General features: G+C 41.5%; 4 protein-coding genes across 4 annotated transcripts; 2 read left to right on the top strand and 2 right to left on the bottom strand.

The window, feature by feature from the left end:
• Positions 1–3,340: 3,340 nt before the first annotated feature.
• FREM2 (FRAS1 related extracellular matrix 2) lies at positions 3,341–185,054 on the top strand. The gene is made up of 24 exons (XM_012935227.2): positions 3,341–8,525; positions 14,379–14,468; positions 89,600–89,746; positions 94,155–94,385; positions 109,240–109,365; positions 111,239–111,490; positions 143,697–143,846; positions 145,969–146,178; positions 147,913–148,110; positions 148,902–149,066; positions 150,115–150,297; positions 150,965–151,095; positions 155,485–155,643; positions 157,136–157,439; positions 159,078–159,209; positions 161,839–162,170; positions 170,632–170,824; positions 172,894–172,998; positions 175,150–175,277; positions 176,268–176,402; positions 177,118–177,244; positions 179,391–179,578; positions 179,825–179,971; positions 182,459–185,054. Exons 1-24 carry the CDS (start codon positions 3,341–3,343, stop codon positions 182,969–182,971), a joined length of 9,531 nt encoding a protein of 3,176 aa, XP_012790681.2. The 3' UTR covers positions 182,972–185,054.
• Positions 185,055–193,964: 8,910 nt separating this feature from the next.
• Positions 193,965–218,785, bottom strand: STOML3 (stomatin like 3). The gene is made up of 7 exons (XM_004619551.3): positions 218,652–218,785; positions 204,591–204,694; positions 204,438–204,510; positions 201,136–201,218; positions 199,885–200,088; positions 197,463–197,597; positions 193,965–195,081 (listed from the first exon to the last, which is right to left on the bottom strand). The coding sequence occupies exons 1-7, from the start codon at positions 218,701–218,703 to the stop codon at positions 194,857–194,859; spliced, it is 876 nt and encodes a 291-aa protein (XP_004619608.2). The 5' UTR covers positions 218,704–218,785; the 3' UTR covers positions 193,965–194,856.
• A 9,744-nt stretch (positions 218,786–228,529) lies between these two features.
• On the bottom strand, positions 228,530–252,699 carry PROSER1 (proline and serine rich 1). The gene is made up of 13 exons (XM_055119505.1): positions 252,357–252,699; positions 248,552–248,617; positions 245,733–245,801; positions 242,770–242,864; positions 241,681–241,774; positions 240,367–240,477; positions 238,951–239,034; positions 237,387–237,465; positions 236,446–236,541; positions 235,464–235,508; positions 231,748–233,452; positions 231,086–231,236; positions 228,530–230,006 (listed from the first exon to the last, which is right to left on the bottom strand). The coding sequence occupies exons 1-13, from the start codon at positions 252,399–252,401 to the stop codon at positions 229,884–229,886; spliced, it is 2,763 nt and encodes a 920-aa protein (XP_054975480.1). The 5' UTR covers positions 252,402–252,699; the 3' UTR covers positions 228,530–229,883.
• Positions 252,700–253,397: 698 nt separating this feature from the next.
• Positions 253,398–270,524, top strand: NHLRC3 (NHL repeat containing 3). The gene is made up of 7 exons (XM_004619570.2): positions 253,398–253,667; positions 254,033–254,185; positions 255,362–255,509; positions 260,667–260,867; positions 265,414–265,505; positions 267,342–267,454; positions 267,999–270,524. The coding sequence occupies exons 1-7, from the start codon at positions 253,584–253,586 to the stop codon at positions 268,249–268,251; spliced, it is 1,044 nt and encodes a 347-aa protein (XP_004619627.2). The 5' UTR covers positions 253,398–253,583; the 3' UTR covers positions 268,252–270,524.
• Positions 270,525–288,358: the final 17,834 nt, after the last annotated feature.

Below are 288,358 nucleotides of genomic sequence, written 5' to 3' on the forward strand. Positions count from 1 at the left end.
TATTGACCAAAAAAGAAAACCCTAAAAATATCTTCCCATCACTTCAATCAAGGCAGACTAAATTAAAAAAAAAATCCAAAGAGCTTGGGTTTATTGATTTCCTTAGGCTACTTAATAATAAATGGGGACCTCTATTCTTTTTACCCTGAAACAAATATTGAACTTTGCCCTTCAGGCATGCTACCATACTTCAAATGCTGATCTTATCATTGCTTGCAATTCAAACAGAGTTGGACTTTAAAAGGAAGAAAGGAAGCCCTCTCCCAACCCCCCTCAAGCCACCTGTAAGCATCAGAGGTGAGACTGTAGGTCTGGTTCTGCTCAGAATATTTCCAGGGTCACAATGCCTGAGTAAGGGCCCCTTGGCTTCCAGTAGATGTTTTTCAAAGAAAACACATGACCAGAATTTTAAATAGACAATATAAAGGACCATCATTTGGAAAATTTCTTCACTTGGTGTCTTCCTCATTTGTTTTCCTTATAAACAAGAAACTAAGAAGAGTGTTTGTTCCTTTGCCATGCAAATGTAATTCTGTTTGTAGAATTATACATTTATAAACCAATAAATTTATAAAATAATAATGAAAGAAAATAAACAATATAATATATAAATAAATAATATAATAATATGTTTTTTAAATAAATAAAATAATAATGGGAGAATGAAAATTAGGGAAGATTGCAGAAATTGTATAGTTTCTCATGTGTTTAAATATTGACCAGTTTTGGGGTGGGGGGAACACCCAGCAATGCTCAGGGGTTACTCCTGGCTCTATGCTAGTAATTATTTATTCCTGGTGGATCTTGGGGTTCATGGGGGTACTGGAGATCAAAATCAGCTGGGTTACATGCAAGGCAAATGACCTATCTGCTGTACTACCACTCGGGCCTCTTGCTCACATCTTGATATTCATTTCATACTAAATTATGAAAAGTTTTTTACTCTAAGTGGGATCTCAAAGCTTCCAAATAATTGCATAGTAGATAGAATAAGCTCAAGTAGTATTAAATAAATTTTTGGATTTTTATTGTTTTGCTTATTTATATTGGTATCTTTGTGAAGAATGGAGGAGTGGGCTCTCACAGTTCACTCTCAGTGATGCTTAGCTGACCAGAAAGGACGTTTTGATGCTAGAGCCCAAGTAACTAGAGCCAGGACCATGCTAGAAGGTACAGGGTAGGGGAGTGTCTCCAGCACTACACCCATGGGTGCTCAAGAGACCTTGTGGTTCAAATTTATTCCTGCTGTCAGCGGGTAGGGCGTTTGCCTTGCACGAGGCCGATCCGGGTTCAATTCCCAGCATCCCATATGGTCCCCTGAGCACCGCCAGGGGTGATTCCTGAGTGCAGAGCCAGGAATAACCTCTGTGCATTTCCGGGTGTGACCCAAAAAGAAAAAGAAAAAAATTTATTCCTGCTGCCTGTTAAAACCATGTACACTTGATGCCCAGCCCCTGTACTAATTGCCTTAAATCTGTCTCTGTCTCTATCTCTGTCTCTCTCTCTCCCTCCTTCCCTCCCTCCCTCCTCTTTTCCTTCTTTCTGTTTCTCCCTTATTTCTCTTTCCCTCTTCCCACACTCTCCTTCCAGCTCCCCAGGTTTTTTGAGAAGCTTCTCAATCTTTCATCTCTGGAGTCTCAGGTGCAGACTCGGCCCAGTTTCTGTGCTTCCTGGAGCAAAATCGAATGTCTCCTAGCAATATGTAGGCTCAGAGATTGTGCTGTAGCCTGGGAACCGCATCTTGTAGCTTGAGTCTTTAATTCAGGCTGAAATCTAAAAGGATATAACAACTCCTTATACTTCTCATCAACCTCCATCTCCAATTAAAAAAAAAAAAGAAAAGAAAAGCAGAGAAAAAAATGATAGGATGACCTTAATTTCCATTCAATATCCCAATCTTTGGATTTGTAATGCTCGAGAGAGAAAAATACATCAAATGAAAGATTTGACCCGGGATAAGCAAGACTCCTCAAGAACTGGGTCCGAAAATGGTTGCATTTGAACTGGAAGGTGTCTTGTTACTGTTTGCTGTTTGTTTTTCGCGCCTGGACGGGCTGGGGGGGTCGGGGCTGGGGGGCTGCGCTGCTAGGAAACCCTCCCTAAAGGGGGTGTTCGCGCTGTAGAAGCCCGACAGACGCAAGGGGGCAGGAGGCGTTCAGACTCTCCCCTGCGCCGCGCTGCCCGGAACGGAGCGAACCTCTTTCCCCTCGCCCTCCGGATATTTATCAGTTCTCTTGGCAGGCACAGAAATGTGATGCTGACAAGTGGGTTTAGTTTGTACTCGGTCTAATTACCGCGGAGCGAACAGGAACGTCTCTAATGACAGCTCTCCTGCAGAGGCGGGAGGGGGGAGGGCAGAGCCCGGGGCCACATTCCCTGGAGTTGAGTCTCGGGTGCGAGTCGCGCCGTGCGCGCAGACTGCATTTCTCACGCATTCCAAGGGTCCTTCCTCTCCCTCAGCTCGGGTCTTCGGTTGCAAAGGCGGGACGCGCTTTCAGGACTCGCCGGCGCAAGGGCTGAGGAAGGTCTGCGGGGCGGGGGGCTCGCAGCCTGCTCGGGACGTCACGTTTCCCTTCTAGTTGCTGTTCTTTTAGAATCACGGCCACCACCGCCAGCACCACCGCACCCCGAGCCTCTCCCCAGCCTGCTCTGGATTTTACTCGAACTGCAAACCCAGGAGACTTTGCATCCAACTTTCCCCGCGGCTCTGCAGTTTTGTGAGTTTCTAAGGAACCCTCGCCCTCTCTTCAAGAAGCTCACGTGGGCCATTGGAGCCCGCGGGCAGCTGCAAAGGGGACTTCAGGCCAACCGCGGGGGCCCCCTGCCCGGGTGCCAACCGTGGCAGCCAGAGCTGCGAGAGTGCACTGGTGGGCAGCCCCGGGCCACCGGCGCCCGGGCCCGGAGACCACCTGTGGCTCCTTCTCTTGCTCCCCTCCCCACCGTTTCCCCGCCGCGCCCCCTAAGAGCTGATTGGCAGAGGTGACCACCCAACCTCCGGCTCGGAGCCTCCTCCCGGGGCCTACGATTGGCCTCCCGGGAGGCTAGGGGAAGGGGGTGCGAGGGGAGGGATTTCCCTCGGAGCTCAGAGTCCCGGGACGCGGGCTGGCGGAGTGGAGCGGCTCAGTCCCCCGCAGGAGCGCGCGGCGCGCGGCGGCCCCAGCACCCAGGAGAGCGTCGCCTTCCCCGCTCCGTCCCCAGCCCGGCCGCGCCGCCTGCCCACCGTCTGGCAGTCCCCCCGTGAGGGCTCGCTGGCACTTCCCCAGCTCTCGGGCTCCCCGCGGGCAGCGGGGCTCCCCCGCGCGCGCTCGGACTGACCTGCCGCCGCGCCGACACCTGGACCATGCGCTCGGCCTGGACGCCCGCGATCGCGCCCCGCGCGCGGCCGGCCGCCACCCCCTCCTCCGGGTCCCCGCGGGCGCCGCCGCCCCGGCTGCCGCTGGCGCTGCCGCTTCTCCTGTCACTGGTAAGCCACCTCCGGGCGCAGCCCGCTGTCCCCGGACGGGCGCTGCTGTCCCCGGATCTCGCTGGGGCTCCGGGGGTCCCCGCTGAGGACGTCATCGTGCAGGCCAACCGCGGGCTCCGGGTGCCCTTCGGCCGGGAGGTTTGGCTGGACCCGCTGCACGATCTGGTGCTGCAGGTGCAGCCGGGGGACCGCTGCGCGGTGACCGTGCTGGACAACGACGCCCTCGCCCAACGGCCCGGCCGCCTGAGTCCCCAGCGCTTCGCGTGCGACTTCGGCCCCGGAGAGGTGCGGTACTCGCACCTGGGCGCGCGCAGCCCGTCGCGGGATCGTGTCCGGCTGCAGCTGCGCTACGACGCGCCAGGGGGGGCCGCCGTGCTCCCCTTAGTGCTGGAGGTGGAGGTGGTGTTCACCCAGCTGGAGATCGTGACGCGGAACTTGCCCCTGGTCGTGGAGGAGCTGCTGGGCACCAGCAACGCCCTGGACGCGCGGAGCCTGGAGTTTGCCTACCAGCCCGAGACGGAGGAGTGTCGCGTGGGCATCCTGTCGGGCCTGGGCGCGCTCCCTCGCTATGGGGAGCTCCTGCACTATCCGCAGGCGCCCCCGGAGCAGGCCCTGGAGGGGCGCGGCCAGGAGCCTCTGCTGATGGACTGCCGGGCGTTCCTGGAGCTCGGTGTTCGCTACCGCCACACGGCGCCCAGCCGCTCGCCCAACCGGGACTGGGTGCCCATGGTGGTGGAGCTGAGGGCACGGGGCGCCCCGGTGGGCAGCCCCCCTTTGAAACGCGAGCACTTCCAGGTGCTGGTCAGGATCCGAGGCGGGGCCGAGAACACCGCGCCGAAGCCCAGCTTCGTGGCCATGATGATGATGGAGGTGGACCAGTTCGTGCTGACCGCGCTGACCCCAGACATGCTGGCGGCTGAGGACACCGAGTCGCCCCCCGACCTGCTCGTCTTCAACCTCACCTCGCCCTTCCTGCCGGGCCAGGGCTACCTGGTGAGCACGGACGACCGCAGCCTGCCCCTGTCCTCCTTCACCCAGCGGGACCTGCGCCTTCTCAAGATCGCCTACCAGCCCCCCACGGAGGACGCCGACCGCGAGCGCATCTTCGAGCTGGAGCTGGAGGTGGTGGACCCCGAGGGCGCCGCCTCCGATCCCTTCGCCTTCATGGTAGTGGTGAAGCCCATGAACACGCTGGCGCCGGTGGTGACCCGCAACACGGGCCTCATCCTCTACGAGGGCCAGGCGCGGCCCCTCACAGGCCCTGCCGGCAGTGGACCTCAGAACTTGGTGGTGAGTGATGAGGATGACTTGGACGCTGTGCGGCTGGAGGTGGTGGCGGGGCTCCGACATGGTCACCTGGTCCTGCTGGGAGCCTCCCCAGGCACCACTGCCGCCCCCAAGACCTTTTCGGTGGCCCAGCTAGCGGCCGGCCAGGTGGTCTACCAACACGACAGCCGTGACGGCGCTCTCAGTGACAACCTGGTACTGCGCATGGTGGACGGGGGAGGCAGGCACCAGGTGCAGTTCCTGTTCCCCATCACCCTGGTGCCTGTGGACGACCAGCCCCCGGTCCTCAACGCCAACACGGGGCTAACCCTAGCCGAGGGGGAAACGGCGCCCATCCTGCCTCTCACGCTCAGCGCCACTGACATGGACTCAGACGACTCGGAACTGCTCTTCGTGCTGGAGTCGCCCTCTTCGGGCATCGGGCACCTGCTTCTCCGCCAGCCTCACCCGCCCCCCAGGCAGGAGGAGGAGCTTCTCCAGGGACCCTGGAGGAAAAAGGGAGCGTTCTATGAGCAAACAGTGACCGAGTGGCGGCAGCGGGACATCACGGAAGGCCGGCTGTTCTACAGGCACACTGGACCCCACAGCCCCCGGCCAGTGATGGACCAGTTCACGTTTCGAGTCCAGGATAACCATGACCCCCCAAATCGGTCCGGGCCTCAGAGGTTTGTGATCCGCATTCATCCCGTGGATCGCCTGGCCCCGGAGCTGGGCAGTGGCTGTCCGCTCCGGATGGTGGTCCAGGAGGCCCAACTCACACCACTGAGGAAGAAGTGGCTGCGCTACACTGACGCCGACACAGATGACCGGGAGCTGCGCTACACAGTGACTCAGCCCCCCATGGACACAGATGAAAACCACTCGCCTGCCCCACTGGGCACCTTGGTCCTGACTGACAACCCCTCTGTGCTGGTGGCCCATTTTACCCAAGCTCAGATCAACCATCACAAAATTGCCTACCAGCCCCCAGACCAGGAACTGGGAGTAGCTGCCCGGGAGGCCCAGTTCCAGTTCCAGGTGGAGGACCGAGCAGGGAATGTGGCTGCAGGTACCTTCACCCTCTACTTGCAGCCTGTGGACAACCAGCCACCTGAGATCCTTAACACGGGCTTCAGTCTGCAAGAGAAAGGCCACCACATCCTGAGTGAGAATGAGCTGCGTGTGAGTGACGTGGACACAGATCTTGCCCACATCTCTTTCACTCTCACACAGGCACCCCGACATGGTCACCTCAGAGTGTCGGGACAAATGTTGCATGTTGGGGGGAGCTTCCATTTTGACGACATAAAGCAGGGTCGCGTTTCCTACACCCATAATGGGGACAAATCCCTGACTGATAGTTGCCTCTTGGAGGTCAGCGACAGACACCATGTGGTGCCCATCACGCTCAGAGTGAATGTCCGGCCAGTGGATGAGGAAGGACCCATGCTGAGTCTCCCTGCAGGCACCCTGGGGTCCTACCTAGATGTCTTAGAAAATGGGGCTGCTGAAATCACAGCCAATATTATTAAGGGGACTGATGAAGACACCGATGATTTGATGTTAACTTTCCTCTTGGAGGATCCACCCTTATATGGAGAAATTTTGGTCAATGGTGTTCCAGCAGAGCAGTTTACCCAAAAGGACGTGTTGGAAGGCTCTGTGGTCTATGCGCACACTGGTGGGGAGATTGGGCTCTTGCCTAAAGAGGACTCTTTCAACCTGAGTCTGTCAGACATGTCTCAAGAATGGAGGTGGGGGGGAAATACTATCCAGGGAGTGACTGTGTGGGTGACCATCCTCCCTGTTGACAACCAGGCTCCAGAAATCTCTGTAGGAGAAAGGTTTGTTGTAACAGAGGGTGACAAAAGTGTTATAACCTCATTGCATATAAACGCTGCAGATATCGACTCCCTAAATGATGACATCCTGTGCACTATAGTTATTCAGCCTACCTCCGGTTATGTTGAGAACATTTCTCCAGCACCAGGCTCTGAAAAATCAAGAGCAGGAATTGCCATAAGTGCCTTCACGCTGAAAGATCTCAGGCAGGGTCATATTAACTATGTTCAGAGTGTCCACAAAGGAGTGGAACCTGTAGAAGACCGGTTTATATTTCGTTGTTCTGATGGCATTAACTTTTCAGAACGGCAATTTTTCCCCATTATAATTGCTCCCATTAATGATGAACAGCCAGAAATATTTATGAGGGAATTTATGGTAATGGAAGGCATGAGTCTAGTGATTGATACACCCATCCTTAATGCTGCTGATGCCGACGTGCCCCCAGATGATTTGACATTCACAATTACCCAGTTTCCTACTCATGGTCACATCATGAGCCAGCTGATAAATGGTACAGTATTGGTCGAAAGCTTCACCTTAGACCAAATTATAGAGAGTTCCAGCATTATTTATGAGCATGATGACTCTGAGACACAGGAAGACAGTTTTGTGATTAAACTGACAGATGGTAAATTCTCTGTGGAAAAGACTGTTCTCATTATGGTCATTCCAGTTGATGATGAGACACCCAGAATGACCATCAATAATGGATTGGAGATAGAAATTGGGGAAACCAAAACTATCAACAACAAAATATTAATGGCAACTGATTTAGATTCTGAAGACAAATCCTTGGTTTATGTTATTCGTTATGGGCCAGGACATGGTTTATTACAGAGACAAAAATTTACAGGTGCCTTTGAAAATATTACTCTAGGCATGAACTTTACCCAAGATGAAGTAGATAGAAACTTAATTCAGTATGTCCACTTGGGACAAGAGGGCCTTCGGGATCTAATTAAATTTGATGTGACTGATGGAGTAAATGCCCTCATCGATCGATACTTTTATGTATCGGTTGGGAGCATTGATATTGTCTTCCCTAGTGTGATAAGTAAGGGAGTATCCTTGAAGGAAGGTGGAAAAGTCACTCTCACAACAGACCTACTAAGTACTAGTGATCTGAACAGTCCTGATGAAAACTTAGTTTTTACCATTACCAGGGCTCCCATGAGAGGTCACTTAGAGTCTACAGACCAGCCACAAGTACCCATCACATCTTTTACTCAACTCCAACTAGCAGGCAACAAGATATATTATATCCACACAGCTGATGATGAGGTGAAAATGGACAGTTTTGAGTTTCAAGTCACTGATGGACATAACCCCGTCTTCCGGACCTTCCGTATCTCCATTAGTGATGTGGACAACAAGAAGCCAGTGGTCACCATCCATAACCTGGTTGTCAGCGAAGGAGAAAACAAACTGATCACTCCTTTTGAACTCACCGTTGAAGACAGAGATACTCCTGACCACCTCCTGAAATTCACTATTACCCAAGTTCCTGTTCATGGTCAACTGCTTTTCAACCACAGCAGACCTGTCATGGTTTTTACCAAACAAGACTTGAATGAAAACTTAATCAGTTACAGACATGATGGCACTGAATCAAGTGAAGACAGCTTCTCCTTCACAGTGACTGACGGCTCCCACACAGAGTTCTATGTTTTTCCTGATACAATATTTGAAACAAGGAGACCCCAAGTGATGAAGATCCAGATCTTAGCTGTTGACAATAATGTCCCCCAAATTGTCATCAACAAAGGAGCCTCTACACTTCGTCATCTGGCTATTGGCCACTTGGGATTCATGATCACAAACAAAATATTGAAAGTGGAGGACAGAGACAGCTTCCATTTCTCCCTTCGATTTATTGTGACAGAGGCACCGCGACATGGATATCTCCTCAATCTGGGCAAAGGAAACAACAGTGTCACTCAGTTTACACAAGGTATGGTTTGCTTTTCTCTTCTTACATCTAATGGTATTCTAGCTCCTGTCTCCTGAGAACATGACAGATCTTGATGAGCAGAGAAGGCAAATAAAGTTAGGAGAATTGAGGGTGTGCCTATCCTGGAGGTCTTCCCCTCTTGCCATATGCCTTGCTGCAGGAACCTTCATTATGGGGCGTATTGATGCACTTCTATAGCAATAAGATGTGCTGAGAAAGCCAAAGTCAGACTTGGGTGCCCTAATTGAACTTGGATTTCCTGCTTTCTGCTTCATTTGCCATGTCTGTTTTGTGAGCGCTACTATTTTATGTGCTTAATGTAGTTCTTGAATCACTTTAGCACCTTAGAGAAACATGTAATTTTTAAGTTTGATGTATTATTGTTTTTTTAACCTACCATTCAAATAGCATCTTCAAACCTGTATCACTTTGATTATTTTTTGAAATTGCTCTTCTAATACTGTTTTTCTTATTATGAGCTTTGCAACTAAAGTTATAAGATCTACTTATATTTAATTTGTGGATCTTATATTTCTCTGATATCATTTTATGATTTAGGCAAACTCCTTTTCAAAACTGACAGAATTAAATCCCTATCTAAAATTATAACAAAGATATGCATAAAGCCTGTTGCACACCAAAATAAGATACATAAAAAATAGTATGCTTCATGATGTGTAAAAAGGCTTGATGTCCATCACCAAAATAAGCATTCACTTCATTATGAAAAAATTTGAAGTTATGCCAATAAGATAAACAGTAGGAGGAAACCATTTTCTCATCTCAAGACAATATCAAAAGTAATAAATAACAGCAAGTATCTCAAGCATTTGCTTTTTCCTTTGTGCATGAGACAAGCAAAGTGAGCTGTGCTGAGTTACTCAGTGAGTGAAGGGAAGAGCCTATTCAGTTTGCTGGCTTGGGAGTGGGAACTCTGTTTTCTAGAACATGCAACTTTGATTACAAAGGGCTTGGGGTTGCTTTCCTGAAAATCTCACCTCGTCGCAATGGAAACTAAATCTGTCCTATGTGGCTTTGTGGGGAGAGATGGAGTTTGATTCTAGGGCGTCCCACTGGGGGTGTGCCTTTCCTGCCCAATGCTGTGTTCTTCGATAACTAATGCTGTAATCAACGTGGATGTTGCAATGCATGGTGTGAAAGTGAACTGCTTCTCTGTTTTAGATCCTGGCAAAAAGCCTCAGACTCCAACTTCCCGTTTCTTGGCTGAAAGCCTGGATGTATCCTAGGGCCTGTAGGGACAGGATAACCTCGGAGTGCCAACTGTCATGCCAAGTAGCAGGAAACTTTCGTGTGGAGGCTTTCTGAGGATAGAGATACCATGCAGTTGTAGATTGGTTTATTTTCATGGAAAGTGAAGAGGATAAAAGGAGTTTATTAGGGAGTAGAAAATGTTACTTCAAATAAGTATACTGACCTGAAAAAAAGTCTTTACTTTTTATAAAAAAAAAAATGGGGGATGAAGATAGGTAGGCAGCTTAATTAATTTAAACTTTATGAACCAAGTGTAACAGCTTAAAATATTTAAATAATATTTCTTATGTGCTGGAAAGTTTAGCTAATTGTATTGCACCTGATGCTGTACTCTCTCACTGCATTAACTCATTGTAATTACTTTTTATAGTCTTTTATAAATATAGAATAGCTCCAAGCTTAGTTTTTGCAGTGAAAAAGTAATTTTAAGTTTGTCCTTTTTAGGGAGCTTGTACATTCCAGTAAGAGACCAAGTATTGACTGGCGGAAATGTTGGCATTTTATCACATGTCACTCATTTAAACAAGTTGAGGCTGGAATTCGGCTCATAGCAGTTATTTCTAGTGATTAGATAAGTGAGTACAAATGGAGAAATCTTCATCGTTAGTTCTTGTGGCTGCTCATTCAGAAGGAAAATACAGCAGTGTACAGATTAAGGATTTCTCTGCTTTTTTTTTTTTTTCTTTGGCTAAGCAGTGAGTGAAACTAGATTTGGGGGTTGGTTGGTTTTGATTACTGTTTTTGTATGTGAAGCCAGGTAATTTTTATTGAAACTTATTTAGAAAGACTTGAGAAGGGAGAGAAGTATGTGTTTAAGAGAGAACACAGGCTTCCTAGAATGGAAATAGGGAAGCAAAGGATTTTAGGGACAAGCAAGTGATCTATGTGTTCAAGGGAGAACATGGGCTTGAAGAGTAAGCCTTGGTGGATTTTTTAAAGGAAGTCAAATTAGCACATATGGCCTGTGAAGTTTATTCACAGATTGATTTAGTTGTTCCTAGGAGATGCACAATAATTAGTCTCTATACTTTGATATTAGGGTAAGTTAATATGATAGAATTGGATATGTGAGGAAAATTTGTATTTATTTTGAACTTTATCTCTCTACCAAGGTGCACCACATTTCCTTGTCCTACCCTACATTACTTAAATCATTTGTCTCAAGGCTCTGGATTTTTCTTTTTCTTTTTTTTTTTTTTTTGGTTTTTGGTTTTTGGGTCACACCTGGCGATGCACAGGGGTTACTCCTGGCTCTGCACTCAGGAATTACTCCTGGCGGTGCTCAGGGGACCATATGGGATGCTGGGATTTGAACCCGGGCCGGCCGCATGCAAGGCAAACGCCCTACCCGCTGTGCTATCGCTCCAGCCCCTGGATTTTTCTTAATGATAAGGACATACTAATATCTCAGGGAAATAACTTATAAATCACTTTTAGAAATCTTCCCAGAGATTTTGGTTACCAGGCATATTAAGTTAAATTTTAATGGAATAATTATGTTGCTAAATTGCATTAAATCTGTTTCACATTTGACAACTAGAAGAAAATATAGTTACTTACTAGATATCCAGTTTAAGAAGACAACATTTGTCTACTAGATTTTATATCATCCCAGTGCTCCTATGCATTGAGATATATGCATGTATTTTTTAGAGTTACATGTGAAGTAACAATGTTTTGATCAAAAACTTTACTCATTTGTGATTTTAAAAAGAGCCTGTCTGTTTTACAAACCATAAATAATTAACAACATTTTAAATAAAATGAAAAGGGTTTTAGTGTGTTCCAACTAATCAATTTTGCATGCCCTAACTTGGAGGGAAAATTTGACACTTTAGTCTCATAAAGTTGCATTCCCTTTCTTAAATGTTCATAAAAATAAGTTTTGAAATGGTGGTTTATTTTAATGAAACTCATCTAAATGCTGAATACGATAGTTCTCATTAAGAAAACATTGCTATTGAGATTGGGAATCATGAATAAGTTCTTTTTTTTTTCCTTCATACTAGAGCCTTTAGATTTTCTCATGATTGAAGAGGGAATAGTTTCCCATTTCCAGTAAGAATGGGAAATGACTTTGTGTATTACAACTTGAGAATGGATCCCTTAAGCTAATAATAAGGATGTGAAGTCAAAGCATCATCCACTTTATTTCTTTCTGATCAACTAAAGGTTCGAAAAATTGGGCCAGAGCAATGTTTAGGTAGTTGCCTTGCATGAAGCATCCCTGGTTCTATCCCCATCATATATATATGGTCCTCTGAACACTGCCTGAAGTAAACTCTGAGCACTACCAGATGTGGCCTAGATAAAATAAGAAAATGTTGCTTCCGAATAACTAGCGAGAGGGCTATGTTTCTGCTTAACCCTACAGGTTTATCACATTTGGCAAGGAGGTATGAGAGAGAAGTCCCCAGTTCTCTGCACGTTTTCTTTATAAATTAAGAAAGATTTCAGCTTTTATTGAGTAGTAGAATAAGCAAGGGACTATGGGAATTGAAGGTGAAAAGCAAAATACTTCAAGTTCTCAATTTTCTAGGGAAGTTACCTATGCAGGAAAGTAAATATGCCACTTGGCAGGAATTGAGAAAATTTTAAAAAGGAAAGATTAAAGGGAGAAAAAGTTCGACATGAAAGTTCAAAATGAAAGACTTAAGGGGGAACAAGACATATCAAACTCACTTTATTTGCTCCAGTATCTCTATTAGCAAGAAAGTGTCAAAAATTGTAAAATCATCTTTCCCTTCTTCAGATGTATGGATGTGAGCAAATCCTCTTTCAAGGTGCATGGGTTAAGGCAGAGCATACAATGCACTCTGTACCGTGTAATTCTATAGTAATTCATTGAGATATCTGTTCACTCTAATGCTTTGCATCACTTGATATTAGCACTGTAGCACTGTTAATGGTTTTCATCGATTTGCTCGAGCGGGCACCAGTAACTTTTCCATTGTGAGACTTGTTGCTGTTTTGGGCATATCGAATATGCCATGGGTAGCTTGCCAGGCTGTGCCGTGTAGGCAGGACGCTTTCTCTCTCTCTCTCTTTTTATTTTTTTTTGTATTTTTTTCTTTTTTAATTTTTTCGGAAGTTTTTGTTTTTTGTTTTTTTTATTAGTGGTGAATCACTGTGGGGGTACCATTACAGACTTATAAATTTTCGTGCTTGCATTTCAGTCATACAATGATTGAGTACCCATCCCTCCACCAGTGCCCATTTTCCAACACCAGTCGTCCCAGTATCCCTCCCACAACCCCCATCCCATTCCCCCCCACCCTGCCTCTGTGGCAAGGTATTCCCTTTTGCACTCTCTCCCTCCCTCCCTCTCTTTCTCTCTCTCTCTCTTTATCTCTCTCTCTTTCTCTCTCTCTCTCTCTCTCTCTTTTTGGTTGTTGTGGTTTGCAGTAGAGGTATTAAGTGGCCATCAGGTTGGGTCTATAGCAAGTGGGATACTCTAGGTAGCTTGCTGGGCACTTGAGAGTATTCTTGCATAAATTAATTCTTAGTTACAGTGCTCTTAAATTCCATATGTGAAGTGATTAGAGTTCTAGGTAATGGAATAACCCAAAATAACTGAATCCACTTTTAGCTATGATCTTGATTTTTACATAACCTTGCAATCACTAACTAATGATTGGCCCTGATCAAATACCAGTGTACTGTATCACAGAACAGAGTATTTTTATGTTATACTGTCTATGTGTCATTATCAAGGAGAGGAATTGGTAAAATTAATTTAAACATTTAAAACCTGAATGCCTATTTCCATTAGAAAAATATCAGTAAATTTGATGGCTGGAGAATGAAGCATCAGAAATATTATTTGTGAGATGGAAAAACTTTCTACTATGAAGAAACTTTTCAATGCTTTCTTATGTTTGTTTTCAGTGATTTGGGGGAAAAGGAAGGGTTGGGGTGTTCCAGGGATATAATCCAGGACCTCATACATGAAAAGCAAATACTCTACCACCATGATATATCCCTAACCACCAAAGCTTTCCATTTTTATTTTCTGTTCTCATTTCTTTACGCCATTGGATCATGTTAATTTTTAATCTGTGGAACTTCAAAAGTTTCCTCGTCCTTGCCTTGTCCTTTTATTTCAAAACTTGGGGGCTCAAAAACTTCCTGAATCCCATGAGACAAGAAAAGTCAGCTAAAGGGAGAACAAGGGCAGCTCTTTCCTTTTAGGCCCTGCTGGGGAGGCAAAGGTTGTGGTTTCAGTTGTGCCAGTAAATCTGTGGTGCCTCAAAATATCTCCTTTTCCACCTGTCATGAAGCCTCAATTCCATAGTTAGATGGTCACTTCTTTGGTTATGCAGTGCAGATTCCATTGGGAGGGGCAACACCTTGCGATTATTATAGTCTAACTCTTGTATCTTTTTCTGAGCAAAGGATCAGATTTCCCTGGAACAGCTGAAATCAGTGATCAGAAATAAGATAGGTCTCGTAGGGTTTCCCAAAGGATAGGAAACCTAAATATAGTTACACAAGAATACTTGTCAATAGAACTTATCAGATGTAGGAGTCATCAATTTTTCTCTCATAATTAATCGTCTTATTTTTTTAATTCTTTTTTAGCTGACATTGATGATATGAAAATATGCTATGTTCTAAGAGATGGGGCTAATGCCACAAGTGACATTTTCCATTTTACTGTTGAAGATGGTGGTAAGTATTCTACTTTGCTATTTTAATTTTTTTAAGGAAGAGTAATATTTATTGGCTAGTGTTTAATTTCATTATAAAAATGTATATCAAAAATTATTGTATGCCTACCTAAATTTTTGCTGAATTAAATTGATATTTGACGTACCTCCTTAAGCTAACATAATCATATTCTGCAGTGATTGAAGATAAAATTCTAGTTATCACGTCTATCTTGTGATTTGTAAGCCTCTAAAGAGGAAGGTCTTTATAAATAGGAGCCCAGTTGTCCAGTTGTTCAGGCTGTGATCTGCATGAGTATACCTACTTGATGTGATAAAAAGATACTGGAATCCAGCCCCCGTGGCAAGCCCTGTGCCTACCCGCCTGCCTGTAAGCATATGTCTGCGCATGTGCAAACAAGGTACAGGATACCTTGTATATGGGTTTATCTGGGTAAATTCTAGTAGATAAAATGTTGTATTCACCAAGAAATTAGCTCTTTATAAACTTAGGCTTTATTTCACCCATCTCGGCTTGTCTTATGATTTTTTCTCATGTCGGGGATTTTGTGATTTGGCTTAGCGAAAATTTTGTCTAGTGAAGTCTGAGAATTGACACAGCAGGATGTGGCTGTGATCTGAGTCTTCTTAGCGATATTCTTATCCTCACTCCCCAGAGTTCTGACTGTCATTCATACTCTTCTTTATTCCTGATCAAGTCTTTTCCTTAATCCTGTGGGAAGGTGGCACCGTTGGCTACTTGTAAATTTTTCATAAAAATGACTTTATTCCTTCGTGCTCTCAAGAGAAACGGAAACCCTGAAGTGCAGGCATTCTATGAACAAGACAAAGTCAGAGGGGAGATGTGGGGGTGGGGGAAGAAGACAGGGAGAAAGTAAATAATTCAAATCAGATGTCACTTTTCTTATCAAGTTTTACATTTTTTAGCTAAATTGAAAATTTTTAATTTGGGCTGGGGGATGGATATTGGGTGACACTGGCTGGGCTCAGCAGCTGTCCTGATTTGTGCTCAGGGGGACCATAAGCAGTATTTGATTAAGCCAGGATCCCGCACATTCATGGCAAGTGCCTTGCTCCTGTGCTAGGTCTCCATTCCCTGTCCCTGTCCCTGTCACTGTCATCCCATTGCTCATCGATTTGTTCGAGCGGGCACCAGTAACGTCTCTCATTGAGAGACTTATTGTTACTGTTTTTGGCATATCCAGTACGCACGGGTAGCTTGCAAAGCTCTGCCGCACGGGCTCGATACTCTCGGTAGCTTGCTGGGCTCTCCAAGAGGGGTGGAGGAATCAAACTCGGGTCAGCCGCGTGAAAGGCGAACGCCCAACCGCTGTGCTATTGCTCTAGCCCCCTCCATTCCCTAAAATTATTTTTTTTTACTAATTACATATTATTGTCATTTTTATCTATATAACATTAATTTATACGATTCAGAGGTTTTGAGTACAGTTTCCTGTCTCTGAAATACTTATCACCATACCTCAGCCACCACCACAGTTTTAATATTGTCAATGACACTGTGTTGAATTTCCTCCCCCATCTCCCCCCTCCCCCCCAGCCCATCTTCCCTCCACACTGAAAACTACAGGTTCCCTATGTGAATTTTGAGGGTTCTTTTCATTTAATATCATTTCTTCCCTTGCTTTGCTTCTGTATCCCACATACAAATGAGAATACCTGATATTTTATTTTTTTCTTTTGTTGTATTTCACTTAGCATGACCCCTTCTAGTTCCATATAATTGTTACAAAAGGCATGATTTTATTTTTTCTTATGACAGAGTAGTCCTTTATGTATAAAGTAAACCACATTTTCTTTATCCATTTGTCTGTCATTAGGAATTTACTTGGGTTGTTCCCATATCACAACACTTGTAAATAATACTCCAGAAATAGGCATATATATCACTGTATCACTGTCATTCTGTTGATCTTTGTTTTGCTCGAGTTGGCCCAGAAACATCTCTATTCCTCATAGTAAATTTTCGCAGCCTCTCTTTACTCGTACTTCCCAATGGTGCCACATTAGAGGCTCTTCAGAGTCAAGGGAATGACACCCATCATTGTTACTGTATTTGGCATATGAATACGCCATGGGGAGCTTGCCAGGCTCTTCCCCTACTAGCAGTAAACTCTCCATAGCTTGCCAGGTTCTCCAAAAGGGACAACCTCTCTCTCTATATATAGAGGCATGTGTCTATTTTTTTAAATTAGTGCTTTTGTGTACCGGGGATAGATACCTAAGAGTGGAATTATTGGATCATGTGGAAATGAATTTTGAAAAAACTTCATGCTATATGTCATAGACTTTGAACTAATTTACATTCCTACTAAGAGTGAATAAGGCCTGATCAACACTTGCTGTCTGGCTTTTTTAATGTACGCCATTCTTACAGGTATCTCATTGCCACTTTTTATTTGATTTTTCCTGGCAGTAAGTGATAGTGAACATTTCATGTGTCTGTAGGATATCTGGAAATCTTTGGTGAAGAATCTGTTCATTTCTCTCTCCACTTTTTTATGGAGTTGCTTGCTTTCTTATTGAATTTTGTGAGTTCCTTATATAGTTAAGACATTAAAACTTTGTCAGATGTGTTATGTGCATGCTTTTTAAAATGGCACACAGTATGTCATCTATCTAAAAAATATTATATGCTTACCCTCTATATTTGAAGCTATTGCACATGTTTAAAATAACATTGGACAAAAAGTGATCCCATCTCCAAAAATTGACATCTGATGGATGGATGTGTGCCAGAATAATTAAAAAATGTTAACTTTTATGCAAATATTAAATGCCTTCTTTTTTATAGGAATCAAGTCATACTTTAGGTTAGGATTCTCACTTGAGAGAAATCTTCTCTATTTAAATTGAGTTATTGCTTAACATGTTCACACACACACATACACATTATTTTCAAATTCTCTTAATTAAATCAAAAACTTATATATGACATTTTTGTTTATGTAATTCTGCCCTCATAATGTTTCTGAGTTTTTTTAAGTATTACTTCACAAATGAAGAAGCTGAGTTTCCTGTTTCTTATAGGAAATTACAAATGTCAAATTATAATGGTCGACAGTTCAAGGCTTCTTTGAATTCCTGATTCTTTACTATCTCCAGACAATAATTTCCATACTTGTTCAGGATAGTGGTAAGAGGAATGAAAATCAAAACTTGTCTAGGCTCTCTGTCCAAGTTTTTAGGAATGACTAACAGATAAGTGTGGACAGATAAAAGTAAAATCTGATAGAATGTTCTGCCAACTATGGTATCAATTTTAATTTTATATTTTTATTGTGTTTTAAACTGATAGTTTTTAAAAAATTTTTATTAGTGAATCACCGTGAGGTACAGTTACAAACTTACGAACTTTCGTGTTTGCATTTCAGTCATACAATGATCATTTACCCATCCCTTCACCAGTTCCCATTCTCCTCCACCAATGTTCCCAATAGCCCTCCCACCACCACCACCCCATTGTTTTCACCATTTATATCTGATCCCACCAACCCACCCCACCTCTGCGGCAGAGCATTCCCTTTTGTTCTCTCTCCTTTTGGGTGTTATAGTTTGCAATAGAGGTATTGAGTGGCCATTGTGTTTGGTCTGTAGTCTACTTTTGGCACGCATCTTTATAACTGATAGTATTATTTTCTGGCATTGTGGTATAATTCTTTATTTCTTGAAGTACACCCAACAGTGCTCAGGCCTCTCTCATAGCTCTGCTCTCTGGACAGTGCTTTTAGAGAACTATATGTGATGCCAGGAATCTGCGAGACAAGAGTCTTAAGCCTTGTACTATCTCTCCTGGCCTTGTGATTCCTTTTTTAGGCATGTAGAAAACATTTATTCTAACTAAGGTTCAAATTAATACAAAATAAAATAAATAAAATAACAGAATGGAAATAGTGGATTAAGTCACTTGCCTCATATGCAGCCAACCCAGATTCAAGTTCTGGTACCACATGTGGCCCCCCTAGCATCACTAGGGTCATCCCGGAACACAGTCAGAAATAGGCCATGAGCACTCTGGGCATGGCCCAAGCCTTCTTGAATTAAAAATAAACATATATAAGTCAAATCATCTCACGAAGACCATTTTATGCCACTTCTATTAATTACAATACAAGAAATTTAATACAGGCTTACAGAAGAATTCAGCACATCACTTAATGCAGATTTTATTACAAAACAGGTTATGCTCACATACTATTTATAAAGTTATAAACCGAGAAATAAATTTGAAAAATATCTGAAAATGTAATTGGAGCTCTGATGGCTCTATTATCCTACTGGAACATGACTTAACAAAAGGAAAAACATACAGTGATCTACATGTCAAAATATAAAAAGTGAACATGTGAAAATTGCTCTAAGCTCAAACAGAAGAGCTTTTTAATTATGGTATCTACATAACAAAATATTAGACGTTTAAATTTAAATATAAAGTGCATCACAGGGTAATTCTTAAAATGATCATTTAGAACTATGTTTATTGGAATACTAGTTAAGAATATAAAAAAGTTGTATGCATAGAACACACATACATATATACGTTGTAATGTGCATATTATAATATATAAACAATCATTTATCAATTTAGCTAAACACATTTGTTTTCACCATTTATATCTGATCCCAGAAATGTACTCTTTAAACCTTTTGTAAATGAACACATTTATCCTCACATTCGATTCTCTGTAGCTTTTCTATAAGCTACTCTAACATAAAAATGCTCCTCTCCTTTTTTTAAGTTGTCTAAGTTGTTCCAAGGAACTTGTCTAGCTCTCTATTGTGCTGTGAAAGCTTATCTCACATAACTATTCCAGATATGCCCAACCCTCAACCCTAATGACTGCTAATCACTCTTCAACACAGAGCTCAAATGTCATTTCCTCTCCAGCATTGCTCCCAACACGATGATGACAAAGTGAGTCACGCCCTTCTTTGTATTTCTACCAGACTTGATTTACAGAAGGAATGTTGCTTTCTGATCATTTGCTGGTGTGAATAATTCCATTAGTTGAAAAGCAACAGAAAAGATAGCACAGATATCCATATCACAGTGCCTATTTAGGGCAGAACATATAAAAAATGTTCCACATTATTAAAATAAATGAACAGATAAATAGGAGAAATAAGATCTCTTTTTTATATATGAATTAACTCAACAATATTCTATGAAAAACTCCCATAAACAATTCCTAGTGGACCCTTTGCATTCCTTTGGAACTTCCTCTTATCCGAGTATTAATTTTAATCCCTATGGCACCAAGAAAGAATTTTTAGTAATTCTTTCACATTTTTAAACACTTGAAATCAACTTCTATGAAAATTCCTTTGAAATCTTCAATGAAATGTGTTTAAAATTGCAGAGACTTTCAGAAACTCTGTTTGGAGTTCATACATTACTCTTAATTTATGTTTTTTATTTTTAAAAAATTTAGTATATTACAAAACTGATAAAGCTTTAAAATTTATGAAAAAATAAGGAATTTTTGTAAAATTACCAGGATTTAAAAATCAGCACCACTACCTTAAGTATTTTTTTTTCTTTTGGGGTCACACCTGGCAATGCACAGGGGTTACTCCTGGCTCATGCACTCAGGAATTACTCCTGGCAGTGCTCAGGGGACCATATGGGATGCTGGGAATCGAACCCAGGTCGGCCGCGTGCAAGGCAAATAAATGCCCTACCCCCTGTGCTATCTCTCCAGCCCCACTACCTTAAGTATTTTTAGTCACCCTATTTCTTTTGCCTCATGTGATATGAGACATTATGACAGAGAAGTAGAATAAAATACTAGCAAACAGTATCTTCATGCCTCAGTAAAATGCTATTGTGCACATTTTTATTCTTTTGATTATTTGTACTAAGTCTTAAGGTCTCAGCAACTCATCTAAGATATTTTTCGAGAGGCAAAAGAGAGTTGTATGAGCCCCAATTAATCTGTTATGGAAAATAGTTTGCTGCTTCTCCATTTGAACTTTGAATGGCATGCTTGTGCATGTGGTGACAGTTCTGTACCCTGGTTTTGACTGTGTTGAAAATTATAACATATACGGTCAGATTGGTTTTTTGGTGTCTTTGTTTGTTTGTTTGTTTTAGTGAAGCAAAATTATTTTATTGAAAGAAATTACTTTTTGTTTTGATTTTTATTTTGGGGTCACACCCAGAGGTGCGCAGGTGTTACTCCTCTCTCTGCCTCTGCCCACAGTAACCTCTCCCCGCAGGCTTCGGAGACCATATGGGATGCCAGGAATGGAACTCATGTCGGAGACATGCAAAGCAAGTGACTCTCCCACCATATTATTTCTCCTACCCCCCAAACTAAACTAAACATCTATTTCTTTTTTTAAAAAAAATGCTTTTGGACTACACCCGGTTGTGATCAGGACTCATCCCTGGCTCTACTGCTATGCTCAGAAATCACTCTGGGCAGTTTCAGGGAACTGGGGTATTGAGGATCAAACCCCGATCCTTCGTGTGTGAGGCAGGCACACAACCCACACACTGTTGATCCAGTCTGAAGGAAATTACTTAGAGAAGTTTGAGTGGAGAGAGACAAAGGGAAAGAGGAAGATATATTCAAGAAAAACCACAGGCTTCTCTAGAGTGAGAAAGGCAGAGAGTGGCTTTTGGGAGGTTATATGCAATTTCTCCAAATTGTCTTGGCCTACGCTTCCCTGCATGCATAGAAGTTCACCTGGGCTTTAAACTTTTTATGGTCTTTTCACATCAGTATCAGGACCTATAGGTGCTCCTCTAGCCTCTCATTTCCTGAGGGCCCACCCCTGCATGGTCCTTCAGTGTTGAATATAAGTAGGTACCTGGGTTTCTCCATCTCCAGAGCTCAGGATTTGCAGCTTAAGGGTATGTATTCCTCATTCCTTTTGAGCCCAAAGGCATGTTCTTCTTAAATTTTGCAATTTCCCCAAAATCTCATTATTAAGGCCCCATATCTACCTATCTGCCACTTAGATTCTCAATGCAGATGCTGTTGAAATAGAAGAATAGAGACAGAGGCAGAACTGGAAAGTCCATTTTGCAGCTAAGATGTCAGTGATAGTGGAAACTTGGATTTCCTCCATAGTTGCAACTGATTTAGGCAGATCGGAAGTTCTTCATTCTAGTTAGAAGAAGCACAAGTGTTTGCTCGAAGGTGACCAGGAACTTCAGGACATAAGACAAAGTAATTCTTCATAATTAGCTTGAGTTGAAAACAAAGGCTGGAGAAAAAATGTAAATAAGTTCAGTACATCAGAAAAAGGAGTCCTGAGAGCTAGCATTAAAAGATTAGACAGACATATTCAGCTCAGAGAAAAAAAACAGCATTCTTGGCAATAAAATTAATTACTAGTGACATGAGAACTAGAGGAACGACACTGGTGCCTCAGGGAGTTATAATAAGACTGTGAAGTAATGTTAGGCACCGGTACAAATATTTTTAATCTGCTAAGAAGGGAACAGAGGATCTTCTAAAAATACAGATCTTGGGAAGAAGCATTGGTTACTCTGGCTAAAAGTCTGTAAACTTTTTTTTTTAATCGAACAGTTCAGAATAGTTATTGAACATACCTCTGTCTTTAAAAGGCATTAGTTTGAGAGAGAGAGATAATGTTGCAGGTAAAGTGCTTGTCTTGCACACAGCTGACTGGTTTTAACCCTGGCACTGCATATGTTCCCTCAAGTACTGCCAGAAGTTAGGCCCTGTGTACAGCCATGTGTGGTCAAAACCCACCTCCAATAAATAAAAATGAAAAGCATGCATTTAAGAAGCACTTAAACTGTGTCCATGAAATAAGTGATACCGTTTAAATGGGAAGTAATGAAAACTAAATTTAATCCATATTATTTAGTTTTCTTCTCAAATTATGTATCATATGAATATACTATTAGTTTAGTTTAGAAGAAACTTTTCTCAAATCCTTAAATGAATGAATTAGTAAGTACATTTTTAGAGGTTTGGCAAGATTCTGTATTTCCTGCTAAAATAAATTATAGTCACCTTTGAAAACGAAGCCAATATTTTATAACATTAAATATAATCACATCAAATAAACTATTTGAGGTACATATGAATTATACTACCCCCACCCCAAAATTCCCATTCTGTTTTTCTAAATTGGCTCTGAGTGACTGGGAGGAGAGGGTGGTATTCAATGATCTTGTATAAAGGAAGTAATTGGCATGATACTCATTTGGCAGAACTTATGACAAGGCATCAGAGAACCAGAATACAGTGAAAGAGATAGTTCAGAGTTTCTATGGCAAAACTTGCTTGCTTAAAAGACAGTCCTCATCATTAGTTTATTAAATTCTTCAACAAGCCTTGATTTTTTTCAGTCCCATTGTGTTCCAGGCATCTGAGTCCTGAAAAAATATAAATGAACCTAATAGTCATGGCTTTTGATCTGAGATTCTGATAGATAGGGATGATAACACAGTAGATAAATAAAACACTTACTTATACTTTGCTTAAAGTATGATGGGAGTTATAATTAAACCCAAGAGAGTGATGCAGCTGTCAGAAAAAGGGCCCTGAAAGGTGCCATTTAGCTTAGATTTAGGATGAGATGGAATCGCCCCCGGAAGGCGGGAGGAAGAACGTTCCCTGCCAAGGGTGAGTCAGGGCTTCCTGTGCTCACTGAGCCAGAAGAGCATCCATTCGCACACCTGGAGCTCACCGCACATGCCATGCCAGAAATCAGCAATGAAGCTGCAGCCTGGAAGTGTAAGTTTCCTACCGATGTGATGGGTGTGATTGCAGAGATTACACAGCCACATTTGGCTATGGTGCTCACATCTCTTGGCTGTGCGGGTTACACACGCACAGTGGCAGGACCTGCAAGTGTGCTCACTGGACTCACACTTGTTTTGTGGTGGTGCTCTGCACCCTCTGCTTCTGATGCATGCCCGGGGCACTGCACTGCTGCCGCACATCCTTGCAGGGGCTGGGTGGGAAAGCACGCACTGCTAGCCCCAGTGCTTGCACACTGCAGTTCTGGTACTCATACACAGCGGACCATGGCACAGGCAGAAATCACTTGAATGGCTGGGGGTTCACAGGCAGAAGAGCTTCGAGGATCAAACAGAGGAGCCACCAGATTGCATTTGGAGCATGTGATGGCTCAGAGGATTGGGGGGAAGAAAGCAAGTGCTTTAGTCACAAAGTCATCTCCTAGCTCCTGGATCTCCCAGACTATTTTCAAGCAGGAGAGTAATGTGTTTGAAATGACGTCTTAAGATGACTCTTGTAGAGAATGAAGGAAATTTGGCAAGGGCAAGACAAGGAGATTAACATAAGGCTGTGGTAGGAAGACCAATGTGATGTAGAAAGGATGAATTTGTATGATCTTGGGTCTCTATCTGCAGGCCTTAGGGGTCAGGTAGAACAAAAAGAGATTTCAAGCATGATTCTGGTTTCCTTGGGCAGCAGAGACTGGCAAGTCCCATTCTTCAATGGCAATGGGAAACACTAAAATGGGCATGAAAACTGTTTGGAGGAGGAAATAACAAGGCCATTGTGAGCACGTTCATTGTTAGATGTCTTATTTCTTAGAAAGGTGCCTACAGCAAGACCGGTTTTCTGATTCTGCTTATCTTCTCTCCCATCATAGTTCGGAGCCTTTGGAGTTAGAACTGCATAAATATTGGGTCTGCCTCTTGAAATAACTGGTGATGTGATCATGAGACAAATGACTGAACCTTTCTGAGCCTTGGGTTCATTTGCAGAAGGGATAATAATACCTACCTAATTTACTATGAAGATTAAGTAAATTCATGGAAATAGGATCACTCATGCAGCAAGAGTTCTCTTGCATGGCTATACCTGCTATTAGGGCGACTTTCTTTTTAAATTATTTTGGCATGTTCTTTCAATATAATGAAAGAACATTTTCATTATATCTTCTTATATATTTCAAGATATAACTTTTCCTTCTTTCTTCATTTTGTCCATTCTTTTCTTCCCCCTTCTGTCATTTTATTTCTTCTTCTTTGCTTTTTCCTCTCTTGTGGCAGCTAGCTATCTTTCAACTTAGACTGTCTGACTTTGAAATGTTGACTGATTTTGGTGAAGAGTTGGAATGTATAAGGAATAAAGCAGTAAAAAGGATGTAGCTTTTGGAAATGCTGGTTAAAGTAAAAAAAACCCTCTGTTATGATTATATCATAAGTTGGTACCTACACTAAGATGTTTCATAAACTTGGAATAATCGGTTTTCCCTATGGTTGGGTAAGAGAAATGCTGCATGGTGTATCTGTCTAGAACTGGCATATTTTATTTCTCTTTTCAATGACTGAAGCAGATGTGCATGTTAAATAGAGTCACATGATATTATCAAAATGTAGCACTCCAAAACAACTAGGTGTAACAAATATGAGAGTCAAATGGTAACTCTAATTTGCAACTCTAATACAGCGGTCACCTCTGATGGAAGATTGGTAAAATCCCACATTTATTCTGTACTTGAAACAACTTAAATATAGATATAGTAGCCTCGACTGACAGATGTTTCAGGTAGTTCAACCACAAATCAATTTAGTATTATACGTTGGAGAAAATTAGCAAATTTAGATACTAAAAAAGAACATATACTTTGAAATTCTCTACTGAAGTCATTTAGAAAATAAGTACCATAGGTAATGATTAGGACTGGAGCTATAGCACAGAGGGTAGGGCTTTTGCCTTGCACACAGTCGATCTGGGTTCGATTCCTCCGCCCCTCTCAGGAAGCCTGGCAAGCTACCAAGAGTATCCCGCCCACATGGCAGAGCCTTGCAAGCTACCTATGGCATATTCAATATGCCAAAAACAGTAACAAGTCTCACAAGGAGACATTACTGGTGCCCGCTTGAGCAAATCAATGAGCAATGGGAAGACAGTGACAGTGACAGGTAATGATTGTCTCTCCTAATACATTTATCAAAAACTGAAGGTTGCATTTGCAAATGATGATGATCATCATCATCATCCCGTTGATTGTCGATTTTTTTGAACGGTCTCGGTAACATCTCCATTCATCCTAGCCCTGAGATTTTAGAAGCCACTTTTTAAAAAAAATTATTTATTTTTAATTAGAGAATCACCGTGAGGGTACAGTTACAGATTTATACACTTTTGTGCTCATGCTTCCCTCATACAAAGTTCGGGAACCCATCCCTTCACCAGTGCCCATTCTCCACCACCAGTAAACCCAGCATCCCTCCCACCCTCCCCAATCCCATCTCCCCCCACCCCACCCTGCCACTGTGGCAGGGCATTCCCTTCTGTTCTCTCTCTCTAATTAGCTGTTTTGGTTTGCAATAAAGGTGTTGAGAGGCCTCTGTGCTCAGTCTCTAGCCCTCATTCAGCCCGCAACTCCCTTCCCCCGCATGGCCTTCTACTACAATGTAGTTGGTGATCCCTTCTCTGAGTTGCCCTTTCCCCAGAATGTGAGGCCAGCCTCCAAACCATGGAGTCAACCTCCTGGTACTTAATTCTACAACTCTTGGGTGTTAGTCTCCCACTCTGTTATTCTATACACCACAGATGAGTGCAATCTTTCTATGTCTGTCTCTCTCTTTCTGACTCATTTCACTCAGCATGAAACTTTCCATGCTGATCCACTTACATGCAGATTTCATGACTTCCTTTTTTCTAACAGCTGCATAGTATTCCATTGTATAGATGTACCAAAGTTTCCTCAACCAGTCATCCGTTCTAGGGCATTCAGGTTTTTTCCAGATTCTGGCTATTGTAAACAGTGCTGTGATGAACATATAAGTGCAGATGTCGTTTCGACTATACTTTTTTGCCTCTCTGGGATATATTCCCAGCAGTGGTATTGCTGGGTCAAATGGGAGCTCAACCTCTAGTTTTTTGAGAATCGTCCATATTGTTTTCCAAAAGGGCTGAACCAGTCGGCATTCCCACCAGCAGCGTAGAAGGGTCCCTTTCTCCCCACATCCTCTCCAACAGCGGTTGCTTTTGTTCTTTTGGATGTGTGCTAGTCTCTGTGGTGTGAGGTGGTATCTCGTGGTTGTTTTGATCCTCATCTCTCTGATGATTAGTGATGCAGAGCACTTTTTTTTTCTTTTTGGGTCACACCCGGCAATGCACAGGGGTCATTCCTGGCTCATGCACTCAGGAATTACCCCTGGCAGTGCTCAGGGGACCATATGGGATGCTGGGATTCGAACCCGGGTTGGCCGCGTGCAAGGCAAATGCCCTACCCACTGTGCTATCGCTCCAGCCCCGATGTAGAGCAGTTTTTCATGTGCCTTTTGGCCATTCGTATTTCTTCCTTGGTAAAGTTTCTGTTCATTTCTTTGCCCCACTTTTTGATGGGGTTGGATGTTTTCTTCTTGTAGAGTTCAACCATTGCTTTATATACCATTGATATCAACCCATTATCTGATGGGTATTGTGTAAATATCCTTTCTCATTCTGTGGATAGTCTTTGTATTCTGGTCACTGTATCTTTTGCGGTGCAGAAGCTTTTTAGTTTAATGTAGTCCCATTTGTTGATCTCTGTTTTTACTAGATTGCTTAGTTTCGTGTCACCATTGAAGATACCTTTATCTTCAATATCGTGGAGGGTTTTGCCGACCTTGTTTTCAATGTACCTTATGGTTTGTGGTCTAATGTTGAGGTCTTTAATCCATTTTGATCTGACTTTTGTGCATGGTGTCAGGTCAAGGTCTAAGCCCAATTTTTTGCATGTGGTTGTCCAGTTGTGCCAGCACCATTTGTTAAAGAGGCTTTCCTTGCTCCACTTCACATCTCTTGCTCCCTTATCAAAGATTAGATGATCATACATTTGGGGTTGTGTGTAGGGATATTTCACCCTGTTCCATTGGTCTACGGCTCTGCCTTTGTTCCAGTACCATGCTGTTTTAATTGTTACTGCTTTGTAGTAAAGTTTGAGGTTGGGGAGGGTGATGCCTCCCACCGTCTTTTTCCCAAGAATTGTTTTAGCTATCTGTGGACGTTTGTTGTTCCATATGAATTTTAGGATTGCTTGATTCGTTTCTTTGAAGAATGTCATGGGTATCCTTATAGGGATCGCGTTGAATCTGTATAATGCTTTGGGGAGTATTGCCATTTTGACAACATTGATTCTCCCTATCCATGAGCAGGGTATATGTTTCCATTTCCTCATGTCCTCTTTTATTTCATGGAGTAACGTTTTATAGTTTTCTTTGTAGAGGTCTTTTACTTCCTTGGTTAAGCTGATTCTGAGGTACTTGATTTTCTGGGGCACGATTGTGAATGGGATTGCTTTTTTCATGTCCCTTTCCTCTGCCTCATTGTTTGTGTATAGGAAGGCCATGGGTTTTTGGGTATTGATTTTGTAGCCTGCAACTTTACTGTATAAGTCTATTGTTTCTAAAAGTTTCTTAATAAAGGCTTTAGGCTTCTCTAGATATAGTATCATATCGTCTGCAAATAGTGAGAGTTTGATTTCTTCCTTTCCTATCTGGATGCCCTTAATCTGTTTTTCTTGTCTAATATCTATCACAAGTATAGAAGCCTTTTTTTACTCATCCGTCCTTCTCATTCTGCATTGGAGGCTCTTTCAGGGTCAGGGGAATGAGACCCATCATTGTTACTGTTTTGGCTTATGAATATGTATGGAGAGCTTGCCAGGCTCTCCCATGTGGGCAGGAAACTCTCGGTAGCTTGCCAGGTTCTCCAAGAGGGAGAACTAGGCTATAAGATGTCCAAGTTTCCAGGAGCTTGGTTTTATAGTCTCTGGATGTTGGCTGTTGATGGGATTACATGATGCCAGAGGCAGTTTCTGGGTGTGACTGCCCAGCTACTGGAAAATGGGGGATCTGGGTGGAAGAAGCCCAGACTTGATCTGAGCAGGCTTGGAGATCTCAGTCTTGAGTTCCGCACACCTGGGGTCCTCTGCCGGTTCCTTCATGCATGAGGCTCGTCCGAACTTATCAGACTCTCTTGCCCTCAAGCCTGGCTGTCTTCACCAGGGCCCCTCAGAGTGGGTGGGTTGAGTTTCCCTCCCCACCTGGAGCAGAGCCTCAGCAGCCAAGCAATGGCAGATGAAGCAATGTCAAATATTACAGCAAAAACATGCGGATTGGCTGCGTGCAAAGCAAACGCCCTACTCGCTGTGCTATCGTTCCAGTCCCAACTTTATGCTTTTTAAAGTCTTGTGTATTAGAACCAGGGTTATGGCTGTAAGTGTGGACCACATGCCTCCCATACAGAGGCCCCAAATTGAATCCCTGGTAACACATGGTCCCCTGAATTCTGCCGAATAGCTGTGGTACCTCCCAGCACTGCTGGGTGTGACTGTCATAGAATCACCAGCCAACTCTGAATCATTATTGGTTAGGCCTGGGCAGTCAGCCTGAGTATCACCGAAAGTGACACCCAGCCCCATTAAGAATAGCTCAGGATGGACTTGGAGAGAATCATGCTGAGAGACATGAATCAAAAGGACAGTGATAGACATAGAATGATTGCCTTTATCTGTGGAGTATTAAAAATAAGGTGTAATATGAGACTAATACCCATGGACAATAGAAAACATGAAACAAGAAACAATAGAAAATTGGTGCCCAGGTAGAAGCTTGCTACAGGTGAAAGGATGGGGAGAGGGCAGTTAGGATAGAGAAGAGACCCATAAGATAATGATAGTTGGAAGGATCATTCTGGGCAAGAACTGAGTGCACAAAGGAGGTAAAGGTATTTACATGATAAACTTTCCTATATTGCAAACCATAATGCCCAAAAGAAAAGGAAGAGAGAGAGACAGAGAGACAGAGACAGAGACAGAGAGACAGAGAGAAGAGATGGGGTTGGAGCTGGGGCAGGTAGAGAGGATGACAGGAGGGAAACTGGGGACATTGGTGGTGGGAAATGTAATACTGGCGAAGGGATATATACTATAATATTGTATGACTGAAATCCAATCATGAAAAACCCTGTTAAAAACAAAGCAAAGCAAAAAACATCTCAGGAAGCCCTACCAACACACACACACACACACACACACACACACACACACACACACACACACACACACACACAAAGCAAAGACCTTGTATATCCAATGACTTTATAAATAAATAATGCTTGAGTCATAATGGATTTTATTTATGAGCTATAATAAGCTTTCTAAGCATGCACAGGGGTTACTCCTGGCTCATGCACTCAGTAATTACTCCTGGCGGTTCTCGGGGGACTATATGGGATGCTGGGAATCAACCCAGGTCGGCCGTGTGCAAGGCAAATGCCCTACCTGCTGTGCTATTGCTCCAGCCTTAGAAATGTCATAATTAATTTCATTTAAAGTTAGGAAAATAAGAATTAATGAAGCGTAAGTTCTTGATAAAGTGATAAATGGATGAAACAGGCATATAAATAGAGGTATTTTTATTTTCATTTCACTAATGTAGATTCATTTTATAATGTGCATTTCTTATGAGCAAAAATGTTTGTGTAAGGTAAAAAAAATACTTTCCCCAATATTCCGCTTTGGATGTTAGTATAAACTTAAGGAAAATTAATTTATTAGTTTGGATTTGCTTCTAAAACCTAATAAATGTATTTTTACATATATCTTCTATATAAAAATTTATATAACAGTTTTATATAATATAATTTTAAATAATAAATTTAAACAATTTTGTATAATAAATTTTTATTGAGGCAATAATAAATACCATGTGCTTCCAGTTAACATCTACAATTCTTTTTGGATTTGCTCAGGGATCAATCCTGAATCTGTGCTCAAGACTAACTCCTGATGGGTTCAGGAGACCATTTTGGGTGCTGGGGATTGAACTGAGGTCAGTCACATGCAAAGCAAGTGTCTTACCTGCTGAACTATCTCCCCAGCCTTTACATCTACAATTCTTACCTTGTTGTTAGAGTTGAGGTTCTTCCAGAAAGAACAAATCAACCATAGCTTTGTTTCATTTAGAGATTCACTTTCTCCAACAAGTATTAGTATAGCTTATACTAAAAAATTCAAACAAAAGGATTAAAGAGAATGTGTGTTTCTTTTTCTGTTTAGAACTACTTTTGTTCCTCATGTTAATTTTGAACTAAGCTTTGAAGGTAGCATCCTTCTTTTACCTTTTGATGGAGGAAGTCAGCTCACAATTTTCTTTTTGTTTCAAGAAAACCCTGACTTTATGCTTCCAGACTGAGAAAGCAGACATGTTTGTTCTCAGTTTCTTTGCTGACTTCCTCAGAGCAGAAAAGTTTAATTATTTCATCTTGGTAATGCCCGACCTGCTACTTTTAACTATACTTATATGGCTGTTAGAGGCATGAGTTGAGAACACAGAAAACAGTGTTTTCTGGCATAGTTCAAGAGAGCCACTTTAGAATTGAAAATAAAGTGGTAAAACTGGTCAGTAGACTTCAGAAATTCAGGGACAGAAAAAGAAAACATTTCTCTTGCCCTAATTCTTCTCTTCTCTTATTCTATGTGCAAAATAGTTCAAAATTAAGCATGTAACATTATTCCTATGGAATTAAGAGAAGTAAAGTACATTTAACCATTTGAGAAATTTTAACCATTTAATAAAAAGCAATTCCTGCTATCCAAACCTTAGGTATACTTTTATTTCACCATATATGTCTGCCCAATGACTAAATACAAACAATTTTACTGGTTTCCTGGATTTCTATAAAATCAGATTTTTTTTCACTAGCTCTATGGCTATGGATTCTGGTAAAACCAGATTGCGTTTTATTTTTAATAACTTAATATCTTAAGCTGTATAAAATAATAAACAGCACAGAGTAAGTTCTAGATGACTGCTAGCAATGAACCCCTCTATAATGCATATAATATGCATGAGAACCAGAATGTTTATTGGTTGTTTGCTGATATACCCTCAGTACCTGGCACTTAGTGGTGTGCAGAGGGACTTACTGAGCAAATGATTAACACTTTTTCTAAAACAACTCTCCCAAAGGATCTCAGTGTCTCTTGCTGGTTTCTCCTCATCTACCTATACCCTGTCTAGGGTAAAACATGATGTGTTGGGCTGGAGAAATAGTCCAACGGCAGGGTGCTTGCTTTGCATCAGTGGATACTGGTTTGATCCCTGGCATCTCCTATGGTGCCTTGAGCCCTTCCAGGGTGATCCCTGAGCACCAATGGGTGTCCTTCCCCTCTCCAAATTAAAAAAAAAAGAAAAAAAGAAGAAAAATACAACCATAATTTTAAAAATATTTTTTAATCCCTCATCTCATTTCTGCTGCCGTGTTAATTTTCTAAAGTGCAATTCTGCTCTCATCTTTACTTTCCATCTTTCAGCATCTCTTACTAGGCACAGAAGCCAAGCAAGCCTTTTCTTTTACACCCATTAGCCACTGCCCACGTGTCCAGCCACCAGCCTATGTAGGATTCCTGACTCTGTCAGCCTTTCACATGTGTCCTGACTCTCCCATTTTCCCCAAATATATTTCACATTGTCTCTGCATGAAATATGTTCAAAACAGTGCATTTTTCTTCCTAACTTTCATCCTTGTTGGTAAAGCCAGGCATCACCTAGTCTATTTTCCCATAGCCTCTCATTTGTAGCAAGTGTTAAAAATTATCTAATTATATAGTTATAAACTGATTCATATAATAATTCGGATCATTATGCCAACATTAAAATAGCATATGCAGGGCTGGAGTGATAGCACAGCAGGTAGTCGTTTGTCTTACATGCGGCCTACCCAGGTTCGGTTCCCAGCATCCCATATGGTTCCCCAAGCACCGCCAGGAGTAATTCCTGAGTGCAGAGCCAGGAGTAACCCCTGTGTATCTCCAGGTGTGACCCAAAAAGCAAATAAATAAATAAATAAATAAAATAACATGCATATATGTGAATAATATGTAAATTGTTTACCAACAGATATAAGCGAGTACAAGTAATTGTCATCAAATAATAGTATAAGGTATTAATAAAAACTGTTGTTGGTGTGTTTTTTGAATAAGTGCTTACAATATGGCGCTGGAGCAGTACAGTGGGTAGGGTGTTTGCCTAGCATGCAGCCAAGCCAGGTTCGAGTCCTCCATCCCTCTCAGAGAGCCCTGCAGGCTACTGAGAGTATCCTGCCCACATGGCAGAGCCTGGCAAGCTACCCATGCCGTATTTGATATGCCAAAACCAGTAACAACAAGTCTCACAATGGAGACGTTACTGGTGCCCACTCAAGCAAATAATTCCCAATTTCAAATATCTCCTGAACCAGAGGACTCAGAAAAGCAAGTCCAACTGAGATTTGCTTTCTTTTAACTTAGTGACATTAGACAAGTCCCTCAACCATTGTTTTATGCCTTAGGCTCCTTAGTTTGTCTTTTTTCAAATGTAAAATCAAGAATATAATTCTCTTTTTTTTTAATTTTATTGAATCATCGTGAGAGAGTTACAAGCTTTCATGTTTGGGTTACAATCACACAATGATCAAACACCCATCCCTCCACCAGTGCACATTCTAATGTAGCAATCTCTCAGGGCTCTTACAAGGACAACACAACTAAAAGTGATTGCCCTACAATATGATAAATCTGTAAAGGTTTGAAATCAGACAGTATATTCAAACAAATTCTGAAATAGGTGAGACTTGGTTAAATATTAATTCTGTTTCTATAACTCAAGCTTTACTTAAGAAATTGACCTTTATAAGAAATATGTTTAATTCCTATCTTGATCATTAGACTGGAGATTAAGAGATTTTTCCTGGTTTTCACATTTTATAGCATGCTTTAAACATCTCTCTACAACAACATAGACCTACAATTGTTCTCAGTAATTGCTTTCTATTTCATTCTCTGATTTAGTTCTATAATTTACCTGAACAATTGCAGCACTGTGTTTTAATAAATTATAAATGACTTCCATGTAATTAACATTAATAATTATGGTATTCTAGTCCATGGTAAAAAATAATTTTTCATCCATCAATATTCTCTCTTCCATTAGTAACAGGTACAATCAAGCCTCATTTTGCTGCTTTGAAGAATTGATATGACTAAGACCCCCATTAACATTCCTTTATCCTTTTAGTATTAATCACAGAAAGTATGGTTTATAGTGATCTTTTGAACTTTGAATTCCTGACATGCTTATTTAGAGTACCTACTAGCTCAGAAATCATTTTACATTCTTCAGTGATAAACTATACATAAACAGAATTTCTTTAATATAAGCTAATGGCTCTTGTTCTATCAGTTTCTCTCTTTTCTTCACTTTATACAATTACTCTAAACTTTGGAGAGATAATTTTATAAAATATATTAGAGAGTTATACTATCTGTTTAAATGTAGGTGTCCTTTCAAGATTTATGGTATAACATTGGTATAGCAAGCCAGCAAATAAAGAGAAAAGATTGGACATGATATTCCTCAGGTGATCAGCAATTTACCCAACTCAATTCATTGGGCTATTCTAAGAGCAGTCAGACTTTATTTTAACCTTATTTATTTAGAAAGAATGTGAGATTTAAAGAAGAATTAAAATAAATTATCTGAGACATGATATTAATTTCCTATTATCATTCTAATAAAATACCACAACCATTTTGTGGTGGTTCAAAACATCCCATTTTTTATCATTCAATCTGAAAGTTGATATTCTAAAATTACATCAAATTACGCTAAAATCAAGGTGTGCAAAAGGATGTGTTCTTCTGAAAATTTATAAAAAGAATCTGTTTTCCTGACTTTTTTTTGAGATTTTTATAATCTTTGTCTTGGGACCCCTTCCTTCTCTCTCAAGGCCACTGGTGTAGCAGTTTCAAGGCTTTCTTCCTAACGTATATGATTTGCTTCACTATTTCTCTTAAAAGTATCCCAGTGACTATATTGGGCTCATCCAGGTGATCCAGAATGTTATTCCATCTCTTAGTTCATTAGGAACATTGACTTTCCACTCTTAAATCAACATTCTCTTAAATCAACTCTACAACCTTAGATCTGCAATCATAGTCCCCCATGCCAAATAAACTAACATATTCATCAAGTCCAATGAATATGGACATCTTTGGGAAACCATCATTTATCCAATTCTATCAGCTTATCTATAGGAAATAAGCCAAGCAATCAATCAAGTCAATGTTTCTCGACATACTGATGTATTTCAAGGGGCAATGGATAAAGCCTCCTGTGAAAAAGCGCCAACTTTGATGCTTTCAGTAATACTTGAAAATCCATCATTATAATTGGTTTCTTTGAAGCTCACATGCAAAAAGGTCTTACAAATCCCCAAGTGAAATTCAGATATTATACGTTCTCAGAAATTTTATAAATGACTTATTAAGAACACAAGAACCATTTTAGGGACTGGAAATAAGAGGAAGGATAGTAGAGAAGGTCACTAAGGGAGAAGTACAATAATGCCAGTTTTCTTTCTGCACTTCTGCATCACTTGGCTGAGAGCTAGTGTTAGTGGCAGGTTTTCCAACCCTTACATAGAGGTGCAGGCATGTACAAACAGTATTGTAACTTTCCTTTGATGTGTTTTCTGCCATACTAATCCTTATTTACTACCATCTTGTTGGTACTTGACAGTTTAACTCCAAAGAAAATCAATTGGCCCACTATCAACCAGAATAGAGATAGAGATTTGGCTACTAAGATTGACACTATATGTACTCAATTCAACTGAACAAATTTTTATGGAAATCTTAGTATGTGAAAACCATATTACTTAAAGCTATAGGGTTTATGCATGCTTTAGCAGATACTGCTTGGATCTCTTACTCTGGGTCTATACTGATACATAAAAGCTTAGGTTTAAAATTCAGACCAAAGTGATCTAAATAAATTAAAGAGAAAGTTCTTTGAATCATATATCCTAAAATGTATCCTGTAAAATTTGATATGTATGATGTCCCATAAAACCAGGAAGGATGTCTGCACCTAAACTGTACTAGACTAAGGGTAGGTTTCAACCCCACAACCTAAATTTCTTATTTAAATAGTGAAGCAATGGCATATGCTACAGATACTGGACAGTCATCACTGAGGGAGAAAGATTGATCTAATCATTTTATCATCCCAGGGATAAGGAGGGGGAATTTAAGGTGCCAGAGGGTCTGAGGTCCAAAAGTAGTCACATTGGTATGTGTGTATGTGTGTGTATGCATGTATGTAAGTATATATATATAATATATGCATATGTATCCAGTACCATTCGCAATATGAATCTTATTACCTTTACTGCATCTGAAAATGTGGAAACAGGCATTTCTGAGTATGATTTTTGATGAAAAGAGGTTCTTATGAAGACTAGCTCCATCACGAGTTTGCCAAAGAAGATAAACAGAAAAACCTTGTTGGCTGGCAGACATTGAGAATAAGTCTAAACAGGGTCAGCAAGATAGTAGAGGGGTGGGGCTGGAGCGATAGCACAGTGGGTAGGGCGTTTGCCATGCATTCGGCCAACTGCGTTCGATTTCTAGGTTTGATTCCCAGATGGTCCCCTGAGCACCACCAGGGGTAATTCCTGAGTGCAGAGCCAGGATGACCCCTGTGCATCACCGGGTGTGACCCAAAAAGCAAAAAAAAAAAAAGATAGTATAGGGGTTCAGATACTTACTTTGCATGAATCCAAGTCCCCAGTTTAAATCCCAGCATTACTCATAGTCTCCTGAGACCTGTTGGGAGTAATCCCTGAGCACAGAGTTGGGAGGAAGATCTGAGCACGTCCATATTTGGCCCAACTCACCCCCTTCAAAAAATAGAGAAAAATAGATACCCAAATGTCCCTAGAGGCTGAGGGTAGTGAGAAGAACTGACAAAACATCTGAAGGGAGAGCAGTAGAGCATGTAACAATGCCCATACAAATCTCTTGGATGAAGAAAGTAACAGATCAGGGATCACATAGAGGAAAAAGGAAGAAGCAAGCTAGCTTCACTGTCTGTGTACATGTGTCATGTAACAGCAGCAAGCTAATATTTAATGCAGAAATGTTCCAGAGTTTATACCAGAGCAAAGATGGGTATGTCAAAAATGACATCTGTTGATACCAATCCAGAAGGAGCTTAATAACATGTTTTATGAGGAGAGGTAGTTGGCCAGTCTCTGCATAAAAAGGTAATAAATTATTAACAAATTTTGAAGTTTCAGGGGGGAAATATATGAACTCTTTCATAGCTCTCTTTCTGAAACTATTCTAGATTTTGGATATTTTAACACAAATAAATCTAACAACATTATGAAGTCTGCTAATCTCATTCTAGGCTATAGTCAATTAAGTAATACCTTTGTTTTTTAGAGGAATGTATACAGGCTCATAAATTATCTCCTATGCCACTAAAGACTACTTGTGCCAGAAAATAAATGCCTGGTAATGCAAAATTGGAGAATGATGAAGTTTCATCCTTTTGTATATTATCTACATCTCAGATGGACTAGTTCTCAATCGTGATCAGGTATAGGACCACTTAAGAGAGTCTTTAAAATCCCCCAATCCAAGCCAGTTTAAGAAAAATACAACTCAGGAGCTGGCACTCAAATATGGCTATCTATTTTTTTAACCACATAAGTAATTTGATTATCTAGCCAAGTTTAAGGAACACTGGTTTAAAGAAAGTAAGCTCTAAATCCTGTCTGGATCTCTGGTCTCTTTTTGAAATGCTGATTAAACTGACTAAGCTAAGTCAGTGTTGCTCAAGCAGTGGTTTTCAAATATTAGCAGACATCAAAATAATTAGAGCTTTTAAGTACAGATTGAGAAGTACCACACCCAAATTGTGAGGTATCACCCCCAGATTGATGGTGCCAGAGGTACTACACTCTGGTCTAATGTGGGGTTCATCCAATGCCACTATTACTGATATTTGGAAGTGCACTCTGAGAACCTATAAAGACAATCAAGCAGAGTATATTATCTAGTAAAAGCAAAATTTATATCTGGTAGTATTTTTCCTTCCCACTGCTTTTCCTCTTGACCTTAGAGATTTAATCTATGATTCAGAGTTAATATCAAACATAAGGTTTCAAATAAATACCTCATAGGCCAACCTGCACTACCTCCACTACCCAGCCACTGCCACGCTCCAGGCCAACTTTCCGGATACTCGGGCTGAACCTCACACATGAGTGAAGCCCCTCAGAACCAGGTAAAGCAGAACATTGTGACCTTGGACTCCAGGCTCAACGAGACCCAGAAACAAGATCCTCTGTCTGCCTGCTCCAATCTCTGGTGCCCCAGAGATCAAACCCAGACAACCCATCCTTCCCACACCAGATAAATACTTCATCGGCTAACTTCCAGTACCTCCACTACCCAGCCACCGACAGGCTCGAGGCCACATTCTGGACACACCATAAGACACTTAACACCCATTTTCCATAATTTCCGTACCATATTTTGTGGGGCTTAAATATGGTGTGAACCATGGGAACACCTGTAAGGGCAATTAGAGGCTGCCCTAAAAGCCTCCATCCCTCTTGGAGAGCCCAGCAAGCTACTGAGAGTTACCCCGCCCACACGGGAGAGTCTGGCAAGCTACCCATGGCATATTCAATATGCCAAAAACAGTAACAGCAATGGGCTTCATTTGCCTGACACTGAAAGAGCCCCCAATACAGCAGTGTTGGATGAGCAAGGAGAGACCGATAAAATCTCAGGGATGAAATAGACTGCCAAAACGAAGAAGGACTAAAACGACTGTCTGTACTTTCAACGCATGTGCGCTTGCATCAGAAGCATCCATCGAGGACCTGATGATGCAAGCACAGAAATTCAAGTACTACGTCATTGGTCTGACCAAAATGAGAAGGCATTGATCACATCATGCCATTTTTGACATTGGAGAAAAACTGTTCTTTCGAACATGGGACAACAGAGGCATTGGTGGTATCAGTGTCCTTGTCAATGAACTTGGCCATGAGCATTGATTCATTCGAATGCCTATCAACCTGAATCGGATGATTATGCTTGAATAGATGTGGCTTACTGCTTACTGCTGGCAGTTTCTATCTTTGTCATCTATGCACCGACATCCAACTATGATGAAGAAGAAATTGAGAAGTTCTACATGGAGCTGGAGAAGTTCTATAAAGAAGACCACACCTTCTACAAGATCATTGTCAGTGATTTTAATGCCAAGAAAAGACCGAGAAGGTCACCCAAAGAACTCCACATTGGGACCCATGGCCTAGAATGGACAAACAGGGTAAGAGACTGTCTGAGTTTATCATATCAACCAAGATCATCTGTGGTAACTCAAAGTTCCAGAAGGCCAAATCTAAACATTGGACATGGAAGTCTCCCGGTGGACAGTTCCATAATGAAATTGACCACATCATATTCAATTGAAGGTTTTGCCTGACCGATGTTGCTATTCGGATAGCCCAAAAAAAAAATCAAAAGAACTATGGAGTTTCACGTTTCACTCAAGTGAGAGAAGGAATCTGGAGTTCCGACATCTGTCAACAATCAAGAATCAGGGATGCTGTCTCGTTTGCCAAGGCATCAAAAATCAGATGGGCCAGCCACATAATTCGATTAGAGACAACCATTGGACTAGAGCTCTTACTGACTGGATTCCACGACGTCAAAAGACTGTGTGGCCACCCACCTACGAGATGGTCAGACATCTTCGTCAAAACCCTGAATGAATGGTTTGAGGCTCTCCATGTTCCTGGAGTGAGCAAATACCATTGGGCTATACTAGCACATGACAGGGACGAATGGAGACGTTATTGACGCCTGTTTGAGCAAATCAAAGATCAATGGATGAAAAGTGATACAAGTGATACAAGGTTTCAAGTTCTTTAAGTTACTCATTTCTGACAACCTATTGAAGAGGTTTACAGAAAAAGTTAGATGAGTGTTGAAAATTTAAGCTCTGAAGTATTTTAAACTTAGCTTGAGATGCCTGTGAAGGTAAGCCAATTTGTCTGTTCATCTAAAATAGATTAATATCTATTTCTAGTACATAGTGAGCACTATGTGAAGATGAATTGTATAGTTTACATTTGCCAAATATGATAATAAATTTAAGTGGTGATTGAAATTATACTATTTTTATTTGTCTCCTGTTCTACATATATGAAGAAAAATTCCACTTAAACACCTATTTAGTGAACTGCAGTGAGGTATGGAAATAGCTTTCAGTTAATAAATGTATAGAAGTTAGTTCCAAAATTTTCATTGTGTATGTTGTGATATAGTCTCTTAACTATTAACTATCATCTGCTTAATAAAAATAGCTGATACGAATTGAGTTCTTTCTATCTCTCTCTCTTCTCACATAAATTATTTCATCCATAATCCTGCAAACACCTGTTGTAGAAGACAAATGGATTTCTTTAGCATCTAAAATGATATCACTTTGGTACTGGAGTGATAGCACAGTGGGTAGGGTATTTGCTTTGCATGCAGCCAACCCGGGTTCAATTCCCAGCATCCCATATGGTCCCCTGAGCACCACTAGGAGTAATTCCTCAGGCATGAATCGAGAATAACCCCTCTGCATCGCTGGATGGGACCCAAAAAGCAAACAAATAAATAAAGTAGCACAGTGGTAGGGTGTTCGCCTTTCACATAGCCGACCCATGTTTGATTGCTCCACCCCTCTCGGAGAGCCTGGCAAGCTACCGAGAGTATTGAGCCTGCACAGCAGAGCCTGGCAAGCTACCCGTGGCATATTGGATATGCCAAAAACAGTAACAATAAGTCTCAATGAGAGATGTTGCTGGTGCCCACTCGAACAAATTGATGAGCAATGGGATGACAGTGACAGTGATAAATAATCTCAGTTCTACATTATAATAATAATAATAATAATAATATCACTTTAATATTATCTGGAAGAATTGGGAAAATGATCAGTTAACCCATTCCTTATAAATCCTGAGTCTAAACATTGTTCCCAGCTCTTTGTAGGTAACACACTTAATTCTCAGAACAATTCTACAGTTATCTATCCCTTTTTTTGTAGTTGAGGAGACTGACTTGCACACAGCTGTATAGTAAACGGTAGAAGCAGGATGCAAGTCAGTGGTGTCTGACTTTAGAACTGATATTTTTGTTTCATACTATACTAATTTCAGTATACTTCATGTCTCTGCAGTTATGCTATGCCTATCTTTCTTCTCTTAGTTTTTATTTTTGGAAGCCTGTGATGTGAGGCTGAGGGTGTCCAGGATGCTGCTTGAGTCCCACAGTGCTGGGGATGACCAGGGTCCTGCTCAGGATCTCCATAGTCACACTAGCAGTGCTCTGTGCTGCGGGGGGGAGGGGGAGCCTCTAGAGCTACATGTCATGATGCTCAGTGGACCGTGCAGTGCCAGTGATGAGACCTAGGTACAGCCAGGCAAGGCATTCACACACTGAACCTGGGCCATTTCCACAGCCCAGGCTGGAATTTCTTTTAGATTTATTCATTTACTGAGTTAGATGAGCCAATGTATTTGTCTCATACTGCTACCCCTTATGGCCTGTGTACTGTAAATCTGTAACTAGCTTGGGCATGTAGTGGGAAATACAATAAAAAGGAGTGGCCAATGGGTGGTGCATCATCCCTGTTTATAGCAGGAAACTACCCTTGAGGCTAATAACTGGTCTGAGTCTTCTAGTCATATCGCTGAGAATATTCGAAAGCAAATTATGTAAAGATACAGACACTCAGAAGGACAAAATTCAATAACCATGATTCATGTTTAATACATGATTGATAGAGTTGATACCAAGGAGAATATAAAGTAATGAATTACAGAATTCAAGATTTAGAGGTGTTTATTTAGATTATTTGTAAATTCATTTAAGCCTAAAAAATAAATGAATGATTAGTGTCATTAGACTTTAGGAGAGATCTACTTCAGAGGTAATTCAAACTGACATGGCAGGTGGGGACGGGGTATATTTCTCTCTTAGCTTGGCCCAGTTTACTGTTATTGACCTCATTATTTGCATCATGCTGTGGCATCAGGCAACACTCTGAACAAGTTATGTCCAGTGTAAAAAGAAAGCCTCTAGTTGCAATATTTTCCATTAAAATCTGAGATTTTCCAAAATGTACAAGCTAAGGTCACATGCCCGTCCGTGTATCAGAGAATGCTTTGACGGACAAGCTGAATGCTGGCTTCCAAACCTAGAGGTAGGGATGTTGTTGGGGAAAAACCTTTCCATTCCAAGTCCTGGAATGAAAAGGTTTTAAATTTAAGTCATACCTTTTTATTTTCTCTTTAGAGAAGGAAAGAAAGGGATTAGAGTTATGATCAGGACTCTGGGGAAAATTAAATATGATACTTAGCCAATAATTACATAGTCAAAGTCAATAAACTGGGTAAACAAATTGGAATTCACTCAAATTCTTTTATTCTAACATTAGTGTTTTATTACCTGACAATTTTATATTAGTACACTAGGTGCAAGATTAGAGAAATGATGGAAACATAAGGAATCCCTGACTTTAATGTGTGTGTATAAAATTGAAAAACCAATAGTGAACATGTAACATTTAAGCAGATAACTTAGTTTTACAATGATTACATATCATAATGAGTGGTCTAAGACAAATTTTTTTTTTTTTTGCTTTTTGGGTCACACCCAGCGATGCTCAGGGGTTACTCCTGGCTTTGCACTCAGGAATTACTCCTGGCAGTGCTTGGGGGACCATATGGGATGCCGGGGATCGAACCCGGGTCGGCCGCGTGCAAGGCAAACGCCCTACCCGCTGTGCTATCGCTCCGGCCCCTAAGACAAATTTTTGAAGGAAATGATTGATATGGGACATAATGAAAAAATGAATTAAGATATACTTATCCTTCCAAAAGCATGGTCAGAAAATGTTAAATTCAAAGCTGAACTCCAGCAGGTCCAAGGGAATTAGCCCTGGAAATATTTGGTGGAAAGTGAACCCCTCAAAAGAAAGAAGACAGGTTGTTTGTACAAAGGTCTAAGGAAGAAGAGAACTTTCCTATAAATAACTGAAGGAAGGTGCTGTGGCTGAAGCCAAGTGGACTCAAAAGTGGAAGGCTGAGGAGGACCCAGGTGTTCAGAGCTGTTATACCTGCCAAGGACAGTGGGGTGCATCTAAAATACAATGTTGAGGGTTTTTTTTTAACCATTTCCCCACCTACAAAAAAACTAGAAGCAGCCTGTGCTGTTGTCATTGGTGAGAGGTGACATCGTATTGTTGTCTTCATTTGAATATCCCTGGTAGTAAGTGATGATGAGCACTTTTTCATGTGCCTACTTGACCTACTGATTTGTCTTCTGTAGAAAAGTGTTTATTCATTTCTTTCTCTATATATTTGGGCAGGGTTTTTGGATATTTTTGTTGTGGATCTTTGTGAGTACTTTACATGACTTATATATGAACCCTTTGAAATGTTGTATTCATTAGTGTATTTTTAATTGTTTTAGTGTAAATTAGTTTTAATTTTGTATTTTTAGTTTTAACCAACAATTTTGTTGTTGTTGGATTTTGTGGCATTTCAGGAGTCGAGATTTAATCATCTATATATGTATAGATATCACCATCTCCACTATAAATTTTTTAGAAATTTATTGGACTGGAGAGATAGTATGTTGCTTTCCTTGTATGCAGCTAGTCCCTGTTCCATCCCCAGAACCATACTTAGTCTCTGAATATCAACAGGAGTCACCCCTGAGCACAGAGACAAGAGTAACCTTGGTATGGTATGCTGCATGGTATGCTGAAAAGTGTAAACTAAATGTAAACTTAAAAAAATGTAACCACTCTATCACTGTATCGCTGTCATCCAGTTGTTCATTGATTTGCTCGCACGGGCACCAGTAACGTCTCCATTCATCCCAGCCCTGAAATTTTAGTAGCGTCTCCTTATTCGTCCTTCCCAATGAGTGTGTTGTATTGGGGGCTCTTTCAGGGTCAGGGAAATGAGACCCGTTATTGTTACTGTTTTTGGCATATCAAATATGCCATGGGGAGCATGCCAGTCTCTGCCGTGTTAAAAAAAGATGTAAACTAAAAATGATCATAATAAAATCAAATGCAATTGTTTTCTGGGACTTTTTAAGCCACTGAAACATTAATCTAAATTACTTTCACAAATCCATGGATTAGGGCAGTTTCAGACTCAATTGAATGAATAGTAACACTATTTAATAATATAGAGGCATCACTACTTCTACAACAAATTTTTAAAATAGAGAAGCAAAAGGAAAGTTAGTAGGGCTAGAGAGATAATAAGTCACTTTCTCTGCACACAGCTGACCCCAGTTTCATCTCCGGCACCACATGTGATGCCTGAGAACCACCAGGAGTCACTTTTGAGCACAGAGTGAGCTTGTGCCACTGCACTGCCAGGTTTGTTCCAATACCCCATTTCTAATCCCTCCACCCTGCCAGCCCCCAAATAAAAGGTTGTTATCATTCTCTAAGGAATGTGCATCTCATGCCTCATAGAGAAGCTCCAGAACAACTCGGACCAGTTAGAGGTCACAGCATGCCAGGGGAAGCAGGAGTAAGAGCCTGTATAATGGTTATAAACTTGCTTCTCTTCCTTTGCCTACCAGCAAGACAAAGGAGGATGAGCACGTTTAGGATTCATTGGTTTGAACATTTTCAGTAGATCAAAGGACTGGGAAGTCTTTAGTTACAGGTGAATCTACGGGATGATGGAGTTGAGGGTTATCACCTCCTGCAGATAGGATTCAGAGGGTTTTCTGGATTAGTTACAGACCAGGGTTAGTTAGTTTGCATGTCAAAGACAGCTAGCTAGCAGGGCAGTATTTTGCTCTCAAGGAATTAGAGCAGGAGGTTGCGGGGGCGGGGGGGGGGGGCATTTCCCCCGTTTTTTTCCCATTTAGCAAGGCCTCAAATGCCAGAACACCCAGAAAACAGAAAATTAGAGTACAGGGTTAGTGGTTTAAATTTGCAAATGACATCTATCATATGGAGTGAGACTAAAGAGAGGTAGATAAAGGATGAGAATCTTACATTCTCAGGTACTGTTGGTAAAACACTGAAGATTCTACTCAGAAGAATGTTTAGAAAACATTCTATTTTTGTTTTGGTTTCTGCCCTCCACAGATGTATAGATTTCTATCGTGGGGAGCTCAGACAAAGAAATTACAGTTGCTGCCCCTGACTCATCCTGTATCCCAAACTGCTCATAGGTGATGTTTTAGCATAGATGTGTGATTGTGGGTGGAGGAAATAAAAATATTTACCCATTATACACATAATGAACTTACAGCTGTTGTGACACCTTAATTTGGAATCTGGTAAATGTTTCTAAAAGAGTTAAGTGGTGGTTCACTTAATCAGTAAAACTTCTGCCAAGTTGCTGGGTGTTTTAATTAAAATATTTGAAATGAAAGGTGGTGATTGTCAGGTCTGACAAAATAAGGTTCTTTGCTGACTTTAATTAAGGAGCAAAGAAAGTATTGTTTTAATTTCCCAGAGCCTATGGGGTGTAGTTTTTATGCCTTAAGTACAACTTCAGCTGTACCCAACTATAAATTTTCATCTATTGCACCCCAACATGCTAAATCATATGTATTCAGGTTTTAGAGTTGAGTCTAAGGCAAAGATACCATTATTCTATCACTGATAAGCAATCATGAAATAACCTTTCAGAACAGCAGAGTAATTCATTTATATAAAATTCTATAAGAGATACAGATCAACATTCTACTCTTTATGTGCAGTTGACATAAAGTTGACAAAAAATATTGACAAATTATTTCAGAGTGATCTTGGTTTGATCCTGGCATCACATCTCTGAGCACTACCAGCAGTGATCCCTGAGCACAGAGCCAGGGCAAGCCCTGAGAAATGCAGGGGCGTCTCCAAAACCCAAAATATAAATACAAATGCAGAGAGATACAAATTACAGGCTGCTTGAAGATAGCAATATTTGTTCACTGTTTATATAGGTACTCACTCTATATCTATCTGTCTGTCTGTCTGTCTCCCCCTCCCTCCCTCCCTCCCTTCCTCCTTTTCTCTCCCCCCTACCCCTCTCTCTCTCTCTCACACACACAGCATTTTCAAGAGCCTGGTAACTAAGTGAATATGGACACCAAGAACAATTTCAGCAAAACTTATCTCCATGAGGGTGTTGTCATGTCTCCTGTCTCGTACCTTTGTCCTGCATAGACTCTCAATATCTTTCTTCACATCTGTTTTTCTTTGTGAATAACATTTCAGAATTTAATTACACAATTTTATGATGGAAAAAGTGAGCCAACTCATAACTGTAACATTAACTCTAGTCCTCTTTAATTACAATTAATAGTGATTCCAAGCTGCTTGTAAGAACACTGACAGGTTGCTGGTCTCACTATGGTAGCAACGCCAAACTTTCTGGAAAATAGCACTTTGCCTTCTCAATGCCTATGAGTATGTTGCAGGCACTCTTTGTGGTTACAGAGAGTAAGTCAAGTAGAGATTTAGGATATGCTCCCTGTAGATTAGGTTCTCATGGAGAGTTCATGTATATTCAGGATAAAGTCCCCTTTATCTCAAGCAGATGCTACTATAAAGAATGCAGGCTGTTGTGTATTTTGTTTTCTACCCCATGGTTTTCTGAGACCCTTGAAAGAATCTTGGCAGTACTGCCCATGTTACCATTTTTCACCAGTGGGATAAATACTGCAGGAAAGAATATTTTCTGTATAGGAACTTTGGTGGGTTCCATATAAGTTATACAATAGGTCACACAATGAAACGAAGGCTTTATGATTAAGCAGAAACATCTAATACTCCCTCACTTTCATTTTCATGAGAAATTATGTGAAAGAAGAGGTTTATAGTCAAATGTGTTTGGGATATGATTTATACTTTATCTGCTCCTAGAGAGAAACAAGAGAACCCTAAAGGAAAGAAAATCTTACCTAACTCAGCATTTCTCATACTTGTTCAGTTACATTTTCCTTTTTCAAGTAACACCAACTATTAGAGCCTAGAATTTTCATTTAAAAAACAGATCTAGTATGTCATAGATATACTTCTATGACATAGAATGAGTACTTATGCATATCATATTTTTCTTCATAATTATTTATTATGTAATATTAAGGTAAGAGTTTGTCATTCTTGATATGTACTATTATATTACTGTCCAAATAAATGAAGTGAATTTATCATCATTTCAAAAACACGTTAGCATATAATTCTTTTACTGTGTCATAGGAAAATCATAGCATTTTTTTTCATTTTAATTTTGATAATTTCACAAAGTTCTTTTCTTTTTCAAAGTAGGAAGCTGGTCTATTTTTATTCCTGGCAACTTTATTCTGCCAAAGAACTTATATTTGATTTTCTCTCTACTTTGTTTACTAAGAAAAGCTTTTTAGAATACCCTGTGGTCATTTATAACTGACTCATTATACCAAATACATACATACCACTGAAACTTTGTTTAGTTTAACTAGTGGCCTTTGTCAAGCTTAAAATTTCAGAACTTTTGTGGTCAAACCATAACCAACACCTTCTTTTAATGGTGTACAATTATGAAGTGTTCAAAATTGTGTATTACTTCATGAGTTACTAATTCAAAGAGGAATGACCATCTTTTCTGAGATCTGGCAATAAATGAAGTATGTTATATTAAATGACTGCCATTTTATCCAGATTTACAGAACTGCAAAACAGAGACAGCTGTCACAATGAAACTACCCATCTGAAATAGATAAATAGATAAATGCAGAGAGCTAAAAACAGACAGTTTATTTATTCTTATATTAGGAGAGTGGATGAGTAATAAAAGAAAGGAAACTTTTTAATGGTTAAAAAAAAAAAAGAAAAAGAAATAGAAGCAAAGCCAGGATTGGCTCAAGGGGTATAGCACACGCATTGCATGTTCAAGGTGCTGGGTTTCATTTCTGGCCCCAAATGTCCCTTTGAGCACCACCAGGTATAGCCCTGGTAGCCCCAGAATGCACCTGTAGAATGCTCGCCTTCCCCAATAGAATGTAAGACAGCATTACAAGACGGCTTTTGCCTGATGCACAATGAACCCCCTTGTCACTGTCAGACACATCTTATCTTTTAGTGGCCCTGAGTGCAGCACTGGGAGTCTCTACTATAGAAGGAATGTGCCTACCCTCCATCTCACTGTCCCAGCATGCTTGGGGGTCATTTGTCTTTTTTTCATTTTAAGACCGAGAGTGGGCTTGCTACATATTTAACTTCTCTAGCAATATTTCTTTTTTTGTAATGAAGTAATTATCACTGTTAGCCATTATTCAGTGGTGAAAATACAAATGGGATCTATGAAGGTAATATATGGAATATGTACCGAGAATGCTGAACAAGAACCCTTGCAACTGAAAAAAGGTCCTTGAGCACTGGTGGAGGGTTGAGTACTTGGTCAGTGTATGACAGGAATGCAAGCATAAAAGTTTGTAAATCTGTAACTGTACCCCATGGTGATTCACTAATAAAAATGTCTTTTAAATAAATAAGTAAAAAATAAAACAAGGCCGTTGCTGGCTTGATAGAGGGATTTCTTTGAGCTTTTGCTCTTCTATCAGCGTGACTCAGTACCTCATTGTGGGAGAAAGGAATGCTGGATTGCTGGGGATTCTCATTAGGACTTGGCACTTTCTTGGAAAGAGTTGCAAGGAGAATGTACAAGAGTTATATTTGACCTGCTCCTCAGGCAGTTCACCTCTACTCCCTACCCTCCCCCAAACCTATTATTTGCACCTATGTGTTTTGAAATGTGTTTGTGGCTAATTTTTACAAGACTAAAATGCTTCTACCAAACTGTGATTTGTCATCTAGACAAGACTCCTTGAATTCATTTTATAGATGCAGATAAAATGATAGTCAGAAATGGCCATGTTTTCATTTTAAAAGGGAGTGTTCAGATATACTATTTTTCTTTAATTTTTTAAGGTGCAAAACTTTGCTCAACTACATTAAATTTGATAATTTTCTTATGCAATTTAATTTTTCATAGGTTTTATATTTCTAATTTTCTTATCTCTATCTTTGATACAATAACATTAATTCTCCTATTATTATTATCTGAACTAAACAATCCATATTTTTTATTTGAATTCAAATGTAAATTCTAAAACTCAGTGTCCCTCTATCTGCCTTTATTTATTTATTTTTTAATTTTATTGAATCACCATGAGATAGTTACAAGATGTGTGGGTTACAATCTCACAATGATCAAACACCCATCCCTCCACCAGTGCACATTCCCCAGCACCAATATCCCGGGTATACCCCCCCTTTCCACCCTCCCCCTGCCTCTAAGGCAGACAATATTCCCCATACTCTCTCTCTACTTTTGGGCATTATGGCTTGCAACGCAGACACTGAGAGGTCATCATGTTTGTTCCATTATCTACTTTTGGCATGCATCTCCCATCCCAACTGATTCCTCCAGCCATTATTTTCTTAGTGATCCCTTCTCTATTCCATCTGCCTTCTCCCCTCCGCTCATGAAGCAGGCTTCCAGCTATGGGGCAATCCTCCTGGCCTTTGTATCTACTGTCCTTGGGTGTCAGCCTAATGTGATGTTTCTGCCTTTGTTTTTTGCATAACAGCTCTTAATTCAAAGTTTCATATCAAAGAATTTTCCATAAAGATAAAGGGGGAAAAATAAGAGGTCTATGTTGATTTCTAGAAAGTGGAACCACTAAATTTCTTTTTTTAATTATGCCTGATGGTAGCATGCTGGGCTTTCCGATTCCTCCATCCCTCTCGGAGAGCCCATCAAGCTACTGAGAGTATCCCACCCACATAGCAGAGCCTGGCAAGCTACCCCTGGCATATTCTATATGCCAAAAAACAGTAACAAGTCTCACAATGGAGACATTACTGGTGCCTGCTCGACCAAATTGATGAACAACGGGACGACAGTGCTGCAGTGCTACAGTGCCTAATGCGAGTCCAGAGGGAGAGTACAACAGGTTAGTTGCTTGCCTTGCATACAGCCAACCTGGGTTCAATCCTCGGCATCCCATGTCGTCACATAAGTACTGCCAAGAGTAATTCCTAAGTTCAGAGCCAGGAGTAATCCCTGAGCATTGCCTGATATGGCCTTCAAACAAACAAAAATTATGTTTGATGGAACTTGGAAGAACTATTTAAGATCATAAGACACTAAAATTATAATGACTAAAACAAAGTAAAAAAATAAATACTATTCTTAAAGGGTCAGTGAATGGTTGAAAGGGCTGCATATTCTTTGCCTGCAAGAACCCCAGCTTCCATCCCTGGGACTTCATGGTGCCCCCCACGCACCACCAGGAGGGACTACCAAGTACAAAGCCAGAGTATTCCTTGAGCACTGCTAGGTGTGGTCTAAAAGCAAGTAAAATAAAATGAAGCAAAAAAAAGCAACAAAGCAGATTATTCTTAAATTAACTTTAAAAATAGAAAATATATATTACTGGAGATCCCAGAAATTCTAAGTAGCCAGTGAAATATTACAAAGCAACAAGTCCTACTGGACATATTAGCATGATAAATGGGCCTTATATGTTTCTTTACAAGGATTTATATTGATGATATAATCTGGTCTCTTGTAAGAATACTTTTGAAAAAGGCAGAAAAACACTAACAGTGCTGGACACTGAGGTTACTGATATTAACCCCCAAAGTCCTAGACAAATAAGAAAAACTAGTTAACCCATGTATAATGGAATCTCACAGGGTTCAACAACTACATTTCACCATAATTTACTGAATTAAATAATGGTAGTCTGCACTAAACAGGCCTGCCTTCTTGAAACTAGAAGATAGTAGTTTATAAATAGATGACCTCAGTTGATCAATTACTGTTCATATCCATGAAAAAAGAAAAGGATAATAATATTTTCTAAGAAAAATAAATACAACTCTCAATGTACAGTAAATAAATTGTTACAGTGGAAGTGAAGAATTTCCATTAATAAACAGCACTGATACTTGGTAAAACATAGGTAATTCTAAGTGTATATCTTTAGATATGTTGTATAAAGATTTGAAATATTGAAGGAATTCAAATGGTTATTAAATTCAGTTAAACTGCTGCTTAGATAAGAAATATATAAGTAGGCATTACTCCTTTTCATTTTGAGGATTGTTATATTAAAGGTACTTAAGCCCCATTAAAATCCTCTTAAAAGAGTATAGTTAAGTTGAACAAATTTTTGTCTTAGGAGACCTTTAAAATGGAATGTTAATCACTCTGAAATTTTAATGTTCAGATTATATCTAAATCACAGTTTATCAATTCATATTCCCTAACAAATCTTGCCAATTTCTTAACTGGGCTTTACTAATCCCTGGATGCTAGTTGAACAGAAATTGCTGCTAATGGTAAAATGTTAAAATGGTACATTTATTGAAATTGTGACTTATTTTCATTTAATAAAATACCTTATCAGATTCATCATTTTTAAAGTCAATTCAATAGTGTCTCTTGAATTCTTTGTCAATGCAATGCTCTTGCGTGATTCAAAAACCAGCAAGGCAAGCCCTGGGAAAGAAGTGGAGTTAAAAATGGGGAGAAAAATGACAGAATTAAGCAGACATATGAGAATTTCACAACTTATGTTCACTATTTTCCACTGTGTGTAGCCTTTCTGAACTGTTTCCAAAAGTATTTTCTGGAGTTCGCTCAAAGAATGGAGGAAGATGGAAATTCCAGAAGATGAAATTTTAACTAGAATAATTAGCAGGAAATTAATGAACAAATTGCCAAATCTGGGACAGGTCAAGAGCCCAAAAGGCTTGTTTGGATGCTGGTAGTCTTGGTTGAAACCTGGTACTCATTGTCCCCCAGGCACCAGCAAGATCATTCTCTGAGACCCAGGTCAGGAGTAGTCTCTGAGTGGATATAGGCCAAAAACAAAAAAAGAATGGCCAAATTTTAATGATTATTTAGTACTGACTATTCCACTGCAGGAAACACTATTAAACATGATTTGAGGGTTTGGGGAACAGCTAAAATGGCTTGAACTACGATATGGATGTGGGGGGCCCAGTTTTGGTTCCTGGTACCACATGGACCCCCACCCCAGCACTGGAGGAAGCAGCTCCAGGCTGAGCTGGGATTAACCTTCAAGCAACATAAATGTAATCCACAATTTTTTTTAAATTTTGGTTAAGAATTTTGAATAAGAAATAAAATCAAATAAATGGTTTGAGGAGCCTTCAGCTGATGTTAGGAGCCTACGGTGGACATAGAGATCAGGCAGGATTAGTAAATGGTGAGCATTATTGGATGATGGACTGTAAAATTTGTCATGAGTAAAGGACTATTTCAAGGAAAAAAATGTTGCTAATAATCTTTAAGAATGACCATATGAAGGAGCTTCGTCTTGGAATTTGAGTTTCTTAGATCAAGGGTGACTGTAGCCAATAGAGAGAGGAGAATTAAAAGCTGGTTACTACACCCACCAAATGAACAGGAAGAGAATCTTCATGGAGAGGACTATAATGTGGGATCCACTGTTTCCAGTAGATACCAGAGATCAAATCATCAGTTTCTTAAGACTCTGAGGACTAATGCCTAAGCCAGTAAATCTCCTGACTTCATGGAAATTGGATGATAGAAACAGAGCAACTCCTGTTGGAGAAATGGGGGTGGGATGGGGACTCCAGTATTTTTTTCTATTTTTCTGAGAATGGGCAAATTCAATGAAAAGAAAGCAATGAAAAGAAAAGAAAGCTCAAGTATATGGAGCTTTTGTCCTATAATAGAACTAGGGAAATAAAGCACAACTTTCCTAAAATCATACTTGCCCCTACTATGTCCAGTAGATGTACATTTTCTATTCTGGTTATTATTAAAACCTTGGCTGCAACCCTGGAGAGAGGCGGGAGAGATAGTATCAGAAGTATGGGACTTGCTTTATACCCCAGTTTGATCCGTGGGACCACATGGTCCCCTGAACACTGCCAGGGGTCACTCACTCCTGAACACAGAGCCAGGAGTATCCCCTGAGCACTGTCAGGTATAGCACCAATTTGTCCCTCTGCCAAATAAAATTAAAGTGATGCTTTCCAGGGACATCATTGATGATCATTACATCAGTGATGTAAAGGCGTGGTCTAACAGTATCCAAACCACAGAGTCAACACTGAAAATAAGAGATCCAAACTTCAACAAACAAACTTTTTTTTTTTTTTAATTCTCTACCGAGTCACCATGTGGAAAGTTACAAAGTTCTCAGGTTTTTTTTTTTTCTGGGTATTTTTTTTTAATTTTTTTTTTTTTAACTTTACATTGAGTCACCATGTGGAAAGCCACAAAGTTCTCAGGCCCAAATCTCAGTTACACAACACTCAATACCCATCCCTTCACCAGCGCCCACACTCCACCACCAAGAATCCCAGCACAGCTCCACCCCCCCCACACCCCCAACCCCCCCACGCCCCCAGCCCCCCCGCCCCAAGCCCCCCCCCACCTGTGCAACCAACAAACTTCACTCTACTTTCACTTTGACTGCATACAATATTTCAACAAAACTCACTATTATTGTTTGGAGAGTCTCTCCCCTAAAGTCAGACCTGCTGAAAAGGAAGCATTAGATAATTTGTTTTCCATTGCTGAGGATGAAGAGGTATGAGGTCGAGTGACCACACTTATCGGCCTCTCAGTTTTGGGTTTCTGTAATTTAGTATTTTAGTAACTAAGTCCAGAGAGATATCTGCCAGAAGTTGCATCATTGCCAACTTGTACTTCTCAGTTACATTATATTCCACATATGAGTGCAATCTTTCTATGTCTGTCTCTTTCTTTCTGACTCATTTCACTCAACATGATACTTTCCATGTTGATCCATTTATATGCAAATTTCATGACTTCATGTTTTCTGACAGCTACATAGTATTCCATTGTGTAGATGTACCAGAGTTTCTTTTTTTTTTTTTTTAATTTATTTATTTTTAATTAGAGAATTACCGTGAGGGTACAGTTACAGATTTATACACTTTTGTGCTTATACTTCCCTCATACAAAGTTCGGGAACCCATCCCTTCACCAGTGCCCATTCTCCACCACCCGTAAACCCGGCGTCCCTCCCACCCTCCCCAATCCCATCTCCCCCCCACCCCACCCTGCCACTGTGGCAGGGCATTCCCTTCTGTTCTCTCTCTCTAATTAGCTGTTGTGGTTTGCAATAAAGGTGTTGAGTGGCCGCTGTGCTCAAACTCTAGCCCTCATTCAGCCCGCAACTCCCTTCCCCCACATGGCCTTCGACTACAATGTAGTTGGTGATCGCTTCTCTGAGTTGACCTTTCCCCGGAACGTGAGGCCAGCCTCGAAGCCATGGAGTCAACCTCCTGGTACTTATTTCTACAGTTCTTGGGTGTTAGTCTCCCACTCTGTTATTCTATATACCATAGATGAGTGCAATCTTTCTATGTCTGTCTCTCTCTTTCTGACTCATTTCACTCAGCATGAAACTTTTCATGCCCATCCACTTAACTACAAAATTCTTGACCTCCTTTTTTCTAACAGCTGCATAGTATTCCATTGTATAGATGTACCAAAGTTTCCTCAACCAGTCATCCGTTCTGGGGCATTCGGGTTTTTTCCAGATTCTGGCTATTGTAAACAGTGCTGCGATGAACATACATGTGCAGATGTTGTTTCGATTGTACTTTTTTGCCTCTCTGGGATATATTCCCAGCAGTGGTATTGCTGGGTCAAATGGGAATTCAATATCTAATTTTTTGAGAATCGTCCAAATTGTTTTCCAGAAGGGCTGAACCAGTCGGCATTCCCACCAGCAGTGAAGAAGGGTCCCTTTCTCCCCACATCCTCTCCAACAGCGGTTGCTTTTGTTCTTTTGGATGTGTGCTAGCCTCTGTGGTGTGAGGTGGTATCTCATGGTTGTTTTGATCTGCATCTCTCTGATGATTAGTGATGCAGAGCACTTTTTCATGTGCCTTTTGGCCATTCGTATTTCTTCCTTGGTAAAGTTTCTGTTCATTTCTTCGCCCCATTTTTTGATGGGGTTGGATGTTTTCTTCTTGTAGAGTTCAACCAGTGCTTTATATACCATTGATATCAACCCCTTATCTGATGGGTATTGTGTAAATATCCTTTCCCATTCTGTGGATAGTCTTTGGATTCTGGTCAATGTATCTCTTGCGTGTACCAGAGTTTCTTTAACCAGTCATCTGTTTTGGGGCACTCTGGTTTTTTCCAGATTCTGGCTATTGTAAACAGTGCTGCAATGAATCAACAAACAAACTTTAAAAAATTCCCGTCAAGGTTTTAAGCTGGGAATGAGGGGGGAGCAGAATGATCTGAAAAGTCTGGTGGTATTACCAGTGCTGGGACATAGCATGTCTGAAACCCAACTATAAGTAACTTTGTAAATCATGGTGCCTTAACACAATTTTTTAAAAGTTTCAAATAAAATAACATATTCCGTTAACCACTAACAGAATGTGTTAGGAAAACTTAGCTATAAATTTTACTTATAATAAAAAATTTTAAGAATCTTTAATCCATATCTCAGAAAGTGGTATGATTCAGAGGCAATGTCAGTTCATCAGTTTAAAATTCTTTGTTTTATTCTTTTAAAATAATTAGACAAAAGAGCACTAATCCTTACTATAATTCATTTTGTTGGTTTTGATTTGGGCTTACAACTAGTGGTGCTCAATCTGCTGACTTTGTGCTGGCAATGGTTGGAAACCCATGTGGTGACAGAGATCTAATTCAGGCCCCTGCATGCAGAGCACGTGCTCCAGCCCTGTGAGCCACTTCATCAAATGAATAAATTCTTATCTTATAGAAACAATAAGCTGCATACATTTGACAAAATTTCTTTTTTGGGGGGGTGGGTCATACCTATCGATGCTCAGGGTTTTTTCCTGGCTCTGCACTCAGGAATTACTCCTGGTGGTGCTCAGGGGATTATATGGGATGCTGGGAATTGAACCCGGTCGGCCACATGCAAGGCAAACGCCCTACCCGCTGTGCTATCGCTCCGTTCCCTGACAAAATTTCTTAAACAGAACTATCTTTAATGCCCAGTAATTTTAAAAAATAACCATACATCTTCTTGTCTCAAACCAGAAAAAAAAACAACAACTACCTAAACAGGCAGTTAGAAAGCTCAAACTGTGTTAGAAACATGAATAAAAGAAAGTCTTTACATTACAAACTAGACCATCTTATGTTATCTCTTTTATGATCTCACAAATATTTTTAAGTGAACAAACTGAATACAATGAGCCAAATCCCAAGAGGTTTTACTTCTGGAACAATAGCACAGCAGTAGGGCATTTGCCTTGCATGCAGCCAACTTGGGTTTGATTCCTCCACCCCTCTCAGAGAGCCTGGCAAGCTACCCATGGAGTATTCAATATGCCAAAAACAGTAACAACAAGTCTCACAATGGAGACATTACTGGTGCCCGCTCGCGAAAATCAATGAGCAATGGGATGACAATGGCAGTGACAGTGATGTGCCTCTTTCTATTTGTTAAATAATCACTTATCAATCATGAGACATGGATGAGAAGGGAGAGGCTGAAATAAATCTTGCTAATGGCTGGGAGAGATATGGCATTTATAAATTTTGGAATACTACTTAGCTATGAGAAATGATGAAATGATTCAACCTGTTCTAGAGAAAACTGAAGGACATCATGTTGAGTAGGGTCAATCAGGAGAGGAACACATCCAGAATGATCTCTCTTATGTGAGATATAAAGATGCATAATAAATGTGCCCGAGCCATTGTACAGTAGGTAGGGAGCTTGCCTTGAACACGACTCACCTAGGTTCAATCCCTGATATTCCATATAGACCCCAGCCCACCAAGGAGTGATTTCTGAGTGCAGAGCCAGAAATAACACCTGATGCCACCAGGTGGGATTCCCCCTTGCTCCCCCCCCCCCGAAAAAATAGATGCACAGTAAAGGACTAACAAATGGCCAAAACAGCAGAACCTGAGAACTGGTCTACAGAACCGGGCTTACCTGGGGGCAGGGGAGGGACATGGCTGGAAGGGGAGGGCCTGAGGCAGAGGGAAGCAGAAACTCCGGTGGAAGTTGTGGTATCAGAAAACCACAGGAACCTAACATCAGCAGCATTGTAAACTAGGGTGCCACAATAAAAATGGAAATATGAAGATATTATAGCATAGTATAATTTATATAATGCAGGCACACACAGAATAACCCCTGAGCATCACCGGTTGTGAACCAAAAAGCCAAAAAAAAAAAAAACCAAAACCCAATAGCATATTAAATAAAATATTTTTCTTAACTCTAAAACTTTTGTGATTAAACTGTACATAATGAATATCAACCGTTCTCAAGCCATTTTTTACCTGAAACCTAGTTTTACTCTGAAAAAAAAATTATCATGAGAAGAACCAGAGATATAGAACAGTGGGTAGGGCATGTGGCCAACCCAGGTTCAATCCCCAGCACCACATATAACCTCCTGAGCACAAAGCCAGGAATAATCTCTGGGCATTGCCAGGTATGCCCAAAACATTCTTAAAATCTTGAGACCCACAAAGTGCTGTTGCTTGGGATTTATCTGCTGTTATAAATTAATGCTATAAATAAAGCATTGAATATTTACTTATTTATTCAATTTAAAATAGCAACAAAAAAACAATAGCAGGGACTGGAGCGACAGCACAGCGGGTAGGGCGTTTGCCTTGCACCTTGCACACAGCCAACCCGGGTTCGATTCCCAGCATCCCATATGGTCCCCTGAGCACCGCCAGGAGTAATTCCTTAGTCCAGAGCCAGGAATAACCCCTGAGCATCACCGGTTGTGAACCAAAAAGCAAAAAAAAAAAAAAACAAAAAAAAACCCAAAACCCAATAGCATATTAAATAACATTGGGGATACCACAGCCAGGGGTGCCCAAGGCTCACCCCTGGTTCTGTCCTCAGGGATCATTCCTGGCAGAGGTCAGGAGGTCATATGTGGTGCTAGAAGGATTGAACCAGTTTCACCTATATGCAAGGCAAATGCTTTACCCTATACCATCTCTTGGCCCCTTCCATAACTTATTAAGTAAACTATATATTCCTAAATAAAGCTCTTAGTGGAAGGAACAAAGAGCTGCAGCATTATCATTTTTTAAAAAGTTTTTGATATTTGCCTTAATAGAAGCTGGATTGTCATGTCTGATTCTGCATTCAACCTGTGGTGAGAGTGTTATTTTGTTAGTCATACAGTAGAATAGCCTCACTGCTTTCCCTTTTATGAAGAACTTTATGTCACAGAGTATTTAGAACTATTAAAACACATGCTAATTCGTAATATGTGTTATTCTTAGCAATTGAGCTTCACCTTTATGTGTAAGATGTTAAAATTTATCTTTTAATTTATAATAATCCTTATAATCCAAATTATAAATGCATTCCTTGGCTTTGAAATGATGTGGTCAAAATAAGATGTATGACAGCAATGTGTACATTCAGTAATGGCTATGTTTGAAAGTGAAGTTCATTAAAGGAAGGAATTTTTGCTGCCTTTGATGGTTCTCTCTGATTATATCTGTGAGAAAGATAACCACTCCTTTGTCATTCCATGTTCAGGTCTTATTCTTAGTGTTTTTTTTTTCAAATCCATTTATCAAAATAGTAATTAGTTGTCATCACAGCAGGAAATGATAGCTAGAGCTTAAAAAATGCTTACTCAGGAACTTCTTGGGACAACTTAAGTGGTTGTTGTGGAACAGCTTAACACGCTCTAGTGAGGAGTCCAGCAATGTTTTTGTTGGAGAATGAGTGGTTTTTAGAGCAGCCCCAGTGTTCTGTTATTAGAACTTGGGCTGCAGGCAGCCTGAGGCGCTGTGGGCTTCCCTGCCGGTGCGTCCCTGGAGCTGTCTCCAGCCTTATTTCCAGCTGATGAAAACAGGAGAACGGGAAGTCAGATTCCCAACTCTGGAGGCTGCAGACCAGCTGTTGGTGTGTAAGTCAGAGCCTGTTTCCTCCAGGGAACAGGGCCCCAGTCAGCCACGGGAACTGAGGGGACAGAACTTGGCTGTTTGGGTTCATTCCATGGAACCACTTCAGGGCATCCTGACTGCACCAGCCTCCGCTCTCAGCACTGGACCGGATTACACTGTTTGTTCAGTGGAGTTTTCTTTGCCTCAGAGGCTCACTTAATGATACAAGATATCTCAAGCCTTGAAAGATAATTTTTAACTAGAAAGTAACCTATTTGTAAGAATAGTTTTTAAGCAAGAGGTTCTAGCTGGCTTATGTTTTTAGCCCCAAGGCTGCTACAAAGTTGTTTGGGAAGAAAACAAGAGGACAGAAAAAAAAAAATGGCAGGAAATAGATTTGAGTCTGATGGTTGGAAGGAACATGTTTAGAAGTACCATTATTTTATTAACTAGTGTATCATCAAAACTACTCTTGCTGTATCCAAGAAGCAGTTTTTTTATTTGTTGGTGTTTCAATTTAAGCAAGAAAAAAATACATAAATATGCCATTTTTAAGCAAATTAACAAAAATATTTTTTCCCAGTTATACAAAAGCTACTTTCACTTTCCTGGATTGGTTCTCTGAGGAATGGTATCACCCATTTTGGGGAATGTTGCTTAGACTTTAAAAATAAAAATTACAGTTAGCAGAGAAGCCATACAGTGGATAAGGTGTTTAGTCCCATGGGCCCCACCAAGAGTGACCCTTGAGTGGCATCAGGAGCAAACCCTGAGTACCCCAAAATACAAATTAAAATAAATCCAACCAGGGGCCGGAGCAATAGCAGAGCAGGTAGGACGTTTGTCTGGCTCGACCCAAGTTCGAGCCCCTGTGTCCCATATGGTCCCCCTAAGAAACTTGAGAAGTAATTCCTGAGTGCAGAGCCAGGAGTAAACCCTGAGCATCACCAGGTGTGACCCAAAAAGCACCCTCCCAAAAAAAACTAAAATAAAATTTTGTAATTCCAACCATTACAAAAAATAAACAAATGTTAAACCATTAATGGTATGCTGAAACTAATTAAATGTTATGTCAGTAATATCTCATTTATTTATTTTAGGATTTTGGGCTACTCCAGCATGCTCAGGTGTTACTCCTGGCTCTGCACTTAGGAATTACTGATGGCAATTCTCAGGGGAACTTATGGGATGCCAGGGATCCAACTTGGTTCAGCTACACATAAGGCATATGCCCTAACTGCTGTATAATTGTTCCAGCCCCAAAGTTAAATCTCAGGTCTCAAGTTTTAAAAAAACACTGTCTAGGACAGCTCATAGTAAAAGTCTCCATATCCTCTAAAGACTTATAGCATATTTCTTTCAAAGATCTATAGCAAAGTTTCAGTGATCATTCAGCAATAAATAAAACTGCAGGGAAAATTTTGCTTTTTAATCAGTGGAGTAAAAACCAATCTGAAGTTAGAAAGTTAGAACTTATGGTATATTAAAACAAAATGACCAAAAGTTTTCTAAGAAAATTGCATGCAGTATTGTGGGAAACAGCTTAAATCAGTGCATAGTGTACAACAGATGCTCTTAAAATATTCATTAGAACTCAATGCATCACGTTTCTGGAGCAGCAATTTGGTGTGGTTTAATTGAATGTTTGATGTGGATGGAAGTCTAGGGCCTATACTGCGACCATACGGAGATGACAAAGGATAAAGGTCTTGTGTTTCATTCTAATGTTTGACCTCAATCTTCAACTCAATAGGAAGCTAGAAATGGATTTTACATGGAAATAATATAATCTAGGCTAGCATTTTAGAAAGAGTATTAGGGAGCTCAATATTGGACAGATGGGTTCCTTAGAGAGGATGAAATATGAGACAGATACACCAAGAAGAAAGTCATCACAGAAAAATGATGTGGGGCTGACATGTGAAGTTGCTATGGCAAAAAAAAAGGGACGGGGGATGAATTCCAGAGATGTTTAGGACTCGGTGGCTGATTAGATATGGAGATGAATGAAGGCGAGAAACGTACCATTAATGACTCCCCATGCTCTGCTTCAGTACCTTCCAAAAATAAAACTATTTTCTACCATGGAGCACAAGGAACAGCAGTTTTGCAGGCAAAATTCAGACAGCTTGGACATACGTGAGTTCCAGGTAGCTGAGGGACAGTGAGTCACTGTTGCAAAGTGCAGTAGAAAACTGATATCATGGTACTGATGATGATGGCTTGGTTAAAGTGCAAGAAGGAGCAGAAGTCATACAAATGCATGAAAATCAGTACCAGGGTGTAAGGTCAACATATTGCTAAACTTAGAATCCTGATGAATGGAAACAGTTAAGGAGTAAAGAGATGCTCACAAAAAAAAATTTTAGTTGAAATATTCCAGAGAGCTCAGAATAAAACCATAAAAAGGGTGACCTCAAGTCCCAGCAATACTAGCTATATCATACTCAAAATATAACTAATCTCTCTCTACCTAGCTTCCTAGTTGGAAAATGAGTATGGTAATAGTTTATGCCTTATGGTATTTATAGTAAGGTTAATATCCGATATTAATCTTATATGTAAGGTTCAAATATATTTTATATATAAGGTTGAATACATATAGAAGGTCATGGTATTTATAGGAAAATTTCTGGAGAGTATATAGGATAATCTGACACAGTAAGAGCACAGTAATTGCTGTTGGTGGAAGGACTATTCATAGCAATCCAAATTATACAGTCGTTATAGTAAAAATGACTATTATTATTCCCTTATTATTCCTGTTTAATATTATTAATAGTGTATCCCAATAATTGAATGACTGTTTTCATTGACACACATCTAGAGGTGATTTTTTTAAAATAGACCTTGAAATCAGCTCAATGAATTTGACAATTTGCATGACCAAGTGACCTTACTAACTATTTACTGGGATCAGAAAACCTACTGAAATATAGACGTGGCATGGGCAGGAGGTGAAGGGCCTGCGGTTCTTGGAATAGAGCCCTCTCCACTTTCAGGGGAAGGAGAGAAGTAGGGGAATGGTTGGTATAGCACTCCTGGCCTGTTCCTACCTGTCTCTTTTGAAATCTTCCTGTTCTGCCACAGCTGCTGCCTTTTTTTTTACACTATTACCTAGAAAGCTCAAGCAAACTCTGTTCATTCCGATCTCTAAGACCCAACTTCCAGCTCTTCCAGAAGCCTCCACTCACCTCTCTCCTGCATTGGCTTTCCTGTGTTTGCCCTTTAGGGCACATCTCCTGCACAATCTTCTAGAAGCTTCCTATGGTTGCTCTAATAGTTAATATTATTCAGCTAATACCTACAGAAAGTATTTCCAGTGCCTCTCAAAGCAGAGATTCTGGAATTTTTTTTTCTTATATAATGCATAGCTGGGACTTATCCTAGTAACAATAATAAAATAATTGTAGATTAGGACATAGATTATGTTGCTTTTTTCCATTCATATGAAAATGCCCTATGTATATGGCAACATTACATCAACATCATAGTTAAGGTCTGAGAGCATTGAGAGATCGCCTCTGATGCCAGAATAATGTTATCCCTCAGATGAGAGTAGTTTATGGTTGTCTGTTTAAAATAATAATTCTCAATGATTTCTCCCTCTCTTTGAATTTGACCATTTGATACTTTTAGGTTCAAACAAATATAAATGCATTATTTTACAAAAACTTTGGGTGGGGGGCATGCCAACAGTGCTCAGGACTAACTCCTGGCTCTGTGCTGAGGCACGGGTCACTCCTGGCAGTGTTCAAGGGACCTTGAGATGCCGTGAGTCAAAGCCTGGTTGGCTGTATGCAAGACAAGTACCTTATCCCCTGTTTTATCTGCCCAGCCCTTATTTTATAATTTTTTTTCTGCTTTAGAAACTAAAGAAAACATTTTGTTGTGAGCTATAATAATCTATTTTGCTTATTATTGATTAATATTTTACATAAATAAAAGTAATTAATTGAAATATGTTAGTTCTTCAAACATTTAGCCATAGAAATAAATTTTTCTAAATGACATTTTTATTATATTCTGCAGTTTCATGCCATATAAAGATGCCATTTTGATTTCGAAATATTGAAAATTGGTAGCAAAGTTTAAAAGCAAGAGAGCAAGAGTAAGCAGTGAACATTTTAAAATGTACAAGTTGAAATCAGACTTTTTCAGCCTGCACACTAGCCAAACTGAAATTCTGCTCCTCAAGTGAACTTAAAAATTCATGACTCTGTTGAAGTGATTATTCGGATCCAATGAGTAAATCTGATGATCATGTTACTCATTATGGCATGAACCAAAGAGACAAAGAAAATCATGGTATAATATTTGCAAGGAAAACAGAGCTCATGGATTTTTCTGTATCCGACTCTCTGGTTTCATTACCATACTGTCATAGTAAAAAACGTAATAGTGTTACTAACCTTGGGAGTATCATCAATATTAAGGACAGTTGAAGTTGCCATTGTAAATTGAAAAATTGCCTGCAATGACTTATATGTTAAGTTTTCAGAAATTCTCAGCATGGCTTTCCTTTGAAAGCTTGCCCAAGTGTTAGCGCTTGGTGTTAGAGGAAGGTAGAATTGCAATGCTTCACCTGATTTAGCAGTGCTGATGCAACAGTTTCTCTGGGGAATTAAAAAATAAGGGGTTTGGGCCACATCCAGAGATGGTCAGGGTTACTCCTGGCTCTGCACTCAGGAATTATCCCTGTGATGCTCAGGGGACCATATGGAATGCTGAGGGCCAAACCCACGTCCACTGCATGAAAGGCAAGTACTCAACCCCTTGTACAATCTCTCTCCAGCCCTAAAAATTAGATTGTATGGTTCAACAACGCAAAACTCTCTGTGCATAGATACATGATAATAGTAAGGTGGGGAGGGTTTGCTTTATATCCACTGACTCCAAATCTATGTAACATGAAGATAAATACCTTGTAAGGTAGGAAGATAGAAAACTGAAGCAAGGAGAGATTAATTAGGACCGACCATTCAAGATATACAGAGAAATGGACAGGTCTGAGACCCAATGCTTAGCTGCTCGACTATGTTAACAAGATTGTTGTTCTAGAGTATGTTGAATTGTGTGATTATGATAGATTATGCGCATATTTTTCTTTCACTAAACCAAACTACCGCAAGTAAGCAAGCGTTATATGGCTACACCTGATATCCCCTGTGGGCTGAGAGGCAGCAGGGAAAGTATTGCTAGTCATTAAGAAATGCTAACAAAAGGGTGCAGGAGATAGCTCAGAGGAATGAAATGCATACCTAGAATCACCAGATTCAATCCTGCCACTGTATGGTCCCCTGGGCCCCAACATTATCACCTGGTGGATCTCGAGCCCCTCTGGGCCCGAGCAGTACTACCTGACCTGCAGTCAGGCAAGTATCACCAGGCTTGGACTCAGGGTCCCCAAATTCTGCTTGGGAAGCCCCTTCTCCTCCCTCCAGAAGAAAGAAATGAAAAAAATGAATAGGTGCCTGAAGTGTCTAGGCTCTTCTAACAAATTTTAAATCACAGAAGAAATATTAAGGCTACCAAGTTATAAACAGGAACTTTCCCCTTAGAAAGAACTATTGCATCCCACAGGGCTACTGAATTTCCACAAATTGGAGGCTCAATAAAATTTCCTCCCAAATCAACATCCAAGGAAAATTCAAAGTAGTATCTCCTGTGGGGGTATGACATAGACTCTACTCAAAGTGCGGTCCTCAAGTATTCCATGGGATTTATTATCAAGGGGGGAGTGCAGGTATGGGGTGGGGGATACTTCATTCTAGAGGTTTCCTAGGAATGCTCACAAATCTGATTTCATTTTTACCTTACTAGCACTTCACTTAATGGGGTCCCTGACCCCTAACCTTTTTAAAGAATTTTTTTCATTCCCTCCCTTGAGTTGAAGCAGCTGTATTCATCAGGCATGGGAGAAATTACCCACAGCAACATTCAGATGGTCACTTCCCTGGGCATTTTTGTGAAAATGTCAAAGTGGGGATTATTTCATCAAAATACCAGTACGAAATCTTTCAGAACCAATGTGTGCAAATGTTGGGCTGAAGTCAGTTATGCTTGTCTAGAAATCAGGGAGATACTGAGTTAAAACAGAATTTCTTCTATGGTTCATCCAGTACATATTTGACTAAGAAAAAAATAGACATATTAAGAAACTAGAAATACATTATAGGTATTGTGATAGAAATATTTTTTGCATTAATGAAATAAAATGAGGCAAAGTAGCATGTTAGTTAAAATGGTAACAAACTATTTTCCTGCTCTATCTACATTGTTTCTAACAGCATTCCCAACTGTTCAGTTCTTATGCTCCCACTGACCAAGCCTGGGTTTAGAATTCTTCTTACTCAGCAGAAGTGGTTTAAAGACCCGGGTGACAAGAAAGCAAAAAAAGCACAGTAGGAATGACATCTGTACCTATATGTTCATTGCAGCACTGTTCACAATAGCCAAAAGCTGGAAACAACCCGAGAGCCCTAGAACAGATGACTGGTTAAAGAAACTTTGGTACATATACACAATGGAATACTATGCAGCTGTTAGGAGAGATGAAGTCATGAAATTTGCTTACAAATGGAGAGACATGGAGAGTATCATGCTAGTGAAATGGGTCAGAAAGAGAGGTACAGACATAAAAGGACTGCACTCATTTGTGGAGTAACATTACATGAGGCTGACACCCAAGGACAATAGATACAAGGGCCAGGAGAATTGCCCCATAGCTGGAAGCCTGCCTCATGAGCAGAGGGGAGAAGGCAGATGGAATAGAGAAGGAATAACTAAGAAAATGATGGCTGGAGGAGTCAGTCGGGATGGGAGATACGTGCTGAAAATAGATAATGGACCAAACATGATGACCTCTCAGTGTCTGAGTTGCAGGCCATAATGCCCCAAAGCAGAGAGAGAATATGGGAAACATTGTCTGGAATGGAGGCAGGGGGAGGGTGGAAAAGGGGGAGCATACCAGGGAAATTAGTGGTGGGGAATGTGTACTGGTGGAGGGATAGTTTTTTGATCATTGTGTGATTGTAACCCAAACATGAAAGCTTGAAACTATCTCACAGTGAGTCAATAATTTTTTTTAATTATAAATAAATAAATAATGACCCGGGTGATGGCCAGAGATGAATGCAACTTTAAAAGACATGAAATATTCACTGGCACATTTACTGTGTATTTCTACTGTTTCCTGAATTAAAATTTCCTATTTTAAGGGTCTGAGCATCTTGGTAGTGGGAAATGGGATCTTATTTGGAGCAATTTTAAGGACTACTAAGGAATTGTTACCAAAATGTGAATTTGGTACAGGGTTTGTGCACAATAGACACAGCCATGAGTCAACTGACTCTGTGTCTTTTTAGAGATTTTTGATGTACAGTTGGTTTTGTATCAATAATTACTTCATTTTTCACTTTCTCTTCTCTTCTAAATAAATTTCATTTGTTTGTATTCCCAATTTCAAATGCTATTATTTTTAAATTCTTTCTTTCACTCCTTGTTTTTCCCCGTGGGAGCAGTGGATGGGGAGGGTCGGGAAGGATTATGCCACTTTCTTTACAAGATTATAGTTTTTGTTAACTTGTTGGGATTTTTTGTTTTGTTTTGTTTTTATTTTTTTGGGGGGGCTCCACACCCAGTGGTGCTCAGGGCTTACTCCTGGCTCTGTGCTCAGGGATCATATCTGGCAGGTTCAGCAGGATCATATGGGGTACTGGGGATTAAACTTCTATCAGCTGCTTGCAAGGCAAGTGCTCTGCCCACTGAACTATCTCTCCAGTTCCTATAGGATTATAGTTCTCATGAGACTTCCAAAGAATATAGAAATATCTGTGAATAATATGTATGTAACTATGAGTGCATGCCTTATTTTTTAAATTGAGATGTGTTGGTTTACACAATATATGTGTTTTAGTAGTGCTATTTGACTGTATCACTGTCATCCCGTTGCTCATCAATTTGCTCAAACGGGCACCAGTAATGTCTCCATTGTGAGAACTTGTTGTTACTATTTTTGGCATATTGAATATGCCAGGGGTAGCTTGCCATGCTCTGCCATGCAGGCAAGATATTCTTGGTAGCAGTGCCCTAAAACAGGTGACTGGTTAAAGAAACTTTGGTACATATACACAATGGAATACTATGCAGCTGTTAGGAGAGATAAAGTCATAAATTTGCTCACAAATGGAGAGACATGGAGAGTATTATGCTAAGTGAAATGAGTCAGAAAGAGAGGGACAGACTTAGAAGGACTGAACTCATTTGTGGAGTATAAAATGACATCACATGAGGCTGACACCCAAGGACCGTAGATACAAGGGCCAGGGGGATTGCCCCATAGCTGGAAGACTGCTTCATGAGCAGAGGGGAGAAGGCAGATGGAATAGAGAAGGGATCACTAAGGAAATTACAGCTGGAGGAACCAGTTGGGATGGGAGATGCATGCTGAAAGTAGATAATGGACCAAGCATGATGACTTCTCAGTGTCTGTGTTGCAAGCCATAATGTCCAAAAGTAGAGAGAGAGTATGGGGAACATTGTCTGCCATAGAGGCAGGAGGAGGGTGGGAAAGTGGGGGTATACCCGGGATATTTGTGGTGGGGAATGTGCACTGGTGGAGGGATGGGTGTTTGATCATTGTGAGATTGTAACCCAAACATGAAAGCTTGTAACTATCTCACGGTAATTCAATAAAATTTAAAAAATTAAAAAATATATATTTTTGGTGACTTGCTGGGCTCTCCAAGAGGGACAGAGGAATCGAAGCCGGGTCAGCTACATGCAAGGCAAACACCCTACTTGCTGTGCTATCACTCCAGCACTGCAATTTGACACATCTTCAAAATATATTTGCCACACCACACCCATTACCCACCATCTCTCACCGTTTGGAACTTCACCTTCTTCGATCTCCCTCTCCCTTTCCTTTCTCATAACCTTGTTCTTGGTCTTGGTGCAAGGACTTATCTTTATTGGTTAACTCCTGTACTTTTCTATCTTATCATAGTTTTTCCAGTGAGTTTTGAGTTAAGGAATGGAATTAGGATTGATCTCATTCTCTATCTTCACTACTGGCAAGAGTTTATACAATATAAAAATCAGGACAATGGCAAAAGATATTTTACTATTCTTGTGCATTTTTTACCTGCCATTTATCTACTGATAAATCAGTATAAGTGGCCCAAAGTCAGAACTGCGTTTCTGGTTAACTTAAATGGGGACTGCTACAACTATAACATTTTATGCAACAAAAAGTGAGCATACTTGGCAGATGCCAATATAAAACACTGGTTAGAAGCAGCAAGTAAGCAGAACAAACTTTTAATGAAATTGATGCCAGTAATCCATGCGCTGTCTCACACATTTTACTGATAGATATGCCCCTGTGTGACGTCTCCTTTTCTCCAAATCCACACTAAAGATACAATTCAATGGTTATAGAGGTAATACAAGACATTTTCCTAGCATGTGGCTGATCCAGGTTTGATCCCTGGCACCGTATATGTCTTTCTGAGCAATGCCAAGAGTGAGGGAGTAAGATCTGAGTACAATATGGTGTGCCTCTGTCCTCCACCCTCCAAGGAGGTAAAATGAAGTTTGCTTCAGTCCATTTTATACTCTTTTATACTGATATACTTGAGTCTGTTTTCCACCGAAGTTTTTTCTGTGTGGATAGTTTTATCATGATGCTATTTCCCTCAAAATAGTATATGGTGAGATTTCTCCTGTGTGGTTTGCTCAGAGCTTGTGGAAGTCAGTTTATCGCATCATTTTAGGCCCCAAGCAGACTTCAAGAAAATATTAAAAAGGAGGTAGAAAGGAAAGCATCAACAACATCAATGCTATTAAACAATGTTTAATAATAGAAGAAAGAAAAATCTATTTTACGTGCACCCCAAAGCTCAAATGGCGAAGTGGAAGTTCTTTGTGAAAGTACAGAAGATTTCACACCCTCATGAAATTCTGGCATCCTCGTAGCTTGCTTTGTTCTTTCAGACTTTTTTCCTTTCCAATAACCGTAAGTATATATTTATTTTTTGTTTGTAGGCCTTGGGGACACACTCGGGTGCTTGCAGTCTTCATCTTTAGGGATCACTTCTGGCAGTATTCAGGAGATGATATGTGGTGACAGAAACTTTAATTGATGTCACACATGTATAAGGGAAGCACCTTAGCCTTTGTACCAACTTTCCAGACTCTATATATTTATATTTTTATAACAAAACAATGGCAGGTAAAAAATGCACAAGAATAGTAAAATATCTTTGAAAATACAAAATCTATTTTTCCTAATCCTCAGAAATTAAAAGGAAGAGTGGGGGGGCAGGAATAAAATGAACAGTGTAAATACAAAGATGTTTTTGGATTTTAGAAGTGTCAGCTAAGAATATAAATCATAAACATCTATGAAGTAAGAAGAAAAACATCTAAAATATTCTGTTCTAGCTCTAGCTAACAGATTAGTGGCAAACCTTAGCTATTCTTTGAATGACTCCAACTTATTACTGAATTTAAAATAATCCCAAACGATTTTACAGAAAAGAAGCCAGCTCTTTAATTAAAACAAGATGCCACCCTCTGCATCCAAATGATTAGGCGGATTTTTAGCATTACTTGCACCCACAGAGGCTGAGATGCAGTAGAAAATAATCACAGCCAGGGTTTATTTCATTTTATATCAACTCACATGTCACCAAAATGCACTGGATCATTAGAAATAAAACTGTGCATATTTGTACTAGGTCTTGTATATCTCTAAATAAAACTAATTTGCTGCCATTAGAATCGTTGTGATATTAGTTAATTGTCACTAAAACAATTTGAATGAAAAGCCCAGTAATCCTCAAATATTAAGGCAATGCCTACATGGAAAATAGAACTCTAAGGAACATATAGGTACTGATGTAATCTGAATTACTAGGATTTTAAGTATCTTAAAACCAGGTTTTTTGTAATGATTTAATTATTTTAAAGTCTTTTGAAGTACATGTGTAATAGTATTATTATATTAAAAACACTCTTTCTTCAGGCTATTAATTTTTATGGTGCATCTTCATTAAAAAGAACCAATATGGGGCAAAACCCATCTTGAAGCACCTAATTTAAATAAAGTGATATGGCTTTCCAAATATTTAATAAAGTAGTTCCAACTATTTCCTCATAGTCCATAAAAGTTAGAGGCATTTCCCCTAATATTTTATAATGCTGTGTATTTTTCCTTCTGGCATGATAACTCATAAAAATTGAACGGTATTGTTGGACCCTTTCTCTGAAAATACCAGGCTGTCTTTCCTCTGAGGTTTCCTCATGTTTTGTCCCTTTTCTATTGAGCCAAAAAAATCTAGGCTGGCACTCTAATCTAGTGACTAGTTACTAAAATCATTTGTATAATTCTTAGACTTAGAGAAGTTCCAGGGTTTTTTCTCCAGCAAATCATGAACACAGAATGAATTCAGGAAAGTGATGATGTCAGAGTTCAGGCATTATTCTGAGTGAGAGCAGTGCTCTGGGCAGTTTTTTACCTGCAATGTTTGCCTGCCTTACTTCTCCTCTTCTTCCCTTCCTGGGTCCTTGCTAGCCTCTGTTTTGTCTCACAATCAAGTTCACATTCTCATAACGCATGTAACCTTTCCTATCCGCAGTTTCTCTGTGGGAAGGACCTAGTCCTACATGTCATTCTGTGATCCCTGTACCATAAAAATGGGTAATCTTACCTCACTAAATATAAGAAAAGTTTCCATTATTAGACCTGCAAGTATATATATTTTTGTTGAACTCATAGTTATTTTCCTCTCTACTTAGCTGTCCTAACTGATCTTGAAATCTCATAGGCTAAGTAGAAACTAAATATAAACTCAATAACTAGGAACCTTTTCCTTCAAATGAACCTACCAAAAAGATTTAGCTATTTAGCTACTTTTAATGATCGACAAGTTCTTAGAGAAATCTGTGTGCTGTGGAAACAACTATGTGTCTTCAGACAGTTCTCAAGGAATGATTGCTAAAATTCTTTTGAGTGTTGAGCAGAAAGAATCTTAATATTCTGATCCAGATTTTGCCATATCATTTTAAAGGTGTCCACAGTCATATTTGCAGCATCAGACCATGTTCGTAACCAAAACTTGCTTCCAGGATTGGCAGCAAAAAGATCTCAGGACTGGCTGAGGGGACAGGAGGGCGTAGTAGGAAGATGAAGGGAGCAAGTCCCCTGATATTATAGCTTACTCCTGGCCTACCAGATCAGAGTAATATTCTAGAGTGGGTAATGATGATTGGGATATCCATGCTTAAAAACCCCACCCATTGCAGGGCTGGGGAGAGAGCTAAAAGCACCAGAGTTCATGTTTTGTATGTGCAAGTCCCAGATTTGATCCCTGGACCCTGTGGTACCTGAGCCCCTGAGCAAGCACTGCTCAAGACAAAACAAATAAAACACCTTTCCAGTTCAGAGAGGAAGTGCAAAGTGTTATCCCTTGAGCCTGCTTTGCATGCTGAAGGTCCTGAGTTTGATTTCCAACACTTCACTGTCCCCTTGGAACTACTAGATAGTACCCTGGTGACCACTGAGTGGAAAGAGACACAGGACGATCGATCACTGAACCACACTGCCAGGAGTGGTCCCCAGACCCTTTCCACTGCCCTAGTACTCCACTAGTAGATTATTTGATGTCAAAAAAATGTTATTTCCATAATATGACACTGACACCCAAGGATAGTAGACACAAGGGTCAGGAATATTGCTCTATAGTTGGAAGCCTGCCTCATGAACTGAGGGAAAGGGCAGCTGGAATAGAGAAAGGATCACTAAGACAATGATTGTTGGAGTAATCATTCAGGATGGGAAATGTGTACTGAAAGTAGATAAAGGACCAATCCTGATGGCCTCTCAGCATCTATACTGCAAACCATAATGCACAAAAGTAGAGAGTATGGGGGAAATTGTCTGCCATGGAGGTAGGGGGAGGGCTGGAAAGGGGGTGTATATGGGGGACATTGGTTGGTGGAGATTGTGCACTGTTGGAGGAATGGGTGTTTGATCATTGTATGACTGAAATTCAAACATGAAAGCTTGTAACTGTATCTCATGGTGATTCAATAAAAAAAATCTAAAAAATTTAAAAAGCTTTTATTTCTAACAAATCTTGAAAACATATACAGTTTATTCTGAATAACCTAATTTAAACAAGTTGTACTGCACCTGACAGTGTTCAGACAAAAAGATTCAGACAAATGAAGGTTAAGAAAAGAAGGCGAGTGGATTGGAATTTTGGCAAGAGTGTTCATCTTAAATGTCCAAAAGATTGGACTCCTTCGAAGAATAGGAGATGCTACTGGAGCTGCCCAGACAAGAGGCATACTTTACCCATCTGGCAGCAACCCTGGACCTTTGGTTCAGCTGGTACAGAGTTCCATGCAGCAGCCAGCCCTGAGCCTTCTCAACTGTCCAATAAAAGCCTAACTCAGACCTGAATTATGGTCTGAGTAATGAGCATCATCTCCCACCTAGCCTGACATCCGTATTGAAAAAAGGAGAGGCAAGAGAGTTTAAAGGAGAGAAAAGAGGTGCCCTTCACCATCTCATGCCATTTCTTATCAGAGCATTAGTATCTCACAAGAAACTTTAGAACTCTTCCTTTCAAAAGCAAACATTTTGAGACTCTCTTATATACCTGAAAATGGGTTTCCCAACAACTCTTTAAAAGGTGCACCTTCTCTCTCTCTCTCTCTCTCGCTCTCTCTCTCTCTCTCTCTCTTTCTCTCTCTCTCTCGTTTTGGTTTCTTTGCATTTTCTCATATAAATGTGTTTAATTTTGATTCCTTGAGTTCTCAAAGTATGTGAATTATATTATGGAAATATAGGTTATATGTTTATATATATATCAATTCCATTTGTGAGGTGAATTTTTTTTATTGAATCACTATGAAATACAAAGTTACAAAAATACTTACAATTGAGTTTCTGGCCTACATAGTTCCTACATCAATCCCTTCACCAATGTCCACTACCCTCCACCAATAATAATTCTGTTTCCCTCCTGATCACCCCAACCCCCCCCCCACACACACTGTCCTAGTGTTCCCTTCCCTGACTTAACCCCCATCCCTGCCTCAGTGCCAAGCCTACTGGAGACCTGTTCTTGACTCGGAAAAGAATTTTTGCTTCCTTCTAAAACTAATGAGCTGTTGTATTTTTTGCTATTCCCAGGGGAAGCAGTTAATGATCAGGGTGAGGAAGAAGCTCAGACCAGAGAACAATGTGCTTTCAGATTGTTTTGTCTGTTTATCAGGCTTCCCATTTTTGTTGCAGTATTATCCTCTTTCCAAAACCCCTGCTTAGTCTGTTCTTCCCGTGCTGGTCGTTTTAATAGCTTCAGAAGCATTCTTCTAAGTAAGCCTTTAAATCCCTTATCAGAGCTGGGCAGATCATAAGGTTCAAATATCCAGCAGGAGTAAGATCCAGCTGAAAACGGGAGACTGACATGGCTCATTGTATGTGGTTGGTGAGTTAAGCTGTATTTTTTTAGAACCAGCCCAAATCCTAATCTTTGTCTCTTCTGACATCTGATCCCACTTTTGACTAATTAAAAAACAGGGTGAGTGCACTATACTGCTAAGCTAAGCAAAGCATGTGTCTCAACAATAAATACGGTCTCTAGGGAACAGGTATAACAGTAATCGGTTGTGTTTACTTGAGCTTTATTTTTCTTGGCATTCTACAAGCTCATACATTTACTTTGCCAGTCAGGTTAGGAAATAGAATTACCTTGAACCCAATTTTGTATAACTGATAGAAATGGGGAATTCCTTAAATATATTGGGTGGGTATTTTTGTTCTTTAAGGTTAGAAAGTGCAGTTCCAACATTTGGAGTCAAATATAGGTCAACAACTGAAAAGTACGTGCCTCGGGAGTGATACTATGCAAGACTCTGCTCATATCTATGTTTCAGAGAGTTTATGTGTATGTCAGCCTGTCCTCAAGTGCATTTTATGAAGTCTTGTCTAATATTTATAAAACTGGGTTCCAGAAAGATAGTACAGCAGGAAAGCCACTTGTCTTCTATGCAGCTGACCTGGATTCTGTAGTCCCAGACATCACCAGGAGTGATTCCTGAGGGCAAAGCCAAACATAATCCCAGGTCAAACAAATAATTAAAACAATAATAATGTCAATCAACAGGAAAATAAGTTAAACAAAGAGTGTATGTGCATGTGTGATTATATACATGAAAACACAAATATGTATTTGAAAAGATGGAATTTCTTTTAGTTACAGATGGCCAATAAAGCTAGATAACTTGGAATCAGAGTGATATTACAGCGGGTAGGGCATTTGCCTTCCACGTGGTCAACCCAGGTTCCATCCCTGGCATCCCATACGGTTCCCTGAGCACCGCCAGGAGTAATTCCTGAGTGCAGAGCCAGGAGTAACCCTGAGCATCGCTGGGTGTGACCCAAAAAAACAAACAAAAAATTAAATTAAATAAAAACTTAAAAAATAAATAAAATGGACAGGGGGCATATATGTAGGGGCTCTCTCTGCCTTTGGAGAAGCCCACATTCTCTCTTGAGCATGTTACTCTTCCTCCTTCTCCTTAAAAAACCTTCAAATAAAATCTACAAATGAAATTTGTTAAAAAATAAAAAAGCTGAATATTTATACTCCAGCTTTTAAAATAAAAAATCATTTGGAGATTTTATTTGGAGTTGGTGCCCAACTTTCCTTCCTGCTCTGACCTTAAGAAGCCCTCTACCTCCTATCCTCAATTCTTAAGGTGTCTGGTGAAACTTAATCTACTGAAAAATTCTAGAATGCACATCATTGCCCACATATTTAATTTCATACTAAAATCTAAATCATGCATACAGTATCACTTTGACACAGTTTAGTGCATTTCATAAGATCCTCAATCCTAACTTCCAGGGGACAAGCCATAAATTTTACTGAAGAGGAAAACTACTGGCTCAACAATTTCCTGCAACAAGAGAATTAGCCCCTTGTTTTAGAAACTTTCCATATTATAGCTACATATCCAAATCACAAACTCAACAATACTGAAAACGTAAGATCCAAGCTGCACCCACAGAACTTTGTAATGTACCTGTCAAGGTGGCAAGTGTGGGGCAGGGGAGATGGAATATGGGAATGTTGGTAGAGGGAAATTGACAATAATGGGGGGATTGATGTTAAAATATTGTGTGCCTACTGTTGGTGGGAATGTCTACTGGTCCAGCCTTTTTGGAAAACAATATGAACGTTCCTTCAAAAACTAGGAATTGAGCTTCCTTATGACCCTGCAATACCACTTCTGGGAATATATCCTAAGGGTGCAAAAAAGCACAGTAGAAATGACATCTGCACCTATACATTCATTGTAGCACTGTTCACAATAGCCAGAATCTAGAAACAACCCAAGTGCCCTGGAACAGATGACTGGTTAAAGAAACTTTGGTACATCTACTCAATGGAATACTATACAGCTGTTAGAAAAGATGAAGTCATGGCATTTGCTTATAAATAGATGGACATGAATTCATGAGTATCATGATGAGTGAAATGAGTCAGAAAGAGAGGGACAGACATGAAAGGACTGCACTCATTTGTAGAATATAAAATAACATAACATGAGAAAGACGCCCAAGGACAATATACACAAGGACCAGGAATATTACCCCATAGTTGAAAGCCTGTCTCATAAGCTGCGGGAGAAGGCAGCTAGAATAGAGAAGGGATCATGATGGTTGGAGGAACCATTCGAGATGGAAGATGTGTGCTGAAAGTAGATAAAGGACCAATCGTGATGGCCTCTCAGCATCTCTACTATAAGCATAATGCCCCAAAGTAGAGAGAGAATATGGGAGAAATTGTCTGCCATGGAGGCAGGGTGAGGGCTGGAAAGGGGGGGAATACTGGGGATATTGGTGGTGGAGAATGCGCACTGGTGGAGGGATGGGTGTTTGATCATTGGGAGATTGTAACCCAAACATGAAAGCTTATAACTATCTCATGGTGATTCAATGAAATACTAATAATAATAAAGAAAATTAAAAGAAAAAATACTGTGTGCCTAAAACTCAACTATGTAAACTCAACTTTGTAAATCATGGTTCTTTAAATTTAAAAAGTTATTTTAAAAAAACCTTTTCCACATTGATGGTGGATCTGAAGTATAGGGCTTATTAATGTAAAAGAGAAGGTATTGCATTTTCCAAATGTATTACCAATTCCTAGGAAAACATGGAATTAATAGTGGAAAATCTAATGATATATTTATGTATTTCTATTGATATGTGACATATATATTAAGCTAGGCCAGAACTTCTCAACAGTAAGCACTGTGGACATTTTGGTTGGAAAAAGGACAGTTTCATTGTCTTGTCCTGTGACTTATGAGAGTCTTGATCCCTCTGACTTCTGCTACAAGACATTGGTAACACTTATCTTCTCTCTTCTATTGTGATATTCAAAGATGTCTCTTAGTATTACCAATTGCCCCCATGAAACCAAAATTCCTGTCCCACACACACACTTACTGAGAACCTGAGATGTGAAGTCCATGCTTTTGTTTTCTGCTTATACTTTTTAAAATGTTTCTGCAACTCATGAACTCTCTGTGGTAATCATTGCCTCAAATACTCAGAATAGCCCTAAAATGCCAGCAGTATTATATATTAACAAAATGATGGAAAACCTGGTTTATCTTGGACCAAATGGGAATATTATCACACTGATGCTCATTTTCAAATTCAGAGAGAGAGAGAGACAGGGAGAGACAATACAGTTCGAGAGACACCTTGACAGAGATGGAGGGGTAGGGTAAGAACTTCCACATCTGGAAATTGACCAAACAGACCTTTCAATCCAAAATTCTTTGAAGATATCTAGTCATTCTTTTTCTTTATCATTTAAAATAAATAAGCTTCTATAGTACCGTCCTTGACAGTTTTTTCCCCTTTTGAGACTCTGATTTTATTTCCTATAGATATAAACCGAGAAGTGGTTCTGTTTCGGTGGGGGGTGGAGTGGGGATGGCTTGGGATTTGGGATTGCTTGGGCCCCTCCCACGCAATGCTTGGGAATGCTGGGAACCACACTTAGTTGGCTGGAAGGTACATTTCCTTAAGGACTATCAACGTTGCTAAAGGGTCTAAGAGATAGTACAGGGGCGAGGAGTTTGCTTTGCATTCAGCCAACTTGGGTTTGATCCAGGAAACCTCACAGTTGTCCAGGCACCTCTGGAAGCAACCTCTGAGCCCAGATCCAGGCGTAGTAGACCCCAGGTCAGAGCAAAAACCTCTCCCCAAAAGAAAAAAAGACTGTACTACCTTATCATTGTTACTAATAATGGTTTCTGATTATGAAAACATGTCCCTCAGTAATATTTTTTTGTTTATAAAAATTTATTTCCCCAGGCACTGAATGTTCATCATTTTGCCTTACATTTTATTTTGCAATATATCAGCAGCCTTTAGTTTACCCTCCTTACTAGAACCCAAGTCTTTCAGAATTGACTGTGACCACGGAAGCCTATATTTGGAACTCAGGCATAATTTTAAGGGGATCAGAGCAGTCGTGAATAATGCATGTGTTAAATACAAGCTAGCTTTGTAAATCTAACTGAAAATAAATGAAAAGAAAATGTGAAAGACAAATGCGGTACTGCCAGAAGCCTGCTCTCTCTTTCCACACCCACCAGTCCCTTTTTGCCTCCTTCCTTCTCTCCTTCTTTTCTTGACTGACATCAATGTTAGGCTTATTTAGTTTGTCACCGGGGATGTAGTCAGGTCACCTGATGTGATCCCATGCACTTCTTTGTAATTTTATGTCTAGAAATCTAAAACTTCCAAATCTTAGCTTTGCTGCTGAGCACAGGCACACCTAAGAATGCTGCTACCAACTCAGATTTCAAGACTGCCACAACAGGTTAATCTAACACAAACTGATTAATTCTAACAGGACCTGCAGAGAATGCTCTTGTCAATGTAACATTCTAGAATTTTCTGTCAAAATTCATTCACGCTATTTCCGTTCACAGAATGGCTTTTGTACTGCCACCTCACCTTAATCCCCCCATCCCAGACAGACTTCACATTGAAATTTTAGTTATAATAGAAACAAGTGACTTTAAAGGTTTCTTTTGGTAGCAGTCAGAGGAAGGGCTTCAGGGTGTGGTTTTTCTCCTCTTTGATACCTTTGTCTTAATGTGGATAGAACACAATTTCAAAAGCTAATCTGAAGTAGAGGTTGGGCTGTAATCCTGGTTAATTGTAGTGGCTGTGCCTTATGGTAATGTGTGCAGTGCTAGTATACAAATAGGAATTAGAAAACCACCCCTGTTCACTAGGAATTAACTAAAGTGTGCTCACCAGTGGCTGGGGGTGAAGCAGAGACTCATTTTTTCCTTCCTTTGCCGTCTCCTTGGGGTGGGGGAAAATGTCTGGCGCCACAAAAGGAATTAGGCTCTGGTTTGAACAGAGACCCAAAGGCTATTAAGTTTACTTTCAGAATGTGTTGCCAGAGATCTCATAAATTTATACGTGGCCCCCGGCAGTGCACACATGATGTCTTGCTGCACCAGGTGTTTTGTTGGGTGTTTTTTCCTTTCCCCAGAGGCAGGGGAGGGCGCAGACAATCTTGACAAATTTAACTTGCCGTCTGATAGAGCCATGATTGTTTCTATGAAAGGAGCTGGTCTCTCTGCTTCTTTAATGTGGGGAAATAGGGTAGACAGTTATTTCTAGCTACTTCAAAGAGAAAGCATTAGGCCTCCCAACAAAATTTGCTAAGTATGTTTTATAATTCTTTTTCCATTTTAAACACCCAATTTTCATACTCACATATTTGAGAACAACACTGAACAGCCTTTGAAGGTCACAGCTTGTAAACTGGAAAGGCCGCTGGGCTGGATTTGTCTTTCTCTGCTGCAAAGAGCTGCGTTGTCATCTTCAAATCATGATCTTTCTGAATCTTGGGACAGCGAGGAAGATGGGATCTGAAGTTAATTCTGTTCTAAAATGCTTGGAGTGTGTATTGTTCACCAACATATGATTAGAAAGGCAGTTTCACGGGTTCATTTTCAGAAATACATCCTTACTCACTCATATTACAGCAGCAAGATGATGGAGTTTGCTTTTTTGAATTTTATTTATTTATTTATTTATTTATTTTTATTTAATCACCATGTGGAAAGTTACAAAGCTTTCAGGCTTAAGTCTCGTTACATAATGCTCGAACACCCATCCCTTCACCAGTGCACATATTCCACCACCAAGAACCACAGTAAACTTCCCCCCCACCCCCCGTCCCCCTCAGCCCCCCACCCCCGCCTATGTAGCTGATAAATTTCACTTTACTTTCTCTTTACTTTGATTACATTCAAACAAAAAACTCACTATTATTATTTGGAGTTTCCCCCCACCCCCAGAGTCAGACCTGCTGGAAAGGAAGCATTTGATAATTTGTCTTCCATTGCTGAGAATGAAGAGATATGAGGTCGTGTGGCCACAATAGTGGCCTCGTGGTTCTGGATTTCTGTATTTTAGTATTTTAGTAACTAAGTCTAGAGGGATTTCTGCCAGAAGTTGCATCATTGCTAGCTTGTACCTCTCTGGAGTTTGCTTTTAACTGAGCCCGCATGTGATCACCACGACGTGTGCCTGCTGGAAATGAGACATCACCTTGCAATTATGTTTGCTTTGTCCTTTGTCCTCTGTAGATGTACACCTGAATTCTTGATCCTGGGTGTGCATTCCAGGGAGAAAGCATTCATTCCACTGAGTTGAAACTTCTAATTAAGAAAGCACAGTTTTACACAATTAAATCAGGTTTGATTAAGGAAATACTTTTGAGCCCTAGGTTAGAGATTATAAACTACTAGTTCTCCCCCTTTTGTTATAGAGGCTGAAAATAAGCACATTCCTTTCTGTTTTTTCTTCTTCTTTTTTTACTTCAGCAGGGAAAAAATAGACATGAGGTTGATGGGAGGAGGGGGCCAGGCCCAGAGAAATGGGGAGAGGTTTTGCAAGCTCGAGCTTGCCGCCCTGACCAGCAATGGCCGGAAGGATGGATGCTGAGTCTGGAAGGATTTTTTCCATCCCAGCTCCCCCTCCCTTTTAACTATGGCCTCAAAGTCACTCATCAAACAAAGGGACTTAGGTTGTGTGGTTCTTCTGATTCAGCATTGAATCTATGGGAACTGACGTTTATGCCTATAGTCTCCCTATAGAATAACAAGGAGAGTTTGCCAGTGGTGCAGGAATGGGAACCGCAGACTGCTTTTGCTTCTCTTCACTGGGAGTAATATGCAAATCATTTTAAAACACATGAAATTGAGATCACATTACCTATAAATAGGACATTAACCTTAATCAGCAATCTGGTGGCTCAGAGGAAGCACAGAAGACTGGCAGACTGGAGTTTTGTCCCAGATCTTTCATACACCTACTTGTAGGAATTTAAGGCAAGTGCTCGTTTAGTCTCAGTCTCCCCTGCATCATCCTTGGATGTGGATGTGTCTGACTGGTGGGGCACGTAGTAGCAGATCACACTGAGCATGCCCCCTGTGCCCAGCCCCCTGCTCTGAAACATCCAGGGTCCCACGGCTGAGCGGACCTTCAGACACTTAATACCTACACGCCAATGTGCCCCTTTTGCCTTTAACCATTGCATTCCATGATTGGCCATTCTCTGTTTTGTGCCAGTTCTGATTGATTAGAGACTGTGATTCTTCCAAACAATAAGCTTTCTCTTCAGTACACTTAATTCTACAGCTCTCAGAATTTTTGTCACTATGTCCAGCTCCTCCAGGGACATGAGCCAGTGGACTCGAGTCCTCAGGGGAGACACAGAACTGCTTCACCACACAGTTTTCTTTTCTTTCCTTTTGCATGGAAGGAAAAAGAATGATCAACAGAGTGTGGATGAAACCTATTTTGAAAAAGAGATTAATGGTACATCCCTTTACTTGTCTACTTTCTTGGGGTCTTCTTTTTTAGGACTCCACTATTCATTCAGGAACTTACACAAGAGAGATAAGGAGGACCCCAACACTCTAAATCACCATGATGCCTGAAGTTAAAGACTTTGTACAGTGTCCCATTATTCAACAACTATGATACACATTTCTATTACTGTGAGTTTTCTCTGTAATGCTCCACTGAGCCTGAGAAACTCAGCACCATGAGATCTGTTGTCTCTCCAGTTCTCTGTGTAAGTAAAGGTAGACATGAATCTCAAATGTGGACTGTCCTTCAATGAAATTATAGAACAAATGATCCTAAGTTTCTCTAGGAAAAGTAGGAGATACACCACATCAGAATCCATCTCTGTATGGATGTTATTTTCATATAGACTAAAGATTATACTATGAATTCTCTATACATATAAATAAATAAATGTTTTGGTTTGGTTTGGTTTTGGTTTGGGGACCAGACCTGGTGGTGCTCAGGAGTTACTTCTGGCTCTGCATTCAGGAATTTCTCTTGGCATGTATGATGGACCATATGGGATAGCCGGAGATTGAACCCTGTTCAACTGCATGCAAGGTAAACACTCTACCCATTATACTATCACTCCAGCTCTAGTTCTTTGTACATTCTTAACTTTGACAGATACAGTCACATCGATGTCTGCGTCCCAGCGCTGCCAGGCTAGCGGACAGATGTGAGAGGGAACCCTGGCTTGCCCGTCAGAGAATGCCAGAAAGGCTCCATTCCGGTCGTGCTTCTGGAATGTGTGTTGGGAAAGAGCTGATGAGAGGGAGATAGAGTGTGTGTAGAGGCAGAACACTTCCTCAATGTCTCTGCTTCATTTTGCCTTGTTCTAAAAGACTAACACTGTGACTTGTACTGTAGAAATGCAATTAATTATTGTTCTCCATCTCCATTTTTACAGTCATATTCTGTGAAATTCACTCTGGGTTCTGAAAGATCATTCCTAGGGAAAGGACAGTTCCTTGCAATGTGTCACCACATTCTATTAGCCACAGTGTACATAATTTTGTTTTATATGTGTTTGTGTTTAGAAATATCTTTTTTGCTATATGCTATTGATTCATTAAAAATGAGCTCGTGGCTGGCAGCACTCTAGCTTATATCTGAACAAGCTTATTAACACATGAGTTTTATTTATTAAGACATGTCACAGTATTCTTATGCTTATGAACACTGAACAATATTTTGGCACTGTGACTAGAGGAGAAATTAATGAGTGAGATCACCAACAAAATTATGATTTCACATTTCACAATAATGTGCAAAATATAGCCCTTAATAAGCTATGTAAAGAACACTTGTTCACAGTATGAACTGAAATGGAGACAGAGAATGATGCTAACAATTCAAAATGGCTCTTCGAATGTCTACCATTGATCATGAAAGTACTGTGTGCACTGACTTTGAAATAGCAAATAAAATTTAGCAAGTAGACATGTTTGCAAATGTGGAATTTGAGAATGATGAAAGTTGACTCTGTACCAACTTCTGGTAGTGTACATGAATAGGAATGTCACTCTTTGGTAACATGGCAGAGGACCAAGTCGTGCACAAATATGCAGAATCCTGTAATATCCCCAAAGGAAAAAAAACACTACATGTATGTCAAGTGGTAATAACAGCCTTTAAATGTGAACAAGGATATATGTGTCAGCTCCATCTCCAACCCTGCATCATTATCTTTAGAGCCTAGAGAAAAATAAAAGCTAGTGTATGAACTAATCCATAGTTAAAGTCAATTCCATGTAGTTCATATGGAAATTCTAAAGATATCTAAACTCCACTGATATTTGCTTATGAAGCATATGCTTACAATACTTTTCCTGAGAATAGTCCCAAAGACCACCACCTGAGTGGTGGTCACCACCTGGGGGTCAGCGCTCGGTGTCTGTTTCTCTTCACTGCTGGGTCTCAGGCATGCTACTTTTCTTGCTCTGCATTTCTGTGTACCATCTACTTAATTCTTGAGTACCTTGTGTTGTGATCTATTTCAGAAAGTGTCTGGCATGGAAAGGGGTTGCATATAGAATAGAGAAAATCATATATATTTGTTAACTACCAAAAGTCATATAAACAGCAATTTTTAAAGACCTTAACTATTGAACTAAAATAGCACTGTCACTGTCACTGTCATCTGTTGTTCATCGATTTACTCAAGCAGGCACCAGTAGCATCTCCAGTGTGAAACTTGTTACTGTTTTTGGAATATCAAATACACCATAGGTAGCTTGCCAGGCTCCATTGTGCAAGCGGGATACTCTTGGTAGCTTGCTGCACTCTCTAAGAGGGATGGAAGAATCAAACCTGGGTAGGTTGTGTGCAAGGCAAACGCCGTACCTGCTGTTCTATTGCTCCAGTCCATTGAACTAAAATACTTGAGATTATTATATAGTCTACAAAATTTGGAATCCATTGATAGGAGCTAGACCAATAGTATAGCAGGTTAGCTACTTGCCTTGCACGCAGCAAACATGGGTTCCATCTCTAATACTACATATGGCCCCTCAAGAACAGAGTGTTCCCAAACACAGAGCCAGACGTAAGCTCTAAGTACAACTGATGAGACCACCTGTCCAATTAAAAAAAAATTAACAATTTATCCGGACATGTCTACCAGTTTCTTAAGACTTTATGAGCCATACAAAGTTTATACTAGACTTATTTCTGGTGTATGAGTGATGACAGGATCAACATCTGTCAGACCTCACTCCCAAGCATGCTAGGGGCTTCTTGACCCCAGTCTTAGGCTTTAAAATCATTCATCATCTCATCATCATCATCATCATCATCATCATCATCATCATCATCATCATCATCCTCATCAACCCGTTGATTGTCAATTTTCTCAAGTGGTCTCAGTAACGTCTCCATTTGTCCTAGCCCTGAGATTTTAGAAGCCTCTCTTTACTCGTCCTTCCCAACGGTGCTGCATTGGAGGCTACTTCAGGGTCAGGGGAATGAGACCCATCACTGTTACTGGTTTTGGCATATGAATACAAATGGGGAGTTTTCGAGGCTCTCCCATGTGGGCAGGAAACTCTCGATAGCTAGCCAGGTTCTCTGTCATGTAGCTGCAACATCTTATATTTAAAATCATTACATAGAAAAAGTAGGAAATATTTAGCAAATACTCTGAACTCCTACCAAATTGGATTCTTTGATATTCCTTTTTACCTGCTTTCTTATCTATGTACTTATGTTAAACCTTCCAGAAATGCCTTCCTCCCTTTCTTTGAATGACCAAATGCCCTGCTATACTTAAGGCCCCATTTGAACACTATCTCTTCCATGAATTTGCCTTTGATCAGCTCTACTTGAAATAATCCCCTCACTCTTGGCAGCTCCCACAGTCCTGATCAGTGCCACTCTCCGAGCACTTGTGAATCTACTTTCTAAGCGTAATCTCTGTATGTGGTATGCCATCACTTGAGGTCCGTGTCAGCTCTTGGAGGAGGCTCAAGAGCCAAGCTAGTGTAGGCTTTGCAGCCAGTAGCTTTCGATGTCTATCTAAAAATAACAGGACTCTGGAAATTCTCAGAGATTCTCCTCTGAAAAGTTTCTAAAGCAAAGTCAGGTCCGGAAAATCGTTTTTGCACAGAACTGTCAATAAAATATAAATTACTTGTTTTTAAATTTAATTTTGGAGCAAAGTTAAATTTGATAACTTTAATGCCAGTGGTAGTTGTGTGGTTGTTGATTGCTATCTTTGCCTTCTGGTAGATTAATACTGTTTACAAAGAAAATCATTGGGTTTTCCCAGGAAATTAGGTAATATTTCCATCTTAATTTTTATCTAATTTAGTATAAAGTCAATGGCTGATTTACTTCCTTTTTATTGTTATGGGGACATACCAAGTGGTTTCAGGATCTAATCCAGGGCCTTATACATGCTAGCCATGTGCTCTACCAGATAATGTACGTCCCAGCTATGTTGATGCAAAAGATGACATCTTTTAAAAAAAATTGAGTATTTAATTTACAATTTGGCTTCTAGCCTTCACTTTATTCAGGGTAACTGAAATTTGGCAAGACAAAAAATATTAGCAATATTTGTTTGTCAATTGATTCAAACTCTTCTCTAAGAAAAAAAACGAATGTGTTCCCATAGTGAAACAGGCACCCAGAAATGGTCCTTTCACAAGCACAGGTTAAGAAGGTGTCAACACTGGTTTCAGACTGAAGCAATTGGCTTTGTTTTTGGAGAAATCCCAGTGTTCATAGGGAGTGCTAATTGAAGGTTCTGATTCTTTGTTATTCTAGGGGGAAAAACCCCTCCTCTTTCTATTGAAAAATAAAATGAAGAGACTAAAGACCAGCTGGAAAAGTTCAAAAAAGATCTTTTCATCTCAATGCTAATGACTTGTGACTTTCAACTGTCAGGCACCTGTTATATGGATTTATTATATAAATTTGTTTCTAGAAAGACACTGAGACAACTCCTGTGCTAGTCACCCTAGAGGACAGAAGCAACTTTAAAAAGTAAAGACACACCAAAGTTCAACTGGCAATTTTTAAAGTTACTGTAATTTCATATAAAATTTCAACATATATACATACATACATATGTATATATTGCCATCAAGAAATGAAGGCATTTATTGTCTCCATATGTTGAGGTTTTAAAGCATTTCTATTCCAAAATAGCATGAAGTTATACAAGGTCAGTTTTAATAGCCAAGTACAATAAACTACTATAAAACATAATTTCTCAGATCCCTACATCACTCCTGCATATATAGAAGATCTCACAAATTGTGCGCTGCACTAGAATTCATACATGACTAAGTCAGATGTTTGGTGATATTTAATTGTATTCAGTGAGAGTTTGTACAATTATTTTCATGTTCAAATCAAAATATCTCCTTAAAAATTTTAGAAGGAATGTTTATAAAATTTTCCAAGAACCTTCTAACAAAGCACCATCTCACAAGGCCAGGTTACTTGGTATTGTTTCTGATTTTCATTTCAAATAAAAATTAAAGTGGTGGACATACAACATCCGGACAAACCTGTTAAGCTTGTCAGTAGAAGAAACCCCTGGTTGAATGAGTAACCTGGCACCTTCATCCTTTCAGAATGTAAGCACCAACCAGAAAAGAGCTTTGACAGATTTGCAGGTAGAGAGGAACTTAGCTCTCTTTAAAACTGTTCATCCTGTTTTATAATAAGCTCGCCTAGAATGAGAAAGCATTGCCAGAGCTTTCCTGCTCCCAGGTCCTCTCCATTAACACAAATCCCAGGAATTCAAACACCAGAAATTTTCACATAGAATAAACAATAGTAAGTAAGATGCTAGAGAAAGGGTGTTGTTAAAAACAATGTCTTTTTCAAACCTTTTCATTAAGCAATAATGTTACATTTACACGGGACCTTTATGTTATCCAATAAAGGAAACACGTCTGATTCTCTTCAACCAAGATTTTTGACAACGTGCTTTATATGAATTTTCTCGTTCATTTCTATTATAGATTCTATATTTCCTATTTATTTGGAAGATAAAATCTAAAATCAGCATCTAAAATCAACTCCCTGTTCTCCTGTATCTTGTGCTACAAGAAAGAAGACAAAAAGTGGGCAAACACAAAAAAATCGTATATATTATTGACATAAGATAGGAGATTGTGGAAAGCACTCTGGAAAAAAATGAATCAAAATGAAGAGATGAGAGAATTCTAGTGTTTAAATTGGGCCTCACTGTTTTATACAAAGTGTCAAGAAAAGGCCTCATTAATTATTCCCAATGCATATATTATTTAGAGGAGTCATTTCTTTCTGGAATATTTCATTTAAAAAATCTTTAAATAAGTTAAAAATGGTCAAAACTTAGAAAAATAGAGAAACTCTTTGTTTAGTGTTCTCTTATTCTTGGAGAGGGGGAAAGAAATAGTCAGGACTATATAGACCATAAAATATAATTTGCTACCCACAAAAGCAAATGAATGGGTTTAAGGTCATTAATGGCAAGTCAGATAAAACTATAGTATGTGCTTTGTTTGTGTATGCTGAAAAACATTTTTTACAGATGAAAAAAAACAAAAGTCTCAACTGTTGTTTATAAGAAAGAATTACACTTATTCCATAGATTTCTTGCTTCAGGGTATATGTCAAAAGTCTCTATATGCCAGGCCCTCTTCTGGACTTGGAGACTGAGAGCATGAATTTTCTCATGAATTTTCTTTCCTGAGGAGCTCAGGCAGTTAGTAGTAGACATATATGTGTACGATGATAAAAAGTGAGTGTTACTTTGATTAGCGATATATAATGCACACTGCCTGCTAATTCTGGCAGCTTGAGCTGAAGGCAGACGTGCTGACCCTAAACAGGACCTACTCCTAGGAACATAAAGGCTAAGGATATTCTGGGCAGGAAATATGGCAGAACTAAAGCACCCATCCTATTCAGAAAACAAAGAGAGGTAGAATGTCAATGGATGTTTTGCTACAAGAAGTCATGGGATGCAAAGCCAGGGGTGTTAGGATGGACAGGGAATGGCATAAAATATCCTGGCAAGAGGCTTGCCTATATAAAATCTGAATCTTTCTGGAACCACAATATGAATGAGAAAATGAGGCATAATTTTTTTATGTAATAGTTGACTATTTTTATGTCATTCTTTCCTATTGTTTTGGTCTGTTCAACAAATTGATACATGCTAACTCCATGCTTCCTTTCCTATTCCCTTAGAGAAGAAATGTTCCAAACAGTGGGCCATAGTACAGTAAAGAAGAATATTTTAATCAACAGTAAGACCAAGTGATAGGGATAGATAAAAAACCAAATGGCCTCTCACCATCTCTGAAAGAAAATGGTACCATTAGTAAATAAGTCCAATTCAACAGGGTGAGAGGATGGCTAAGGTTAGAAGTATAACCTATACAAAGCCATTAAGAGCTGAATAGCTGCAGCATCACAAAGAGATGAGAGGGTTACTTCCCTGCAGGATGCCGGTGGGGGGGAGATGTGAGAGCCAGCTTCCAGGGAATGTATGCAAAAGATCCATGGGGGGTCATCATCATTTTAGGCAAGAGGACAGTGGCGACAAGAGGAGAGAAGGTGGCAACTGCTAGAGGCTGACTAGGCTGGACTGTAAATGATCACTGGAGTAAGACAGGTTAGGTCAGGGTGCGGCTGGAAATGCAAAAGGACGGCTGGAATTCTTGGGCGCAGAAACTGTAGAAAAGAAACAAAGGGGAGCTGAGCACAAGTGAACTGCAGGCACTGGGGCGCAGAGGGTGTGCAGGGCAGATTGAACCTATGCGCTGCGAAAGGGGAGTGAGCCGATGCTTGGCAAATAAAGCATCCTTGCTAGACTGTGAACTACGTGTACTTCCAGGCTTTCCCGCACGTCCCTCACCAGACACAGGCTTTCGTTTGTATCAGCTTCCATTGATGCTCCAGAGATGAAAAAGAGCAGGTCAGGGGCTGGAGCGATAGCACAGCGGGTAGGGCGTTTGCCTTGCATGCCGCCGCCGACCCAGGTTTGATTCCCGGCTTCCCATATGGTCCCCTGAGCACAGCCAGGCGTAATTCCTCAGGGCAGAGCCAAGAGGAACCCCTGTGCAATGCCAAGTGTGACCCAAAAAGTCAAAAGAAGGAAAAGAAAAGAAAAAGCTCAGGTCAGGTGAGACAACAGAGAGGAAGGAACATGGACATTGTGATGGAGAGCTGAGAAGCCCATGGCCAGCGGCATCTTCTGTCCAGAGCAGTACCCAGAGCCCAGGAGATGCAGGACTTAAGTGTATAAGGACCGTAGTCTGTGTATATTCATACTAAGAAAATTTAAAAAATGTAAGCCCACAATACCATCAGTGTAAGACAACAAGCTGCTCTCCTTTTACTGCTTTATTTGATATTGATAATTTCACAGAGTTGTTTCTGTTTTTAAGATTTTAACTATTTCTATGAAATGTCTATTTAATGAAAGACTAATATTTTATTTATTTGTTGTACTATAATAAAGTTAACTTGTTTTCCACTTGGTAAATATCATAGAGATTCTTGCAAAGAAATCTTCTTTGCACTTTTATTTCCACTCCTCCCATAAAGGACTTGTGGGATCCAATGGTAAGAATGTCTCTATGAGGTGGGTGAGTTGAGGTGGCAGAGAGATATTACAGGGGTTGAGGCAACTTCCCTGTATGCAGCCAGCCCTGGTGTAATGACTTGCACTGTTTATGGTCCTCCGAACACTACTAGGGGTCATCCCTAGGCAGTCAGAACTAATCCTGGTGTGACCCAACTTGTGATCATTTTTAATTCAACCATAAACACGAAATTAATATTCTTCATACATACCAGTTGAAAACTCCAAGACCCTACAGTTTTATTTAGCTCTTAATTTCTAGCTAAGGTGAACTTTTTTTCTTGTCTTTGCTCATTCTCTGTGATTTTATCTTGTGCAGATTTTTGCCCTCAGTCTACTGAAGTCCTTTTTATTTTCCTGTCTCTGTTTCTCTAGAGCAGAGCTCTCTGTGAACTCCAAAGAAAAGAAACTGGATTTAAAATTTGCCCCAAGCTCTGTTTACTCCTTGGGCTTCCCCCCCCCAATCTCTTTACTCCCTCCCACACCCCAAGACTTAAAAGAAATTACTAATGCTTTTGTTTATAAACCTCACTTTGCTCCAAAATAATTGGTCTAGATCAAAGGAAGCTGAGGGATGCTTGCAGACTGATCAGCTGATAATCATTTCTCCTTTCCTTCACCTGGCCAGCAGTTCTCACCTTAGAGAGATCACACACAAAGCTCCTTCTCTGGGGTAGGTGGTCAGCTCTGTTAGGGTGACGGTGGGAAGAGAATGCTCATCTCCACTGGAGAATGGATCGATGAAAAGAGCTGTCTGTTTACTCTGGGGAGGGGAGTGGAATCTAGGGGCAAGGGAGGCAGAGAAGACATATTTGTTTTTTCTTAAGTGGTTATAATGAAAGCCTTCCACCCAGTTGCTCAGTGAGCTAGAAAAGGGTATTTGGGAAGTTGTGTTTTTGTGTTTTTAACTTCGCAAGTGAACCTTGCAGCCTCCTCAAAGAAAGAGCTTGCTCTGCAGCGGCACCTGGTGGCATATGAGGCATTCTGCAACTTGCATGCTTGATTTTATTAAACTGCTCTGGTAGTTGCATCTCTGGAACTGTACTGTAAGCTCCTTTACCCCTCCCTAAAAAAAAAGATAAGAAATCTGTATAATTAATATTATCACTGTATTATTCTATAAAAGTCATTCAACGGTAACATGAATTGTGTATCAAACCAAATCGCTTAAGTGATGGCCTCATTAAAGTAGTAGGAATAATTTTTCAGGTACAGTCAAGAAAACATTAATATGGCCTTTATATTTCTGTTTTCAGGTGGAAACAAGCTAACCAAACAGCATTTTCGTCTGAATTGGGCATGGATTTCCTTTGAAAAGGAATATTACCTCATCAATGAGGACGCCAAATTTCTAGATGTTGTTCTAAAGCGTAGAGGGTATTTGGGAGAAACTGCATTCATCAGTGAGTACCTTTTTTTTCTCAAAATCCCATTTTTTCCAGAAAAATTCACCTTTTAAAAGCAATTAGTAAAATGTTAAGTTTGTACCTCTAGTTTTAAGTATAAGATGTTGGCAATGTACCTGTTCTTTAATTCCAAAAGTAGAATGACAAAGATTTTGTATCAAGAACAATTGGGGCAAAGGCTGCAAAAATCAGAAATGTGTAAGCAGAATATGTTCCTCTTCAAAAATTCTACTGACATTACCTATTGCTGATATTATATAATTTTTTAAAATGACAGAAGTTATATCACACCAAACACACACACACACACACACACACACACACACACACACACACATACACCCTGCACCATTCTTCCTGACCACCCCATGATTTTTTTCTAGATATGTTTAGATTCTGGGTACTAATTGCCCCATAATTTTTAAATGTCTTATGTTCTCTGATTTTGGAAGTGCTGTTTTCTCACTGTGGTCTGTCAACCCCTTTAAGTCACCCTGGCTCTAGGGGAAACGATTGGCCTATAGACATCCCACAGGCTGGGCAGCTGGACTTGCTTCACTGGGATTTGCACATGTCTCTTTGCTAGCTGCTATTTACTCTCCCTGTTCAATCTTCTAGATGCTCGACTCTAGGGTTTATTGAGAGCTCTTCTTTGCTTTCTTTGTAGGAGCATGTTTACACAAACACACACACACACACACACACACACACACACACACACACACACCCTTCTTGCAAATTGGGAATCTGATCCTAAATTGTTCCCCAGAAATAATTAGCTTCCCCAACTATGATTTATGAGCAAAAATATAATGAATAAAGTCAGAAAACATAACAACTAAGAACAATAGAGCATCTTAGTAATTCTTAAGGATATTTTCACTTATTTGTAGTTTACCTGAATTCTCACTCCTAACCAGTATAGGTAATTACTCATTCAGAAATAGGCCCCTGACAGCATGGGAAAGTCAATAGATAATTTTTCTTTTTTTTTTCTTGCTTTTTGGGTCACACCTGGTGATGCACAGGGGTTACTCATGGCTCTACACTTAGGAATTATTCCTGGCCGTGCTCAGGGGACCATATAGAATGCTGAGAATCAAACCCGGGTTAGCCACATGCAAGGCAAACACCCTACCTGCTGTGCTATCGCTCCAGCCCCTAAAAATATTTTTTAACCGTTTATATTTTTCTATTATTTTCTTTTAATGCAGAATACTAAAATGTCAAACAAGAGATCTTTTTTTTCTGGATTACTGAAATCCTTTTTTTTCTCCAAGGAACTATTTCCTACATGTGTTCAGATAACCTGACTAACTCCACAAGGTTACTCAGTAACCTTGAAGGAAGTTGGAAAGATTTCTTGACCTGTTACTGTCTGTTGCTGTAAATGGCTATGGAATTCCAGCTAGGACTGGAATGGAAGTCAGGTTAAAGTGAAGTGGACTGGTTGAAGTTTTACAGCGCATATGTTTAGCGTAACTGTTCCTTTACAAGCAACGCTTTCATTTGAAGACTTCTAGAATTTTTTTGTAGAACTGTCTATCTCACTGTCGTCCCATTGTTCATTGATTTGCTCGAGCGGGCACCAGTAACATCTCCATTGTGAGACTTGTTGTTACTGTTTCTGGCATATCGAATACAACACGGGTAGCTTGCCAGGCTCTGTTGTGTGGGCTGGATACTCTCGGTAGCTTGCCGGACTCTCTGAGAGGGACGGAGGAATCAAACCCTACCCACTGTGCTGTCGCCCCAGTCCAGAATTTTTTTGTAATATATATTATATTCCAGGATCTGTTATTGTTCCTTGGGGATGACATCAGGTGATTTTCAGGGATTACTCCTGGCTCTGCACTGAGGAATCACTCCTGGTGAACTCAGGGGACCATATAGGATGCTAGGGATTGAGCCCAGGTCATCTGGTTACAAAGCAAATGCCCTATTCACTATCTCCCCAGCCCTATACTCCAGATTTTTGATCATTTAATTTTATAAGGAATATTATGGACTTTTGGTATTGTATTATAGCTAGACAGAACAGCTCTTACCATCAGGTACAGTTCATAAAACAAATTATGGGGTACCTTCCCCCCACTGAAAATTTGCATTCTGCACTTTTGTTTTAAAAAAAGACCTCTCTATACATTTGTTTTGACTAACCAAAAGAAACTAAAGAGGATCATTTTTTTCTTTTAGCACAAATGGTATTCAGTGTTTATTTTGTAGAAGCTGTTCAGAGCCAGCACTCGCCAAGCTTAGCACCGCCAGGCTCCTTCCAGGGAAGCAATTTTACATCGACTGTAGATCATCCTGTTCCTTTTCCACTGCATATTAGTGTTGTTTCAAACTGTGTTACCAGCTCTTCTTACAGTCTTCTACCAGGATTTCTGAAAATGCACCCTAATTTTTACATGAAAATTAACAGCTACTACTGCTTCCCTTTCTCTCACTCGAGCAGATTTCACAGCAAGGTTCAATCTTGGGACAGCAGATGAAAATTGCACAAGAAATTTGTATACATGTCTTGGATTATAACCCAGAGATGGTTATAATCATTATAGCAATGTATAGATTAAATATCTATACATTTGCACTTCTCAAAGTATTTAAATTTCATAGAACTTATTTCTACTACTTGTTATTGAACAATTATTAAATTCAAGGATTTTCCTAAAACCTGTTAAGTCTACTTTGTTCCCTACCGTGAGATTGTATCCTCTGACTCAATTAACACATTCTTGACTCCTTCCTAAGTTCCATTCACTGAGTTAACAGACTAATGATGCATAAAGGGTCCTGGGGATTGAAGTTGGGTTGACTCCATGCTAGGGAAGCACGTTACATGCTATACTGTCTCTCCAGTCCTCCTGTCAATGCAATTAAAAAAAAAAAAACCTGCTTGTCAACAAAATGTCTTCTTTACAATGTGCACACAATTCTTCATTCCTTATTAAAATGGAACATCTATGGGAAAGGATCTTTTAGAGGTGAAGGGATCATACAATAGGTAAGACATATGTCTTACACATGACTGACCCTGGGTCTACCCCCCACTACCCCATATGATTCTTCCAGCAGTGCCAGGAGTGATCTCTGAGTCAAGAGTAAGTCAAGAGTAAACCCTGAGCACCACTGGGTGTGGCCTCAACCCTTCACCAAAAAGCACTGACAGTTTACCTGGGCATGTTTCAAAATGCTGATTCTGATTCAGTCCCAGGTGGGACCTGCAATTCTGCATTTTCCCCAAGCTTCCTAATGTTCAGGCTGGTCCTCATAGACCACCCTGTAAGTAGCAGAGTAAAGGGATGTTCATGTGATAGGCCATATGTTAATTTTTATGAAGAAATCTTTATCTTTGACCCCAAATTTAGTATTCTATCATTGAATTGTTTTACTTTTTCAAAAGTCAATAACCATTCTTACTTTTATCCTATGTTTGAGCAGCATTTCAACTCTTTGAAGCATAATTACCTTTCTTATAAAATAATTGGTTCTTTTTGGCTTGAGGAATCAATAATTCTATCTGTTTATAATTTATATAAAATTGGAAATCTCTTATAAAATGCACCAGGAAAATTGCAATGAAGTTTGCAGCAACATTTTGGAATCTGCTCATCCAACTTTATTTTTTAACCATACTGTATGATTTGGCTCATTTACTATAGATGACCCATTGAATGAGTGTGCATTGGTTTATTATAGTTCTATTTTTGCTTATCAGTACCTTTTAAAAGAATTGTTTGTTTGGGGGGCACACTCAGTGGTGCAGTAGAACTCTCATTCTTGGTGGTGTCAGCACATTTTGCATTCACCACCGCTAACCACTTCTGTGACAACAAAAGGGACTCATTCTCTCAGAAGTTTCAGCACACATGTGGCCAGTTCTCTCTGCTGTCCCCAGAGACATGGCCAACAAAATAATATGTTAGTCTTTGATAGCACTAGTGACTTTCATGTTTTGTTTCATCAACAGTGCAATATTTTCCTGCAGATTCAAAAGGCAATGAAGGGGCTAGAGAGATGGTACAGAGGGTGAGGTGTTTGTCTTGCACACAGCACACCTTGGTATGAAAGTGTTTTTCATATCAAAGAACTTGCATGAGTAAGAATATTGTATAGCAATGGATTTGGCTTTGTTTTACTAGAAATTCAAATGCGGACAACTCAGAGAGCAGGTAGCAAAACCATCATCTCATAGGGGCAAAAGCACAGTAGACCTTGAATTCATTGTTCCTGCAGTAGAACTCTCAGCACAGAACCGGTACCTAGTTGTTTATCTCCTAGAAACAAAGCAGTAGCAACTTTGTGCTGCGGGACAAACTGGTACACACAAAAGTCAAATTTAAGAAAAATCTTAATAGTCCCGTTGACAATGAAACTAAGACAGTCCTGTGATTCTGTGAAGGTATTGGCACGAGAGATGGGACGGCGGAAAAAGACAAAGACTTCAAGGGCAAAGCTCAGAGACAGGTCCAGTTCAACCCAGGCCAGACACGAGCCACGTGGAGGGTGCGGATCCTGAGCGACGGGGAGCACGAGCACTCAGAGACATTCCAGGTGGTTCTCTCAGAACCCGTGCTGGCCGCCTTGGAATTCCCCACCGAGACCACAGTAGAGATCATTGACCCTGGGGACGGTGAGTCACATCATCCACCTGCTGATGCTATTGCTCTTGTAGCTTTACAACAAACTCCCTTATACTAAATGTTTATCAATTCATGCAGTTTGGTTTCGATAGAGTCAACTTGCTCCATGAACGGTCCAATCAATCAATATTCAGGGAAGCCATATGGAAGGAGATGGAACCCAGGCATGGAAGTCGGGTGACATTGCTGGGTATTAACCCTTCCTTTGCCTTTGCTGTTGTTGTTTACCGTTCTTCACACTGGGTGTGGTGTTCTCCAGAGCTTGTGTACTTGTTGTGATGTGTTGAGATCACACACTGTGATGATCCTGGGGTTCCTGGGCTGGTACTGGTCCTAAACCATGTGGGTGGTGTAGGGGAATTGAATTTATGACCTTATGTCTGTAAGACACTCTACCATTGAACAACATTCTTGGCTGGGAAGTTTATTTTTTATGTGAACTACAAATACGTATAGAACTATGAGCATGTTCTTTTTCTTATTATAACTTTCTGTGTGGGAGAGGGGTGTGGTTTGATTTTTGGTTTTGATTTGATTTTTTTCTCATCTCATTTTTCTTCAATGGATTCATTGCTTTTTAAAGTCATTTAAGTTGTTCTTTAAACAAATGGCTTAAGTCAAAGATCATTTGGTAATTAATTTGTTCCCTGTATTATGCATAATTCTCCAAGTTGCCTTCACTTACTCATCAGCCAAAACTTTTCATTTGGCCATATGTTTCCATATTTGTTACTTAATACCTCTCCAGCTTCCTCCCCGCCTTAGTAAATAGCACTGTGAATCATTGCTCTTCATGTCTTTTACATCACATTTTCATGTCAGTGCACACCCTTGGCTGATATTGGGAAAAGTGGGGCTCGGGGCTTTTGTGTGTAAGTTGACCTCTTTCCTCCCCTGCCATACTTCTGCAGCCCTGGCTTGTCTCCTGCAGCCAGGAGAGGTGGGGCGGAGAGTCTGAATGACCCTTTCAGGGTTGACATTTATACAAAGCTCACTGAGACTCCTCTAAAGCTGAGATCCTGTCAGAAGGCAGACATCACTTTCTTTGAAATTGCCAGTCTACATTATTTTGTTAGTCAAAAGACTCTTGGATATTCTGTAAAGATACAATCTACTGAGTGTATGAAGTGGAGATGTGTGTGGAAATCTCTGGGTTAAAAGACTAAGTAAGCATAATTATAGAGCGTGCATAAGAGAGCTGGAGCTCTGTGTTTATTTAACTAACATCTCTGCCTCTGGTAAAATGGGAGGTTCATTTATGCTTATAATTTCCACTAAGGAACAGTTAGTCTTTAATTGCACTTAATTTTTAACCTGAATTATCTAGGAAAAAAATAATTAGTATTTTTTTTCTAGTCCTGAGTTTGGGGTCAATACTGGCATGATTAGGCTTTCTCTTCTGCTAAGTCCCTGACAGTTTTATAACAAATAAAAGAGTTCATTAGCATTTGTTTGAAACTATTTCTTGATAATTTATTTATTCATTAGTATAAATTTCCCTATTTTTACATTGAGGAATAGACACTGAAACCCATTGATGTCTGTCTGCTTGTAAGTTCAGGATGATACTCTACACCCACGACTGAATCTGAGAAGTAGAACATAGAAATAGTTCTATACCCAGTTCTGCTGTGTACAGAGTTTTCCTTATCACCACATAACATTGAACACTAACCAAGTGAACAGTGATGAAATTCTGACACTATTTAGAGATAGTCTCAGATTCATTGATTAAGGAAATCAGTCCCATGAGACCACTGTCCATTTTAGATGCCAAAAGTATACTCAGGAGCCAGAGCAATAATTCAGCAGGTAGGATATTTGCCTTGCACACGGCTGGCACAGGTTTGATCCCCAGCATCCCATAAGGTCTCCTGAGCCCTACCATGAGTGATCTCCAAGTGCATAGCCAGGAGTAAGCCCTGAGCATTGCTTGGTGTGGCCCTAAAATCAAAACAAAATAAACTCAGCTGTTACCTTTTTTCTCACCAACCAGGAACAGATTAAGAGATTCCCAGAACACTACTCTTCCTTGGGTTCCATTATTATTTTGCTAGGATGGCTCACAGAATTCAGAAAACTCCAATTTCTCGCTAGATCACCAGTATATTGAAAATGATATTGAAGGGTATTAATCGATAGTCGAATTAAAGAAAAATTAGATGGGCAAGATTCTGAAAACAAAGAAACTTCTCCTTGTGGTCCTGGCATGAACACATTCTGGTTCTCCAAGATAAAATACTGAAACCAGTTTTTAGGCTTCTGTGGAGACTTCGTTACATAGATACTATCAACGGAATCATTGACCCTGATCTATTCAACCCCTCATCTCTCACCCTGAAGGCAGGATGGGCGTGTGCACATGTCTTTGTGTACAGCTGTGTCTATGTGTATCTATGCCTGTGTGTCTGTAGCAGTTTGACTCCTCTAATCATGGTTGTCTGCAGCTCACATTCTTAAGTGCTTTTCAAAAGTCATTTCAATCACAAAAGATCATTTATTATTTTTATCCAAGGCTATAACAAGTCAAGTGCTCTATCAGCTGCACTATAGCCCCAGCCCACTGTGGGAATCCCTGTGATGTTTTGGGCAAAAGTGTCATAAAATTGTAAATCACTGCTAGAAGAATTGAAGAGGACATGAGTAAATGGAAACATATTCCCCATCCATGGATTATATATATTTATTAGAGTAACACAATCTCAAATATATGGGTACTTCACTATAGATTCCTAGCACAGCTATCTAAAGTCTGTATTTATGCCATTATTTAGCCTGTACTCTTGAAGTATTTGAAGATGTCTGATCATAATGGGCTCATTCTGATGTCTTAATTATATTAAAATATAGCAAAATGTAGCAGTTAATAGTAGATTAAGTATTTGATCTTAGAGCCTGAGAGATAGTACAGAAGATAATGCACTTGCCTCAAATGTGGTTGGCCCCAATGTCATCTTTGGCACCACACATAGTCTTCCAAGCATTTCCAAAGGTCACCCATGAGTAGAGTCAGGAATAACCTCTAAACACTACAAGGTGTGGCCCAATGTTTTTTTCCAATTCTTATATTTTTTACTATTTTAATGGGATTATGTAAGGTAATACTATTTAATGGGAATATGTAAGGTAATACTGGTATCTCAAAAACTCTGATCTCATTGGAAACAAAGAAAAGGCAAACATTTGTGTGATCTGAGTGAAATTATTTTAAAATTTTCCGTAGTGGGGCCAGAAAGATAGTACAGTGGTCAGGCCTTGCATGCAGCCGATCTAGGTTTTTCCCTAAGCACCCCAGATGATCCCCAAATCCCATCAGGACTTATCCCTGAGCTCAGAGTCAGAACTGGCCCCTAAACCAAAATAAATAAAATTTTCTGTAGCAGGGCCAAGAGTGTTGCTCAGAAGTACAACATCCACCTTGCATGCATGTGGCCCCACGTCTGATCCCAGAACCGGAAAAAAACAACAACAAAATACACCTATAAATACTATTGACAATGTTGCAAGATATGACGAGTAGATATGAGTGTTCCAAAATTAAAGGTCCAAAATTAATGAAAGGGTAGTTCATTCTAATGACAGAAAATAATAAAGAAAGCAGATATGAGCATTAACTTCAGCATAAATCAAAATCTTTTCATGTTGAACTCTATTGCTTCCTAGTATGAGTCATGTTCTTAAAGGAAACAAAAATTATGAATCCTTGATGAAAGTCCAGCACACAATTTCTGGCACTGAAAGATGGGAAAGAAAAAAAGTAGTGCATAAATAAATAAATTTAGTGATGTAAAACTTTCCAAAAGTTTCTTAATTTGCAAAAAGATGTTTGAGAAGGATGACATGGAGAACCCCAAGATTTTTTCCCCACCATATCTGCCTAGGGCCCAGAGAATAATTTGGGAACCCCATAGGACCCTGATATGAGTTTATAACACTATGACATGATGTAGATTTGTTTTTATTTTTCTCATTTGTTTCTTTATTCAAATAGTCCTGATGTTATTTGCCTACATTACAATTTCTGTTTCAAAGTGAAAAGACAGCCGTAAAAATGTTAGAGAGTTGTTCATGTTCAAGCTTATTATGACAGACTCAGTATTCATTCCCACTTAATCACCTAAAGTACCATTGAGAGCCTGAAGATGTTCCAAAATAACTTGAGTTATTTTTTAATGTGCCAAACTTTAAAAAGATGACACTCAATGTTTTTCTCTCTTTACTTTGTACCAGTGTGTGGGGGGTGGGCAAGGTATTCGTTAGCTTTCCTTCTCAGAGAGCCCAGCAAGCTACCAGTAGTATCCCACCTGCATGGCATAGCCTGGCAAGCTACCCATGGCATATTCGATATACCAAAAAACAGTAACAGCAAGACTCACAATAGAGATGTTACTGGTGCCCACTCAAGCAAATCAATGAACAAAGGGATGACAGTTCTACAGTGCTGCTTTGTTACAGCAAAAAAAAAAATTTAATTTGATTTTATTGAAACACCATGAGATACAGATACAGCTTTCATGTTTGAGTTGCAATCATACAATGATCAAACACCCATCCCTCCACCAGTGCACATTCTCCACCACCAATATCCCCGATATACCCCCACTTTTTCCACCCTCCCCCTGCTTCCATGGCAGACAGTTTCCCCCATACTTTCTCTCTACTTTTGGACAGCAAAAAAATTTCAAAAAATGCTTTGTTCTATCATTTTATAGTAGTTTGATTATTTTAAAAAAATTTTCAGTATAGTGAATGGAAAGCATGAATCTTGCCTTTGAAATGTGGCTGCAACTGCTTCATTTATGAGACCAGAACTCAGTGTATATTTTCTGCCCAAGTTACACTGCAATCAAAACAGGAAAATAAAAATTGCAGTTTAAATTGAAGTATGCATTACAAAGAAGTCACATTGACTAATGAAGAAAGCTTTTGTTTAATTTAGACAAATCTCTCCAAATAAAGAATAATGAAACCAATATGAAAATAAAAATGTAACAAATGGTCGTTGGCTAAAGTCACAAGAGATTAAAAAATATATGACTGGGAGTTCCACCCACATGGATATAACAGTTGTTAACATTTGCAAGGAGGATCCTGCAGGCTGTTTTTACTGTGTCTGCTAGTTCTGCTCCCTGAGTTCACCGCGTCTCTCCTGTGAAAGCCCCTGCTTTCTTCTCTGTCCACGACTATTGCAATTTCACACGAATATGCTAATGGGATATCGGATACCTTCATATTCTGTACTCCTCATGCATTTTACTCATACACATAGTCTATGTAGCTGATACATGTGTGCTTTTATATAACATTTGTGTGATTTTTCTCTCATGATTCATCTTTGGGTAGTTGGAAACTAGACTGGATGATAAAAGTGATAAAATTAAATCACTTTCCTCTTTTCTGCATCTGCTGACCTGTACTTTGTAGGTTAGCAATTCCTTTTCTCTCCTTTTTATCATCTCAAGTTAAATTTAGTTTTCTCTGCTGTGGGCAAGGCTCCATGCTTCATGAGTTTTCTTTTAGGAATTATGAGATTACTAGATCCTTAGGGCCTCGGAGACAGCTCTCCATCACCTCCTACAGTCTACTGTCACTAGCTACTGAGCCTCTGTCGCCTCCTGTCAGAGAAGGTAGGTAACAGTCAGGGTTACTCTCACCTGAAACAGACATTGCGAGAATAAAGGTAGCTGGCTGTTGTAAGATGCTGAGAGTGAGTTTTGCAATGGAAATACCCCCACGCCTGATAGCTAATGCTTATAGGGGTAGGGGGACACCTCCCAAACAGTGTTTAGGGGGCTCAGGAGACCACTCCAGAGTTCTTGGTCAGTAGCTGGTGATTCAGGTGCCTGGGGCCTTCAGGGCCTCCCCCTTGACACTAACTGCACCTTGACATGTTAGGGTCAGGCCAGTGTCATCTACATGTAAAGTGTGCGCCATAAATAAATAAATAAAAGTGTGCACCTTAACCTCTGTACCATATCTCTGGCCTCAACTAATACTTTTTTTTCTTTTTTGGGTCACACCCTGCGATGCACAGGGGTCACTCCTGGCTCTGCACTCAGGAATTACCCCTGGCTGTGCTCAGGGGACCATATGGGATGCTGGGAATCGAACCCGGGTCGGCCGCATGCAAGGCAAACGCCCTACCTGTGCTATCACTCCAGCCCCCTAACTAATATTTTTTAATCAGTTTATTTTAAGGGGGATTCTTGGCAGGATACAAACCCAGTGGTGCTTAGAGACTCTTCCTGGACCTGTGCTCAGGGGAGAGAACCAAGGTCTGCCATGTTTAAGACAAAAACCTTAGCCTCTATGCTGTCCCTCCCGTGCTCCTTAGCTATACTTTTTAAGGACAATTTGGGAAAAATCAATTTTCAGAATTTGATTCTTAAAACAATATTACTTACTTAAATATTACTTAAAGCAGTATTATAAGAATATTACTTAAAGCAATCTTCACTGAAGTAAAGTCTCCCAAAGGAGCTGTTTTCACCTCTTGAAAGCCCTTTTCTGACATCCCCACAGAGCACAGATTCTGTCAGAAGTTAAGTGAATAAAAGACCTATGTTTGATGCTGGGCCTCACTAGCCTCTGTCAGACCATGTGTGGGAGTGGAGTTCAGAGTAAAGGCCACGCTCTGATGCCCAGCATTTTCATTATTTATAATTCAAATCTAGCACAGCAAGAAATCCTTGTTTAATCAAATTTGCATGGGCCATAGGTTACAAAAGGAATCAAAATCCAGGTTCAAAAGGTAGTAAATAAAAATCCCATAATCCCATACATTGTGAGTCCAGAGAGATTCATATGCGGCTGACTCCATTTTGGTCTGTGGCACTACATATAGTCCCTGGAGTACCACCAGGAGTGACTCCTGAGCACAGAGCACAGAGTAAGCTCTGAGTAGCACCATGTGTGGCCCCCAAAATAGTAACAGAAAACATCACAAGACTTAACTGAGAAAAGTATGGCCATATAATATAATATAAATCGCATTAGCCATATACACTAATGTCTAATGTAGTAGTATATTAGCATATCTTATGTGTATTAGCTAACAAAAATAATAATTTTTTTCCCTAAACAAAGGCTGAGCTATACGTATGGCATCAATATCATGGTTGTTAAACTCTCCTCTGACTGCTGGAACACAATGTCACATGCTGGATGGTGTAAGTCACAGATTTATTTTTCCCATTGTGGAGTCTGGACCTTAACAATCAAGACTCTTCAGGTTGGCTTATTGGTAGAGAGAATCTCTCTCTCTCTTTGACTTGTCTCTGTCCTCCCCGTGGCTGGGTGCCCACCTTCCTCCAGTGCCTATCTGTGAAGAAAGGCCATTGCCTCTTCCTTCTCCTTCTAATGGTACTGATCCCATCATGAGAGCCCCTCTCGGGACATTCTCTATTTCCTCCCTCTTAGGAAATAGTCTTACTCCTCCTACGGGTATCATCACATTGAGAGTTAAGGATTTGATATGAATTTCGAGAGCTACAAAACATTAAGACTCACAACAAACTTTAAGAAACGGGACTTTCTGTAAAATTCTATGGCTATGCCATGATGTCGAAAGCCCGAGGAATTCAAAGAAACTCATTAAACTTGAACTTGAATGTTTTGTGGTACTTGCACATTTGGGGCACTGAAGTCATGATCATTTCTAAGTTGAGATTTTATATTTGGTCAAATTGTATGTCATACCAGCAAGAGTAAAAATATTTGTTTGTTTTGGGGCCACACCTGGCTATGCTCAGACTTTTCTTTTGGTTTAGTGCTCTTGAGTCACTCTGACTATAATGAGACCCTAGGGATGGAATCTGGGTCAGCTGCATGTGAGGCAAGCACCTGAACTCCAGGACTATCTTTCTGGTCCCAGTAATGACAAGTTTTGCCCGTATTCAACAAGAAACCATCTCCCTAGATGACACTTTCTTCCCATTTAAAATACCATGTCTTGAAGAAATGTTTGTCTGTGTTCTTCACTTTTCCTCCACTCCTTCCTCTCATTCATTTTTTCTAACATTTGCTCCATCAGACTTTTGTCTCTACTACTCTGTTGAAACAGTTCTAGGAAGATTTTATCAGTGAGTTCCCTTGGCCACATCTAATAATCAATTATTTGTTCTTAACTCACTAGACTTGGCAGAAATATCTGATAAAATTGATCACTCCCTGTACCTTGAGATTTTTGCATTTGGCCTCCCCTACTCACACTCCCTTGGTTCTTCTCAGTGTGGATCCCTTGTCAGGATCTTCTCCCCAGTCCTTCTTATCTCCCTGACCTCTAACTACCCATCTATAACCCCTCCCTACACTATTTTATTCGGGCTCCTGGTTTCACAGAACCACCAATGCACAGTGACTCCCAAGCTTACAATTCAGATCTGTTGGCTAAACTTCAGGATCATATACCAAGTGGTTTGCCTGACTTGATATTCATTTTGGATATTCTAAAAGTATCTCAGTTTTAATATATCTAAAGGGAGATCCTGATTTCCATGAGTAAATCTGATTCTCCTACAGTCTTTTTCACCTCTCAAACAGCAGCTCATCCTCCAGTTGGTCACTTAACAAAACTTTCAGTCATCTTGATTCTTTTGCGCTCTCACTGGTCCATCAGAGAACTCCCGGGTCTGCTCTATATCCCCCCGCACCCAGTCCGAGTGTGTCCTTATACCATTTCCACTGCTGCCATGGGGTCTAATCTTCTCAGGTCTCTTTCCTAGATTGTTGCACAGCTCCCTCATGAAACTCTTTGCTCCACTGCTCACCCTAAATATCTGTCTCAGAAGAGAACAAAAATGGGGGGTCAGAGAGATAATACAAAGATTCAGGTGTTTGTCTTGCAGGGGGCCAACCCCAATTCATATCCGGCACCACATATGGCTCCCTAAGCAACACCAAGAATGATCCCTGATTATGCTAGGAGTAAATCCTGAGCATACTGGATGTGGCCCCAAATCCAAAACCACCAAAAGGATCTTAAAATAAATCACTGTATCACTGTCATCCTGTTGCTCATTGATTTGCTCAAGCAGGCACCAGTAACATCTCCATTGTGAGACTTGTTACTGTTTTTGGCATATTGAATATGCCACAGGTAGCTTGCCAGGCTCTGCCGTGTGGGCGGAATACTCTCTGTAGCTTGCTGGGCTCTCCAGGAGGGTTGGAGGAATTGAATCCAGGTCGGCCGCATGCAAGGCAAATGCCCCACTCACTGTGCTATCGCTCCAGCCCTAAAATAAATTAGCTTTTGAAAAACCTAGTGTCCAAAACTTTTCATGTTTTCAGGTTTAAAGATCGAATATGCAGATCAACCGTGGTCAGACTACACATTAAAATATAACCCTAAGGGATGGAGCCATAGTAAAGAGGGGAGGGCTATTGTCTTGCACATGGCTGACCCGGGCTCCTTGCCTGGCACCCCATATGGTCCCCTGAGTCCATCAGGAGTGATCCCTGAGTACAGGGCCAGGAGCAAGCCCTGGCTTGCACTACCAGCTGTTCCCTCACTCCTTTTCCCAAAAAAAACATCGACCCTAATTCAAAATATGTAGTTGCTGGGAAGCCAAATTTTGTAGCAACAGGCCCCAAATGGTCAGGATTGTCATTAACTGGCAACTGACGGCTCCTTCACGTGTTGTCCATGCTTGCAACTTAAGACCAGCTAGAAGAAAGCCAAGCAGCCTCCCCCAACAGCCCTCGAGGATATTTTCTTCTCTTTAGTCCATAGAGAGCCGTCCGGGCAGCCCCCTCCAGTGACGGTCCCCCTGAGACCACCCTTTCACCCTGCAGCCCCTCTGCCTGCCTCTGAGTCTCTGCCAGGTGTGGGTTCTGGTGTCCGACTCAGACTCCACAGCAGATTCTAAAGAAAAAGCTTTTGCATGTTTCATCCCACTGGGTGGGCCTTGTCTATTTTCACATACTAGTTGAAAAAAGAAGTTTCTTCCACTAGTCTTGCCTCCTCTCCCCATGATCATCAACCTTGATCCATTCATCCCAGCCACATTATCACGTGCTCAGTGACTGCTTCTTTATCGCACCTTCTCTTCCCTGCCCTGTTTATTCATCACTCTGGCCTCCCACTGGTCCCTGCAACCTGGGCCTGAGGCTCTGTTCACTTGCTCATTCCTTCCCTAAAATTCGCTTTCCAAGTTACTACAGGGCACCACCTGGTGACCCGGGCTAAAATACTCCTGTGTCAAGTCTTTCAAGTATACATGTATACATCACTGCTGCACGCAGATTTCCACACCCCTGATGCTTACTCTGCCCCAGTCTTACCTGATCCCTCAGCTCTCTATGCTTTGCTCATATCACCCACTCCTTGACGTTCTCCTTTCTTTATATTTTAGTTCAGTCACTGTGAGATATAGTTACAAAGATGTCCACGATTGGGTTTCAATCATGCAGTGTTCCAAAACCCATCCATTCAGCAGTGCACATTTCCCACCACCCTCACCCCCAGTTTCTGGCCTGCCAACAACTGCCTCACAGTCCCAGCCTGGCTCTATGCAGACACCTCTCCCTCCCTCTCTCTCTCTCTCTCCCTCCCTCTCCCTCCCTCTCCCTCTCTCTCTCTCTCTCTCTCTCTCTCTCTCTCTCTCTCTCTCCCCTCTCTCTCTCTCCCCCCCCTCTCTCTCCCTCTCTCTCTCTCTCCCTCCCTCCCCGCCTCTCTCCCCCACCCCCTTCTGGGCTATATAGTTTGCAATATAGGTATTAAGCTATCATGTTTGTTCCTTTCACTCCTTTCAGCACTCAGTTCTTGCCCAGAGTGATCATTTCCAATTATATTTGTCATAATTGTCATAGTAGTCACTTCTCTATCCTAACTACCCTCCCCAATCCTACCCCCTTGTGGCATTGCTTAACATTTTCTTATGTTGTTTGTTTGTTTATTTATTTTTATCCCTAACTAGAAACTAGAATGAAAATTCCTTGAGATCTGAGATTTTGCTACTTCTGTATTCCCCATGTCTAGCAAGCAGAAGTCTAGAAGTCGCTCAATTAATATCTGGTGAATGAAAATCATAAAATCTTACATCCACAGATATTTTAATGGTGACACTTTTCTTAATTGGTATATCACTCAGAATCCTGGGAGAAAACACATTACACACTAAAAATGAACAATTTCAGAATACTTTACACTTGCCCCCCTCTCCACCCCCAATTCCCCCCCCACCCTTCGGCGGCATGGTGGCCACCATCTTTCAGAGCCTGTTGGACATCCAGGTACGAGACTGCAGTGACATGACACGTGGGGCCTCACAGGATGGGGGGTGGAACCAGCCCCTCTCCCCGCCCCAACAAGACCTGAAGTTGCCACCCATAAAATGTTCCTCCAGCTCCTGAACTGCCATGATCCCAGAGGCACACAGACCAATCTTGGAACCCAACAGCTTTGGGCAGAAATCCCTCCAGACTTATTACTAAAATATCAGAAATCCAAAATCATATGCTCTTCATAATCAACAACAGAAAACAAATTATCTAATGATGCCTTTTCAGCAGGCCTGATTATTGGGGAAAATTCCAAATAATAATGGTGGGTCTTTTGTCGAAATATTGAATGTGATCAAGGTGGAGAGAGAGTAAAGTGGAAATCATCTGCCACACAGGCTGGGGGAGGGGTGGGGTGGGGGTATACTGGGGTTCTTGGTGGTAGAGGGTGTGCACTGGTGAGGGGATGGGAGTTTGATCACTCTATGACCAAGACTTAAACTGGAAAGCTTTGTAACTGTTCTCACATGATTCAATAAATTAAAAATAAGCAAATAAATAAATTTTCAAAAATAATAAAAATAAAAATAAATTTACAGAGGTAGGAGGAAGTATTGGAAGAGGGATGTTCCTGCCGCAGTTAAAGCAGCACCAGGCTGATCTCCAGGCCTGGAGGAAAAGAGCTTCACTAGCAGAGTCCAGTCAGCATATGAGCCCCCAGCAGGCACCTGCTTTTCCCATGGGGTGTATCCAGTCCTGGGCCGCAGAGGGAGTTCCCAAGAATGATGCTGTCCTGCCTCAGCCTCCGGGCCTGCCCCTTCGGCTGTCCTGACCGGAAGTATGAGCAAAAGAAGAGCACTGATGTGGTTCATGGCTGGGGCTCCTGGGCCCCAGGGCAGATGGAGATGGGATAGAAGCCTTGAGGACCTCACCCCTCTCCATAGCTTCCTATGGTCATCAGAAGCTACAGGCTTTATGTTCTCTCTCACTGTGTGGAGCGAGAGAGACTTTCTCTGACACAGAATCCCAGTCAGAATCCAGAGTTAGCCATGTCGGGGGTTACCATGTCAAATTTTCAAACTCAATATTTATTAAATTAAATATAGTTTTGCCTTTTATTGTATTTGTAAATATTTTATATTTTATATTAGCATGTTTTTCAGTGACCATGAAAAGCCAATCACTGAGGATTGGGATACTGTGTAAATATAATGTTGTACTCTCTGTTGTTCCTCAAGTGGCGGGAGGAAGCCACTGACACATAGAAATTATAGATTTAATGAGATTTGGGAGAGTCTTTTGGGAAGGAGGACCATACTCAGCTGCGCTCAGAACTTCTTTCTGGCTCTGTGCTCAGGGATCACTCCTGATGGGGCTCAGGGGACCATCTAGAGGGTTGAACCCCGGTTGGCTGCATGCAAAGCCATCACCTTACCCACTGTACTGTCTCTCTAGCCCCAGAGATGTATGTCTTTTAAAGGAACTGTTAACCAAAAACAAATAAGCAAGGTCTTAATATATATCATTTATTTTTAAAATGATTTTTATTGTGGCTAAGTAACATGATTAGAATAGCATTTATATATATTGTACTTTAAATAATTAGCCATTTTAAAAGAATAAATTTAGGGCACAAAAAGAATAGAGTAGATATTACAAATTTTAATCCTGACTCAGCCTATCAAGGCCCAGGAGCCTGATTTATCCGGTCTGTGAAGCAGTGGACTGAGGTGACTCCAAGTCTCTTCTACCTCTGAAACCAACCTCCCTGTTGAAGAGTGGCTTGTGCCAGGCAAACAAAGTTGGGTTTTAAAGAAGTGTGCCAGTTGCTGTACTAGTTAAGAAGCAAAAAGCAAAAAGAAAAGCAGTTCCTAGAGCTAACAGCAATATTGGGTTTTATTACTACATTAAGAATTCAGTGGCCTCATTTATGGGGTATAAAAAAATAGTGTGAAAATAATACCCAAAGACAAGAGAGCCGAGGGCCTGGAGGACTGGTCCATGATTAGAAGCTTGCCTCAAATGGGTGGTGAGTGCAGTTAGGATAGAGAAGGACAATAATAGTTGGAAATAAATTGAAAATGATCAATAGGGACAGGAACTGGGTAATGAAAGATGGTAAAGTGATATATATATGTATATATATACACAAAAAGGAAAAAGGGGGAAAATGAGAGAGAGAGAGAGAGAGAGAGAGAGAGAGAGAGAAGAAAATGCCTGCCATAGAGACAAGTGGAGGGGGAAGGAGAGAAGACAGGGATAGGATATCAGGGATATTGGTTATGTTGGTTATTATAATTATTATACTGGTGGCTGGAAGTGTACACAGGTGAAGGGATGGGTTTTGGAACATTTATGGTTGAAACCCAATCATGAATAACTTTTGTAACTGTGTGTCTCACAGCGATTCAATTTAAACTGGTTTAGAAAAGAAAAGAACTCAGTGGCCCGATGACAACACTCAGGAGAACTGATCTACTCAATTGGCTTGCAGGGAAGGGAATTGAAAGATGGGCATTGGGGCCCTAGATACATGGGTGGTGGGTGCAGTGCTGGAATTAAGTGCATGCGAAGTCATCATTCAGAGTAGTGTAAATCACAGAACTTCAAACAATAAAAAAGATAAAGAATTTAGTGCCCCATGCTACAAAAACCTGCATGCTTGATACCTCCTCTTAAGCCATCCCATACTTCGTGTTGTGTAATTCTCCAAGACTATGAAGAAGGGGTAAATTTATCATTGGCACTGTTTTAATTTGAAGAATTAAGGTTCAGCGCAGACAGAAATAAGCATGGTAATGTTTGTGGGTTTTTTTTTAAATTTTTAAAATTTTATTGAATCACCATGAGATAGTTACAAGCTTTCATATTTGGGTTACAATCTCACAATGATTAAATACCCATCCCTCCACCAGTGCACATTCCCCACCACCAATATCCTGGGTATACCCCCCCCTTTCCCACCCTTGGGTGTCAGCCTCATATGATGCTACCCTACACTCCACAAATGAGTGCAGTCCCTCTATGCCTGTCCCTCTCTTTCTGACTCATTTCGCTTAGCACGATACTCTCCATGTTTATCCATTAATAAGCAAATTTCATGACTTCATCTCTCCTAACAGCTGTATAGTATTCCACTGTGTAGATGTACCGAAGTTTCTTTAACCAGTCATCTGTTTTAGGGCACTCGGGTTGTTTCTATATTTTGGCTATTGTGAACAGTGCTGCAGTGAATATATAGGTACAGATATCATTTCTACTGTGCTCTTTTGTATCCTCGGGATATATTCCCAGAAGTGGTATTGTGGGGTCATATGGAAGCTCAATTTCTAATTTTTGAAGGTCTGTCCATATTGTTTTCTAGAAAGGCTGGACCAGTTGGCATTCCCGCCAACAGTGAAGGAGCGTCCCTTTTTCCCCACATCCACGCCAGCACTGGTTGCTTTTGTTCTTTTGAATGTGTTCCAGTCTCTGTGGTGTGAGATGATATCTCATTGTTGTTTTGATTTGCATCTCCCTGCTGACTAGTGATGTGGAACATTTTTTCATGTGCCATTTGTGTTTCTTTTTTGAGGAAACTTCTGTTCATTTCTTCTCCCCATGATGTTTGTGTTTTCTTTCTAGAATCCACGGTCTTCATTCCCCAGTCCGAGTACTCCGTGGAAGAAGATGTTGGTGAGCTCTTCATCCCCATCAGGAGGAGTGGCGACGTGAGCCGGGAGTTGATGGTGATCTGTTCCACGCAGCAAGGTAGCTCCCTCCCTGAACAACCCTTTGGAATGTTTGCTCAGGCGTAGAAATAAGCCACTCTAGCATGCTGCAGCCATAGCATTATACCATGAGGAATATACTTTGTTTCTATAAATGTCAAAAAGAATCCAACATCTCTTTCCAAGACATCTTCCTTCACTGTGGTCTGGAGGCTCCTCGGAGAGCACCTAGAAGACTGCTATGTCTCAAAAAAGATTCCGGATTCATTTGGTTACTTTCTCTCATTCTCAATACTTTCTGGACTGTAAGAAATTGAAGTTTCCCTATCGTCCCATCCTGCTCAAGTGGAAGGGAGATGATTTAAAAATAAAAGGCAACTGGGGCTAAGATAGATAGTACAGTGGGTAAGGAGCTTGCCTTGCACATGTTTGACCTGGGGTTCGATCAATCCCCACCATTCCTTATGGTCTCTTGAGCTCTGCCAGGAGTAATTCTTTAGTGCAAAGCCAAAAGCAACCCCTGGGCATGTTCAGTGTGGCACAAAAACAAACAAAAAAATAAAACATTTTAAGGCAAAGAAATTTATACCCTAGGAAATGAAACTAATCTCTCAGGGAATTGTACACAGGGCTCCTGCATGCAAAACACATGCTCCTGCTCCCTGCCTGTCATTTTGGTCCTCTAACTTCTTTGAAAGTCACATCAACCAAAGATAAAATGATTTAGATTCCTCTGAAAGGTGATTTTGTGTTACACCAGTTAAAGTTAATACACAATTCTCATTAACATAATAAACATCTTAGCCAGAGAGATAGTACAGCAGGTAGGGTGCTTGCCTTGCATACAATCAACCCAGGTTCAATCTCTGACATCACAAATGGTTCTCCAAGCACTGCCAGGAGTTAAGTCCTGAGTGCAGATCCAGGAGTAACCCCTAAGTACCAGGCCTGGCCCCCAAACTAAAATTAATTAACTATTTATTTAATATCATTCCAGAAATCAGATAACTTTTTAAAAATTTTTAGTGGAAGACATCCTAATATTGGTATCAGCAGACACTTGTTAAGTTTTCCATTCATGTATAATAATTGAAAGTAGTTGATAAAAGTGATTAAAAATGCATACTTTTGAATCAGCCTTAGGCTCCAGTTTCCAAAGTAAGTGGTTTAACTTAGCAAATGTGTAAGACTCAGTAGAGTGGAGAGGATTAATAAGGCAGTACAGGGCTTGACACTTTTTTATATGTACTTCTTGAGGGCCTTCAGAATTATGCCTGACAGCATTTAGGAGAACCATGGATCCAACTCAGGGCCTTGCACACGCTCGGCGTGTGTACTACCACTTGAGTTCTGTCCCTCATGCCAGTTGGCACTCTGCCCGCACACAGTAAGCATCTAAAGTAGGAACTATGATTTGGTAATAATGCGTTGATCTAAAAGAGCACTGGCAGGAACTAGAGGAGTAGATCCTTGAGATGGAACCTCTGCCCTATGTTTGACATCTTTATGAAGTTTACTCTTGATGCTGGGACATTCTGATGATGTTTTGTCATTGCCAAAGGTGTTGATGGACACTAACTGACCATTACAATGCTACATATGCCCCAGTTGCCTATTGGATAAGGACTGGCCTTCTAAAGTGCTGCATATTCTGGGGCTGGAGCGATAGTACAGCAGGAAGGGCGTTTGCCTTACGTGCAGCCAACCCAGGTTCAATCCCCAGCATCCCATCTGGTCCCCCAAATACCATCAGGAGTAACTCCTGAGTGCAGAGCGAAGAATAGCCCCTGAGCAGCGGGGTGATCCCCAAAAGCCTAAATATAAATAAATAATAAAGCAGAATACCAGTAATAGTTTCTGGAAATGCCTTTGTGGCGTGTTCTACAGAAACTCCTTCTGGATTCTCCCTCCAGGAACAGCCAGCGGAACAGTGCCAACGTCGGTCCTGTCCTACTCTGATTACATCTCCAGGCCCGAGGACCACACAAGCGTCATTCGCTTTGACCGAGAGGAGCGAGAGAAAATGTGCAGGATCGTCGTGATTGACGACTCCTTGTATGAAGAGGAGGAAACGTTCCAGGTCCTTCTGAGTATGCCCATGGGTGGGAGAATTGGATCCGAGTTCCCAGGAGCACGGATTACTATTGTCCCTGACAAAGACGATGGTAAGTAGGAATTTTAAAATCATTCCCTCTACCAATCAGCCCAGCACTTAGCATTTCCTGCTAGACAAAAAAACAAATGTAGTAAAGAATTAGATGTTTACCTATATAACTCAAGCTTAAAGGTCAAATTTTAAATTAAAAAATAATCAATAATTATCTTTACAGGGTGTTTGTTTTTTGGGGAATACCTTTGGTTGGGAAAAATACCCATCCCTTTGACTTATATGAGATAAACATAGGGGGAAAGTGTACAGAAAAAGACCATTATTTGCTAGGTCCTACTCATTTTAACATAAATGTAACTTCATAGTTGTAGGAATGGAAGGTGATGTCATTATCTCTGTTTTGGTTTTATTTTTTGTTTTTATTTATTTGTTGGGACTGGAGTGATAGCACAGTGGGTAGGGCATTTGCCTTGCACGCAGCTGACCCGAGTCAGATTCAGATTGCCCAGCAAGCTACTGAGAGTATCCCGCCTGTATGGCAGAGCCTGGCAAGCTACCCATGTTGTATTCATATGCCAAAAACAGTAACAAGTCTCACAATGAAGACATTACTGGTGCCCGCTCGAGCAAATCAATGAACAACAGGACGACAGTGCTACAGTGCCATGTATTTGTTGAGTTGTTTGGTGAGGGAGTCTCACAAGCAGTTCACGGGTACCTACAGGCCCCTCCCGGCAATTCTCAACCAACCAAGCTGACCATTCACTAGAGGCCGAAGGATGCTTTGCTGTTCGGGCCTTGAGGCATCATGATGGGTGTCAGCAGCACCAAGTCTGCATCTTAACACCCATATATCTCTGGTCCTCTACATTTGTTGAGACTGAGCATTGGAGAGACCAAATGGTTGGCCTGAATTTTCAAAGCTGATCAAGACAAAGTCAGGCTTAGCCCCAAATGTTTGGTTCTTTCCATTTCCTGCCCTCTTGTAAAACGTGCCTGTCGTCCTGACAAGGTTACAGTGGCAGTGGAACAATACATTGATGAATGACATTTGCAATTCCTTTTTTCTGAGCTACAATTTCTGGCAGGGCATCACCAGTTGTGGCCCCAAAAGAAAAACCAAATACACAAACAAGAACTCACAGTGATAGGGGCTGGAGCGATAGCACAGCAGATAGGGTGTTTGCCTTGCAGGTTCGATCCCGGGCATCCCATATGGTCCCCCAGTACTGCCAGGAGTAATTCCTGAGTGCAGAGCCAGGAGTAACCCTGAGTGCAGAGCCAGGAGTAACCCCTGAGCATCACTGGGTGTGACCCAAAAAGCAAACAAACAAACAAATAAACAAAAACCAAAATTACAGTGATAAAGTATTGGATATATGCCCTAAATATTGTTCTATTTACCTCATAGTTAATGTATATATTTCATCACTAGGCTAAAACAAATCCTAAAACTTACTAAGGGGATTAAAATATCAATAACTCCTGTGATATAACTGAATGAAGTGATTATTATATATAGATCATAGAAAAGAATATATATAGAACATAGAAAAGAATAATCCAACATTAACCAACAGGAGACAGTGTTGTTTCTGAAAGTGGAAATTTTTAATCACTAGAAGTAAGTAGCATAATTAGAGTAGGACAAATATCAAACCTGTTCCATAATCTGAGTGAAATAATCCACATGGTTTTCTAATGGAGCATTTTCTAATGCTCTTCATTCTAGTTCTCCTTTCCATTTCTGTCATAAGGGGTAGACCAGATGAGGAATCCACCAACCTTACTATGACTGAAAATAAATTCTTTATAATTGAGTCACTTGGAACAATCAGAATTTTTTTAAATGACTTGATTCTCCAAAGCTTGATCACTTTTTCAAGTAAATGAGCAGATAACATTTCCATTTTCTATACTGCTGCGTGGAGGACTGCCATCTGGATCACAAGCAGCTGAAGTGCAAGAGTTTGACAATCACAGGGCCCTGCAGTTTTTCTCTGTGATTAACCCTCTTTGGGATAGAGTAGAATAGGTCTCCCAATCCAGATGTCTTGAACCAATTTGCATTGTATCTTTAAGAAACAACTAGAATGCAGTTGTCTTTGGAAGAAATGTACCTCCGCAAGCACACTGCAGTGAGAATAAAGCTCTCGTTTTGTGCAGCTATCCAAACATCCTACATCAATGTCTTCAGTGCTTCAGTGAGGTCGCAGTGTAGTACTGCAGCATTTAAGTCAGCATTCAGGGCTTTTCATTAATCTTTACTGCCAGTTTTGGGAGTTAATTAAGGAACATTCCAGCTGATTCCATTTTCTGCTTTTGTGTGATAACCACGGGAGTTTCACCAAGAGTGACTGGCTTCCTCGACCACCCTAGACAAATTGTCATGCTAGATATGAGCCAGGATTGCATGAAAGGCAGCATCGTGAGCTCTACAGGAAGTGTTGCTCAATCAGTGTCATTTAAGAGCTTACTGACATCAGAAAACTTTCTCCACAACAGGAGAACCATAGAGAGGAAAACATTTCTAGCACTAGAAAATTACGTTACACGGACTGTGTAGGTGAAATATCCTTTATCATTTTGCTTAGCTGACAGACGTCTCACCAGTGTTTTTCTTCTTGAAAAGTATTGTTTGCATTAGTGTAAGCATCCATTCAGTAATGGAGGGCGCTCACAGTATTGAATGACCACATTCAATTACACCAACAGCTTGACCAAACAAACTTATATTCTCTATGTAGTATGCTTGAGTAAGAACAATATGAAAAATTAAGAAACAGGAAAATAGATTTCTAATGGCTCAGAATATTAATGCAGAGCAGCCGTTAGCCAGACTACTTAATAGAGTTGATGATGTGAAGGCAGGGAAACTGGGGGGCGGGGGGTGTTTACCAAGTCTGTTCCATGGGAGGTACTGAGAAATGCCCTGGATAATAAAGATCATGTATTCCAATTTTTTTATGTGGAAAGGATATAATACATAGTGATATGTAAATTAAAGCCACTGGAAACTAAAATAAAGCAGGAACCTTAAAGACAGAACAGGGGATATGATATTTACCTTGTTCCCTATCAACCCTGATTTGAATTCCCAGCACCATAAGTGGTCCCCTGAGCATCACAGGGGTTACTCCTGAATAGAGACATGAATAGCTCCTGAGCACTGACAGATGAGTCCCAAACCCCCACCCCCACCCCCAAATTGCCTCCCTGACTAACTCAGTACATAAGAAGTATTTTGTTATTGAAAGACCTCATATTGAAAGACCCTGTTCTCATATCACAGAACAGGGCAAATATTTGTTGCGCATGTACTAAGTATAAAAGGTGGGAGAGCACAAAAGCATCTCAGGCACAGGCCAGGACTTTATAATGCATAAAACCTATTGATAGCAAGAAAGCTAAGGATCAGGAAAAAAATAAAGGAGAATAATAATAATTTAAAACAGTAAAGAAGTTAAGAAGGCAACTGTGAACGATTAAAAGCAATGGTATGATCTGATCCCATGAATCAGGGAAAGAATTGAGCTTCAAACCTATAGAAAGGATCTAGAAGAATAGAAAAGGAGGGAAAATACAACAAAAGTCAAAACATGAGTACGGAAAGGTGTTGGGAGCAGGGGACCATCTCGTTTGGCCAGGTGGCCCTTTCCATAAAAGGTTTAAGGGGCAGTTCCCAGGATTGGATGTTAGACTCATTTCTACTTCTTCGTGGAGGCATCCTTGAGGCATGTTTCCTACCTTTGAAATGGGGTCCTATTATCATGCAAGCTGACCTGTACTTAATTCTTAATTCTTCAGTTTTATCCTCCACTCTACCACCCGCCCCCCACCACCTTCACTTCCCTCTGCTGGTACTGCTGTGATCACATGTGTGCTTGGTTGTGGTGCTGTCATGGTTAGGTGTGGTGCCCGCGGTGGCTCACACGTCTGGCTTCAGTGCTCACATGCTCGCCAGGGTGCCCTCCAGAGCTGCCCCTCTCGAGCAGCTGTGCTTGGGCACAGTCTGGCAGTGATGCTTGCTGAAGGCGTACCCCTGCTGTGGTGCTCGCACAACTTCTCGGTTGTGTTACTGCTGCCTTCAGTGACTGCCTGCACACTCTTGAATATGACATGGCTAGAAAATGCCTCCAGGCTGTCAGCTTCCTTTCATCCTTGGAAGGTTTGTTTTGAGAACCGAATAGCATGATCTATGTGAAAACACTAAAACCTAGCCAACCTGGGGCCAGAGGAGCTAGTGCAGGGGTTAAGGCACTTGCCTTGCATGCCATCAACCCTGGTTCCATCCCTGGCGTAAATTCCCACCAAAGCCTCACCGGAAGCGATCCCTGAGCACAGAGCCAGGAGTAAGCTCCAAAATAATTGGGTGTGATCCTCAAACCGGGGTGGGGGAGGGTAAGAGTAAAGACCAGCTAAACTAAGGAAAAGTGGGAATCACCAAAAGGGAACTCGGAAAAAGTAGCTCTCAAGCACTTCCTGAATATCCCTGAGTGATCACAGAAGTTTTGAATTTATTGAGCAGGGATCACCTAGTTTTGTTGTTTAATCACGATTATACTCTTTTAGTAATTATAGATCTCTTGGCTAATTTTGTTTATTTATTACTATTATGTTTTATTGAATTACCGTGTCACCGTGAGATACAGTTACAAAGCTTTCATGATTGAGTTTCAGTCATACAATGTTTGAACACCCATCCCTCCGTCAGTGTACAGTTCCCACCACCAATATTCCCATATCCCTCCTGCCCCCCTCCAGCCTGCCTTTATGTCAAGGCAAGTGCTTTCTCTCTCTCTGTCTCTCTGTCTCTCTCTCTATCTCTCTGTCTCTCTCTGTCTCTGTCTCTCTGTCTCTTTCTCTCTCTCCTTTTGTGCATTCTCATTGGGGATTAACTAGTTTTTGAATAAGAGAGTGTGATCACCAGAGTGGTGTTTGGTTATGAATTAGGTAGCAATATTCATGAGTAGAATAGGTAAAAAACAGGACATAGAGATTGAGAAGAGGCTGGAAAGGAAACAGTTTGTGGTTGAAAAAAAACTTGCCATTACTTGGATCACAAATGGTGAGGAAGGGGGAAGGGAGTTTGAGAATCTGTATTTAAAAAAATGTGCCTGGCAGATAATAAAGGTTAATTCCTTACAGGAAGTTAAGCATGAGGTCAGACTAGGTACAGGAAGTTGGAAGATGAGAAATTCTGTCTCAGCATACGATGTTCAGATCCCTCTTTCTCTAAGCAAGTGAGACTAGACAGAACAGACTATACCAGCACAAGAGTTTTGTGAGATGCATTGTGATCTGATGGCACTAATGATGACAACTCAGACATTCACATGAGGACAAGAAGAAAGATGAGAGAGTGAAGAGTAAATTGCCAGGAGAGGAATTTTACAGAAGTTTGAAAATGAATTGAGTTTGTAAAGTGGAATAAGAAAAGTTACTGGAGGCACCAGGACAGTAGTACAGCATGTAAGGACTTGCATGAGGCAGATCCAGGTTCAATCCCCGGCATCCCATACGGCACCCTGAGCACCACCAGGAGTGAGTGCAAGGCCAGGAGTAATCACTGAGCATCTCCAGGTGTGGCCCAAAAACCAAAAATAAGAAAAAATAAAACAAAACAAAAAAGAGTTATTGTTATTGGAATATATAGTTACTCAGTACTAATGAACGTATCCGAGTACTGTCAATAGAGAGATAGAAAGGGAAAGGGGGGGAGAGACAGAGAGAGAGAGACAGAGAGACAGAGAGACACAGAGAGAGAGTCCAGGTAAGTGGAGCATCCCAAGCATAGCCTTTGGGAAGAGATGCAGAGTCCCAATCCCCAAACCTCCCTGACAGGGAAATAGTCCCAAAAGGTCTGAGCTACGGGTTAACAAAAGAGAGGAGCTGGGTTGGTGGAGCTGGAGAAGCTCATATCTGACTTAGCCTGTGATAGTAGCTCAAAGGATGGAGCTGCTCTGCTGTGGTGAACTCCTGTGGTCTTTTGGAAACTGTTGCTAAAATGCACTTCTCACAGCAGGAAAGACACTGAGAGCTTTGATTCTCTGCATGCACAAGCTTGGCACGCTGCCGCCTAAATCTTTCCTGCTAGCTGCCTGAAAACATTTCACCCCCTTCCAGAAAAGGCAAAGGTCCCGGAGTGCTTTGTGAGAACAGCTAACAGTTTTGTATAATCTGCATTTAAAAATGACCTTAGAGCCCTCAGGAAAGTGAGCATAGGAAACCACGGCCGAACACAGATCTGCTCACTCACAAACCTTCAAATTCGTGGAATATAAGTTGCAGGCAGGTTTTCTACTAAGATACTTGATACTACGAGATTAAGATTGGAATATTGAATAGAATCATACTGTTCACAGTATTAAATTAGCTCACGTCTTTATTTTTCAGGGCTTTACTGAGATCAAACATGTCACAGGATAATAGTAACTAACATGACCACCTACTTGGAGTGTGCTAAGTCTTTTATTTGAATCATTTCATTTAAAACCTGGCCCTCTCACCCGTGTTTTCCCTTGAACATATATCTCACCTGCTTATCTCTATGTCTCTTTACTTGCTTTTCAGGCTCTTGTTCTCTTTTAAATGTTTTCCTTTCCTCTTGCCCTCCTCCACATCTAAGTCAGTTCTGTTCAATCAAAATAATCTTGCTTCACTAAAAACATTAATTTTAAATAAAAAATAAAGCCTAGATGCAAGCCACAAGTGAAGATATGTTATGCCTCAATTTCGTCAGTTAATGTTTAGGTCACGTGCCCACATTCCATCTGCTAGTAAGCAAGTGGTCAGGCTGATGGCAGAGTCAGAGTCCACAGCACTTATCATGTGCTGTGCCTACTGACTGGGCTCTGGCTTTATCCAGTGTTACCTTCTGATTTCACTATTCATCCGATACTCAGAGTCAGCATTAGCTATCCTAACAGACAACTTTGCCAAAGGAAATGAGCTATCTACTCACATAAGCAGATACCCCAAAAGATCCTATGATAATGGACTTGTTCACAGTCATATGGTTAATAGTACATGAGCTACTATGGCTCACCATTAACCAATAACCAATCCTTCAAGGAGCAGCAGAACATTTCACTTGGTCAAAGACAAGCATTGATTCCCTCATATCACTTAGCAAATTGATCAGTAACTAGGATTGCTCTTCTGGAACTGGGTTTAGCTTTCTTGTCATATGTCAAGTCTGTACTGGCAAAGACTCATGATAAAGTCATATGGTTCTTATGTTTTCTTTTGTTTTTGTCATGGTAACTCTGCCTGTATCCCAATTCTTGCAACTAGAATAATGATTGCTGGCTGTAGAATGTCATCTTGTAGATATCACCGGGCAAATATTGCTGATCTATTATCACTGAACTCTGAAAGCAGATCACCAAAGATCTAGAAGCCTCAAGATCTCATGACACACGAATTCTATTTTTGTGCTAGACTATCCAGCTCTAAGAAACAGTTTCTCAAGTACTAAACTTTAGATTTCACAAGCTTAAGATGTTAAGAAATACTACAATAAAATGCCCAAAAGAATGATTCATTAGAAAAGACCTTTTAGTAAATTCTCTGGTAAGATATTCTTTTAAAAAAAATTTTATTAGTGAATCACCGTGAGGTACAGTTGCAGACTTACAAACTTTCATGCTTCCGTTTCAGTCATACAGTGATAGAGTACCCACCAGTACCCTCCATCAGTGCCCATTCTCCACCACCAGTGGTCCTAGAATCCCACCCACCACCCCCACCCCTCGCTCTACCCCGCCTCTATGGCAGGGCATTCCCTTTTGCTCTCTCTCTCCTTTTGGGTGTTGTGGTTTGCAATAGAGGTATTAAGTAGCCATCATGTTTGGTCTATAGTTTACTTTCAGCATGCAACTCGCTCCTGTCTGGTAAGAAGTTCTTAATTATTCACCAGCCATAGACATTTGGTGTATCTTCTCATTGAAATCTTAAAGCACAAAGAAAATGTCACTCAGCAAAAATGCTCAACTTGGCTAAAAGTGAAGAATTTCCTAATTCTGACCTGCTTGCTCCATACAAAAAAACAGAAGGTCAGAGTGTAGAAAAGACAGCAATGGGCTTACAGAAATAATCTTTTAGCTCCAAGCCATGGATTGTGTATTTATAGTCTAGTGTTAAAAATATATTTGCCATGCCATCCACTACTAAACAGACAACAACTCCTTTTAAAGTTAAGGGAAAAAATTGTTGGATTGATGTAACTTTTCTCACACCGCATTCAGTGCAGAAATGTGACACTTCTTAGTTTGCTTCCTTATACAGAGAGCTCTTGAGATTCCTGTGAATGTTTACAGCTCTGCTTTCAGAGTTAAGTGATAATAAATCAGCAATATCTATCCTTTGATGTCTGTTACCTGGCCCACATTCACTCTCCGGTGTGAAAGAGACGGAGCCGAGTAGATATGGTTACCATGGAAAAGTCAACAAATAGAGGATACCAGGCGTCTTTAAGCTCTATAGTTCACTTCTGGGTGAATCAGTCAAGAATAGATCGACTCCAGGGCTGCTTACAGGATTGCCCGTTTCTTTGTGTACCTTCCTTTCTTTTTCCAGAAAGATGTTGCCATTCACAGGGTATAGGGAAGTTTTCCTTGTGAAGCCAGTTTTTATTTTGTGCTATGGAGTATATATCTTAATTTATAAAACTCTCCTTTCATTCAAATCTTACAACTTTTTCCACCCCTGTGATTGATCTTAAATCTCCCTTTTAATGATGAAGATGATCTGGCCACTGACTGACCTAGAGAGATACAAAATAGCCCTGTAAAGTACACAAGTGATATAATTTGATAAGCTGGTGAATGACATCTTGGTACACACAAGCACTGTATGGGGATTACATAAGTATCTGAAACTAAAGCTACCTCTTTAGCCTATTTATGACCACTTGAAGCACTTAGAAATATGGACAAGTGCCAGGTAAGTGACTCAAAGGGCTGCACATGTCGTGTATACCTGTTCAATTTCCAAATTCAATGTCTGGAATCACATGAGCTCAGGGCCAGCAGCACCGGGAGTGGTACCCAGGGCCCAGAGCACCAACCCGAGAAACCACCTTCCCCAAATAAGAATGTGTAAAACTTTCCTTCACAATTCTAAAGAAGCCAATTGTCTTCAGCATCTTTGTTCTAAGAAACTCCTCTTCATTCTGCATCATGGGAACAGACATCTGAAATCATACACATTCATGCATGAATGTTTTTTAAGAACTTGATGAGCATATCTAACATAGAGTTAGTTCTGGCTAGAGTAAAAAAAAAAACATCAAAGATGGGCCTCAGAAAGATAATACAGCAAGCAAGTAGGGTAGTTGTCCTGAATGCAGCCAACTTGGGTTCAACCCTCTGCACTCCATATGGTTCCCTAAGAACCACCAATAGTGATCCCTGTCCACAGAGCCAGGGGTAAGTCCTGGGCATAGCCAGGTGTGGCCCCAAAACCAAATGAGTAAATAAATAATGAGAGTGAGATTGAAAATGTGTCTCATGGCACTACATCTAGTTATTAGACCTCTAATGAAGGCTGAGCATTCTCTAATGTGCCAAGGGCATGGTGGGGACAGAGAAAGGCCACGTGCTGAGGCTTCCAACTGAAACACAGGCAAATTCCAGATGCCCAGTAGGACCAAACTCCTTCTGTACAGGGATGCTTTCCTAGGAGTGTCCCTCATGCAGCCTCAGGGTCCAGAGAAACCTGGTCTCCTGCACACAAAGAACCCAGAAGACGGAGTCATGTGAGCTGGCAGCGCACACCTGGATGAGTGTTGTCACAATCCCCAGAGGCTGTGACACTCTTTCAATTGTAGAGACAGATGCAGTTTGTGATGAGCCAAGACAGCACAGTGCAACCTTTGGCAATGCTGAGTTTAAACACCGTCTTATAAAAAATAAATAAATAAATAAATAAAACGCTTAGTAGAGTTTTATTAGTACTTAGCAGGGTGGGGCCAAGAGAATCCTCTAAATATAGGCACTGAGAGAGAAAAATAGCTTGCTTTCTTGTACCTCAGAGCTTTGGAATAGATCACCCCTTCTGTTTCTCTGGATGCTGCACAAACAACCAGGCTCCCAGTCCCAGGAAGTTAACTACAAAGCTAAAGGTCTATGGTCAGTGCACCAACAAGAAGTTCTTTATTCCTTTCTTGGTTGTGTTCTTTTTTAAATATCACACTTATTCAGGGACATGATTTTTCAGGACCACAATCACTGCCAGGGCAAGTTTTCAAAAGCCAAATCCAAGGCTTTGCATTATTCTGGCTGCCAGAGGGTCCTGCTGGTACAAGATCAATTTATAAATAACCTATGTGTTGATTTTATTCCTTGTGAGTGGAGGGTGGTGGTCTATAGCTCTCTCAACCCCTGAAACACAATTTACTCTACACGATTGAGTTCCAAGAGTCCTTGGGTTTTATAGTCATTCTGGGCACTTCTGTACTGCTCACACATCTAACTGGTGTTCTGTTGTGTTTTGGTTTGTTTTTATCAAACATTCTCCAGAAAATAGTTTTTGAAATTCTGCACAATGTCAATAACATGTAAGGAGCAATATGGTCTGGATTTTGTTCAATATACAGAGAGGACAAGTAAACTATTAGCAGGAGGTGTTTGATTAATTCTCTAAGGAAGGCTTCATTATCTTGTTCAAAACATCATCTCCCTTGATATTTCTGTAAAAAGGGAAGTTCCATTAAACCCTGGTGCTATTATTATGGAAGCCCCAGTAAGTTGGTTATGTGTGAAATCTGTTTGTTTCATCCTTTTCTTTCATAGACAAGGAAAGGAAAATAGTACTGGTATATGACTTACCATGAATGTACCTTCTGAAAGAGACCAAAAGCAAATCAGGACAGTAAGAGCTATGAGCCGTTGTACTAACACGGAGTTCCCCCAAATCTGGAATATTGCCCCCATGAGGGCACAAGGACAGGGTGGGGGGAGGGTGCAGAACAATCTAGGGGAGAGCAGCAGTGACAATGGGGGTATTTTTTGTTTTCAAGAAGATCGATTTCTGGGACAGTGCTGAGTAATTTTGTTTGTGAAAAGGGCCAAAGAAACAGGCCAAATAAGTTTGGAAGCTTCGGCAACTTAGCCTATTTCCAGCCTTGTGAATAGGGCTAGCAGCACGAACCTCCCACCTCTGCCCCTGCATTTGCACCTTGATTTCACATCCTTTAGTTCTGTGGATAATATGCCTCCTACAGTCCCCCATAAACCGCCACACCCTGTCCAGGCCTCTTGTCGTCTTGTCTCACTTAGATTTCTTAAGCTGCTGTCTGACTCACCTCTCCCTTCCAGTTTGTCCTCTCCCAGGCTTTAAGCCCCATCCAGGAATATTTTAGAATTCCTCTGCTTCCCACACACATAATCCCACCCCAGACTTTCTAGGGCGCAGTGCTCATTGCTCAGCTTAGCAAGCCAGGTCCTTTAGGACCCGGTCATGTTTTCTGTCTTCCCCGTTCCCCCATTCTTCATCCCAAGCAGCATATCACTATGCCAGTCAAGTTTTTTACAGTGCCCCCCAAATATGAGGCTGAGCTCTGATCACCAGTTCTAATCCTGGGCTCCTTCTGGGAAGGCCTCTCCCTCCACCTCCCCTAGATAACTCATAATCATGGCTCAAACTTCAGTGACTCATAGGAACCATGCTAACTTTATCAACCGTGCACTTGCCATGTGCAAGTGCAGAGCTGAGTACATTATGGTCATTTCACTATTCTGTTTCTTGAAAGAATATACCCACTTAAATGAATGAGGGAGGTGAGAGGAGGGAGAATGGTATGGCAAAAGAATAAGAGGGACTGGAGCGATAGCACAGCAGGTAGGGTGTTTGCCTTCCACGCAGCTGACCTGTGTTCAATCCCCAGCATCCCATATGGTCCCCTGAGCACTCCTAGGAGTAATTCTTGAGTGCAGATCCAAGAGTCACCCTTGTGCATCACCGGTTGTGACCCAAAAAGCACTGTAGCACTGTCACCCCATTATTCATCAATTTGCTCAAGTGGGCACCAGTAACGTCTTCATTGTGAGACTTGTTGTTACTGTTTTTGGCATATTGAATATGCAGCAGGGAGCTTGCCAGGCTCTGCCATGCGAGCCCAATACTCTCAGTAGCTTGCCACGAAGTCGACCCGGATTCAATTCCTTTGTCCCTCTCAGAGACCCCAGCAAGCTACCGAGAGTATCCCATCCACACAGCAGAGACTGGCAAGCTAGCTGTGGTGTATTCGATATGCCAAAAACAGTCACAACAAGTCTCACAATGGAGATGTCACTGGTGCCCACTTGAGCAAATTGATGAACAACAGGATGACAGTGATACAGACCCAAAAAGAAAAAAAAAGGATGAGAGTAAAGATATTCAAGAAGACAGATGTGACGCACAGTGTTAAATTCTGCTAAAGAAACTGAAGGACAAGAATGTACTATATGCAACTAGATTTTGCAGCATGGTAATTGTTGCAAAAGGGCACCAGTCATCTCAGTAGGAGTATGTAGGACAATAAATCCATCTTATCAGTTGAGTTTCAAAGTTAATGTGAGCTAGAAAAGTGAAGGCAATCATGTTTCAAGTTATTATTTATTAAAGTGAAATGATGATAGGGGAAACTTGAAAAATCAGATGGTGGTGCTTGGAGCAGGCTCTAAGCTGTGATGATATTGAGGGGGAAACTATTCACCTGGATTTTATTTTTTTTAATATTAATAAAGTTGTTCACAATAATTGATTACATTCAATATTTCAATGCCAATCCCACCACCATTACACCTCCCCACCACCATTATTTCTAATTTTACCACCACCACTCAAGCCTGCCCCACAGGCAGATACTAGATAATTTATTTTGTATTGCTTGTTATGAGTAGTATGAGATGTCACATGGCCACAAAAGCTCCCGGAATTCTGAAATTTTAAATAATTTGGGTCCAGAGACATTTCTTTAGCGAGTTGCTCGGTTCCAAGATTCATTTGTGAGTCTCTGGATCATGCCACTAATGCACTTAAATGGCACCCAGAGGCATTTCATGGGTGTGACAGCCAGGACCCTGGAAGGGTGGGGAGAGAGCAGTCCTGACCCCTGACGCCTCGTGTTTTCAGTCACTGGTCCCATATGCCTGAGTTTTTCAACAGGTTTATTCTCTTGCATGGGGGACCTAGAACGACGAGCCTGTGAAGATCAGCCATGAGGGTGGTTCCGATTGGGTTCTGGAGGTTTGTGGCTGTCAGGGTTCATTTGAGGCAGGCAGAGAGGACACCTGCTCTGAGGTACCCCAGTGAAATACACCTGGGAAAAGGTCTGGAGCCATCTCTGCAGTGAGCTGCCAGGTTACAAGGTTCCTTTGTGAGTTCTCCTCCTGGATTTTAAGTTGTGGACAAAAGAGTTTGGTAACATGAGAATGTAGTGACAATCATCAGCAAAATGCAAGGAGTTAGAATTCCTGCATGCAAAGGTAGGGTATGCTTAGGAAATCATACAGCCGAGTGGCTAATCCTGGTTCTGTTTTTAATGTTTATTACCTTGGGATCAATTTCCTAATGATATTACTCTTTTCGTTGATTATGAAGTCATACTTTAGTATATGAACATTAGTAAGCCAATAATCTGATATGTGGAGAGGACTAAGAACATCAATATATTTAACTACCACTTTCATTGCCAAGATAACAGTACAAAAACGTGTTTACTTTCATTTTCAACCATTGGTCCAGAAACTGTTCAAAGACAGATGTTTATCAGTGTATCCAAGAGAGAACTCAGGCTGTGGACATAATAGATGCTCAATAAATGTGAATTGGGTGAATTAATGCATGTAGGCAGGCAGACTGACTGCACTACCTTAGTATTCTTCTGTCACTTACTATTTTATAATATAAAAATTAATTCATACAAAAAGAATAGGGGTCTAATTTTATTTTGGTTTTTGGATTTTAGGCTATATCCAGCAGTGTTCAAGGGCTACTTTAGGTCATGGTTTGGGGTTTGCTCCTGGAGTTACTCAGGGGACCTTGCAGTGTTGGGGATCAAACCTGAGCCTGACACAAAACACGCTCTCTTGCCCTGCAAACTATCTTTCTGACTATGGAGTTCAGTTTACTTTTAACTGACATTTGGAGGTGCCTATGAAAGACCCATGCTTCTTTTGGGTTGTTTGTTCTTTCTTCTCACTTTTTTTTAAATTAAATCACTGTGATTTACAAAATTATACACAGTTGAGACATATAATATCACAGCACCCATCCCACTACGAGTGCCAACTTCCCTCCACCAGTGTTCCCCGGTTCCCTCCCAGAACCCCTCTCAGCCTGCCCTCTTGACAGGCACCTCTCATAAGTTTGGTTGTTAAACTTCGGGTCTCTTGATTTCAGTGTTGTTGACTCTGTGGTTTGGATATTTGGCTCCATCACTTCTTAACACCACTGGTGTACTTGGCTCCCTCACCTGCATCCTTTTGCTTCTCATCTGTCTTTTCTCCCCCTCCACTCCACTCTTTCTTTCATTCTTCCCCTATACTTGGGGGCAAGACTGAGCATTGCATCCTCTCATCCAGTAATTCTGAACACCGCGTATGTGTGATATCACCCGGTGTTTATCCTTCTTCTTCTATCTTCATTTGACATAATGTCTTCCGGCTCCATCCATGCTGCTGAAAATTGGGTGATGAAATACTCAAAATTCTCAGGATAGAAGATGAGCCCTCGGCTTACTCGAAGCTTCCTAGACCCTTCTCTGATAATTGGCTGGTTCCCTAACTAAAGAGAAACTGTGCAATTACTCGAACCCTGCCTGCCTGCTCTGCTCATATCCAGCAGTTACAGAGATCCTGGGTGGCTCCCTGGTGACATTTCATTTATCTGAACACTAAAGCCTTGATTGACAATTAACTCTCCCCTCTGGGCCATTTATTTCATTGTCTAATTTCATTGCCCACCTCCTCACTGAGCTCCTTCAAGCCCCTGAGTTTACACAACCCTGTTTATGCCTGTCTCAAGAAAGCTTTGTTGCAATTTTACTTAAAATATTAGCCATTTTTAATACCTAAAAACTAAAAGAACACACAGGTTTAAATGATTAAATGAAATTTTATCTTCGGAGTCATGGCCATTACTAAAATAAAACTTCCTATGAAAATCTTGAGGCCTACATTTTTATCATCTTGTTTGAAAGTTTTCCCTTCATTTGTAAAACCATTCGTAAGAGCAAGATTGGTGTTCTCAATTCAGTTTTTTCTTTTTTTTCAATATTTTTCTGTAGCTTCTATTTTTCTCCTAAGATGAAGCAACTGTTTTACTTTCAATTAAAATGCAGTGAGTGGAATTGGAAAAGACCTCAAAGAGCAGGACTGTGTTCTTTACTTGTAGGAGGCCCTGGATTCTATCCTCAGCACTACATGGTGTTCCCATGCATCATCCAAGACAAGTCTGGTGACCTTTAACAATCACCAAGCAAAGTAGTACCACATCACCAGACGTGGGCAATATCAGAGCTGAACAATAAGGCATAGTATCACAAGGAGTGGCCTTCCACCTCCCAGAACAAATGAGATGGCTTAGAATAAAAGAAAATAGGCCATCAATATGAGTTATGTTGCTGAATGAAAGAAATAGCTTCCAGTGAGTATCACATTGAAAAAAAAAAAGCACCAATATCTGACAAGGAGAGATACTACAGGGGTTAAGTTGTTTGCCATAGGATCAATGAAATAATGCAATTTGCTGCAACATTGTTGGAACTGGAAGACAACATATGGAGCCTAAAGAGTTTGTTACACAGTGGTATGAGTGAGGGCTATAGCCAGATATCTAGGACACAGACTCAACAGAATTGAAAATAGGAGATATAAATGGCAACCACTGGAAACTTGCAATGTGCCTATCAAGTTGGAGTGAGAGTTGGGCTGGGGAGAGAATCTGTGAACCCTGATGGAGGGAAGCTGACACTGGTGGAGGGATTGGTTTAGAATTATTGTATGCCTAAAACTCAACTATCATTAACTTTGTAAATCATGGCTCTTTAATAAAGAATAAAGAAATAAATAAAATTTTAGTGCTTGCCTTGCATGCAACAGACTTAGGTTCAATCCCTGGGACCATATAGGATCCTCTGAGCACTGTCAGAAATGATCACTGAGCCCTATGTGTGGCCCCCAAATCACAAACAAGCCAAAACAACACTGACCTCTGAGAAGGGCAAGTATGGGAGGAGAGCTGAAAGGTTGGTGACATAACTCCAACGACACTTCTGTATAAACTAGTCTTCCTCCTTGCCCTCCCCCTCCCCCCTTTTCCTTCTTTCCTTCTTTCCTTCCTTCCTTCCTCCCTTCCTCCCTTCCATCCTTCCTTTCTTCCTTCTTCCTTCCTTCCTTCCTTCCTTCCTTCCTTCCTTCCTTCCTTCCTTCCTTCCTTCTTTCCTTCCTTCCTTCCTTCCTTCTTCCTTCCTTCTTTCCATACATGTTTTTCTTTCCTTTCTCCCTCCCTCCCTCTCTTTCTCTCGCTTTCCTCTTTTCTCTCTTCTTTTTTCTTCTTTCTTTTTTCTTCTTTCTTTCTTTCTTTCTTTCTTTCTTTCTTTCTTTCTTTCTTTCTTTCTTTCTTTCTTTCTTTCTTTCCTTTTCTTCTTTCCTTCTTTCTTTATTCCTTCCTTTCTTTCTTTCTGAGAAAGGGACAGTGCAAGGGCTTGTGCAGTGTTTTAGGGATGTCTTCTCCAGCACCCCACAGCAGGAGGGCACGTTCCTCCCATCTATTTCACTCAGAGGCAGTGGAGCAGCTCAATCTCTGTCCAAGTCTCTAGCTCTCACAGGGACCAAGGAAAGTTTCCTATGACCCTGCTGCTCTCCACTTGCAGTCTCTGTCTTTGCCTTTCCTTGCTGGAGTCCCTTCCCTTGCTGCCAGCAAGCATATCTCATGTGTCCATTGCAGGGTAGTCTGTGGTCGGGATTATTTATCTTGCCAGCATTAGCCACATGCTTTCCTCCCAATATCTTTTACAGACCATGCCTGACCCCTGTGTCTTTCTTCCTTCACCTGATGGGATTCCCACATAAATCACACTAATATCCAAGTCCATATTGATTTTGAAATTGTACTTCTAAAAATCACTGAAGTCAGCAAGTAAGCAAATATAAGAATGTCCACATATGCTTTTCGATTGGAGCTCTGTGGAGCACTGACATAGTAAATGTGTGGGGACTTCAACCTCTGGCAGCATTTCTATTTCTCCCCTCCTATTTTTGTGGGTTTTGTTGTTGTTACACATATGTTGCATATATGTGGCATATATGCGTATATGTTACATTTATGTACCTGGTGGTACACAGGGCTTTCTCTTGACTGTGTGCTCAGGGATCACTCACTCCTGATGGTGCTTTGGGTCCATGTGGTGTACCCAGGATCCAACCCAGGTCGGATGCAGAGCAGTACCCTACCCACTGCATTATCGATCCAGCCCCACCTCCTCCTAGATTTATGAGGAAATGTCTCTTCACAACTAAGACTATCTATAACATGTCCTAAACTTTTTTTGCAGTTACTTTTTGTTTTAATTTATTGTAGCTAAAGTAATCAGTATAGGAACCAAAGAGAGAGTACAGAGGTAAAAGCTTGTGTCTTTCATACATATAACCTGGTATCAATCCCCAGCACCACAATATAGTTCCCTGAGCATCATCAGGAGTAATCCCTGAGGACAGATAGGCGTGGCCCCAAAAAACAAAACTGAAAAATGAAAAAAGGTAACAAAAAAGGTAATGTATTTATAATCGTGTGAACATTTAGATCTTGGTGTTCATAATTGCCTCGCCTCCTCTTCCAGCCAACTTAGTCCTCTCTATGCTGGTACCATGTTCTAGTTTTATCTAGCTTCTTTTCTCCTCAGTTACCAGGCTCTCATTGCACGTCTTTAAAGAGATATTAAGGAAATATTTCAAACATGTTTAAATTATTTTCTTATCAAGTACCACCTACTGAATAAATGGCAAGTGTTGCAGTAATGCAGACATTTTTAAATTCACCTTTCATCCAGGCTGTGTGATCTTGAGCCACTTATTTAACCTGCCAGTCTCTATTTTACTTTATTTGTAAGCAGCAAATCAAAATAATTACTTTGAAAGATAAAAATAACCTAGTGTCTAGATAAAGTTTCCTTGGGCCCCAACAGATAGTTCATGGGTTCAGTCTCTGGCCCCACGATCCCCGAGCATTCCCGATGTGATCCTTCAGAACCACCATGACCCAAAATTCTCAGACAGGAAAATAATGCCTTGTAGTTTACAGTATAAGCCCTATATGAAAGCTTCTAAAGATTTTTTTTAGTTGCAGAGACATAGAAAATGTTATAGGTGTGACTTGTAACATTAATTTGTATATTCTGAAAGCAGTTATTAGCTTTGCCCTTTGCCTCCACTCATTTTGGTACAGGGTGTTTGGGTTACTCCTGACAGTGCTCATAGGACCATGGGGTGCTAGGATCAAACCTGGGGCTCCTCACTGGTGGAGGGATGGGTGTTTGATCATTGTGTGATTGCAACCCAAACATGAAAGCTTGTAACTATTTCACGGTGATTCAATAAAATTAAAAAAAAAAAAATCTGGGGCTCCTTCATGCAAAATATAAACTTCTGAGCTAGACACACATTTTTAAGTGGCCTCCCATTTTCGATTCTCCATGTCTCATATTGGGGTTTGTGGTTGACACAGACATCATTTGTGCCTCTGAGGAGGTCTGTCTAACAGGGGGCATGGAAGCACGAGTGAGGCATTTTGATGTTGCTTAAAAAAATGCAATCGGAGAAGTCTGAGAAGGCAGGAGTTGCCTGACATCTGTCAACTGGGAATAGGTTACATTTGAGAATGGAAAGGCGCTAACTTTGCAGGACCTGGGGACTCTCAGGTAATGATCTTTTTCATCATATAATAACTACTCACTTCCCAGGAGAGCATACCCAGCCACTACACTGAAATTCTGTAGCTAGTTCACAAAATGCCAGAATCCATTGGACAAGAATGTTTTTTAGAACAGGAAAGAACTACTTTCTGCTCTACAATTCATATTCTTCCCTAAGTCTGATTTTTGAGGCTGTACTTAAAGATGGTGCCTTGTTTGCACTGATTCTTGTTTGCTATCAATCTATTAAAAACTGCTGCGTGATTAGTGGACAAAAGTACATCAGCTAAATGGCACTGCTCCAGTCTTCCCTCTCAGCCAGCCCACCCTCTTCCTGGGGGTCACTTAAATATAATGTGTACCCTTCTAAGTGCACTGTCACTTGCACATATTTTATTTATTTATTTCTTCACTTGTTGCATTTTGGGGCCACACCTGCTGTGCTCAGGCTTACTCCTGGCTCTGTGCTGAGATTCACTTCTGGTGGCGCTCAGAAGTGGACTGTATGATTGCAAGACAGGCACCTACCCACTGTACTTTCTCTCCAGCACCATTAATCATTTAGATTTTTTTAAGCAAAGGAATAATTGTGAATTTGTCCTTGCATGTAAGATGGTTGTGAATATGGGAGGTTGATAGATATTCTCAGATGATTTTTTTTAAAATATGCGAGAGTACTGGCAGAGATAACTGAAAGCAGGAAGCATCATTGTGTAATGACAATCGATAGGCAGTGGCACGGGGGGGGGGGGCTGGATAAGGCACTTTTTCTGCTTCTGCTCCCGCTGGAGAAGCCTGTGTTCTCTCTTTAACACATGTCTCTCTTTCTCCCTCTCTCTCTCCCTCTCTCCGTCTCTCTCTCTCCATCTCTCCCTCTCTCCCTCTCTCTCTCTCTCTTCTCTCTCTCTTCCCTCACATTTCTCTAATAAATTATTCCAATGAAACTGTTTTACTTCTAAAAACTGAATTTTTTAAAAAATGAAAAACTGCCCATTTCAGCTGGAACTCTCCTAAGTGTCCCCTTTGATATTGCCATCCACATTCCGTTGATCACAAATCACATCTCACTGTTTCTGAAACTCTTTAGGAATCACAAGTCTCACTTTCACTGTCTCCAGCTAGGACTTCCCTGCACTGACAGCTGTCCTGCCCCTGTCCCTCCTGCCTTAGCCAATCCATAGCTGTCTATTTTGCAACCGATTATGATCATGCCACTGCCCACTTCAAGATGGGCAGTAAATTCTCATTTCTGTGATTGTCAGCATGAAATCTCAGAAGTTATCCAGATACGAGTGGCTGAACTTCACTTCAGTCCTGACCTTCTGCTTTCTGCCGCTTCCTCTGACTGACCACGGTGCTTGTTCAATACTCGCCCAAGTCTTTCCTCCTCATCTCCTTTTGCCTGAGACACCTTCCTGGTTTTTCTGCTCTCAAACCCTTCCTCGAATTGACTAGCTCTTTTTGTCCTTCTCTGGATGTGACCCTCTGACTCAGGCTCACCGGCTCAGCACCATCGCCTGCCTCACGGGGCAATGAACAGCTGCATTCAGGCATCCAGGCCTCAGGCTTCACAAACTTCCTCCTTTAATTTTTTTTCAACAAGAATTTTGAAACTTCTTTTTAAAGTTACTCATTCCTAAGAATCTATGTGTATGCATTTAAAGTATTTCTGGAAATAAAATAATCCCCAGGATATGATTCTGACTGCAGTATTCAGGCAACTCCGCAGATACCATTTAAATCATCACCTCCTAGGAAGTTTGTATTTATTCATTTGGGGTCCCAGAAATCTACCATTTGAGAACCCTTTAAGGATTTACAATATAGATGCCCCCACCTTTTAGAAATGCTGACCAAAAGAGTCGTGTTTTGGAGATAATAAGTGCATCCCACTGAGCTGAGAAATTGTGGGTAAGTCATAACCAGTTTTCCCTTCCCCAGTCAGGTTGGTGAAAATAGAATAGAAATGAAACAAAGAGTTTAAAATCACTCTCCTGGAAAAGAAGGCTGTCATCAGGATTTGTCAAATAAAGAGCATCAAATGGAATTAAAGGGGAGAGAGAGAGAGAGAGAAAGAGAGAGGGAGAGGGAGAGAGAGAAGAGAGAGAGAGAGAGAGAGAGAGAGAGAGAGAGAGAGAGAGAGAGAGAGAGAGAGAGAGAGAGAGAAGGTTTGGGCTGGAGCATTCATACGCTTTGCAGTCAGTTGCCCTGCTGGTTTAATTCCCAGCACCAAAGAATTGCCCCGAGCTCTGCTAGAAGTCACCTCCAGTACAGAGCCAAGAGTGGCCCTTGAGCACCACTGGGTGTGACCCAAACTCCATTTGGCGAAAAAGAAAAAAGAAACAAAGAGAAAGAGCATCAGGAAATCTGCTGCAGATGCTACTTGAAAATCTCTGATCAGCTCTGCAATTTTGTCTTTAACTTGGATTGATCTTGAAAAAGACAAAATCAGACTTTGAGGGTGAAATCAGATTGAGAGTAAAATCTCTGATAATGTTACTTTTTTAGAAAAAGAATTCACTTTATACTCTCAACTAAAAGTTTGAAAAGATGGAGTGCTTAAGTCATCAGAGACTAGACATGTGTTGACTTCTCTATTCTCTCTGAGAAAATTAGAGTTAGCAAAAAAAAGAAATGTCAAAACATGACTTTACATTGATACATAGTCTTAAATTTCTTCCTTCAAAAAGGAACTTTTGTTTTTTTCAACAGGAATTTTTAAAATGCTTTGTAAAGAGATTCATTCTTAAGAATTTAGGTGTATGTGTTTCTGGAAAAAAAAACAGCAATGTCCAGTCAAAATAATTTAAAACTAATCTGAAAAATGTTCTTTTTAGAAGGCAGTTTACTATTTTCCTTTTCCCTCATATCATATAGAGACATTACTTATTTTAAAAGTTTAAATGGATAGAAAATTAATGTATGTAAGAACTTTATAGCAAAGGAGGTGACATGTCCTAATAATTCCATTCCTGGAAAATAATCAATTAGCAATTAGTCATATTATTTCTTGCTTTTCAGTGCATTAATGACATATATATTTTAATAAGATCAAATCATTTTAGACATTTCATTCTTATTACCGCCACATAATATTTTTTATTTCAAAAGTATACAAAGTTAATAGAGCGCATTGCAAGCTTTATTCAAAATTAAACATCCTGATCATTTTTTTCATTAGAGTACACTTTAATAAAATCTAATAATCTGAACTGTTTCTCCATTTTCTTTCTTTTTTAAAATTTTTTTTTAATTTTAATGAATCACCGTGAGACAGTTACAAGCTTTCATATTTGGGTTACAATCTCACAATGATCAAACACCCATCCCTCCACCAGTGCACATTCCCCACCACCAGTATCCTGGGTATGACCCCCTTTTCCCACCCTCCCCCTGCCTCTAAGGCAGACAATATTACCCATACTCTCTCTCTACTCTGGCATCCTGATCATGTTTAATAGCTGCTTCAGATCTTTGAAAGCAATCAAACACTGTACATAAGATGCAAATTCCTTTTAGTATCATACACTGCCATAATCTCCCCAAGCAGCAATGATTATAAATTGGGTATGTATCTATTAAACTTGTTCTTCTTTTTCAGTCAGCATTTTGTTTTAAAGATTTTGTCATTTCATATCACATTGTTTTGTTTTGTTTTTGAGTCTCACCTGAGTGTTCAGGGGTTACTTCTGGCTCTGTGCTGTGGTGGGATGCAACCCAGCCTTGCTGTGCGCCAGGCATGCGCTGCCACCCACTGACTGTTCTCTCTGGCTCCTGCTTTTAATTATCCACTCACCTTCCGACATACATTTCCCCTTATTTTGTAAATATAAATAATCATTGTTTCAAAGGTTTTGGTACAGAATTTAAACTCTCATGTAACTTTGGTGGTATATCCTTTTGCCTTGTATAAAATCCCTCTTGTTAAAAACTTTTACTGAATTTATGTTTTGGTGGGTTTTTTTTTGTTTTGGTTTTGTTTTGGGGCCATATGCGGTGATGCTCAGGCCTGACTCCTGGCCTGAGTTCAGGGATCACTCCTGGAAGGGCTCCATGGACCAAACTGAATGCCTAGGATCAAGCCCAGGCCACCCCCCTGCAAAGCAAACACTCTAACTGTACTATCATTCTGGCCCTGATTTGGATTTTGGTAGTGTTGCTACATTAGATTGATTTTGTTCTTCTTGGTTAATATACTTATTTTCATATCCTTATATTTTTCATATTTTCCAGAAGTTTTGCCCTATAGACTTTTTTTGCTCTATAGAGAAGCTTAATTGTCTTAATCCAATCTAAAACGATTAAAAGGGCAAATTTAATCCATCAACATTCTAATTATCGATGTTTGGTCTTTTATTTAGGAGTTCTACAATAAAATTAGATTTTTTACTTTTTTAAAAATTCCTGGGACCAGAATGATAGTACATTGGGCAGGGCTTTTGTCTTGCATGTGACCAACCTAGGTTCGATCCCCGGCATCCCATATGGTCCCCCGAGCACCATCAGGAGTAATTCCTGAGCACAGAACCAGGAATAACCCCTGAGCATCGCTGGGTGTCACCCAAAAAGCAAAAAAAAAAAATTTTAAATCCTTTTTACATCTAATGTTGAAAGTATTTTCTTTTTCCTATGTTTTTTTATTCCTGCCACTTTCTGTTCTTTTAGTGGCAGCTCATATTATTAACAAAAACAAATCTATGTCTAACAAAGTTTACTCTCTTGAATAAACAAAATTGTTAAAGTAGCATAGATGCCCACTAAACAACTCAATTCACAGCTGTTATGGCACTAAGTTGAAAAATATAAATTGATTACTATTTATGCTTGTAAGCAAATGTTCACAGGGTTTACCAGCATATCTCATTAATTGGGTTAACAGTGTTCATGAACAGAGTTGCTTGCATGCACAGTGTTTCCCTTTTAATTTACTTTCTCGGTAGCTTTGCTCAATTCTCAGCATGCATCTATCTACAAGTGGTAGAAGTCACTTCATCTATGATGTCTGACATTTTGCTGGTACTCTTGAATTGTGTTCTCGTTTGCTTTCCTATGACACGTTGATTCTCAGCCTTTGAGCTTAGAAGCAGAGCAAGCTCAGATGTTCTTGGTTCCACTTACCACAATTATATTATATTGCATTTTTAGCTAGAAGAGATGTGTATCTTGTTTTGAGCATAGCAACTCTCTTTTCTTATCGAGTATATCTCATAGTACATAAAAACAATTTCAAAGTTGCCAGAAAGCAGATGATATTTTACCTTTCCCTTTGAATCTATCACTGCTGCTTCTGAAGTCAGGAGCAAAGTGTAAACTATAAAATCACAGAGCCACTTTTATTTAAACAGCTGTCAAAGTCCGGACTAGCTTTTTACCAAACACAAAAATCAAACCCAAAATAACTACTTCGTAACTTAATATCTCATTTTATGAATGAACTGTGATTTAATCAACCCCCTTGGATGAATTTCAGGCTTTTTATACCTGAATACAAATGGAGTACAGCTAGTATTCTCTCCTGCATCTCACCTATTTTCATATGATAAATCCCCATATATTAAATAGCCAACTAAAATGCCTGTCCATTAAAATATTGTTTTTAGATATAGCATTAGAGATCCATTCTTCTCTCAGTCATCTTAGTTAAGGGCATAGATAAACCTTTGTTCATTCAGGCATAAATCTAGTCTGCCATTTCCTGATGGGTAACTTAGGATAATCTTTTGCTGGGATCCAGGAGGGGCGGGTTGTGTGTGGTACCCAGAGGCTATTTCTGGCTCTCCTCTTAGAAGTGATCCCTGGAGATGCTCAGGGAATGAGATGTGGTACCAGGGATTTGAACAGAGATCTCAGGCACATGCAAGGAAAGTATCTTATCTCCAGTATTGTCTCTGCGCACCTGGACAAATCTTTGAAACTTTCTTAACCTCAATTTTCTTATCTTAGAAAACAGTGTTACTATAGTAATATTTGTTGTGAGGATGAATTGAAACAAGTAGTGAGGTATCTAGCAAATAGCTAAACAATATGCTTCAGAGATTGGAATGAGCTCATTTAACATGCAGATGACTGACACTGTTGAGGTTTTAAAAATTTCTCGTGTTGATCTGGAGAAATAAGTACAGGAGTGAAAGCTTTTGCCTAGCAGGTAGCCAACCCTGGTTTGATCTCTGACACTACGTATGGTCCCCTGAGCACCTCTTGCTGTGGCCCAGTCTTTCCCCAAAAAATTTAAAAATGAAAACAAGGATGTTCTGCACACCTGAGGAAATCTCAGTGCTTCCCTCCTGGGTCTGTGGAAAAATCTCTGTACCTTCTGCCAGTTTTGCTGCGATTCAAAAATGGCCCTAAGGACTTAGAGTCTATTCAAAAAGAAAAAAGGAAAAGCACTTCGTGCCTGGGTGCACCCACTGGAAATTCTGACTCACAGAATTGGGGGTGAGGCCTGGCATCTGTATTTTGACATCTCCTTCCATGTTTCTACCATGCTTCCAACTTGGAAAGGCCTGGAGGAAAATTGTTAAAATAGAAAAGAATATGCCCCCGTCAAAACATAGTAATGATGAAAGGAAGGAAAAAAGAAGCTTCTTCTCTTCCTGTGACTCAGTTCCTTTTTCCCTGTGAACTTCCTGCAAGCTCAAAAGCTGTCTACAAAGTGCTTTTCATTGCAAAGATGCCCCCGGCTCTCTTTCTGAAGGCACTTACATCCCCTTGCCTGATGCTAAATGCTCTCTCCTAAATCATACACCACAGAAATATATTTCCTCATTCTCTCTATCAAATTTTTTATTCAATATTTCCTTCATTCTAGAACTGGTAGCTGGGCATATTGGCCAGGAGTTGACTAGACTGAGTGTTCAGGGAGGGGTGAAGAGAGGAGGCTTCGTTCCTCCTCTGGAGTGCTGTACTGTGTGCGGGACGGTCTAGGCAGAAAAGACAGGATTGTTACCAGCTCATGTGCCTCCTAGGAAATCTGGAAGAAGTGGGCATTCGCCCCATGAGATGGGAGCAGTGTTTAATGGCAGAGCCAGTGGCACAGCGATGTTGCGCATCTCTCTTCTACAACATTCAAGACAATAGATTATTGAGTAGAACAGAGGTTTAACATTAAACCTGGGGTTTAATACTTTTAGGGAAGGAGGGACACAGCCGCAGTGCTCCAGGGCTACTCCTGGCTCTGTGCTCAGGAATAAACCCGGGCAATGCTGGAAGACCACATGTGACACTGGGGATCAAGTTAACCAAGGTCAACTGCATTCAAGGCAAAGACCTTAACCCCTGTACTGTCTCTAGCTCCCAGACCCTGAGGTTTAAAAGGCAAAGTGAGACCAGATGTTTTCATGTCTTGTATACATGTTGAAGAGTTTGTGAGAAATCTTAAGCAGAAGAAAAAGCTTAAGCTTAAGATTACTGTGATGCAGTTCATTTTGGGTGGAGGTGGTGATGGCTCTTTGGTTAACAGACTGGTGAAGTGACTGTTGAGAAACTATAAAGAACTAGGGAGGCAGCAAGACAGAAAAATCAGACTGTTTGGGAGTGAGGATTATGACGCACAGTGGGAGCAATTAAACTTGAGGTGCCCCTGGCCCAGTTGAGTAGTAGTCAGTCAAACGCCCAGCACTCAGGAGAGAGACCTGAGCTGAAAAAAATATGGGGCGATTCCTTTGGACTATTTTCAGCACTGAACCAAGAGACAGCCTAAAAGCTTTTATTTCATTCTGTTCTAAGCACTGACATTAGTTAGCACCACAGAGCCGGTTGACTGATGGACCACATGCACGTGAGTAAATAAGCGCTGGCTCCAGATAGCAATTACTACTGGCACCTCTTCCTTTCATCTCCTGAGACACAATGCAATTGTAAACATCAATCCAGACACCGCAGACTTGGCCAAAAGAAAAACTTCACTTTTTCCAAGTGGAGTGGGAGCTAGGGGGTGGGGAGCTTAAATTATTTCCCCTTTGTCTTTGCTGCAGGTGTGTGTTACGTGGCTTGCTAAGCCTCTTCATCAATGAAGATGGTAGGAAATAGATGTGATCCTATCTGTGCTGTTGGAGTAGTACTCCCAAACTTGAAAAGCATATTAACATTTAATGAGCTCAAATTGACTCTATTAGTGCATGCCTTGATCTCTGTCCTGATTAAAAACATAACACCAGAGAGGACCGGAGTTTGGCTCCCCTTCTGAGTTTCACTCTATTTCATGAGGCCAATTTAAAACCTCTTTGCAAGACTTGCATGCTGTTTGGATAGCAGGACCTTTCATCTGCAGAGAGAATAAACATACACTATGTAACGTTTTCTCTGGGTAGTGGAGGGAGGAAAAATCAACTGTTTATGGTATTATGTGAGTGGACAGGCTGATGGATGCCAGGCTTTATTTGATCATTCTTTCATTCCAGGTAATAATATCCAGCCATCCTGTATTCTCCATAAGGACTGTGAACTTACAAGGCATACTGTGTATTTAGGGTCTGATTAGAAGCTTAAAATAGGCTTTTTTTTCTAATTTACTTTGAGTTGTAATCTGAGTATTTCCCAGACTAATTGAAAAAAGGTCTACATTTAACTTTGAAAAGAAACCCAACTGCCCCAAAAAAACCAAAAATGTTTCCAAAGAGAGGTGAGCTAAAATCTTATTAATTAATTAGTTGCCAGAAGATGTAATGATTTTAGATCTACTGAGGTACCCTTAAATTTTGACAGTCTTCATTTAGCTTTGTATGTGTTCACTTATGATGATCATTGAAGTGTTCCAGGAATCTTTCACCATTTGCCTTGAGTTGTAACCGAGCTATTTATTTACTGTTTGAAAGATGTTTAACTCCCTTGTGTTATATGAATCTAACCAAATGTAATCATTATAGGGAACATTTAATTTTTGAGCTTTTTTAAAAATATACATTGATAAATTAAAATAACTAGTTATTTTTTACAATTCTCAGTGAACTCTTCTGTAAAGATATTGTGTTTCTAATGTTTAACCATCTCTTAATTCAGATCATAGGGAACTAAGGACAGTGGAGAGAGTGGGAGGGAAGAAGAAGAGAGAGACGAGGCAGTTAAGAGAATTTTTTTTCTAGTTTTAAAAAATAAAACTAGAGGCCAGAGAGATAGTACAGCAAGCAAGATATTTGCCTTGCATGTGGCTGACCCCGGTCCCTGGCACTCCGTATAGTCCCCAGAGCCCTGCCAGGAAAGATCACTGAGCTCAAAGTTAGGAATAAGCCCTGATTTCACAGAAAAGAAACAAAACAGCTCCGGGCTGAGGAAATAGCTCCAACAACAGGCAAGCATGTGCATAAGGTTCTGAATTAGACTCCCAGTTCTACTGCTCCCAGCCCAGTGTGGTGCTGACTGACCTAGCACCAGTTGATCTGACAGCGCAGTACCGCCGGCTCTGAACCTTGAACTATCGAGTGAGCAGATGCAGGCTCCCAGAACACTGCTTGGGAAAAGGCTTTTTGTTTTGTTTTGTTTTGTTTTTTTAAATTTATTTTATTATATTGAATCACCGTGAGGAAAAAAAATACAAAGCTTTCAGATTTAAGTCTCAGTCATACAATGATTGAACTCTCATCCCTTCACCAGTGCACATGTTCCACCACCAAGAATCCCAATATACCCCCCTCCCACCCAACCCCCACCTAAGTAGCTAATGATCTTCATTTTATCCTCTATACTTTGAATACATTCAATATTTCAATAGAGAACTCACTATTATTGTTTGGAATTTTCCCCCAACAATCAGGCCTGCTGAAAAGGCATCATTTAATACTTTCTTTACATTGCTGAGAATGAAAATTCTATGAGCTGTCTCTGCCTCTCGGTTTTGGATTTCTGATGTTTTATTTCAGTTCACAGTCTAGATGCATTTCTGTAAGAAGCCGCTCGGGTGCCAAAATGGGTTAGAAGACCTCTTGGATCATAGTCTTACGAGCAGAGGATCTGTTTCTCGAACAGCAGCTCCGGCTCTTATCTGGGCCGAGGGCGTGCCGGTACCGCCCCCTTCCCATGATCACCTATGAGCCACCACATTGCAAAGTTCCTACCTCTGGGTAGAAGTCTTAGGGGGTGGCTCTCGCCACATGGATGGTGCCACCACCGCCATTTTCCGTGCAGAAAAACAGGGTGGAAAGGGAAAAATCCCTCCCCAGGTGGCACATAGTTGTAGTTCAGCTCACAGTCTAGATGCATGTCTGTAAGAAGCCGTTCTGGGTGCCAAAACGGGTTAGAAGACCTCTTGGATCATAGTCTTTATGAGCAGAGGGTCTGTTTCTCGAGCAGCAGCTCCGGCTCTTATCTGGGCCGAGGGCGAAGGCTTTTTGAATTGTTTAAATCTCATAATGCTTAAACCCTTTACTCTTTAACCACAGTGATTTTCCTAATTTTCAAAAGTTTTTAAAGGAAGCAAATCTATTGCACAACACTTTCTACTCAGTACTATATAAAAAATGAAGATATTTAGAATTGAAATCCTGTCTCCTCTTTTCTTCTTTGCACTGAAGTTAGCAGTATACTACATAATTGTCAATATGGTGGAATTGTTTGCACCATTCCCATTGCTCATTTATTGCATTTCTATATGGCCCATGTTCTCCTCTCTCTTTTCTTTCTCTGTCTCTCTGTCTTTTCTCTATCTGTCTGTCTCTCTCTGTCTCTGTGTGTCTCTCTCTCACACACACATACACACATACACACACAACACAAGTATATAGCACATGCATAATGTGTCCTATGCATAGTGACTATTCTCATTACTCCTTTTTCTAAATGACAACTTGGATAAAAATTTTCAGGGTACTACATAAAATTCATATCTACATATATACATCTGTATAGAACTCATAATTCAGTTGCTGGAATGGGTCTGAGCATATACATAGAATAACATTTGTCTCTGATGTATGGTCTGTTTGGTGTTTAACAGTTCTGTGTACCCACATATTTTATTCTGTTCCACTTCATATGCAATCATAAAGACTTAGAACATGAGGGCAGGCAGTTAATAATGGTTACTAACTAGGAGGTCTTCTCTGGTCTTCCCTTTCTTCATTTCACAGCTTTCTCCTGTAACTCAGAAACCTAATTTGTAAGATAATGTGATTTACCAGGGATGGGAAGAGACTTAGATTTTTGTTGGATGTCAGTGGTCAATCCATTTTAATAACAATGTAAAAATATTTTTTTAAATGTACAGGTGTGTCTGATTGAGACATCTGCTTAAAGGAAGAATATTCAGGGCTCAGTCTTTACCTTTGCCCTCTGACAAGGCATGAGAAATGTAAGGAATTTATTGGCTTGTCTCTGAGGTTTGTCTTCACTGAGGTTCGTAAGATAACACCTTCATCTGTATACATACGCTCAGGTGCCCTGGGCTGTCCATGATGAAAGGATGAGGAGGAGGTTAAGTATGTATGCTACAGGTTGATTTATTTCCCCATGAAATAAAATATGCAAACAAAATCTCCAAGGTTGGAGATTTTTATTATTTAAGAATTCAGGTGAGGGCTTGGAGCGATATTACAGCAAGAAGGGTGTTTGCCTTGCACGAGGCCAGCCCAGGTTCTAATCCCAGCATCCCATATGGTCCCCTGAGCACCGCCAGGAGTAGTTTCTGTGTGCAGAGCCTGGAGTAACTCCTGTGCATCACTGGGTGTGACACAAAAAGCAAAAAAAAAAAAAAATGAATTTGAGTGAGCTATGTGTTTTTATTGTGCCTTCCATAAAAAAATGATATAATTCATACAAATAAACAATTTCTAGCTTTAATAATGGTAATTTATTTCACTGTATCACTGTCATCTTGTTGTTCATCGATTTATTTAAGCGGGCACCAGTAATGTCTCTATTACACTCAGCCCTGAGATTTTAGCAGCCTCTCCTTACTCATCTTTCCCAACGATTGAAGGTACTTTCAGGGTCAGGGGAATGAGACCTATCATTACTGTTTTTGGTCATTTATTTAAGCAGGAAAATAAAGAATTCTTACCCAATTTGAGCAGTACACAAGCTAGAATTATGGGCTACAATCATTTTTGCTTGATTTTGTATTGTGAAGATTTAATTAGATACTCTGAAACATAGCCCTCATCTCTTTAGTGGTCTGTTTCTTAAGGAGCATTCATGTGAAATGCATGACTTTATAGACTCAGATCTTTTAAGTCTTGTAAAACTAGACACAGATGCCTAACTATGATGTCTCAAGTTAAGGGTCCATTTGACTTTTTATGATTATGTACTCAGTGTAGTCTTTGTTAGTGGTTGCCCATAAAACAAACTCAAAGTGGGTAAAGTTTATACCCTATATACCTCTACATACTCTTACTATAATGTCCTGCAACCCTATAAGTGTTTTAGTACTAATGGATTTGTACAGGTGCTCCCCAACACTGAGCAGGGGCTCTTGTTCTCAGAAACTACTATGTACACGGTCATTTCTCTATTGGAAACTTTCCATTACTCTAGGGCATTTCCATAGCCTGAAGGTAACCCGCAATCATATTCTGGTTTCCATGAAGTCTCCAGAAATGGAATCATATATCATTAGTCTAGCCACACCAATCAGTCCTATTTCAATACTCCTAACACACTTCTAGTTAACAATATATAGAATGGTGAGGAATGTGTCATGATAAAAATAGTCTCAAGAATAAAGACTTACTTTGAAGATAATAAAATGAATAGTAGTTAATATTGAGTAGACAAAATTTAGAACCTATTTCATACTGAAATAAGAATCCAGATCTTAAAGTCAAACTCATAATATTTAGTCTTCTGTGGTTTTGCTTAATTTTCATTTTGATTGTATTTTTGACTAAACTTCTCAAACGTCCATTTCAAACCATTTAATAAACCCCACATACAAATTCAAGGTAGTTCTGACATCACGTGATGAGAACTGGTTTCTTTTCCATAAGTATATTTGTTTTTCAAAGGAGATGTTTTAACCTGAAAATTTGGTGAATCTACAGATTAAAGAGATGATAGCTTACGAGAAAGGGATGACTAAAGATGACTAAAATGAAGCAAGAAACGCTAACTCTCCTGTGAAAGCACTGTCAGTACATATTTTTCATGCTTTGTTTTTGTTTTTGATTGACCATGATACACAGTTACAAAATTGTACATGATTGGGTTTCATTCTTACAATGTTCCAACACCCATCCAGTCGCCAGTGCTCGTTTCCCTCCACCAGTGTCTCCAGTTTCCCTCCTGCCACCATCCCTCTTTTTCTCTCTCTCTCTGTCTCTCCCTATCTCTCTGTGTGTCTCTCTCTCCCTCTCCCCTCTCTCCCATTATGATTTGATGGTTTGCAACGCAGGTACTAACAGGTACAGTTTTGCTTTGCTGTCTTCCACAGAACCCATCTTCTACTTTGGCGACGTGGAGTACGCGGTGGATGAGAGTGCGGGCTACGTGGACGTGCGGGTCTGGAGAACCGGGACCGACTTGTCCCGGGCCGCCAGCGTCACGGTGCGGTCCCGGAAAGCCGACCCGCCGTCGGCCGAAGGTGAGCCACCCTCCGCCTCGGTCCACACTGCACGCTGCAAGGCCAGGCGGTTCGCTCCCACAGATGACTCTGGATGAATAGGGGGTTGGTTTCCCCCAAAATTGTTAATATCAAATAGGAAATTTAGACCCTATTTTGTACCGAAATAAGAATCTACACCCTGCAGGCCGGATTGATAATACAGTGGGTTAGAGCACTCGCCTTGCACACCACTGATTCAGGTTCAACCCTTGTCATAATGACAAGGGTTGAACCTGAATCAGAACCCATCTTCTACTTTGGCGACGTGGAGTACGCGGTGGATGAGAGTGCGGGCATTATATATAATGCCCGGGCACAGCCAGGAGTAATCACTGAGCATCGCTGGGTGTAGCCCCCACCTCTTATAAATAAATAAATAAATAAATAAATAAATAAATAAATAAATAGAATTAACCCAGACCCTGTTTCTTACAATTAAAATGCTTTCAGAGGCACAAGTCACAGGCTAAACTACCTAGTGAGGAACTCTGCTCTAGTTCCTGGATGTACATGAATTGGTTCTCTGCACATGGTCAACCCATCTTTGAATATCACTGAACTGAATGACAGTTATATGAAAAAATCATGCTAGTCACTCTCACAGAAAACTAGTGACATTGAATACTGGCGCTCATCCTACCTTCTCTGTGCTTCATTTTATCCATTTTCCCTGATAAATACTTTTCAAATCCAAAACATTTTCCCCAGCCTCCTTTGTAGAAGCTGTCCTAACTGGTGTATCTCTGTCTTTTACTCTGGAAGTCTCTAAAACAAATTTTCCTGAGGTTTCGGGAAAATATAGAACTAGAAAATGCCCATTTATTTTCTGAATTACAAACTTCCTTTCATGAACACACATGCACATGCATACATGTTCTTCATATACACAGCATACATTCATCACACAAAGCAAGGAGCTAAAACATTTTAAAAGTCACCACTAACTCTGAAAATTTAAAATGTAGTTGAACCAACACATCATAGTAGATATCCAATAAGCATTTGTCTAGCCAAATTTATTCATTGCTACGAGAAAAATTTAATGTAGGGCGAGAGAGAGAGAAGAAAAATAATGAAAAGAAACAGAGGCCGGAAATGTTAGAAAAAAAGAAACCACAAACACATATAGATGTTATAATTAAATTTTAAATGAATAAAAGACAGGTCACCCGTAGTTGCATAGTGAGAGGTTAATGGAGAGCTAAGAAGATAGACAAGAAACCAAAATAATGAAGTAATGAAATGGATGAGTGTCCTTCAAACCCAGATTTCACAGGTAAAATACCTAAAGATCTATAGTACTTCAGTTTTGGACTACATGTGGACTCCCTTTAGACAGAACTGGTAGGGAACAGTAGGTTTGTTCCCCTACTCTAATCAACAATAAAACAAAAAATAAATTTGTGTTTGAAAATAATGAGTTGCTTTCTTTGCAAAAAGAGTGGGCAGAGCATGTAGGACAAGCTTCTATCTGAAACATGGCACCGGAACCAGAAGGCAAACAGTGATATAATCAAATAGAATATTCTGTAGCCATTCCTGGAAATAATATAGTTCACTAATGTTAAAAGCTCTCAATATGTATATTTTGCCATACATTCATAATTGTCATATTGTTGATTGGAATTCTCTTTTTTCTATTTTTGGTTTGTGCTGGCAGTCCTCAGAGCTTATTACTTGCTCTGCACTCAGGAGACACTCCTGGGATGTTGGGAAATCATGTGGGTGCTTGGGATCAAATCTGGATTACCACAGGCGAGGCAAACACCCTGCCCCTGTACTATCAGTCTGGCTCCATAATGTTCATTATTTGAGGCCTATTTTTTATTAGCACCATTTGAGAAATCAAAAATAAAATTGGAGAAATGACAAAAATCCGAAAGTACTAAAACTGAAATAATTCATTGGATGTATGTCATATGAAGTTTAAGACCTATCATAGCAATAATCAATAAATTTTACATTTCATTAAAGATGCTTTTCTGTCAAGCTGTCCTGGTCTATGTTTTTAAACCAATGTAAATATACATAATTTACTTTTCATAATTTAGTTTCAACGTAGCTAGTCCCCAACTAAATAATTTCTTGGTTATTGCCACAGCTGGAACAGACTATGTGGGAATCAGTCGAAATTTAGATTTTGCTCCTGGAGTCAACATGCAGAGTGTGCGCGTCATCATTCTGGATGATCTCGGACAGCCAGTGCTAGAGGGAATTGAGAAATTCGAACTGGTGCTTCGTATGCCAGTGAACGCTGCCCTGGGCGAACCCAGCAAAGCCACGGTGTTCATAAAAGACTCTGTCTCCGATTGTGAGTATTCATTCATTCACAATGACAAGCATAATTAGAAGTCAAGGTCTCTACAAATGTTAACTTGTAAGAAGTCAAGGTCTCTACAAATGTTAAATATAAATGTATATTTATACACATGTCAACTCAATGATCATTTAGAGTTCATTTTGCTAAGTTTTTATCTCAGAGCACTGCAGACTCAGGCATACTTTGTCTCACAGTTCCAGCAACGAGGAGTTTAAGAAAGTGCCTGTGGGGCTGTTTCCTCCTATGAGCTGTGGTGGGTCCTCTGTTCCATCCCTCTCTTATTGCCTTTAGAATTCATTTTCTCCCCATGTGTTTTTACATCATCTTTTATATTTATCTCCATGGCCAAAATTCTCCCTTTTTATGAAGACACAAATTGTGTTGAATCTAAAGATCATGTTTTTACTTGATTGCCTCTATAAAAAGTTTGTCTTTAATTTTTTGGGGGTGGTATGGTCTGGGCCACACTGCACAGTGTTCAGGGGTTGGTTATTCCTGGCTCCATGCTTGAGTGATCCTTGGAAGTGCTCAGGACACCATATGACTACATGATGTCAACTGCATGCAAGGAAATTTCCTTGTGCCATCTGGCCCCTGTCTCTAAATAAAGTCTCTTTCTCTGAAGTACTGAAATGGTAAGACTTCAACCTATGGATTTGGAAAGGTTGTATAATCATGCCTTTGCTAACATAACTTCCTTACTCTCTTTCTCTGTTTCTCTCTCTGTTTCTCTGTCTCTGTCTCTCACTCTCTCTGTCTCTCTCTCACTCTCTCTCTCTCTCTCTCACACACAGTGAGATTTTCATCAATTCTCACATATTTTAATTGATTTCTTTCACAATTTTCTTGCACAGATCCAGGACATCACACAGGATTGCAAAGACTTGAATGCCAGTGAACTGTTCCTAAGTTGCAACATGATGCTTTCTTTCACCTTCTTACAGTCAGACACTGGAAATTTCTCTAATAAGCTGCCAAAAACTTTAAGACAGTCAACAGCTGGACGCATGGCAAAATATTGGGTTCATTAGTACAGGGAAATTTCTAATAATCTTCGAGCATGATGATCTTTATGTTACTTGGAAACATCTGCCTGTTTCAATGAGGGCTGTGTCTAATTGACCTAGCATAGGTGTCACCTATAAGTTAATATATACACAAACAACTTATCATCATCAAATTTTTCAAGATGATCTGAATAATTACATAATATTTTTATTATATCAATGAATTCTGAAAAATATCATTAAGCATGATATTTAAATACAGTTATCTCAAATTTTCCAGTTTGTGTTTGTGTTTTATTTTGTATTTTTGCTAAAATTATTTGCTACAGTTTTCAAATTATTTTTTTCCTTTCAATGTTATTTTATCACGCTCAGCATCAGAGTGCCAGGAACTCTCTCTCTCTCTCTCTCTCTGTGTTATCTGATGGATACCCATTCTGTTGGCACTATAAGAGCTTTTATTTAATGGGAACTTCCATCCTTTCAAAGTCAGTTTTTACCATGTTTTAGTATACTACTTCAAATATAACAAAATTTCAAAACTAAAGAAATCAAAATAGACTAAGTGATTTGCTGTAAGTCAACACTTTAGCAAGGCTGAATGAATACTGAGATCCAATCCTTACTTCTGTCTTATTAATATATTTTTTGATGTTCCACTTTTCTTAAAAACAAACCAAATATATGTTCACTTTGATCACTATGTTTGTTTTTGCAGTACCTAAGATGCAATTCAAAGAACGAGTATATACTGGCAATGAAAATGACGGGCAAATAGTTGCAATGATCCACAGGAGTGGAGATATCTACTACAGGTCTTCAGTGAGATGCTACACACGACAGGGATCTGCCCAAGTAATGATGGACTTTGAGGAGCGCCCGAACACAGACCTCTCTGTTATCACATTTCTCCCTGGTAAGCTGTAGCTTCAAAATTGTATTTGGAATTTGAAGAAGCCAAGGTTTGAGGGAAATATAGATAAAGATAGTAAATGTAGATATAGATATAGGTATGTATCAGATCAGTACAAACTCTTGATTTCAACAAGCTTATGACAACTTCATGTGAACTGAATGATAATAAGGTGAGATAGATTAATGAAGTAGTTGAATAAATCCCCTTTTGCTTTTGGTATAAGCTTAATGATTAGTTTACAGCTATGGGTTATATTGTTTATTCAAGTCTCACTCAGTGAATATAGAATATAGAATGTGTGTGTACATTTCACGTTGTTGAGATATGCTTATTATTCAAATGAGAGGAATGAAAGTCAATTGATGCCCAACTGTGTTCCCAGAGCCTTAACATGTATAATCACTCTGGTCCAGTGATTGCACCAGAAATCAGCACTGTGTCAAATAATGACAAGATTGTTAGAAAGTTGCAAACAAAATTGACAATTGATCTTGTTTTCTAAAATGATAAAAAGAATTTAAAGACAAATGTTTAAAAAATTTCCTGTACAGTTAACCTCATTTAAAAAATTTTTTCCTATACAATTAGCCTCCTGCCACTGAATATGCGATTGCATTTAGTCATTCCCTCAGCATTATTCACCCAAGCCTTTCTTATGTCTTTTGCACTACTGATCGATCGAGGAAATGAGGGAACATCTCTGCCCTCGTGGTATTTATCAGTTTATAGGTCTGTGCTCTTGTTTGGAGCTGTGGGCTGGGATTTACCTGCTGTCATTATCATTGGTGCAGGTGAGACAGAAAAGCCCTGTATACTTGAATTGATGAATGATGCACTCTATGAGGAGGAAGAGGAGCTCCGTCTGGTTCTTGGCACCCCTCAAAGCAACTCTCCCTTTGGGGCTGCAGTCGGTGAACAAAATGAAACCCTGATAAGGATACGAGATGATGCTGACAGTAAGAATTCACAGCCATTTCTTATGCACAACTTTCCACTGGGAACTAAAACCAGTTGTTAAAAGTTAAGGTGGCTTAGGAACTAATCCTCTTTCTAACCAGGCCTTAATAATGATTGAAACTAGGGAAAAGACTAAATCAGATGGAGAATGAAATAAACCATTTCAGAGTTAATGCTGGAGGCTATGGTTTATATTTAAATGTTGCAGCCCAAAGTGTTTCACCTTCCCTGCCTTTCTACTGCTCCTTGGGAATAGTTGGTACCGAACAACAGTTTCATTTTTTCCTTCCCCCTCCCAGTGGGCTGCTCTTACAATATTCACAGCACATAGGAAGAGCCCAGTGAACATGTTTTCTGGGGACTGGTTGATTTCCAAGAATGGAGATGGGCCACAATTGCTTTGGTTTCTTTTAATACACTCACTCATAATATTGGGTAAGGAAACAGAAATCAGGAGTGTACAGATACGTAACAGTTTTCTCAGATTTTCTTTTACTGGGTTATTTTTTTAGATTCCTTTAGCCATTTGGTTGTAACAAGTGATATAAAACAAATTTTGTGCTTGCTAAGGGATCAGACTTGGGGGTGGTTGGGAAAATGGTAACAATGTTGGGCAATGTGCACTCAGGTGGTAGGATTGGTGTTGAAATATTAAAAGCCTGTAACAACTGTATTATGAAAAATTTACTAAACCATGGTTTTTAAATCAAGGAAAATGAAAGGAAGAAATCAGAAGTATACAGAAATAAGAATTAGCCTGCCCACTTTGGAAGGAAGCTTCAGATTTGGAGTGAAATGGCTGGAGCAATAGATGGTAGAGCAGATAGGGAGGCACTCGCCTTGAATTCACCCACCCGGGTTCAATCCCCAGCACCCCAAAAGATCCTCCAAGCATCACTAGAAGTGATCCTCAAGCACAGAGTGAAGGGTAAACAAATACTGAAAAAATACTGAGCGCCATCGGGAGTAGCCTGAAAATAAAAACTAGAGAAAGAAGTAAAAGTGTTTCTCTTACAATTCAATTTATTTGCATTTCATACCATTCAGGAACAATTATTAAATTTGGAGAGACCAAATTTAGTATCAGTGAACCCAAAGAAGCCGGACAATCAGTGGTTATAAGAATTCCAGTGATTCGACAAGGCGACACCTCAAAGGTTTCTGTTGTTCGAGTCCACACCAAGGATGGCTCGGCCACCTCAGGAGAGGACTACCATCCTGTGTCAGAAGGTACGAGGGGTTCTGTCTAGCTGCAGGGATTCTGCTGGCACTGTTTGAATGCCTGCACCTCTGAGAGAAAGGAAAACAGCCAACTGAAGTAAAAATAAATGAACTCCTTCAAATTAGTTTTCGGAGAAGTCAACGGACTTTATTTCCTTCTTGACTTACAGTGCTTCTGTGTTAGGACTCAGAAATTTTTAGTAACTGTGCCAGATGGCTGCCCCTGTTGAGCCAACTACAGCTTTTGATGGGTTTCATCTTCATTATCGTAATCTTATGTTCAAGAAAGACTTTCCTAGAATATCCCATTGCACTGGAAATAAACATGTCCTCAAGAAAATAGTCTATTTTTGTTTATAAACTGTCAACAATCCAAAACTTCTAGCTGGAAATCTTTTTGTTAATGATGGGCAGTGGAAATAAAACCAGCCATAGAGACATGAATTGCTTGGGGCATCAGAAGCCATTATGGAGGCCTTTCATCCATCCTTCTTCAGAATTTTGAACCACTTACTTTCATGAGAGTAATGAAAGCAGCTTCCTCTTCTTCCTATTCCCCTTTCTCCTCTGTCTCTGTCTCTTTCTGTCTCTCTCTAATTGTGTTTCACTGTGAGAACAGTAGAAACTTTTTACATCCATATAAGAAATACTTCAAGTTGTGATTTTGCACTTGTAGAAATCGAGTTTAAGGAGGGAGATACCCAGCATATTGTTGAAATTGAAATACTTTTCGATGGGGTAAGAGAGATGAGAGAGGCCTTCACTGTTCACCTAAAGCCCGATGAAAATATGATAGCAGAGACTCAGGTAAGTAATAAATCTGGACATAAACTTATGGCCATTATTTTGTCAGGGGGAAAAACTCAGAAGCATCATATACTGGACAGCATGAGGGGACTTTGTGGGACTCTTTTATAAAAGAGATATGCAGGGGCTGGAGGGATAGTACAGTAGGTAGGTTGCTTGCCTTGTACCTGGCTGATCTGGGTTTTACCTCTGGCACCACATATAATCCCTCTAGCACTGCCCAGAGTTTTCCCTGAATACAGAGCCTTGAGTCAGCCCTGAGCAGAGCTGGGTGTGACACCTAAACCAAATGATGATGATGATGATGATGATGATAAATTAAAGATAATCATTTTCACTTCTAGAATAAATTTGGTTCCAATTGGATAGCAATCAAGAATGTCTCTCTTTTTTGAAAAATCATGCTTGCTGGTTTTCAGGGATTAGAATGTTTGAACCCAATCTTTATTGATTTCATTCCAGTCACTAAAAACTGAATTGGATATTTACCTCCAAAGAAAAGGAATATCTCAATACAAAAAAAAGAGATTCTTAATTCAATGCAAAACCCATTTTAATTTAGGTTGCTTTGAGTCTATTGATAACTTTGAGGGTAATAATACATTGTATAAATCTTGAACGTTCTAATCATCAGCATAGTGTTCTATCTAATTGGGTCTTAATTTTTGTCTCAGAAGTTTTATATAGTTTTTATTGTAAAGATCTACATATCTGTTATATGTTTATACCTAAGTCATTTATAATGTTGCTATTATAAATATAAATGTATCTTATTTTATTTATTTATTTTTTCGCTTTTGTGGTCACATCTGACAATGCGCAGGGGTTAGTCCTGGCTTTGCACTAAGAAATTACTCCTGGTGGTGCTCAGGAGACCATATGGGATGCTGGGAATCGAACCCAGGTCGGCCAAGTGCAAGGCAAACACCCTACCCGCTGTTCTGTCTCTCCAGCCCCAATTGTATTTTTTTTTCTTCTGATTTGCAGGTGTTGGTTGTTTTTTTTTTTTAACGAATCACCGTGGGGTACAGTTACAGACTTCCAAGTTTTCGTGCTTGCGTTTCAGTCATACAGTGATCCAGTGCCCATCACTCCACCAGTGCCTGTTCTCCACCACCAATGTTCCCAGTATTCCTCCCATCCCTCCACCTTCCTCTCCTCCGCCTATGTGACAGGCACATTCCCTTTTACTCTCTCTCTCCTTTAGGGTTTTGTGCTCTGCAATGCAAGTATTAAGTGGCCATCATGTTTGGTCTATAGTCTACTTTCAGCACAAATCTCCCATCCTGAACGGGCCCTCTAAACACCCTTTACTTGGTGTTCCCTTCTCTATCTGAGCTGTCTTTTCCCCCAGCATGTGAGGCCAGCTTCCAAGCCGTGGAGCAAACCTCCTGGTACTTATCTCTACTATCCTTGGGTGTTAGTCTCCCATTCTGTTATTTTATATTCCACAGATGAGTGCAATCTTTCTATGTCTGTCTTTCTCTTTCTGACTCATTTCACTTAGCATGATGCTTTCCATGTTGACCCACTTATATGCAATGTTCATGACTTCATCTTTTCTAACAGCTGCATAGTATTCCATTGTGTAGATGTACCAAAATTTCTGCAACCAGTAATCTGTTTTGGGGTACTCAGGTTTTTTCCAGATTCTGGCTATTGTGAACAGTGCTGCAATGAACATACAAGTACAGATATCATTTCGACTATACTTTTTGCATCTCCAGGATATATTCCCAGAAGTGGTATTGCTGGGTCAAATGGGAGCTCAATTTCTAATTTGCAAAACCCATTTAAAAAAATCATTTAAACCCATCAGACAACTTGCTAGCCTCAAAATTATGAAAATACTAGCATTTTCAAATTCATATCCAGAAACGTTGTGGCCAAAACATTGCTATCCTAGATTCGTTTTCTGTACCTCTTTAATTATTATTCAACCATTAGCCATCCAAGATTAAAGTTATTTCCACAAAATTCTTACCTTTGCATCTAAAATATTTTTCAATTAATATTTATTAGGAGTATATCTTAAATAAAATTATTATTTATTAAGAGTATTTATTAGGAGTATATCGTAAATCAATTAATATTTATTAGGAGATTTTAAACAAATGTTTATTGTAAATAGATGTTTATAATAATTATGCTTATGATTATCCTATTTCTGATGTATTAGTTCAAAGTAAGTAGGTTTTTCTTAAATAATCTTCACATTTTTTCATCTCTAGTACTGTGGGGTATTTATGCCATATTGCCTGCTTTGTAAAATTATCACATTCATGGTTGGAGGTCATGTGGGGGAAAGATGATGCGTGCCGAATATAGACTAGAGACTGAACACAATGGCCAGTCAACACCTTTATTGCAAACCACAACACCTAATCAGAGAGAGAGAACAAAAGGGAATACCCTGCCATAGTGGCAGTGTGGGATGGGGGGAGACGGGACTGGGGAGGGGGGGAGGGATGTTGGGTTTACTAGTGGTGGAGAATGGGCACTGGTGAAGGGATGGGTTATCAAACTTTGTAAGGGAGAAACATGAGCACAAAAATGTATAAATCTGTAACTGTAAAAAAAAATTTAAAAAAATTATCACATTCAAAATTCAAGTTTAGGTGAGACATGTAGGTGCATGGCCAAGTGTATGCTTTGCATGTACAAGACCCTGAGTTTGAATCCTGCAACTACATAAAACTCAAGAAACATGGGCAAAAAACATTTTAAGCTGCATTTTAATTATCCCTGATTACATGAATATCTTATTATTATTTTATGGAGATCTTGCTAAACTGGTGAATGAGAAGTATAGACATTAGGAGGCCAAAAGAAGGCTCTGTGACTAAATACCTGTCTTGCAAGCATGAGCCACAGGTTCAATCCCTGACACAGCCGCCGATGCTGAGTATGACGCCGGCAGCTCTGCTACCTGAGGTTCCCAATGTCATCTCGACTTTCCAGCCAAACTGAGACCAGTTGCATTTTAGCACCACAGTTACATTGTAAAGCCCTGATGCGCTCCACAATTGCAAAGATATGTGAGAAACACAGCCTGGAATGTGAACCCTAGGTCACATGGGCAGTCACTGTGGCTCAAGGGGCTTGCGCAGTACTACAGTAGGTAGAGCACTTGTTTTGCATGTGGCCAACATGGATTAGATACCAGCTCCCCATAGGTCCCGTGAGCCTTCCAGAGTGATCTTTGAGCACAGAGGCTGGAGTGTACCCTGAGCATCGCTGAGTGTGACCCATAAGCCAAAACAAATAAGTAAATAAATAAATAAATGAAGAAGTGAGGGCTCCAACAGCATCAAGTCAGAAGTGGCAAATACCACAGCCAAGCATGCATGTGAGCCCTTTGCCTAACAACAGCACCAGCAATTAGCAAGAGAAAAAGAAGATAACTTTTTTTTAAAGTTTTACTTAAACCACTTTTAGCAAGAGTCAAGTAAGAATGTAAATAGAGTCTTGGACATTGTAATGCATGATTGAATACTGCAAGGTTACTTAGGAACTATCATTGTATCACTGTCACTGTATCACTGTCATCCCATTGCTCATCGGTTTGCTCAAGCGGGCATCAGTAACGTCTCCATTGTGAGACTTGTTGTTACTGTTTTTGGCATATTGAATATGCCATGGGTAGCTTGCCAGGCTCTGCCATGCGGGTGGGATATCTCGGTAGCTTGTGGGGCTCTCCGAGAGGGATGGAGGAATTGAACCCAGGTAGGCCGCGTGCAAGGAAAATGCCCTACCTGCTGTGCTACTTAGGAACTAAAGCAAATTTATTGGTAAGGTGTTCTTGTCCCCTTACCAGTAGATGTTTATAGATTTCACATGGGCTTGGAACTCAGTCACTTCCCTTTGCCTGAATTTCAGGTCGTACTTCCAGTCTCTACTCATGTCACACTTGGCTTTTCCCTGACATCCACTTTTACAGAGCCCCAGCCACCAGGGGGGTCACTCAGAGATGCTCTGTCTTGGGGTGTCTTTCAGCTTCCCCCACCAGCTACTGCTTGACTTTCTTATGAATCTTTATAAGCACAAATAAGATTTGGCTATGATCATCAAAATTTAAGGAAAATAATTTGAGCCCAGGTACTTTATGGACTTCCCCCCCCCCACCTTGGCAATCCCCGAGTGCCCAATACTGAGACCAAAAGTGTGAGCAAGGCACCAGGATCCTGTGAAGCCAAGCACATATAAGCTCACAGGGCTCTGGCATGAGACCCTCATCCTTGTAAAGGCATGAACTTGCCAAGCATAGTGAATTTCACTCTGTGTGATAGAGGCACCAAATGTAACAATCCCACGGTGATTCAATAAAAGTTTTAAAAAAACTAGAGACACCAAGAACTAATATTCCCACTGTTGCGATTTTTTTTCTAGGTCACCAAAGCCATTGTGTATATAGAAGAAATGAACAGTATGGCAGATGTCACTTTTCCTTCTGTCCCTCAAATTGCATCCTTACTGATATATGATGACACTTCCAGGGCCAAAGAGAGTGCTGGGCCCATGTCTGGCTACCCTGTCGTCTGTATCACAGTGAGTGGAAAATGAATAAAATTTATAAAGATTACCAAATTATTTATTAAAATAGTTTTAAACATTAATCCATATATTTTTTCAGCTTGGCAATGAGGAAATGTAAGTAGGTAAATGGTGCAAAGTTTATGTTTTGAAACTTGGAATGGAAAATTTAATACATTAATGACATATGGCCCTTATGTTTTCTTCCCCACCCTTCAGAGGCTTACTAACTGCTATGTACATTGTGTTTTATTTCCTGATATCTCAGAAACTGTCACTAGTAGAAAATTAAGGTGTAAACTCTGGACTGAAGGAATGTCTAAATAATGAGGAGAAACATGTAAGAATCAATTGTTACTCTGCTAGATATGACCGTTATTCTAGGAATGATACAGTCCAGGAGCTAGAGAGCTAGAGTCACAGCCTTATGGTAAGAAAGGTTGAGGGTAGTCATAAGTGATTATAAGGCAGCTGCATCTGGAGAAATGGCTTCATAAATGGTTTGTGAACAAGACTTTTTACTTGCCTTCTTTTGGCTCTATAGAAGACGAGCCTGGTGAGCAACAATTGCCAGGTATTTCTTTTTCTACCAGAACATCCCTGGTAAATGACCTGCCTATAACATGTACACAATAACTGCTCATTGAATTAAATAAATGGAAATAATTATTTGATGTCAAGTTACAAAGGCCTTTTTTAATGATGGAAAAATTTATTTTTATTTTTTATGTTTTGTTTTGTTTACTTGTTTTGTATAATCACCACGAGCTACACATTTACAAACTTGCCCATGATTGGGTGTTAGTCGTACAGTGTTCCACCACTCATCCCTTAACCAGTGTACATTTCCCACTACCAGTGTCCCCAGATTGCCACCCCACATGATAGAGGATATAGTAAGGAATGAGTCTCATTTTTGGGGTAGCAGGTAGTTCTTTGACAGAAGAATACATGCAGAGGATTATGTTTGAGGGCTACTTTGGCAACAGTCCAGTAATAGATTGAAAAGAGGTGGTGGAAATGGTTAAGGGAGAGCCTAGCTGACTTAAGAAACATCACAGAGGAAAAATCAAACGAGTTTTACTTAATAGATGTAGAGGCAAAGGGAGAGAAGGAAGGAGGGGAAATAATAAGAGTGAGGATTCAAGTGCAGATGGCAGGAAAAACAGTGTTTGTTGTATCAAACTAGAGGTGGAAATAGCTAATTAGTGGGTGGAAATGCAAGGTGAGAGTTCCTGAAAGCCGTCAAAAGTAGGAATGAAGCATGGGGGTAACAATCTCTACTCGTTTTCCTCTTGTGGTGGTGAGAAGGTGCAAAGGTGGTGGGGTAAAAAACTTTATAAAAATGAAATAAAATTTAATAAAAAATATTTTAAGTAGGAATAAAAATTTGTTGTTTTGTAAATAGCACACAGGTGTTGAAAAAATAGCAATGGAAGCACTAGCAAGGAATAATTTCCTCATGGTGTTATATTGTGGCCCTAATAGAATAATTTTTTTTCCATAGGCTTGCAACCCAAAATATTCAGACTTTGACAAAACAGGTTCCATCTGTGCAAGTGAAAACATCAATGACACTTTGACCCGATACCGATGGTTGATCAGTGCACCAGCTGGGCCTGATGGTGTGACCAGCCCCATGAGAGAAGTCGACTTTGACACCTTCTTCACGTCGTCCAAGATGATCACATTAGACTCCATATACTTCCAGCCAGGGTCCAGGGTGCAGTGTGCCGCTCGGGCAGTGAACACTGATGGCAATGAAGGGCTGGAGCTGATGAGCCCGATCGTAACGATTGGCAGAGAAGAAGGTAATGAATTTCTCCTTTTATGTGATGGGCACTGGAATATCATGGAATACCATAAGTGTTTGATTTCTGCTTACTCATTCTCTCAAATACTCCACGTATTCCACAAGTACTTACAAATAAAAGTCTAGTGGACAGAGCAATAGTACGGCAGGTTGGGCACTTGCCTTGCCTGCAGCAGACCCAGGTTTGATCCCCAGTATCCATGTGATTTCAAAAGCATTCCAGAAATAATTCCTGAAGGCAAAGCCAGAAATAAGTTCTGATCATGACCCAGTGTCATGATCAGAATGACATGATATTCTGTCAACTAAAAATCAAAAACAAAACAAGTCTAAGGCAGGAGCAGTAGTACAGCAGGTAGGGTCTTGTACACAGCAGACCCAGGTTTGACCCATGGCACCACACATGGTTCCCACTGAAGTGATCCTGGAACTTAGAAGAACTAAGCCCTTCATCAACAGATGTGGCCCAAAAAGCAATATGTATATATATGTGTGTATAGATAGATAGATAGATAGATAGATAGATAGATAGATAGATAGATAGATAGATAGATAGATCTTAAATATTCTTTAGAAAGCAAATATACTACAGGGCATATGTATGCTACTGTTCTGCTAGAGTAATAAAAATAAGGCAATAAGGCAAAAATCCTATCCGATACTCTAGTTGAGACATATGCAAAGTTTTTTCTTGGCAGAGAAGAGGAATGTAAGAGCAGTAGTGACTATCTAAATGTATCTTCACCCTAAACTATTGTGTAGTGTGTGAGGGAGTCAGGGGAGTTGGGCCATTTGACTGTACTTGTCTGTTCTTGACTTTACTCGACTGTCCACAGAGATCACTCCTGACAGTCCCAATGTATCAGATGTGGTGTTAGGGTTTAAGCTGGTGCTAGAAGCAGAAAAAGCAATCGCTTTTACCCCTGCACTATCTCTACAGCCCTTATACTATCATTAAGCTGTAGCGGAAGCTGAATCTTAAAAACAGCAGAGAGGGGGGAAAAAAACATGAGCAATCAGTATGAAAGCATGGAAAGCTGGGAAATATTCAGAGAATTATAGAAAACTTTAAGAAAAATTTCAGTGTTGATAAATAACCATGAAAGGAACCTGAAAGATAGTACAGAGGTTAAGGCTCTCACCTTCTACACAGCGGGCCCCAGTTCAATTCCTGGTCCCTGGGTGCAGAGTCAGGAGTAAGGCCAGAACACTTGGGGTATGGCCCCATGTCTAAGGAAACAAAATTAGTCACTCTGCAGTTTCTGTGCTTATTTCCACACCATGGTCTGCTGCCTCCATATGCTTCCCTCTGTCAACTATACCTATTCTCTGGTCCCCAGAGAATTTAATATGAATAGGAAAATAGTAGTGTCTATGTTAAAAATTAGGGGAGTGGGGGCGGAGAGGTAGTACAATGGGTAGGGTGCTTTCCTTGCACATAGCTGACCCAGGTTTGATCCCGGGAATCCCATATAGTACCTTGAGCACTGTGAGGGGTGATGCCTGAATGCAGAGCCAGGGATTAGCCATGAGCATTACCAGATTGCCCACCCCACTTCACCCCCCACCACAAAACTGTCTTTGCGTATTGCCTATATCATCTTTGTGGCTTCAATGTGTCTGTTTTCCCCTTGAGGTCTTTGTCAGCCTCGGATGCCAGGAATTGTAGGAGCAGAGCCATTCTCAGCTAAACTGCGCTACACAGGTCCTGAGGACTCGGAGTATGCAAACCTGATTAAGCTCACCGTCACAATGCCGCACATAGATGGTAGGTGACTTGGGTAAGCAAAGCTGGGCAGTGGTATGGGTTCAGTACTTCGTTTATTTTCATGGACATTGTAAGTCTCCAAGCAGACATGGTGTGCTAAATTTGCAACTTAAGCTTCAGGCTTCTGCTTTTCCAAGTGTCTCTGCTTTCTTTCTATCCAGTTTCAAAGTCTGATCATTGATACATTATTTTGAAGTAGATAAACTTAGCACTTGGCCAAAGAGAGTAAACAAGAATTTGGTCATTGTGTTTAGGTTTTATGACATAATACAAGTGTGTCTTCAAAATGTTTGAATTTGAATTTAAAGTTAAGCATTTTGATGTGTCAAAGCTTACTTTCAATGTGTATTTGCTCTTTGAAACCGCTCCAACATGTACTGCAATAAACTACAACATTCTCTGGGAATTTAAGTAAGTCAAAACAGGACTAACAGCATTATAGTTGGTATTCATTTTCTCTGCTTAATCAAGTGGCCAGAATTTTGTTTCAATAACTTTACCTACATTTTCTAAACATGTCCCCGTGTAAAGAACTTTCGAGTTCCAGTCCTCTTTGTTTACTTTCTGCTCAAACTAAATTGTTCATATTCATTTTATCACCTGATGTTACTTACATTTTAAGTATCTAAGAGAAATAAAACATTGGAAACTATAAATTATAATTATTGCCCTCAGAAAAGGATTCAGTTATGCTTGCCTGCTTTTTACAAACCCTAGTTCGTATTCCTGGAGATGCTCAGAACTGAGGAGAAATCCATCTGGAAAAACCTGTGACAGTTCTTCCTCATAGAAAGACTGGTGCTCCTGCCACTTTAAAGGCTGGGGTTTGGATTTTCTGGATTATTCACTAGCAGTAGTCGTGTAGGAAGTGAGAGCTGATCTGCTCATCCATAGGCTAGAGGATTTCCGTGGAAGAATCCGAGAAGGAGAAAGTTTCTTTTTTTTAAAAACTTTATTGAATCACCGTAAAATAGTTACAAGCTCATGTTTGGGTTATAATCACACAATGATCAAACACCCATTTCTTCACCAGTGCACATTCCCCCCACCAATATTCCCAATATACCCCCACTTTTGCACTCTTCCCCTGCCTGCATGGCAGACAGTATTCCCCATACTTTCTCTCTATTTTTGGGCATTATGGCTTGCAACACAGACACTGAGAGGTCATTAAGTTTAAAAAAAATTTCCTTCCTAGTCTTTTCCTTGCATTTATTTATGCCAGCATTCTGCAAACTGTGAGCTGTAGACCCATTTTCTTATAGCTAAGAATGACTTTTACAAGATTTTTGGTTTTGTGTGTGTGTGTATGTGTGTATGTGTGTGCACATGGGTATTTGTTTGTAATTTTGTGTGTATGCATGGGTATTTGTGTGTAATTTTGGGTCACACTTGGTGTTGCTCAGGCTTACTCCTGGCCCTATACTCAGGAATCACTCCTGGTGGGCTCTGGGGACCATATGGGATGCCAGAGATTGAATCTGGGTTGGCCACGTTTTCAAAGAAAGTGCTCTAACTGCTGTACTATCTTTGTGGCCCGATTCTTGCAATTTTAAAAGTTGAAAGAAAAGAAAATATTTCATGACACATGAAACCCTAACTCATTATCCCTGACAAAATATACTGCACACAATTATGTTCCTCTCTTTTCTATTATTATTATTTTTTTTTTGCTTTTTGGGTCACACCTGGCGATGCACAGGAGTTACTCCTGGTTCTACACTCAGGAATTACTCCTGGCAGTGCTCAGGGGACCATATGGGATGCTGGGATTCGAACCCGGGTCGGCCACGTGCAAGACAAACGCCCTACCCACTGTGCTATTGCTCCAGCCCCATCTTTTCTATTATTAATGCTTTCTCTCCACAGTGTCAGCATTGGCTAGTTGACACAATATGACCCCACAAATGATAGACTATTTATATAAGTTTTCTACCCCCTAGCCTATATTGTATGATGATAGTTTTTAAAAATTTTAGTCTTAACGGTCACTCTTAATATTGGGAGCCTCAAAGGTTTGTTTTTCCTAATGATTTTCTCCTCAGTTCTGAGCACCTGTAAGTCTCACATCCACCATGAATCTATAGATGGAATGGTCAAACACTGGACCAGTGTTATACTATATTTAGAGCCCCATTTATTTTTTGAGTTGTGTCTATAAATATTTATTGGGTTTGAAATAAAATTAAGGAATTATTAAATATTTACTCATTCTTTTAATAAGAATAAATTTAATGCACATTATCACAAAAACATACTTTAAAAAAGCAGCCATCATTTATAAAACCAAAAGGAATGAAGAGAATGGAGAACAGCATTGTTCTAGATTAATATATGACTGTCTTAACACTGGGAGATTCTAATGTCTGCTTCTGGAACCAATCTTGTTGCAATATACAATATTGTAATCTCTGAAAAATTGAGAAAATAAGGAGAAAAAAAGTCAAATGGCATCTAGTATCACTAGAAAAACAGCTTTAATGTCAGAGCTCCTGAAAAACCTCTCAGAGTTGAAAGAGTGCTTTGGTAGCCTGTGCAGTATTTTATAATGCTGTCTTTGCAATAAATAACAGTACTCCTAAGCCTTTGCTGTTGGTGAGAATGGCGCGATGGTTTCCATTTCCACTAGGCATGCTTCCTGTGATCTCCACTAAAGAACTTTCCAACTTTGAACTGACACTCAGCCCTGATGGCACAAGAGTAGGAAACCATAAGTGTTCTAACCTCCTGGACTACACTGAGGTGAAGACCCACCATGGTTTCTTGACCGATGCTACAAAGAACCCAGAAATCATTGGAGAGACCTATCCTTACCAGTACAGCTCTTCTGTCCGAGGTTCCAGCACCTTGCGCTTTTACCGAAACCTGAACCTAGAGGCCTGTCTGTGGGAGTTTGTCAGCTACTATGACATGTCAGAACTTCTCACCGACTGTGGAGGCAGCATCGGAACTGATGGACAGGTATGAATATTTAACACCTGTGCTTTGATCACTGAAGCAACCTGGGGGTCTTGTTCAGTTACAGAGATATGAACTAAATCTCACCTCCGTTATTCCATCCTACAACATCCATTCCATGATGTTGTAGGTCATTTTGCATAAATGGGAGCAGATCATTGACCTTGGAGGTCTTGCAAGCATATCTTCTTTCTGAAACAAAGTGTCCAAATATACATATATAGTTTTAGCAATCCTCCAAACTGATCTAATTATAAAAACCCAAATACTAATCTTCAGAATATCCAGTATCATTTTAGCATATATGTATAAGAAACCATCTAAACTGGGGATTAATCACTTTCATCATCAATCTAGTTTTTAAATCATTACTATATTCTATCTTCTGTGTATCTATCATATGATTATTACCTCATTATTGTCATTCTTCTTTACCTCTATCATTACTATCATTACCTCATCACCGTCATTCTTCCCACCACCTTTAACTTTCTCTATCCACACTTCCCCTTCCTTTACTTTCTAGTCTTCTCACCTTTTATTTTCTCTCCTTTTCTTTGTCATTACTACAGTTGGAACTATTTCATGAAAAGTTGATTGTTATTGATACTCCATATTGACTTCCCTTCATATTCTAGAGACACACATTGACACATAAAGCATTAAAAAAAAAGCATATCCCCACCCTCTCACACAAACAACACATCTGTATAATCCTACCCTCACTTCCCTCATTCTCAACAAAGTTGCTAAAATAAGAAGGGAGATATGTCTCTGTTTTTTAAAAAAATCTAAAATATGGAGGATGAAGTTTATGATTGTATTAGCTAAAAAACAATGCTCTTTCCTACCTTGCCTGAACACAAAGTTTGTTTAAATTGATCTGTACATTAAAAATTCTGAATGGTCCTCAGAATGTACAATGTCTTGATAATTTGACTAAATTGAGGCCAGATTTTTTTCTGTGAAATATTCATAAGTTGTTAAGATATTGAACAAGTGGTAGCAAGAGAGAAGACAGACCACAACCAATTTAATGCCACAGCAGAGCTGTAGAACCTGATTCAACGGGTGCTAATATTGACTGGAGAATTACATATTATGTCTGGGAGCTATTGAACTTCAAAGTGTTGAGACGTTGCCTCAACCACCTATCGTAAAAATTGCAAAATATTTAGAAAACCTGCCAGATTTTTGAAAATTGCCAATAAAGAATCCACCAAAGAGACATTCTGTGCTGGTCGACAGAGCCTGAGCACTGGAATCCGGGTCCTGCTCACTTCCTTTGATTCTCTTATTTTTCAGTTCAAATGTTATTTATTTAACTTATTTAAGCACTTATAAGGTCCATTTTCCTCAATCTGCCCTTGCCATCTGAAAGATACACAGGAGAAAAAAGAGACTCCTTTGACTACAATAAAAATGAGATCCATAGTCACAAAAATACCTCAGCCTTTTTCTTTATAGAGGGAAGATCTCTGGTTGCTATTACTCTACCTCATAGAGCCTGCTTTGGAGTCATTTCTATTTACTTTCCCGCTGCTTTTCTTTTGAAATGTATTAGCATAAATGGATGTACTAGAAGGATGACATTGTAGTTCAAATTCTTCTCTGGTCAGATTCACTTGTTTGCATGGAACTTCTCTATGAACAGGTTTTGTTCATCCTTAAAAATATTTTCTGTCTTTCCTGCAAAATGGCAACACTTTTCACTATCTTGTTTATGCATGTGAATGACCCTATCTCTATTGAAAACCCCACACTAATTTCTTCTATAAAGATTTTTCTACTTTTGCACAATTGGAAATAAATTCATCTCATCATCTTTATTTTTATCGTAAAGATGATGAGATGATTATATTCAATGTAGTCACTGAAGTTGAGAGATTTTTGTTATAAAATGTTTAAGGGAAATTAAATGGCAGTACAATGTAATAAAGCATATTGCTTATTCTCTTATAATGAAGCTCAGAAATGACCTTCTTATGTTCCTTTACCTTAGGCTTAAACTCCTTATTTTTCCTAGTTGCTGATGTTTCCAGTACCCTCATGCTCCATCACACACACACACACACACACACACACACACACACACACGCACACACACAGAACTTAAATATATAAGAAGAAATATACATATATAAATTAAAGTAGAAGTCTGAACATTTGAAATATTTTCCTAATTTTCCTTCATTATTTTGGACGAAAAATAGCACTGTAGTACTGTCATCCCATTGTTCATCGATTTGCTCAAGTGAGCACCAGTAATGTCTCCATTGTGAGACTTGTTGTTACTGTTTTTGGCATATCAAATATGCCACGGGGAGCTTGCCAGGCTCTGCCACGTGGGCGGATACTCTCAGTAGCTTGCTGGGCTCTACCAGAGGGACGGAGAAATTGAACCCGGGTTCGCCGTGTACAAGGCTGATGCCCTACCCGCTGTGCTGTCACTCCAGGACTAAAAATAATCATAGTAATAACTAACAATAGTGATAATAACAATAACATTAATGTTTGTTGTGTGCCTGACATTCTAAGTATTTTACATATTTCTGCTAATTCTGCCTTTATAACTCTGTATCACTGTCATCCCATTTTTCATCAATTTGCTCGGACAGGCGCAAGTAATATTTCCATTCATCCCTGTCGGGTGCTAGTATACCCTAATGGCATATTGGGGGCTCTTTCAGGGTCAGAGGAATGAGGACCATCATTGTTACTGTTTTTGGCATATCAAGTATGTCACGGGTAGGTTGCCAGGCTCTGCCGTGCGGGCAGGATACACTCAGTAGCTTGCCGGGCTCTTTGAGAGGGATGGAGCCTTTCCAACTCTATGACACAAATACTAATTTTGTTCCATTTTTATAGATAAGAAAGAGTATATACAAGCAAATATTTCATGTTGATATTGCTTATCAGCCACTTAGCTAAACATGATACTTACATGTGCAATTAATCTAGTGAATTAAATGTCACTCAAGTAGGTGAGTGTAAGAAACGAATGTGGTCACAGATATAACCATAATAAAGGCAAATAACCTGTTTCCCCTCTATTCTTGATACAAAAATGTTCAGTCATGTAAATGCATGCTAGATTAGATCTACATCCACTGTTGGAAAAAATCATCCCTATTCATATGCCAAAAACAGTAACAGCAGGTCTCACAGTAGAGACGTTACTGGTGCCCGCTCAAGCAAATTGATGAATAATGGGATGACAGTACTACAGTGCTTCATACCTTAAGAATAGGGTCTTTAGGTTTATTATAAAAAGACAACTGAGATTTAAGTGTACATATTAAACATTAAAACATTTTATGAGAGTATCTATCTGAAAATAAGCAAATTCTTGGTAAATACATACTACCTTTGTATTTCAGAAGTTTCACAAACTTTTATGTTGTGATGGGGAGAGAATTGGTCAAAAAGTAAACCATCACCATGACGTAAATATGCTCATAGCAGGTTCAATGCCTGACCAGTAGACAAGAACTTTCAAAGAAGGGACGAAAGCTAACCCAAGTCTGATTCTTCTCTGCCAATTCTACAGTCCTAGCCAAACCTCTAAATGATGCTATCTTCCCCTTTCCTGTCTTTTCTAGACTTCGTACTTTAAATGAATATAATCAGTGTGCAGATAAAATTTACCAAATAATAACTGCTTCTTCCGGGAACAAAATAGTGAACTTCTGTTCTATTTGGTTTTGTTTCTCAAGTGTTCTTAGTAGCTGCAGCTAATGCCATGAAATATCGCCAAGTTCCTGCATTTTTCTTTGTGATTGAAAAGCTCTTTCTAACTCACTCTGAAAGGCTTTTCTGTATTACTCAGCCTCCCGCAGTCAGATTATTTAATTTACAGAAAAGAGTTGCCAAGTGCTAGAAATTACCTGAAGCAGCGAGAATCCATTAGCAACAGTGACATTCTGAGAAGTTTGACTTTCGATAGCTTTAGCTGACACTAAGCCAATATTCCTACTTTGACTATCTTGCTCGCTAAATATCATTTATTAAAAAGATATTTAATGATCACCATAGACTATGCCAGAGACTGGAGGAGAATACAGAATTTACAAAGTAAAGTTCTGAGTCAAATCTGCACTCTTATCAGGTAACAATTTCCCTTGCCAGGAAAAAGTAGAATTTCTCTAATAATATTCGAGGCTAAAATCACTTGTCATGGTTTCTTAAAAAATAAAATCAGATAAAGAGCAAGAAAAAGGAAAACGGATGTAAGTGATTGCTCCACTTTGTGTGTGATGTGAGTTTGTTTTGTAAGTGATAATGAAATTGCTGGTTCACAGTGAAAAAATTTGTGAGGTAAGATATCATGAAAACTGAACTAACTTCTTTAAACTATTGGATATATGAGGCAATTTTTATCTCAAAACCAGTATTTAAAAATGAAAGACCACAGCTCATTCCACCCATGATTGGCTTAACTCTCAGAACCACAAGGTCAGAATCTTAACTTTTACTTTATTAGGTAAACAGCAACTGATAACATCATTCCAACAGCTGAATAAGCTCCAGAAATGCAGTCCAAGTTCCAGTTTATACTTGAAATACTAAGGTATAATGCACTTAGAAGAAGACATGATGCCTTTTTAGTTTTGGAAAAGTAAACATTCTTTCTAATTTTCTTTTAATTTACTTGCATGGAGCTGGTCCAGTACTCCTACTGGTGCTCAGGGGACCACGGAGATCAAACCATGGGCTCCCTAGACTGACCATAGGTTCTACCACTTGAGTCAGGTCCCTGGAGCTCAACAGGTATTTTTTTCTTTGTGGCTGGGTTTAGGGAATATTTTCCTACCTTTTTTATGATATGTTTAACTTAATCAATATGGAACTTTGGTGCTTATGTCTTAGAAACCATTGCTTCACATTATTTTAAATGTTGTGTACTCATTTACTCTGTTTCACCTATTAGCTGTTCTAAATAATTTGTAAGAACTAGCAGGAAATGGGGCTGGAGTGATAGCACAGCGGGTAGGGCCTTTGCCTTGCACGCGACTGACCCTGGTTCTATTCCCAGCATCTCATATGGTCCCCTGAGCACCGCCAGGAGTAATTCCTGAGTGCAAAGCCAGGAGTAACCCCTGTGCATCGCCGGGTGTGACCCAAAAAGCAAAAAAAAAAAAAAGAAAGAAAGAAAGAAATAGCAGGAAACATACAAAATTTCTAACTTTCTTGAAGGATGGTGCTTGATGTTTTGTCAGATTCATCTATTTTAAAAAAATAATGTGGGTTTTTTTTTATGACAATAATGACAGTGCCATGGAAAGCTGGGAAACAGGAAAACAAAAAAGAATAAACATCTCAGTATCTCACTACGATCGTGCAGATATATTCTCAATCACTTTAACTCTACATGCACACATTCATAATAGTGTAATAATAAAGCATTTTTATATTGCTTTCTAACTTAAGATACCTTATGCATTCTCCCAACAGAAGGAAACTGCCCTGAATTTTAATGGTTTCATGTTACTTTGCAGAGTACATTGTTCTTCATTACCAGGTGATGTCAATTGATCTAATCACTTTCCATTCTACTGTCAGTGTTAAAACTGCACTTCCAGATTGATTTCTCAATGATTAGAATAAAACTCACCTTTAGAAAGTACTGTCTCAAAGCACTTCCGCTGCAAGACTGGCCAGGTTAGCACATAATGGGGAATGCTAGCTGCTATGTAGCTGCAATCAAATAATTTGCTTGGTTGCTGGTTTTCTTTTACATGTTTTTGTTGGTGATTCAGGTCATCCTTGTAATTTGATGGATTTTCAACTCCATGAACCAGTGATAAATTATTATGTTAAGAGTATTCACAAATTCCAATATCATTCCAGTTGCTAAGAGTGTGGAAGCAGTACAAGAACAGTGTCAGAAAACCTCACTCCTAAAAAATATGATCTGACTGATGTTCGTTTTCTCTGTGTAAAAGGCCACTGTTTTGCTCTTCTATGCTGCCAAGATATATGTATATATATACACATAATTTTGGAGAGGTCACATGCAGCAATGCTCAGGGGTTACTCCTGGCTCTGCACTCAGGAATTACTCCTGGCGGTGCTCAGGGGACCATATGGGATGCTGAGGATTGAGCCCAGGTCGGCCGCATGCAAGGCAAATGCCCTCTCCTCTGTACTATTGCTTCAGCCCCTGCTGAGATATTTGAAAATTAAGTATGTCAGCATTTGTTAAGGTACCCTTAGATTGCACCAGCTTTGTATGGAATACAATGGATTGTGATCGATAGAAACAGCTTTGGCCAAAACTGGTTTCTGATACTAGCAGGGCCCCCCAGAAAGTCTAAAGAATTTTCTTTACTCCTTTGAGCCATAATTTTTCTTGTTTCCAATCCATGATCTGTCAATTTAACACATCCAGTAATGAACACAGTCACACAAATATAGAGAAAAGTGGGGTTAGTGAATAACTTTGATGGTGAACCTAGCACAATATCTGAAAAGTGGTAAGTGCTCAATAAATAGATATTAATTAACTCTTCATGACTCCCAATTCACATACATTCAGGTACAGACCTGAACATAGAAAATACAAACTTTGGAGCAAAATATTTCATCTAATTATTTGATGTCTTTTATTATTATTATTATTATTATTATTATTATTATTATTATTATCTGGATTGAAGTCCTCAGCAATGCTGAGGGGTTACTCCTAGCTCTGCACTCAGGAATCACCCCTGGTGGGCTCAGGGTACCATATGGGATGCCAGGGATGGTACCTGGGTCCCTGGGTCAGCCAGTGCAAGACAAGCACCTTACTTACAGTGGGCTTATCTCTCTGGCCCTTTTTTTTTTTTTTGGCTTTTGGGTCACACTCCGCAATGCTCAGAGGTTACTCCTGGCTTTGCACTCAGGAATTAGTCTTGGTGGTGCTCAGGGAACCATATGGGATGCAGGGAGTCAAACCCAGGTTGGCTGCATGCAAGGCAAATGCCCTACCCACTGTGCTATCACTCCAGCCCCCTCTGGCCCATTATTTTTGTTTTTAATTATATGTGTCTTCAGATCTTCCCTGCTTCATTTCACCATATATGATATATTTTGTATACTAAAGTTTAACGCATATTTTAGATAACAAATATAAATATTTTATTTATGTTTTATTTACATTTTATTATGCTGTCATGTCAGATTTTATTAGCCCTTATAGAAATAATTAAAAAGCAGAAAACTGGAGTCAACTGAAATGCCCATCAACTTAGATAAATTATGCTCTTCAGTAATAGAAGTATTAAAGCCCAGTACAACATGAATGCACCTTGAAAACATTATACTAAATGAAAGGTTGCATATGTCACAGCATATCACGTATTGTGGAACTCCACTTCTGTGAACTGTCCAGAATAAGTGACCACAGAGACAGAGAGCAACCTGGGCAGTGTGAGAAGGGGACTCTGTAGTCACTACTAGTAGGAATAAGATTTGTTTCAGAGACCAGGAGCTGGGACCATAGCACAGCAGGTGGAGCGCTTGCCTTTCATGTGACAGACCCAGATTCGGTCCCTGGTACCCCATCTGATCTTCTGAGCCCCACCAGGAGTGAAACTTAAGCACAGAGCCAAGAGTAAGCCCTGAGCACAGCTGGGTGTGCCCCCCCCAAAAAATTAATTCCTTTCAGAGGTGATGAAAATTTCCTAAAATTGTCCAGGGTGGAAGTAATGGTACTCATGAATATCTTAATAAAGCTTCTCTAACACAATTTTTTAAAAAAAACTATCTAAATACAGTATATTCAAAATAATGCTGCTTGTTTTAAAGATCTACCGCATGGTCTTTATTTGCAAAGGAAGGAAGCATAAGGACTTTTTCTGCTTTATTTTTTTATTGTTTATTTTTTTCATTTTCAGCTTACTCTATTTATTTTTTATTGAATCACCCCGAGATACACTTACAAAGCTTTCATGAATGAGTTTCAGTTATGCAATGATCCTTCAGTTATACAATCCATCCCTCCACCAGTAGGCACTTTCTACCACCAATGTCCCCAGTATCCCTCCAGCCACCCCCACTCCACCCTACCCCCTGCATCCATGGCAGAAACCTTCCTTTTCTCTCTCTCTCTCTCTCTCTCTCTCTCCATTTGGGCATCATGGTTTGCTATACAGACCCTAGGAGGCCATCATGTTTGGTCCTTAGTCTGCCTTCAGCACACATCTCCCATCCCAAGCCATCCCTCCAACCATCACTGACTTAGTGATCCCTTCTCCGTCCCAGCTGCCTTCTCCCCCAGCACCTGAGGCTGGAGGATGAATATTTTGTTGCTCCAAATTAAGTGAGAGAACAGTAGTTTTGTAAATGCTGTTATTTTCTTTCTTCCATGAACACTCAAAATCTGCAGGTTAGGAAAAGGGAGAGATTGCTTGTACAAGATTAGGTTCGCCTGTTAACAGCACTGAATGCTGCTGATAGCTGTCGTTGTATTCTGTTCTAGGTGCTGAACCTAGTACAGTCCTATGTGACCCTTCGAGTTCCTCTGTACGTTTCCTATGTGTTCCATTCCCCCGTTGGAGTAGGAGGTTGGCAGCACTTTGATCTGAAATCTGAGCTTCGCCTCACTTTTGTGTATGACACTGCCATCTTGTGGAATGATGGAATTGGCAGCCCACCCGAAGCTGAACTCCAAGGTGAGTTAATAGAAAACTGGTGTTCAGACCCATTTGAATAAGAGGAAGTTTCACCACCACTAAAAATAACAAAGACAACCTTTTCTTAAAAGTATTGTCCTTCCTAGTTAAGTTTCTAGCATACAATGTTCCAACGCCGATCTCACCACCAAGCCAATGTCCCCAGGATCCCTCCCACCACCACTGCCCACCCCATAGCCTGCCTTCTTAACCAGCACATTTATATTTTATCTTAAGATAATTTTCTTGCCAGAGTGTTAGTACAGCAGGTAGTGCTCTGCACTTGCCTTGCACACAGCCAACCCAGGTTAATCCCCAGAACGCTGTATGGTTCCTTGAGGCCTACCAGGAGTTAGCCAAGATCCAGGAGTAATCCCTGAGCACCACCAGGTGTAGCCCAAAATTAAAATTAAGGAAGAAAAAAATAAGAAATGGCCCAAGGGGAAAGGGGACATTTCTGCTTTGGAAAATGGGGGTTGCATTTAAAGTACAATATAATTGTGCCCTGGATTCTAGATCTGAATCTGCATTTAACTAGTTATGTCTTCTTAAACATACCTTTTAATTTTTGGGAAAGGAAGGAGCCACACCCAGCATGTTCAAGGGGTACTCCTGGCTCAGTGCTCAGGGCTCATTCCCATTGGTGCTCAAGGAACCATGTAGTGCAGGGATCGAACCTAGGTCTCTACAAGCATGCACTCAACCCACTGGACGGTCTCTTTAGTCCAATATTTCTTAACCTTTATGACAATGTTCTTTTGAAAACTGCCTGTTATTTTATGGTGCTGTAGCTAGATTAAGTTCTCACTATTGGGCCCACATCCTGCTTGCACTAATTTATGTCCCCAAAACAAATATTGTTGCTCTGCTGATTGTATACTTCGGTATCAACTCTTTGGACAGATGGAGATCATCTCAATACCATGAGGATGGTAATATGATCACTCAATTAATTGTTTGCCAGACTGCTTCAGATATTTTTATTTTACAAATTGCTTAGAAAACACAAATTTAAGTGGCTCTTAATGCACATCAAGTCTACAGTTCTCAATTTCTAAACAAGGATATCCTGCTTCCTTCTTCTGTATGGAGCCAATGTAGATTAAGCTGTCGCATTTCTTAGGGAGACTTAAGAGTTTTCATTAAGGCCATAGAATTGTACTCAGGAGGGGCCCCAGTGATAGTACAGTGGGTAGGGCATTTGCTTGCATGTGACAGACCTGGGTTCAATCTCTGGAATCCCATATTGTCCTCTGATCCTGCCAGGAGTAGTCCCTGAGCATAAAGCCAGGAGTAAACCCTGAGAACTGCCAGATGTGGCCCTAAAACAAACAAACAAAAACCCCAACAAACATAGGGACTGTGCTCAGGACAGACAGTATGGATTTAATCCTGTGCCTTGCGTGCAGCCAGCCCTGGTTTATGTTCTCAGCACCCAGCTGAGAATAACCCAAAAGCAAAATAACATAAATTAAAATAAAATGAAAATTCCAGTGTTTCTAGAGAATACACTTAAGTGTCCTAATCTTCAACTTTGATGAGTTTATCGTGTCTCTCAATTTTGCAGCTTTATTTTTGCAGCCTACATCTATCTTCAAAGCCTTCGCCTATTTAATCCCACTGTATATTTAATATTGATTTCATTTATGTCATCTTATTTGTCTTTGCCTCTTTTTCTCCTTAGAAAAGCAACACAAAAATACTCCAGCCTCTCATATCACTCAGAATTCTAATAAGTTCCTTTTGACTTATTAGACTTATTGGCCTAAAGTTGAGGCAAATCATAAGTAGAGAGAGAGAGAGAGTAAGAGGGAAATTGTCTGCCATGGAGGCAGGGAAAGGATGAGGCAGGGGGGATGCTGGGGACATTGGTGATGGAAAACATACCCTGGTGAAGGGATGGGTGTTTGATCATTGTATGACTGAAACTCAAACATGAAAGCTTTGTAACTGTAGCTCATGGTGATTCAATTAAAAAAAGAAAGATGAGACAAATCTGCACTATTTCTTAGAAGAAATTTTGCACATTGAGAGTCCCTAGTCACCATTATTTTCACTCTGTACTGTAGGTTCTCTCTATCCAACTAGCATGCGCATCGGTGAGGAGGGACGTTTGGTTGTGAACTTCAAGACAGCAGCTCAATTCCATGGCTTGTTCGTGCTCTCTCATCCAGGTAAGCCCTGTTGTTCATTAACAGTCTCTCCTCCTACAAGAAGCATAGAGCTGCCCGGGTTCACACTTGTTTCAGATTACTTCCTTGTGAGCTTTGAAGCCTGTAATTTCAAATACATGAGAAAATGTGCAAGCAACTACCTAGCGAAGACTCAATCGTTGTCCTGCTACCTTTATTTATTTCTTTATCTTAGAAGTCTATGTAGACTTTTTAAGAAAATGCAGAATGGTGAACATGATTTCAAAGAAAATCCTGAATTCATTTAATCTAGAATCTTTCTTCCATAACAACTATGGCAATTCCCTTTCTCCCTTTGATGACATTTTTCTATAAAACATAATAAGAAGCCAGAGCTTTAGTTACAGCAGGTAGGGCATTTGCTTTGCAAATGGCTGGCCTGGGTTTGATCTTCGGCATTCCATCTAATCCCACAAGGATGGATCCCTGGATGCAGAGCCAGGAATAACCCCTGAGCATTGCTGGGTATGATGCAAACTCCAAAAAAATAATAATTTTAAGAATAATAATTTCAGTGGCCAGGCAGATGGTATAGGGGTTAAAGCACATACCTCATATGTAGCCGACCCCTGTGTCACCCCAGCATTAGCCAGTGCCCTGAGCACTGCCAGCCATAAGCACTTTTAGTTATCACCAGAAATGCCATAAAAGCCCCAGAGCAACACCATGTGCCTCCCAAACACTGCTTGGAAGCTACCCCACCACCACCACCATCACAAAATTCCAGTAGATTTCAAGTAATGTGTTCAGCCAGTGCTTCTCTGTTCACATATCCTTTTCAGACTGTAAGAAGCTTCACTATCGGGGCTGGAGCAATATCACAGCAGGTAGAGTGTTTGCCTTGCACACAGTCAGCCCGGGTTCAATTCCCAGCATCCTGTATGGTCCCCCAAGGACCCCCAGGAGTAATTCCTGAGTGCAGAGCCAGAAGTAACCCCTGAGCATCTCTGGGTATGACCCAAAAATTAAAAAAAATTAAATTAAATTAAAAAGAAGCTTCAGTATCTTAGCTAGAAGTAGCACTGCACTCCTTTCCTTAACATTCCTTTTGATTAGCTAACTTCAGTAAGTATCGGTTATATAATTTTACTAAGTGGGCTGAATTATGTGATGAATATCAGCAATGTGGTTACTGAAGCCTCCTTTGTTCTTTTTAACATAAAGAATATATCAATAAGCATATTTCTATATCACTCTCCATGTCACAAGATGAATATGTATTTTACTGGTGTGTCCATTCACATCAGATTGGAAGGAGAAAAAAGTCACTAGCAACAATATCCTTCCTCTTTCTGAGATGAGGCTGACCATAAAAAATAAAATTAAGCTAAAACTTCAGGCAAAGAAAAAAGGTTTATTGTGTTTTATGAGACAGAGCTGTAAGAAATACAGAACCAGAAAGAACTATCACTGTCACTGATCTTTGTGGAACACAAGGATTTCCTGGTCTTTACATTTCATATCCATGTGTCTACCTTTCCAATAAACCAAATCTTTGTTATACCTGATTGCTGGCAATCTCATTAAAATTAGATCCCATTTCTAAGTTGCCTTTTCCCAGCTGTGTGGATGGCATGAGACTGAAGTATCGTATGCAGCTTTGGTACACAATAAGCACATTCACTTCAGCCTTAATTGCATGCTCAGTTCTGCCTCCCTGGACAGTAGCCCTGAACTATTTAGGCACTTCTGCACAATTATCTTTTGACAGAATTATAGAAATGGAAAAAAGCATCAAATTTGGCATTAGAGGGACACATCCTAGTTGTGTGATCTTGGGAGAGTCATATAATCACTCCCAGTCCAGTTTATTTGCAAAATGAGGATAACTATCCCAACCCTGCTACTTCTCATACTAATTATAAGAATAAAAGCAAGTGATGCATGGTAAAGTACTTGGAGAACTCTAAACTCTTTTTTGAAGTCAATGCAGGGTGTTTGGGCCACACCCAGTGGTCAGGGAGTGACCCTGGAGGGTGTTTGGGGAGATCATGCAGTGCTGGGCATCAAACAAGGGTCAGAAAGCATGACAAGGCAAGCCTCTCACCTCCTGTGCTGTCCCTGGGGCCTGAGAACGCTAATGTATATGCACTCTGGACCGCCAGCCCATTGCCGTTCTTGCCACTTTTCCAGCATCCTTCACGAGCTCCATGATCATGTCAGCGGATCACCCAGGCTTGACCTTCTCCCTCCGCCTGATAAGGAGTGAGCCCACCTACAACCAGCCAGAGCAGCAGTGGAGCTTTGTTTCTGACTTTGCAGTAAGTTGCTGAGCTTGCACTTCCCCCTCCTTTTTCCATGATGACAGGACTTTGTCCACTCTTGGTGGTGACGCTCACACCCTTGGGCTGTGTGTTCACCAAGGGTCGCATGCTTTTGTTTGCTTGTTTGTTTGTGTTAGGGCCACAGCCAGTGATGCTCAGGGGTTGCTCTTGGTTCTGAACTCAGGAATTACTCCTGGGGGTATGCAAAAGACCATATGGGATGCCAAGGACTGATCCCAAGTCAGCCATGTGCAGGGAAAGCGCTCTGCCTGCTGTGCTCTTGCCCCCAGGTGGTATCCTTTAATTGTAGAGATTGTTCACATTGTTGAGGCTCCAAGATCCCAGACAGCAGAGATTCCGGCCTCATACTCTGTCATGTGGGACTGCACTGGGGCCCAAACTCAGAGTTGTCTGGTTACATGCTTGCAAGGCAAGTTCTCTACCACTGAGCCATCACGCCCAGACTCTGAGGCTCTAACTGAATTTTACCTTTTTACTTCTTCTATTGGACTGGAGCAATAGCGCAGCAGGTAGGACGTTCACCTTGCACGCAGCAGAACTGAATTTAATTCCTCTGCCCCTATCAGAGACCCTGACAAGCTATCCAGAGTATCTCGCCTGCATGGCAGAGCCTGGCAAGCTACCCGTGGCGTATTTGATATGCCAGAAACAGTAACAACGAGTCTCACAATGGAGGTGTTACTGGTGCCCGCTCAAGCAAATCGATGAGCAATGGGATGACAGTGATACAGTGATACTTCTTCTATTTACAACCTGAGATTTATTCTGTGTGTGTGTGTGTGTGTGTGTGTGTGTGTGTGTGAGAGAGAGAGAGAGAGAGAGAGAGAGAGAGAGAGAGAGATGCTAGATATTGAACCCAGGATCTAACACGTTAGGCAATAACTCTACCACTGAGCGATATCCCAGGCCTGCCTCGAACCACAGATTTTCAAATAAAAACACCAATGTCCTCCTTTCTCTTCAAAGGTACGTGACTACTCAGGGACCTACACTGTGAAACTGCTCCCATGCACTGCCCCATCCTATCAAGAGTATCGCCTGCCAGTTACCTGCAACCCCAGGGAGCCAGTCACCTTTGACCTTGACATCCGATTCCAACAGGTGTGTCTCATAACATACATATATTTTCCCAGGACTTGTCACTCCATTCTGTTAAAATCATGGTGAACTTTCATCAGTGAAGTGAAATTTTTTTAATGCAATGACTTTCTTACACGGTGAAAAAAGAGAAAGGCAGAGAGGTAAAATGGAAGAAAGAATGCTCCTTTATCTGGTGTTGGTCCAGTCGAGAAAATTCCAAGTTTTAGAGTATGTGTAAAGTATTTGTTTTCTTATGTGATCTCCTCCTGAGCATGCTGTCTTGAAGATTCAAGGAGAATTTCTCCTAAGTTTTTCTGTACTTTTCTGTCTTGTTCTTATTATGCAAAGACAGTAAATATCGTGTAGCTCATACCACCTCAAAAAACTTGTCTTATGTATGAAAAAAAGTGTGATGACAGCTTTGGTGAAAGATATTGTAGTAGATTGGCCTCCATTCACCACGTTATTCACAAACCCTTTATGTACCCCAATAATCCAGTATATATGAGCTCAAGCAATGTTATTAGTCTCATTTAAATGAGCTTGCTACTTGCTACTTCTGCATTTTCAATGATGACAAAGGCAGCATTCCAGTTCTCAAAGTTGGTCTTGTTCAGCATGCACATTTCTGCACAATAAATCATTTTCTGCTTGTCAGTGTACAGTGAATATGTGTATCTATGAACACTGTGCTCATGATTCGCCAGAACTGACGATGATTTGCACTTGGTTACAGGTCAGTGATCCTGTGGCAGCTGAGTTTAGCTTGAACACCCAGATGTATCTGCTCTCCAAGAAGAGTCTGTGGTTGTCTGACGGATCCATGGGATTTGGACAAGAGAGTGATGTCGCTTTTGCAGAAGGTAGCACTTTCCAAACGAGAGCGCTGCTCTATCTATTCCCTTGTTTTGTCTATTGCCCTTGAATTTATTGGGAAAATATTTTGGGATGAAAATTATTATTTCATATGTTTATTTGGTGATGGTGGCAAGAAGGTTGCTTGTTCCATTTTGGGGCCATCTCCAGCTGTGTGTGCTCAGGAGTTACTCCTGACCCTGTGCTCAGGGATCACACTGAAGGGCTCAGGGAACTACATGGGATACCAGTGATCAAACCCTGGGTCAGCCATGTGTAGGGCAAGTGCCCCGGCTACTGTCTATCTCTCCAGCTTCCAAATGCCTTGCATGGCTTTGAGAATATAACTGGGTCCTTACCAGTTGTGTGGAAATGGGTAGGCTCACAAAAACTGGATATGTGTTACAGGACAGTTTTATTGTAAAAATTTATTTTCTATTTCCCTTACTTATATATGACTTTTGAAGCAGGTCTGGATTTTTTTGCTTTTGTGTTTTGGGCCATATTTAGGGATCACTCCTGGCAGTGCTCAGGGGACTGTAGGGTGCCATGATCAATCCTGGGCTGACCAGGCACAAGGCAAGTGTCTTACTGGCTATACTATATCTCTGATCCAAAGCCTGTTGTTTTTATTTTTATTTTTTTATTATTATTTTTTAATAAGAATTTTATTTTATTGAATCACCATGTGGAAAATTACAATGCTTTCAGGCTTAAGTCTCAGTTATACAATGGTGAAACAACCATCCCTTCACCTGTGCCCATATCCCACCACCAAAAAAAAAAAACAACACCCATACAGTACACCTCCCATCCCGCACCCTCCCGCCCCCCCCACCTTGTAACTGATAAGTTTCACTTTACTTTCTGTTTACTTTGGTTACATTCAATATTTCAACACAAACCTCACTATTATTGTTAGGAGTACCCCACTAGAGTCAGACCTGTTGTGAAGAGAAATGAGGTTTTGGATTTCTGTACTTTAACAACTAAGTCCAGGGAGATTTCTTCCAGATATTGGATCATTGCAAGCTTGTAAACCCCATCTGTGGTCGTCATAATATGGCGGTCACCATGCCCTTCATCCCCGGAAAGGAAGAGGCGAAAGAGAGAAATACCTTTCCCCTCCTGGGCAGGCATGGGGCCACGGCTTAGTTCTCAGGCTGGAGACATTCTGCGAGGAGCTGCCCATGCCGAAAGTAGTTTAGGGGCTGGAGCGATAGCACAGAGGGTAGGGCATTTGCCTTGCATGCGGCCAACCCGGGTTCGAATCCCAGCATCCCATATGGTCCCCTGAGCACCGCCAGGGGTAATTCCTGAGTGCAGAGCCAGGAGAAACCCCTGCGCATTGCCAGGTGTGATCCAAAAAGCAAAAAAAAAAGAAAAAAAAAAAAGTAGTTTAGCTGGGTCTGGATTCACGCTCGTGCAGCTGCGGAGCTGCTGTTTTTGTTTTGGTTTTTTTAACTGACTTTTTAAGTTGCATAAGAAATAATTGCAACTGTATGAGATTGTAAATGCCTGAGAGGCAAAAGTTTGTTTCGGAGTGAATTCCCAGTATGCTGCAAAATTTGAGTGCAGGAGTGCAATATTGACCCCCTCTTTCAAATATAGCAGAGTTAATCTGACTCTTAATAGATGCGATTTTAGTGTCACTCTCTACTACATTAGTCTGTAGTCTACATTACATGTAACCTGTACTATATTACATGCATATACTATGAGTATATTCAATAACAAATTTTTTCTTGTCAACTAATTCATTACTGTCAGTGGGAGCCTCTGCCACATAGCTGTTGGCTAAAGGATAAGGCTGGAGGTCACACCAACCACTGAACGGCATGTGAGGTGGTCAGTAAACCTTGGGTTACTTGTCTTCAGTCAGAAAAATGGTCTTCATTTTTATTTTATTTACTTTTTTTTTTTGCTCAGGGGCTACTTATGGCATAATATTCAGAGTTGCTCCTGAACAGTGTTCAAGTAACCATGTGGCACCAGATCTCAGACCCAGTGCTCCTGCATGCAAACCATTCACTTTTTCCAGCCCCTCAAGTGACCTCTGCAACCTGGACATAGAGCAGATCTTGGGACTAAGACGTTTTGTGCCCTATCTGCCCTGTCAAATAGAGACACATCACTTTTCCACATTTTTTTCAGGTGACATAATTTATGGCCGTGTCATGGTAGACCCTGTCCAGAATCTTGGTGATTCCTTTTACTGCAGCATTGAGAAGGTGTTCCTGTGCACTGGAGCCGATGGCTATGTCCCCAAGTACAGCCCAGCCAATGCAGAGTATGGATGCTTAGCCGATTCTCCTTCACTCTTATATAGATTTAAAATTGTGGTAAGTGCTTTGGCAAACAATGGAAGAGGTAGATAGTCAAAGTTAAGAGGCTTTTTCACCTAGATTCTAAAACAATAGCATATATTTTTAAATGAAACCAAATAGGATGGTATTTGGTTTATATGTGATCATATGGTGTTTATTTTGTGGTAGTTTCATACCTACACAAAACTAGTAGGAAAGCATTCTTCATGTGCAAAAGTCTGCTTTATCTGTAGCTGTTATCATTTTCCTTGTTGCTAAAAGGACAAAGCCCAGCCAGAGACACAAACCACCAGTTTTGGGAATGTTCTGTTCAATGCTAAGCTGGCCATGGATGACCCTGAAGCTATTCTCTTAGTGAACCAGCCTGGATCTGATGGATTTAAAGTTGACTCAACACCACTTTTTCAGGTGAGTCACTTTTTCTACAGTGCTTGCATTGCAGCAGGAGGCCCCCATTTGGTCCCTAACACCACATGGACTCCCTGAGCATTGCCAGAAGCAACCCCCAGACACAGAGCCAGAAGCAGCACCAACACAGCACCAACATTTTAGAGCTGAATGTGGCCCCTCAAAAACAAAACTTTACAAAAATATTTTTTTTAATTCATATAAGGATGTTACCACAGAAAAACTAACAAAATAAATAATCTAACAAACTAACAAAAATAATCCCCATAATAACAGTTACAGTAGCAATGTAAATTAATCAGCAGTTAATCACAAGCTACTTATCTGAATTATCAATTAATCTCAATATTTGGGGAACCAGTGATGATCCATGAGGCAGCCCATGTAGTCCTGATCTTTTGCCTGCATACCTTGCTATCTTGGATCCCTGCTGTACCAACAGTGATTTTAGCAGCACAACCAAGGGCAAGATTAAGTGTGTGAACACCACAACATAAAATGTGACCCTTGAGAAGCACCATAAGCTAATGTCCGCACTGCCCCTCCCCATCAAAAAAACAAGAACAAGAAGGGAAGTTGGGGGAAATTTAGCATCACCACACACATAGAAAGCGTTCTGTAAATTCAAGCTATTGTCTTCATTAATTACTAGCATTGTCAATGCTTTAATGTCATTTTAAATCTTCACAGTGACAACCCTTGTTCAGCTCAGAATCTAAATCTAAGTCTGATGAGTGGGAGTTCTGTTTTTCTTAATCAAGACTTCCTTCCTTTTGAAGTTACAAGACCATGTTTGTTAGAGAAATCTTGTATGAACTGTTGGACTCAGAGGGGAAAAATAATGTGCACAGGGCATAAATCTCCAAGTTCAAACATCATAAATTCAAAACAGACCATCCTAGCCTACAGCTAGATGGTGGAAATAGACTCAAGAAACCATCAAAATTCTAAGGTAGTGATTGGAACAAATTCAGAGATGTGTTCACATTCAGAATGCTTGGCGGAAGCAAGTATATTTACTTTCAGGATATTTACTGGAAAGTATCAGACAAAATGAACTGAACAAATGTGTTAACCTTTAGTCAACCTAATGAGAAAATGGAAGGAAGCATATTTGTCATTCTGGATCCTTACAACCAAGAAGTTGAAACTTTTTGTTTGTAGTTGACAATTTGGTCTTTTCTAATTCCCAAAGTCTTTAAAAGTCATCATCAGAAACTTTACCTTTATGGAAGCAGAAAAGCTGACCCTTCCTATGGTCTGAAAAACAACATGTAACTGCACATCTTAGAAAAGAATATTAAGGGTCAGAAGCCTAAATTCTAGTCAGTAACCAGAATTAATGAGTAAAGTGTCATTGGGCAAGTCACTTTGGGTGCTGTGAATTCTTTTTACTCAACTTTACTCAATTCATCAACTTTAGATGAATCAGACGGTGTGAAAGCTAAAGATTCTCCAGCTCTGACATATCATGATTCCAAGTCATAGATTATCAAATATTAAACATGCAAGTTTCCTTAAAAAGTTGCATAGAATTGGGACTGGAGAGATAGTAGAGGGATTAAGGCACTTGCCTTGCATCCAAGTGACATCAGTTTGATCCCTGGGACCAACAGATATGACCTAAAAATAACCTTCCCAAGAAAAACAAAATTGCACAGAATAAATATTCAGAATACTTTTATTTATTTTCTTATTTTGATTAGGGGACTATACCCAGTGGTGCTCAGAGCTTACTCCTAGCTTTGTGCTAAAGAGATTACTCCTTAGGGGTTCAGGGAACCGTATATGGTTCCAGGGACTGAACCTGGGTTTGACACATGCAAGACAAGCTCCCTACCCACTATACTACTGCTCCCACTTCTATTATTATTATTTTATGCTCCTCCTCATCCTTCCCTCCTCCCCTTTCCTTCTTTCTGCTTTTGTTGTGGTGGTGATGACCAGGGGTCACACAGTGTGTGGCTGTGATGCTGCCACAGTTTGTAGTTTGTTAGGGTGCTCACTGGAGATTATACATCAGGCTGTGGTGCTTCCACACTCACCTAGCATGCTTGCCAGGGCTCACACTCTTTTCATGGTGGTGCTGGTACATGTAATAATTACCAGGGGTCACGTTGTTTAGTTTGATGCTTGCACACAGGCAGATATGGTATGGCCAGAAATCACTGGTGACACCAGGGAATTTAGACAGCAGAGCTGCCAGGCACAAAAGTCAGAGCAGCCAGGACCCAACTTGGTACAGATAGGTGACACCAAGAGTTAAATTCTTGCTGTTAAGCCTGCGAGTTGAGTGCTCACGGAGCAATTATTTGCACGAAGCCTTCCGTATCAGACATGCAGAAATCTGTGTTTATCTAATTGAAGATACTGAATCTAGGGGCTACTAAGATGATCCTGAATTACGGCTGCCATTCATTTCTTTTGCAAATGGTCCCCCATCGTGTTGCCCTAGCATGTTTTTAACCAACAGTACCTCTTTTCCAGGTTGCTCTGGGGAGAGAGTGGTACATACACACCATCTACACGGTAAGATCTAAAGACAGTGCCAACCGAGGCCTTGGCAAGAGAAGTGTGGAGTCCCAGTACCACTCGGTGGTGGGCCAGGGAAAACCCCACGCGGGGAGCCAGGGCAGGGAGAAGAGGGAGGTCCGGAGCGCCCCGCCGCTGGCCTGGGAAATCGGCGCGGAGAAGAACCGCGGCACCAACATCCAGCACATCGCCCTGGACCGCGGCCTCGGGCAGCGCGCGCCCCCGGGGAGAAACCCCGCCGACGGCCTCCTGCCCCGGGAGCGCGACGCCGCGGGCGCCGGGGTCAGCCTGGTTGCGGTGGCGGCCGGCGTGGTGCTGGGCGCGCTCAGCCTCTGCCTCACGGCCCTCGCAGCGCTAATGTGCAAGAAGAAGAAGGGCACCAGGAGGAAGGAGCCCCCCAAGGGCCCGGGCAGCAGCCAGCCCAGGATGTCCCCGCGGGGCCCGCACAGCGACAGCTCGGAGGTCTGACGCCACGGCTGCACCCAGCCTTTCCCCCCAGCAAGCGCCTCGGCTAAGGCAGCCCAAACCCAGCTGCGTGAATCGCAGGGGACTGGGGATTTGTGTGATGAAGCTACTCAGAGGACCCGCTATACTAATGGGTTTTTGTGCGTGCCTCCGGCACAGAGATGTGATCAGACCCAGAGCGCATCTTTCTCTTGCCCGGGAGACGGCAACTGTGTATTCACAGGTATTCCCAGACGGCAACTATGTATTCACGGGCCTTCCCCGCCAGAGGGAAGCGAGACGTGTTCCTCTCATACAGATATTTATCTCGGCTCTGTGGAAAGGAACCTGTGCAAAGGTGCTAAAGACTCTCCAGATGTTTAAGGAGAGTCTGTTGTTGCTGTATCTTTATGAATCATTATCCTATTGTTTATTCATTGGCTAAGCATTTATTCCTAGAAGAGGTTTAGTTAGTGGTCTGACTGTTTATATGACAAGTTTTCTAATAGGTGAAGACAGTTTAGAATTATGACCAGGGGGAGCTCAACCCACGATTCACCTTTTCTGCTACTTGGAATGAAAGTAAAGATAGAGGGGTGATAACTTATTTACTTGGTGCGAAATAGGTTTTCATCCTCTCCAGGCCCTCCTTTTATTTGCTTATTTAATTTTAAATTAAGCCAAAGACTGCCTGCTATAACTGTAAGATCTTCTTGACGAGAGATCGCTCTGTTCTGGTATATAGTAAGATATAGTTAAGTTCTTGCATAATATACCTTACTGGTGTTCAACATTGGCAGGAATGTGAGGGTGGTAACATTTTGGGTGAGGAAATGCTGTAGTTAGATTCATATTTACAAGAAAATGTTCTACAAGAACTGAGCCTAGATGTTTACAGTATTAAACCCATGAATGCTAATGACAAACATTCTGGTGCAAGGAGATGATGGTATTTATTATATAAAATATATAACCAAAGTGCCTCTTACACATATTTACAAAATTAAAAAAATAATTGGACATGACAGGTGAGGTGAACCCTCAGAGCTGAAGTGTGGCACAGTAATGTCAAGACCTTAAGTCACCATAACGTGTTATTTGCTTCCTAAGCAGCATCTGGTCTGTCAGTGTGAATCCATCTTTCCAGAAAGGATCTTGGAGGTGCTGGCATCATCATTGATCAAATTCTTCTTCAGTCCAAGAAGAAAGCACGATGCTCTGGTATCTCTCTAGTAAGCTGTGCAAAAAAGTCCATCTTACTACCTAAAAGTATAATTTGTAGGCGACAGGAGATAGTATAACAGTTTAGCATGTGCTTGACCTGGGTTTAGTTCCCAGCACTTCTTGGCACCCTGAGCATCACTGGGTGCAGCTCCAGAGGTACCTGAGCACCCCTGGGTGCCCGGATCTTCCTGGCACTGCAGGGCATGGGCAGCACAATATCCTGTACTATCACACTGAACCAACTGCCCAGCTGGCTGAGAATCTCCAGTGGGGCTCCTGGATATCCTGAGTACTGCTTGGGAGCTTCTCTGGCCCCCAAAATACATATATATAATTTTATATATATAATTTGTGACACAGTTTTCCACTTATCCCACAGAAGCATAGAACTTTAATGAATTTTCCACCTCTTTCTGAGAAATGGACTTTGATCAAATAATAGAAACTTCCATAGGATATGGAAAATGCCATTAGTTTAGTAACCAATCTCAACAAAGGCTAGTAAATATATTTTAACAGAAAGGTCTGCAAAAACCTTAAAAATTTACCCTCAAGACTCTCTTTCACTTCTAACCAAAATCTGGCCCTGCTGGTCATCATGGTGGAGTTGATTTCCAGAAGCCAGCTTCTCCACAGTTCACACAGGCACACCGTGTTGGTATCTGTGAGCACCACCATCTCCAGAGTTAAAAGGAAAAAAAAATGATTTACTGGTGCTAGGAGGGGTGAAGCATGTCTCCTACTTGCCTCTCATCTTTTGGGCAGCTCTGTACTTCACATTCAAAGACTTTTTTAAAAATGAGAGTGATTGTATTCTCGGTCCATTGGGGAAATTTATCAGTACTGCAAAGAAGTCAAAGGTGCTATAAAGGATTTGTACAAATAGAAAACACTGGAAAACCCAAGATTTTGTCTATTAAATAAATATTGAAACTTTTATAACTAATCCCTATTCCTTTGGTTTGCTTTCTGGACGATGATTAGCTACTTCTCCAGCTACCTCATAACTTAAATAGAATTAAGAATTAGTTAAATAACTTTAAATTGCATGTGGAATTTTTTTATGACTGAGCAATGAACTCAATGTATGTTGACTGTTGGAGCAAGTACTCTTGGTCAATTTTTTAGTTAAGTTAATAATTAGAATGCTCCAGAGCTTGGCTAGCAGGCAGTTTGGGGGTTCTCTCTCAATGAATACAATATCAAGTAATCAGTCACTTTCAGAAGTGTATTGTGAGCCTTTGGTAAGAATGGTTTTATAACAAATTTCGTTATCTACGAAGGACAAAGAACTACAATGAGCAGTTCTAGTGAAACTATTCCATATTAATTGGACAACTTAGAAATAGAGAACATGTCTTACCAGTCAAAGAAAAATCTCTCTCCCTTGCCCACCTCTCTCTTTTTTTTCCCCTTCCATATTTTTTATTTTATTTTTTGAGGGGAGAAGAATGTCTCAAAAGACCAACGTACCGGGGCTGGAGCGATAGCACAGTGGGTAGGGCGTTTGCCTTGCACGCGGCCGACCCGGGTTCGAATCCCAGCATCCCATATGGTCCCCTGAGCACCGCCAGGGGTGATTCCAGGAGTCATTCATGAGCCAGGAGTGACCCCTGTGCATCGCCGGGTGTGACCCAAAAACAAAACAAAAAAAAAAGACCAACGTACCTTATTCCAAGCACTATAGTTATATAAATTTCAAATTTGTAAAAACTACTCTTAATTTTTTCCAGTCGAAGAAGAGATTTGATTTCCACCAAGTCAATACTACATCAATGTTTCTGAGGTAATAGCAGAAATCAAATAGTCAATCTTTTTTTTTTCTTTTTTGCTTTTTGATTGACTATTTGATTTCTGCTATTATCTCAGAAACATTGATGTAGCATTGACTTGGAAATCAAATCTCTTCTTAGACTGGACAAAATTAAAAGTAGCATTTTACAAATTTGAAATTTATATAACTATAGTGCTTGGAATCAGGTATGTTGGTCCTTTGAGACATTCATTTTATCTCACCATGGTAGCAAGAATAAAATTATGGAAACCAGTGTTCTCACAAGTATATAATAAACCAATAGGATGGTCATTCAATCATTTCAACTCCCGAGTTCTGTATATTAGGCAGGAAAATATGCATACTTTTCTCATCTGTCAATACACATAGAGGGGTATACTCTGCATATACATAAAATGATCCAAATGTCTTGTTTTTAGAAAGGACAGACCTCTCCAAAAAAATTTTAGTTCAAGCATAACTGAAATTACCCAGATAAAGACTTTCAAGAGCAACTGGATGTCATTTATGAAAATACACAGTGATGGAAGATTCTTGTACCTTAGTGCAAAGCTAATATGTCTCCTTAAGATTTTTTTCTGGAAATAATTTTATAGTGATAAGGCAGAGTTTTCAGAAATGACTTCTCCTATTTCAAAGTATCCCATACTATTTATGATACTTCTTTAACCTTTGCTATTGAAGACAAGAGACCTTAATATTTGGATAGTTATTTTGATTTTGATAAGAGATACTAAGACGAAAGTGGGTTTTATTTTATAGTTTTTACCAAAGAAGTTACATAGGAAACATTTAACAACAACCAAAAGAAACTGATCTCTCTGAAACTAAATTTGGTAAAACAAAATGCACGAATTTGAGCCATCATTCTTTATGTTTGATTCTATTGTGAAAGAAATCAAGATACTGAATTCACAAATTTTTTAATTAATTTATTTTTTTAATTAGTGAGTCACCATGAGGGTACAGTTACAAATTTACCCATTTATGTGCTTGTGTTTCCCTCATATAATGTTCGAGAACTCATCCCTCCACCAGTGTCCATTCTCCACCACCAATAAACCCAGTATCTCTCCCACCCTCCAATCCCATCCCCCACCCCACCCCACCCCGCCTCTGTAGCAGGGTATTCCCTTTTGTTCTCTCTCTCCTTTTGGGTGTTGTGGTTTGCGATAGGGGTATTGAGTGGCCATCACGTTCAGTCTGTAGTCTACTTTCAGCACACATCTCTCTTCCCACGAGGTATCTCAAATCACATTTCACTTGGTGTCCCCTTCTCTATCCAGGCTGCCTTCCCCCAGCATGTGAGGCCAGCTTCCAAGCCATGGAGCCAACCTCCTGGTATTATATACTACTATTCTTGGGTGTTAGTCTCCTACTCTGTTATTTTATATTCCACAGATGAGTGCAGTCTTTCTATGTCTGTTCCTCTCTTTCTGACTCATTTCACTTAGCATGATACTTTCCATGTTGATCCACTTATATGCAAAGTTCATGACTTCATCTTTTCTAACAACTGTGTATTCCATTGTATAGATGTATCAAAGTTTCTTTAACCAGTCATCTGTTCTCGGGCACTCGGGTTTTTCCAGATTCTTGCTATTGTAAGCAGTGCTGTGATGAACATATAAGTGCAGATGTCATTTCGACTATACTCTTTTGCTTCTCTGGGATATATTCCCAGAAGTGGTATTGCTGAATCAAGTGGGAGCTCAATTTCTAATATTTTGAGAAGCGTCCATATTGTTTTCCAAAGGGGCTGAACCAGTCGACATTCCCACCAGCAGTGTAGAAGGGTCCCTTTCTCCCCACATCCTCTCCAACAGCAGTTGCCTTTGTTCTTTTGGATGTGTGCCATTCTCTGTGGTGTAAGGTGGTATCTCATAGTTGTTTTGATCTGCATCTCCCTCATGATTAGTGAATTCACAAAAATTTTAACCAATTTTTCTTCCCTATGTCTTAAATATACATTTCATTTCACTAACATTTAGTGCATGTTTTTTTCAGCATTATTATTTCTATCTTGGTTTGAGGGCCACACTTGGCTATACATAGGGCTTATTCCTGGCTCTGAGGGGCCATGTGGGGTTTCAGGATCAAATCTGGGTTGGCCACATGTGAAATCAGTGCTCCACTGCTGCACTATCTCTCTGGCATTATTTTTATCAAAAAAATAGCAACAAAAATTCTACGTAGTAATAACATCCTCCTTTCCTTCCTTCTTTTCCTCTTCTTTCTCCTTTTCTTTTTTTCCTTTTTATTATCTAATACACTATATTTCCTGCTAATATTTGTTTTTCATCCTCCCCAAAATGCTTGTCTTTTAGTTTTGAAATCATTGCCGTGGCCGTTGCTTAATTTCATTCTCAGTCATCAAAGGCAGTGAGAAAGCCAAACATTTGTGTACTATTCTGTTGATAAAAGATCAAGACTTTTGGATAAGGCAGAAATTTAACTCCCTGCAAAAGATCAAAATCATATTGAAGAGTTTGATCACTGAAAATAATCTGTACCTTGAATGGTTCTCAGTGAAGAGCATTGACATTCAAGATGTTTTTTAAAATCCCCTTAAGGTGGGATTGAGTAACAATAAAGATTGCAGCCATATATATTAAGTTTCAGATAACTGAATAATTTTCCCCTTTAAAAAATTGTCATAAGGTGGGTCAGGGCAATAGTTCAGTGGGCAGGGCACTTGCCTTGCATATGGCTGACCAGAGTTCAAGTTCCAGTTCCCAGTGCCCCATATAGTCACTCAGCCCTGCCAGGAGTAAGCCTGAAGCACAGCCATTGTGCACCCCAAAACAAAATTTGTTGTAGGGATCACTCTTGGATTCTCCCAGAGTGCTCACCCCAAGCCACAGACAGCAGCTTTCAGGGGGACATGCTGTACAGGGTATGGAACCAGAGTTTTGAACATATAAGCTTGTGCTCTGCCACTTGAGCAACATCCCCAACCCAGGGAACTAAGTAATTCATAATCAAATATATAAATGGCAAATAGGTGTCAAAATATTAGCAGTGAATTTTTAAAATAAATATTAAATGTGCAATTTTATTTGTATATACATGTTGACTTCACTGATTACATGATGACTTAAATGCAAGTAGAATTTGAATTGTTAGTATTGCGCCTTAAGAATAGAAGAAAATAGTGAAATGGAAGTGTTTTAAAACTATTATTAGAGAGATAGAACAAAATGAAATACCCTGCCACAGAGGCGGGGTGGTGTGTGGAGGGGACAGTATTGGAGGGTGGGAGGGATACTGGGTTTATTGGTGGTGAATGGACACTGGTGGAGGGATGGGTTCTGAACATTGTATGAGGGAAACACAAGCATGATGATGGATAAATTTGTTAACTGTACCCTCATGGTGATTCACTAATTAAAAAAATAAAATTTTTAAAAAATTAAAAAAAAAACTATTATTAGAGGCCAGAGAGGAATTCAACTGACCACAGAATGTGCTTTGTGTGCAAGGGGCCCAGGTTCGATTCCCTGTACCCCATGGTCCCCTAAGTACCATCTGGGATAAGAGGTAAGCACAGAGCTGGGCGTATCCACTGAGCAGTGCTGGGTGTGACCCAAAACCAAAAAAAAATACCCTAACATTAAAAATAAAGTTATTAGAATTACGGTGATCATACAGCAGATAAAGGCCCTTGCTTGCCTTGCACATAGCAGATTCTGGCATCCTGCATGATCCCCCAAGCCCACTGGGAATAATTCTGAGTGTGGCCCCCAAACCAAAATAAAACAAAAGCAAGTTACTAAAATAAAAAAATCCTTAAAACATAAAGCAACCATGACTGGTAAGAATAAAAGATTATTTTTGAGAGTTTCCAAAATAAACACATTAGAAAAATAAGTACATTTCAGTCTCTGTGGCTTTGGATATTAGAAAATTTGGCAAGATAATTTTAAAACTCATTAGTCAGAAAAAGAAAAACTTTATTCTGGACAAGGAGTTGTGTGTTTTATAATTGTATTAAGTGTCAGCTTCCTTCCTAAGCACCCTCCAAAACACAGAGTGCATTTCTATATATAGACCCACTGAGTGACATAGCTGTAACAGAATTATTTTCAGGACTTAAGAGGTTTTGTGATGTTTCCCACGCGAATGCCTCAGAACTTAAGAGTTCCAGTTTTTTTTTTAAAAAAATTGGGAGGGCGGGGGAGACAGTTAATATGTTCAATAGAATACTGCATATTTGCTGGAACTTGAGGTCTCTTCCTGGGAACTCAGTTATGCAAATGATTGCATCTTAAGTGCATGTCTTTAATAATTCTTGCTTCTACTGTGTTTCACAACTACCTCTGTTTTCCTCCAAAATACATCCATCCCCTGTTTAATACAAATAAAGCACACATCAGTAGAATGTGTTGAAATACCTATGAGGTGTGCTGTCACGTTTCTTTCCACTAAAACCAAAGGATTTCTGTATTCTGGAAGGGTTGTTCTTATTTCCATTCTGGTTCTGGAATCGGGAGCTTCTGCAGATTCTAGCTGGGGCCACACAAGCCCATGGCCACCTTTGCTGCTCTTCAGTAACTAACACCTTCCTGCAGGGCTCAGCACCTGCCTGTCAGGCATAAGGGAGCCAGGACCTACCTGAGGCCTTGGTAGAGAAAAAGTACTTTATCCCAGGTGGCTTCTCGATAGAACAGTGGGTAGGGTTCTATCGAGAACCCTACCCACGTGCATGCCTTGCATGCAAACGACCCAGGTTCGATTCCTCCGCCCCTCTCCGAGAGCCTGGCAAGCTATCAAGAGTATCTCGCCCGCATGAAAAGAGCCTGGCAAGCTACCCATGGCGTATTCGATATGCCAAAAACAGTAACAACAAGTCTCACAATGGAGACGTTACTGGTGCCCGCTCGAGCAAATCGATGAGCAACAGGATGAGAGTGACAGTGACTTTACCCCAGGGAGCCGGGCTGCTGGCCCCATACATCTGTGAAACCCTGCCCATCTCTATTGATAAAACAAATCCACTTCTTTTCATAGGGCATCCACTGCCAAGGCAAGCCAGTCATTATGAAGCAACTTTGCATAAATCCATAAGGAATGATATCCAAGATGAAAAGTCAGTAGTGCTTGCAGGGCATGCAGTAAGAAAGGAAATTTGGAGAAGTGTGAATATAAAAAGAGATCAAAACAGCTCCCCATGCATTCCTCCAAACTGAGACCATTAGATAAAAACATGAGTTGTAAATAGATGGCATCCTGAAATATCCAGTCACTGAGGCAGGCCTGACTTATGGCACCATTGTTGATGAGGATGCATCAACATCCTTCTCAACAGTCTCATGACTTAAATTCTAGAGACCACGGGGTCGAGGAGCAGAAGGGGGCTGGGTGGATATTTTCAAATGTTTCAAGAAAAATCTGAAGTGAATGGATTTTTTTGGCCAATGAAAGAAGCTCCTCAGCAAACTTCCTAATTAATAGCTTCATTTTATAAGGCAATAAAAAAAGGATTAAATACCCAAGAGAGACGTAAAAAGATCTCCAACCTGATTTAACCATCTACTCAAGCTAACATTAATTGCCAGTCCTAGTTCCTGTTATTACAGCCATTTCCCTGCCCCCCACTCCTATCTGCAACCTTCTTTATTGAAAGGTCCAAAAAGAGAAACCATTCCCATAACCCTCATTCCTTCCGCAACCAGGGCAGATAAATAAGCAGGAATGGGAAAGCAGAATTCGCCCTCTGACTCTTGGGTGCTCTGCAGTGCTCTCTCCTGCCTCTTGCTTTTTATTTTCCCCTAAACTGATTGACAAAGTTATCATCCAGTTAGGAATTTTCTTTTGTCATTTGAGCACTGAAAAAGGAGTTTCCTTTCTCCGATGTTTTGTTTTAGTGTTTATGTATTTGGGGAATTTTGTTTGGTACCAGGTTTTGTTTAGTTTGGGTTGGGGGGGTCTTACCTGCCAGTGCTCAGCTCAGGACTTACTGCTGGTTCTCTCGACTCAGAGATGGCTCCTGGCTGTTCTCAGGGGACCATATGCAGTGCCAGAGATCAATCTTGGGTCAGCTGTGTGCAAAGCTATCACCTTATCTCCTGTACTATCTCTTTTTTATAATTATTTACTTATTTTGTTTTGTGGGTCACCCTGGCGGTGCCCCGGGGTTATTCCTGGCTCTGCACTCAGGAATTACTCCCTGCAGTGCTCAGGGGACCACATGGGATGCCGGGTGGGCATCTTGCAAGGCAAACACCCTCACCCCTGTGCTATCACTCCAGCCCTGTACTATCTCTTGAACTCTTCTAACATAAATAATAGGAAGTTGCAAGCAAGCAAAAATAATGCTGGCAGAAAATTTTTTATGCTAGCAGGTAAAATGATGATGATGATGATAAGGGAAAGGTACTGAAAACACTCTTTGCTTGCTTCTTGGAGAGGAATTGTCTAAGTCTTGAGTGCCATGACTTTCTAGTGATGAGTTAGTATGCCAACTGGTTTGAAGGATGATAAGCAGGGATCAGTCCCGTAAGCTTCAGGGGCAAAATTTGTTCTTCTGAAATGCTGATAAATGAGCATCTGAAACTCTGTCTCATGTTCTCTAGGAGTATAACTTTCCCAGCATTTGTGAACACAGTTCTGGCAGACCTGCCTAACAATATTACATTTTATTTTTACTTTGCAGTACTGGGGATTGAACCCTGCTTGGTTTACATGCATGCAGGGCTAATACTCTACTGCTGAGCTATATCCCCCAAATTTTAATCTCTTTAAACAAATTAAGGAACCAAGCAACAAAAAAAGGGGGAAGGACAGACAAAATTGGTTCAACTATTTCTGATAGAGCTGATTTCTGATAGGTAAGTTTTCTTTCATTTACTAGATATTTCCCCTATTATAAAGATGGAGTAGTATAATACATGGTCAAGGAAATAAATTCCATTTGGTAAAATCCTAGAATATAGGAAGACATTCTGGGCTATAGAAATGCCAGGCATTTGCTTCATAAGGTCTAGGGAGATATATGAGCACAGTATGGATCTTGGATTAGACTGGATTCAAATCAATAAATTTCCACAAAAAGTCTCTAGAAGAAACATTACATTATCTTCCACCCCAAAACACTTCTTCCTATTCCTATAAACTGTAACTCATATTTAAAAAATGTCAGGGGCCAGAGAGAAAGCTGAGGCTGGATATGTGCTTTGCATGCAAGAGCTCTGGATTCCATCCCCAGCACCACAGAGTGACCCTCAAGCACCAAGCCAGGGATAACCCCAGAACATTGCCGCATGTGCGCTTTCAAAAATTTAAATGTGAAGAGCTCCTTTTGTGGTGTTCCTTCCCAGGACTCTCTGACATTCTTCATGTTCATTAACACCATTTGGTTTCCACGAGTTGGCCACCTCCTTTCTAATGGGGGGCATTATCTAAGCAGTGAGTTTAGAAGATCCATACTATCTAAACTCTACATATCAGGGAGGGATATGTTATTGTTAAATAAATTAGACTGACTGCACAGAAAGGTCTCAAAGTTTAAGGAAAGTTCAGCTGAGGAATCAAAGCATATGGAAAGTTCTAGAAGACAATAAATGATAAACAGCAGTTAGGGGCAGCATGGTATTGTTAAAGACACAGGAAACATAGGTAGTAAAATGACATTAGGGGAGAACTGTAATTGAAGGACAGCTTGAGTATGGAGAAAGGAAACTCAGATGGTTTTCTTTTCTGGTGCTTCATTTCTAAGGTGCTTCGTTTCTAAGCTGTCTGATCAGTCTGAATGGTTTATCAATTAGACAAATGGTGATGGGAAATGAGTCAGAAAGGAATTTTATGAACCATTTTGAGGACATCGGCTACCATTAGAGAGATTAGGAAATATTAAATAAAATTGAATTTGCAGCTTCCTATCTTGTTTGCTCAGCTCCGCCCATTGAGAGGGTGAGCTCAGTGATCCCAACACGGAAGGGAGAGAGGAATGGTGTATCAGGCAAGCAAAGAATCCCCAACGAGACAGTTTTTATTTTTTTTAACATATTCAATTCTATGAATTCTTTATTTCTAACAGAGTTCCTACCCCACAGCATGGGTAGGGGATAAGAGTGTGCAAACAATTCTGGTTACCGGCGCTGTTGGAACTAACAGCAGTGAGAAGTCGAAGGTCCCAGGGAAACACGTTGCTAGATGTCTCACAAGGATGCAAATAAAAGGCCTGTCCACTGCTGCCTCCCTAGGCCTCAGCCCACCTGGGAGACAGGAGCTGGGGGCAAAGAATGAGTCACCATTCAGCTGAGGGCAAGCAGCATGGAAGCAAAGGCCAAGAGTGGGTGCAGCCTGCCCCTGAGGGGGCGCGGTGTGGAGTGGCTAGGCTGCACTAGGAGTCTAAGAGTCTCAGTGACCTGAGGTCTTGCCTAACACCCAAACTCATGTCACCCAAACTTTAAGCTGTGATGGCAGGGAGGTGGGGGTGGGGCTGGAAATTGGGGGAAGGGAGGCATCATAATGATTAGAGACATCAAGGCATTACTTTGAAATAATCAAGCCAATATCTATAATAAGTAGGAGATCTATAGGACTTGATACATGATCTAAAGTATTTCAAAGAACTTCCAATAATTTAAATAATTATTTAAATCTACGGCGAAGAAAGCTCCTGCTACACATCAGCCACCAGCTATTCGTGTCTTATTAGAAATAAGCATGCCAAGTCACTTTCGTTCTTAAATAGAGAAGTAGCATCCAGCCTTTATTTCTGCTCTCTTTTAGTTTGGGGATGCCTCTACCACATTATTCCCTGCTAATGCTACACTAGCATGGAGCTGCTCTGCCCGAATTGTGTTGAGTCTCCACACTTCTAGCTGCTGGTCTCTCCGTGGAAAGAGATCAAACTCCCTAATATTGTCACCTGCGGCAGAGGCCCTCAAGCTCGGTTAGGAAGCTTCTTGAAGTTATCATAGCTGATGCCACCTATGCCCTCCAGTATGTTCATGGGCAGAGGGAACACGATCGTGGAATTCTTCTCGGTGGCCACAGTGGTCAACGTTTGTAGGTAGCGCAGCTGCAAAGCTATGGGGGACTCGGACAAGACCATGGAGGCCGACTTGAGAGACTTGGAGGCATTCATTTCCCCCTCTGCGGCCAGGACCTAAAACAACAGAAAGGCAAAGGTTCAGAAATGAGAGCTTGCCATTCCTTCCCGTGCTTTCTGTGCTGTGGCCACCCTGCTACCTTTCCCCCAGCCCCCACTTTGCAACACGCACTCAGTCTACTCCTTTGGCAAGGAAAGTTTCCCATCCTAATGTGATTAGAGAAATTTGAGGAGATGGCCAAAGGCAGAGGGGATAGATTATCATTTGAGCCCCTGGATTGCATTTGCAATAAAAATAAAACCTCTTTCTCCCAGATACCGGCCCTGCTGGAGCCTCTCCATCTGTTACACTCATTTTTCAGAGAAGTTGAAATTCAATCTCTCAACTAACTTTTTGCTCTTGTCTTGACTTCTCGTAGATGTTATGATTTCATTGTGTGTTTAAGGGAGTCTCATTTTTAGAATCAAGGACCTTCTCAAATTCCCTGCGGTCTTGAGGACCAGTAGCAAGAAGTGCCAATCTGTTAACATCCCTGGAATCCCTTCATTGCCCCTTCCTCTCTGGTCCTCAGACACACCGAGAAGGACTTGGCGCTTGGCTGCCCCTCACTGGCCGTGTGTGAAAGCACCCTTGCTCTGTCACAATCAAATCCTCTGTTTGGAAGTGACCGGAGCTCAGCAGAAAGACTTGAGTAAGGAATGAGGGCAAGGGAAACTCTTCATGGACATTTAAGAATCTGGACCATGCATGATAACTTCTGGCTTCTAAGCTCTGTTGGTTTCTGATAGGTGAGAAAATTCAGTCATACACGAAAGCGACAATTCTGCCCAGGACTGTATCTAGTTGCTCATGATTAATCCAATACGTTTAACATTCTAGAACAATGATGCTTAAAAGACATACACTGGGGCCAGGAAGGTGGTTCAAAGGGCTAATGCTTGGCATGTTTTTGATCCCCATCACCACACAGAATCCTACACACCACTGAGAGTGGCCCCTGAGCTAATGCACCAGCAGTAGATCCTGAGCATGCATCACCCAATCCCCTCCCCCCAGTGAAAGAAAACAAAAATCTAATGTGGCCTCTTTAGAATCACCGGCTTTGCAATGCTGCATGATCACCCTTGAAGTCACCTCATGCTTGGATACACTTAGTTTAAGGGGAGACCTGGACGTTGTGGGCTGCTTTACTCTGTTTTCTCAGGGAAAGTCTGGGAGACAACCAGAATCAGAGCATTGCTCAGTCGCGGGGCGTGTTGTGAAGCACGCCTGGGCCCAAGACTTGTTTTTTATTTGTTGCTTGGTTTGGTTTTGGAGCCACACCCGGCGTGCTCAGGGCTGACTCCTCAAGGACTTGTTCCTGGCAGCGCTGGGGAACCTGGGTTGGCCACGTGTGAGATAAGCGCCCACCCGCTGTCTTCCTGCCTGGCCCAGAGCAAGTTACACGCTTCCCTGAAGCATATCAAGCTGCTCACCGTCTATCAATCGATCATACATAAAACTGTAAAAAAGAAGCCCCTTTGGGGCTGGAGTGTTAGCACAGCAGGTTTGCCTTGCACGTGGCGGACCTAGGTTTGATCCCTGGCATCCCATATGGTCCCCTAGCACTGCCAGGAGTAGTTCCTGAGTGAAGAGCCAGGAGTAACTCCTGAGCATTGCTGGGTGTGTCTCAAAAAGCAAAAAAAAGAAAAAAGAAAAACAAGCAAGCCCTCTTTTTTGTTTCACAATGTATTACCTATATTTTCCTATGTAGTGGTTAATTATTCTTGTCCATTTCTTACTGTGACTAATTCATAAGCTGAATTTTATCCTAGGTAAGTATATCTAAGAAAAACATATAGTAGTATATAGGATTCAGTCCTATATGTGTTACAGGCATTCACTTGGGCATTATTTAACATCTCCCCAGAGGATAAGAGGGGACAATGTATGTATTGAGAGAATGGAAAATAATTTTACATGGCTCATACCATAGTCATTGTATCTTTGAAGAAAAAACATTTATATATGTACTATTTTAAGTGTCAAGTGGGAAGGTCGCTGCTGGAGAGATGCAGACGCTGGTGAGTTTGGAATTTAAATAGTTAATGCCTGAGTGAATCTCCCTTTTTCTGTTTTGTTCTGGCTTTGAGACACAGCCAGCAGTGTTTCAGGACTTCTTCCAACTCAAAGAGTTGCTCTGAGATTGGTGCTCAGAGCAAAGATTGCTCAAAGATTGATTGAGCAATTGTTCAAAGATTGCTCCTGGCTTGGTGCTCGGGAACCATGATACCAGGACTCAAGCCTCCCAACCAGACAGGAACTCTCCCACGATGCTAGCTCTCCTACCCTTTTCCTATCAAAATAGTTAAGACGCAATTGATTGTCTGCACCAGCCCTATCTTTGCCTGCTCCGGATGTGGTGGTTTGCCGTCGGGGTCCATGGGGGAGCACTCACCCTGGCCCGGGCTTCGCGAGTGGCCTCGGCCTCTGCGGCCATGGACCGCTGCAGCTGCACTGGGATCCGCACGTCCTTGATTTCCACACGAGCCACGCGGATGCCCCACAGCTCCGTGGCATCATCGAGTAAGGTCTGTTTCAAAAGAGAGGACACGGTCAGCAGCCGGGAGGAACCTGCATTCCAAGAGGTGCAGGAAAGCCCTTTCTTTCTTTCACTCTGCCTGTATTTCTAGCATGGAGAGAGGCCATTAAGTGAAGGGCACCACTAAAGCTCCCCCCACCCAAAGAAAAATCCCAGGAAAATTTTAAGAACAAAACCAGGAAAGCTGTTTCATGGATGGTTTCTTGGCAGAATCCACTTCAAACCCATCCTTACTATACAGTCTGTGCTGTGCATTTAGATTTGGGGAAACGTCCCCCAGTGCTCTGGTACTAACGTTAGGCAGTCAGTGTTGTGTGGGTTTCTCAGCCAGACCTGGGTTAGGGCCTGAGTCTGCCACTAGGGCTACACATCAATAGATGGACACTCAGCTTCCCTGGTTTTCTGTCTTCTTGCACAGAAGAGGTTTTCTTCCAGAATTAGTGTGAAATTTGATGAACTTATATGGAATACAAGTTACCATGCCTGGTTATGATTCACTAAATATTATTGAGTTATTTTTCAAATGTTACTTATCTTTTACTGTTTAGACCTCTACCCTGTGATCAATAGATAGCAAGGCATACTTTTTTGGTGGAGGAGCAAGGGGATGAATGAGGGTCAGAACCTGCAGTATACAGGGGCTTTACCCAGCTCAATGTTTAGAAATTGCTCCTGGCCGTGCTGAGATGCAGTGTCAAGCAGAGAACCCGGGCCCCCTGCATGCAAGGCACACATTCAGTCCCTGCAATCATATTCCCAGACACAAGTCGTGTGTATGTGTGTGTGTGCGTGTGTGTGTGTGTGCGTGTTGTTTGTTTGTTTGGGTTTTTTTTTTTTTTTTGCTTGTTCCTACTTCTTGGAGAAGGAACAGTCACATTCTTTTCCCTTGTAAAAGTGGAAACTCACTACAGCCGTCTTGCTGATGATCGTGGTCAGGGAGGGATGATAAGAAACACCTTTGGACAGTGAGAACCAGGGCACTGTTCCCTCAAAGGAGAGGGGAGAGATCCAGGCCAGGATGCCAAATGGCAGGTGATCCCTTACCTCTCTGGGATCCTTGCAGAAGCCCTGGGGGTGGAAAACCTCGCCCCAAGCCAATCGTGGAGACATGATAGATGTAAAAACCATGACACCCCTACCAATGATGTGGAGAGTCATAATGCAGAACTGACATCGTCACTGAAAACTGGGGTGGGGGGAAGAGGCATTTCATGCTATGTACATTAGAGGCCTGAAGTAATGTCAAGAAAAATCAGAGGTGATAGATTTCATAGGGGGAAAATACATCATACAATTATCTTTCTTGGATTTTTTTGTTTGTTTTTATGTACCAGTGAAACAATAAAATTGCAAAGAAAAAAAGGAGAGAGGAAGGAAAAGAGAAGAAAATAGAAGAAAAGAAGGAAGGAAGGAAGGAAGGAAGGAAGGAAGGAAGGAAGGAAGGAAGGAAGGAAGGAAGGAAGGAAGGAAGGAAGGAAGGAAGGAAGGAAGGAAGGAAGGAAGAGAAAATGTAGATAAGAGAATGCCTGAAACTGAGAATCTGCGGAGCCAGAGTGATAGTAGAGCGGGTTGGCATTTGTCTTGCACGTGGCCTACCAGGGTTCGATTCCTGGCACCATATATGGTCCCCCAAGCCTGTCAGGAGTGATCCCTGAGAACTAAGTCCTGAGCATTGCTGGGTGTGACCCCCAAAGCAAACAAAATAAATTAAAGTAAGCATAATGTGTGAGATGAATCTAGGCTTTGTCTTCATCAACTCTACAGTTGTGGTTACTTTCCATCTTATCACTGATATTGATAAGCACATCAGTCAGATGGTTCAGTGATGAACAGGCTATGAGTCTCAGCTGACCCCTATTCTAATTCCACACTGTGCTGAAATCTGGGAATATACCTGCTGCGTGAGGAATGGCAGCACTTCTGGAGCAAGCTAAACTAACAAGAAAGCTGGTATCTCCGCTCCTTGGGAAATGCCCAGGGGCAACAATGCTGGTGCCAATGCTACCCTGGAACACTGAAAGGCAGAGAAAGGAAGAGAAGCACAATTCCCGCAACCCTTTACCCTATGCAGATATTTAAATTCTGTCTCATGATCATAAAGAAATGAAATCATAAACTGAAACCTATCTGTTTTGAAGCAGGTGTGTGTGTAAGTGCACATATGTGCTATATGGATACATATGTCCACAACACTGGGGATTGCTGAGAACTGCTGACATCTGATAATCACTGAGTTTTAAAAGGAAAGAAGGAAAGATGCAGGTTCCACATTCTTTACCTGGATGCTATGGGCAATTTCTTCTCGGCCAGATAAGATCTGGGACAAAGTCTGTGTCCCTAAGACATTTCTCAGCGTGGTCTGAGCCAGCAGAAATGTGGCTTGGTGCACGTCGTTGACATTAGCCACAGCTGAGATGGCACTGTAGATCCTGTAATAGACGACTCCGTCCACCTGTGTTGTCACAGAGTCTCTGGTGAGGATCTAGAGAGAAGAACAAGAAACATCCATTCATGATGTGCAGCAGTTGGCAGCGCTGTCTTAAGAAGCCTTCCCACAAATGGAAAGTACGAAAGACAACTTACACCAGCAGTCACAATTCTGTCCCATCTGGAATAGAATACCATCCCAGTGGAAAGCAGAATTCCCACACAAGCTGGGCCCGTCTCGGGAAGGTCATGTAAGCTCTGTCTTCCAGCAAGAGCAGGCACTCCCCTTGTACAAAGTAGCAATAGACCATTATTCAACTCTACCTTCCAGAGAGAGGTAGGACATCTCATTCCTGACCCCCAAATTCCTTTTGGGTTCCAGTTTTTATCATCACCAGCAGTGCCTCAGAAAATATAGATAGCACCAAAGATCATGCTCTATTTCCAGTGGAGAAAAATTCGTTTGGTTTTGTACAGAATCTTTGTGTGAATCACTCTGAAGAACATTATAAGGTGCTTTGGAGCAACTGAGAAAGTACTGAGAGTACAGGGTGTGGAAACTAGAGGTCTTTTCTCCCACCTACTACTTCTGCGTTAGAGCCAGAAAACCTTTACAGTGTTAAAACATCCCAAGTTGCTTATGAGCAGCTAGATTCTAAAGGAAGGGCTATAGTTTCACCCAATAGCACAGAGACAGCTGTTTGGGAGGTCTTGGTTGCATTTCCTGGGTCAGAAGGAGAACATTCATATTTATTCATATATGTTGATTTTTCTATACTCTTGGAGGGGATGAACCACACCCCTTGATGTTCAGGAGCTATTCCTGAACATCTGTGTGCAGTTATGGGAACAAACCAGGGTCAGCCACATAAAAAGAAAGTGCCTTAACCACTGTGCTATCTCTCTGGTCCCTCATTATTATTTGCAAAAATGAAGATTAGTGATTTCAGGATTTATATCCCTGAAAAAGACCTTTGGGAATTCAGTTCACCCTCATCCATGTAGCTAAAAATAAATGCCGTGAAAATGCTGTTGTCCTTTTAAGATATAAGATCAGGGTGTTATTTCCAGGAAAATACCTTTCACCAAAGAGCATCATTACCTCTTGTGGAGGAATATTGCAAGTAACAGTTCTGAGATCAACCTTGACAAACACGTCGATGCAGGGCAGGACCAAGATCAAACCTAAGAAGAAGGAAATTTGGTTTAAAAGTTTACCCTTTTGCAAATAACACCCTGATCTCTTTTTTTTTAAATAATTTATTTATTTTTAATTAGAGAATCACCGTGAGGGTACAGTTACAGATTTATACACTTTTGTGCTTATACTTCCCTCATACAAAGTTCGGGAACCCATTCCTTCACCAGTGCCCATTCTCCACCACCCGTAAACCCAGCGTCCCTCCCACCCTCCCCAATCCCATCTCCCCCCCAACCCACCCTGCCACTGTGGCAGGGCATTCCCTTCTGTTCTCTCTCTCTAATTAGCTGTTGTGGTTTGCAATAAAGGATAACACCCTGATCTTAACAGGGCTTCACATATGAAGGTATGTGCTTCACTTCTCAGCTACACTTCAGGCATTTCTCATACTATATTCACAAGACTATAAATGCTTTTCCTTGCATGGCAGAGCCTGGCAAGCTACCCATGGCATATTTGATATGCCAAAAACAATAACAACAAGTCTCACAAGAGAGACGTTACTGGTGCCCGCTCAAACAAATCAATGAGCAATGGGATGACAGTGACAGTGACAGATAAATGCTTTTCAGTGACCTTCAATACATATACCTATAAATTTGGGGGAAATTATTTCCACTAATCAATGACTCGTCAAGAAAGTTCCTTGGGAATTGAAATCTTTTGGGGAGAGATTAAAGACCTCTGATGTGTCACTATTTGATTTTATCTTTAAAATGCTTAATTTACTTCTATCCAAGTGCTGATTTTGTGTTGATTGGAAAGGTTATTTTGGAAATCACTTTCCCTATATTAAAGGCATCTGGACAGAGGTTTCAAGTAATAAATTTGTTTGTACCTTGAGTACTCATAATGCCAACTTTTATTTATTTTTTAATAAGACTGAAAGAGCATTAGAAATAAAATCTTAGGATCCGAGACTCTATGACCAATCTATTGTAAAATGCACAGTTTTTCCTTAGCTGTCTTATAGCTCAAATATAATGGTGGTCCCTGATTGTAAAAACATGTACCTCTCTCTGATGTATGAAGTATTTGTTTTGAAGCTGGATAAGGGAAGGATGGGGATGAGAAAAAAACTCATTTCAGCAGCTGGTGACTCCTTAACATTACCCAGGTGAATGATCTCAACAGCAAGTACTACAATGACCAACAACCACAAAATTGACCCATAAGATGCAGACACTATTCCACTCCTCTTCTATTGCTATTATTGTGCTATTTTTTTTTTCAGAGAAGAAACACGTGTTTAGGTTAAGCTCCATACTAAGGTTCTCTCTTCCTTTTGATCTCTAAGCCTTTCTGAATTCTTAGAGGGACTAATGCCTAGTTTATCAAGTTTGGGTGTCAGGTCACTGAGGAAGAGTATGGTCTTTCAGGTCTTCCACTTTCGAGCCACAGACCTGGGAACAGTCACCAATCTTTCCTAAGCCTACACTGCCTAAAGTACTTAAGATGGCCATGAAGATTTAGCCTAGTTTAACATGATAACGAAATACAGCATAAACATAGTGCCCACCCTGTATTAAATGGTCAAGAAGTGGCAGCTCTTATTACTAGCGCTTTTATTATTAAAGAGTAATTTACGAAAGTGGAGAGGTTTTCATTAGCAATTTGGCTTGTTTCCCTTTGGGCTCCTTGGATATTCTGAGGTAACTCATCAACCCCAGAGACACATATGACGAGAGTAATTATCCCGGGACGTTTAGAGCTAAATCTTCTGGGGAGATTCATTAAAAAGATACACTTTTCTCTATAGTCCTCTAAGTTAGTCTACCTCTTACCAATCCAATTTTACTCTAACTTATAAGGTTTCCCCCACCAGATTTAACATTACTAGGAAGTGATTATCCTAGTTCTACTATACTGCAATCTGATTATTCTAATATTTCTGCTTGACAAACTCACAAGAACCTCTGTATTCAGTACGTCTTATTTCCTGCCCTCTTTGTCTTAGTCCTCTTCTGACACTGGACAAGTAACCATTGCAAATGGCCACATCTCTTTAACAAACTTTCCCTTGGAGTTTCTCATAGTTGTTTACATAACAGATATTTGAAAACTGACTACAATGTGTGACCAAGTGCTGAGTATAGAGAGTATCGAGTTAAATTAGAGTGATAATAGCTTCACTTAGATGCATCCATAAAGAAGTAAGAAAATAAATGTCATTGCATACTTAGATCTGACAACCACTGTATTTCATGGGGTTTTCTTAAGACATCGCTTCAATTACCTCTCCATTCAAGACTACCATGGTTTATCAGATGAAATTGCCATTATGTTTTGTGAGTCAAAAGCAAGTGCTGACACTCAACTGATTCCAGTAAAAATACTCTAAAGTTAGGACGAGTCAATATCTTACTTGTAAGGAGTTATAGTACCTGGCATGCCCACTGCCCCCAACCAAAATCCCATCTTTTTAGAACATAAGTGATTAGGAACATTTTTTTATTCTAAGTTATAGAAATAAATGCTATTTCTAGAAGAAATAGAAATAAATGCTCTATTTGACCAAATTATTTAGATAATGGTTTCCATGTCTACATTTTTATTGATCTAATTACTGAGAACAGAAATTACCATTTTTTTTTTCAGAGTTAAAATTAAAAAATCAGCTCCTGGGATTTCCTTTCCCTCAGTAACTTAATAACCAACCTTATTATACTGGGGTTTGGAGACTCTCTTTATGAGGGGTTTGAGCTACACCTGGCAGTGTGCTAGGGGCTACTCCCAGTGGGACTCAGGGACCACACAGTTCTGGGAATCAAACCAAAGTGCTGCCAACAAAGAATGTGCTCAGTCCATGGGGCTGTCTCCCTGGTCTTATCATCAACCTTCATCTTTTTCTTCCTACCCCAATTCCTTCTTCATTGTTTCAGTGATCCTGGAAACAACTGACATTCAGTCAATGTAACCAGGTAGCACTTGCCCACTGACATGCTCATGGGAGTATTGGAAAATAGATCCAGATTCCAAACTCTAACTTGCAGTCTAGTGGGCAGTCCTGTTCATTGGCACCATCGCTCAACCGCTTTCATGTGTACAGAAAGTCAAAGGTTACGAGGTTACAGCTCCCCATCAGTTGTTTTTTTTGTTTGGTTTTTTTTTGTTTTTTTTTCCCTCTCAAGTGGTTCTGCCAAGGAAGACACTGGTGGCAGCATAACAGTAGCAGGTGGCTGCTACTGTCAGGGTTCTCCTACCTGGGCCTTTGGCCTTGTTGGCTTGGATGCGTCCCAGTCTGAACACAACAGCACGTTCATACTCCTTAATGATCTAAGAGATTAAGGGAGAGCATTAGTCTTAATGGTTCATCAGTTCCTATAGAGAGCCCAGTTCATTTCCCAGGGCATTACCTTCAGGCACATCCATATGGAGATGGGGAAGGTAATGATCATCAACAATAGGGAAAGGGAGAACAGGATCCAGCCGCACACACCGAGGCCTTTGCTGTTGATGCCTGGGACATGACAAAGAGGCAAGTCTGTCACTGACGCGGTTCTTAGCAGGTTTTGTAGCTACCTGCACAGGATATCCAGAGGGCCAGATAAACCTGCTGACGCCAATAAACCAACGTCATCTGTTCATATTCCTGAATGCAAGAAATGCCCAGGGATGCATGCGCCCACACCAGAGCACACCCTACATCAAAAGAAAATATTCACTCAAGAATTTAGTGTAGCCCATTCCAAGAAAATGCAGTTGTCATCAGCATCATAATTACCATTTTGCATTTATAAAGGGCTGCCATAGCTTGCTGTTCTCAAAACATCCTTACATAGAGTGGGGCCTCTGGATGACCCACATTAGAATCCATGTGGTGTCAACTTATTTTACATTAGGGGGTGCCTCTCCAGAAACCCTGGGCCCCAGGGGTCTCTTCAGTAATACCGGGTCAGGAGGTTGCAGATCTGAAGTTTGTGGCAGCAATGCAGTACAGAGGGGCACCACAGTCATACCTGAGGGGAGGGGAATGGGGAGAAAGGAAGGCCAGGAATCAAACTTGGGGCCTTGCATGTTCTGGCTCTTTGTGTTATCTCCTCAGCCATTTTAAAAGCAGCTTCCTGGAACTCTAGAATTCTCTGGGTGAAATTTAAGGCAACCTCTGAGATCCACGAGCAGGTGCTATTATCCACAAAGAGACAATGTAGTATAAGGAAAACCTTTTTGAGGAATCTTTAGGAGTGAGTTTCTAGAACTCTCTTAGGTACCAGTGCTATGGCCTTAGGAAACCACTCCATCTTTACAAGTCTTTATTTTGCTTTTAGCTGAACTATGGGCATAGAATGACAGATCTTGAGGGATTTGCTGCAGGTTAAATAAAACTTCTTGTTAGATACCAGGCCCATTCATTTACACCTACCTTAGTACAGGGACATTACTACCTTTACCCCCATTCTGCAGAGTGGTCACTATTCTACTGACCAGTCAGGACTTGTGAACTCTCTGCCTTTGTGAAGTTTTGTTTCATTGGCTCATTTCAGGAGATATTTTTGTTTGTTTGAGTGGGTAGGGCATTTGCCTTGCATGCAGCCGCTCCCCGTTTGATTCCTCCATCCCACTCAGAGAGTCTGGCAAGCTACCGAGAGTATCCTGCCCACAGGGCAGAGCCTGGCAAGCTCCCTGTGTCACAATGGAGACTTACTGGTGCCCGCTGAAGCAAATCAAACAATGGAACCAGAGTACTACAGTGCTACAGTGCTACACACATTACCAATATAGAGCTTTGGAACTTAATTCATACTGCGTTGCAATAGGATGGAATTAAATTCAAATCCCACTTCAACCACCTGAAACTTAAAACGTTAATCATATTAATTACATAATTTCCAAAGTCAGAATTCTCATTTGCCAAACATGGAGTTTTGGCTGACCATTTCACTTTAGAATTTTTTTATATTCATGATTCACTGTCTTCTCTTTTTTCCTTCTTCTTCTTCTACTTTTTCTTCTTTTCAGGCCACCCCTGGCTGTGCTCAGGGCTTACTCCTGTCTCTGTGCTCAGGGATCACTCCTGGCCATGTGATGCCAGTGCTTAAACCTGGGTTGGTCGCCTTGCAAAGCAAGCACCTTATCTGCATTAATATCTTTCCAGCTCCAATCATCATTTTCTAAAATTGGTTTAGATATATATTTTGTGACAAAAAACCCACATTGTATCTACACCCCTGAAGTAAGAAACAAAGTTTAAAAACCCTGGATATATTTCAATGTCATTATGTATAGATCTACTTCATTCCTCTTAATTTTTGCTTCTTAGATTCTTGGCTGTTTATTCTGACACTCTCCCCTTGGTCAACATTAAGGTCACTTGAAATTTTCTCTCCAAGCAAGGCTGTAGTAGCGGTCTTTATTTATGGGACATTTTTCATTCTCCTAGAGTCTTTTTTTAATTTTTTTAAGTTTTTGGGACACTTCTGGCTCTGCATTCAGGAGTCACTCCTGGCAGTGCTCGGGGGAGTCATATGGGATGGTGGGGGCTGAACCTGGGTTGCCTGAGTGTGAGGTAAGCGCCTTACCCACTGTACTATTTCTCTGGTTCCTCTCCTGGAATTTTCAGAACAACACTGAGACGTTCCCACCACCGTTGGTGTTTCATTCCCTACCAGCTCTGCAGAATTTGGTAATGCAAACCACAGGGGATTCCAGGCTGTGACTAAGCAGTGAGCACACACAGACAGCGGGGACCAACAAAGTGCCAGCCGCCCTCCATGCCCTGAATAAGCCCAAGACATTTTCAGCGCAGTCTGAACACCCAGCTGCACAAGCGTGTGTGAAGAGCACAATCTTCCTGGCCTCCCGAGCTCTTTGGGGTCCCATTAGCCCTTGCATCATTACAGCTCAGCCTGCTCTGGGAGAGACTAAAGGTGCTGAGTGAAACGAGAGATGAGGACATGATTTATCTTCCAAGGTTTACACCTGTGCATTAGAATTACCCAGCCCGCAGGCTGAGCTGCTGGGAGAGTTGTGGAACCTGGGGTGTCATTAGCTCTGGTTAGAGCTGGGCTGTGAGTGCTCAAGCTGGCTTCCCTGCAGACTCCAGCAGCTCAGAGGGGAGAAGGAAGAGGCGCAGACGAGGCTTGTAGCAGACCCACTCTCAGTCTTTCAAGCAACACCTCTCCCTCATCCCTATGCTGCCCCCTCCTTTTTTTTTTTTTTTTTTTTTTTTGCTTTTTGGGTCACACCCAGCGATGCTCAGCGGTTACTCCTGGTTCTGCACGCAGAAATTACTCCTGGCAGTGCTTGAGGGACCATATGGGATGCCAGGGATTGAACCCGGTCAGTCACATGCAAGTCCATCACCCTCCCCGCTGTGCTATTGCTCCGCCCCCCCTTACTTTTACAGTTCAAACCACGTTGCTCTGGTTCTAAGGATTGGACAGGAGGACTCTAGATCTCACTAAAAAGTGGCCTAGAATTGTTTTTCATATACATTTTATTAATTTTTCCCACACTTTTAAGTGAGAGCACTATAATTTACAAAGTGATTCATAATTGAGTTTTAGACATACAATACATCAGCACCCATCCCCCCACCCGTGTCACCTTCCCTCCATCAATGTTCCCAGGTTGCCTCCCATTTCCCTCGCAGCTTGCCCTATTGACAGGCTGCTTTCTAAAGTTTGGTTGTTAAAATTTGGGTCTCTTGATTTCAGTGTTGTTGGTGTGGTTTGGATGTTTGGCTCTGTCATTCCTTAACAGCATCTTTGTACCTAGCCCTTTGTACCTTTTTTTGTCCTGGCCCCAGCTGCTTCTCATGTGTCTCTTCTTCTCTCCCTTCCACTATTTTCACTTCTGCTCCCTAACGTCTGGGGCCAAGGCTGATCATGCAGTGTTTTAAAGGAGGGATGCCCTGGGCTGGGATTTTATTGTGAAGATCTGCAGAAGTCTCCCAGATCATCTCTACTTCAATTTGCAAGAGGCTTCTGCAGTGTCCCTGCTGTTTTTTGTTTGTAGAGAGTGAAGTTGTTTGGGGGACACATCTGGCAATTCTCAGGGGCTGCTTTTGACTCTCATTCCATTGAACTGCTCCCCCAGAGTCTCTCCCCAGTCCTCCTGTAAGTGGGAGAGCATCCTCACATCCAACAAACTGATGTGACTCTTGGCAGCTTTTGCAGCCTTGGTGCTATGCCCAGCGTCACCTGCAGAGGCACACTGGGCTTTGTTTCAGTGCCTGGAGACAGCTCAGAGCACCCCAGGAGACCTCAATTCCCTTTAGTCACTGTAACAACTGTCATCCAGTTGTTCATAGATTTGCTCGGGCAGGCACCAGTAATGTCTCCATTGTGAGACTTGTTATTGCTGTTTTTGGCATATCGAATATGCCACAGGTAGCTTATCAGGCTCTGCCCTGGGAGCAGGATACCCTCAGAAGCTTGCCGGGCTCTCCAAGAAGGATAAGGAATCGTGTGCAAGGCAAACGCCCTACCCACTGTGTTATCGCTCCAGTCCCTTTAGTACTGATTCCCTTTAGTACTAAGACAAATACTAAAGGCCAAGCTGATCATGTATGTGGGGCCAGGAAACGCGGGAGCATAATCCAAATCACTAGCCCACTAACTCCGGTAAATAAAAGAGCCTAAGCAACTTATTTACTTCCCAACAGTATTGAAATATTAGATCAACACTACCTACCATCCTTGCCCATGATTGTGTATTTTGGTAAATAATCATTTCCCCATTAAGCATAAACCACGTGCTAAGACATTGCTTTAAAAACACCCAAAGATTGAGGCCAGAGCAATAGTACAGTGAGTAAGGTACTTGCTTTGCATGTGGCCAACTTGGGTCCAACCCCAGAAACTACAGTGGTCCCCTGAGCCCCATCAGGAAAGATCCTGGAGTGTAGAACCAGGAGTAAGTACTGAACTCACTGCCAAAAAATAAAAAAAAAAAGAAAAGCACTCAAACTATTTGTGTTATCTACTAAAGCAAAACATACACCTACTTTATAACTCAATATCCAGCATCTCAGAACAACATAAGAGAAATGAGAGTTAATTTCAGTGGAAAAAAACTTCAAGATTTTTCAATGCAATGTTATTCCTAAAGATCAAGAAATAAAGAGTTAGCTACCCAAATCCATCAACGATAGAACAAACAAATAAATTGTGGTACATTCGTATAAATACTACAGACCTCCTCTTTATCTGTGGGGACTGGATATTTTCTTAGACTACAGGGAATACTCAAAACTGTGGACAGCACTTACATATACACACACACAATGTTCCCATACATACAAGCTTATAAAATAATTATAATTATTTATAATAATTATAAAATAATGCATAAATTAGATATAAAGGACTAAAAAGATCAGACAGATTGTAGGGCACTTCCCTTGCGTGAAGTCAACCTGAATTCAACAACAGGCACCACATATAGTTCCCTGAGCTTCACCAGAAGTGAGTGATCACTGAGCACAGAGCTGGTAACAAGACTTGACCACTGCCAAATGCAGCCCAAACACCAATAAAATTTTTTTAAAAAAGAATAAATTAGACACAGTAAGGTGTTAACAATCAAAACTGATAAAACTTAACCATTACAACAATAAGTTATGTGAGTGTGATGCTCTAGACATTTTACTATTTTGCTGCAGGAGATATTTTGTAGTGGATGAAACTGGGAATTGAAACTTGCATATGGGAGTGATGGCTGTACTAAGAACAAGAAGATGAGGCTGAGGCATGGAGCTCAAAAATGTGGAGCATATGCCTTAGATGTACAAGGCCCTGGGTTTGAGCTCCAGCACAACCAGGCCTGGTCCCAGCAGCCTCTGCAAAATTACTGGGGTAGCCCCAGGCCCAAACACCTCCCTATTTCCAGCCTGATCTCAGTCAAAGCTGCCAATGTCAGTTTGTGGAATGCATGGGCGTTTTCTTACTCACAGGAGGGCTGGGGAGAGACTCTGGGGGCAGCTCAGTGGGAAGGGAAGTGCGTCTTGCATGTGGGAGGCTGAGAAGGTGACCCCTGACACCAGCTCATCCCCTAAGCTCTACCAGGAGTAACCCCCACTCACGAGCCAAGAGCAGCTCCTGAGCACTGCCATGGCACCAATCACCAAGAGAGGGGAAAGGAAAAGAAAATGCCTGCTCCCAAATTGCTTTGCCTTCGCCCTGAAACTACCTTCATTCCCGCTTTCCTGCCTGCCAAACAGTCCAATCAGCAGCATTGGGGAGTATCACAGAGAGGATTCCAGCAGCTCTGGGCCCTGCTGGTGAGACTCCTAGACAAGAAAGGAAGAGGGAAGGAGGAAGGAAGGAAGGAAGGAAGGAAGGAAGGAAGGAAGGAAGGAAGGAAGGAAGGAAGGAAGGAAGGAAGGAAGGAAGGAAGGAAGGAAGGAAGGAAGGAAGGAAGGAAGGAAGGAAGGGAGGGAGGGAGGAGGGAGAGAGGGAGGGAGGGAGGGAGGGAGGGAAGGAGGGAAGGAGGGAAGGAGGGAAGGAGGGAAAGGGGGAGGGAAAGAGGGAGGGAAGAGGGAGGGAGGAGACCAGGTGTGTGCGAGCTCAAGGACAGTGGGCAGCCCCTGGTGGACACCACAGCCGGGCCTGAGTGCAATGCCAGAACTTCAACAGCCTTGGAGGAAAGAAAGGGAGGCAGACCTTCACACAGTGTGAACCGTCTTTAATATACGATCCCACACTGTGGAATACCTTAAACCCACCCCTCTTCTTACGATGAGCTGAAGCATCGCCAGCAGAGCTCAGGCCCTAGCTTCCTCCAACAGGCATCTTGTCCTGTGAAGTCCTCAGGACAAAATTCCAGGGAAGCTATTGTCAAGCATGACAGCATCTTCCCAGCTTGCCCTGCCTGCCCTCAGAGACGAAGCTTCTTACACACATGCACACACATATGTGCATCCACGTCCACACTGCACCACACATGCCCCCCGACACATCACACCACAGTACATCACAGAACACCACAGCACACCATATACCACATCACGTATAGCACAGACCACACACACACAAAACACGTCATATATCACACACAATACACAAATACCATATATCCCACATCACATAAGATCAACTTAGCATTTCATGTCCACCCACAGACCTCAACACACCATATCACAGTATACACACCTCATTGTTCCATACACACCAGGCCACACACCACATCATGCACTATCGCACCATATATACCACACCACTTACACCAGTTCTTAGCACATCCAAAATTCAGCATTTCAAGTGATGGGTCTCTGAGTCTTTCTTCCTATCTGGAGGACAGAGCCACAGGCTAGAGCACACAACCACCACTGTTACATCTCCATACTCTGCTTTGGCCACATGGGTGTCTCTCAGCCCTGGCACACCAGTCTCCTCTCTCAGCCAGCTGTGGGTGCCAGCTCATACCACCACCGTCTCTCTAGGAAGATTTTTCTCTCACCTCTGAGGGAAGCCTCTTCTTCTTCTTCTTCTTTTTCTGCTTCTTCTTCCTTTTTTTTTTTAATTGAATCACCGTGAGCTAGTTACAAAGCTTTCTTATTTAAGCTTCAGCCATACAATGATGGAACACCCATCCCTCCACCAGTGCACATTTTCCACCACCAATGTCCCCAGTATATTCCTCCCCCCATCCCAGTTCTCATCCTGCCTCCATGACAGACAATTTCCCTAATACTCTCTCCCTACTTTTGGGCATTTAAATTTGCTCAGATTTTCCCACCACCATTCAGGCCTGCCTGTCAGGGGCAGACGCTAGATAATTTATTTTCTATTGCTCACTTTGAATATGATGATAAATCTTCTGGAATTCTAAGACTGTAAGTGGTTGGGGTCCAGAGACGTCTCTGTAGGGTAATAGTCCATTTTGGGATTCAATTTGGAATCCCTGGACCAGGGCCACTGGTGTGCTGAGATGGCGCCCCAAGGCAGATTGTGGGTGTGACAGCCGGGATCAAGAGCAGGTGGGGAGCCCGGAGGGACAGCCTGACCCCCTGCCACTGCTGCCACCATGTGGCCTGGAGTCAGTCCTGAAGCCCGCATACCTGGGCCTTGCTTGTGGAAGCTCATGGTTGCTAGGGCTTCCTCTGGAGCCAGTGGGGAGACCATACCTGCTCCATCTGGGGTGCTCCGGTGAAATGGGCTTGGAACAGAGCCCAGAGAAATCTCTGGTGATGTGGTGTCTTCCGGGACTCACTGTTGTGTCTCTGGACGATAGGTGTTGGTGCACTAAGATGGCACCAGGAGGCAGATTGTGGGTGTGACAGCCAGGGTCAAGAGTGGGCAGGGAGCTGGAGAGGGACATGCCCCCGCCCATGAGGCCTGGAGTCTTAGTCCTGGAACCCGCATATCTGTGCCTTGCTGTGGAAGCTCGAGGTTGCCTGGGGCTTCATCTGGAGCCAGCGGGGAGAGCGCCCTGGGGGAGCCTCTTCTGTGTCATCAACAGAGCCTCTCTCTGCATCACTCTTCATGATACATTGTAGAGCTGAGTTGGCTTCTATGTCTTTTCTAGGGAGTTTTAGCCCTGAGGTGCAGGCATTTTCTTTCTTTGCCCCTTCTCTTGGTGAGTGATGCCATGACTAATGCTTACACTCTTGGTTATGGGGTTTACACAGGGCGCTACACCAGCATGTGGGGTTTTGGGGAGCAAGGAATCAAACTCAGTCTCCCAAGTGGAAAGCAGACGCTAGCACTGTGCTGTGCTCCCTGGGGTCCCTGGACATCTCACTTTTATATCTCCATCTTCTGACACCCAGTAGGTTCTGAGTTCATTCGTAGGGCAAATGAAGTAGACCCCATAACTGCTTTGAACTATCCAAATGATGCTCAACAACACCATCAACTTATTGATGTGTTTCATTTGTCTGGAAATAATGATCCGTCAGAGGAGATTCTGCTCTCTCTCAAGGGAGTCAATTAACTTTAACACCGTATGCTCCTGCACTTTCCCCTCCATTCACACTGCTTTGCTTTACCTTCACCCCAGGCCATTATGAGAAGGAAAATAAAGAGAAAATCTTTGCTTGCATCATTCTCCTCTCTGTCACCTCTCTTTTCATTCTGAAACAATAGCACTACCCAAAGCCATGAGTCCAAATTTTTGTCTTTTATCTTTATGGTCTAATAAATAGTGTTATTTTTAATAGTAGTAAATAAAAAATTAACAGTAATAAATAAAAAAAATCCTGAGAGATAATTAAGCAAACCCTGGTAAGCCTATTGACATGGTATTAAATTATGAATTTGTTTTCATTTACAAAAATGTGAGACAATCACTATTATTTTCATTTACACTTTGTTTTCATTAACAAAGCTGTGAGATAATCATGATGTTCAATAACTATGTTAGCAGGAAAAATATTTTATGGGGGATTCAAAATTATAAGGACAATATGATCCTTAATAGCAGGAAAATATGCACAGGAAGCATATTAGAAAAATGTAATCAAAATATCAACCGTGGTTAATTTTAAGTTGTAGAAATATAAATAGTTAGCATTATTTTACATCTTAATTTTTGATACTTTTATAATTACATTCACTTATTTTTAGTTTTTATGCCATACCTGGTGGTACTCAGGGCTTACTCCTGGCTCTGTACTCAGTGATCAATCTTGGTGGTGTTGGATGGGGGAGATGGACAACCCCATGCTGGGGACTGAACTGTTAGTTGAATGCAACTGTTAGTTGCATTCAAGGCAAATGTTAGCCTCTTGAACTATCTCTCTGTCCCATGCTTTTGTAATTTTAAATGCAATTCTAAAATTAAAGAGCTATTCATGTAAATTTAAGATAAAGTGCTTTATTTCTTTTGAGCAGAAAGCTTCTCAGTAATGAAAATCAAAGGCTATGAAATGAAAACCTACTGTGAGCCTGGAGTTAGAGAATGAAACATTCCACCTTGTTTTTATTTCTTCCCAGTCTTTCGGAACTGGAACATTCAGTGAAACTGTCTCAGCTACTTCCTGGTTCTTTCTCTGGAGAATCATAGACTTAAGCACCAGGCATCAAATCTAAGCCCTAGGGTTAAACACTATCTTTCATCTCTTAATCATCTTCCTCATTGCCTTTCCCCCTCCTCTGCAATAGCACTCAGCTTAAATCAAGGAACATCTTTCCTGAAAAGCACAGACTTGCTCTGAAGAAATACCTGAATGGTCTATCTCACAGTGATTCAATAAAAATGTTTAAAAAAAGAAAGAAACACTTGACTACACACAGTGTGATCTCAACCTGGTAACCTCACCAACTCAAGAACTTGTTTGGAGCAAAATATCAAGTACATCCTAGCTATCACCATACCAGAATTTCTGGTGATGTCCTGGAGCCCTTTTTTTTGCATATTCATATTAGGAAGAACTTCTAAGATTTTCATGATCAAGTTTCTAAGAACAAGAGAAATAAAGAGAGAGAGAGAGAGAGAGAGAGAGACAGAGAGAGACAGAGAGAGAGACAGAGAGAGAGACAGAGAGAGAGAGAGAGCAGAAAAAGTAGAAAATGTCAAAGGCTATTAAACGGTGAGTCAGGAAATGTATGCAAATTGTCCTCTGCTCTTCTGTGGTCACTGGCTTTGGAGTTAGAGACATGTATGATGGGGGCTTCTGAATGTTGGTACAAACCCCAAAACACATGATAGTCCAAGGATCCTAAAGGCATGTATTCAGTGATTGTTTCATTCTCTCAACATTCACAGGATTGTCTTCTTTTTCTGTCCACCTGCCAGCCACAAAATATATCTTTTTCTGATGTCCTGTCATCTTCTTTAATTCTTCATCTCTTTTTTCACATTAGTAAATTTGTGACCCCCCAAAAAAAATAATAGTCACTAAAACCTATTCAGGTTATTCAAACAGAAATAAGAATCAGAGAAATACAGATGAATAGGTCACTTGTGGGTGAAGGTCAGAAATAAGTGCCATCAGTGGGTGCATTAGTTATTGCAAGGAATCTATGTTCATTGCCACACTGTTTACAGTAGCTAAGATCTGGAAACAGCCCCAAAACCCAATAACAGATGAGAGGAAGAAGATGGGGGTAGAGCAGGCCTGCAGAGGTGAAAGCACGGTTCCCCAAACAGCCCTAGCGCAGAGCCACAAAACACTGCCAGCTATGGGCCCTCTTGCCAAAGGAAAGATGTGGTATGCATACATGATGGAATACTACTCAGCTACGAGAAAAGAGAAAATATTGGGGCTAAAGAGCCAGAACAGTGGGCAGGTTTCCTGCCTGGCACCTCATACATTTCTCCAAAACCATTAGAGTAATCTCAGAATGAAACAGAGAGACAAAGCAGATCTGAATCTAATGCTCTGATTCTCACAACAGAATTGAGATTCTGCAAGTATGTGTGTGTGTGCATGCGTGCATGCGTGCATATGGGGGGTGTGTGTATGTGTACGTGTGTGTGCATGAGTGGTATGGTGTGGTGTGGGTGTGGGTGGGTGTGCATGTGTGCATGCGTGCATATGGGGTGTGTGTATGTGTATGTGTGTGTGCATGTGTGGTATGGTGCGGTGTGGGGTGTGTGTGTGTGAGAGAGAGAGAATTGGGGGTGGGAAAGAGTGTGGGAAGGTGGGTGGGAAACTCCAATAGATAGTACTGGTTCGTAGTAGCACTGCACTGTAGCACAGTTATCCCATTGTTCATGGATTTGCTCGAGCGGGCACCAGTAACGTCTCCATTGTGAGACTTGTTGCTGTTTTTGGCATATCAAATATGCCACAGGTAGCTTGCCAGGCTCTGCCGTGCAGGCAGGATACTCTCAGCAGCTTGCCAGGCTCTCCGAGAGGGATGGAGAAATCAAACCCAGGTCGGCCTCATGCAAGGCAAATGTCCTACCCGCTGTGCTATCTCTCCAGTCCACTGGAGCAACTGGTTTGTAGTACGTTGGTCAATAGTTGATTGTCTGGCAGTAGGTGAGGAGTGGTAACAAACATCTTGCAGAGGAGTGAAATAATAGTCCTAAAATTTGTGTTATCTTCTAAACCGAAGTCATCCCCATTGAAGTAACTGGAGAACATTCGTGCAACTTCCGGGCACATGGATGGACTAGATATTGCCTCTTGTTAATGTAGAGGCATCTCACAGCCAGAGCTCAGAGGAGGTGGGCACCACTGCTTCCCTCCAAAGCTGCCTGAAGCATATGGAACCAGACATTGTAAACTATAAGCCCTGGGTTCATTTGTTGTGTGATAGTGAACTTTTTCCATTATCTTGAAAACCCAGAATGGCAACAAACACTTTAGAATATCTCAGTGGTATTCTAAATACCCAGAAAGAGCAGGGTAGGCTGATGTCTTAATCATGAAATAGGAGCAAACCTGTCCAAGGAACGTTCAAAGATAATGAGGATACTCTACTGCTGTTTTTTGTTTGGGGGCCATATCTGGTGGTACTGGTGGCTTCTCCCAGCTCTGTGCTGGGGGCGGGGGTTGCCCCTGGTGATTCTGTGGAGGAAACCCAGGCAGTGCTCTACCCACTGAGTTTTCCCTATGGCTCTGGTGAAGAATATTCTTTAAAAACTTCTTTTTTTTTTTTCTTTTTGGGGTCACACCCAGCGATGCTCAGGGGTTACTCCTGGCTTTGCACTCAGGAATTACTCCTGGCAGTGCTTGGGGGACCATATGGGATGCCGGGGATCGAACCCAGGTCGGCCGCGTGCAAGGCAAACGCCCTACCCACTGTGCTATCGCTGCGGCCCCTCTAAAAACTTCTTTTAACAGAATCACTGTAAATTAGAGTTACAAAGTTACTCATGATTGAGTTTCAAGTGTGTAATGTTCCAACAGCCATCCCTCAGCAGACTATTCTTGAGAACTCTCCCTGGCACTTCCAGGTGATAATCACTGTGCCTGATATGGCAGTGTTATCATGCCCTCTTCAAGAAAAACATTAGGGTTTCCAATTCTTGGAGCTGAAGAGATAGAGCAGTAGCCGGGATGCTTGTCTGACACCCCAGATGGCTCCCAACCACCACCAGGAGTGCTCCCTGAGTGTCTTAAGTGCCACTCCAAACTGCTACTGCCATGGGAACTGGAGTGATAAGCACTGCAGGGGGGGCTTGCATGTGCCCGAATTGGGTTCACTCCCCGGTGTCCCATCTGGCTCTCTGAGCACCCCCAGGTGTAATTCCTGAGTGCAGAGCTGGGAGTAACCCTTAAAAATTGCTGGGTGTGGCACCAAAACAGAACAAAAAAACAAACCAAATGCCACTATCACTTCTTTGAAAGTGTAAGGGGGAGCACACCGACAAGGTGTGTCATACCATTTTCTGGACCCACAATATGTTTTTAAAACTAGCTAAGACTCAGTTTCCAGGAGATGGTTCAAAGGGCTAGGACACTTGTTCTGCAAGAGAGAGCTTCCACCCCACATGCTCCCCCCAGTTCCCAGCACCACAGGGAACAGCCCCCCACCCCCCACCCCCACCAGACTAGGATCCAGAAGTAGCCCTTGAGCACTGACAAGTGTGACCCTAAACCAAGAACCACCAAAACCCCAAACAAAAGAAGGCTATTATACATGACTCTACCTCGGAACTTTGATTGTAAGATCAAAAATAATAAGGCAAATAAAATGCTTTGTAAGTCATAGTAACTGTTAACTCTAAAAGTGGTAGTTTGAACTTATTGGCTAAGTTTTCTTTTTCTCAGCTTCTCTCCGTGCATCAAATGTGATGCCCTTCAAAGCAACTTTCCTTCCATTTCATCACTTCAAAATTATGATTGCTGAGACAATGTGGCTTAAAACAGTGAGAATGCTTATGTGTCAGGGATGCAATGTCCCTGCCCTGCACCCACCACCAGGCTGCCCAGTCCTGACGTCTCTGGGTCCCACTGAGTCTGCCCCTCCCTCTCTGCCCCTTACTATCTCCCTACCCCCTGTGGGGAACCTCAGTTCTGAAACAAACTTTCCTGTTTGTTTGTTTGTTTGTTAGTTAAACCATAGTACAATAAGATATAAGATAAAACTTTAAAATGAATTAATTTCAGTTTTTCAGGGCCCTGAGTGATAGAACAAGGATAGGGCACGGGCCTTGAATTCACACAGCTGACCCGGGTTCTAGCCCTGCCGTCCCTCCCTCTGAAGCCCACAGGAGTAAACTCTGAGCATTGCTGCTCATGGCCCCAAGTCCCAGACCTCCCCAAAAGGTCTCTCAAATACTTTCAGCCTTTCAGCATGCCTTTGCTTTAATGAAAAAAAAATAAAAGAATGCAAAGATAAACATAAATCATATCTGAAATGGAAAAATCTAGAGCAAGTTATAGCTGCTGTGTAAGAAGCAAATTACAGTGAGATAAGTAATAAATCTATATTCATGGGTTCTAAGTAAAGCCAATACAACCTAATCTCAACATATATCCATCCACCTTGTACTAATTCTAAAACTCTCCATAACACCAGAAGTCTTACATTGCAGAATATGTATAAAGAAGCTTCAAGCAGGAAAGGGGAACTCACCTACTAAATTTTCTTTGTCTGGTTTCTCGGGGGTAGATGACCCAGGATCCATCTCATTCTCGAGAAGCTTTTATACTTGGCAAATTTTCATGGGTTTGGAGCCAGCCTGGACCCCAGGCAGTGACCTGGGTGAGCTGGTGAGAGGACGGAGGAGAAAGGTGGAATGAGAGCGTGAGGGACGGATCTCTTTACTGAGCACCCCAAGGAGCAGTTGTTACCCTGGAGAAGAAGCCAGCTCCCATAAACAAAAAGGATTCCTTTTCTGAGTTCAGCTGCCTTTGTTCACAAGAACATTCAGAAGAATATGCTGATGATACGACTGTCTGAACAATGTTCCTGTGTAATTTTCTACACCTTGTACATTTTATGCATATCTAGGAACTGCGTGTAACTTCTCTACCACTGCAAACTGTAGCCGCTCCTCCGTTTCACAGGAGGAAATGTCATCTGATTCATTACACACGTTCTTAGCAGGGAGTGATGTCTTCAAATGCAAATCTGATCCTGTCTCTGTTTGCTTAATCTCACTGTTAATTGCTGGATTAAGGTGAACACTGACTCCTGTGTTCTGTAAAACCCTGCCTGTCTTCCTCTCGGTCACATTCCAGCCTCATTCATGTCACGTTTTTTTCCAGTCATCTCCTATCAGGTCCTACATCTGTGTTCTCTCTGCCACAGGTCCTCTGCACATACCAGCATGAGTGATTCTGGTTGATGTTTATTTCTTCCTCAACACAAGCGATTAGTTAACTGCAGACCGTGAGCTAGATTTATTTGGTCTCCCATCTATTTTTATATGGAAAAGTGTTATTGCGTCATATCATGTCCATTTAGTTCCATGCCCATTTTCACACTATACTGGAGTAATTGGGTAGTGGTTATAGATCATAAGTGGAAAGCCTAAACTACTATTTATCTCTAGCAAAAGTTATTTGGAGACCCTGCTTCCATCCTAATTTCATGAGGGGACTGGCTGACTAGGTCTGTTAGTATTGACCGTGGCATCTTCCCTCTTTTTCTGCATTTGCAGCAGTGCAGGTACATAGTCGACGCTTCCAAATACGTGCTAGATGAATGGATAAATAATTTGTCAGAGATAATAGTGCACAAATATCAAAGCTCTTTCTCGAGTCAGATCCCCAGGCTCAGTCCCAGAGTCCTTCTTTCATCATGCTACTTGGAATCAAAGAACGTGAACTCTTCCAATACCGAAATAGCCAGTTTTCTATAATGTTCTGACACTCATTTTTTTAAAAAAAATCTCAATATTCCACTTAATAATTTGTTTTCTTCATGAAACAATATGAAACAAACTCTGGTCTTTCCCAGGTCACCTGTCCTTTCAAGTCTTTCTTCCCTAATCGTCTGGTTATTTTCTTCTTTAGCAAGTTTATCTTTAAAAAAAAAAGTCTCCCCAACTGTGGGATACTTTAGTCAGCTACTTGATAAGTCTAATTGCCTACTTCCCAAACTCAAAGTACAGTCATAACCAGGGCTCGACAGCATAAAGTTATAAGGGAAAACATAGAATATTAGAACTTTAGAAAAGGAATTTGGGGACCAGAAACACAGGTTAAAATTGACACACAGGGGCCGGAGCGATAGCACAGCGGGTAGGGCATTTGCCTTGCACGCGGCCGACCTGGGTTCAATCCCCGGCATCCCATATGGTCCCCCAAGCACTGCCAGGAGCAATTCCTGAGTGCAAAGCCAGGAGTAACCCCTGAGCATCACTGGGTGTGACCCAAAAAGCAAAAAAAAAAAAAAAAAAATTGACACACAATGGGGTGGAGAAATAACTCAATGGACTAAGCATATAGGCCTTCCTGGGTCAATTCCCAGTATCACATGCCTCCCCCACACCAAAAACCATCAGGACTGGCCCCTGAGCACAGAGCTGGGACTGTTCCTTGAGTACCACAAGGTATGGTTCAGAAGCCCCTAAACCTAAAGCAAAAATGAACACACATGCGCATGCAGAACCCATGAGTGTCTGAGTTAGGTGCTTCCTTTGCAGTGTTTTCACAGCATCTTGATGAGGGCTGATGCAGAAACATTAGCGTCAGAGTCTGGGATTACTCTGGCTACATTAAACTCTATACTTGCCATGTGACATTGGGCAACTTATTTAACCTCTTCATGTTTCCTCTTGTAAAGTAGACAAGGTAACAATCTCTATCAGAGTGATCTGTAAGACCTATGTGAAATATTTCATGCATAATATTCCAAGTAAGAACTGCTCTTGAAAAGTGGTAGGTAGCTACTGTTGGATATCATTGGTTTGTCCTGCTCCCCTTGCCACAAGGAGCTTAGGTTTATCAGTCACGCCCATCAAAGTGCTCCCATAAAAAGTGCTCCCATCAAAGTCACTCCCATTCCTTTGTTTATCTGTATCCACTTTGTTTATCTGTAACCACTTCTACCAGTTTATCTGCTCTTCCCTTAATCTGACTCTGCTAATTTGTAAGGTCAGAACTTCCTAGGACACTGAATATTATGACATTGCCTTTCTCTCCTCTTTATGCCTTTTGAATAATTTACTTTAAAGCTATGTCTGTTTTGTATAGACACAAGAAGACAATATTATGTTTTTGTAACTTGGGACTTAATTGGCCTCGAATATTATTCCCTCCCGGGCATCTGCTTTCTCCACTTAAGCCTCAGTTGCCCTCAGTTCCTAGCACCCCAAAGTAGGGTCCCCGACATGGGACGGGAAGTATCCAGGGCAAGCGGTGAGTTATGTGCTACCCTGGCATCGAGATGGGCCTGGCCAAAGTGCCTAATTCTTAACTGTAAGTTAAGAGCTTGATCATAGACAAATGCTGTCATGATCCAATAGTAATTATGAGACTGGGACCCTGCTAGGGATAGGAAAGACTGTTCTGGCCTGAGCACTGTAGTCTGAGATTGAGATGGCCCCAGGAGAGCAATTCTATAAGCTTTAATGCATCTCTTATTGTGTCCATACAAAATGATTAATATTATGAATTCTTATATGTTTGCTGGCTGAGGAGAAGAGAAACACATTCATGGGACTCCGCCCTTGGGTGGATCCTCCTGCTGAAAGAGAATTAAGTCCTAGGAGAAGCATCCCCTGAGGGAAAGGAACCTTACCCTATTGCTGACCACACCTATGTGTATGCCCCAACCCCCTCATGCCGGGGAGATTTAACTAGGCTGTAAGAGTGGGTTGGGGGCCAGATCCACAGATTGAGAGAGAGAGAATGAAGTAGGATGGGGGAGAAAGAAGCAGGAGGAGAATCAGAGGAGAATGGAGATGAGATTGGAATAAACTGCGAGTGAGGCCAACCATCTTGGCTCCGTTCCTTCACCTGCCTTGCCGCCCGCGCTCCTTTTCTTTTTATTTTTGTGTTTTACACAAGCTACTGTTACCTTAAGTAGGTGCTGAGCTGCCTATTTCTGGTCTCAGCGATATTCTTTTAAAAAATTAGAAAAGCTACCCAGGGATGTGGCTGTGTGGTGGAGCACATGTCTCGAATTTTATATAGTCCTTGGCACTATATAAAATAAAAAATCCCCAAAAAACCCTTCAAAAGTGGAAATGTCGAATGGGGTTTTGCAGTATCCTCCCTTTTCCTCTTTCTCCAAGTGGAAGATTGGTCAAGTATATCAAATCTTTTATCATCTCTCTTCACTCTTCTATCTGGAGCTTGTTTGCTAGATTCAGAATATTAAGGGCCTATTCCTTTTTTTTTTTTTTTTTTGCTTTATGGGTCACACCTGGCAATGCACAGGGGTTACTGTTGGCTCTGCACTCAGGAATCACCCCTGACGGTGCTCAGAGGACCATATGGGATGCTGGGAATCGAACCCGGGTAGGGCTCGTGCAAGGCAAATACCCTACCAGCTGTATTATTGCTCCAGCCCCAGGGCCTATTCCTGATTCTACTATAAAACCATACTCTTCTCTTGCTGGCTCTTTTTGGTCACTGATCATCATTACCTTGGTTCTCAGATCTCTTGGAGAGGGTGAGAAAGCTTCCCGTTTTCACAGTCTTTCCTGCTGTGGGAAGCCCTTTTCCTAGGAGACTCTGTTTCCCCCAGTGATGGCACAAAGTGCTTTGGACATGTTCCTTTAGCTACTTTCAAGACACATTTTCCCCTTACTAGCAGCCAGATACCTCTGATGACAGCAGCGCCATCAGTCACTGAGGTGCAAGGTTGAAAACAACTGTAATAATTGTTCCCTGGTGGAGTTGAGCGGAGAGCCTCCAGGGCACTTGCACGGAACACATCCCCCAGGAAGATGACTAAGCACCTGTTTGTCTTCTTCCCGCACCAAGTTCCAACATCTCAGCCTCGAAAGCAAGACTGGCTTCCATCAGCCAGCAATACCCGGGCAGGCTGGGCCCAGTAGGAGGAAATGGAGTTGTTTTCATCATTTCCTCCCTTGTCAAAAGGATAGATTTAGAGGATACAAATGGTCCTCTCCCTCACACGTGAGGGGGTGGGAACTGAGGCTCAGGGAAAAAGTCCACTGGGAATTGCTGGAATGTGTTTTCTGTGTTTATGCACTTTCGTTACACTAATTTTTGAATGAGGTGAAGTCCTGAAGACAGCTTTTCCAATGTCTTAGCTCTATGTACCACTTTTTTGGTTGTTTTCGTTGTTTTTTGGACTATACCCAGTGATGCTCAGGGGTTACTCCTGGCTCTGCACTCAGGAATCACTCCTGGTGGTGCATCTGGGATGTCAGACTTGAGCAGGGGCTCACAGTGTGCAAGGCAAGCATCCTGTCTGCTGTACCGTTGCTCAAGCTCCCCTGTTTCACTCCTCAGAGTGTTGTCATTAACACAGATGTTGTCCTTGAACAGGTGCATCTTGAGCGCAAACTCCACCATGGGACAACCCATCCTAGCCTCAATCCTTTCCCCTTTCCTGTTTCTGATTTCAGAACTCTCCTGACAGGTGGTAACATCACATCCACCATTATTCCTTTCTCTGATAAACTAAACGTTGAGGTTTCCCCGTATTATATTGCATACACATTTCTGGCATTAGAGTAGCTTGATTTTGTTATATTCCTTCTCTTTTTCTATTTTTTTTTTTTACTTTAGGGTCACTCCTGGTGGTATTTGGGGAAATTGTCCAGGGATTGAATTTGGGGTTCCTGCCTGCACTCCAGACTGTAAGACCATTTATCTAACCCTTGATAGTTCTTTTAAAAATTGCTCTCTAGCTGGAGTGATAGCACAGCGGGTAGGGTGTTTGTCTTGCAAGCAGCCAACCTGGGTTCGATCCCCAGCATCCCATATGGTCCCCAGAGCACCACCAGGAGTAATTTCTGAGTACAGAGTCAGGAGTAACCCCTGAGCATCGCCGGGTGTAACCCAAAAAAGCAAAAAAAAAAAAGTGTTTTCTATTTGTGTTGCTACTAGGATTTATGGGCCTCTACATAAAATACAGTGGTGGTGGGCTGGAGCTATTTTTGTATTTTTGGTGATACTGATCTGGCCGTGCTGGGGCCTTCAGGACTGGACCCTGTGGAGCTTGGAGGAGCTATGCAGTTGTGGCATCAAACCTTGGATCTACACCTGTTTTTTAATTAAGGGTTGCCTGAAGTTTTTCTTCTTTTGCTATTCTTTTTTTCTTCCGGGGCCATGCCTAGCAATATTGGCTATTCCTCAAAGATACCTCTATTCATGACTGTGCTCAGGGATCAGTACTGGAGGTGCCAGGCATGGAACTGGGGTTGGCCATGTGCGAAGCAATGCTTCACCTGCTATACTTTCTTTCCAGCCCTTCTCATAGTATTTTTATCTGAGTTTTAAGAACCTACGATGGTCTGTAAGAATGAACAGAAGGGACCGAGGGAAAGACTTGTGGCTGAGCGGCTAGAAGGATCATACAGAAGGCGGGGCACTTGACTTACACAAGGCCCACCTGGGTTTGATCCCTGGCATCCCATATTATGCCCTGTGCACTGCCAGGAGTAACTCCTCAGTCTGCATGCAGAGCCCAGGATTGAGCCCTAAGCATCACTGGGTGTGACCCCAATCCTAAATAAACTATGGAAAACAATGGATCTGTGGTCAAAAGTGTCTGCCTCACGAGTATGAGGCCACAAGTTCAATTTCTGGCACTGCCATATGCAGAGGGGGCCTGGTGCTACAGTTCATATAACACTGTGTGTGAGACCAGTGAACACAATTGAAAGATGTGCAAACAATTGCCCCAGGCTCAAGAACACAACTAGAATATGTATGAACACAGCTAACATAGGTGCAACCCTGATGAGCAAGCATTGTATGCAACCAGATGTGCAGGGCTGCATGCACAACCCAGATGTGATCACTAAAACAACGGGTCAGAAACTAAGGGGGAAGAGAGAGGCAGAAGAGGAAGTTTCTCTACTCTCCTGGGAGCTGTTCAGTTGAACCAGCCTGACAGTCCTTGAGCCTGCTGCTTCCTATTTATTCAAATGTCACAGGATTAGTAAAACAGATGAAGGCCAACATCTTATGGTACTTTTTTTTTTTTTTTAATCCCAGTACCTGCAGGGAATTCAGGGCCTTAATGTGAATGGCAAGTGTAATACTGAGTTACATGCTAAGGCCCCTGCCTCATTTCTGCTGTTTTCTTATTTTTATCTTTTCTCTAGACAATTTATTCCCCGCCCTCCCTACCCCTCCTAATCAAAAGTTGTAATTACTATTAAATTTTACCCACCACAAACTAAGGAGCTATTGGTCCTTTCAAGTAAAAGGGCCAATACTTTCTTTTTATTCTATTTTTTATTGAATCATCATGAGATAGTTACAAAGCTTTCACATTTGAGTTTCAGTCATATAATGATTGAACACCCATCCCTCTACCAGTGCACATTTTCTACCAATGTTCCCAGTATCCCCATCCTCCCCATCCCAACCTTCTCTTAGCCTCTGTGGCAGACAATTTCCCCCATACTCTCTACTTTTGGGTGTTATGGTTTGCAATAGGTACTGAGAGGCTATGACATTTGGCCCTTTATCTACTTTGAGCACACATCTCTCATCCCGAACAATCTCTCCAACCAGTTTCTTTAACCAGTCGTTTGTTCTCGGGCACTCTAGATTCTGGCTACTGTGAACAGTGCTGCAATGAACATACAGGTGCGACATCATTTCTACTGTGCTTTTTTGCACCCTCAGGATATATTCCCAGAAATGGTATTGCACGGTCATATGGAAGCTAAATTTGTTTTTGAAGTAATGTCCATATTGTTTTCCAAAAAGGCTGGGCCAGTCGGCATTCCCACTAACAATGAACGAGAGTCCCTTTCTCCCCACACCAGCACTGGTTGCTCTTGTTCTTTTCAATGTGTGAAGGGCCAATACTTTTTTTTTTTCTTTTTGGGTCACACCTGGTGATGCACAGGGGTTACTCCTGGCTCTTCACTCAGGAATTACTCCTGGCGGTGCTCAGGGGACCACATGGGATGCTGGGATTCGAACCTGGGTCGGCCGCATGCAAGGCAAACAGCTACCCGCTGTGCTATCGCTCCAGCCCCATGAAGGGCCAATACTTTCAAGTAAAAAATTCTAATGCCTCTCCTGAGCAAGAGGACCTTAGAAACACTAGGTGATCATCCTTTCTAACTTATCAGTATTGACCTATATTTCATACTTTAATGAATTCAAATTAAACATTAGCATACATATTCTGCAATTTTTATAAAGTTGCTCACAATGATTACATTTAATATCTCAATCCTAATCCCACCATATCACCTCCACCATATTTTCAATTTTCCCCAATTGCTAATGACAGACCTAAGTGATTTATTTTGTAATGCTTGTTATGATTAGTATGCTAAAAATGGTCAAGAGATTTCCATAGAAGAAAGTGTGTGAAGATTGTTGTACCCCACCCTGGAGCTAGTAAGCCCTCATAAAAGAAACTGCTAACATGTTGTTACAGGTCAAGCCTTGTGTGTTAGTATTTTCTTAATCAAGATTGGGTGCCTTCTACTTTACTTCTCATCCAATGTGGTGTGTATTCTGTTGTTTCTAAGGACAAAGTACAATTACATTTATTTCAGAAGACTATGAAACATTTATTTTATAAATAACAGACTAAACTCACCTGGCAAATCAAGTGATAAGGTTGAAAACGAAGATTTAGGAACACAGACTGGCAGTGGTTACACGGTTACACATTTATGTAGATTCCTGGTGTTTAAGGGAATGGAAACATGAAACAACCCATTTCCTTTCCTTTCTATACTGTCCACACCCCTCCTCTTCATTTGTGGATTTCAGAGTAAGTATAGTTTCCTACCTCTAAACTAGGCCCGTGTGACAGCCTAAGTGACTGCTGAGTGTGTGCTGCTGGGGTATCAACCCAGAGCTTCACTACTGAGCCACATCCATGCCCTGCTTAAGTGACTTTTGCTAAGTGTTTCCCAATAAATTACCATTGTTGTTCACAAAACAAATGCTCAACTTGTTACCATCATTTATGTCTTTTGAAATCAGGTCACTCCTTTATAGATTCATTCATTCAAATTCCATCCAGTTATGCAGTAAGTACTCAATCCTGCACCTATATATTTTCAAAGAATAAGGTAGAATGAATAAACTAGCATTGGTGGTGAATACTTGGTTCCAAGTTACCACTTACTGTGTTATTTCCGTTCTATTTCCTGTCTTGGCTTCTTTGGTAGATCAGGCTGCTAGCACTTGCTCGTATGGTTGTTGTACATAATAGCTGTTCCTAGTAATTCCAACTGTTTCCAAAATGTTCTCATATCAACCTTTATTGGCCCAATCAGTGCAAGATAACTGGAATATTGTTTCTTTGATTACTAAGGGGCTCTTAGGAACTTGGAAATAAGCCCAGCAGAAACATCACCATATAGATTATTCATGGGGTAACTTTAAAAGTGAGTGGTAAACATATGTGACACAATGCGACTTTTAGAATGTGCAAGACAATATTAGTAACGTATCAGTTTAACTATGAGGTTACATTTTGTTTGAAGATAATCACTATCACTATCATCCCATTGATCGTTGATTTGCTCGAGCAGGCCCAGTAACGTCTCCATTCGTCCTAGCCTGAGATTTTAGCAGCCTCTTTACTTGGCCTTTCCAATGGTGCCACATTAGAAGCTCTTTCAGGGTCTGGAGAATGAGACCCATTATTGTTACTATATAAGGCATATGAATACACCACGGGAAGCATGCCAGGTTCTCCGAGAGGAAGGACTAGGCTATAAGATATCCCTCGGACGCTTTGGGAGTTTGGTTTTATAGTCTCTGAATGTTGGCCATTGATGGGATTACACGGCACTGGGGGCAATTTCTGGGTGTGACCACCTAGCTACTGGAAAATGGGGGATCTGGGCAGAAGAGGCCCAGTCCCGATCTGAGCAGGCTTGGAGATCTTCAGCCCTGGGTCCTGCACACCTGGATTCCTCTGTGGTCCTTCATGAGTGAGGCTTGTCCAAGCATGTGGAGAGTGGCCTTGAACATGGCTGTGGCTGGGTTCTGGAGGTCTTCGACTGCCGGGGCTCTGCTCAGGGCAGGGAGGGAAACTCAACCCACCCCCTCCGAGGGGTCTGGTGAAAACAGCCAGGCGCGGAGGCAAGAGACTGTGTCGCTCTCTTCCTGGAGCTTGGAGTCTCTGGATGCTGGCCATTGATGGGCTTACACAGCGGGGGGAGGGGATTTGTGGGTGTGACTGCTTAGCTGCCAGAAAATGGGGGATTTTGAAGATAATAAAGGCTTAAATCAATCTGTTTCAAGTGTTATGACACAAGGTATTTTTAAAAGAATAATCAATAGTATAAACTGAGTTTCAGCTAAATGTTAGCTCTAGCACATACCAAAAGAAAATCAGAAAGCCTGTTCAAGCATTTCATAAAACACATAAAATATTTGTCATATCCATAAAGTTTATTTTAAAAAATTGTTAAAAACTAACCATACAGGAATATTTATTAATATACTTAAAAAGTTTGTTCCCCACAGTTGAAGGAAAATACATTAGCAACATCTTTCAGACGCCATCTTTATAAAAGTAAAATTTCTAGGTGCTGAAATGGACTACAGTAGATTCTATAGTTTACACTCTCCATCACAGGATTGGGAGTTATTCTTCCCACTCCCCCACCATCCCACATGTGGCAGTTATTACTCTTAAATTAATGACATTCAATCAGGTTATACTACCACAGATCCTTAGAGTATACACTGCAGGGTTACTAACAGAGCAAGTCTTCTCTATCTGTTGTCACATAATTATCTTAGATAAGCTTCCACTTTCGTGTGAGCAGAAATTCTACGTCCCGTGATTGTAAACATTCACCAAGAGCTTCCAGAGAACTCGGAGTAATAGAGATGGCCCAAGGGTCAGTCAGTCACATGTTCCCCCATTTGGATACTGCTGAGATTAATACGTCTTGAAGGCAAATGATCAGAAACCTTATTTGCATTTCTGTAGTAAAGCAGTTCTGGATATATATACATATATATATATGTATGTGTATATATATCTATACATATATATACACACACACATATATTTTTAGTTGAAATCACCTGAAAGTCATTCTAAAGACTATATTAAGCACCATTTTCACTTACCTGAAATACACTGAGTTAACTTCAGCAGTATATATATATATATATGTGTGTGTGCGTGTGTGTGTATATATATGTATACACACACATATATATATTTATATGTCAGGATTAGTAAAATAACTGGGTTCCCGAGATCCTTCTGTGGATACATATGGAGTAATGTGTTCCAGTGATGCCTGAAGGAACCATTCATGCATACCAAGGGTAATGACTCCCTCAGGGCCACATGCAACCCTTAAGTCTGAGGCACAACTATTACTCTGTCAGTGGATGCTATACAAGCAGATTTAAGGCTGTATTCGGTTATAAAGAGTTCAATCTCCTCTTTCATGTTCTTACATAGATCACATACACATCTCAAACTTTGATAGGATGGGAGGTGAAAAGTTCCCAAACACCTTAAAACTATTCTCCGCACAATTTATTGTCAGCTTATTTACACTGGGGAGTGTTCATATTTAAAACCATTATTAAAAATGTGATTTTAAAACCATCATTTCAATTCCCTAGGGTTATCTGCAGTCTCTTCTTTTTCTTCTTTTTTAAACTTGTGGCCAACTCCACATCTGTCAGATTGTCCTTCACTGCAGTCCTTGGGCAATTCTGATGTTCTTATAGAGCAGAATACAAAGTTAAAACAGATTCACTGCCACCCACTCTGGGACAGGCCAGGTTGCAAAGAAAACGCTGTTCCAGGTGTTGACGGGTAACTAGGAAACCCATCAGGCTGAGCTGGGTAGCTTTCCAGAACTGAAGCCGAGTGGACCTGAAGGAAGAACATATGGCTGAGTGGAGTGCGAAATTATATGTGTGAGTTCAGTTTATACTGAACTCATGCATTCTTTCATTTACTCCCAATGTCAGGGATAGAATCCATGACCTCGTACATGCAACGCAATGTACAGTTAGCCATACTCCCACCCTGGATGAGGGTAGTACAACTGTACTACTTCTGCTTATGCTACACTACCAGTGTTTAGAATAGGGAAGAAAGAAGTAATATTAAGGACAAGAAACTGTGCTCAGGTTCCTAGAAACAAATTTTTAAAAATTGTTTTGGACTTACAAAAAGACTGCGAAGGATTCTGGGAAAAACCAGGGATCCCTGGGAGGGGCAGAAGGCCTGGAAAACAGACTTGCCTGCAGCCTGAAGTCCAAACAACAAGCTAAAATACCTGGTTGTGTTCTTGGACCATACTGGTGTGGGAATGAACCTGAGCTGGCGGCATGCAATGCCAAGTGCCTTACCTGCCTTACCCCCATAGTATCTTCCTGCCCCAAATTTCTTTTCCTTTTTTTTCTGTTTGTTTGGGGGCCATACTTGGTGCTGCTCCGGGCTTATTCCTGGCTGTGTGCTAAGGGATCACTCGTGACAGGCTGGGGGGGGGGGGGGGAACTATGCGGGGTGCCAAGGGTGGAACTCCACGTGTGGCAAACACTCCACCCACTGTACTACTGCTTGGGCCACCAAGTCTTCTGAAACTTTTACGAACCATCCAGACTTCTTCAAAGGAAGGTCCCATCTGAAGGTAATATTTCTTACAAAAAAGGTGGCAGGTTTACAAGATAAACCTGCTTTAATAGCACATTATTTTTGCTGAAATTGTAGAGGAAAGCTAAAATTTAGCTGTCATGTATAAAGACCCTGTTTGGTAAAAATTAGCAAGCTGAGATATTAAAGTGCACAAGCAAGAACAACAGTTGATACAATACAAGCGTAATTTACTAATTTGGAGAGAACTAATCATCTAATCTCCGACAAGCTGGAAAGAGTTTTGCCAGTGTGGGGTATCACAATTGATACTGCAATGTCACCACAGAAACGCTGTTACTCACGCAGCTCACCTGCTGTAACAAAGCTGACTGGGCTGCTGCATTATGCTGTAATTCTTGCAAGGATGACTGCGAAGGATTCTGGGAAAAGCCAGGAATCCCTGGGAGGGACAGAAGGCCTGGAAAAACAGAACTGCCTGCAGCTTGAAGTCCAGATGATAAGCTAAAATAATAAAGAATAGGTCAAAATGCAGAAAAGGCAGAGCTCCTGCATTTCCCCAAATCCACCTCGGGATTATCTAAAAATTTCAAAACATCCCATTACTGTTGGAAGGAATTAGAAAAGCATTTATTGGTACCAAACTATTATAAAGTTTGTCAGTATTAAATCTTTGCTTTATATGCAATATTGTTCGCTGTCTTACCAAAAAGTAAATTGCAGAATATCAAATCTTAAAATTATCCATGTTAGAGTTAACATCGTATGCCGGAACACGGTTAAAGAGTCATGAAACAAATGTTGGGCATGAAGCCGCAGCGCAGAAAAATAAAAATAAAACTTAACATCATCAGTAAGATTCGGCCTTTCATTTGAGTGGCTTAGAACCGTGGGGACCAGCGAGAGAGGCCCTCGGCTTGATCCTGAGCACCTTCTGGTGCCCACATCGACAAGGGACCCGGTCGACAAATTCAAAACAGGCGGACCTGACCGCATTTCCAAGCAATCCACGTACCCGGCTTGTGCGACGAGAGCAGAGTTGAAATTGGAGCTGAACGCAGAAGCGAACCCCGGCAGGACGGGAGCTGGTGACGGGGCGGTGGCTGCTACGGGGAGCGCGGTCACCGCGGCCACCGTGGCTGGTGCCTGCAGGCCGGGGAACGAGGGGAGGGTCGGGGTGGCACTGGGGGCGTTGGCGACGGAGAAGCCGGGGTAGGAGGGCGTGGAGGCCTGCAGAGGCCCCTGGGCCACGGAGAAGAGCGAGGGCACGGCCGTGGACAGCCCGAGTGGGAAGGGCGCCGACACGGGCGCGGCGGTGGAAGCGGGCGGCAGGGCCGAGGCAACGGCGCTGGCCGAGGTGGCCAGGAGCGGGCCCGGCCCTGGGAGGGTTGCAGGAGGGTTGAGGGCGGGGGTCCCGCCAAGCGGGAAGGTGCTGGTCAGGGAGGTGAAGGGCGGCAGCGCAGGAAAGACGGGCGCTATGGGCGCGGAGGACAGGGGGTTCGAGACGTTGAGGGGCGCGCTCAGGGTGGACAACCCTGCCAAGGCGGGGTTAAGGCAGGTCGCCAGGCTGATGGGCACGGACGCAGACGTGTACGCGCGGCCCAGCGGCCCCGACAACCCCAGGGCGCCATGCGTGGGGGCGGCGGGGCCCTTGAAGGCGGACGGGGTGGGGCTGGTGGGCTCGGTCTTGACCATGACGGGCAGGGTGGTGGCGGGGGCAGGGGTGGAGGCTAGGTGCAGCTCGGTGCTGCCCGGGTGGGTGCTGTGCAGCAGGGGGGCGGCGGGGCCGCTGGCGGGCAGTGCGGAGGAGGCAGCAGGGGTGGGCGGGAGGGGCGCCTGGGCAGACGCGGGCGCGGCCGAGGGGGCGCTGGGGGCGCCAGAGGGGGCGGGCGCGGGCAGGCCGGGGAACACCGCCAGGCCGGGTGTGGCTGAGCGCGGTGGCGCGGACCCGGCGGGCGCATAGCACTTGGGCGCGGGCGCGGCGGGGTCGGCGCTGGGGGCCTGCAGGGAGGCGAGCGGGGCCAGGCCGCTGGGGGCTGAGGACAGCGCGGACGAGCCCGCCAGGCCGTCGCTGGACGCCAGGAAGCCCTTCAGGGCCGACAGGAGGGGGCTGCCCACGCCCAGGGCGGCGCCGCTCGGGCCCGGCGCGCTGGCCATCCCCACTGGGGCCGGGGCCGGGGCCGGGGCGGGCGGCGCCTGGGTCGTGGGGGCCAGAGCCACTGGGAGCCCTGCGAACACGGCCGACAGCGAGGCCGAGCTGGGGGCGGTGGGCGCGGCGCTGGACGTAGCCGGGAAGGGGAGATTCGCGAACGGGGCCGGAGTGGACGCGAAGGGCTCGTGGGCAGCTGGGGCGGCGCGCGGCGTGGAGGCGGCCGGCGGGGCCGGGGAAGGGGCGGCTGGTGGCCCTGGCGGGGGCCCGAGGCCGACAAGCGCCGAGGGGCCGGGCGCGGCCGTGCTGTGCGCGGGGGTCGCGGGCGCAGCGGGCAGCGCCGGGGCCCTGATGACTGTGGGGCTGGGCGCGGGCGGCTGCGGGCCGGGGGCGCCCGCGGACACCTGGCCGGCGGTCACCTGGCCAGCGGTCACCTGGCCCGCGAACACAGGCAGCACTGCGCCCGGCGCCGCTGCCTTGACCGGGGATGCCGCGGGGACTGGCGCGGCGGCGGGCGTCGCGGGGCTCGAGCCGTGGGGAGGAAACAGCTGACTCGCGGGGGCAGGAAACGCTGCGGAGAAACAGAGGCAGGGCTTGAGTCACTGACCCGAGAAACGCACCCGCGCTCCCGCGGCATGAACACGCAGATGCGTGCTCCTGGCCACGGGAACCCTCGGGCAATGGCCATGTAACGGCTTGTTAAGACCCAGGGCCAGACCTTGCTTGGACCGTGAGAAAAGCCCCGAGGAGCTGTCGGACCCACCTTCGACAGGAGTCAGAAAGAACCCAGCTGGGAAAAATAAAGCATCTGATACACTGACACTGCCCTTCATTCTCTCAAATCCTCATCTCATCTAGACCAAGGGTCTCCGGCCAGATCCCGGCTGAGGAGTTTTCAAGATACTGTTTCCCTTTCAAGGGCATCAAAGTCCTTCTGGGACTCAAAATGCATCTTTCTAGAATTTAGTTGCCATTCTGAGTTGAACTCAACAATGCAAATTGTCATTCTGTGCAGACATACCATAACAAGCACCACTTTCTTGTTAGCTAACCTGCTTAACCATACAACACTGGGTTCAATATTTCACACTCATGATTTAATTTTTCCTAGTGAAAATCACCCTCTGAGGTATGTATTAGTAACACCCCAACTTTGTAGATGGGCAATCTGGTGCTTGCTTGGTGTGATTAAGCAAACTCATAAAATATCTTGCAGCTATAAATACTATCCAAAACTTCAGTTATAAACACTATCCAATTATTTTGCAGCCATAAACACTATCCAAAATTTCAGTTATACGAGACGGAGAAGTTCAGAGATCCGCAGTACACTTATGCTGACAGTAATGATGTATTACGTCTTTCAACATGACTAAGAGTCAATATTTCATTAAATGATTATCGTGCTACAATTAAAAAGAAAATTCATGGGGGCTAGAGATAGCATAGTGGGGAGGGAACTAGCCTTTCACGCAGCTTACTTAGTTTTGATCTTCAGTACCTCCTATGGTTCCTTGAGCCCCACCAGTAGTGACCACTGAGCAGTCAGGAAGGAGTAAGTGGTCCTGTGCACCCCTGCGTGTGGCACCCAAACAAAAAGCCATTCAGCTATGAAGCGACAGAACAAGGTCCGTCAGACCCATGTTTTAACCTTTATACTAGTTTGTCCTTATTTTTATTAAGATGGTTCAAACATGCCAATATCATGTGGGAAAACAAAATATGCTCAAAAATTATTTATCCTGCATATTCCCCTTTAAATAGAGATATGAACAAAATATATAGGTTGATGTTACTTTAATTTCCCTCTCATAAAGTTAAACAGTGTACTACAGTTCTAAAGCTGGCTATCCTGGCACCAGGGTAAGAATCTGGATATCCTGGGCTGGAGCAAGAGTGCAGTGGGTAGAGTGCTTGCTTCAGAGGCAGGTGACCTGGGATTAATCCCCAGTATCCGAGGAGTATGGAATTCTCCTCCGAAGAAACCCCTGACCATGTGCTGCAGTGATCAAATTCATGCGCTACACAAGAACTAAGCCAAGTTTTGCTCCTGGACTAGAAACCACCTCCTTCCCTCCTAACCGCACAGCCCTCCAGGGGACTGCAATGTCACAGCGCTGCTGCCCTCTGCAGGCACTGCACACACCACACTCCTGCTCCCTCCACTCCTCTTTCCACCTCTCCGCACTCTTCACTTTTCTACATTGTTAGATTACTCCAATACTTACTGAATAATTCTACCCTATATATCCTGTTTAGCATCTGTGGAAACAGTATCTATTTGCTTACACCAGCAAGGAAATGAGGTTTCCAGTATCACACACTGCAAAGACAGTGTGGAGAGAATGCCACACAGCACTGTGAACTACACTGCAAATGCGGCAAACAGGAAACAAAGACATATGGTTCATTTTAAATCCCTGTCAGTGCAAGCACTTCAGCAAGCACTAGTTAGCAAAATTCCTTAGTCAGGAATTTTTCTTACAGCACAAAGAGTCAGAATCAACGGAATTCAAAGTGTTCACAGTGGGTGACAGAGCAACTCTCAGCACAGGCATTTCTGGATTAAATATGATACTCACCTTGATTCTGTGGAGGTTTTGACTGATTAGAAACATCTTCATTTTCTATATGAAAATAAATGAAAAAGTTGACTTTAGGTTTAGCTACATTGCTCATCACCACAAAACAGTCACCAGATGGGCCCAGAAAATAACTACATATGATGTTAGATAAAGCAAAATTTAAGTGTGTATGCAGGGATGCGTAGCAGTAACTACATGAAGTCTGATGGAATCACAAGCCACTGAGCCCACTGCTGCCCTCCCCTCAGCAGGGTCTAATGAACACGGGAGTTTACGGCTAGAGTCTAGGCTATGCTCTGGACCTGGGTGATGGTGATGATGAATGTGCTGCCAGTATGGGTCAGAGACCGCAGAGAGCAGAGAGGAACCACTGTCAGTCACTTCAGGGCACACCACACACAACTCTTGTAGACATGAAGTCGGAGACAGATGCAGAGTACAGAATCCACTGCTAGAGAAGAGAGGGGTCTCCCAAGTCATGAAGACCCCAGCAAGCGAAAGGGACCCTGAACCCCTGCACCCCTGCATCCTTCCTTCTAGAAAGGCCCCATTCTAGAAGTTGTCAAGGAGGACCATATTGGTTGGGGCAGCTGCAAAGCCCCTGAGACTGAGAACCTACACATCATGTCAAACAACTCTCTCCTCCCACTGTACATCTGAGTATGAATAAACGATTTTTTCTTTTTGGGTCACACCCGGCGATGCACAGGGGTTACTCCTGGCTCTGCACTCAGGAATTACTCCTGGTGGTGCTCAGGGGACCATATGGGATGCTGGGAATCGAACCCTGTTCAGCCACGTGCAAAGCAAACTCCCTACCCGCTATGCTATCGCTCTAGCCCCTAGATGACTTATTTTTAATGGCCACAATGACAAGACTCCTGGGTGAGGATGTGGCTCAATGATAAAGCACGTGCCACGCATGCATGAGGGCTGAATCTACATAACATGAAAAACAGAACAGAAACCATGACTTTACCTGTTCCTATCGGATTAGGAGTATATGGAGGTGGAGGGGGTACACCAGGAGCTATGACATTGGCTAAAGGTACCAAACCCGCGTTGTTATAAGCACCTAAAATAAAAATGGAATTACAAAGGTATATAACTTAGTATCATTCATTTATTTTTAAGACTGTTGAGGAGCTGCACCTTGCATGGAGGTTTCTGTCTGGGGCTAAAGGACAACAGAGACCAAAGGAGACAGCTGGTGACCCACACTTGTCACTGCTTGCCCATGCATGGCACACAGCTACTGAACGGCAGGGCGCACACAAACTGCTTGGCTGAACTGCCTTTACTTTCCGTCAAGGCCATGTATTTGATTCGTGTAAGTAAAATGCACAAATGATACCTCTGAAAACAGACTAATCAACAAGCAAAAAGAGATCCAATATGATTTACCAAAGTGAAAATCCTTACAAAGAAGAAACCATCATTAAAAGGTAATGTTAATCCCAGAATCTCAACCAATAAAAATTTTAAAAATATCGTAACAAGGCTCTTCACGCCATCTTCTCCTCCGAACATGCATCTCACTTGTCACTATGCTTCTCTGCGTGCCCATTTCCACTCCGGAAAAGCCTGTGTTCTCCCAGACATCTACTTCTCCCTCTCTCTTTCCTCACATCACACATCTTTCTAAAAGTTTCAATAAAACTAATCTTGCTGCAAACACACAAAATCATAATAGTAATTAAAAACATTAATTAAAAAATTTATTTAAAAAAAATACCCTAAATAAACTGTCTGCTAAACTGGGTATGACAGTTCAGGACACTACTAGCTACTTGCGGGTCACGTTAAATTTAATAGTAGCATATTTCATAACCGCTCCAGATTTCCAAGGACACACCAATATCTACTTTAAACTTATTACAGATCAAAACAAAAGAAAGTGAGAATGAAAGAACCCCTTACTTGGTGCAATAGTTGCATGTGGCCGACATGGAGGTATTGGATAAGGAACAGGTTTGTGTGGATTGTACGTTGAAGGAGGCTGGATGAGGAGAAAATATACCAGGTTAGGAGAAACATCAAGGAAGTGGTAGTTGGGCAAAACAATATATATGATTTATCTTTCAAAATACTTATTTCTTTTTCTCTTTTTTTTTTCCTTTTTGGGTCACACTGGCAATACTTAGGGGTTACTCCTAGTTCTGCACTCAAAAATTATTCCTGGTGGTGCTCAGGGGACCATATGGGATGCTGGGGACCAAATCCAGATCGGCTATGTGCAAGCTAAATGCCCTACCTGCTGTACTATTGCTCTGGCCCCTCAAAATATTTATTTCTAAGAGGCTGAAAATGCTCTAGATGTCAACTGTCTTATACTATAGAGAACAGACCAGGGAAATCACTCTGTGTTAACAAGTGTAGTTTCTATTAAACTCCAAAGTAGAGCCTGCCCTGGTCTGCTCTGAAGGCATTTCTTTTTTTTTATTTAGTATCTCCAATGAAGGGTAGATAACTTATCCTAAAGAGTGTCAGTTAGGGTCCCTGACCCAGCCAATCTTCAAGAATCCCTATGTATTACATAGCACAAGAAATCAACTAGGTTCTAGAATCTCAAATACTGAAGAAATATTGTAAGAGTCTCCAAAACTTAATTCTTACCCTCCTCCTTTTTGCTTTTAGAAAGAAAGAAAAAAAAAAACCCAACCAGTTTCCTTTAGCATTTTATGTTCTGCCAACTCTAGTAGGATACAGACTAAAATAAATTCAATATTTTAACCTATTTTTGATCTTTAGAGAAGCAGGAGTATCTACTACTGACAGAGAAGGAAAAAAAAGAGCATATTTCCTGGCAATGAGATCCAATTCTTTCAACCTCTCAGAACGGCCCTGGATGAAGCAATAATCTTGTGTAAAGACTCTGATCTGACATAATCCTGCTATAAACAACTGTTACTGGAGCTTTGGCAGGACAGGTCGGCACTACGAGGTAGAAAAGTGCTAAGTTCAAATACTTCTACTCTTACAGTTGTCTCAGAATCGCTTTACTGAAAATACTCTCTGCCAGGCCAGAGAGAGAGTACATCAATTGCACTGCACATGGCAGATCTGGGTTCGATCACTGATATCCCATATGGTCCCACCAGGAGTGACTCCTGTATGCAGTGCCAGGAGTAGGCCCCGAGCACCTCTGGTGTCTCCCCGGCAACATACCCACCGGCCTCGACCCTCCAGGGATAATTCTCAATCAGTCTAAATACAACCTTTAATGTGAAGCCTTCATACTCTCTACTTCTAGATGAAAAGTAAAAGTGGCAAGGGAAAGAAAAAAAAACCCAACAATTTGACTGGCTGCAAAGGTCCTTCCTTTCAAGACTGTGTGTAAATTATACTATAGTTCCCTACTTACTTTCCTAGATTTCTAGTCCATTTTGAACTTTGTAATACAAAAATAGATTTTTATGCTTTAAACAGATAGAATACTATATGCAAGAGTTAAGCCCTTTAACCATTTATTTTGTAAACATACTGGTTTTGATGGCCCAAGAATTCGTGCAGCAATTCCTTTGCCTTCATTGGTACATTCTTCACCATCTTTTTTCAAAGGGGTTCCCTATTTTAAAAGTAAAAAAGGATAAAATAATCAAGACTTTCAAAAAGATACAAAAGCAAAAACAAAGCCAAACACTGCACTACCTTTTATACGAAGAAAAGGATTTAATGGGAGGAATTCAATTCAAGAAGCTGGACTCCAGACTAATGACCTTGACAAGGTCCTCCCGATAACCCCGGTAAGGCCCTAACTCTCTTCTGCCAGGCTGCCCTCCCAAACATGCACAAAGGTACTCAGAAAGCAAACGATATATAGGGGGTTGCTGGGGGTGGGAAGGTAAGGGGACGACGACACTGGAAGTGGACACTGACAGAGGGACTGTATTATGATGCATGAAACTCTATCATGTCTTGTAAACCACGGCGCCAAAAAAATAAATAAACAAATAAAGTGCCTACATTACAGTTGAAAATAAATGTCCAAAAACTGGTGTTCTCTGCATTCAGTAAGATACTTGATAATCACACCAGACCCTGTCCTACGACAATTAACAGATGTGGATATATGGACACGCTGTATGAGAGATTATGTGCCCAAGTGGTGCACAGTTGTATGGTGGTCAAGGTCCAAGGTGGTCCACAGTGATCCTTTCCAAAACAAATAGAACTGCCAGGGATAACTGGTGGCATCTGACTTCCAAGGCTAAGACAGTTTCCCTCTCCTGGAATATCTGATCTCGAAGTCAGGATGAAGAGATACTCAAACAGCACTATGAAAAAGTCCCTTTGGTGACAAAGGACCAATACTAATTTGCTAGTCATGTAAAACCATGTAAGTAGAGTTGCTCTGAGCTCTAATCAAGTGCTCAGCTGACTGCAGCCATGAGAATCCAGGAGAACCATGTTCAGCCCCTCCCAGATTCCTAGAAACTACTAGATATGTTTGTCTTAATCCCATATTCTCACACAAGAAGAAAAATATACTGTTTTATTAAAAAGTAATTTTATAAAAAAGTTCCTTGGTTTATAGGTTTCTTAAAGGACTTCTGAGAGACTTTATTATACAATGTGGCTCTCAAGGAAAGCAATACTACATGCAATTTCTGAAGTTTCTAGAGGAATACTGAACCTCTAAAAGTGTGTTATTGCTAATACAAATCAGTGCTTGTAAATATTTGGAAAAATAAAATCACCCTTATCTATTTTGGCTGTTCTTTTGTGTATTTTACATGTTAATGTAATTTACAAAAGAACAATGAGTGGAAAAATCCATAAATTAAGTTGCATATGTAATAAAATTCCATTTACTAGCCATTTTCTTTACAAATTTTAACTACATTAAATTTTATACCTAGTCACAAGAGTTTCATATCTAGCCATAAAGGATGCTTACTGGAAAAATTCCATTGATGCGACTTGGTTTTCCTTTGGGATATGGATTTCCCGGGATTGTCCCACAAGAAGATATCATTGCATGAGGAGCTTTGCAGCCCCCCTTGAAAGCCTGTAACATTAAAAAAAGGGGGTGGGAAAAAAGATAAACTCTTGGATTAAGTATTCTGGACATTGAAACGCCTACAAAAAACCATAAATAAAGAAACGACATCAGGGTTAGAAAGAAAGCGCAAAGACTAAAGGTGCTTACCTTGCATGTGGCTGACCCTGGTCTGATCCCCAAGACCATGTATGTTCCCTCAACCACTGCCAGGAGTGACCCCTGAGCACAGAGCCAGAAGTTAGCCCTGAGCATTGCCGTGTATGGCCCAAACACCCAAAAGAAAAGTAAATCTGTTTACCCCACAATCAGCACTCTCAGGGGTGAATATGACCATAATTAGTAAGTAAAAATCATTATTTAAATGGAATTATTAAAATAGCAACACTGTTTTTTGTTTGTTTTGCTTTTGGGGTCACACCCGGCAATGCACAGAGGTTACCCCTGGCCTTGCACTCAGGAAATACTCCTGGCGGTGCTCAGGGGACCATATGGGATGCTGGGAATCAACCCATGTCGGCCACGTGCAAGGCAAAGGCCCTACCCACTGTAAAATGGCTCCAACATGGCAACATTGTTTTAAAGACACAATGAATAGACTACAGGCCAGAGAGAATAATGCATAGGCTGCCTGCCTTGCATGCAGCAGACTGGGAATTGATCCATGGCACTTTTCTGGTTCCTCCACCCTGCCAGGAGACATCCCTGAGTGGAGTCAGGAATAAGCCCTGAGCTTATTCCCAGGTGTGGCCCCAAGCCAACAAAAATACTCCAAAGTTCCAACTCTATAACGTGCTAGTCGTGGCCACACACCTTCATTAGGTTATCTCTGCATCTGCCAGTACACCTTAGTCAAAGATCTACTCCAACAACTGCTGGAAGTTCATGGTTTTTTGAGCAGGGGCCCACACCAGGCAGTGCTTGGGCAACAATACAGTGCACTAAGGAACAAACCTGGCCAGTTATGTGCAAGTCAAGTGCCTTGCTGCTACACTATCGCTGCAGCCCTGTGAACTCATTCTGTATGTTAAACCATCCTTTGGTGTGGGCCGACTCGGCCAGGGGGTCCCCTTGCAAGACAAGCACTCCACTGCTGAGCCACCACATCACAGCAGCCAGGTCACCCAAGCCAACACAGAACACGGTGGTTCTTTCTTCTCCAACAACCAGGAAAACCAATGCAACAGTTCACGGCAATCTTACGTGAATTACCTGTTCAAGTACTCTCTTACACCGTTTCTTCTCAGACATATTTATCCTGAATAAATCTTCAATGGGACGAGAATTCTGAGCATCAACAATATTTCTATGAAAGAAATAGTTTAGTTTTTCATTCAAGAACCAGAGCATACATACAGAGGCTAACTACCTTTGGTTTTCACACAAATATACCCAAGTTTTTTTCCAAATCATAGGGAGAAAGTATGGTAACTTACTCCTATGGCAAGTATAAACACAATAAAGTTGCTAAGCATAGTAAATGAACTGAAGTCTACCTGGTCTCATCTAAGAAGAAAGTAACTCTATAGGGGCCAAAGAGATAGTACAGTGGTTAAGGCACTTGCCTTTGCATGTAGACCACATCACCTTATGGTCCCCCAAGCACCACTGGGAGTCAAAACTTTAGTTTTAGTCAACACGAGGAATAAAAATCACTATTTTGAGATTCTTGAAAATATACTCAATCAGGAGTGTTAGGACACTTGGTACTAAAACCAACTTATCTCTTAAGTGCTTGAAAATCTAAATTGATCCAAAACTAAAGTTTTACCTTATGCTTTTTAATTGTTTCAGCAGAAACCTTTAAATACCCGAAGGACTCTTAAGAAATGTATGTGTTTAAATAGAACTTATGGACCTTCCACTATGAAAAACAGGAGGTTCCTTTTCTCTTTGCGCTTATCACAGTAATTCATTAAATGCTATTCTTACTTTATACATATCTTATAATACTTAAGGTTCATATATCATAGTAAGATCCTTTTTTTTTAACAACCAAGGAATATGAAGTCTAGGTAGAATATATAATTAAGCTAAAAAACATGAAGTCAGAAAGTGGTAGAACCTAAAAATTCTAAGGTTTTGACACCAATCCTTTCAAGTTCTTCAGACTAAGAAGGAAAAGCAAATGCAAAACAAATCAAATAAATAATCCTGGTAAGTCCCACCATCTTACATCTATTAAAGCACTTTAGTTTTCACCTGTTAATATGACTTTAATATACTGACACACAAAACTAGTCAGTTAAAAGGCATCTTAAAGATCTTCTGGAATTTCTCCAGTGTAAAAGAAATACTTACGAGGCTAATAGTTCAAGAGCAACTAGTTTGTCTTTACTGAAGGTGAAACAATTGAGTATATTGACCACTTCTGCCGGGTGTACAGCCACCATTTTCTATTAATACAAAAAAGAATTTTATTTCCAACATGATAAGTTTTTATTGTTTCACGTGTAAATATCAACAGATATCGACCGTCTTATAACTTCATGAATCATTTTGGTTTAGGGGTGACAGCTGGCGGTGCTGAGGAGCCCCTCCAGAGTCAGGGGACTGAACATAAACCCCCGTGTGCGCAGCCTGCACTCAGTCCCCTACTCTCTCAGCAGTACTCTAGGGCTATTCCTGGATCAGCTCGGGGGGAGGTGATCCATACAACGCAGGGGATGGAACAATGGAACACAGACCTACTGTATGCAAAATGTGCTCAAGTCCATCTAACAATGCCCCCCACCTTGCCCCCACCGAGAAACTATTTTCTGAAAGGAAGTACAATGCTGGGGAGAGAGCACAAAGGGCTGGAAAGCCGGTCAGTGCCTAGACTGCCAGAGGACTCTGCAACCCGTGAGCACCAAACTAGGAAGTTGTCCCTGAGCACCACCGAGTGTGACCCCAACTCAAAAACAAACAAAATTAAAAAAGGGAAAGAAAATAAACAGAAGTACAGTTAAATGGTTTAAATTTCTTAAGGTAAAAATCGCTTACTAAGAAGTAACTCAGGTAACTCTGATCTTTTTGAGTCTGCATCTCTCAATGTATGCTTCATACAAAATGTACTATTTTGTTAAAAGCGATGTTAAACGAAAAGGGGAAATTTACAAATATGGGAGATCATCCCTTAATGCGCTAGGTATGCCATAACCAGCTCTGAGAATTATTTCTAGTGGGTTTGTCTGTTCTTGTGCTTTACACCTCTATATCCTGCACATGAAAAATCTGTTCTTTATCCTTTTCCCTCTGACTTATGTAATTTAGCATAACCTCCTACAACTCGATTCATGCCATTGCAAAAGGCAAGATCTTATTTTTCTTTCGCACGAAGGGCATTCCATTGTGTAAAAATACATTTTCTTCTCCCACTCAGCTCCTGTTGAACTTGGGCTATCTCCATATCTTGGTTACAGTAAACTGCTTCCCTGAAGGTTGGTGTGCATAGACATCATTTTTGAATCCATGCTTTTATGTTCTTTGTATCAAACTTCGAAGTGGAAATGCTGGATCCTTTTAACATTTTGAGAATTCTCTACAGCTTTCCATAGAGAATGGACCAACTTATATTCCCATCCATAATTTTAAAAAGTTCCTGTTTTCTTTATCCCTGCCAGCACATGTTCCCAGTGTTTTGGATATGTGAGGCAGCATCTCACTGCCATTCTGATTTGCATTTCCATGATAATAAAATGAAATGTGCATTTTTTTCATATGCCTGTTGGCCATCAAATGACGAACTGTCTATTTAGCTCATCCCATTTTTTTGGCAAAATTGCTTATTTTCTTGTTCAGCTTTATGAGTTCCGTCAATGCCTTGGATATTAGTTCTTTGTCAATTGTATTGTATAGAAATATTTTCTCCCTTACAGCAAAATATCTTTTAATCAGTGTTTCCTTTGCTGTGCAGAAATGTTTTTGTTTCTTGTAGTCCCATTTGTTTATTTCTGCTTAATTTCTTTTGCCACTGGGATAATTCCTTTAGAGTTATCTAAATTTGGGGCTGGATTGATAGCTGTGTAGCACAGCGGGTAGGGTGTTTGCCTTGCATGTGGCAGACCCGGGTTGATTCCCAGCATCCCATATGCTCCCCTGAGCACTGCCAGGGGTAATTCCTGAGTGTAGAGCCAGGAGTCACCCCTGGACATCAGCAGGTGTGACCCACGAAGTAAAAAACAAACAAACACACAAACAAAAAACCCCCAAAAGACCCAGAGTTATCTAAGTTTGACACTCCCAGGAAAACATTTCTATACAGCCAGAAATTGAGCAAGATGCCTCTGTTAATTCAGGCTCTGGAGAGAGGTATAATCCAACAAAGCAGCTTAGTGCCTGTTTAAACTAAAATTAAGGGCCAGGATAGTAGCTAAGCGGTAGAACACATGTACAAAGCCCTAGATCAACTCCTAGTACAAAAAAAAAAAAATTCAATTGCAAATAAAGGTCTGCATGCATCTTGTAAGTAATCAGCAGTGACATGTGGCACAAACAAGACTCCATAGCTATTGAGAGTTCACTTGGGTCCTATGGTCCAGACTGTGGTTTTCAATCACTGGTTTCCTGATCAGTGTCCTCGTCTCTATGAGTTTTCTGCCAGTCCCAAAAAGGTTATTGACCACTGAGAGTGGTTTTCAATCACTAGACTACAAACCAGTGCTGGTCTACAGACAAAAAACAAGTTGAAAGCCTCTGAGGATTTTAGGTACAAACTGGCTACTCTTCTAAGACTAAATACTAAAGCGTGAAAATAAATATTCTAAAGTAGAAGTGCAAGGAAAACTCTTAAAAATCTTTATTTTTGTGGAGTAATAATGTTTATTATTTACATGTATACTCAGGGGTTATGCCTGGCTCTGCATTCTAGAAGCACTCCTGGCAATGCTTAGGGACCATACGGGATGCCAGGGATCCAACCTGGGTCAGCCTCGTGCAAGGCAAGCGTTCTACCACTGCTTATACTATCTCCCAACCCCAAGACTTCAGATCTTATGCTTTATTTGGCTATGAATATTCATTTACCTCCAATCTGCCAATTAGGAACCTATGGTGTTCAACTGATCCCTGCAGTACTTGCAATTGAAATTTCAGTTTGGAAAATTTTATTTTTAAACATAGCTATTGAGTATGTGAAAGTATAATACAACTTAGAGTCATACAAAACAATAGGGTCAGTTTTCTAAAAAAAAGAGAAATTCCAACTTACATTAATATCCAGAAAATTAGAGAAAACTCTAAATATCTGCAGTTTACATTCTAAGGAAAAATGAGTTACTTACATGTTGTAAAGCTTTCATTGCCTTCAACTGAGGCTCAGCCCAGGAGAAATATCTCAGTAAATCAACCACCTAAAAGCAAAAAACCAAAACCAAAACAAAACTTAGATCTAATGACAATGTGCTAGAAAACATTCCTAAGAGATCTGAGTAACTCTGAATGACTTCAAAATGTGCTGCCCAGACTGAGATGAACATGAGACCAGAGTTTAGACTGTGCTAACAGCAACCATTAAGCACTTTATTTAAATTATACCCATTAAAATAAAATCAAAGTCAACTCATTCAAATGAAAAGTCACATGTTCAAATGCCATGACCAAGTAGCTAACTATAATGAACAGCGCAGCTAGAGAAAATTTTCATCAGCGAAAGTCTACTGGCCAAGTGTAAGGAGGAGAAAAAATAAAGTGCCTAAAAGGTTGTAAAGCACCGGATGGAAATAAAATGGCAGCTTATGTACATAAACCAGGTGTTATGAATGAAAATTTCTCAAACAGAGGTGAGTGACAGCTTTAATAGTCAGGAAAGGTGGTCAGGGGTGTGGTGGTCTGGCAGTGCACTACTTAAATCCAGAGAGAATTAGGCTCATATTTACATCAAGAACCCACTCCCTGGAAGTGTAAAAATCATGAAGAATTACACTGGTATCTTCTAAAGAGTAGGTGATTTTGACATGCAAATGGGCAGACTGCTTCCTGCAGGTACTCACCACCACTAATGAACATTAAAGAAATGAATAAAGGGGAGACTGTGTGACAGCTAGGAAGAGGTGAGCAGAGAACCAGGATCACAATGCTGTGTGTAATCACTACCACCCTTGCTTCAATGTCTTAAAAAAGGACACTCAAAAAAAAAAAAAAAGAAGAAAGGTTAAAAGTATCTGGGTTAATTACTGGAAGTCCCAGAAAATGAATGAAAGGCAACTATTCTGCAAAGTTAATGCTGGGAACCGGACTGGTCTAAAAGAAGAGGAAAAGTGCCCCTTCTCCATAGAGAGATAAATAGAAAACAGCTATCGTACATACTTCCTAGGTGACTTGGTAAGTGCACACGTCTTTAGTTTTGTGACAATAGCAATTTTACTATACAGTGAATGCTACCTGGTACCTTAACCACCACAAAACTTTTATGAATTATTATGCCAAACAAGTCTTCACTAAAACAAAGCAGGCTTAGATCACAGTGAGGTTTAATAAGTGACTTTATCAAAGTGAAGTAATAACTAAAGAAAGGTTTCTACAAAACTGAATATACACATATAAAATCAAAGAAAAGCTACTAGCCTCTAGGAACTAGGAATCTTTTCAGAACATTTCATTTTAAAAAGTGTGTTTTTTGAAAAGCAGTAGGAAGATGCATAAACAGTTTAAACAGGCTGTAAATAGAGTGTAACACGTGAAAATCATGAAGCTGGGTTTTAGAAAATTTACTAGGTAGGGCTGGAGCGATGGCACAGCGGTAGGGCGTTTGCCTTGCACGTGGCTGACTCGGTTTGATTCCTCCGTCCCTCTTGGAGAGCCCAGCAAGCTACCGAGAGTATCTCGCCCGCACGGCAGAGCCTGGCAAGCTACCCATGGTGTATTCGGTGTGCCAAAACCAGTAACAAGTCTCACAATGGAGACATCACTGGTGCCCACTCAAGCAAATCGATGAGCAATGGGATGACTGTGACAGGATTACTAGGCAAAAAAGTTATTCAAGCTCCAAATTTTGAAGTCTTTAGATATGGATAAAAAAATGGAAGTATTCACTGATTCAATCTATTATCAAGTCTACCCTTTCCACAACACAACCCTCTCTCAAAATTGTTCTCTAGATTCAGCTGGAGATACATTTCTATGTGTTTCATTTCTTTTTCTTTTCTGCTTTCTGGGTCACACCCTGTGATGCTCAGGGGTTACTCCAGGAATTATTTCTGATGGTGCTCGGGGGGTCTCTATGGGCTACTGGGGATCAAACCCAGATCAGCGGCGTGCAAGGTAAATGTGTTTCATTTCTCTGGCAAGCATTTTCTAGGTGTCCCGCAAAGATCTAGCATGCATGCAACAAGTATGTGTGAGAAAGCCTCTCAAATGGTCTGTGTGTCTACTGTGTGTCTACATAAGTTTTTAAATATTATGACACTTTCCCAACTCTGTCTCCAATTTTTCACTAAACTAAGATGCTTAAAAATTTGTCTTAATTAATTGTCTTAGGGGCTGCAGTGACAGTACAGTGGATAGGATGTTTGTCTTGCACGTGGGCAAGGTTTGATTCCTGGCATCCCATATGGTCATCCGAGCACTGCCAGGTGTAATTCCTGAAGAGCCAGAAGTAACCCCTGAGCATTGTTGGTGGGATCCAAGAAGAAATAAAAAAATTGTCTCCTAGCAGGATTTACTCATTTGAAACTATTTTCTTCCTATTGCTAACAGTATTATGTAGCTCCCTATAAAAACATATCACCATTTATTTAAATTTTCTTTTACAATATGAAGCACACTGTGCAATCGCTGACATAAACACTATAAAAACTAGTGTTCATTTACCATTCAAAGTTTATAAATTTATACTATTATGTCCTTAATGATAAACACTCTAAAGTCTATTTTTACACTTCACTTAAAAATTTATATGAAAAGATTTTGTGATCAGTGGATGTTTATAAAAGCCCCTAAATGATAAACTTAAACTCCTTTTTTTTCAAACATAAGAGAAAGCACTCAAGTTCCAAAGACACTACAGCCAAAAGTCAAAGCAATTCTAAACCTGAGTAGGTAAACAGATTTTAATTAGAACACCAACACACATAAAACAAAAAAAAAAAACATTTTGGAATACCTGTTCACTAGAGAAATATCCATGTACATATTCAATTGCTTTTAATTTATACTCTGTCAAAACAGCCTAAAAAAAAATGGGAAAGCAGTATTAATATATGTTAGCAGAACAGGAATATGCTTGTATCAAAATTCCCCAAGCAACTCAGAGGCAGATCTTTCTTGGCCTTAGCACAGAGACAACTAAAATCACCAGTGGGGAAGAACACTCTTCCTTGCCTGGCTCTGTGGTGTAGGAACACATTGAAACAGCTGGAAAATCTCCTAGGCCTCCCAACGAACTCTGGCATAGGAAGGAATACAAGTTTTAAGAGCTAAACATTCATAAAGATTACACGTAGAATTTCTGTTACCTGTAATTAGAATTTCAGAACATCCCAAACAACTAGTCATTATGAAGACTTTTTTTTTTTTTTTTTGGGTCACACCTGGCGATGCACAGGGGTTACTCCTGGCTCTGAACTCAGGAATTACCCCTGGCCGTGCTCAGGGGACCATATGGGATGCTGGGATTTGAACCCGGGTCGGCCGCGTGCAAGGCAAACGCCCTACCCGCTGTGCTATCTCTCCAGCCCCTCATTATGAAGACTTACGCCAGTCAACTCGCTCATCAATTCTTCACTGAGCACCAACTACGCCCAGGTGGCAGAAATAGGAATGAGTGGCAGGGCTCTCAAGCTTTTCTGGCGGGATATGCAAATACAAGGACTCCCAAGGAGTCAAAGAGGCTTCGATGTGTGCACCCTCCACTACCCAGCAGTGCGGCCTCTGAGAAGGCTTTCAGAGGGCCAGAGGCACATCCAGCAGAGATCCAGGGTTACTCCTACTCAGACTCTGCTTGTTCCTGTCACGTGGTCCTGGGGCCTGCGACCTGAACCTGGGCCTTCTGCAGACGCAGCGCAGTACCTCTCCTCAATCCTCGAGAGGTATTTTAATGACTACAAGTGCCTTTGCACTGACAAATCGTAACACACATCAGAGCTTCTATGAGAAATTAAATGGTCAATAGTAGATCTGACATTTAATACATATCAATGAGTGAAGTTCCTTTTCTATATGGATCCATCTAATAGGAAGTTCATAAGTCAGCAGTCTTGACCCAGTACAGATAAATGAAGTCACATGCGCTGTCTTGGACTCTGTGCTGAACTTAGAGATGGACATAAAATTGCTATCAGAGATAGCAATCAGCAATTTGTATATACACTTATATATAAAAAACCAAAAATAAGTTATTTTTCTTTTACTACAAAATGATGATGCTTCACTATATTTAACTAAATGCTAAGTATAAATACTGGTACCCAGTGAACTGAGAAAACTATTCAGGGTTCTCAGTAGTTTAACAGAGTGGAAATGAGAGATGGGGAGATGTACTGGAAAGACCATTCTAGGTACTTTTTTTTGAACGAATATTCCAGTTTTACTGAGATATAAAATGGAATATGTATAACTGTACAAGTTTAAGGTGCTCAGTATAACTCTACTTACATATATCATAAGAGGAATAGTGTAATAAATTTATCCATATCATCTCATACAGATTACAGGGGGGAAGGAAAAGTGAAAAACATTTTTCCTTGTGCTGAAAACTCAATAACCGCATTTTTATATACACCAGCAGCCAATGTTAACCATAATCAAGTTGTGTATTTACATCCTTATTATACACTTAATGATAGTAAAAAAAAAAAAAGCAAAATCAATACTGTCGTTTACCCTCTTTGTTTCCTTCCCTATTTCTTTTCCCAGTGATGTCTTTTCTTGGCTTTAAATAAGAAACAAAACAAAAAAACTGTATAAGGGGGCTGGAGTGATAGCACAGCGGGTAGGGCGTTTGTCTTGCACGCGGCCGACCCGGGTTCGATTCCCAGCATCCCATATGGTCCCCTGAGCACCGCCAGGGGTAATTCCTGAGTGCAGAGCCAGGAGTGACCCTTGTGCATCGCCAGGTGTGACCCAAAAAGCAAAAAAAAAAAAAAAAAAAAAAGCCCTTTTTGGGGGCTGGAGCAACAGTACAGCGGGTAGGGCATGTGCCTTGCATGCGGCAGACCTGAGTTCGATTCCCAGTATCCCATATGGGCCTCTGAGCACTGCCAGGGTTGATTCTTGAGTGATTCCTGATTCAGGAGTAACCCCTGTGCATTGCCATGTGTAACCCAAAGAGGAAAAAAAAAAAAAAAAAAAAAAAAAAACTGTATAAAAACAAATATTCCTGAATGTGAACATTTTCTCATCAACAGTAAATATCTGTTGAACAAACTGCGGTAAATTCTAAATATGTTGCAAGTTAGTTATCCGATAGCGAATCTTAATTGGATAAATGGGAAAAGCAGAAATTTCCTTCAAATTACATTAATCAAATATAAAAATTGAACCTGATATGAAGTTTAATTTTCAAATTATTCCTGTAATTACTTTGTACACGTTTTAAAATTTTAAGTGGCGTTAGTTTCAAACATTTTTACAGGTACATCTTTATTTTTACTTTTGACATACAATAAAATTTAGTGAAAATTAAGGACCATATAAATAAAGAGTAAAGATCAGGCATATCACAAAGGAAAAACAAACAATAAGACCTAGAAAGATCCCAAAGAAAAACAAGTTTGATACGTTTATGGAAGATTTGTGTGGTGGGTGTGACAAGAGCTAAGAACAGATTGTGATACGGAGGAAGATTGGAGTCACATTCTGATCGTCCCCAAATCACAAGGAATTCGTGTGAATTTTATTTCTAGCACCACTGCACTGGTGAAACGAGGTCCTACAGCAATAGCATTCTTGCAGATCTATAAACTACATGAAACAAGAAAACTACACCACAACTATTCGGAGTGGTGAGACTCTACAGAAACGCAAGCAGATTTGGGAGGCCGCCAAAACTTCGAAGAAAAATTGGTACTGAGTTGTTATTCATCAAAATGCAGACATAAGCAAAATTTTATAAAGGGCATGTGTTTGTGTGAGGGAAGGGGGGACGGGGCTGACTTTTCAGTTACTACATTCAATAACAAAGAATAAGCAACCCAGCAAAACAACGGGGATTTTTATTACTAATTTCATCAGTAAGTGCTTGAGCTTAAAGAAACATTTCCTTAAGGGGGATGGAAATAGGCGAAACAATGGTCCGAAATTCCAGGCTCTGCGTTCAGCATCAGCATGAGAACGGGCAGCTGTCTCCTCCGGCCGCAGAAACCCGGGAAACCCGGGACCCCGGGCACTAGCGCCAGGCTCATTCCAAAGCGCAGCCTTTCAGATCCATTCGGGGGGCGGAGATAGATTTCACTCAATACCCTCAAGAAGCGAAACGTGGAAGGCCAGAGAAAAGCACTGAAATGCACGTTACTAACAACCGACTCCTGAGAGTATGACTTAAACGCAGGCCACATTTTTCACTCAACACTCATCTAGCTCAGAAATCAATCTCTTGCTCCTTATATTTAAAAAATGTGTCTTTAGCTACCATTAAATAAACTAGCTTTTGGGGAGAGGGGACACTGTGACTAGAGTTAGTGAAATTAAGTCAAATACAGACATCACTGATCCAGAATCACCAAGGCAAGGTTTGTCGAGGCGGCCTCAGAAGCACACCGTCCGGGTCACTGTCAAAGTTAAGCGTTACATAGTTGCAATCTGTAGCGTGAAATCGACCGCGTTCCCACGCTTCCAAACCATTCCCCCAAACTGGGACAAATTTCCCCCTCCTCGACCCGACTCTGAGAAATCTGTAAATGATCCCGCCAAAGGGCTGGAGCGTGAGAAATGGGGCTCACAGGGCGGTTTAGGGAATTAAGAGGGATTACCTTTCTAATTTCATCCAGCACCGTCTCAAAGGACTTTTTGTCCATCTTGGCAATCACAACGTGGCTCACGTTCGATTACAAACCATGCGTCTCCGTCCGCTCCGACAGTTAAAAATAATCAATGTTTCCAGCTCCGGAGGAAGAGAGCCGGGGGCCGGGGCGCGGACGCGCAGAGGTAGAGTACTTCAAACTCTTGCAAAAACACCCCAAAACGGAGACTTCCCGAAACTTTCCATTCCGAACAGCCCCCCGGGCTCCCCCGCTCCCGACACAAAGCTCGCAGACGCCCGGCGGAGAGCCGGGTCGCCGACCCCGCCGCGCCGCGGGCCCCGCCGCCGCGCCGGGCGCGGGCAGCCTCGGCCGGAGCCCGCGGAGGACCCGCCCCGCCGAGCCCGGGCGCCCCGCGTCCCGCCGCCGGCCTCACCGCCGCCCCGCCGGGCGCATGGCCGCTCGCGCCCAGACTCCCGGGCCGGCGCCTCTTTGTTAGCAGCTGCCGCGGCTTCCGGGAGCGGGGCCGGCTGGCAGGGACCCCGGAGCCGGGCGGAGGGGGGCGCGAGCTCAGGCAGGGGGACTCGTGAACACCGCAGGACGGCGGCGCCAGGTGCCCCTTCCGGTTAGCCCCACAGCCCCCCCAGCTACTGGGGACCTTCCACGGAGCTCGTCGCGCCTGAATGAACTCAACTCTGCGCCGCCAGCGCGGGCCGTTCCTTCCTTGAAGCCGGGCAAGGGTCCTGACGTGGGAACGTAGGTGTCTAGTGGTTTGCCTTGATCTCTCGGAATCAGGTGCAACAGAAATCATCCCCCGAGCTCGGAAATGTCTTTTTTCCCCTGTGTCCCACACTGATGACATTATATTTATTTGGCTAGATTTTGGCCTTTCGATCTGAACGGAGAAGAATTAACCTCCAGAAGTTAAGGCATATCTTCAAGCAGCTTTATCTGGGCCGGCCGCGAAAGCCGACGCAGGGCCCGCCCCCCGGGCGGGGAAGGGTCTCACTGGCTCCGCTCTCAGCACCTGACGCGCTGGGAGTCCGAACCCCGGTTCTGTTTTTTTTTTTTTTTTTTTCTGGAGTGTTTGCTCCCCTCCTTTCTTTTTCTGCTCAAGCTTCCGGAGTCGGGGTACCGGAGCTAAGGCATCACCACCGCGGGATCCCGCGGGCCGCGTCCCACTGCCGAGACCCCCGTGTCCCGCTACCCCGCGGGGCTCGCCGCCCGCAGCGGCCCGTGATGGCGAGATTCGGGGTCTTCGCCGCCGGCACCGGCCTTTCCCTGGCAGTTTTGATCTTGCACTCGCTGTTCTGTGGCTCTCCTGTGAGTGGAGTGGCGGGGGGAGGCTTCGGGGAGGGGGTAGGTTGGGGACCCCGCGGGGCGGCGCGGAGGCCACCGCCCCCTGTGTCGGGGGCCCGAGCGTCTCGCCCCGTTTCTCCTGGCTTTAAGGTTGTGTGGGACACGTCGCAGTTGTTGCATCGCTTCTCCTTCCTTCTCTTCACACCCCCACGTAGTTTTTCGATTTGTTCGTGGTCGCCGCAGTCGTTAGCGGATCCTAAGCCCATTTCTTTTGCAATTCGTTTCCGGAAACCTCTCGTTGTCCGGGGTCGAGACGTGCCTAGGAATGAGCCCACCTCTGTTGTCAGCTGAGAGGGAGAACTTGAACTGGGTCTTTGTTTTTATTGAAGGTGTTAAGAAATTTTGTTTTTCAAATTACCCGGGAAAGCGAGGAAATTCTCTACCAGCTAGATGTGAGTTGGCCGAAGTATTCGGAACATTTCACCGGAGCGACTTTCTGTGTTGCCGTGGATCCCCTGAGCGGGTTGGTCTATGTCGGCCAGGTAAGTAAAATCGGACTTTAAAAACGTTTGTAAGGGCATGAGTACTGCTCAGTGTGGATTTAGTGAATGATTTCATAAATCGGACAAGAACTCCGTTAGCTATGTAAGCAGTTTCCCAACTAGTGAATATTTCATGAAACCAGTGAGATCTTTATATTTTCTCGGTTGTTAGTTTAGTGTTCACAACTTGAAGCAAATAGCCTATTGTTTCTAGTGCTAAGTAAGCATTTACGTTTATGTTCTGCCAACTGGGGGATTTGTTTTTTGAGTTGCTTTAGAATATTTTAGTTTTGGGGGCGGAGCGATAGCACAGCGGGTAGGGCATTTGCCTTGCATGCAGCCGACCTGGGTTCGATCCCCCGCATCCCATATGGTCCCCCAAGCACCACCAGGAGTGATTCCTGAGGACAGAGCCAGGAGTAACCCCTGAGCATGGTTGGGTGTGACCCAAAAAGCAAAAAAAAAAAAAAAAAAGAATATTTTAGTTTTGAAAAATAGTGATAGATTTTGAAGTTGTTTGGGGGGAGTGGGTATTGAGCCAACCCCGGTGGTGGTCCTGTCCCAGTGCTTAGGGATCACTCCTGGCTGGACTCAGGGGACTATATGAAATGACAGTTATGGAATCGGGTTGGCTGAATGCAAGGTCAGGGTCGTACCTGTTGTACTCTCTCTGCCCTGAAAAAAAAATTTAAAACGTTAGTTATTAAAGTTTCTGTTAGCTTCTCATTTTTCTTTGCTGAGAGAAAGGTTTGGACATTATTGTGTGCCCAAAGTTCTTGACCTTGGGCAGCCAAGATTTAAAGCAGAGATCTGCAGAACAGGTGGCCAAATTCAGTGGAAACTTGACTTGAGGTGAAGAAGGGAAGGGAAGGTGGGTACTCTCAAGTAAGAATTAGGAAAAGCTGGGGAAACCACCTGTTTATACTCTTTACTAGGCCCTCTGCTTTGAATTTAAGACAGGCAAGATATAAAGGGGCTGGGGAAGAACAGGATATTTGGAAGGATCATCTTCACTGCATCCTGCATGCATGTCCTACACCCATTCTCCAGAATTTTCTTCTTCAGCCATTCTTTTTCATCTCTAGGCCCCATTTCCTTCCTGTCCCTGTATATCTGTTATGTCCTTAAACCAGATCTGGACCCTATCTAAGCTGTTACCTTTGTATTTTCCTCCAGAGAGGGGATAACATCCAGAAAGTACTCGTGTTCACAGAGGAGGGCTATTTCTTGAGGGCCTGGAATCATACAGTCGACATGCCTCATGGTATCTTTGCAGTCAGTACACTACAAGAACAGTCTGTCTGGATCACGGATGTAGGAAGTGGTATGTGTCGTCATGTCTTTTAAATTTTTTTGCAAGAAATCAAATATTTGCATGTGTTCTTGATATTTTGAAATCACAGCTTGGAGAGATAATACAGCAGGTAGGTTGCTTGCCTTGCTACATGGCAAGACCCTAGCTCCACCTCTGGCATCCCACCTGGTTCCCCTGAACCTGCTAGGAGTAATCCCTGGGCAGAGCCAGGAGTCAGGAGTACTGCTGGGTGTGGCCTGAGCACTGCTGGGTGTGGCCTAAAAACAAAATGAAATCAGATTTTTCTTTTTGCTTTTTGGGTCACACCCAGCCATGCTCAGGGGTTACTCCTGGCTCTGCACTCAGGAATTACTCCTGGGAATGCTTGGGGAATCATATGGGATGCCAGGAATCAAACCCAGGTCGGCTGCGTGCAAGGCAAATGCCCTACTATCTATCACTCCGGCCCCTGAAATTAGATTTTTTTATTATAGTTTAATTATAATTTTTTATGAGTCAGTAAATTGCTTGTTTCTGAAAGTGTCTTTTGTTTCTGTAGGATCAAGAAATGTAATGTGGAGACTAAGAGTAATTTTGACTTTTTTTTTTTTAAGTGAATCACTGTGGTGTACCATTACAGACTTATAAACTTTCATGCTTGTGTTTCAGTCATACAACAATCGAGTACCCATCCCTCCACCAGTGCCCATTTTCCACTGCCAATGGTCCCAGCATCCCTCTCACTACCCCCACCCTGTTTCCCTCTCCCCCTCCCCGCCTCTGTGGCAGGGCATTCCCTTTTGCTCTCTCTCTCCTTTTGGGTGTTGTTGCTTGCAGTAGAGGTATTCAGTGGCATGGTATCATGTTAAGTGAAATGAGTCAGAAAGAGAAGACCAGACATAGAAAGATTGCACTCATTTGTGGAATATAAAGTAACAGAATGGGGGGCTGGAGCAGTAGCACAGCCGCTAGGGCGTTTGCCTTGCACGAGACCAACCCGGGTTTGATTCCCAGCACCCCATATGGTCCCCTGAGCACTGCCAGGAGTCATTCCTGAGTGTAGAACCAGGAGTAACACTTGAGCATTGCTGGATGTGACCCAAAAAGCAAATAATAAAACAGCGGAGATAGAGAAGGGACCACCCAGTAAAGGGTGTTAGACGGGCCCGCTCGGATTGGGAGAGGCGGGCTCTGAAAGTTGACTTTTTTTTAAGGTTTTATTTTTAAATCACTGTGAGAAAGCTGTTCATAAGTCATACAGTATTCCAAGTATTCCAGCACCCATCCCTCCTCCACCAGGGTACGTTTCCCTGCACCAGTGTCCCCAGGTTCCCGCCCCTCACGCCCCCTCCCCACATGCCTCTATAGCAGGCCTCTCATTCTCTCTCTCTCTCTCTCTCTCTCTCTCTCTCTCTCTCTCTCTCTCTCTCCCCCCCCTCCCTCTCCCTCCCTTCCTACCTCTCCCTTCCCCCCCCCCCTCTCTCTCTCTCTCTCTCTCTCTCTCTCTCTCTCTCTCTCTCTTCTCTCTCGATCTCTCTCCCCCCCCCCCCACACACAACTTTGGGGCATTGTGGTTTGCAGTACAGATACTGAAAGGTATCTGCTATATCCCTTTATCTACTTTTAACACTCAGTTCTTGTCCTTGATGATTATTGTTATTCTGACCCCTTCTCAATCTTACCTACCCTCTGCCCACACACACTTGTAAAGCCAGAGAAAATGGGGACTCTGGAGGGTTGACTCTTGACTCTGTTCCATCCCCAGCTCTACCTGTAGTTTGCTGACCTTCCCCCCACCCCAGGAGTAGCCCCAGAGTACCTCAGGGTGTGGCCCCCAAATCAGAAAAAAAAATGGATTTGGGTCTGGAAAGCATCACTGTATTTCAAGTTAAATAATTCTAAAGCTCTTTTGTGCAGCCAGGTGAAAGGGCGCTTTCTAAAGCTAATGAGTAGAATCCCCACTTCTCCTTTCCTTTACTAATTCCCTTTGGCAGTTCCCTCCTGAAGGAAACTGCTTCAGAAATCCTAACTGCTTTGTTGCTCAGTGCCTGGTTTGCAGAAACTGCTACTGTTAATATTCTGAAGTTTCCCTGACTGCAGCATGTTTGAAGCCTGCCTTTCAGCAAGTATTGTAGTAAAATGTGCTGAAAAGAGTTAATCCACAGCTCTGGAGATAAGATTTCAGAGATAGCTGTTTCACATGCTTTTGGTTTGAGACACAGTACCAGAGATAGCCTGGCATTATCCCAGGAATTTAGGAAGGTATGGGTTCATAAAGATAATATTTCTATTGCCCAATTTATATTCCTGATTTAAGAATTCTCCTATTTGGCCAGTATTAGAGAGGCAAGATGCCATTTAAAAATTAATGAGGTCTCCCAGGTTTTGTAAGAAGTGCCTTTCTCTGACATTTTTTTTTGGAATTCAAAAGATTTCTGAACCTCAGCTGATAATCCTTTTGTTGCAAACTGTGTTTTGTGTAAGAAGAGTCTGGCTTAAAAAAAAAAAATCTAAACTTCTTAATACTGTCATCCCATTGCTCATCGATTTGTTCGAGCGGGCACCAGTAACGTCTCTCATTGTGAGACTTATTGTTACTGTTTTTGGCATATCCAATATGCACAGGTAGCTTGCCAGGCTCTCCGAGAGGGGTGGAGGAATCGAACTCGGGTCAGACTCGTGATAGGCTAATGCCCAACTGCTGTGCTATCGCTCATTTCTTAATACTGAAATACCATTTTTAGAAAAAATGTTCGATTCACTATTCAAAGCTTTTACAATCTTAATTCATTCCATTTATACATGCATTTAATTTTTAGAATAAAATACTTCACTGATTATTAAACACAAGACCTGATCTATCATTCTTTCCATATAACTTATTTTCCCATATGCTGGTCTGAAAAAAGTTTTTCCTTTCTTTGTCAGTTTTCAGAGAGGTGACTGTAAAGAAAATTTGGCTGCAAGTCAACTATTTTAACCGCATTTTAAACTGGTATTTTTATTTAAAAAAGTTTTTGTTTGTGTTTTGGGATGCACCCAGCTGTGCTCAGGGCTTACTCCTGGCTCTACTCTAGGGATCACTCTGGAGGGCCTCTGAGGATTGAACTGGGGTTAGTGTATATAAGGCAAGGACCCTGCCCACTGTACTGTGTCCTTAGTTTAATTCAGAAGAGGTTGTATTTAAGAAGGTAGAAAGGAAGGCTCCCATATTACCGAGCATAGGTCTCCTAATCAGGGTTCTCAGAATTGATCTTTTGAACTTTTACCTGTTAGTTTAGGTCTATAGCACTGTTGTCCTATTGTTCATCGATTTGCTCGAGCGGGCATCAGTAACGTCTCCATTGTGAGACTTGTTACTGTTTTTGGCATATTGAATACGCCACGGACAGCTTTCCAGGCTCTCTGAGAGGGGCGGAGGAATCGAACCTGGATTGGCCACGTGCAAGGCAAACACCTTACCCACTGTATTATTTACTCTGGTCCAATAATAGTGATAATAATAATAATAATAATAATAATAATAATAAAGTACCAGTTAATAATAAGAATATTATATTATTATTATTAATAATAATGATAATAATAATAATAACAATAATAAAGTACCAGTTAATAATAATAATAAAGTACCAGTTTTGATATTTCTTTAAATAATCACTGAAACTTGAGAGAGCCTGGCAAGCTCCCAGTGGCCATTCATATGCCAAAACCAGTAACAATGATGGGGCTCATTCCCCTGACCCTGAAAGAGCCTGTAATGTGGCACCATTGGGAAGGTTGAGTAAAGAGAGGCTGCTAAAATCTCAGGGCTAGGACAAATGGACATGTTACTGAGACCTCTTGAGAAAATTGGGATGATGATGAGGAGGAGGAGGATGAATCACTGAAAGTTTATTTACTTACTTATTTGGAGGATTAGGCACACTTAAGTAGTAAACAGTTTAGAGGCTACTCCCAGTCATAACCAGCTTGGCTAGCATTTCAGCCCAGCCAGCTGGGGACCTCCCAAACAATACCAGCGGTACAGCCTGAGGCATAGCGGGTGTGCTGCCTGGGGTTGAGTTCAGAACCTTGCATGTGTCCCTGAGCCATTTCCACTCCCCTCAGCCTGAGGGTTTCCCCTAGTTAAGTATTCTACTGATGCTTTTGCTTGTAAGATCATTTAACTCAAAAGAAATGTTAATACAAATGAGAAGAGAAATCCTAGTCCTTTGAAGCACTTTCCTTCCTGGGGAAAACAGTTAATGGGTTGTATTTCTAATTTGTTTCCACTCAGACAAAATGTACTTTTTAAATTAAATCTGTGTTACTGAGAACCTTCTTAGTGAGGGGACTGAAAGTTGAAATCTGCGGGAATGACTGGGGTGACAGTTTCCTTTTCTAGTTTCCTTTCCATTTCCTCTTAGTAATAGTGCTTATTCAGGGTCATAGGATTTGTTTTGGCTGGGGAGGGTGGTTAGGCCATACCCATGGCCCTCAGGGTTTAATCCTGGCTATGTGCTCAGGAATTGCTCCTAGAAGTCTTGGGGGACCATATGGAGTGCTGTGATCAAACACAGTTGGCTGCATGCAAGGCAAGTGCACAGTCTACTATTACTTGGCCCCAGATTTTTTTTTTTTTAATGTGTAGCAGCAATTTAACTTTGTAAGTAATCTGCGGATTTGAGTGATAGCACAGTGGGTAGGGCGTTTGCCTTGCACTTGGACAACCCGGGTCCGATTCCTCCATACCTCTCAGAGAGCCCGGCAAGCTACCGAGAGTACCGCCCACATGGCAGAGCCTGGCAAGCTACCCATGGCATATTCAATATGCCAAATACAGTAATAACAAGTCTCACAATGGACACGTTACTGGTGCCCGCTCGAGCAAATCAATGAACAACGGGATGACAGTGACAGTGCTAAGTAATCTGCATAAGGAGTTCGATTTTTTGAGTTTTATTTGAGTAAGCATGTAGTGTAAAATTTGGAGTCCTTGAAATTTTAATTCATGAGCAGATAATGTTCAGTTGCTCATTAAATACATTTAACATTCTAAACCTGTTAACTTTTTCTGACTGTTCCCTCTCTATAAATATATATATATATATATATATATATATATATGTATGTATATATTTAGCTTACTTGAAAAATGTGACTGTATAGAGTTATTTTGTAAAATGTGCCTGCCTTTCTTTATAGGATCCTATGGCCACACTGTCAAAAAATATAATTCATTTGGTGATCTTGTTCAAGTCTTGGGTACTCCAGGCAAAAAAGGCAGTGGTTTGAATCCCCTTCAGTTTGATAACCCTGCAGAATTATTTGTAGAGGACACAGGAGATATGTACATTGTGGATGGAGACGGAGGATTGAATAACAGATTGATCAAGTTGTCCCAAGGTATGTGGCTTGATTTTGCTGTATAAGAATATTATGTAATGTTGAGGCCGGAGCGATAGCACAGCGGGTAGGGCATTTGCCTTGCACGCGGCTGACCCGGGTTCGATCCCCGGCATCCCATATGGTCCCCCAAGCACTGCCAGGAGTAATTCCTGAGTGCAAAGCCAGGAGTAATCCCTGAGCGTCGCTGGGTGTGACCCAAAAAGCAAAAAAAAAAAAAAAAAAAAAAATTATGTAATGCTAGTAATATAATAGGACAGCTGGTGTGGCCCAAAAGCCAAAAACCAAACCAAATCACAGTTGTGCATAAAGGGGTTAAGTATTTAACTAGGAAACCAGTGGTGAATTGAATGGTTGTGATAGGAAGTCATTCTTCACTCAAGCCTCGTGTTTGCTCTGAAGTGACTGGGAACAGGGTGAGAATTTACACAGGACTCAAGAAATAAGTTGTGTCTGACTCAGTTATAAGAAAGGAGTTGGGAACTGGCACCCCGAGCTCAGGCAGCCTCTTAAATCGGCTGGTCGACGGTGTTTATGTGCTCCCTGTTCTGCATCCTGCATGGTGTTCAGGTGGATGTGTTCATTGAGCGCAGACTGAATAACGGCTGGACACTGTCCTTTGGGTTGTTAGGGTGCAGTCATTTGAAGGGAACAGGAAACTGTTGACTGGGTAAAGTAGGTCAGGAGTTTGTTAGGGAAGTCTTTCTCGAGCTGAGCTGGTGGGAGAGAAGAAGGAGCGTAGGAACCTTCATAGACTTCACATAGGATATGCAGAGGCGGTTAGCAGGGTTTGAGCAGAGTCGTCTTTGGATTTTTAGTAGAAAATTGGTTTTTGCTGTTTTGAGGCCACGCCCAGTGGTGTTCAGGACTTATTCCTGTCTGTGTGCTCAGTATATCTCTTGGCAGTGCTCAGGATCATAAGGGGAAACGAGTCTGCCACATGCAAGGCAAGAGCCTTAGTCCCTGTACTACCCAGCCCCCTAGGAAAGAGATGTATAGAAGCAGAGTATTTACATGGTACAGTGCTGTCTCAGGAGATATTTTCAGTCACCTCTGTCAATTGGGCACTATAGGGCCAATTTATTATCTAGTTAATGAATATGATGGTAATACAGGAATTTGGAGTGGGGGAAAAAGCAAAGATTCAGAGAAATTTTATAAAGGGAAGAACTAAATTTAGGACACATTTGGATAGGGTTCTTTCTGTGTGGGTGATATTCTCATACACTGCCACAAATTGGGTTGTGAGTTTCAAAGAAAAGCATGGGGGTGCAGAACAAGAGCTTTTGGTGGCTAAGAACCGTTCCCCTGGCCAGACCACAGCAAATGACAGAAGGACAAGGACGGGGGAATGGAGAAACAGGGCCCCAGGCTTGTTGCTAGTGAGTTTACTTCTCGCTCCTCAGTGTAGTCTGGTCTCTCCCTTATAGCACAGTCGTAGCCATGCTCATAGTTTTGGTCGTAGTCCCATAGTCATCAGAGTCCTCATCATCCTGGTTCCATCGGCCCCTCTCTCCCCTTACAGCATAGTTCTGTAGAAATCATGAAGGGTGGGTACACGTAGTGGGGTTGAACATTGTCATAACAACAAACAGATGTAAAGGTCCTCCTTCAGGGCAAGTTCTTGAGATTAACTCAAGAATCTCATCTGAGAGTTCAGCACTTCAGATTGTTAGGAGATCCACTCACGGGCGGGCAGGATTCCATCCAGGGAATCACTTTCTCCTTTCCTCAGCTAGTAATCCATGTAAACAATCATAGTAAGTTTACTTCTTATAATATTTCTAGTCATCTTATATGAGCACAGGAAGAGATATCTTAAGCTTAAAGTTGGCTCTTCCTGGGGACATCTCACTATATATCCCAGACTACAGTCCTCAGGCCAGGTTGGTCTTTCCTAACCCCAGCAGGGTCCTTATTCAGTTACTTCTTTTTGGGTCATGACAGAGTTTGTTCCATGACTGTGCTCTTATCTTATTATACTTCTTATGGCACTTAGCCTGTCCCTTTTCAGTGTCAGGGTAGCTTACAGTTTGCCCTGGGCCCATCTTTGTCCCTTGCTGGGGCCCTCCTTTTGGGGGTGTTAGGAAGTAAAGGCACCTAAGGGTTTCCTAAATATGATGGATTTCCAGGAGTAAATATTTGAAGTCAACTCCTATGTTACAAAAACATAGCATTAACTGTCTTCCTGTGTCCATACAATAAAGATGTTGATAAATAAACAATGCAAAGCACTTAAAGGAAAGAGGAAGGTAATATAGGATTATTATTGTTGAAATTGGGTGTCCCTCAGGAGCACTCTTGTGGGAGTAACTCAATAAACTTAAGCACCCTCTGGGAGAAGCAAGTATAAACCATATTACGCAAAATTGGGTGGTTTAAAACAAAAATTCATTCTCACAGTTTTAGAGCTCTTTCTCCCTGTAAGGTTCTAGGTAAGAATTTATCCTTGCCTCCTCCAACATCCATTCAATGATTCTGAATGTGTGTGTGTGTGTGTGTGTGTGTGTGTGTGTGTGTGTGTTTTCACACATGTGTGACCTCTCTCTGGTCTCCGGTGTATGTGGTATCTCTTTTCCTTTCTTGTTATTGGATTTTGGGTCTCCCTATATTACCTCAGATTTTTTTTTTTTTTTGCTTTTTGGGTCACACCTGGCGATGCACAGGGGTTACTCCTGGCTCTGCACTCAGAAATTACCCCTGGCGGTGCTCAGGGGACCATATGGGATGCTGGGATTCGAACCCGGGTTGGCCACGTGCAAGGCAAACGCCCTACCCGCTGTGCTATCGCTCCAGCCCCACCTCAGATTTTTTATATCTGCCAATTCCGTTTCTAAATAGAATCACATTCCTACATCCAGAAGTTTGGGACTTGAACACCTTTTTTAGGGAGAAATGGAGGAAGTCGGGTCTAGTCAGAATTAATCCTATTACAGAGACAGAAAAGGAAATAGACTAAAGAACAGACTAGAGACAGACTGTGAATGAGCATTAGTTTTGCAGAATATTGATGCCAAGTCATAGGTCAGGAAGGAGAACCAATTTGAGTGAGAAGATGGCATGACAGTGATTTCCAGTGATGAAATATTCCATTGGATCTAATTACTATCACTATCACTATCACTGTCTTCCCCTTGATCATCAGTTTGCTCAAGCGGGCCCAGTAACGTCTCCATTCGTCCTAGCCCTGAGATTTTAGCAGCTTCTCTTTACTCGTCCTTCCCAGTGGTGTCGCATTGGAGGATCTTTCAGGGTAAGGGGAATGAGACCCATTATTGTTACTGTATTTGGCATATCGAATATGCCACGGAGAGCTTGCCAGGCTCTGCCGTGTGGGCAGGATGCTCTTGGTACCTTGCCAGGTTCTCTGAAAGGGAGAACTAAGCTATAAGACTGGCATTTGCAGCCACGTGCTTTTGGGAACTTTTAAAAAAATTTTTTTTATTAGTGAATCACCATGCGGGTACCCTTACAGACTTACAAACTTTCATGCTTATGTTTCAGTCATACAATGTTTAAGTACCCATCCCTCCATCAGTGCCCATTTTCCACCACCAATGGTCTCTGTATCCCTCCCACCACCACCACCCCACCCCTCTGTGGCAGGGCCAGCCTCGTGTTCTGGGGGGAAAGGCAGCTCAGATAGAGAAGGGACAACCAAGTAAAGGGTGCTAGGAGGGGCCCACTCGGGGTGGGAGAGGGGGGCTGAAAGTAGACTATAGACTAGGTGTGTTGTTTTATAGTCTGTGGATCTTGGCCATTGATGGGATTACACAGCAGGGGAGGGGCAGTTTGTGGGTGTGGCTGCCAAGCTATTAGAAAATGGGGGGTCTGGGTGGAGGAGGCCCAGTCCCGATCCGAGCAGGCTTAGAAATCTCAGCCTTGGGTCCCACACACCTGGGTTCCTCTTCTTGTTCCTTCATGTGTGAGGCTCATCCGAACGTGTGGAGAGGGGCTTTGAGCATGGCTGTAGCTGGGTTCAGGAGGTCTTCGGCTGCCGGGGCTCTGCTTGGAGCAGGGAGGGAAACTCGATCCGTTCCGTGTGGCCCCGGTGAAGACAGCCAGGCACGGAGGCAAGAGACTCTGTGGAAGTAATAACTAAGTAAGATTAATTCCCTGAAATAGAGATTTTAATTTTTTTGGTAAAGCATAAGAATTATTCTTATATTCTAATAATATTCTAATTATTCTTATCGAGGAGCCAGGAAGATAGCACAGCGGTCCAGGGGTGCAGGCCTTGCGTGCCGGGTATCCTGGCTCCATCTCCATTGCCACGTGGCTTCCCAAGCAATGCCAGGCGTGACCCTACTCACCTTGGTACCCTGGGCCCTAGCAGTGAACTGTTAGGCCAGTATCAGTATGAGGACCCCAACACCCCCAGATCCTCTCAGCCTTGCTTGGGAAACTTCCTCAAAAAAGGGTGGGGGAGAAGAATTTGAAAATGAATACACAGATTGGCAGGAAACAATTGCCCAAGGGTTTAATGGAATTGTTTGTCTGCAACTTATACTGTATAAATGCTGACCCCATGTGTTTCTCTCTCTAGATTTCATGATGCTTTGGCTGCGTGGAGAGAATGGAACTGAGCCTACCAAGTTCAACATACCTCACAGTGTCACAGTTGATTTAGCTGGTCGGGTAAAAATACAGTGTCATTGTGTCTGGGACTATATGTTTGAAGATATGTGTAGAGCGAAGTCTTGAGTGTGTGTTTAAACGTGCATAGACCCTGAGTGTACACATGCATGTCTGTTCATCTGATACATATGTGATAGAGAATGTGAGTACTGGGCAGTTCTAGGCAGGTCCTGATCAGGTCTTGTCTCATGGGTGGTTTAGGTTCTGCAATGAAGGAAATTCATATATTTAGAAAAGTGCAAAATACATTCATTTCCTTTGTCAGTTAAAGGATAGATGGAACAAATAATGCAACAGATTAGAAAAAGCTACCTGGGTAAGGAAAAAATATATATTCCTCCTAGGAAAACTCTTTCTATGTATATTTGAATATATTTGTAATTCTAGAGTTAAGTGGATTCTAGAATGTCTCGACTGCTGGGGTATGGGAGAGCCCAATGTTGGAAGCTTGAAAAGGGCACATAGACAACTTTTTTATTCTCACCAGTTCCACTTTATCTCGTGAGCAGAAAGCTCTAACCGAGTTTCAGTCCATTTTCTTCCAACCCCTATCCATTGAGCACTTTTCCCATCCTTTTTATATGCCTTTAATCATATTTGGGCTCACCCTCATGTGACCAGACTCCCTCTCCCAAAACTGTTTTTTTTTTTTTTTTGCTTTTTGGGTCACACCTGGCAATGCTCAGGGGTTAATCCTGGCTCTGTACTCAGGAATTCAGGAATGACTCCTGGTGATGCCGGGGATCGAACCCAGGTTTGCCGCGTGCAAGGCAAACGCCATACCCACTGTGCTATCGCTCCAGCCCCCTCTCTCAAAACTTTTAAACAATTGTTTTTCTGACTTTGCTTCCTGATTATAGTAACTGTCACGCTAAAGATCTAATATATCTTTTAATATATTAGAGTGTATACTTTCCTGATTCGAGCTGCATGCGTATATTATTCTCTTTTGCTTACTACCTTAGTGTCTGTGGCACTTAGTATTCATCTTTTACATGTTTGTTAAGTGGCCAGATTTCTTGGTGCAGAGTGGATGGGTGCATCAGACTCATGATCTACATCATTGAAAATTTAATCATTTTCCACTTCTGCATCTGCGCTCAGCAAGCAACTTTCCATGGCATCCTATTTTGACATAAAATATAGGATCATAAAATAATCATAAAAATATTTGGATCATAAAAATAGTTGAGTATTTCCCTTCATAGAAAGATAGCTGACCACATGAACTTCGAAAGTAGGGCACTAGAAAGTTGGGATTCTGGTAAATTAGTCATCAATATTCCTTGATTAACACAGACAGTGCTAATAGTCTAAAGTGTTCTTCTAGGGTCCAAGCTATGGTTTCTCCTTTGCATTGACCTCAGGCAGTAATCCCTAAACCTTTTTAAGAAAATTATCCTCAGGAAAGAAAAAAAGCGTATATCAGAAAAATATCTTCAGAAATCATTTAGGGATCAACAGCCTTTCTACAATGAATTTTTCTTTCTGATCAGAGTGAATGTGATGCCTTCGTTAACCCACATCCGTTGGTAAAGATACTGTTAGGATTTCCTGAAAAAAATTATTCCCAGGAGCTCAAAAAATTCCCTGAATACAAAGAGTGTGACCCAAAAACTCAACACCACCATCCCACCCCACCCAAAAAGCTATAAATTTTCAAACATTTAGTTTTCTGCTTAAAAGTAGGACTTTAGAAAATAAAATCTTTGCATCCCTTAAGTTTTAGATGAGGTAGCATATGTAAAACTAGAGAAAATAAATATTCTCTTTATTCTTCCCCTTTTCTCTCTGTTATTACAACCAACAATTTTTGTTTGTTTGTTTGTTTCTCAGGTATGGGTTGCTGACCGAGGAAATAAGAGAATTCAGATGTTTGACAAAGCCACTGGAGAGTGGCTAGGAGCTTGGACAAACTGTTTCACAGAAGAGGGACCATCTTCAGTAAGGTAGTTGTGTCTTTTTCTTTGAAACATTTGTCTTACTTGGTTTCTCTTTTTCCCTTTAAAAAGTCAACTGTTAGTTTAAAATATCTGTGGTTCACTCTACAAGGGCAGGGGTGGGAGAAGTGCAGAGAGGAGTGACCAACTCAGCACTTGGAGCACTGTGGCCCAGGTGTGCCGGAGCGTCTCTGCATTTCCTGGAAGATGTTTAAACATGGAATGAAAATGAAAATCAGTTTTCAGTTCACTCCCTGAGTAACACGAGTTTAAATAGTTTCATGTTAATGTCCAGTTTTAATGGTGAGAATTAAATACTGAGATTTTTTTTAAAAAAAAAGACAAAAGAAAGGAAAAAAACTCTGATCTTTGTTTATGTCTATATCACAAATCTATTTTCTCCTACACAGAAATAGGTCCCATTGGAATTCTCCTTCAAAGACCCTCTGACAAACAGTAGTTCCCTTCTAGGACTGTGGGAGTAAAAGTACCAAGAAACAAATCGAGATGTCAGTTTCATCTGAATTGATTGGTGTCATGTTTTTGTCCTTAGATTCACTCCTGATGGAAGATTCTTGGTTGTAGCCCAGCTGAATCTTAACAGGCTCTTGTTTGTGGCAGCACCACCAGTGGGGACCGTTGGCAATTGCTCCGTGATCAGCACAATCCAACTGGCAGATCAAGTTTTACCTCATCTCCTAGATGTCAGTGGGAAAACAGGAGCCATCTATGTAGCGGAAATTGGAGCCAAACAAGTACAAAAATACGTCCCTTCCAAAAGCTATTTTTCGTTATTTGTTTCATAATGTTCTTCAGAGTGAAAGTTTATGTTTTCAAATTTACTGAATTTTTGTTTCTTTTAGTTTTTGTTTTGAGGTCACACCGGGTGTTGCTCAGGGATTACTCTCATCTTGCACTCGGGAATTACTCCTGGCAGTGCTTGGTAGACTACATGGGATGCCTGAAGTCAAACCTGGTTCAGCTGCATGTAAGGCAAGGGCCCTACCTACTGTACCATTGTGCCAGTCCCTTAATTTTATAATTAATGTTCAAGCAAAAGGATTTGTGTTAACTTACTGTCTGCTGTTACCTAAATTATTTTAAGAAAAATTCCATTTAGCATCACTAAGGGCTTTTGGCTTTTTATTTTTTTTTCCTTTGGAGCTGGAGGTGTGGACGGCCTCGCAGTGGCGACCACCCCACGTCTTCTACATTCCAGGCATATATTCCAGCCCATTGAACAATCTCTCCAACCACCAGATCTTTATCTCTTGGAGCTTACTTTTACTTGCATAAGAATATTCTCATGAAAGAAAATGCAGCTCTTTAAAGACATTTTAATTAAAAAAAAAAAAAAAGGTAGGGGCTGGATCGATAGCACCACGCTGGTAGGGTGTTTGCCTTTTGCCTTGCACATGGCCGACCCAGGTTCGATTCCCAGCATCCCAAATGGTCCCCCAAGCACCACCAGGAGTAATTCCTGAGTGCATGAGCCAGAAGTAAACCTGTGCATCACCAGGTGTGACCCAAAAAGAAAAAAAAAAAATTTAGATAAGTAAAGAGGAATTCTGGTGAGGCTAGGAAGGTGGTTCAAAGGGTTACTGGGTATGCTTCGCATGTGGGCACCTTTGGGGTATTACACTGTGTGGCCAAATAAACCAAAAAAAGCCCCAAATTACAGAATTTATTGACTCTCACACGAAGAAGTTCATACCTCCATTTCTGTTTGAGAGCTTGAGATGGGCTCTTGACTGAGCACTCAAAATACTAGCTCCTCAAATTTCAAAAAAGCCAAGTCACTTTGTCCATACCCTTTGGATAGTTTACAGTTCTGTAGAGAGGTGACTTTACAGATAGTCCCATTGATGGCAGTGTGTGCGTGTGGTGAGACTTGTGGAGCGTTGCACATTTCATCTGTGGAGGAATCCTGGGGAATTAAAGAGGAAGTCATTCTGAGCTTCAGCTTGAAAACAGGAAGAGAGATGACATGATCCATGGAGGCAAATTAACAAAGTTAGAAACGTGCTTGCACCTTCTGAAAGCAGGTCCCTTCAGTTGGGCCCTTTAGATGGCAGGTAATGTTAGTCTCAGGTAGCTAAGCAGTTTAGCCAGTTGAACTGAGTCTCTTTAGGATTAGCAGGACCACTGCCATTGGAGCATGCGCGTCTGGCAGATCATTGGCAGATCTTTAGAACAGGAAGTGTAGTCTTACACAGAAGAAAGAAGTTGGGAGGAGCTGGTTTAGAAGAAACTGTACTAGAAGAAGCAAGGGTTCGCCTCCCCTGCCCGCGTCCTTTGTTCTCAGAGTCGGGAATTTGAAGTAGTGCTGGTTTTTCTTGCCTTCGAGAGAGAATGTGCTGTTGCTGGATCCAAGAAAACTTCCTTTTTCCTTCACCCTCTGCAGAGAAGAATGGTGGGGTGTGAGCGCTTGACCTTCCCTCTCCACCTTCACTATGAATGACATTTCCTTTCATCCAGTTTCCTGGTGCTTTTCGTCTCAAGTTTTCAATGTAAGTGGCTGACTTTTCTAAGCACTTTACTGAAAGAGGTCTCTACAGATGCAGGCATACCTTGGAGATGCTGCAGGTCCTCTTCCAGATCCCAGGAAAAGGATTACTGTGACAAAGTCACAAACATGTATGTGTATATATATATATATATATATATATATATATATATATATATATGTTTATTTTAAAAAGCATTTTATTGCTAAGAAGCATCACCATCATTTGTGCCTTCTGCTCAGCATCTTCGCTGAGGACAGGTCTTCCTCGTCTGTGGACTTCCTTCCCAGACGGCCTCTGCAGCCAGTGACATTCCCTAGCCTTAATGGCCTTTTCCCTGGGGTAGATCTGTAAATGTTGGCCTGGTCTTCTCAAGCCCTGTGTGGCTTTCCCAGCTACGTTTGGTCACAGTGTAGGAATCCTTGTGGTCATTGCAGCCATGTCCACAGTGTCTTCACCAGGAGTATCTTCTATTTCCAGAAACTCTTCTCTTCCTTCTTAAATAAGAAGCAGCTTCTCCTGTTTGTATTTCATCTCAAGTTTGCTGTGGCCCTCCCATGTCCTCATGCTCCATTTCTTTTTTTTTTTTTTTTAATTTTTTTTTTTTTTTTTTTTTTTGCTTTTTGGGTCACACCTGGCGATGCACAGGGGTTACTCCTGGCTCTGCACTCAGGAATCACCCCTGGCCGTGCTCAGGGGACCATATGGGATGCTGGGATTCGAACCCGGGTCGGCCGCGTGCAAGGCAAACGCCCTACCCACTGTGCTATCGCTCCAGCCCCATCATGCTCCATTTCTGATTGCGCACTTCACTTCTGTTGCCATATCTCCCACATCTGCCACTACTTTACCATTGAAAAGAAAATACTTTTTGGCTCATTATTTGGCCTAAACCCTACAGTGCTTACTTTTGATTCTGTACTCAGGAATCACTGTGTGGTGCTGGGGTTCAAACTCTGGCCTTCAACTTTAGTTTTCCAGTTCTAGTTGTATGAATTCTTTGAATAGTCTACATCAGTTTTTGGTTTTTTTTGGTTTTGTTTTGTTTTTTTAAGTTACTTGAGATTCTCTTCCAGTGATTCCTTAATTTCCGTTACCATCCTTGGAAATGTTTTGAGGCCTTCTGGATTAGGATCAGGGTTTCTAGTGAAATTTAAGACTTCCCAGTCTTAAAGGATTCTGCTGGAATCCTTTATTTTCCCATCGTTCTAACAGTTTTTGGGAGCTTAAATGGAGCTTCAGATTCCAGAAGATCTGAGTGTCAACTGGCTATGTTCTTTGCACTGTCAGCCTGTCTTGCTTTCTGACCGTCTAATGTTGCCTGGTCATGACCAGCTGGCCAGGCAGAGGTGGACCAAGGCTTCTGTTTGATGCGTGGGGTCTTTTATGAGGAAAGTCTGGCAGGAAAGTGAGGCCCTGTGTGTCCCAGCAGCCCTTGGAGTGTGCGAAGTGGGTGGAGCCCAGCTGGTCGGGCTCGGGGGCTGAGGGGTGCTGCTGGCATGGCTAGGGTGGGATATTCCTCTTGAATCTGACATGACGTGTGGCTATTCATCCCAGCTTCCTGCTGGACACATGGGAGACAGAGAGCTTTGGGTCAGACTGGGGCGGGTTATAATCTTTGGAAAAGTCCAAGGCTTATCAATAACATCTATATTCTTTGAATGCACTTTAGAAGGTTTCATAGTGTCATTTGATAGAGTTCAGCACATTTCACACTATCGCCAAAGGCTGTGGCAATAGTTCATTGCCAAGGGCTGCAATGAAAGCAGATGCTTCTTGTCATACTTTCTAACAGTCCTTTATCTTTTTGGTTTGTATCACACATTCTATGTCGGTATATCTGCTTTTGCTGTTTCTTCAACACTTGGAGCACTAGAACTTGGCATGCTTGCATACCATGACTCCTCTTTCGGACACTATCCTTGCCTCTTCCAAAGAAGGTTAAAGGTTTTGCTGTTAGACTTTTTCTGTCTTCGATTTGTATGGTTTCAAATTCTCTGAGAGAAATAACTTGTTTTCCCAAATCCCCACAACACAATCTTAGAAAATAGTATGGATGCTCGAAATAAAATAAGAGCTTTTGCAAAGTGTCATGGACAGGTGACTTCAGGCAATGCAGTGTTGGCATCCAGCAGCCACGAGCCTCACCGAGACTTCACCTGTACTTAGGGCACTGCATGTTTTCAGACCATGTAGCTGCCTCATGGTTGGGAGAAAATTTGAAGAGCAAGCATCAGGAAATTTCTGTGGACCAGTGTTGATCCCCGGACCACAATTTTATGAACAGGGGTCTAGCTCACTTAATAAGTGATCTTGGCTAGATTGCCTGGATAGCTTATTTTTGCTTCTCCGTGAACTTTTTGCCACTGCACTTTCTGTATTTTAATTTCCTTCGAGCTTTTATAATTTACAGTAGAATTAGTGTGCTGGGCATACCCACACCACAGTGCCTGTATCTCCCCACCTTGTCCCTTGTCCCTTCTTGTCTGCGCCCCCATCCCTCCCAGCTCAGCAGACTCCAGTAGGCAGAGTCTAGGATTGTTTTCTTGACTGATGCCTCTTCCCCTTCCTTGGCTCTTTAAAACAGCTGCTTTTAAACAGCTCCCACAGATCATCGAAGGGGATCTGATCCTTGTTTTGAGCCTTGACTCACTTCGCAGGACACCCTCTAGTTCCATCCGACTTCTGGTAGAATGCAAGATTTCTTCTTTTCTTGTAATTGAGTAGTGTTACATTGTATAAACCCGTTGCAGTTTCTTTTTCCACTTGTCTGTTCTTAGGCCTTTGGGTGCTTTCCAGATCTTAGCTATTGAACAGAGATATGCAAATATGCTCTCAAATTTTTTTTTTGTGTGTGTGTGTGTGTGTGTGTGTGTTCCTGAATTAATTTAGAAGAAGTAGAATTGCTGGCTCATAAGTGAGTTTCTTTTTTTGGAAAAATCCCACACTGTTTTCCATAGAGGCTGAACTAGATTAGATGACTGTCCCTGCGGCAGTGAATTGGTGGGTTCCATTTTCACTGCGTCTGAGTCAGTACTGATCATTTCTGGACTCTTTGAAATAGACTATTCCCATTGGAATGAGGTGATACCTCATTATTTTGATTTGCATTTCCCTGATAATCAGTGCTGATGAACTTCCTCTTAATGGGTCTGTTGGCCTTCTGTATGTTGTTTGCTTCTTTGTCCTTTTCTTTTTTTTTTTTTCCTTTGAGCTGCTGGGAATCAAATCCAGGTTATTCATGTGTGAGTCGTGCTCAGACTACCTGAGAGTGAGAACCAGCCTCATCTTTATGTCTTTGAAGAAGCATGGGGACAGGAGCTAACCTCCATGCCTTTCAGACTTCTGCAGTTTCCTTTCCTCTCTTTGCCTTATGGAATTGAAGAGTTAGAGCCTTATGTTGAATTAGCTTTGTCTTAAGAGATTGTTGTGGAAGCTTAGTCTTCTATTCATATCACTTAGGTGTTGTCCCAATCAGCTAGAAGGCTACGTTGCTTTCTAATGATTTATGTATTCACAGGAGTAGCACTTTAAATTTACAAGAAATTTACCTATGCATCAACAACTTGGCTAATTGAACAGTTCATTTCAGTCAAAGTTACTCTCACATCTGTGTGATTCATGGTGCCTCAGAACAATTACAGTAGTACTATCAAAGATCACAGGCCATCATTTCAACAGACTGAATGATGAAAAAGCCTGAGCCATTGCAAGAATTACTCAGAAGTGATCCATAGACATGAAGTGAATACTGCTATTCAAAAATGGCATGATAGACTTGGTTGGTGCAGAGTCGCAATATTTGTGAATTGTAATACAACAGCAAAGTATGCCTGTATTTAATCTCAATCTTTAAGTGTAGGCGTGAAAGGTAGTGTTTAAGGATTTTACTGAAAGAAATCTAACAGAAAACTAGGATGTTTTGTGTTAAAGGTATGATTAAAGACAGGGCCCTCTTCAGTACCTCCTATTTTTATTTTTATTTTATTTTTCAGTTCACTCATTTCATTCCTAACATGAGTATCTACCTCAGAGAAGTTTTAGGATTGTTAATATGTGAGTGTATATCAAACACTGAACTGTGAAGAGAAAGAATTCACAGTTGTTGTGTTTCTGTGACTCTTTAAATGCCTTGATCCCAATGTTGGCTCTTCAGTTGAGACCATTTTTTCCAGTTTATTCTAGGTGGAATCTTGGCATAGTGTGACTTTAGAGCATCAGTCTCTCTCCCCAGGTGACCCCCCCTTTATCCTAGGGTTCCTCTACAGATAATATACGTTATGTGGGGAATCCTGCATTCACTTTCCTCTGCAGCTATTATGCCTGGAGTCCATTTTAATTTAGTTGGTTGGGTAAATCCACCAATAGGGAACTGTCTGTATTCCAAGGTCAAGTGCACTTGTAACCAACCATTGATCAGATGAAGGATGGTTAATAGTTTGTTAATAGTTTGTCTTTATTAAAATGAGGGTGTGCATCCATTGTTTTTCCCTTCAAAAACACTGGGAATCAGATAATGCAGACAAATGTGCCCTTTGCATCAATAATTTCATGCACATTAAAGACATTTTACTAACTTAGGTGATTTTTAACCTGCTGTTTACCAGATACCAGCCATCATGTTGGCTTGCTTTTACTGCTTTATGTTTTGCTTTTATCAAAAATGTGTCATAAACTTTATTCAGCTTAGCCAATTATGTATATTAATTTAGATGAGAGAAAGTAATTTGAGATTTTATATGTTTTTAAAGCCAGGAAAAAGAGTATAAATGACTGTGAGAGAATACTGGTTTGGTGAACCTAATCGTTTAAAGAATATTTCAAGAATGTTATATTGAACCCTTGCTTTATACCGTATTCTTATATAACCTGAAAATACTGATTCATATATTTTGCCAAAAGTATTTTATTAGCATACTTGAATAGTGGTATTTTACATTTACCCTTTGGAATAATTGGTTAAATGAATGATAAATTTGCTGTGTTTTTATTTAAATGTGCTGTATTTTTATTTTAAAAGAGAAATTAAAATTTTGGAAAGAAGATGCATTATGACTCCAATTAAAATTTGATTTTATAGTTAAAAACGTGGTTTGTAACTTCATTGAATTTCAGTAATCATAAAATTGCAGGTTGATGCTAATTGAATGCCTCGTTTTCCGTCACTTGTGAAGTGTGCCTGAAGTGCGTAAGTATTGCTAGGGGTACAGTAGAAGTCATGCACATTGTGACTTTTGAGATGAACAGGGGTAATAACAAGTGCCAGTAACCATGAGATGTGTTTTTCGATTGATTCTGTGAAAGAGGCTGGGAGGAGTTGGAGGGACTGGTTTTTTGTTGTTGTTGTTGTTATTGTTTAAATATATTTTTTAATTAGTGAATCACCACGAGGGTACAGTTACAGATTTACACATTTTCGTGCTTGTGTATCCCGGATACAATGTTCGAGAACCCATCCCTCCACCATTGCCCATTCTCCACCACCAATAAACCCAATATCCCTCCCACCCCCCAGTCCCATCTCCCCCCATCCCACCCTGCCTCTGTGGCAGGGTATTCCCTTTTGTTCTCTCTCTCCTTTTGGGTGTAGTGGTTTGCGATAGGGGTGTTGAGTGGCCATTGTGTTCAGTCTCTACTCCTCTTTCAGCATGCATCTCCCTTCCCATGCGTGGTCTCCAAACACATTTTACTTGGTGTTCCCTTCTCTATCTGAGCTGCCCTTTCCCTAGAATGTGAGGCCAGCTTCCAAGCCATGGAGCCAACCTCCTGGTACTTATTTGTACTATTCTTGGGTACTAGTCTCCTACTCTGTTATTTTATATTCCACAGTTGAGTGCAATCTTTTTGTCTGTCTCTCTCTTTCTGACTCATTTCACTTAGCATGATACTTTCCATGTTGATCCACTTATATGCAATGTTCATGACTTTGTCTTTTCTAACAGCTGCATAGTATTCCATTGTATAGAAACTTCCCAGCCTCCACCATTATATTGGGCCTGTAAAATTATCTTTTTGGACCTGGGGATGGTTCAGTGACAAAAGCGCCTTCCTTTCACACTTGTGGCCACAAGGGTGATTCCCCAGTGGTGCCTCTTGCTCTGGAAGGCCCAGCAGTTGTGCGTGTGACCCAGGCAGCTCAACAGTTTGTGTATTCTCCAGCCCCAGCACAGCCAGTTGGTGCACGCAGCATTGCTAACGTGTACAACCCTGATGGCCCCACAGCTGATGGAGCACTGCAGCCTGGCACATGCTCCTGCTGAGCATGAGGGAGGTGGGTGGTAGGGGTGGGGAACTAAGTGTCTGTCCATCAAAGAATGCATGTATATAGTCTCGGTAGATTCAGAGGAGCTATGTAATTTATACTTGCTTTACTTAATAGATACAGGCTTCCTCGGTTGTTTTATTCACTAGCTTTTTTGGCCTGAGAAATACTCTCAAGTTTTCAGGTATGTTACTGTATAATATAGATATACAAATCAAACATTTCCTAATCATAACAAAGTTTATATTTTTAAAATACTTGGGATTGAACCCAGATAGAATGCATACAAGGCATGCACTTTACCATTGCGCCACATCCCTGGTGCACGCGCACGCGTGCGCATACACACACACACACACACATATTTTAAGTTATAAGAAAATTTGTAGGACCCTGGATCAAAATCTACATTTCAAGAAGCTGGGATTCAAACAGTTCTTCAGAGAATTTAACTAGAACATATAATTGATAGGCTAAAGATATTAAAGCCTTTACTTTTATTTTGCATTTGTTGATTTTGTCCTTCTTTTTAGGCTCTTTAGGTTACACCAAGAGATGCTCAGGGGTTACTCCTGGTTCTGTACTCAGGAATCACTCCTGGCAGTGCTCAGGGGACCATATGGGATGCCGGAGATTGAACCCTGGTCTGCTGTGTGCAAGGCAAATGCCCTACTCACTCTACTATTGCTCTGCCCCCCATGCATTTGCTGATTTTAAATATCACTGGATTTTAAAGCAGTATATAGGTTAGATGGTCAATATTAAACTGATAGTTTGCAAAGAAAATTTGATATTAACTTCACCAAACTGAGTGAGTTAGAGTCTCACAGAATAAGGTCTTGACAAGATGGACAAGAGATGGTTATGCTCAATGAAAGAGATAAAAGTTTTAAGAGAGGTTCATTTATGGATTTATGAAAAACTGAACTGATACCTTCCAAAAAAACCCAACAAAATATAACTGCTAGGCTTGGTGAAAATGATTGGGTGGCTGGAGGTTACGTAGTAGGTAAGGCACTTGCAAGAGCCGTCCCAAGTTAGTACCCAGCACCACCTGATCCTCTGAGAACTGCAGGAGGGATCCTAAATGCAGAACAAGGAGTAAGCCCTGAGCACCTCCAGGTGAGATACAACTTTGTGCCCACCCCACCCCACCTCCACACAAACCCCAAATTGGTGGGTGTCACAGGAAAGGGGGTAGGTTGGAGGAATAAGGAGGGTCCTTGGTGGTGGGGTGACTAGCACTGGACCTTGGGTGGTGGGTGTGGAGAAGACGTCACACGTAAAATGAGAAGCTGAACTCTGAAGTTCAGTATAGTCACCAACAATAACAGCATCTTGATACTTTGTTAAATAATTTGCAGAATAATATTTTGATGATGATATTTAAAGTAAATAACATTCTCACCTGAAAAATGTGTCCTAAATTTAAGATTTGATGTTGTTTCACTCACTCTAAATTTGTTACAGACAAGTGAGGAAAAGCACTGAAGTCAGGACAGGGAGGAAGCTTTCCATACAGGAGACCCAGCTTGGATCCGGGGCTCAGATGCTCCCCAATGAGTCTGGAGTAACTAAACCCTTAGCCAACGGTAATTCCCTAAAACAAAAACATTAAGTCAATAGATCAGTTTCAGTCACTCTGCAAAAATGCATGAAGTAGCTAATGTGCAAAGGCACTAAGGTAAGTGTCCTCTGCCATAGCACCCAACTCAGTTGAGAAAACAAGGGAGGAAAAACCATGACTGACAAGTTTTATAGTTCATCAAGATGCTGCTTGGCACTTGTACTTTCTGATTCAATAGAGGGCAGTAGAGTCCTGCTTATGAAAACCCCTCTCTCTTCCCTTCCCTTCCCTTCCCTTCCCTTCCCTTCCCTTCCCTTCCCTTCCCTTCCCTTCCCTTCCCTTCCCTTCCCTTCCCTTCCCTTCCCTTCCCTTCCCTTCCCTTCCCTTCCCTTTGATGACATGACAGTGTCACCTCCTTCCCCTATTCTGTAATTTTGTGTTTAGTCACTGTCGCTGTCATCTCGCTTATCGATTTGCTCGAGTGGACACCAGTAATGTCTCCATTGTGAGACTTGTTACTATTTTTGGCATACTGAATATGCCACGGGTAGCTTGCCAGGCTCTCCGAGAGAGACGGAGGCTTTTGGGGCAACATCTAATTGCCTTTACAGGTGTTCCCAGTCTGCCGAGTGTAAGCTTTTGGTCGACTGGCGTGTTGTAATGATCTCACGCTGACAAACATGCACCTGCCTTCATCTCTGGGCAGCACCTGGGACATCTGCAGCTCAGGTTGATCTCCTTGAGGTTGATGGAGTGATCCCGGAGGTTGTTGAGCAGCTGGCAGAGCAGGAACCTATTGCGGAGGGCCTGTGCCAGGTCAAACCCCTGCACCAAGTTCCAGGTCATCTGGTGGTTGGCTGACAGCACCCCACAGTGGATGAGCCACTGTGCGCACTGCCACCATGGCACTATGTCTGACAGTGCTGTGACTCTGGCCCTGCCAGGTAAGGCAGCAATGCTGCGACTGCCGCTGTGGTTTCTCCATGCCCCTCCGACGCCATTTTGAATCTTGCAAAACAGCCGGCAATATCCATCAGGAATCACGCTTAGAGTTCCATGCCTTGCATGCTGAGCCACGCATTGTCTAGGCAAGATAGTGAGCTAGGTTTGGGAGAGTACAAGGGACTTGCCTCCAATCTGGGCAGCCTGTGTCACCCCCAGACTCAGGCGTTCTGTTTGAATCTTGCAAAACAGCCGGCGATGTCCAGCAGGAATCATGCATAGAGTTCTAGCAGGGGTCACGCAGAGTTCCATGCCTGGCGTGCTGAATCTTGTGCTGTCTAAGGTGAGATGGATGCTAGAAATAATAAATTGGTATACCCAAGTATCCAGATACAAAATCAATGTTCAAAAGTCCACGAATTTCCTTTATACAAATAATGAAAGAGAACAAAAAGATATTTAAAACTGTTCCATTCACATTTGTGCCTCAGAAAATCAAGTAACTTGGAATCAGCTTAACTAAAAAGGTAGAGGATCATACAAAGAAAACTACTTCAAGAAATACAAGAAGACACAAGGAAATGGAGATGGATATCCTGCTCATGGATCAGGAGGATTGACATAGTCAAAATGGCAGTACTCCCCAAAGCAATGTACAGGTTCAATATCTATAAGGATACACATGACATTTTTCAAACAAATAAGACAAAACACTCCTAAATTCATATGGAACAGTAAATCCCCACGAAGAGTTAAAGCAACCCTTGGTTATAGTAGTATTAATTAAAACAGCATAGTACTGAAAAAAAGACCCGTAGACCAATGAAATAGAGTTGAACATCTTGATAGAGACCCTCAAATACATGATCATTTAATTTTTGATTAAGGAGCAAGTAATATGAAGTGGAGCAAGGGAAGAAGCCTCTTTAACAAGTGGTGCTAGGACAAAAACTGGGTAGCTACCTGCAGAAATGAACTCAGACCTCTTTCTGATGCCATGTACAAAAGCCAGATCAAAATGGATTAAAGATCTCTTCATCAGACCTGAATCCATAAGATACATGGAGGAAAATGTAGATAGAATCCTCCATGACATTGAAGCTAAAAACGCCTTCAAAGGTGAAGCACCACTAACCAAAAACATGGAAACAAGACAAATAAATGGGATTACATTAAACCAAGAAGCTTCCATATCTCAAAAGAAACAGAGACCAAGATACAAAGACAGTCCATATTTACCCAATACCCATCTGGTAAGGAGTTAATCACTGTCACTGTCACTGTCGTCCCGTTGCTCATCGATTTGCTGAGTGAGCACCAGTAATGTCTCCATTGTGAGACTTGTTACTGTTTCTGGCATATCGAATATGCAATGGGTAGCATGCCAGGCTCTGCCGTGCGGGCGAGATACTCTCGGTAGCTTGCTGGGTTCTCCGAGAGGGGCAGAGGAATTAAACACGGGTCGGCTGCGTGCAAGGCAAACACTCTACTGCCGTGCTACCGCTCCAGCCCAAGGACTTAATAGTCAAGATATATAAAACACTGGTAGAACTTTACAAGAAAAAAACATCCCACCCCATTAAATTTCTATAGTGCTTTGGGCAGTATTGCCAATTTGATAATGTTAATTCTCCCTATCCATGAGCAGGGGATGTGTCTCTATTTCCTAGTGTCCTCTTTTATTTCTTGAAGTAGTGTTTTGTAATTTTCCTTGTATAGGTTCTTCACCCTTTGGTTAAGCTGATTTCAAGGTACCTGATTTTCTGAGGTACTATTGTGAACAGGATTTTTTTTTTAATGTTTCTTCTCTTTCATTATTTGTATATAAGAAAGCCATCGACTTTTGGGTGTTGATTTTGTAGCCTGCCACTTTACTATATTGACCTATTGTTTCTAGGAGCTTTTCTGTAGAGTCTTTAGAGTTTTCCAAGTATAGTATCATATTGTCTGCAACTAGTGATAGCTTGACCTCTTCCTTTCCTATCTGTATGCCCTTGATATCTTTTTCTTGTCTTAACTGCTATGGCGAGGACTTCCAGTACTATATTGAATAGGAGTGGCAAGAGCAGACAACCTTGTCTTCTGCCTGATCTTAGAGGGAACACTTTTAGGTTTTCCCCATTGAGAATGATACTTGCATTGAGAACAAACACAGACTTAAAATCAAAGGATGGAAAACAATCTTGCAGGCAAATAACTCCCTCAAAAAACCTGGGGTGGCCATAATAGTATCTGACAACACAGATTTCAGGTTGAAAAAGATTCGAAGGGACAGTGAAGGTCATTTTTTATTTATCAAGGGATATGTACAACAGGAAGAAATCACACTCTTAAACATATACGCACCTAATGAACGACCAGCTAAATACTTAAAACAACTAACAGACTTTAAAGAGGACATTGCTAGCAGCACAATAATAGTTGGAGACTTTAACACTGCCTTATCACCTCTAGATAGATCGACAAGAACAAAACTCAGGAAGGAAACATTGACTCTAAAAGAAGAAATGAAAGAGACTTATACAGACTTATACAGGGCTTTACACCCCAAAAAGAAAGAATACACATTCTTTTCCAGTGCACATAGAACATTTTCCAAGATAGATCATGTACTGGGCCACAAAAAAATAACCTCAATAGAATCGGAAAAATTGAAATTGTATCAACTATCTTTTCAGACCACAATGCGCTGAAGATAGAAGTTAATCACACACAGATACGGAGAACCGAAGCAAACATCTGAAAATTAAACAGCCCGGTGTTGAACAATGAGTGGGTCAGGAAGGAAATCAAGGAAGAAATCAAGAGATACCTCCAAACAAACGAGAATGAAGACATGAGCTACCAAAACCTATGGGACGCAGCTAAAGCCATGTTAAGGGGAAAATTTATATCTCTGCAAGCATTCCTTAGGAAGGAAGAAAGGGCCTACATAGATAGCTTGATTTCACAGCTCAAGAGCTTAGAAAAGTACCAGAAAAATGAACCCAAACCTGACCGAAGGAAAGAAATAATAAAAATTAGAGCAGAAATTAACGACATGGAAACCCAGAAAACAATCCGAAAGGTCAATGAAACCAAGAGCTGGTTCTTTGAGAAAATAAACAAGATTGATAAACCGCTAGCAAGACTTACAAAGAAAGAGAGAGAGAGAACCCTAATTAACCGAATCAGATATGAAAAGGGGGACATCACGATAGAAGCCAAGGAGATTCAAAAGAACATCAGAGACTACTTTGAAAGTCTGTATGCCATGAAACAAGAGAACCTAAAAGAAATGGACAAATTCCTTGATTCCTACAATCTCCCAAGACTGAACCAAGAAGATCTGGAATACCTGAATAGGCCCATTAATATCAAGGAAATCGAAACTGTAACCAAAAGTCTCCCCCAAAACAAGAGCCCAGGTCCAGACGGTTTAACTGGCAAATTCTTCCAAACATTTAAAGAGGACCTGTTGCCATTTCTCCTCAAGGTTTTCCAGGAAATTGAAAAAACAGGAACCCTCTCAAATAGTTTCTATGAGGCACATACTCCCTAATACCAAAAGCAAACAGAAAAAGAAAACTATAAACCAATATCCCTGATGAATACCAATGCAAAGATCCTCAACAAAATATTAGCAAATAGAATCCAACAACTCATTAAAAAGATCATACACCATGACCAAGTAGGATTCATCCCGGGGATGCAAGGATGGTTTAACATTTGGAAATCAATCAACATAATCCATCATATCAACAAAAGTAAAGATAAAAACCATATGATCATATCAATAGATGCAGAGAAAGCATTTGACAAGATCCAACATTCGTTCATGGTGAAAACTCTCACCAAAATGGGTTTCCTCAAGGAACTTTCCTCAAGATAGTCAAAGCCATCTACCACAAACCTATGGCAAGTATTATCCTCAATGGTGAAAAGTTTCCTCTAAGATCAGGGACAAGACAGGGATGCCCACTCTCATCACTGCTGTTCAATATGGTACTGGAAGTACTTGTGATAGCTGTTAGGCAAGAAAAAGATATTAAGGGCATTCAGGTAGGAAAAGAAAAAATCAAACTCTCACTATTTGCAGATGATATGATACTATATCTAGAGAAGCCTAAAACCTCTACTAAGAAACTCTTAGAAACAATAGACTTGTACAGTAAAGTTGCAGGCTATAAAATCAATACCCCCAAATCCATAGCCTTCCTATTTGCAAACAATAAGGCAGAGGAAAGGGACATGAAAAAAGCAATCCCATTCACTATCATGCCCCAGAAAATCAAGTACCTTGGAATCAGCTTAACTAAAGAAGTAAAGGACCTCTACAGAGAAAACTATAAAATGCTACTCCATGAAATAAAAGAGGACATGAGGAAATGGAAACATATCCCTTGATCATGGATAGGGAGAATCAACATTGTCAAAATGGCAATAGTCCCTAAAGCATTATACAGATTCAACGCGATCCCTATAAGAATACCCATGAAAATCTTCAAAGAAATGGATCGAGCAATCCTGAAATTCATGTGGAACAACAAACGCCCACAGATAGCTAAAACAATTCTTAGGAAAAAGACGATGGAAGGCATCACCCTCCCCAGCCTTAAACTTTACTACAAAGCAGTAACAAAACAGCATGGTATTGGAACAAAGGCAGACTTGCACTCCAGTGGAACAGGGTGGAATACCCCTACAAACAACCTTAAATGTATGATCATCTAATCTTTGATAAGGGAGCAAGAAATGTGAAGTGGAACAAGGAAAGTCTCTTTAACAAATGGTGCTGGCATAACTGGACAACCACATGCAAAAGAATGGGCTTAGACCTGGACCTGACACCATGCACAAAAGTCAGATCAAAATGGATTAAAGACCTCAACATCAGACCACAATCCATAAGGTACATCAAAGACAAGGTTGGCCAAACCCTCCATGATATTGAAGCTACAGGTATCTTCAAAGATGACATGCAACTGACCAACCAATTGGAAACAGAGATAAACAAATTGGACTATATTAAACTAAGAAGCTTCTGCACCACAAAAGATATAGTCACCAAAATACAAAGGCAATCTACAGAATGGGAAAGGATATTCACCCAATACCCATCGATATGGGGTTGATATCAAGGGTATATAAAGCACATGTTGAACTCTACAAGAAGTAAACATCCAACCCCATCAGAAAATGGGGCGAAGAAATGAACAGAAACTTTTCTAAGGAAGAGATATGAATGGCCAAAAGGCACATGAAAAAATGCTCTGCATCACTAATCATCAGGGAGATGCAGATCAAAACAACTATGAGATACCTTACACCACAGAGAATGGCACACATCCAAAAGAACAAAAGCAAAGGCTGTTGGAGGGGATGTGGGGAGAAAGAGACCCTTCTACACTGCTGGTGGGAATGCCGACTGGTTCAGTCCTCTTGGAAAACAATATGGATGCTTCTCAAAAAATTAGAAATTGAGCTTCCTTTTGATCCAGCAATACCACTTCTGGGAATATATCTTGGAGAAACAAAAAGGTATAATAGAAATGACATCTGCACTTATATGTTCATCACAGCACTGTTTACAATAGCCAGAATCTGGAAAAAACCCAAGTGCCCGAGAACAGATGACTGGTTAAAGAAACTTTGGTACATCTATACTATGGAATACTATGCAGCTGTAAGAAAAGATGAAGTCATGAACTTTGCATATAAGTGGATCAACATGGAAAGTATCATGCTAAGTGAAATGAGTCAGAAAGAGAGGGACAGACATAGAAAGATTGCACTCATCTGTGGAATATAAGATAACAGTGTAGGAGACCAACACTCAAGAGTAGCAGTATATAATACCAGGTGGTTGGCTCCATGGCTTGGAAGCTGGCCTCACATGCTGGGGGAAAGGCAGCCTGGATAGAGCAGGGAACACCAAGTAAAATGTGGTTGAGGACCCCGCGCGAGAAGAGAGAAGCATACTGAAAGTAGACTAGAGACCGAACATGATGGCCGCTCAATACCCCTATCACAAACCACAACACCCAAAAGGAGAGAGAACAAAATGGAATTCCCTGCCATAGAGGCAGGGTTGGGTGGGGGGTGGGAGACGGGAGTGGAAGGTGGGAGGGATACTGGGTTCATTAGTGGTGGAGAATGGACACTGGTGGAGGGATGGGTTCTCGAACATTGTATGAGGGAAAAACAAGGAAGAAGATGGGTAAATTTGTAACTGTACCCTCATGGTGACTCACTTATTAAAAAATAATTTTTTTTTTAAAAAAGAGAATGATACTTGCCATGGCTTTCTGGTAGATGGCTTTGCCTATATTGAGGAAAGTTCCTTCAATGCCCATTTTGCTGAGAGTTTTCATCATAAATGGGTGCTGGATCTTGTCAGATGCTTTCTGCATTTATTGATATGATCATCTGGTTTTTATTATTTCTTTTATTGATCTGATGAATTATGTTGATTGACTTGTGAATGTTAAACCATCCTTGCATCCCTGGGATGAATTCTACTTGGTCATAGTGTATGATCTTTTTGATGAGTCGTTGGATTCTATTTGCTAATATTTTGTTGAGGATCTTTGTGTCTGTGTTCATTAGGGATATAGGTCTGTAATTCTCTTTCTTTGTAGTATCTCTGAGCTTCCATATGACCCCGCAATACCACTTCTTGAATATATTCAGAGGATGCAAAAAGGCACAATAGAAATGACATCTGTACCTATATGTTCATTGCAACACTGTTCACAATAACCAAAATCTGGAAACAACCAAAGTGCCCTAGAACAGGTGACTGGTTAAAGAAACTTTGGTACATCTACACAATGGAACACTATACAGCTGTTAGTAGAGATGAAGTCATGAAATTTTCTTATAAATGGATAGACATGGAGAGTATCACGCTAAGTGAAATGAGTCAGAAAGATAGGGTCAGACATAGAAGAACTGCACTCATTTGTGGAGTATAGAATAACATCACATAAGGGGCTGGAGCAATAGCACAGCGGGTAGGGCATTTGCCTTGCACGCGGCCAACCCGGGTTCGGTTCCCAGCATCCCATATGGTCCCCTGAGTATCGCCAGGAATGATTCCTGAGTGCAGAGCCAGGAGTAACCCCTGTGCAGAGCCAGGTGTGACCTAAAAAAGGAAAAAAAAAAGAATAACATCACATGAGGCTGACACCCAAGGATAGTAGATACAGGTCCAGGAGGATTGCTCCATAGCTGGAAGCCTACTTCATGAGCGTAGGAGAGAAGGTAGATGAAATAGAGAAGGGATCACTAAGAAAATGATGAATGGAGGAATCAGTCGGGATGGGAGATGTGTGCCGAAAGTAGATAACGGACCAAACATGATGACCTCTCAGTGTCTGTGTTGCAAGCCATAATGCCCAAAAGTAGAGAGAGAGTATGGGGAATATGGTCTGCCATGCAGGCAGGGTGAAGGTGGGAAAAAGGGGGTTATACCAGGGATATTGGTGGTGGGAATGTGCCCTGGTGGAGCGATGGGTGTTTGATCATTGTGTGATTGTAACCCAAACATGAAAGCTTGTATCTATCTCATGGTGATTCATTAAAATTAAAAAAAAAATTCTACCCCATCAAAAAATGGGAAGAAGAAATGAACAGGAACTTCCCCAAAGAAAAAATACAAATGGCCAAAAGGCACATGAAAAAATGCTCTACATCATTAATCTTCAGGGAGATGCAAATCAAAACAACAATGAGATATCATCTCACACCACAGAGACTGGCACACATTCAAAAGAACAAAAGCAGCCAGTGCTGGTGTGGATGTGGGGCGAAAGGGACGCTCCTTCACTGCTGGTGGGAATGCCGACTGGTCCAGCCTTTTTGGAAAACGATATGGATATTCCTAAAGAAAACTAGAAATTGAGCTTCCATATGATCCAGTGATACCATTTCTGGGAATAAAGCTTTGAAGCCCAAGAACACATAGCAGATAAGCTATCTGCACTTTTCATGTTCATTGCTGCACTATTCACAATCGCCAGAATCTAGAAACAACCTGAGTGCCTGAGAACACACAACTGGTTAAAGAAACTATGGTACATCTACACAATGGAATACTACACAGCTGTTAGGAAAATTTAAGTCATTAAATTGGCTTATAGGGGCTGGAGAGATAGCACAGCGGGTAGGGCGTTTGCCTTGCACGCGGCCGACCCGGGTTCAAATCCCAGCATCCCATATGGTCCCCTGAGCACGGCCAGGGGTAATTCCTGAGTGCAGAGCCAGGAGTAACCCCTGTGTATCGCCAGGTGTGACCCAAAAAGCAAAAAAAAAAAAAAATAAAAAATAAAAAAAAAATAAATTGGCTTATAAATGGATGGACATGGAGAGTATCATGCTGAGTGAAATGAATCAGAAGGAGAGGAACAGAGAGAATGATAGCACTCATTACTCAGATACACAAAATAGAGTATAATGCTATTACCCATGAGCAATAGATATCAGGGCCAGGCAGATTAGCCCAACATTGGAGGCTTGTTACAAGTGGGTTGAATGGGGAGATGGCAGTTATTACAGAGAAGGGATCACTATGACAATGGCAGTTGAAATAATTATTCTGGACAAGAATTGAGTGCTAGAAGTACATAAAAGGATATACATAACCTTACAGTACCTGTTCTGCAAAAACTTATTTTTCTTTTATTTTTTTTTCTTTGTGGGTCACACCCTGCGTTGCACAGGGATTATTCCTGGCTCATGCACTCAGGAATTACTCCTGGCGGTGCTTGGGGGACCATATGGGATGCTGGGATTCGAACGCGGGTCAGCCCTGTGCAAGGCAAACACCCTACCCGCTGTGCTATTGCTCCAGCCCCGAAAACTTATTTTTCTGAGAGACTCAAACTATTTATTTTTTTTCTTATAGCTGAGCAGTATTCCCTTGTGTGTACATAGCGGAGTTTGTTTATCCAGTCACTTACTCCTGGACACTTGAGATAATCCCCATATTGTGGCTATTATAAAGAATGCTGCAATGAACACAGGAGTGAAATGTCTTTTCTGGAAAGTTTTTTGGCCCTGGGAATAGATGCCTAGAAATGGTATTGCTGGATCATTTGAGAACTCAATTCTCAGTCTTTTGAGAAATGAGACAGAATTTTTTCAATGAAAACCTCAGTTTCTAATTAGAATTTGTGGTTTCACATGTGACTGATTACACAACTGTCCTTTGCAAACTTCTTAAATTCCACCACTATGCAAACTGGAAGAGCTATGTGCTTTGCTTCCTCAGCTTTGCAATTGTATCTAGGAGTTTTCCAAGTGGCTCTATATTTAGCATAAGCCTCTGCTCTCTTCCTTTATTTGTTTTTGTTTATTTTGAATTTTCTGTTTTTGATCTACTCCCAGTGGTGCTCATGACTTACTCCTGGCTCTGTGCCCAGGCATCACTCCTGGTGCGGTTGGGGACACCATATGCTGCAATGAAGATTGAACTTGAATTAGCTGCACAAGTCAGCACCTTCACCACTGTAATTTCTCTGGTTTCACCTCCATTCTTTTTTGACTAACTTTGAAAGTGAACTTGAATGCATTGCATTATCTTAGAACTATAATGAAACAAATGAATATCCCAAAGGAAGGGAGAAAGAGAAAGGATTTGGGACGTTATGATT

Source organism: Sorex araneus, chromosome 1 (genome assembly GCF_027595985.1).
Source record: "Sorex araneus isolate mSorAra2 chromosome 1, mSorAra2.pri, whole genome shotgun sequence".
Classification (NCBI taxonomy): Eukaryota; Metazoa; Chordata; class Mammalia; order Eulipotyphla; family Soricidae; genus Sorex; species Sorex araneus.

What these genes read in the sequence shown, in the direction of transcription:
- FREM2 (XM_012935227.2), top strand. Translation starts at nt 3,341, where the DNA reads ATGCGCTCGGCCTGGACGCCCGCGATCGCGCCCCGCGCGCGGCCGGCC. An exon ending in TGTCCCTGACAAAGACGATG is followed by an intron (nt 111,491 to 143,696) that starts GTAAGTAGGAAT and finishes TGTCTTCCACAG; the next exon opens with AACCCATCTTCTACTTTGGC. An exon ending in ATATGATAGCAGAGACTCAG is followed by an intron (nt 151,096 to 155,484) that starts GTAAGTAATAAA and finishes TTTTTTTTCTAG; the next exon opens with GTCACCAAAGCCATTGTGTA.
- STOML3 (XM_004619551.3), bottom strand. Translation starts at nt 218,703, where the DNA reads ATGGATCCTGGGTCATCTACCCCCGAGAAACCAGACAAAGAAAATTTA. An exon ending in AGACAAAGAAAATTTAGTAG is followed by an intron (nt 204,695 to 218,651) that starts GTGAGTTCCCCT and finishes GTCATGTCCCAG; the next exon opens with GCATCAACAGCAAAGGCCTC. An exon ending in GCAATATTCCTCCACAAGAG is followed by an intron (nt 200,089 to 201,135) that starts GTAATGATGCTC and finishes TCTTCTCTCTAG; the next exon opens with ATCCTCACCAGAGACTCTGT.
- PROSER1 (XM_055119505.1), bottom strand. Translation starts at nt 252,401, where the DNA reads ATGGACAAAAAGTCCTTTGAGACGGTGCTGGATGAAATTAGAAAG. An exon ending in GATATTTCTCTAGTGAACAG is followed by an intron (nt 245,802 to 248,551) that starts GTATTCCAAAAT and finishes TTTTGCTTTTAG; the next exon opens with GTGGTTGATTTACTGAGATA. An exon ending in GTAAGAGAGTACTTGAACAG is followed by an intron (nt 240,478 to 241,680) that starts GTAATTCACGTA and finishes TTAATGTTACAG; the next exon opens with GCTTTCAAGGGGGGCTGCAA.
- NHLRC3 (XM_004619570.2), top strand. Translation starts at nt 253,584, where the DNA reads ATGGCGAGATTCGGGGTCTTCGCCGCCGGCACCGGCCTTTCCCTGGCA. An exon ending in GGTTGGTCTATGTCGGCCAG is followed by an intron (nt 254,186 to 255,361) that starts GTAAGTAAAATC and finishes ATTTTCCTCCAG; the next exon opens with AGAGGGGATAACATCCAGAA. An exon ending in GATCACGGATGTAGGAAGTG is followed by an intron (nt 255,510 to 260,666) that starts GTATGTGTCGTC and finishes CTTTCTTTATAG; the next exon opens with GATCCTATGGCCACACTGTC.